The sequence below is a fragment of the Nelusetta ayraudi genome, unplaced genomic scaffold (assembly GCF_046127955.1).
Source record: "Nelusetta ayraudi isolate G7.1 ecotype Tasmania unplaced genomic scaffold, CSIRO-AGI_Nayr_v1 ptg000011l, whole genome shotgun sequence".
Lineage (NCBI taxonomy): Eukaryota > Metazoa > Chordata > Actinopteri > Tetraodontiformes > Monacanthidae > Nelusetta > Nelusetta ayraudi.
The window spans coordinates 14,073,184-14,353,190 of NW_027466061.1; the positions used below are offsets into that span (position 1 = coordinate 14,073,184).

General features: G+C 45.0%; 21 protein-coding genes and 1 long non-coding RNA gene across 49 annotated transcripts in view; 6 read left to right on the forward strand and 16 right to left on the reverse strand.

Moving 5' to 3' along the window:
• The window catches only part of ece2a (endothelin converting enzyme 2a), a 53,585-nt gene extending 47,051 nt beyond the window's left edge, over positions 1–6,534 (reverse strand). Inside the window, exons 1-2 of the mRNA XM_076021247.1 lie at positions 6,409–6,534; positions 5,403–5,566 (exon numbers count right to left, since the gene is read on the reverse strand). Coding sequence (XP_075877362.1) covers positions 5,403–5,562 — 160 coding nt within the window. The 5' untranslated portion in view covers positions 5,563–5,566; positions 6,409–6,534. The remainder of the gene's footprint in view (positions 1–5,402; positions 5,567–6,408) is intronic.
• Positions 6,535–7,768: 1,234 nt separating this feature from the next.
• On the reverse strand, positions 7,769–13,906 carry LOC142885114 (multidrug and toxin extrusion protein 1-like). The gene is made up of 14 exons (XM_076021248.1): positions 13,651–13,906; positions 12,916–13,017; positions 11,592–11,660; positions 11,354–11,502; positions 10,624–10,666; positions 10,497–10,541; positions 10,293–10,390; positions 10,064–10,161; positions 9,757–9,938; positions 9,081–9,189; positions 8,742–8,821; positions 8,497–8,562; positions 8,283–8,415; positions 7,769–8,208 (listed from the first exon to the last, which is right to left on the reverse strand). Exons 1-11 carry the CDS (start codon positions 13,897–13,899, stop codon positions 8,742–8,744), a joined length of 1,224 nt encoding a protein of 407 aa, XP_075877363.1. The 5' UTR covers positions 13,900–13,906; the 3' UTR covers positions 7,769–8,208; positions 8,283–8,415; positions 8,497–8,562.
• A 6,938-nt stretch (positions 13,907–20,844) lies between these two features.
• map6d1 (MAP6 domain containing 1) lies at positions 20,845–28,215 on the forward strand. Of its 2 annotated transcripts, none has more exons than XM_076021249.1 (3): positions 20,845–22,003; positions 22,716–23,049; positions 26,808–26,912. In XM_076021249.1, the coding sequence occupies exons 1-3, from the start codon at positions 21,477–21,479 to the stop codon at positions 26,895–26,897; spliced, it is 951 nt and encodes a 316-aa protein (XP_075877364.1). In that variant the 5' UTR covers positions 20,845–21,476; the 3' UTR covers positions 26,898–26,912. The 2 variants fall into 2 exon arrangements, with proteins under 2 accessions (XP_075877364.1, XP_075877365.1); XM_076021250.1 differs by lacking the exon at positions 26,808–26,912 and adding an exon at positions 27,565–28,215 and having other exon boundaries at positions 20,851–22,003.
• A 209-nt stretch (positions 28,216–28,424) lies between these two features.
• yeats2 (YEATS domain containing 2) lies at positions 28,425–48,235 on the reverse strand. Its single transcript, XM_076021251.1, has 30 exons — positions 48,148–48,235; positions 47,622–47,737; positions 47,371–47,468; positions 47,153–47,245; positions 46,829–47,062; positions 46,617–46,735; positions 46,227–46,388; positions 43,703–43,814; positions 43,427–43,471; positions 43,182–43,338; positions 42,746–42,988; positions 42,220–42,387; positions 40,813–40,904; positions 39,980–40,204; positions 39,645–39,873; positions 39,345–39,503; positions 38,333–38,472; positions 37,674–37,820; positions 36,788–36,979; positions 35,443–35,797; positions 35,223–35,360; positions 34,360–34,494; positions 34,023–34,173; positions 33,805–33,881; positions 33,604–33,683; positions 32,232–32,436; positions 31,515–31,750; positions 30,434–30,508; positions 30,094–30,167; positions 28,425–29,713 (listed from the first exon to the last, which is right to left on the reverse strand). Exons 2-30 carry the CDS (start codon positions 47,719–47,721, stop codon positions 29,605–29,607), a joined length of 4,350 nt encoding a protein of 1,449 aa, XP_075877366.1. The 5' UTR covers positions 47,722–47,737; positions 48,148–48,235; the 3' UTR covers positions 28,425–29,604.
• Positions 48,236–51,696: 3,461 nt separating this feature from the next.
• Positions 51,697–66,315, reverse strand: klhl24a (kelch-like family member 24a). Its single transcript, XM_076021253.1, has 8 exons — positions 66,063–66,315; positions 64,363–64,446; positions 63,417–64,261; positions 61,903–62,087; positions 58,501–58,619; positions 54,398–54,586; positions 52,864–53,052; positions 51,697–52,774 (listed from the first exon to the last, which is right to left on the reverse strand). Exons 2-8 carry the CDS (start codon positions 64,435–64,437, stop codon positions 52,574–52,576), a joined length of 1,803 nt encoding a protein of 600 aa, XP_075877368.1. The 5' UTR covers positions 64,438–64,446; positions 66,063–66,315; the 3' UTR covers positions 51,697–52,573.
• Positions 66,316–67,872: 1,557 nt separating this feature from the next.
• LOC142885122 (putative G-protein coupled receptor 148) lies at positions 67,873–68,954 on the reverse strand. Its single transcript, XM_076021256.1, has one exon. The coding sequence runs from the start codon at positions 68,952–68,954 to the stop codon at positions 68,019–68,021; it is 936 nt and encodes a 311-aa protein (XP_075877371.1). The 3' UTR covers positions 67,873–68,018.
• A 1,477-nt stretch (positions 68,955–70,431) lies between these two features.
• On the reverse strand, positions 70,432–72,716 carry mterf4 (mitochondrial transcription termination factor 4). The gene is made up of 4 exons (XM_076021255.1): positions 72,630–72,716; positions 71,948–72,365; positions 71,667–71,851; positions 70,432–70,917 (listed from the first exon to the last, which is right to left on the reverse strand). The coding sequence occupies exons 1-4, from the start codon at positions 72,654–72,656 to the stop codon at positions 70,522–70,524; spliced, it is 1,026 nt and encodes a 341-aa protein (XP_075877370.1). The 5' UTR covers positions 72,657–72,716; the 3' UTR covers positions 70,432–70,521.
• A 234-nt stretch (positions 72,717–72,950) lies between these two features.
• pask (PAS domain containing serine/threonine kinase) lies at positions 72,951–81,277 on the reverse strand. The gene is made up of 21 exons (XM_076021252.1): positions 80,944–81,277; positions 80,647–80,858; positions 79,787–80,019; positions 79,536–79,706; positions 79,261–79,395; positions 78,954–79,088; positions 78,540–78,783; positions 78,176–78,357; positions 77,967–78,096; positions 77,659–77,830; positions 76,837–77,054; positions 76,610–76,733; positions 75,947–76,518; positions 75,712–75,848; positions 75,424–75,591; positions 75,167–75,292; positions 74,952–75,086; positions 74,664–74,863; positions 74,106–74,239; positions 73,852–74,001; positions 72,951–73,630 (listed from the first exon to the last, which is right to left on the reverse strand). The coding sequence occupies exons 2-21, from the start codon at positions 80,843–80,845 to the stop codon at positions 73,464–73,466; spliced, it is 3,732 nt and encodes a 1,243-aa protein (XP_075877367.1). The 5' UTR covers positions 80,846–80,858; positions 80,944–81,277; the 3' UTR covers positions 72,951–73,463.
• Positions 81,278–81,467: 190 nt separating this feature from the next.
• On the reverse strand, positions 81,468–109,051 carry kcnab1b (potassium voltage-gated channel subfamily A regulatory beta subunit 1b). Its single transcript, XM_076021254.1, has 15 exons — positions 108,322–109,051; positions 107,152–107,655; positions 98,216–98,259; positions 95,691–95,728; positions 94,979–95,058; positions 94,444–94,488; positions 93,678–93,722; positions 90,978–91,021; positions 88,215–88,301; positions 84,380–84,465; positions 83,636–83,756; positions 83,435–83,529; positions 83,190–83,310; positions 83,001–83,089; positions 81,468–82,904 (listed from the first exon to the last, which is right to left on the reverse strand). The coding sequence occupies exons 2-15, from the start codon at positions 107,364–107,366 to the stop codon at positions 82,815–82,817; spliced, it is 1,200 nt and encodes a 399-aa protein (XP_075877369.1). The 5' UTR covers positions 107,367–107,655; positions 108,322–109,051; the 3' UTR covers positions 81,468–82,814.
• A 10,722-nt stretch (positions 109,052–119,773) lies between these two features.
• On the forward strand, positions 119,774–120,638 carry LOC142884223 (uncharacterized). The gene is made up of 3 exons (XR_012926144.1): positions 119,774–119,910; positions 119,993–120,097; positions 120,499–120,638. It is a non-coding gene; the product is annotated as an uncharacterized LOC142884223 (long non-coding RNA).
• A 4,475-nt stretch (positions 120,639–125,113) lies between these two features.
• On the reverse strand, positions 125,114–126,704 carry LOC142885130 (ras-related protein Rap-2b-like). The gene has a single exon (XM_076021282.1). It carries the CDS (start codon positions 125,691–125,693, stop codon positions 125,145–125,147), a length of 549 nt encoding a protein of 182 aa, XP_075877397.1. The 5' UTR covers positions 125,694–126,704; the 3' UTR covers positions 125,114–125,144.
• Positions 126,705–127,433: 729 nt separating this feature from the next.
• LOC142885126 (muscleblind-like protein 1) lies at positions 127,434–163,552 on the reverse strand. Of its 14 annotated transcripts, none has more exons than XM_076021263.1 (12): positions 163,329–163,552; positions 154,384–155,409; positions 139,363–139,533; positions 139,057–139,275; positions 137,239–137,478; positions 135,912–135,965; positions 134,488–134,641; positions 133,608–133,643; positions 132,836–132,927; positions 131,991–132,017; positions 131,222–131,293; positions 127,434–131,030 (listed from the first exon to the last, which is right to left on the reverse strand). In XM_076021263.1, the coding sequence occupies exons 2-11, from the start codon at positions 154,555–154,557 to the stop codon at positions 131,237–131,239; spliced, it is 1,224 nt and encodes a 407-aa protein (XP_075877378.1). In that variant the 5' UTR covers positions 154,558–155,409; positions 163,329–163,552; the 3' UTR covers positions 127,434–131,030; positions 131,222–131,236. The 14 variants fall into 14 exon arrangements, with proteins under 14 accessions (XP_075877378.1, XP_075877377.1, XP_075877382.1 ...); XM_076021262.1 differs by having other exon boundaries at positions 131,991–132,035; XM_076021267.1 differs by lacking the exon at positions 133,608–133,643.
• On the forward strand, positions 163,522–181,497 carry LOC142885128 (dehydrogenase/reductase SDR family member 12-like). Of its 5 annotated transcripts, none has more exons than XM_076021279.1 (11): positions 163,522–163,662; positions 163,703–166,320; positions 177,463–177,596; positions 177,663–177,745; positions 177,821–177,916; positions 178,050–178,131; positions 178,295–178,356; positions 178,498–178,605; positions 179,258–179,348; positions 179,515–179,652; positions 179,722–181,497. In XM_076021279.1, exons 3-11 carry the CDS (start codon positions 177,536–177,538, stop codon positions 179,889–179,891), a joined length of 891 nt encoding a protein of 296 aa, XP_075877394.1. In that variant the 5' UTR covers positions 163,522–163,662; positions 163,703–166,320; positions 177,463–177,535; the 3' UTR covers positions 179,892–181,497. The 5 variants fall into 5 exon arrangements, with proteins under 5 accessions (XP_075877394.1, XP_075877395.1, XP_075877396.1 ...); XM_076021280.1 differs by lacking the exon at positions 163,522–163,662 and having other exon boundaries at positions 163,761–165,898; positions 165,999–166,320; XM_076021281.1 differs by lacking the exons at positions 163,522–163,662; positions 163,703–166,320 and adding an exon at positions 174,979–175,208.
• LOC142885124 (cullin-3-like) lies at positions 180,321–188,281 on the reverse strand. 3 transcript variants are annotated; one of them, XM_076021260.1, is made up of 16 exons: positions 187,361–188,281; positions 185,313–185,510; positions 185,113–185,226; positions 184,639–184,799; positions 184,299–184,413; positions 183,629–183,857; positions 183,239–183,384; positions 182,988–183,164; positions 182,709–182,879; positions 182,507–182,614; positions 182,185–182,309; positions 181,927–182,026; positions 181,652–181,786; positions 181,143–181,329; positions 180,908–181,053; positions 180,321–180,776 (listed from the first exon to the last, which is right to left on the reverse strand). In XM_076021260.1, exons 2-16 carry the CDS (start codon positions 185,385–185,387, stop codon positions 180,645–180,647), a joined length of 2,121 nt encoding a protein of 706 aa, XP_075877375.1. In that variant the 5' UTR covers positions 185,388–185,510; positions 187,361–188,281; the 3' UTR covers positions 180,321–180,644. The 3 variants fall into 3 exon arrangements, with proteins under 3 accessions (XP_075877375.1, XP_075877373.1, XP_075877374.1); XM_076021258.1 differs by lacking the exon at positions 187,361–188,281 and adding an exon at positions 186,883–187,082; XM_076021259.1 differs by lacking the exon at positions 187,361–188,281 and adding an exon at positions 186,883–187,085 and having other exon boundaries at positions 180,661–180,799.
• On the forward strand, positions 187,223–195,947 carry LOC142884294 (eukaryotic translation initiation factor 4 gamma 1-like). Its single transcript, XM_076019805.1, has 24 exons — positions 187,223–187,475; positions 187,834–187,962; positions 188,360–188,453; positions 188,752–188,897; positions 189,662–189,757; positions 189,868–190,570; positions 190,684–190,772; positions 190,860–191,013; positions 191,146–191,279; positions 191,356–191,475; positions 191,602–191,988; positions 192,157–192,288; positions 192,366–192,602; positions 192,704–192,808; positions 192,983–193,243; positions 193,442–193,562; positions 193,649–193,748; positions 193,852–194,132; positions 194,238–194,356; positions 194,481–194,653; positions 194,742–194,867; positions 195,194–195,275; positions 195,421–195,519; positions 195,668–195,947. Exons 1-24 carry the CDS (start codon positions 187,449–187,451, stop codon positions 195,722–195,724), a joined length of 3,972 nt encoding a protein of 1,323 aa, XP_075875920.1. The 5' UTR covers positions 187,223–187,448; the 3' UTR covers positions 195,725–195,947.
• Positions 195,948–196,352: 405 nt separating this feature from the next.
• Positions 196,353–201,323, forward strand: ap1s3b (adaptor related protein complex 1 subunit sigma 3b). Of its 2 annotated transcripts, XM_076021283.1 has the most exons (6): positions 196,353–196,526; positions 198,104–198,282; positions 198,420–198,528; positions 198,637–198,774; positions 200,055–200,116; positions 200,295–201,323. In XM_076021283.1, exons 1-5 carry the CDS (start codon positions 196,524–196,526, stop codon positions 200,094–200,096), a joined length of 471 nt encoding a protein of 156 aa, XP_075877398.1. In that variant the 5' UTR covers positions 196,353–196,523; the 3' UTR covers positions 200,097–200,116; positions 200,295–201,323. The 2 variants fall into 2 exon arrangements, with proteins under 2 accessions (XP_075877398.1, XP_075877399.1); XM_076021284.1 differs by lacking the exon at positions 200,055–200,116 and having other exon boundaries at positions 196,359–196,526.
• A 137-nt stretch (positions 201,324–201,460) lies between these two features.
• Positions 201,461–204,824, reverse strand: scg2b (secretogranin II b). Its single transcript, XM_076021261.1, has 2 exons — positions 204,685–204,824; positions 201,461–204,151 (listed from the first exon to the last, which is right to left on the reverse strand). Exon 2 carries the CDS (start codon positions 204,132–204,134, stop codon positions 202,344–202,346), a length of 1,791 nt encoding a protein of 596 aa, XP_075877376.1. The 5' UTR covers positions 204,135–204,151; positions 204,685–204,824; the 3' UTR covers positions 201,461–202,343.
• Positions 204,825–212,637: 7,813 nt separating this feature from the next.
• LOC142885132 (fatty acid CoA ligase Acsl3-like) lies at positions 212,638–219,553 on the reverse strand. 2 transcript variants are annotated; one of them, XM_076021287.1, is made up of 15 exons: positions 219,237–219,553; positions 218,270–218,622; positions 217,514–217,691; positions 217,314–217,423; positions 217,053–217,161; positions 216,350–216,500; positions 216,112–216,235; positions 215,376–215,447; positions 215,126–215,265; positions 214,799–214,971; positions 214,620–214,694; positions 214,344–214,535; positions 214,140–214,254; positions 213,814–213,971; positions 212,638–213,633 (listed from the first exon to the last, which is right to left on the reverse strand). In XM_076021287.1, exons 2-15 carry the CDS (start codon positions 218,564–218,566, stop codon positions 213,473–213,475), a joined length of 2,055 nt encoding a protein of 684 aa, XP_075877402.1. In that variant the 5' UTR covers positions 218,567–218,622; positions 219,237–219,553; the 3' UTR covers positions 212,638–213,472. The 2 variants fall into 2 exon arrangements, with proteins under 2 accessions (XP_075877402.1, XP_075877400.1); XM_076021285.1 differs by having other exon boundaries at positions 217,053–217,191; positions 219,237–219,551.
• Positions 219,554–220,491: 938 nt separating this feature from the next.
• acsl3b (acyl-CoA synthetase long chain family member 3b) lies at positions 220,492–229,311 on the reverse strand. Of its 3 annotated transcripts, none has more exons than XM_076021289.1 (15): positions 229,092–229,311; positions 227,368–227,810; positions 226,745–226,922; positions 226,540–226,649; positions 226,289–226,427; positions 225,993–226,140; positions 225,711–225,834; positions 225,367–225,438; positions 225,107–225,246; positions 224,844–225,016; positions 224,623–224,697; positions 224,114–224,305; positions 223,539–223,653; positions 223,240–223,397; positions 220,492–223,132 (listed from the first exon to the last, which is right to left on the reverse strand). In XM_076021289.1, the coding sequence occupies exons 2-15, from the start codon at positions 227,719–227,721 to the stop codon at positions 222,975–222,977; spliced, it is 2,136 nt and encodes a 711-aa protein (XP_075877404.1). In that variant the 5' UTR covers positions 227,722–227,810; positions 229,092–229,311; the 3' UTR covers positions 220,492–222,974. The 3 variants fall into 3 exon arrangements, with proteins under 3 accessions (XP_075877404.1, XP_075877403.1, XP_075877405.1); XM_076021288.1 differs by having other exon boundaries at positions 225,993–226,143; positions 229,092–229,310; XM_076021290.1 differs by lacking the exons at positions 220,492–223,132; positions 223,240–223,397; positions 223,539–223,653 and adding an exon at positions 223,894–223,977 and having other exon boundaries at positions 225,993–226,143.
• Positions 229,312–230,600: 1,289 nt separating this feature from the next.
• LOC142884295 (RING finger protein 228-like) lies at positions 230,601–233,021 on the reverse strand. Its single transcript, XM_076019807.1, has 2 exons — positions 232,351–233,021; positions 230,601–230,700 (listed from the first exon to the last, which is right to left on the reverse strand). Exon 1 carries the CDS (start codon positions 233,019–233,021, stop codon positions 232,401–232,403), a length of 621 nt encoding a protein of 206 aa, XP_075875922.1. The 3' UTR covers positions 230,601–230,700; positions 232,351–232,400.
• Positions 233,022–238,648: 5,627 nt separating this feature from the next.
• pax3a (paired box 3a) lies at positions 238,649–256,752 on the forward strand. The gene is made up of 9 exons (XM_076021291.1): positions 238,649–238,789; positions 239,379–239,614; positions 240,060–240,189; positions 240,363–240,506; positions 250,094–250,293; positions 250,855–251,020; positions 251,107–251,330; positions 254,376–254,642; positions 255,732–256,752. The coding sequence occupies exons 1-9, from the start codon at positions 238,705–238,707 to the stop codon at positions 255,747–255,749; spliced, it is 1,470 nt and encodes a 489-aa protein (XP_075877406.1). The 5' UTR covers positions 238,649–238,704; the 3' UTR covers positions 255,750–256,752.
• Positions 256,753–265,215: 8,463 nt separating this feature from the next.
• LOC142885135 (uncharacterized) lies at positions 265,216–274,451 on the reverse strand. 4 transcript variants are annotated; one of them, XM_076021293.1, is made up of 21 exons: positions 274,215–274,451; positions 274,028–274,080; positions 273,794–273,877; positions 273,009–273,232; positions 272,822–272,903; positions 272,458–272,517; positions 272,160–272,297; positions 271,801–272,057; positions 271,586–271,670; positions 271,357–271,416; positions 271,026–271,160; positions 270,641–270,897; positions 270,443–270,527; positions 269,315–270,340; positions 268,430–269,266; positions 267,626–268,381; positions 267,280–267,488; positions 266,919–267,075; positions 266,419–266,837; positions 265,698–265,827; positions 265,216–265,606 (listed from the first exon to the last, which is right to left on the reverse strand). In XM_076021293.1, the coding sequence occupies exons 1-21, from the start codon at positions 274,277–274,279 to the stop codon at positions 265,464–265,466; spliced, it is 5,262 nt and encodes a 1,753-aa protein (XP_075877408.1). In that variant the 5' UTR covers positions 274,280–274,451; the 3' UTR covers positions 265,216–265,463. The 4 variants fall into 4 exon arrangements, with proteins under 4 accessions (XP_075877408.1, XP_075877410.1, XP_075877407.1 ...); XM_076021295.1 differs by adding an exon at positions 268,382–268,417 and having other exon boundaries at positions 267,626–267,805; positions 268,469–270,340; positions 274,215–274,450; XM_076021292.1 differs by having other exon boundaries at positions 268,430–270,340.
• Between the last annotated feature and the right edge of the window lie 5,556 nt (positions 274,452–280,007).

Here is a 280,007-nt window from a genome sequence, read left to right on the forward strand (position 1 = left end):
CGCGTCAAGCCAAAGGTTCAGGCATCCTCATTCCCAGCATCCCCTCTGATCTGCATACCAATGAGAAGGGACACACGCACACGCACACACACACACACACACACATAAATACATATAAACGTTTTCCCCCCGCCTCCATCTCCCACTAACCCCCCCACACCTCCCACCACACACACACCATGCATCCCACCGCACCCATTCAGAGTCTCTCCTGCATGCTTCCACCCTGCTATACGGCATTTCATTCAGCCCGCACCCCCTTATCTGCTCGCCTGCTCTCTCGCTTATTTTTCATTCACATCCTGCGGCGGCGAGGCTCATTCACAAACAGCACCACCCCTTACAGCGGCAAAAAAGCGGAGAGGGAGGGGCGGCTGGCGTGGCAGGGAGGGTTGCCCCTACTGACTTACTGACTGCTGCATGATGGGGGGGCTCGTTGGAAAACTGAGAGCAGCCACTGACGGGACTCGGAGGAGGGGTGGTAGGGTAGGCGGGGTGAGGAGGAGGAGGAGGAGGAGGGGTGGATGGGCCGGCGGGGTGAGAAGCATCCACCTGGAGAAAGCACTCTTCCACACCTCCCACTTTGGCCCACCTTTCTTTCATCCATTCATTCACACCGAGAGCCCATCATTAATCACCACCCACCCCCACACACACACACAGTCCTCCTTATCACCTTCTCATCCTGCTGCAGTATGGTAGCTGCTGCAGCACCCCGAGGTTAACAGAGGTGATAGAGCACTGAAACAGAATTTTGTGTGCACGGGCTGTGTGTGTGTGTGTGTGTGCGTGAGTGTGTGTGCGCGCGTGTGTGAGTGTGAGTAGGTGTGCACCTGGCCAGAGGACACTGCCAGCACAGCGGTCTTTGTTTGCTGGTATCGGTGGTGCAGTCCTTGTTTACCAGTTGAATCCAAGACTTCAGTCAGACCAGCCGCTGCAATAAGTGTGCTGCAGCACACTAATGCACTAATACTGCAGCCATTCTTGTCTAAGCTTGTGCAATGTTGAGGCAATGCAAAGACCAGGACATCAGTGAGAAGCTGGACAACTATAAAACCTGGCACCACACAGTGGCTCCTCCTGAGGCCACACAAATGTCACAAAACCGCTTCCAGTTTTTCGACGCAGCACCATCAAAAGGTTCTCTTCTTTACAATAGCTCGACTGCACGCCAGGTAGGCTAAACTATAAACATCACCAGGGAGAAATGGTGATTGTTTGAGCCACCACATTTATCAATGCCCACTCATTCACATGCTGGTGCAAGGCACACATTTCATGAATCAAACATGAACTCTGCTGTAAAAAGATTTGCAAGTCGGAATCTGTTTTCAACACTGGTTGGATAAAAAGAGTCTCTGAGTGGGAGGAAAGACGGAGGTGCTGAGAGTGCGATGGAGGCCTGGGGTTTGTTGTGATGGTCTACTTCAAAAAAAAAAAAACATGTTAAAAGTTAAAAAATATATATATATTGGGAATTTGTAATGAGGGCACTGTACATAGCCAGACAACGGTTGAGCAAAAAGTCCGCCTCACGACATTTTGCCAACCCTTTACCAAAGAACGCTGCTAGTTGAAGGAGTTCAGAGGGCAATGGACCAATGACATCAACAGCTGGGCCATGACAGGGTAGCAGCACAGGACGTTTACTCCGGTCTGGATCCAGGACACTCTAGACTGAGCTGCCAATTACTCAATGTTTAGTACATCCGAATGCTCAATCAACCGCGTGCAAATATCAAAAAGGGGCAGAGTCAGATGACTTTTTAACCAGTCAGAGGACTTTTGTCTTGTTTTCAGCCTTAGATAGCTAGAGATTGATGATACTTCTTTACTTTTTTTATGAATGTATTAATTGTGTTCTCTATATTTTGAGAACAAAAATAAATAAAAACAGGGGGGTTCTGGCTGGAGATTTGGCTCTACGCCTTGTGTTGCATCTCTCTCTGCTGGAGAGCAGAGCCATGACATCACCACAGCGCACCCTGGGGTTGCTGGCTGCAGGGGTGGCGGGGGCACTCACAGGAAGTCTGAAGAGAAGAGGCAGCAGGCAGGCAGGCACGGGACTGATGGCAGCCGCACCACGCTGACACACGTACAGGTTGTGCGTTTGACTCAATGCTGCATCACACGCCAACCGCGCCAAAAGCGCCTTCAGCTAACCAGGCAGCCAGCAAGCTCGTTAATGAGTCTGATGGTGTCATTCCGTTATGGAGTTGTATAAAACCCACACACGTGGTGAAGCTGAAGCTGTGACGTTGGCATGTTACAACAGGGCTTTCATCACATAATTAAATCACATAAATAAATGGATGCAATATTCCTGTAAATTCAGACATTTACATGCACAACATTTGTGGAGAATCAAAGAGGAAGACAGTATTCTGATTAACAATGTTTCTATAAAATAAATATTCCATAATCTTTGCTAATGTATTTGCAGCTACAATGAAAAAAAAACTTATATGGATGAACTTTCTCTTCTCTGCTAAGCTGCAAGCAAGGGGCCCAGGCTGGTTGCATTACCTGACAGCAACTATTTTCAAACTTTCACTAAACCTACAAACTAACAGTGAGCAGTGTTCTCTCACACCAAGGTCACAGGTTGGATTCCTGAATCCTACAAACCAGCAACACTTGGGAGCAGTTCCAGCCAGCATGGCCGTGACCCTGAGTTTAGGAGAGGTGGTGGTGGTGGTGGTAGGAAACAGATGGATGCTCTCCCACCCATTCTTTTTGCAGCTAGTCATGAGAGGAAGTGGGCCACCGTTAATGCCAACGCAGAAAAGAACAGACACTTTGGATGTGGGTGCGTAGCAAAGACTGGTGGGAGACAGTGGTTCTGAAATTCACTGATGCAGAATGAGGAGCAAATTTTCTAATGTCCTGCAGCTCTTTTTTCTCTTTTTTGGATTGTTATTTTGTCATTTCACGATACATCTAGCATGAGCAAGTTCTTGAATCTTGACTGTGTGCAATGCACTGTCATCACTGTCCAGAAGCCACAGTAGGTTCCAATGACCCAAAACTGAAACAAATATGTCGTGTTTAGGTACATACATGCAGTACATGTACAAACATCTAGTGCATATGTGCAGTTTTTACAAACAAATAAATCTGGCCAATATTGGGAAATCACACATGGCCAACCCAGATTAGGGAAAAAAAAAACCTACCATAATACACTGTTTATTGAACTATGTCGGATTAAAAATGGATAAAAGTGGAATGTTAATGTATGTATATATATACAATTATGCTTTGTTTGCAGTCAATCATAAACCCCGGCCTACAGTCAGTCACTGCGGTTTGCAGTGGTTGTAGGATGCACGACTCTGAATTGTTTTACCCCTTAAACAAGATCCGTTACTGAATCTACTTCTGAAAATGTGTCCAGACTTTGTCTACAAAGAAATTTAAGAAGAAGAAGAAGAAGAAGAAACTGTCAGCAATGACAAATTAGTGACATCAACTATCTAGTACCCTGTAAAACAATCACACTAAGCTTTAGTTTCTCACACAAAACAAGTATCACAAATCCCATCTGTTTTTGGAAAATGAATGAGGTCGGGGGGGGGGGGGGGGGAGACAAGAAGCAGGAAAAGAAAGAAGTGGGTTACCAGGGGCGTGCTGTGATGGGGAAGCCACTCTGTGTTTTAGGAAGAACAGACAGGCAGCAGTGCACTGGAGGGAAAAACAGCTCGAGGCTGACAGTGTTTTGTTTTGTTTTGTTTTTGTTTTTGTTTTATTAGTAATGATTAGGCAACAGACTGAAAGTAGGCACATGGCCAAACAGGTAGAGCCCACCATTAATGTGGAATCCTACAACACGTTCCAACTGCCGTCTGTAGCGTCTCGCCCTCCTTCACGGCCCTGCCGCAGAGATTTTCATGTGGAGAGGGGCGAGAGATCCCCAAACCGGATTAGTTATCTTTCCTTCCTTCCACCTCCGCTTACTTCACCCAACCATCACTCCCTCATGCAGCACAGCGGCACCCCTGGTCTCTCTCTGACGTTATCCCCTCATCATTCCACAGTTGTGCCACCCCTGATCATCTATTGTGTTGTTTTCTACAACCCAGTGCCCGCTGTTTTCACAGCCTATAGTCAGGGGATGCAAAGTGTGGCACTCATGCACTGCCTCCCAGGGTTCACACGTCCTCACTGTAAGGTTCCTCCATACAGCTCCTCATCTGTGCATGCGTGCAGCTCAAGCGGAAACCAGCACGTGCTGCTGACAGAAACGTGATTCCACGATCTGGGATGAGGGAGAGGGGGAGTGGGAGAGAGAGGGGGGGGAGTGGGAGAGAGATGCCCTCTAAGGCGAGTGCTCTCAAGCGATATAACGTCCCTCCTTTGGGTGTTAAGTCGGCGTGCACCAAGTGGTCTGCTGTGGCGTTGCCCCGCTGCAGTGCAAGCGCGGGAGAGAGGCAAGTGGAGGTACTTTATATATCAAGACACCAGGGCACGCTCACTCACGCCTCCGCTGTAGGTGTGCCGCTGACACAGAGGACGAGTGGCTGTGAGTGCCCTGCATAGTGCATATAGAAAATAACTTTTCAGCAGCAGCAGCAGCAGCAGCAACAGCAGTAGCAGCAGCAGCACCCTTGACAAGATGATTATCATTGAAATTAAAGCGAGCCCTGCAGGTATATGAAGACTGCGCCTTGGCACTACAGACTTTCATGGCTCTTTTAGTCAAGCAAAACATCTGGCAAGCACTGGCAGTATAGCCAAACCCCCCTTCACCCACAAACACACAAATGTAGAGACATACTGTGACAACTTTGATGGATTCCCCCTCCCCTCCCGAAGTCCCCAACACACACACACACACACACACACACACACACACACACACACACACACACGATGCGCGTGCACACATATTGCGGCACAGAGCGTGGTCGCCCCCTGTGTTCGTAAGGGGGTATGACAGCCTTTGACTGTCGGCTTTCAATGCATCTAGCTCAAAGTGAAAAGAAAAAGCCCCCCCAAAATGTCAAGAATATACGCTGTTGTACGTGTGAAGTAGTAATAACAACTAAAGGTGTGAGACTGTGTGTGCGTGTTCACAGTGTGGTTTGATGAAGGAATTTGATTTGTGTGCAACGAGCGAAATGTTCTGCATCAGTTGTTGACCAGCGGCTTCACAGGGTGACATGTTTTGCACACTGGACGTTTCAGTAGCCTGCTAAACTGACCCGGGGGGTAACATTTATATTTAAAAAAAAAAAAAAAAAACTGCTGGTGCAGCCAGCTGATGTATTTTTGGTGAACAGTGACATCTTGTGGACGCATTTTGGAACTAGCACTCCAACAACTACCTAATAACTACCAGCGATTTAACTCAGGTCTGTAGCAAACTTGAAAAGACACTCATGGAAGAAAACAGAACTGACCAAGCATCAGAATGGAGTCTTCTTTCTTAACGTGTTGCTCCAGAAGGTGCTGGAATTTGGGGAAGCCGCCAAGCCAGTCATAACTGTGCTCTGTCGTGTATCTCTCGTTCCAGTAGTCGACTTCTTTGTATCTTTTGTTGTCATCAGGGAGGTGGGCCATGTTTCTGAGGTTGGTTTTTTTTTTGGGGGGGGGGGGCGGCGGGGGGGTTTAAAGAGAAGAATATCACAAAGACTGTTTTCAGATTACATATATTTTGTCAGATGTATGAGTACCCTGGTTTTATGTCTTTAAAATGTCATTTTTAAAATTATAATGTAACAAAAAAATCACATTGAGTCTAATTTTGCATCAAAAATTAAGTAATGATTGAGAGGAAAGTTCATGAAATAGCTGGTAAATTCCAGGCATTACAAATAATATTGACTGCCGGCCAGTTATCTTGAGAGACCACTGAGGAATGGATGACCTGACGAATACTAATTACACTCCCTTCTTAAACACTCCAGTCTTAACCTCAAGTTTGATCATTTAACCCTACAAAACAATTAATTGCGTTATTCTTGATCAGTTTCTTCGCAACGGTTCGCGCTCCCGCAAGGAGCATGCGTGTCTCTCTCTGCGCTGGTGCACTGGTGTCATGCGTATCTCGGCATGACACCAGTGCTGCCCCCCAGCGTTACTTCGGAGGTACTGCTGTGGCTTGGTCGAAAACTCTCCCACGAGTCCCGACAGATTTTAAACAGGTGCGACGGAAGTAAATCACGAATAATGTTTCTTCAATATTGCCGGGGCACAGTCTTTTAACGGGCTGTCGATACAGGCTTGGCATTCTTTCTGTTTTACATTCTACAAATGTGTTTACACGATGCTAACCACCACGAAGCTAAAATGTGTGCATGTGAGTCGCCCTACCAAAGAAGACGTTTCATTAACGGTTGAGTAAAAAACAGCTGGTTTGCTGTGATTCAGACGAGCTACTTTCATACTACGCAATGATGTACTTACGAGGTTGTTGGTAATGCCGGTGGTTTTGTTTCTCTCACTCCTAAAAAAACAAAAAACACCGGTTTGTAAATCGAGTAAATCCACGTGGTCGTTTTCACAGCATTAAAGGTACAGTGCACCAGCAGAGGCACAACCCCTGCACAGCAGGGAACTGCTATACATTTGAAATGCTCCTAATTCTGTCTTTTACATATGAAGCCACTACTGATGATAAAACAAACAATGCAATAAATACAAATAAACCGAAATGATTTAAAAAATAATCTTATGTCCGTTTTAATTTCAGGTTGGTGGGGTAGAAATAAACATTGAAAAGAATACAAAGGCAGTGACATTACAACAAAGTGAAAATAAATACAGCAAATGAAAATCAAATGTTTTTTTTTTAAATGGCAGCCTTTAGTTAAATCAAACAAAACGTTTGTTCAGTTATTTATAAAGGTCAATGTCACCTTAAACAAATATTTTCCTTTTTAATTTAAAAAAATATATATATATAGTATATAGTATATATAGAGAGTATCATTTGAAAATGTACTTATTCAAATTCTAAATTTCAGTCTTTGTTTGTTATGTTATTAGGCATGAATACTCTCAAGACGTACACGGCATGTTTTGTCTTAATCAAACTTTGACAGTTTGCATGTATGATAATAGAACATTAACCGGAGAATCTATGGCACAATAGTAGTCGTTGTCGTAGTAGTAGTAGTATATTGTAAATAATTAAATGCTGTGACATTTTTGCACCTGATCAATTAATCTGATAGGACATAAAAATAAAATCCATAGCAAACATTTCAACATAATTCAACCCAGACTTGTTTGCTGCCAGAAACACAAACAGCCAGTAGCGCCTGAAATTTGGTTATTTGAGCAATTTAACAACAATTTTGTTAATAAGGATCCCAGCTCCAAGGATAAACACCATGACCAGTGCAGCGAGGCCACGCCGCAGCAACAGTTGTGTAACAGATAGGGGCGGTGACTCTGCAGCTTCCACCATCTCATCCTGATATCGCTCAAGGACCTCCTGGTCCGAGTTAAGCTCCTCATGGTTCATGTTGTTTGATGAAATAATATTAGCCTGTAACTCGCTACCAGCTGTAGGCAGGGAGGAAGGGAGTCACTTGTGAGTTGTGCGTAGAAATGCAGTGCAAATATTTCAACAGAAAAGGGACTGTTTTTTTTTTGTTTTGTTTTTCAATTTGTTTTTTAGCCATCTTACCAGCAGTCATAGTTTCTTTACTCTCTTTAACCTGCACTCCTGCTCTTATCTTTGCCTGTTTACAGATGCACAAAATAACAAAGCACATGCATTATCGAACACATAAAGCTCTTTGTAATTTATCACTAAAATATGCATTGTTTTTAATATTTCAAACGTGACTATGGGACAGAGAGGGTCTCAGAGTGTGCTATTAGTCTAACGAGTTGCTCTGAAGGTTTTGCCACAAACAATGTTTGCTTTATTTAAAATACAACTGTCTGGTGAAGTGCCATACTACACAAGAAGAGACATCAAATGTGTCACAGCTGTCAGCTTCATGATTATAATTAATTCAATTATATAACAGGAATAAATCTTTTTAATCCCATTTTATTTTTCGTTCTTTCCTGAAAGTGAGGCTTCCTTGTCCTGTTTAGTCATGGCTTCATTCAGGTGAAGCTTAAACTGCTGTTTCTTTCTTGCATGGAAACTTACCTCTTCGGCAGCCTTATTCCAGTTTAGTTTCCACAAGATAATATTAAAAAGTGTTGCCTGTAATAAAACACAAATTAAGAGTCCCGACCACAGACCTGTCAAGGGAGAGCAAAGGTCTCAGGATTTCTTCAAACGTGAATTGAAAGTTACAGTTTTCTGTACTCCTTACCTACAATGCCCAGTTTGGCAACAAACATCAAGGACAACGCAATGGGCAAGCCGAAGACGTAGTAACCCACCAGGTTACAGATGGCCCCGATCCTCTGTTTACCTGCTCCCCGAAAAATGCCCGATGTGACACCCTGTACCGATCAAACACAGTACACATAAGCTGTGTCTCTGTGCTGACCTTCGAGAATGGCCTCCTCCGAAAAGCTCCTTACCAACATGGCATCAGCAGGATGCAAAAATGCACATATGACGGTGGTTTCTGCAACCCGCTCAACAATCTTTCTGTAATATAAAAAAAAAGTGGAGTTACAGAATGTAATCCAACAACAAAAGCATACAATTGCAAAGGTTTTTAAATGCAGAGCTAGTGTTTAGGATGGGATGATTCACTCTTTGACAGTTAAATAAATAAATAATAAAAACATTATCATGAGAGGAAGACTCTCGAGATCTGGACCTACTTATCTGTTGTGAAGATGTAGCCAACTACATCTTTGGATGAGCCAAAAATGAGGCCCATTGTGCATGAAATTGCAACTGCAAGAAAGGAAGTACATCATATTTCACTATTTTTTTCCGCCTAGCAAAAATACAAAGGAATGTGAATGTATGGAAGCACTTTTACATTATATTAGATATGGTTTAATATTTGATAGAAAATACATTTACGCAGCTAGAATGATCCAAGAACTTAAAAACATTTTTGCTAGATCTCAATTGCCACAATACAGTACAACTTAACGCCAAAGCCCAGCCTTTTTCTTACAAAATGCACAACAAATGCATCCATTCTTACGTGTACAGATTATGGCGGCCTTATAGGAAGAAATGGCCTGTACGATATTCCCGGAACCGAGTGCATTCCCAACTCGTGCACTGGCTGCGATACCCATTCCCATTGGGAACTGTAGGATGAAGAGAATGATGCAAGATATTACTGTCATTTGGTTCTTATACACTTTTCAAATTCTTGTATGGAAAGTTCCCCATATATTCACAACTACCTGTCTCTTAATAATACATTATTATCACTGACATCAATCACTTCAACAATGAAATTATGTGATATTTACAGCAGCACCCAAGAGAAGGAACATTTCTAAAATCTATCAAATGTATTATAATGGATTCAACTTGGTCAGTGTCAAAGGAAAATAAGGCATCATGTTCTGCAGCCCCGTAAGAAAAGCAGTCACTGCCATTTTTCTTATTCCTTTCATGCTAAAATGCTATCTAGTCCTGATAAAGCTGCAGTATTACATAGCCATTATATACTTGCTTGTATAGCGATCCATTGCTTGTTGCAACTAAACCTTTCTGGTACCGCCTTTCTCCTTCTCCTCAAAGGACACCCATCAGTTACTAACCAAAATTGAAAACATTTCTGATGGGGAGCTTTTTTACTACCTACATACAGATGATCGACATTATGCAATTGTGATTATATGGATGTATGACATAACTAAATTTACCATGTACAAAATAGTGATCAGCTGATGGAGAATGGACTGGGCTCCTAACTCCATCTCACCAATGAGGCCAGCCAAGATTCCTCCAATTTCAAACATCCACCACTCCATACACACCATGATCATACTGGGAATGGCCACCCGGATGAACATGCCCCAGTCCTGCAGACAGTCCATGGACCACCCTGATGGGCAGAGTCAGGATACACAGCAGGAACAATGTCTGACATTAAAACCGCTGGGATCTCCAGTATCCAAACCGAATAATAATAACAATAATAATCATGATAATAATACTAATAAGACTCACCAGACCATGTTGGTGTATGCAGTCCTGTACAGTAGATCAAAAGGAACAAAATCACAGCCAGGAAAAACTGTGAGAAAGCGTTTGCCGCTGCAGATCCGCTGTGACAGATTGGACACATTATAAACTTTCCAACATCTGAAATCTTACCATAAATGGAGGGCTGGCGCTGTGCACATTACAACACAGACACACCACACATTAACAACTGATGGTGGTGAGTTACACTTACACAACACCTAGATCCAGCACGTAGAGGAAGATGGCATTCACAATGGCATTCAGAACATTTCCAATTGCACCAGTGATGACTTGGGGCCAGATAATCCCCTGGCAAAGCAGACGCAAACTTGCGTGACAATGTGCCGTCAATTAGATGGCACATTGTCACATGCTTAGGCATTTGCACATGCTCAGGCACTAAATGTGTACCTACCTGCATCTGTAGGTATCTTCCTTGCAGTTGGAACAAGAAAACGGCCTGCAGGTAGTGGAATGTGATTAACTTTGAAACAGCGCATTGGGAAAATACAGGAATACCATATTTGTTTAAATCAACTCACTGGCAGACACGGCAGGAAGGTGTTCACATACATTTGGGCGACACTGTGAACAACAGACACAGTGTCAAACAGAATCAAACAGTTGGTGAGATTGGAAGACGTTGCGAAAAGATTTTTTGAGATTGAAAACTTTAGTAGATTTCTCGGCTTGAGGAGACAGTTATATCCACATAACATGAATTCTGTATAGTGGGATCACCACAGGTGCTCCTCACGACTCTTGTTGGAAAAAAAATACAATTTTACTAATCCAAATTTGATCGGTAGAGGCCTGAATATGTTTCACACATGTGACACAAGCAGCGAAGAGACTTCAGCAGCTCTTCCCAACACTTTCAGGGAATCATGCTAGACAAATTATATATCTAATAGAGCTTCAGAGCATGTCCGACTATCAACCCAAGCATAACTGAATTAAATGTTGGATAATTGCTGATGAGTAAATAGGCTGGTGGAAAAGTGGTTGGCTTGATTCACAGACAGAAAAATTGGGAAATAGACAAATGGATAAATAGAGGAATGGGAGGACAAATGCATTAATATATGGACTGATAATATAGGGATGGATTTAGGAATGGTTTAATGGATGGATGAATAATGGAGTTTTTTGGGGTTCACTTATTGAAATTAATAAGACTGTCCAATGACAATCTCTTTTAGGTTATTGTGAGTTTTGCATTATCACACGTGCAACATGCATCGATACTTTCCGCAGTCCAGGGTAACTCACTGTGCAACCTTTGGACTCTGCCTGACGGTGAGCAGGATTGACTCTGTGTTCAGCAGGACGGCACAGCAGGGAAAGCAGGCGAGCAGCAGAATTAGAACACCTCTCTGCAGAATGACTCCAACACGCTTTAGGTTTCCACTCCCATAGGTCTGCCAAACAATAAATCACACAACTATATAATCATATCCAAATGCATTAGATGGAAAGGTGGTGGTGAGTTTGACGTTGTGGATGTTACCTGAGATATGAGTGTATCGCAGGCCGACGACAAACCCGTGCTGATACTCACACCCATTACGTTAATGAGCTGTATTCAAAACACAAATGTAAAGGGTTATAATTGGAGAGTCATGTAATTGATCACAATACTGTGTTAATGTTAAAAAAAAAATGAAAAGTGTTAAAAAAAGAAATGTTAGAAACGGTTAAATTGAATAAGATTTAATTCATTCATTTAGTATTTTATCTTTTATATTTTTTGTTGTTGGTGTTAAAAAGTAATGTTAACAGTGATCCGCACGGCGATCTGAATCCAGGAGTCTGTGATCGATTGTGTTTGCCTCCACGCAGTACCCCACGGGAGTCGCGATGTCTTCCTCATTGCATTAAACACTCTGACGAGGAAGCACTGTCATCACCCTGTGTGATCAATTCTCCCTGCTTTCAGGGGCGCAACACAAACACCACCACTAGCACCCTGACACATTCTCATGCAGTACTCTGAATATGGAGTGAATCACAAGCAGTTGAGCATGATCTAATGCAACCTTGAGGACTACAGTTATTGTATTATAATTATATATTTGCTCTTGGCAAACAATGACTAACGATAGCAATCAGGTTGAGGGTGGATCTTGTGGGAAAAAAAATAAAAGAAGACATCAAGCAAGACAATAAATAATATAATAAACATAAACATAAGAAACTTATTGTTTGACATATATGGAAATGAGGACATAACATACACAATGTATTGATGGTTTAATTAAACATTTAACTTTACCTAAATGTAAGTATTATAATCATATTATTTGAATTTGTGTTATTCTTGCTATTGTAGTATCTGAACTTATGTATATGAACTCATTTGGACTAAGAGTGACCCTGCTGCACTTCTTCATATAAGACATTATTGTTCCTATATGGCGCCTGCGGCAAAGTGGTCTGGTCAGTGGACTTCCTGTGCCAGCAAATCCCTGCGCAGGAGGACACTTGGTGTACGACTAAGGAATGTATACATTCTGCCCCACTCCTGGTATCTTCATCTCGGGTTACAGGGGGTATAAGAGGAGATGTGAACAAAGGATCATTGGAGTTGCTCACATCTGGCCAAGAGACATCCCCGGGCTTCCATGGTGCCTGTTTGATTTCTGACTTCTTTGCAATAAACCAGTTTTTATACAACCAAGTCGGTGTCAGCGAAGACTCCTTCAAAATCTACATCCCTCGAAGCCACCTGAAGAATTCACCACACTATCTTGTTCAAAATGAAATGAACTCAACTCAATTCAACAATGTGTAGCAGCCCATAGGAATAACTGGGAAGAAGCAGTCCAACTTACAGATATTGCCACTGCTACACCTGCAAGCTCAGTGTCTCCAAGGTGACCACAAAAGACTGTGCTGACAAAATTGATGAAAAACACCATGAGTTGTGAAATGGCCTGAAATACAAGACATGAAGAAAGACATTTTAATAATGGGCAAACAATTTGAAATCACATTTTACTTAGGTTATGCTTGTTCAAGCAACACTATTATTTTTCCATCTTGTTATATTGATTAGTTTTTATTAGGGACTTGATTTCCTTTCTGGTACATTTATTTTCATAATAGTTTGCACAAGTCGCATGATGGTTTTTACTGAAGAGTTTGAGTAGGACAAGAGACAGTAATTAAAAATGATCTATCTCTCTATCTATCTATCTATATATATGTATATATATATGTATATACATATATATATAAATATATATATATATATATATATATATACATATATATATATATATATATATATATATATATATATATATACATATATATATATATATATATATATATATATATATATATATATATTTATATATATATATATATATATACATATATATATATATATATATATATATATATATATATACATATATATCAAGTAAACAAGCACACAAAGTACATAAGTACATTTAAGAAGTTTCCATAAATATATTGTAAAATCTGAAATTTAAATATTTCAGAGGAGAAACAACATTTCTGAGCTTCCATAAACAGGGTGCAGCAATGTTTTCCAATCTTACCACTGGTCCTGCTAGCTTCAAAAGTTGAACCTCTTCATTCCAGAAATCCATAGGTAGACGGTTCTTGAGGCATCTCCACCACTGGGTCCAGCAACAACACTCACTGTCCTCCAAATCAGTGGGCACAGGCTCTGCTTCAGTACTGCTCATCTGAGGCGGACTGACACAGGCTCCTCTCAGACCTTCCATGGACACGTCCGACTGAGCGGGAGCCATCTCTTCTGTCACTGTTATGGCTCTGGACTTCATAGGTGGTTTTTGTGCGTGTTTGTCTCTAGGCTCCACCTTTACCCGCTCACCTGCTGCAACAGCCAACAAGTATAATCATTCACAATTAAGGCCTGGGGCAGAAGAAAAGCTTGGAGAGCAGCAGTCTTGGAGTGGATCAACAACAGAGAAGTAGAAGACTACAGTGTAAACCAGCAACCAAACCCCTGTGAAGGCCAAATGTATTTAATGTTTTTTGTTTTGTTTTGTATCATTACCAGATTCCACATTATTGACTCCATTCATTGTGAGTCTACCTACCTTTTGTGACCAGCTCAGGTGTGTGTGTGTGTGTGTGTGTGTGTTTTAAATACTGTTTTTGGGTCCCACTTACTGTATATGCAACAAGTGGAAGTGCAAACATGTGTCCACTTAAATGTATTTTTATTCTAGGAACTGGAAGTACCTTCAGTTATTGATATGACCTGAAGGGACAGCAAAATAATCATCAGTGAATACATAAAGACAATCAAGCCCCAAAGCGCTGAACAAATAAATTAAATATTTTAATATTTAAATAAATTACTTCTCCACTATTGAATATGTGACTCATGTGCTCTAAGTGTGAATTCCAGTAGCACAGACCTGAAGCTTACATAATATATTAATGTTAATACAAATCGTTATTGTTATTATTTATTTATTTATTTATTTATTTATTTATTTATTACATTTACAGGACCAAATTCCAACGACAGTAATGGGTTTGTTAACCAACAGATGGCAGCAACACACATCTGCTTCTCTCCAGCGTTCGTAACTGTCCGTCCTATTCCTGTCTTACTAGTTGTTTGCTGAAGGAACATGTTGTTTGCGGAAATTTGGGCGGACATAGACTCTCACCTATGGCATTTTTCAGTTAACTTTCAGGTCCTGGTGAGATAACAATGGAAGAGGGAAAGGGAAACAAAAGGGTGTGTTCTTAGATACACCCTGTAAATCCACTGCTATGTTGACTAATACTCCCAAAACGTAAATAGTTGTTAAATATATAATCATTACATGGTCTTATTTCAAGTTTGCACAAATAAATTACAGGCAAGAGAAGTCACAATGAGAATGTTTCAGAAGCCAATAACAAACACATGGAGACGTTTTTCCAAACTTGCAATATATTTTCAATATATAGATTTTATTTAAAAACAATGAACAAAAATATCATCTATTTAAAAACAATGAACAACAATATTGTAGCGATTTCACGAAGGACCACTCAAGCGCCAGGTTTACTCTTGGTGCGTCAAATCAACGTCACCTTTTATTTTGCTACTTGACTTGTTGGAACACGCCCTAAAATGGCGGCAGCCGGGGCTAACTTAAACTGAATACACTTTCACTCATGGTTCAAACCCAGGCGACAAACAAAGCATGACGTGCAACACCAAGAGAACATTATCCATGCACAAACACACTCACAAACACTCGCACACTTGCAGTTTAACCATAACCATTAAAGCAACTCCCCAACATAATTCCCCCATAATGCTTTGTGGCTTGAGGGGAGCATCCCGCTCTCCACAGCCACCACATAGCCCCACCTGAGGGGTCAGTCGTCCCCGACGGCCCCATCATCCAACACATAGTCCCCAAGGTGCCCTGGTGGCCTGCGCCGACGGGCAGGTCGACCAGGTGTTGAAGGCAGGGATTGAGGATGCCCCGAACTATCTTGAGCGACCCCGCCGCAGACTCCCTCATCAGCCACACTTGGAGCGCGAGGACGGTAGGGGGCAAGCCGGTCCTGGTGCAGCACCACCATGCGTCCCCGCCCCGGCATGCGGACTCTATAAACCACCTCAGCGAGGCGGCCCATGACTTCACCAGGTCCCTGCCAGTGGCTCTGGAGCTTAGGGGAAAGCCCCTTCTTGCGGATGGTGCTGAACACCCACTCCTTGTCCCCTGGCTTGAAGGTCTGGCCCCTGCATCGAGTGTCGTAGGCCCGCTTCTGCCGCATCCCGGTGTTGGACTGCACCTCTCGGGCATAGTCATGGACCACTTGCAGGCGATCCCTCAGCCGCCGGAAGTAGTCCAGCTCTCTGCCCCCAGCAATGTCGGGCTCGGGAGGGGCACCAAACACCAAATCTACAGGTGTCCGCAGCTCCCGGCCAAACATGAGGGCGGCAGGCGTGCACAGGCTCGATTCCTGCACAGCAGTGCGGTAGGACCACAGGACCAGGGGTAAGTGGCGATCCCAGTCCCGCTGGTGTCGGCTGGTGAGGATGGCTAGCTGGGTGGCAAGTGTACGGTTGAACCGCTCCACCAGACCGTCGCTCTGGGGGTGTAGAGGCGTTGTCCTAGTCTTGTTCACCCCCAGTCATCGACAGACCTCACCAAAGACCTGGGACTCGAAGTTCCACCCCTGGTCACTGTGGAGTTCAGCAGGGGCCCCGAAACGGGTGAACATTTCTTCCACCAGCCTTTCCGCCGTCGTGGTCGCACTTTGATCCGGCACCGCATATGCCTCGGGCCACTTTGTGAAATAATCCATGGCCACGAGGACATAGCGGTTGCCAGACTCTGTGACCGGGAACGGGCCCAGTATGTCCACCCCCACTCGCTCCATTGGGGCCCCCACCAGATACTGCTGCAACGGGGCATGGGAGCGTTGTGACGGTCCTTTCCGCGCCGTGCAGGTGTCACAGCAGTGCACGCGTAATTCCACATCTTGCCGGCAGTTGGGCCAGTAGAACCGCTGTCTGAGGCGATGCAAGGTCTTAGCATTTCCATAGTGCCCAGTCCCCACCGACCCATGGACTACTTGGAGGACCTGAGTACGGAGCGTATGCGGCACCAGCAGTTGCAGGAGGTCAGCTCCCCGACCCGGGGCCTGCCACCTCCTGTACACCACACCACCAAGGAGCTCGAAGTTGCCCCATTGAGAGTGGTAAGCCTTGACTTCAGGTCCAAGCGCGGACACCTCCTTCCACTCAGGGCGCTGGCCTGCCTCCAGCCACTGTCTCACTTGCAACAGGGTGTTGTCCGCTTCCTGCTGCTGCTTTAGTTGCTCAACTGACAGCGGAAGCCAACCCTCTGTGTTCAGGGCAAGGTGGGTGGTTGCAACCATCGGGGATGCATGGTCGCGCTCCTCTTGCCTCCTGCAGTGTCGGCACTCCTCCAGAGCACAAGGACGACGTGAGAGGGCGTCAGCATTGCCATGGTGCTTGCCTGCTCTGTGTTGGATTTCGAAGTCAAACTCCTGCAGAGCTTCCAGCCAGCGGGCAACCTGGCCCTCCGGCTGCTTGAAGTTCAGGAGCCAGGTGAGTGAAGCGTGGTTGGTGCGCAGAAGGAACCGGTTGCCATGCAGGTAGGGTCGAAAGTGACGGAGCGCCAGGACAACCGCCAACAGCTCCCACCGGGTCACACAATAGTTCCTCTCTGTCCGACTCAGGGCACGGCTGAAGTAGGCCACAGCTCTCTCGCTGCCCTCTCCTCCCTGGGAAAGCACGGCACCAACACACACCAACATTGCTGGCGGCCATATCCACAACGAAGGGTTGCTGAATGTCGGGATAGGCCAGGACTGGGGCTTGGGTGAGGGCTGACTTAAGTTGATCGAAAGCAGCGGTGCAAGTGTGGTCCCACTCAAACTGGCGGCCCTGGTCGGTCAACCGGTGGAGTGGGCTGGCAATCGTTGCAAAGCTCTTGACAAAACGGCGGTAGTATGACGCCAGGCCCAGGAAAGTGCGCAACTCGTTGACAGTGGTTGGGACTGGCCAATCTTGAACAGCCGACACCTTGGCTGGATTCGTAGAGATGCCTTGACCGCTGACGATATGGCCCAGGAACTCGGTTTCTCTTGCCAGCAGTTGGCACTTCGCAGGATTCAGACGCAGTCCAGCCTGTCTGATGTTTGCAAACACCTCTCTCAGGTTGAACAGGGCCCCGTCGAAGTTGTTTGCTTGCACCAGCAGATCATCAAGGTACACGACACAGCGGCTTTTGGGCACATCAGCCAGCACCCTCTCCATCAGCCGCTCAAATGTTGCTGGTGCATTGCAGAGGCCGAACGGCATGACACGGAACTGCCACAGTCCCTGTCCGGTAGTAAAGGCAGTCTTCGGCCTGGCCTCTGGGTCCAGTTCTACCTGCCAGTAGCCACTGCGCAGGTCTAAGGAACTGAACCAGCTGGATCCGACGAGATGGTCAAGGGCATCATCAATTCGAGGAAGCGGGTAGGAATCCTTTCGAGTGACCGCATTGAGGCGTCGATAGTCCGCACAGAACCACCACCTGCCATTCTTTCTCGTCACCAGCACCACCGGGGCCGCCCACGGGCTAGTAGAGGGCTCAATCACTCCAGCTGCTAGCATCTCCTGTACCATCTCCTCCACCACTTGTCATTTGTTGAGACTAAGGCGATGGGGGCAGAGGTGGATGGGCTGGGCAGAGCCGGTGTCGAGTGAGTGTTGGACCAAGGCAGTTCGCCCACAGTCTTCGTCTCTGGCGGCGAATAGGTCTGTGTTTTCATCGAGGAGGTCCTTAAGCCGTTGGCCTTGCTGTTGATCAAGGCCGTTGCTGCTGCGCTTCCATAGATCCAATACTGCTGTGGCCGTCTCTGCAGAGGGCTGGGCAATGGCAGGCTGGTTGGTAGCCTCTATGCTCCTCGTGGTGCTCTGTCTAAGCAGTAGCGGCTTGACGGTGCCTGGCAGCCAGGCGTTGGAACTTGCCTCCTCTACGACCGCTGCTGACAAAGACTGGGTTGCTTGCTGCCGCTTGCGTCGCTTCTTTGCTGACCGGTCAGTTTGAAGCATTATGGTCTCCGCGCCGATGGTGATGGTGGCCGATGATGATGGTGGCCGATGATGCAGGGATCATGTATATCCGCAAGCCAAAACTCATGCTCCCGTCGCTGGTCTCCAGCCGCCACCCTCAGGCACCTTTTTCCCTTCATGGCGGCCTTTTCTTCAGTCACGGTCATGAGCTGTGTATCAGTTGGAGACCACGCCGCCCTGAGAGGGCCGATGGTGTCCGGGAGGACACCAGGTCGGATCAAGGAGATTGTGGACCCGGTGTCTATCAGAGCCCGGCAGGGTTGGTTGTTGATCTGACAGTCAAGGTATAGACCTTTAGTGTGACCCAGCCGCCCCACCAGTGAACATCAACCCTGAGCGGGAGCTGGAGACTGGGGTAGCGATCCTCCTGCTGGATCGCCATTCGTCCGTCTTGGCGCTGGGGCTGGACAGTCTCGCGCAAGGTGCCCTGGCTCCTGACACCAGTGGCAGCGTTCAGATGGACGCAGCTGTCACCGCCTGGGGGAGGGAGCCCACTGTTGGGTTTGTTGGACATGGTAAGACTCCCCAGCTTCCTCCTCTTCCTCCTCGCAGGCAGCCATCCTGACATGTGGTCGAGGGGTCGGGGTTCTCAGGTGAGGGGGCCTAATCGACAACACCGCCTCCACTCGTTCCGCTTCACGAAGAGCTTCATCCAGGGATCGTGGCATGGCAAGACGGACGTGTTGGCGCAGGCCCTCTGGTCTCAAGCCTCGCAGGAAAGCGTGGAGGGCCAGTTCGTCTTGGGCAGATGCATGGAACTGTGGATAGCCACATTGGGCGTAGAGTTGCACATCCGCAGCGAAGGTGCCAAGGCGCTCTCCATCTCGGCGGTTACGGTCTACAAGCTGCTCCCTGCTCTGGTCATCAAACAGTCGCTGGCCAAACCGTCTCTGCAGTGCTGATGTCAAGGCCCCCAGGTCCCGTTGTTCAGCCAGCGATACATCGAGGAGCACCTGCAGTGCCTTGCCTTCCAGGGCAAGGGCTAGGTGGGTAGCTGCCTCTGCACTGCTCCAACCGCTGTGACTTGCCGCCAGTTGGACTTGTGACAGGTAAGGCTCCAGCGGCGTCAGTCCATCAAATTTGGGCAGCTTTGCTGCAGTTCTGGGAACTGCTGGAGTGCTCTGTTCGTTGGGGGAAGAAGCTTGAGGCAGCAGGGAAGCTCCAGCCAAAGGAGATAGCCTGGGCTGCAGAGTTGTGATGCCCGGAGAACTTGCCCTCATCGTCTCCAGAGGGCGAGGCGACCGCAACGCGCTGGCAGCCCCAGGATAGTCGTGATGGCAGGTCGGACCACTTGCCGCTAGCGGGCGGCGCGAACGCGGCGCGCTGGACCCATCTGGTCTATCGGGCTGGAGATTCGCCCGCCTGTCCGCCAGGGGGCGGTATCGTCCCGATGATCCGGTTTCTTCCGGGAGACGATGCGGCTCTTCTTCGACAGAGCAGGCGGCGAATGCGGCAGTCAACACGTTCAGATGCTGTGTGCTTTCGTAGATAACTTGCTCCAACTCTTCTACTTGATGTTCCATCGTTTCGCTTCGAGTTGTGGACGAGATCTCAATTCTGACACCAATGTAGCGATTTCACGAAGGACCACTCAAGCGCCGGTTTACTCTTGGTGCATCAAATCAACGTCACCTTTTATTTTGCTACTTGACTTGTTGGAACACGCCCCAAAATGGCGGCAGCCGGGGCCTAACTTAAACTGAATACACTTTCACTCATGGTTCAAACCCAGGCGACAAACAAAGCATGACGTGCAACACCAACAGAACATTAACCATGCACAAACACACTCACAAACACTTGCACATTTGCAGTTTAACCATAACCATTAAAGCAACTCCCCAACATAATTCCCCCATAATGCTTTGTGGCTTGAGGGGAGCATCCCGCTCTCCACAACAGATCATCATCATCATCATCATCATCATCATCATCATCATCGTAAAGATGCTGCGTCATGTTACAACTTCCTGATCTCAGTGGGAAACCGCGCTGGTTGAAGTCAGAGTAATAAGAGAAACGTAATCAGGGGAACCGAGTAATCAGTAAAATAAATAAATAAATAAATCATAATAATAATAATAATAATAATAATAATAATAATAATAATAATAATAATAATAATAATAATATTTTAATAATAATAAGGTGCCCTACCCCGTCCCAAATGTAACAGATCGCTCCCTGTCTGTCTGTCCGAGCTGTGTGTCCGGGCACCAGCAGCGTGTTTTCAACTTAGAACGCATCAGCCTCCCGCCGCAGCAGGATTATGTAACCCTCCGGCAACAGTTGGCGGAACAGTGAGGAGCGGCGAGGGAGCCGCTGGCAGCCGGGCACAGGATCACCACCCGCCTGTGGTACGCTTACTTTCCACCGCACGCAAGGCAGAGGGAGTGGGGCTGGGTACGTTTGATATTTTCTGGACGTGGCGCCAGAGATGCGGAGATCGATGTGCCACAGATTCCTCTGCATAGTGGAGCCACTAGCACAGACCACGTGAGCGGACTGTTCAATGACGGTGAACCGGCACATCGGCTCATCTCTGCTGCTGCAGCAGCTGCTGCTGCTGCTGCTGACATGAAGCCCCGGAGTCCGCGCGCTCCCAGCTCCGCGCGCCCAGGGATGTTCTGATTCGATGTAACCCTGCGATCCTTTTTTTTTTTTCTTTCTTTTAAGTTGTTCCTCCCTCTCTCCCCCCCCATTTCTTTCTTTCTTTCTTTCTTTCTTTCTTTCTTTCTTTTTTTTAATTTCCCCTCTCCGCTCCTCCTCAAGTCCAGCTGTCCGGTCGGCATGGCTTGGCCGTGCATCAGCAGGGTGTGTTGCCTCGCTCGCTTCTGGAACCAGTTTGACAAATCGGACCTCTCCGTCCCGCTCACCTTCCAGAACTACTCGGACCTCGGCGAGCAGGAGGTCCGCTCCGTCGCCAAACAGGTCGCAGCCCCAGAGCGCGCACCCGGGAACAGCTACTCAACCCCGGACCTGCGTGCCGCCGGAGCGCAGCAGGAGCCCGCGGATGGCCCCGGGCCCCGGAGATCTTTCAGGGCGCGCAGGGAGCCCAGCTACAAGCCCCGCGAGGACTACCACCCTCCCGGGGTGCCTTTCCCCAGTGTCACCCAGTACAAGCAGGACTTTAAGCCCTGGCCCATCCCCAGGAAGGAGAACTTCCCCTGGATCAGCAACAGCAAGGCGGACATCCCGGCGGACAGTCAGCAAAGCCAGGCGCAGCCCGGGGACAAGGGGCCAAGATTGGGGCAGCAGCAGCAGCAGCAGCAGCAGCAGCAGCAGGGGTCGGAGGAGAGGAGGACCAGCTCCTACAGGTGAGCTGCACTGACCTATACCCCGGAAAAGTGGAGAGGGGAGCGTTTCAGCGGTAGCTTAGCGACTATAAGCTGCAACAGAGAGCCTTCAGTGGAATGTAGGTCACCAACACAAGTTGGTTTATGAATATGTGAGTTCTCTTCGATGCATTTTTAATTTTGGATATCTGTAAGGTAGGAAATGCTGTTGCATTGTGGTAGCATTTGATTTCTGAAGTGGTCAAAAAAATACCATACATTTTATATTAAGGGTCTATTTCAGTGAAGTTAATGTGGTCTGTGTCTGGGAACAGGGTCAAACTGAGGTCGCTGATGATTTATTTTATTTTTTTTAATTATTAATGTGTTTTTCAAATGCTTCATACAAAGTGGAATTGAATATTCGAGCCCAGCCAACCCTGAGATTATCATCTTGCTTCTTGAGATGGAACCGAAAATATGTCTGTTTTGTATTAAATAAGTGACCAACTGCTGTGTTTCATTTAGTAGCAAAGCATTGTTATTGTTACAAAACATGCATCAGTAGGGTAGTTGCGTTTTGGAAAGCTCAAGCTGGGCATCAGCGAGCATTTGATTAGAGGATGGTACATCTTACACACTCGGACTTCAAAGCCCAACAAGCATCCTTGTGTCTGCTGTCCATGTTTCACCCACAAATCTCCTCAAAATGAAGAAGGTTTCACAGTGTGGGATCCTCCATGTCTTCCTCCAGGCAGGAGTACCGACCATGGACGGGGGCGAGACCAGCCAAAAGTGCGAGGAGAAACCCCCCAGCTCAGTACTCCAGCCCGGGCACTGATGCCACCCACGTCCAGCGTGAAACCAGCTACCAGGCGGCCTACAGCGGGGAGGCCCAGTCCAGGTCCACTGTCCTGCTTCAAGGGGAGGCCGTCATCATCCCGTCGGCCAGCGGCCACATTCAGCCGGCTGCTGTCCCACAGCCGCTGCCTGCAGTCCTGCAGGCTGGAGCTTCAACAAGCTCCTCAGGCCTCCAGCAGAACATCCAGAATGAAAGGGCTGAACTCTGCGGAATGATCAAAGGGGAGGTAAGAAAGCTGTGGGAGCCAATCAGACAGCAGCCGTGTGTTGACTGACCGTGGTCTGCTCCACTCCTCCTAAAAGTCTATAGTCCTCACTCATCTTGTCTGGGAAAAGCGATTCGGTATCTGGTCCCTCAGCAGCGCAAAGTGACCCGACAGTTTAAAACAGGCCGTTCTGTGTTAGATCACACTGTGCTGGTGCTGCACTCATTACTCTGCCCTGAATAGAGCTGGATGAGTACAGAAAACAAGCAGATGGATTATCTGTTCCTCCTTAAAACCCAAACTGTGGACAAACACATGGTTGTGTGTCTGAAAATAAATTCAGAGCCAAGCAGCAATGAAAAACTGCATCATTTTTCTAAACAAATCATTTTAATAGTTTTTAAGAAATATTATTATTTATATATATTATAGTATTTATGAATTTCACAGTTCCAAAATTTATGCTCTATGCTTTTCAATCTCGCATTCCAACCCAATCTCGCATTGGTCAGGGAACATAGACCAAAATCTATTACAATGAAAAAACAAATCAAAACCTTATTCTTATTCTTTTGTTTTACACTTTTGAGAGCTTCGTCCCAGATTTTGTCCACTCTCCCACTTGATAAGATGAAATAAACATGCACACCAAGGTAGCCTTGTAATCTGAGCATGGCAGAACTAACAGCGGCGGCAGCGGGAGAGACGATTTGTTTGGGAACCAGCAGAAAATGCATGAGTTCAACCTGGCTGAGCCTGTTCCCTTCCACCCTGCTGCGATGCTGTTGCGTGACAGCCAGTGAGATGGTTTTGGGGATTCTCCAGAGGTTTAGGGCCATCCCTCTGCTCCACCCACACCCTCCTGTGCCATCTGCCTCTGGTCTGTCAGTAAACGCTGTGCCCTTGTGTGACTGGAGAGGACAAAGGCCAATAAAAGTGTTTCAGACCCTGACAGACAAATATAACTGCTTTTTGTTTCCTAATGAAAATGTACATTAATCAAGGCAAAAACCAACACATTTAAATACTCATATTAACTAAATGACACTGCCTTCTCCAACTGTTATTTCTTCTCAGGAAAGACAAAGAACCATCTGGTTATCTGCATGACTTTATTTAAAAAAATAAAATAAAAAAAAAAGCAAAAACAAAACAGATGCCCTCTTAAGCCATAATTTTCCCTGCTGTGACGGTGATGGAGGTCGAAGTGAGGGATGTCACCAGCAGGACACCACTCTATTTATAACACTGGCCCACTTGGAGTGAGAGTTCACGGCACATTAAGGAAGTGATGTGCTGCTGCTGCTGCTGCTGGCACTATGTTCACTGCAGCGCTACAGTGCTCCAGTCATACCACCGCCGAGTGCACGAGCCCCGCGATGCCGCGCGCTCCTACATCGGCCACGACTGTCTGTCTGTCTGTGCGCCACAAAAACCGTCTTGGCAGCAAATCAAGTTGATCTTAGATAATCCGGCCTGATCACCAGCGGCCACTCACTGCCTACTCATCATTGACTCAGCAGCCTTCCCCCTGCAGAGGTGTCTGACCAGGCATTATACACAGCCCACTCCTGCATGCATTACACTGGGTCACCGCGAGCTGCTGCTTCTTGTCGGTCCCCTCGGTTTGAGCTAAAACAGGCCTGAATTTATTCATTCACCGAGCATCACAATAAGCCGCTAAAATCAGAAACAGCCCGCCTCCCACTCTGTGATAAAGGGGTGAAAAATTAATTAGTGCTCATATCAATCTGTCCTATTGTACGTGCCACCCTCTCCCCACTACTCTCCCCCTGCCCCCACCCTGGCCCTCGTAACGCATCAAATCCATTCTAACAGATAAGGTGCCTCTAACTGTAGGACACACAGGAGGCAGCCCACCAATTAGAGCAAAGTGGCGCTTTGCATAATGAGGGAGCAGTGCTTCGGCAAGGAGATATGAAATCAAAGCAGCTGCTTTCCTTCACACGTGTTTCATTGGCACATCCAAAATGCCCAGTGATCTTCATCACCGTGTCCCCACTTTTGGTTGACTTTTCTGCACGTGCGCAACCCCATTGTGCGGTTCGCAACCTGAATAAAGCAGGTGTTAAACCGCTTTGTGTTTCAAAGTGCCACAATGCGTCAGCGCATTGAATGCGACAGGACCAAACAACATGATGGCCCCGAAGTCAGTGTAAGATAAGATACGATATTCCTTCATGAATGGGGAAACTCACAGTGTTGGCAGCAGCGGCATACACATACTCATACATACTCATTACAATGCACATAGTGAACATAAACCTGAGTAGAAATAGTAAGCACATAAATAAAAATATAATATAATAATTATTATTATAATAATTATTGCACTTGTTGTTGTTGGTCTACCGTGAACAGACCTGATTGTTACGTTTGACAGCAGAGGGGAGGAAGAACCTGCGGTATCTCTCCTTCACACACCGCCAGTGAAGAAGCCAGTCACTGATGGGCTCTTACAGTCACTTGTAGTGGGTGGGAGACATTGGTCTGTGCAGCCAAGGTCCAGGTCCAGCAGGGTTGGGAGGGGCAAGGATGGAGATCTGGCTTGTGTGTGTGTGTGTGTGTGCGCGCACGTGTGTGTGTGTGTGGATCAGGCCCTGGTGAATGCAACAGCAAGCAGCAGATTTCAGAGGATGGGGGCCATATAATCCAGCATGCGTGGGCGTGTGTGTGTGTGTGTGTGTGTGTGTGTGTGTGTTTGGGATGAGCGAGACAAAACCCCCTGAATGTGGAAAGCGTTTCGGAATGCAGAGTGGGATCGTCAGCATGAAAAAAAAATGAGGTTGTGACAAAGTCAGCTTAGCGTCAGCCGCCCTCCTGAGATTTGGGCTCTTGAGTGCGACGCTGCATGACTCTGTCTGACTGGGTTCTGCCACGGCACTGACACAAACCAATGGGAATAATGGGAATTAAGCTCCCATTGGCTTTAAAATGCACAACACAAGGAGCAGCCGAAAGCAGGAGGGTCTCTTTGCTGTGTTTTGTCATATTTTCCTTTGTATACAAGATGGGAAAAACATTCTTTAGGAACTATAAATCCCAACTGTGATTCAAAGTACAAAAATAAATAAAAGGGATATATCTGCAACATGGCTTTGTAGGTAATTAATCAATCAAACGACGAAAGGACACAGAGTAGCTTTTGGAACTGCAGTTGTGCTTGTTTTCCTTCTTGGCATCTCATATTGTAGCTCAGTTCAGTCCTAATGTGTCCAATCGTCCGAGGTTACACACATTATTTATTGTTTTTAGATGATGATGAGCCAGAGGTGAGAGTAAAAACAGTTTTATTTTGGCCTCCTCTGTTTCCTTCAGCCATTTTCTCCCCCTCCTGCCAACTGCCTTTGAATTGAAAGGCAACCAGGCGCTCGCCCCGTTTGTGTTTCGCCTTTTCATTCACTTGGACCTCGTCCCTTTTCCCACGCTGCCCGGGACGGCAGCACAAAGGGATCCTGTGCCAAGCTGGCAGGTTAGGAGGGGAGGGTTGCATCGAGAAAGATGAGTAATAGTATATAAAAAAAAGGAGAGATGAGAGAGGGATTGGATTTTTAAAGTGGAATGGAGAATGAGGGACAAGTGTGGAGGATGGGTGAGCAGCAGTCGATGGACTGGAGCTGTTAAATCACATTGTTGCACCAGGATTTCTTCTTTGGTAGCAATCTAATTTAGAGGAGAGGCAGGGAGACCGGGGTGGGTGGGGGGGGGGGGTAAATTCACAGTGACTGAACATGTTCTGCCTTTCCTCCCACCCACAGGTCTGTGAAGCCACAAAGGTGCCATACTACAACCATTTTCAGGTTTTTCATCCCAGATTTCAGCAGAACACAAACACACATGCTTCATGAACTTGACAGTTCTCTACAGCATTTTTAAACCTTTGTCCTCGAAAATCTTTTTTTCACTTCTTTTTTAAAAATGGGACAAAAAGAATGCGACCAAGACATGTGGATGTGTTGTTATTAACCAGGGACAGGCATAAATTAGACATATGTGCCATTTGTGACATCACAGAGGGTTGTTTTCAGGACCCGCATGTTCTGAAAAACAAAAAGTGTCGCAAACAAAGTGAGTGAAGGACGGAGTTTTCTCAATGTCACAAGAGCAAGAACAAAGGGCAAAGCTAATTTTGCCCAATAGGGGGGCTTTAAAAGTGCTGCTGGGAGTTTGGACAAACACACAAACTGCACCACCTGATGTGAAGCTGCAAGTGGCCTGAAATGCCCTCGTGCGCTTCTGTTGCCGGCTGCAATAACTGAGACAAAGCGAAAAGCATCTGACTGGTTTACCCCCACACCTCAGACACAAGAGTCAGTTCTGGCCTTCGCTGCGGCCCGAGACGGACAGAGCGCCGCGGTCCAGACCCGATGCTTTCGGACAGCGTCGCTGCAACAGTCTCGTCCCATTTCACGGGCGCGGTGTGAAGCGTGGCAGCTGCCTTCTCTCGTTCCATCGAGATCGTCCGCATTAGATCCACTCATGTACCTGTCTGTCTATTTTATCATCCCGGCTTAGGAACATCTGGTGAGGACCAAGCTCCCTCCCAACCCCTCGGCCGTCTTTCAAAGCCGATCGAGGGTCTTCAACATCTGAACGCCGCTCCAGAGTGGCGGCATCCTGCTCTGACTGGAAAAGGAGTCGATTGCGGAGCGGAGTCCGTCCTGCCACACGAGAATCTATGCAAGGAAACGGCTGATTGTGGAGCCCAGTGGGAGACGCATAGAAGGAAAGGCCCCTCCCCCTTTACTACTTCCTGCCCAGGTTGCTATGGCAATGGAATATGCATGTAAGAAACCCTAGTTAAAAAAAAAAAAAAAAGATTAGTCACTGCAGTTACAGACGCACAGGAAACTGGCTGCACTGGATTTGTGAGTGTGTGAGGTTGTGTGGGTGTGTTTGTGTGTGTGTGTGTGCACCTGCTGGTTTGCCCTCTTGTTTATTTGTTGAATCTCCTCCAATAATAAATGCTGTGAGCAGAGTATAGGCTTAAAAGGAAGATGTTATCTCCCCCCTCGGTGTTGCTTGAAATCAGCTCGTTATTTATTTCCATAGTATTCAGTTAGTTTGCACTTTTGGAATAAATATTGTCAAGTCTCATTTTGTAAATATATTGTTAAAAAGACTACAACGTAAGTGATAATAAAAGAGTAATAGGTTTCTCTTAGATCTCATTTGTCTCTTTTATTGGCAGTGTTTTATATTTAAAACTACAAACAAGATTTGGGTGAGAAAACGTGTGTGCACCGCACAATGATTATTACATCACAGTATTTGCTGTCTTAACAGACTTGAGAGCCCAGTTCAACTGCAAACAAATTGTCTTGGGAAAAAAAACAAAGAGAAAACGTTGACAAGAAGCAGATTTGCAAGAAATACTCGTGTTCTCTCTTGGTTTATTACAAGAATATTTATGGTATTTTGGTTTACACAGAAACATGAAAATACAACATTTTTTTGTGTCTTCTGAGCTAATTTGGTTGAACAGGCACCTCACAAGCACTTGGGCCACACACGCGCTCGCACGCACGCACACACGCATGCGCCCATTAGTTCACAAGTTAGCATCACCCAAAGACCCACATCAGACAGAATTACCGACGCTGGAACAGCTGACAGAACACACGAGCCTCCACTTCACTTTGAGTTCATAGACTTTTTGTGACGACTACAACACGCAAACACACGCTCACGCAAACAAACAAACGCATTTGGTCATTAGGTTAAAAAAAATGCAATGTGAAAGCATCTATTTTATGCTGCTCATGCACAGTGCGTGTGCATCACATCATTAATATATTAGGGTCATTAATCCTGACACTTCAAAGCACTTTTGCCTGGTCGTCCGTGCTGACGTGGGATCGACGTTGGCGACGTCCGACGAGATGTTGAGTCACGCAGAGTCTCAGGAAACAGCGGCATCGCATCGCGTTATCACCGCTGCAGGGTTGCGCCAAAGCTCTTCAAAGACTCTGTTAATGAGCAGAGTTGTCACCAGAAGTTGCAGTAATCAGCGTGGCGGATGGAGAAGACACCGCCCAGATGCTGACGGGTGAACGTGTGGTTCCCCTCTGCTAGCGAGCTGAAGTTTACCCCCCCCCTCCTCGTTCAGGAAGAGGAGCTGCTTGATGGGGAAAGGCGGAGGACATCTGGCTGATGTTGTCATCAAAGCATCCGAGTCGCTCAGGCTTCGTTTCCCCAAAGGGCAGGTGGCTGCCTGGCTAGGAAACACTCTGTCATTAGGATGATCTACTTCTGAGGTAATCGAGGGCCCGACCACTTCTTAGAAACTAATAACGCAGCACGTCCGGTCCCCGACGCCGCTTCTATCCACACGTTAGGACTCGCAGGTTACAATACAGAGCCTTTATTGCTGCTGTTAAAAAAAAACAAAAAAAAACAACAAAAAAAAAACATAAAACCGAGCGGGGCCCTTGTGTGATCAGCCGTGCCCACTGCAGGTGGTCAGCCGTCACAGTCCGCTGGTTGGGAACTACAGTACTCCAGCAGTGCAGGCCACTCTCTCATCCGTCTGGATCTGTTACCGGTCGCTGTTGCTCAGTTGTCCTTCGCCAGCGAGCCCATGTGTGCGTTGGACAGGAAGTCGCAGGTGGGGATGCCAGTGATGGCCTGGTGGATGTTCATGGCCGTGATCTCCCTCGGAGCCCTGCACAGTCACACAGTGAGGAGCTCAGCTTGGGGACACACACCCACTATTTCATATTCATCTTATAATCATGAGGACACTCATATTAGTTGAGCGTTCGGCCGGATTATGTCACGCAAAAAAAAATAAAGCTGTTAATATTCTGCAGAAGGAGAAGAGAATGGACTGATGATTAATTAAAGCATATAATTAGAAATAAGCAGGTTTTTCTCTCTAAATCTACTGCGTTTGCTGAAAAAAAAATTTTTTGGAGGGGAAAAAGACATTGCAGACACTTCAGTGGCCGTTCCACTTCAGTTGAGACCTTGATGCGCTGAAAAGTGGAGCACAAAGCAGGTTGCATGACACAGCAGAGGGTGAATGGGGGGGCGGGGGCTGACCTGTTCTGAGGGGATTTGGCATGAGCCACAGCCAGAGCTTCTCTCACGATGTCACTGGCAAACTGTTCAGTGGCCTGCGGAGAGCGAGCACACACACACACACACACACCATCCTTAAGTACAGCACCGGATGAAAATGCAGTCAACACTCTGAACAAAAGAAAACAGTTGCTATGCTATTAGATTGACTCCATTCCTACCTGTGTGTTCATCATTGCAGTCAAAACCACACTGGGCCAAGATAACACTTCATGGCGGTGTACTTGGTATTGACAGCGTATACAGCATGTATTGTATAGTATATGGAACTATTCACTTCAACCACAGCTGAGTGACCAACCTTGAGAATCATGGCTTCCACGACTGAAGCAAACACGTTCTTCTCCACCTCCACCGGCTGGATATTGATCCCGATCTAAAGACATGCAGAACAATCATTTACTGTGAGAACCGCACTTGTATAAGGCATCAATTGGATAAAAACCCATAGAGATTGTTAGGGAAAGGAGGAGGTAGGAAGTTTGTCTGTTATATCAAAGCAGACTAATCAGATTCCTTTGAATGCACTCCAGTCAGTCAGTGAGTAAGGCGACAGAACATCGTCCGCTGAGGAAAACCCTCCAAAGGTCTTTTTATGTGAAAATAGCCACTTCCTAACCGATCAGAACAACCACTATGCTGCTTCTTCTCAGCATTTCACCTTGAGGTAGGTGCTCCTCAATATCAGAATTCCACCTCTCGGTCTTGTAGTCTTTCAAAACTCCATCTATTGGAGGTTGGCAAGATTTTTGATGGAGATTCCAGTGATAAAATCTGAGTGATTCAGCTCCTGATTCAGGCTCCTGATTCAGGCTCCTGATTCAGCTCCTGATTCAGCTCCTGATTCAGCTCCTGATTCAGGCTCCTGATTCAGCTCCTGATTCAGCTCCTGATTCAGACTCCTGATTTAGCTCCTGATTCAGCTCCTGATTCAGGCTCTTGATTCAGCTCCTGATTCAGGCTCCTGATTCAGGCTCCTGATTCAGCTCCTGATTCAGGCTCTTGATTTAGCTCCTGATTTAGCTCCTGATTCAGCTCCTGATTCAGGCTCCTGATTCAGCTCCTGATTCAGGCTCCTGATTCAGCTCCTGATTCAGCTCCTGATTCAGCTCCTGATTCAGCTCCTGATTCAGGCTCCTGATTCAGCTCCTGATTCAGCTCCTGATTCAGCTCCTGATTCAGCTCCTGATTTAGGCTCCTGATTCAGGCTCCTGATTCAGGCTCCTTGATTTAGCTCCTGATTCAGCTCCTGATTCAGCTCCTGATTTAGCTCCTGATTCAGGCTCCTGATTCAGGCTCCTGATTCAGGCTCCTTGATTTAGCTCCTGATTTAAGCTCCTGATTTAGCCTCCTGATTTAGCTCCTGATTCAGGCTCCTTTACCTGCTGAGCCGTTTCGCTGACAAACTGTGATGAGACGCAGGGGCCCAGGTAGAACTTGGGCTCCATGTCGGCCTCCTGCTCCTCCTCCTTGACTTTGAGCTTCTGGCAGGGCGGCGTCACAGCGATGATGTCGACGATCTCATCATCCGCCTCCTCCGGCTCGGTCTTCAGCAGAGCCTGCATCTGCTCCAGCCTCAGCACCAGCTCCTCGCAGCTGCTCAGAGAGGACGGGCACTCTGTGGAGGGGAGGGAGTGAGGGAGGGAGGGAGGAGTTCGTAGAGCAACAGCAGCTGCACTTGGATTTCACTCTGCGGCCTGATATGTTTTGTGTGTTTAAACGCAGATAGGAAAATGCCTGAGAGATTCTTTTTCTAAGTGATTGCAGCACTGTAGAGCCAAAAAAGAAAATGCAAATGGCAACATTATCTAATTCAGACGGAATGAGCAACTTTGTCTGTCACTAGTTGGAAACAAATATATATATATATATATATATATATATATATATATATATATATATATATATATATATATATCTCAGACACAAAAAATGAATAAAACACATCGTTCTGAAAAATCCTGCGGCTGCACACTGTCCGCCCTCGCACTCTACTGGACTCAGGAGCTGCAGCACTTCACCCACACATGGAGGGAAAATATTGATCCACTCTGGGTTGCCGAGAAACACCAGGCTGCATCTGTGAACGCAGGACTCACCAGGCTCGTTGTCGATCTGCGTCAGGATGTCCTCGATGGACTCGTCGTCGTTCTTGTGCTGCGGCTCCAGGTCCGGCGGCGTGTAGCCCCTCTGGCGGCACCACTGGACCACCTCCCTGGTCTTCGGGGGAGTGAGGGCCTGCAGGCGCGGCGAGCGGTCCAGCACGTCCTGGATGGCGCGCTTCACTGCCACCGCCCGCTGGAGCTGCAAGCACACAAAGCACAAACGGCAAACAGGTGAGGAGCTGCAGTGGACCTGGTGTGTTGGCACCTGCTGCTCCCACTTCGCTCACAGCAGGCATTGGACGAATGGGAAAAAAGAAAAACTGTTCTCATAATTTTGTTATATATATAAAAAAAATATATATATATATATATATATATTATGTGGAGGGAACAAGGCTGCGTTCACAATAAAAATGACAATGCATTTCCCATTCATTTTCACTGAGGCTCCATGTGGCTGTTGGAGCCAGCAGCCAGCAATGACTCTCTGTGAACAATGTAAAGTTCTTCAAATAGTTTCAACTTGAGCTTAGTGCACCTTATAGTGAATGAAGCTACCGCCAGATATCAACATTCATGTGTGGAACTCTGAATGTCAGAACAGAAGAGTGAAGAAGAGGCAGCTAAGATAAAGGCTTCTTTGTGGGAACTACTGATAAAATAATTAGAAGATGTGAGGTGACATCTGGGAGAGATACACATCTGAGCAGGTTGGGAGGGAGACACGAGGCGGGCCGCACGCTTGCTGCGTCAGGGTTCCGGCTCCGAGCTCCAGGACACAGACAGACAACTGAAGTGCAAAGCATGCAAACGATGAGACGGCCACAACCAGGACCACAGGTTTGAAAAAAACAAGAAGGCTCACTATGATATATTAATGAGAAGGGGAAAGGGAATTGTACTTTGTGGTGACTAAAACGTTGTCAGTGTGATACTTAATCGTGGGAATGAAAGCGAGCCCACTGTTTCTCTCTCTGACAGACACAACTGACGACGCAATTAAGGATTCTTTTAATTATGAATGACTCCGATGAATAATTCCATCTTAAAGTTGGTTAATCACACTTGGCTGCCAGACACTTTCTGTCTCTGTCTGGCATCTAGTTTGGTAATGCAGATGCCAACTTCCGCACACTCTATTATAATAAACAGTATTACATCAGCAATAGAGCGGAACATGGAACATTGTTAACCGCTGCAGCTCTCGTTTGTGTAATTAAAAAAAATACATATTTAAAAACGACCATGTTTTTTTATTTCATTCGGAACAACACCACTTGGTCTGTCTTGAATATAATTTCTACAATTTCACTCCATTGGGACTTAATACTCACACACACACGCACACGCACACACTAATAGCTACCTCTGAAGCTCGGCGCTTGCCAATAGTCCAAGAATAATACTGTTCTGTTGACGAGGCGCAGAATGGATGCGAGTCTTCAGCTGAAAAAAAACAAAGATTTATAAAGCTCGACAAAATCCAGTGCATTAGCTTTCAAACTGTTACATCACAGAGTCGGTTTAAGAAAAAGAAAGAAGAACTGCAAATGGAGGGAGGCCTTACTCTTGTGGGGCACAATAAGGGGGAACTTCTTAACCACTGCCGTGAGCAGTTGCATCATGGTCTCTATGTGTTCAGTGCTGGGGGACGAGAAAAAAAAAAAGAAATCACAGAAGGTCAGGTGTTTGTGGTGGCACCGCTGGCCTATAAACAGCATTGCTATAAAAAGAAGAGCGCAAAAGCTCATTTCAATAATGGCTGAAGGACACGCGGGTTCTCACTTGATGAGGTCGGGAGCAGGATTTTCTGCCACCGGCTCCTGCTTGACTGTGGTAGCTCCAGAGGCAACTTGGGCCGAGGCGGGGGCGGAAGCAGCCACTGGGGGTGACGGTGCAGCGGTTACAGCTGTGCCGGCACCAGGCTCCGTCTTCACTGTAGCAGCAGAACACCACAGAAGCGGCAATTTAAAAAAAAATAAAATAAATAAAATCCACATTAGTGGAAAACCTCAGTTTCAAAAAGCACTGTTTGATTTAATGTAGATGACAAAACAGAGTGAAATGGAGGCTGGAAGTGACAGAGAGATGGGCGGAGTGGGGAGGGGCGGACCCTGCTCACCTCGTGCCAGAGGCAGCGCAAGGGAGTGGGCCGCCTGGCAGGCAGGACTTTGGGAGGCTCCAGCTCCAGCTGCTCTAGAGGTGGAGGTGGAGGTGGAGGTGGAAGCAGTGCTGGAGACTGGGCCTTTACACGCTACTAAACACACACAAATACACACAAATAAAGCCAAACAAAACAGAAAGAAAACAAAACAAAAAGACACACAAACTCACAGATCACCCAAAGCACACCAGATGGATCAATGGCCCATAGGGTTGAAATGTGCAAGAGATGGATGGAAAGTGAGAGAGAGACAGAGCGTGGTCTTCTAAAGAGAACCACAAATGTTCAACAGCTCCATCACACTTATGGCCAAGTGGTGGTGATATAGAGAAACATTAATTAAGTTCTGGCACAAGGCAATCAGTGCGTGCTGCCTCTTCCACTCATGAGGAGGCTCAGGAGAGCAGATCTTTAATACTAGAAGGCAGCCGTTGTTGTTGCTTTGGCAGTGATTCAAACAGATTAGTTTCAATGGTAGCGTCCACTCAAAGATTTCACATCTGCACTCCGGTGCCACTGCAGACCAACTGCTGCAGTCAATAGTGCAGGTAGACATTAATGATGTTTCTTTCAAGCAGCTTGTATTTTTTTTAGGAGTGGTTCCAAGTCCAGTCTGGGCCTTAAGGAATGTTTTCTGATCCTATTGTGATCTTCATGTCATACAAAGCGAAAACAAGCAACTTCCTGGGACACAATCTGAGCAACTCAGGATGGCAAGCGAGACGCCCTGTTTTTGAAGTCTTCCATGTGGGGGATAAAGCCATGTAATGGATGCAGCCGACCACTATGAAGATGTGCATCAACACATGTCGAACACCAACCTTTCCCAACCGGCATCAGAACGGTCTGCAGGCCGACGGAGCCGGCGCCGACGCTGGCCAGCTGTTTGAGCTGGCTGGCCGGGATGGTGAGGAGCGCCTGCTGGGAGCTGGAGCCTCCAGAGTGGATCTTCAGCATACCTGCGGAGACAACAACACCACGCTGACTCTAAACACACTCGGACCCGACCGCTGAGTTTCCTCACAGGTGGCCGAGCTGCACCTGTCTTGCCTCCTCCTGCTCCGACTCCGCCCACCAGCGATCCGCCGCCGCTGCTTTTAGCCGCGCCGACCACGCCCCCCGCCGCCGCGCCCTTGGCCGCGCTGACGACGGGCGCGTTGCCGAGGCCTTTGGCCGCGGCTGGCGCTCCTCCTGCCGAGCCCGCCGGACCCTTGGGCACGGCAGCGGCGCCCCCGCTGCTCTTGACCAGCGTGGCCACAGCCACCTTTGACAGGCCGCCACCGCCGCCACTGGCTGCTGCAACACTGGCGCTCTTGGCGGCGCTGATGACGGCCGCCTGGTTGGCGGCCACCAGGAGCGAGTGGTGCTGAGACGCTGACTTCCCAGCGTCAGCCGCCTGCAGGGAGACACAAGGCGGACAGTCAGGAGATACACGAGACTCTCCTCGGTAAGAGTCTACACCCAGCCAGGTGGGAGTGGAAGCAACAGTCCTAGCAGGATGCTGTAAATCCAGGGCTTGCTTTCTCAAGATCCATATATATTTTATTTGTTTTGTTTGTTTGTTTGTTTTTGGACAATTAATGGTGCCATTTCTGCCTCATTGAAGCCTGAACTGAAAAAGAAAATTAAAAATATTTTATAAATACATCATTTTCCCATGACCCTGAGCTCGGGAAGAAGCGGGTGTGGAAAATGAATTAATTAATTATATATAATTTTATCTGGGTTTTTTTTTTTTCAAGCATTTGATAGTCTGATTGAACCACAATGAGAATTCGGCATAAGCAGTGACCTGATACGAGACAAAAACGTTCATTTCTTTCATGGAGGCTCTTTGCAATTCAGTGAGCTTCTCTAAAAGGGGCTTTTCCCCCTAAAGAAGTTAATCTGCGAGTTTCTTTTTTGGTCCTGGTTTGTGTTGGCATGAATATCCCCAGCACAGAGTTTTCCTCTGCTACATACAGCCCTTGCATTCTGAAGCACCAAGGAAGCTTTTTACTGACACCTTCATTTCTCAAGTTAATGAGGCCAAGCCACTGACTCTCAAGTAGTAATTATACAAACCCAGACCACTGCTAATACGCACCTTTGGGCTCTTTGCACACCATCTAAACTCTCTGCTCTGCTTAACAAACACAGCATCAGCCATGTATCACTTACAAGTCTCTCTATCTATCAGGCAGCGCTGGCTCATCTGCAACAAATATGTAAAAAATCTGGCAACTGAATAAATTGAATTGGATGAAAAAATAGCACACTAAGTAGTGTTTACTTATTATGAATAGCACAAAAACATACAAACTTTAGATTTCTGCAGCTTAGCTTAGTTAAGCCATCAGGAACACTTGAAAAGTACACAGTGTTTTTCAAGCACAATCACTGCGACACTTGCCTGCTGCTGGCTGGCTGTCGCCGACGCAGACGTGACAGAGGCGGAGGTGGGGCTCGCTGCAGTGATGACTCCGCCCGTCATCCTCAACGTGGTCGTGCCAGGTTTGGACAAGTGTCCCGCTGCCGTCACCGTCTTCACGGAGCCATCGGACAGCTTCACCTGCGCGCCGTGGGAGCCGCCCACCACCTGGAGAAAAGTGCAAAGATTAGGTAAAGATCTGAAAACACAACCATCCACTTTCCTTCGGAGCCATCAACTGCAAATGAATTAGAAATATAAGAGTATTATCGAGAGTTACTAATCCCTGAGCGGGGCTTTATGGTTTTGTTGATCCTGCTCAAGCAGTAAAGCCTCTTAACGTCACACTTGCTTTGTAGCGTTCTCCTGTGGTGGGTTCGGGATGTTCACCCCCAGCGGTTAAATAACTGCAATCTGATAATCTTTTTTTTCAATGTGCTCTGCCTATCACGCAGCCATAACCTAAATTAAAATGTTATTAGGGGGTAAAAAAAAGTAAAACTAAAAAGTAAAACAGCACTTGATAGTTCAGCCTCTCCAAAAGGAATTCAAGAGATACATCTGAGCTGAGAATAAACTGTGGTGTCAGTCAGGGAACATAATGAGGCCACATACTGTCAAAGAGAGGAGGGCCAAGAACACTGATTTTTTTTTTTCTCAAAAAATCAAAAAGGGCTAACATGAAGCTGTGAGAAAGAATGAGGTTAAGAAAAATATAAATCAATATTTTAGAGAGTAAACAGCTTCTGAGGTGTTTTCAGCAGCACAGTGCAGCTCCTCAGCGATCACCACCCAGAACAACGAGGCTGCAAGTGCAGCTGGAGCGACAGGAACACTACTGGGAATAGCGAGGCCTAGCGACCTGAGCAAGGATGGCTGCCTTCTGTCCAGCCGTCACCCGGATGGCCTGCTGGGAAACAGTGGCTGGTGATGACGATGCGTGACCAGCTGAACTGGAACTGCCCTGCTTCCCTGAGCCGTGAGCGGGCTGGCCCACCAGAAAGGTGCCCTGGGCAACACAGGATTATAAAGGTTACCGTCGACACACTGCTACATTAATGAATGAATTACACATTAAACCGAGAGCACTACAGTACACTAGCAAAGAGCACAGGATGCATGCACAATTTCAAAGCAGCGTCATTGACGGCTCGTATTTTGCGCTGCAGCACCAATTGAGTTGCAGTAGGAGACACGAACACACAAAACTGATACTGAATTCTATGGTTAGAAACTTAACGGATTTTATAGGCTCCTCTAATTTATCACGAGGTCCGACATTACACACCTATTCCATATTATTTCTTACAACAACCAAACAAAAGCAGACTTCTTCATTTATTCTTACTACTCCTGCTTTGAATATAAAGGCTGACTAACTCACATGCAGACAGCTGTTTTATTTACTGAAATTTCAAGGTGCTCAAGACAAAGACCATAGGCTGGTTTGGGGGGGTGAAAAAATAAAAAAAAAACAACAGCGAGAATATACAAGAAATTCTAGCCTGTGTTTTGGCAAACCTGTGGGGTCTGTTTGAGGATGTAGGATGTGTAGGAGAGATTTGACGGCAAACTGCTGGAGGATGATGATGAGGAGGAGGTGGTGGAGGAGGTCTGAGAGCCTCCAGCTCCTGCTGACGAGCTGCTCTGGGACTGCTGACCTAAATTACACACAGACACATATTCATCAGTCTCAGATCCAATTGAAACAATCCTATTCTACGTCTCCACATTACCTCCGCGTGTCCCCTCTCATGTGCAGATGACACAACGGTTTTATTTCAACATATGATTCTAAAACTGAGCAGAATAAAACTGCTTTTGATTTTTAATGCAACCGGAGCGGTGCTGTGTGAATGACGTAGCTTGCAGTGACATTACATTTACTGCAGAAGGACACGCATGACAGGGAGTGACTCACAGCATGGCAGCCAAAACAGTGAGATGCCTCAGAAGTGGTTTTCTGTATTTTTCACAAAACTTTATTAGAAGCCGAGGGCAACAGCAGTTCTAAAATGCCCGTCGAGAGCTAGAGGCCACACAAGAAAAATGTCACAGTGAAAAGTTATTTGGCTTGGACACTAACCCCACATAGTGAGTCACCTACAGACTCATATTTTACTTATTACAAATCCCAAACTGCTCCCAAAGGCCACAAAGTTCAAACAGATATCAAAGAAGAAAAACAACTCATAAAATATTATGTGTTGTACACAGAGAAACAAGGAACAAAACATAACGACCCAACTGAGGATATTGCGGTTTAGTGAGGAAAAGAAAAAAAATCAATATATCTCTGACGTATATTTGATCTATTCCTTGATAAATTCACAATAGTTGCTTTATTATATATTTGTGTTAAGGGACAGGGGATTGAAATAGTGCAAACACAATCACTCCAGAAGCTCAACAGCAGCGTGTCAGATAATACAACTCGGAACGCAGAGGGGAAGAACAGCGCGGCGGCTATGAATAAACAGCAGAGGGTTTTGGTGTTTAAAAAAGGAGGAAGAAAAGCTGTTGGGTGTCTCACTTGCACCGGAGGCTCGGAGGATGGCTCCCTGTGGGATGAGCAGCAGCTTGCCCTTGCCTGAGGGGTTCTTGCTGTTCGTGGTCAGGTAGAGCTTCGTGCCAGGAGGCAAGTTGGCCAGATTGGCTAAGTTGTTCGCTGGCAGCTGAAGAGTAGCCATGACTACGGGAAAAACACCGGTAGGAAAATCTGATGAGTCACGCTAGCGATAACATCCTGAGAAATAGGACTTGAGATCGGTTAGAAAACTGAAAAGTGTCGTGGTGGCAGTTCTACAACGCCTGCTGCTGAGTGAAGGCTGACCCCCGCTCTTGCCGCTCGGACCGCCCGCTGCCTTGGAGCCCGTCTGCTGTGCGGAGATGCTGCTGGCACCGCTGACGATGGCCTTGGCCACTCCTTGAGCCAGAACCTGCTTGCCGCCCATCACTTTGGAGACAGAGGGGCTTCCCTTCGCCACCAGGATCTGCCCACTGCTGATGGCCACCTGCTTCACCGCCGACTGAAGAGTGGAGCTGACGGGGATGCCCACCATCTGGAGAGGAGCGGGGCAGCAAATTACTCATGACCCTGTTGGTTAATTGTACTGACGAGCTTCGAGTTTGTTTCATTAACGTAAGCAGACAGACAGACAGACGGACCTTCCCACTCGTCGCCCCTGCGGCCCCTCCTGCCTGTTTCTGGGCTGCCACCGAGATCATGTGACCACCCTTCACTGCGACAAACTGGTGTGCTGCCGTGGCAGCAGGTTGTTGCTGGCTGGTTACTGTGGAAACCATCTGCTGCTGCTGATGCTGCTGCTGCTGCTGCTGCTGCTGCTGCTGCTGCTGTGTTGAAACTTCCCCTGGCTCCTGCTTGATAATCACCTGCACAGGGAGAGAAGAATTGTCGTGGGAAGCTTAATGCTGCCTGAAAAACACAACCGGCTGGAAAAACTGTAGCCGAACTCGTGCCTCCAAGTAATTAAGGCCACATGTTTTTTGAACAGCAACAAATTGCAGGTGACTTTAGCCTAAAACTGGTGTTTTCTTCGACAACCCGCACAATCAATTATTCATCACTGAGTCGCATTAAAGATTCAGAACCTGTTCTCATCTCCCCCAAGCGCCGAGTACTACGACAGAAACCACTGAAGAATTAGTCAATGAGCTGTGATAAAACAGAAACTATAAAAGAGAGAATTCATATTTCCGTCTTTGAGGGTATGATGTGCAACTGAGCAGAAGTGAGTGGGAGGATTTTACATCAGGGTATTGACACAGAGTGAAACAGATACCATGCAATTCTCTCTCCAAAGCCTCCTGTCTTTAGAGCGATGTCCCACTTAAACAGCTTTCCAAGGCACTCGCTGGAGATAGCAGCCCGGCCAACTAATAATACCTCCCTGTTGTTAAAGATACAGAGCGGCCAGGACTTATATTGACTTTGGTGGGAGCACGTGTGTGAGAGAGAGTTCTCGCTGACTTTAACTCACCTTAACGCCCGAGGAGAGGAAGGTGCCGCTGTGAACTTTGGGGGCGGGGGAGCGAGTACCCTGAGCGGCAGACTGTTTGGTGGAGGGGCTTCCTGTGAAAGGATTCAAAAGCACTGTTACACACCGGTAAGTCGCAGAGGCGACACGTTGCCGTCTCTCTGCAACGCAAAGCATCTCTCAGGAGGTGTAAATGCCACTGTGGAGCGAGGTGAGTGACGGACTCATGACATGGCTACACTGTTGGTTCTACAGGCCGACGTCCTCGGCTTTGTTCTCTCTGCGCACTGCTTTAACATTCTACGTCAAAACCCTGGGTTGGTGAGTCAGCCCTAACACCCACTTCTGCCTCATCCAGCGACGTGAAAGATCACTTAATAGCACAGCGGCTTTTGTGCCAGACCAGGTTGAGCCGAGCATTTGTGGAGGAAGTGCAGTGTAGCTAAGAGAGGGCGAGACGTCAAAGGAAATGTGGAGAGTCACATAAAATACAACAGCGCTGATTCATGTCAGGGTGACATACACACCAGGAGCACAAGCGGTTGTTAGGCAGAAGATGCAGACATTTCATTTCTAGAGTGTTTCAGCTTGAACCTCAGTACAAGTGTTGCTACCAATCCAATCTCTAATGTTTATCATTTCACCCATCAACTCCCCACCACGGCAGGCAGAGTGGCTCGTGTGAGAGCTGAGCGCCAACACAAAGAAGGAACACCTGACATGTCGCCATGGCTATTTACAGCCTCGTTATCGACTCCTTCCATGACAAGCAGGCGGCTTTTCAAATGGGGGCGACGCGCAAAGTCGCGGCTCACAGGATCTCAGTCGACACAAAGGCTTTTTAATCAGTTCCTTCCTGCAGACTGAACCACCGCACGACAGTCTGACCTTTTGAACGCAGCTCTGCAGTTCTGTTTGGAAACAGCTTGCGGAAAATGCGATGGAGAACGCTGAACTCTTATTCCCATTAAAACTGAAATTTCTCTCTCTGACCAGCGATTCACTGTAACTGTTCCAAAATGTTTGCACGGGGATCGACAGATGCACACACAGCAAAGCACAATTTTGTTCCGTTAATCCGGCTATGGCATCGTGCCGCTGGAAAACTGTCACCCCACTCCAGCAACCACCCTGCAGGCTCACTCAACGTCACTATTTGAGAGCAAAACAGGGACAACAGAGAGATGGAGGGAAGGAGTCCAAAGCTAAATAAAGTACAAGGGCCCCTAAAGAGGACAAAACGACCAAAATAGCGCTACAGTCTAGAGGCTCCTGTCCACGATCTCTGCTGCTGCAAAGTTAAAACCTGCCAGCCGCTTTTACACTGCGGAGGCGGTTCAGACGCCGCTTTCCCATTTCACCGCTTCCGACTGAAAGGCGGCGTGCGGACAAAGAGCGGGAGAGGAGCACCTGTGGAGGCGGCTGTCGAGGAGCCCATGCTGATGACCTGGCCCGGTTTGTCCACGATGATGTAAGGGTTGTTGAGCACGGATGAGGAGCTCTGCTTGGCGTGGACGGGGGTGGAGGCGGTGCTTGTGCGGGGCAGTGGGGAGTGGCTCGGGGTGGAGATGGGAGACCCTGAGGGACAGAGCGGCAATGAATAACTTTGGCTGAAAGCATCGCCTCAACTGATACTTGACTATGAACTTCTTATGGTCATTACAACTAGGAAGTAGTTGGGGCGTGTGCTTCTACTTTCATTTAAAGGTGAATCTGTAAAGAACGCAGCTGATATTTCAGATGAAGTAGAGCAGAAAGCTCACAGTCACAGAAAAGCAAGTATTTGCATTTCAGATGACGACAGCAGTGACGAATCAGTGTCAGTGGCAAGGAACAAACTGTACAAAACACCTGACACAAAGAAAAACAACAACAAAATATGACCAAAAAACACAAATACTTGCATGTAAACTAACAGTAATGTGTTTACGCTCACCTGAGACAATTTTACAGCTCATGGTGATTGGCTGGAAGGATTTTCCAGGAGACTCGGCAGGGCTCGGTGGCTGACCCTGTGGGACAATCTTACAGCTCGCTGTGATTGGCTGGAAAGCCGAGTTACCGTGGGAACCCAGAGTGATCCGGTCACTGCTTTTGGAGCGAGTTGGCGTGCGCTCACCAGCAGCCACACTGCTTCTGTGGCCGTCTGCAGATCTTCCCGTCTCTGATTTGATAAAACCTGGAAAAGTCGGTTTTCATTTATTGGTATTGTGTATAGACTGTGTGGGTGATGGAAAAAAAAAATCAAACTCCCATAGATGAGTCTCAACTATTTTTAGACTGTTAACAGTTCTTAACAGTCTAAAATTATCATAAAATCTCTCATGTCCCTGTCAAAAAGTAAAAATGTTGTTTTTTGTTTTCTTTTTTACCTTTGTCGGCACTGGGGTCATGACAATTGTGAGAGCGCCCATAACTCTGAGAGGCATCCAAGGTGGGGCTGGCCGATCGGTGAGTCACCTTGGAGGAGGAGATCTGAGGAATGTCGTCGTCCCCGAGAGAGTTTCTGTGAAGCTCCACGTCCACCACCTGGAGGAGGAGTTACAGCTCATCGTCACAAGAGGCGTTTGTGGTGAAGCATCGCCGACGGGAGACAGTGCGGACGTTCGTCACTTACAGTTTCTGCTCCAAGTGTCTGCAGCCCAGTGTACGTTCGGTCCAGCTATGGAGAAATAATCCAGAGGTCAAAATAAAACCATGTTTATGTTAGATTTAAAGATTCAAAGAAATGACGTAAAGGAGGAGCAAACGGCAATGTAGCCATTGTGTGGTTGCAAAATACGTAAAATGACATTCAGAAGATCAATGCTGGCTTTAGTTAAAAACCTGCTAGAAACCACCGCCTCCAAGTCTGAGGAGGAAAAGACGCAAGTTGACGGTGCAGTGTCCTGACCTTCAGCTGGTGGATGATGTCGATGCGTTTGTTGCGGGTGTCTTTGAAGTGGATCTGAATCCTCACAGGAAATTCACCCCAACCGCGGCGCGTTAAATGAAAGGGAGGCTCACTGAGGACACACACACACACACACACACACACACACACACACACACACACACACACACACAGATTTGTGTCATGTAATCAAATATAAAGAAAAAACAGCAGAGATGCTGCATGCCGATCACTTTAAAATAATAATAATAATAATAACAATCTCTCCCTCTCTGTGGGAGCTGACTGGGAAATTGAAATCTCTGGAAATCAATCCGTCAAAGTTCCCTCTTCTTTTTCTCTCTTTGAAGCCAAAGCTTTTCATCCCCACACCACACGCAGTGGCCTGATTGTCTTCAGATGCACACCAGTACGTGCATATACATCATGCATCAGTTTAAGAACACTCCATCAGGGGCGCCTAACGGCCTCTATTGATGTTCTTCCCTTGCAGTCATCTGCATTCGTGCAGTGTCAGAGTGTCAGTGGGGAGGTTTGCTGAGAAAGAAGGAATGGGCCAGTCGGGGGGGCTTACAGGCTGAGGCAGGAAGTCAGCTGAAACAGCCAGGGGGCTACAGTTCAGGATGAAAAGTGCTGAGTGATTAAAGAGATCATATATTCAAAGACCATTCGCCAAACGCAAAGCCTCTGCCACCCATGGAGGATTTAAAATAAGGCGTCTTTAACACGGAACTCCAGGCCAAACGTTCAGATTTTTTAAGAAAAAAAAAAACAAAATCAGGACACTGAAGTGCTCAGTGTCACACTCAAATATGGATGTCTGTGATGTCTGTATGTAATAATTTAGAGAAAGAATCCATCAGTCATGGCAACTTTGAGTCAAACTGAGGTACGCACTGGCATGGCAATGTTGATCCTGCCTGGGCTTCATCGTGAAGATCCACAAGGTGGGGCTGTTTTTCAAAGACTGTCCTCTTGGTTTTCACATTACAACACATTGTGTGAAATATTTTAAGGCTAACAGAATGTCTGCCGTCTGAGACAGTCCTGTAAACATTCAGGTGTCAAGAACCAGAGAGGTTTCCTTTCGCAGTTTTTGTGCACAAACATACACAGGATGTGAGATTCTAATATAAGGTTAGAATTAAAGGGGCACTTCCCCAAGCAGTCCAACAGCCAGCAGCGATTCAATAAAATAACAGCTGTAGTGCACAATGGAAGAGGTTTTTCTAATCCTTGTCTTCATAAGCTTCAGCTTCCCAACAATCTCCTCTCATGATAAAAAAAAAAAAGAATTGTGACATGAGAAACAAATGTATGCTGAATTCTGTCTTCCGCCACTACTGACAAAAAAGTGTGGACCTCGGAGTTTGTCCACAAAATCGCTCAGCCATCTCCACAACTAAGAACGCACGCCACCTACTGGAACAGTGACCAAAAATGAAATGGCGGTTGGGTTTTCGTGCTGTTTTCGCAGAGAGTCGCTCTCACCTTTCTTCAGAGAATCTGAGCCAATCAGTGCCCTGCTCGTCACTACATCACCACTAAACTCGCTTCGTCTCGCTTGGCCCCTCAACGATAGAGGTACCAAAACAGCAGCCCCTACAGCCGTGTAGCGGCCAGTGCAAACACCCTAACACCGTGGCGTGGCGTGGCGTGGCGTGGCGTGGCGTGGCGTGGCGTGGCGTGGCGAGGCGAGGCAATGAAAACACGCCCTTAGTTCACAGGAGTCTCGCTTGCCCTGGGGAGGAACAGAAGACTGCTGCAGCTGCTGGGAAACAGACCCAGCCAATCATTGAGGAAGAAGAGCACTGATGGTCTCAGTGCAGAAAGTGATCTTGTGGTAGAAACTGAAGCTGAGTCCCTGTGCTCCTTGGGGGGGAACCACTGAATCAGATCAGTAAAGGGCAGTATGATTACTGATCATATGATAAAACTGTCATATGAAAGGCATCACATGACAGTTTTGCGCCCCATACAGAGAGGGGGCTGCAGAAGAGGTTCTTCAGGATAATGACAAAGTGAACCAAACATTTTGTTTTGTGTAGATTATTGGTCATATTATGTGTATGCAAATTATGTTGGCTGTGGTTTGCTGTTCGACAAGAGTTCTCATTGTAGTCTCTGGCTAAAAAACAGTGAGTGTAGCCTTGGAAGGGCGCGACCGCAAAGCATTCTGGTAGTTGGAGGCTTTCTTCTGTTCAGGCGTAAACTACAGTTTCAGCCCAATGTCTTCTACCAGACAGTGTCTGATTCAACAAAACAACTGCACATTTTTGTGCGTTCGTGACCCAGTTTTAACACAAATTCATCTTTCTGGAGGTGAAGCTCTCTGATAAGCGTTTTGCTTGCAGACAAAAAAAACAACAACATTGTGAGCATGTTTGCCCCTGCCTTTCTCACTTAAGCTGCAGACTGTATGTGCTGTTATGACAGAGGAGCGCCAACCATGTCAAAAGACTGATGAGGCACGTTAAAAACACTCTGTCATAAAGTAAGCAAATAAAGTTGGACTAAAACAAACCTGACTTCCACGAGGTCGTTGGGTTTGTAGCTGGGGTGCAAGAAGAACCAGACTTTCTTGACAAAATGGTTGATGCTGGGCTCCTTCCTACAGCCCCGCACGTACACCATCCACTTGTGGGTCGACTGGTCGTTTTCTTCCCGCTTGTCTGGCGGAATATACCTGAGAGACAGAACCAAGGAAGAAAAAGAAAAACGCACCAGATGGAAAAAGGCAATTATTTATAAGTAACACACTTAACGCAAGCTGATCAACAACAACAGGAAGTACTTTGTTGGAAAGAAGTGCATTTCCCTTTAATATTTAATATTGAGATGAAATAGAGGTGAATATTGACGGAGTCCAGCATAAACTGTGACAGCAGAACCACTGTCCAGCTCCAACACATACTTGGAAACATTTCCGACTACGATTGTCTTCTTGGCGTAGAGTCTGGAAGCCTCACTCCCTGAGGTGTGATACGTCACCCTCTGCTCAGCTCCAACAGTCGATGGCACACCAAATGTATCCTGTGACAAATTGTGCTGTGTTTCACTTTGGATTTTTTTTTTTTTTGAAAAGCCAATAAACACACTGTCGTTACCCTCCTGGCATGAACTCACTTTGCCCGTGTTCCGTGCAGGGCGGCACTCTGGCCTGCCCCCGTCGTCCCTCCACACTCCCTCTCCGTCCCTCTCCGCCGCGTCCCCTTGCTGCGACAAGGACTCGAAATCGGAATGGACGAGGGAAGGAGTCTCGGATCCCTGGTTTAGTGGGGATGAGGATCGGGATGGCGACTCCAGGAAGCGGCGGATGGTGGGGTGGTTCAGCACAGCGGGGTCACTCTTGAACAAGTGCTGAGACACGGAGGGAATGACTGTTGTCGCTTCCGACCAACTCAAATGCTTAAAAAGAAGTGTCGCAGTCCAGGTTCTGTCGGGATTTACCTCTGTGGCCTTTGTCATTCCAGCACTGGCAAAGTAATTGGCCACTATACACGCCCGCAGTTTGTCCATCATCCGCCTGGCTTCATTGAGTCGCTGCAGAAAACAATACACAAAGTGATCCATCGGCTGAATGCAAATCATTTTAGCCCTACTGATGCAAAATCAGTAATATGCAGAAAGTCAGTGGAAAAAATGGGAGTTTGACCCGAAACAAATACCTGGCTTATGACATCTATCTCATGGTCCTTGTTCTTCATCTCCAGAGAAAACTGTTGCCTTATGATAGTGTCAATCTTCCGCACTGTTGCTTCACGCGCTGGAAATGAATTAAAGAGCAGTTTGCGCAATTAGAGTGAAAAGGGGCGGCTACACGTCGCAGAAGCGTCAAGTGTACCAAATCTAAAGAAGACGAGAGTATCAATATTAGGAAGCAGGTGTCTGTCTGCCCGTCAGTTTAAAAACTGCTCACCATTATGTTCATCCGCTTTGCTTCTCTTGTTATTTCGGGCCAGCGAAATGTCCTCATAGTCGGGATCGTTCCCCTCAATTTTCCTTTTAATTCCGGACATGGCGGCCTGCAATACACTGAAAGGATGTCCACTGTAAAGCAGCTGCAGTTTTAACCGGTTGCAATCACGCTTTCATTGTCAGTTGTGACGGCACATAGCATCCGGCTAGCTGACTCGAACAAACTGTCAGTAAACACCAGCCAATGCCCAGCTAACGACAGTTCTGCTAATGAGCCTTAGCATTGCACCTACACGTATCAGTGTTTCTTCCATTAAATAAAACAGCACTTATCCAAACAAAATCAGTCAGGGTAAGAATGTCGAACTTAAGCTAGAAGCGCCCTTCTTCGAGAACTCGGCGCCTTTAGTGAGCAGAGCTGGAGACGCTGTAAAGTTAGCAACCGTTCTTCTTGTTTGCTAACAAAGCTAACGTTAGCACATATTTATTACGCACCGCCGCTGTCTATTTTACAAAGCAAAACTTACAGGGGTGCGCTGTGCTGCGAAGAGAGGGCTGTTTGTTGAGGCGTGTGTGTCACTTCAGTCACAGCACATCCTTTTGCGTCATGGTGAATTCATTTTACACACTTGTGTCTCAGAAAGTGCTAAATCTCGAGGTTGACAAGTGAGCTAAAATGTGAATGGTACCCGTTGCACTTCCACCAAATGGCCACCAGATACCGCTACTCTACAAGATAGCTGACGCTTCTATGTGAATAATACACAAGTCGTCGATTGCAATTTCTGTGGGTGCAGTCCGCACAAACCTTTCTTACTTTAGATACGTCAGGCGCGGTTACCTTTGTATCTTCTTTGAATTCAACTCTTATTTGTTCTCTAACATGTTCAGCCATTTGAAACGTTGAATGCACTTTCCAAATTATTTTGAGGTCTACTATGTAAAAAGCGTGCCTTTGCAGTAGCACTAGACCTGGCGGAGAACGTTGGTGAAGCGATGGTTTTAACAGTTGTAGTGACAACAGCAGCATAACAGCTGACACCAATGAGATAAAATTAGTTGTGCCCACCATTTCTTAAAATGATTGTAGTCATTAGGATCTAGGACACCCGTGTTAACTAAAATAGGACAGTGGAGATTCTTGACTCACTGCATTAATTAAACTTAATTATGGCTGCACAGCTGATCACCAACCCAGGTAGCAGGAGGATGGAGGATGTTCTATCATGACTCAATTACTCATTAGTTCCTTCAGAGCAAGTCGAATCCTTGACAACAAAGCATGTGGTGTTATTCTTTTCAATAGCATCACAGCAACCGGTGTCCCGGATTGATCTGCACAACCACACACTAAGTTGTCGCGGCAAGTGCCAGTACTGTCAGGAAGCACGGCACGACCCAAAGAGTTAGTCTGCACCGCGAAAGGTTTCTAATGATCAGGAATGGAAGCAACGGCTGTTTGATAACATTCTGGCTGAGATTCATTTGTAATTGTTGTTTTGTAAATTCAAACGTGTGGTTTTGCAGAATTTAGAACAGTGACATTCTTCCAAGGATATGTAGAGCAATTTGGCAATGAGCCAAGTTTCTTAACGTTTCAACATTGTTGGTTAAATTAGTCTGGGCAGTGGGCACTGTCGTCTGCTTCTTGTGCCAAAAGGCGCATCAACCAATTATTTCTCTGACATGAGCAAACAAAGCCTACACATGGTTTTTTTTCTACTTCTTATCTTATGAGCATTATATCGAGAGCGCACCCAGTGAACTCTGCTGATCCTCATCATTGTTGACTATACATACGTATTATTGTATTGCTAATAAGAATAAATAAGAAGATTTCTGGCTTTGACAAAACCAAACCACAGTACAGACCCTGTGCACCCCCGCTCCAGGCAGTACATGCCAATGTTCAAGTGTTTCTCCCAGCATACATTGCTCAATTCTTGCTTAAAAAACACAACAAATCAAAACAACAACCATATGGGGAACTTTGCTGCGGTATGTTCATTAAAAACTGTGGGTTTTGCTTGCTGTTGATGTCAGCTTTGTGTGCACATTAAAGTACAGTCATAAATTACCATTTAGGTTTTTTATATTTGCATAAGTATAAAAAGTCTTTTTGTAGAGTCTTTTAAAGTTTTCAATGATTTAGCAAACCATAAGTGCATAAATGATGAGACAGGACACAAATGTTGAGTAGATGGAGAGTAAAACTTTATTGTTTGCTCTCATACAAAAGTCAAGCATTCTTCTTTTTTTTTTACACAGCCCACTGCAGTTACCAAAGTCCAAACATACATTTTCAAGAAAAATAAGGGCTTTTAAAGATGTCACATCATACATATTGGAAATCCACATCAACATTAGACTCAACTCCACACTCACACAATGAACACATTTGAGCCCCCACCTGGCATGCAAGCAGTTCAAACAGTCACGTCTGTGACCAAGCTGAACCTACTTGTCTTAACGTACGGCTGGATCCATATGAAGCCCCATCGATCCACTTCATAAAGCTCAGCACTCAACCACTTATGTCAACAAGGCTTTCCAATAACGTTTGAAACTCAACACGTCTCCACAACAAACTCTCCAGCAACAAGCAGAGCACACCAACAAGAAGGGAATCAACAAGTAAAAACAAATCAAAGGAAACAATGGAGAACAGCTTACAAGTAGCGCACATTAAAAATCAATAATAGCAACAATTTAGAGTAAACACTCGGTGAAATCACAGACACACTCGCAGACAACACACACACGGCACACTCTCCTCTACCTACCACATGGTTTGCTTTGTCAGACTCCTTTCCTGTCCACTGCATCCTGATCTCCTCCTCTCTCACTAAGGCACGCAACCATGCAAAATGAGTGTAAACGGCCCTGAGGATGTTGTTAAAGACCTGACAATATAGCCATCTCCCTAAAAACGCTGATTTGATTGAGTCAAAGGAGGGGTATGTTGTTTCAGCTCACCATTGACTAATGTAATCCACTCATCTCTGTGCTGGAGAAAAATGTTGAACTAAAATCCTTGAGTTGTAGCAGGTTAAGGCCAACAGGAGGAGCTGACAGGCTCAATTACTCAATTGTGCATGTCACATGAAAACAACAGATATTAACTCACAAAGTAAAAAAAAACAATAACAAAAAAGAAAATCAATACAATGTTTTTCTACATTAACAGAATTCTGTCCAAGTGCACATTTGGGGCTCTTTGGTTTTTATGTTTAGTTTTTTTTTTTTTTAGTTTTTTTAGTTTTTTTTAGTTTATTTATTTATTTATTTTTAAGTATATAAACACAATATTCAACCATGATAGAGGTCAATTTAAATACATGTTAAACAATGAAAACATATTAAAGTTCTAGTCACAGCAACACCTCTAGTCTATTAACACCTGTTGTAGTAAAAAGTCACATATTGACCGTGATGCACATGATTAAAAATTTAGATCCCTCTCCGTTTGTGAATTCTAGCACTGCTACACTCGCCTCCACCTTTAGGCAAACAATAAATGTGCGCACATACATACACAGAACTGTATACAAGCAAACAGATGGGAGGCGGCAACATCTGTGTGTAAAAGTTCTGCAATAGCTGTAGCGCAACGCTGATGCAACTAAAACTCTCTTTGGCTCCAACATGTTGATCAGACGGTCAGTAAAGTCACACACACACCAAACATGAAGGCATCATATGCAGTCACGTACAGGTTTGATCTACAAAGGCTTCTCACATCTACAAAAAACACCCACAAACCAGGAACACCAATAACTCACACTAACACAAAACACATGAAACACTCATAGAGAGCAATGTGTAATACCAAAACATTCAATCATAAAAAAGTATAACTTAGAATAAAAAATTGAAAAAATATCAGTAATGTGTGTAATAACAGTATAATAACATTATTGTGACCAAATAACAGTCAACATGAGGCCTTAATGCAGCTGGAGAGGGAATTGCACACAGGAAGTGAAACTGGGTGATGTTCAATAGTTAAGTGAGAGGAAAAGAAAGACGGGAGCAGCGCTAATGGTGGCTCTGTTCCAATGTTTATGTGCAGCCTTGGCTCTTTATCTCATATCTAGGACACTCTCTCCAGGTCAACGAAGGGCTTGTGTTTATGAGCGCTGATATGGCGGCCGAGCAGCTGACTGACTGTTTACCGCCCGGTGGCTTAACTATCCAGGGTAGGAAGGAAAGGTGAATAAAACAACAAATAAACAAACACAAAAACAGAAAAACAGAAAACAGTCCCCGTTTTATTCTTACTAAACTACTATTGACATTCATGAATGTCTCTTCCACCTCACAGAGCGCAGCAGCTGCCAGCTGTGAAATATGTCAAAACATAAACGGATTAAGCTCACAGATCGTTCTTTTGTGGGCTTCATGAAAATAAATTCTGCTTTGAGGCACTTTAGTGAGCCATGCTTACTGCATGAAAGTGGGATTGGACATGCTCGAAAGCTTAAGTAGACTCTTCAATCTTGGGTTAAAAATATGTCATCGCTGATATATGAGGATCACATTCCCAAGATCCAATTATGAAATTAAAACAGTATTTATGTTTTCCACTCAAATAATTGTTTTATCATCACCGTTTTTTCTTTAATATGCTGACAAATGATTAACAGGCAACAAACAACTTTTGTGCAGTTGTTGCAAGAGCCAAATGCCAATAGAGTGAATGTTTTGTCAGCGTGCTATGTGTGGTTATCACTTTTCTTAAAACCCGAGTACAACAGTCGGTGCTGCTACATGATGCTCTGAGGAAAAACAATAAATTATCTCAACGCAACTGTGCACTGAACAAGTCGCTGTTTCTAATAACGTGTGCACGAGGCGTGAAATTGAGGAGGTTCCGTGAGTGTGTGTGAGTGTGTGTGTGTGTGTGTGTGTTTCCCTCTGAGAGATGGACTGCGTGTGCCTGCGCGTTCACGGTCAGGCCTTGTTGTACTTGTCATTGTAGCGGTGAATGGTCACGCAGCCGTGGTAGGAGATCGGCCGCGGCATGGCGGCCACCCCAGTGATGATGCCTGTGGACGGGTCGTAGCACAGGATGGTGTCGGTGGCCTCGCCGGTCTCCCCTCTGCCGCCCAGGATGAAGATCTTGCCGTTGCATACGGACATGCCGCAGCTCTCCTGCACCCACAGACCGAGGCGGACATGAATTAGCCCAGGTTGCTGGAACCGTTTCCTCAACTGGGGCCGCCGGCATGCTCTTCACTTACCTGTTTGTTGAAGGTGTGAACCACGTGCATCCAGTAGTCTTGTATGGGGTCGTAGCAGAAGATGGACTTGGTCAGACCGCCGCACACGTAGATCAGGTTGCTGAGGGAAACGGCTGTGATGCAACGCCTGGCGATGGGGATGTTGGCCCGCAGTAACCAGGAGTCGCTCTCTGGGTCGTAGCACTGAACCTGCGTCGGGCAGTCCAAATTATAAAACAATGAAACCACGTGTGACACGAATGACATGTTGGGAAAAAAGGAGAGAAAATGAACACAAGCTGCCCATTCTTCGGCTTGGATGTTTTACTGCCATGGGATTTTTGAGCTGACCAGAGGCAGAGCCAGTCTCATTCTCATTTTATGTGGGTTGTGTGTACAATCCAAACATTCTCTCGAGCAAGCCTCTTTAAAATAGCTTCCTCCCGAGCCAAGCCGCCCGTAACTGGAAGTAAACAACACAAAATCCCACTGCAGGGAAGGAGAGCCCTTGAGATCGATGCATTCTGTGATCAGAACTGCACAAGTTGTTCATCCTAGGGATCAATTAGGCTGATCACACAACAGCAAACTTATAAAATAACAATGATAATAATAATAATAATAATAATAATAATAATAATAATAATAATAATAATAATAATAATAAACTTTATTTGTATAGCACCGCTCATACACAACATGTGCAACCCACAGTGCTTAACAAATTAAACAAAACAAAACAAAGCAAAACAAAGAATATTAATAATAAGAACAACAATCATAATAGTAACAATGAGAAGAAAAAAAAAACTCCTTGCTGCACACAATTCCCTCAAGCAACATTTCCTTACAATTAAAAGTGTCTCGACTCGAGCGAGCTATTGAACTTCCATCAAACTCCATGAAACCTGGTAAAGTTTGTGGGGATCACAGGCAATTCTATAAGATCTATAGTGTTACTGGGTAATTACTGGTGTGAGGGAGCTCTTCTGAAGTCTGGGATGAAAAATAAAGATCTGAAAATAGCTGTCATGTAGAAGCTCTAATGAGAAGGGATGCTTTTGCCCTGTAAGTTGCCTTAATAATATATCATACATAGCACAGGAGGCCACGGCAGACAACATAGCTCGTGTCAATGTGCGCCTATCCTGTCAATCTTTCGTCAGTCAGCCAAAAATACGCAATCAGGAAAACCACAAGGCTGCATGTGCTGTTGTCGCATGTCTGCTCTGTCAGCCAGGGGCCAGAAACATACTTTACATTGTTGGCACATTATACTGATTGATTGTTTCTCTGGGTGTCCTAATTTATATGTCTCTATTGTGCATCAATCCACCCAACCATCCATTCACTCCAGCAGACTGGATTGATTCCAGGGTGAAATTTAGGATTTGTTTTGACAAAAAGGGGTTCCTCCGGAAACGTCTCCTTATTTTGAACATCCTCCAAAGGTGTAATTACCGAAAACAAGTTGACTAAGACCCTCGGCTGTCATCACTTTGTGCTTTAGTGTGTGGTTTTGGCGGGTGAGGGGGGATATTTGTCTGTTTCCCACCTTGTCTGAGCAGGTGTCGTCGTCGGGGCCTCCTCCGATGACAAAGAGCTTTCCGGCGCAGGTGGCCACGGCCGGAGAGCTGACGGCCTCCTTCATGGGGGCCACCTCTGTCCACCGGTTGGAGAAGGAGTCGTAACACTCCACGCTGCTCAGCCGGCTCTGCCCGTCGTAGCCGCCAACAGCGTAGACCTGGGCAGACGAGAGCAATTCAACGATTCATCTGGAGGCAATTAGATGTAATAGGCGTTATTCCAGCTTGAGGCTGTGCACACAGCAAACACTGATATTCCACTTATTGATAACAATGGCGTGTGCGTCAGCGCCGACAGAACCAGTTTGTCAGGTGGAAGAGAAAGATGACGTCCCGCCTCACGACAAACACCGCCATCTCTGTCGTGCTTTGAGTCGTAAACACATCGACTGCGTTACTTCTGCTTGACTACTGGTAACAACACAACAACTCAAAGCCAGATTTAAAGCATGCCAAGTAAAAAAGAAAGAAAGAATGAAAACAGGAATTTATGAAGTTAAACATCCCATAAAACATCACAGACTAAATTTTATTTTTTTAATTATTAACATTTGCTTTTTGGTGATGGTTAAAAAAACTGTCCAGTGACACTGGATGAGTGGGAATTACTTCCTGTCAACAAGAGCCGATTATACAACACAAGAACCTTCAGGGTGTCATAAAAAATCTGATGTGTGAACAAGACAGACAGACAGACAGACAGACAGACAGACAGACAGACAGACAAACGGGAAAGGAGAGAACACAACACATGAAACAGACAGAATCATTGATCATTTCACCTGCACCACTCAACTGCTCGACACATGTTTTTCATAAATCTCTCAGTGGGAGTCCCAAGAGTACTTTTAATGCATTACTTCATATTTGTGTGTGGCAGTGGCCATGTTATTTGTTAAAGTAGAAACTGGACAACACAAATGTGTGAGGAAGATAGTTAATGATGATAATGTAGAGCAATACATTTGAGATCTACAATTTCGCCTTCGATTACAAAGAGATTTGCGTGGCAAAGGGAGGAAGCAGATGAAGTTCAGTGTTCAGGAATTGATTATTTTTCCGGCAGCCCAAGAAGGCAAGATTTCAAATTCATTCCAAGCAACGATTTGGTAGCATTAGCAGATTCCTGCTCCATACCGGAGAGATTATTGGGGTGGGCTGAAACATTAAAATTATTAAACAGGAAAATGTGTGGTGCGTTCTCAATGGAGGCTTACAAAGTAAGTGCTGCATGTAATTCATGGAAAAAAGTTGGTCCGATGAAAGAAATTCGAGAACAAAACAAAACTGTTTGTACATGCTGAACCCCCTGAAGCTCCGCTGACAATATCCAGGCACAGGCATGCCGAGGATGGCAGTGGGGGTTGGGAAGAGGCCGTACATCTGCTCCAGCGCTCCCTGCTCGGCGTCCCAACGCTTTTCATATGCCTTGAATATTTTTCACATTATGAGGGGAAGTGGATGCAGAGACTTTCTGCACGCGCTGCATGACGGAAGAGCACGCTGCCCTCGGACGCTAAGGCACGTTGCTGGTCTGCACGAGCACATTACAATCGTCATCTACGTCCCAAACCTGAGTGACCTGGTGCCAAGCAAAAAACCCACAAAGAAACTCCGATGAAGAGCTGTCAGGATAACAAAGAAGAGAAGCAGCGGCCGACAGAGAAGCAAAGCAAGAGAGAGTCCAATGTTATGACGGATGAGAACAGCGGTCAGCGAGCAGAGATGTTATAGTGTAGTATCATTACACTGCTGTGAAACTGGCTGATGGGTTTCGCTTATTGTAATAAACAGGTAATAAACAGGTCGTAAGGCAGCCATCGGAAAAATTCAAGAGGCTCTCTTTCTCTTCTTTTGTGAAGAATAACCGTCAAGCGGTCATGCAAATTTGTAGGTAAGGGAGGAGGAAGTGGGAAGAGCAGGTAGCCACGCTTTCTGTACAGGCTTGTTCACAGCCCTCGACAAAGGGGAAATTACAGAGTCCAAAAAGAAATGAGAGAGGAGTATTAGATGAAAAACATCTGCTTCATGATCTATTTTAAACAGATACAGAGACACAAACACACACACACACACACACATGCGCACACACGCGCGCACGAACACACACACACACACACACACACACACACACACACACACACACACACACACACACACAACAACAACAGGCATTCACTGAAATAGTTGTTCACAGCTAGTTTGTTATTAGAAAAAAAGAAAGATTGCTGTGTCTGGAACATTATTAGTTGTTAAACAGCATGACGGAAATAATAATTAAAAAACATTCATAACAGTAACGTAACTAAGAACAAAAGAATGGCAGTAAATTCACACAAAGCATCAGTTTGAGTGACAGATCAAATTGCCAAGCAGAAAAGTAGGAACCAGGAGGGGCCGGATCTGTGGCCACATGTTTTGCAGACACTGGAGGCAGCCGGAGATAAAAATCCTCAGTTGGGATTCAACGTCTATGAGGAATTCTCCGCTGAAAGGAAATGCGGATGTTTGCTCTTGCACAGGCTGCCTCTGCTTTCCATAGAATGTCTCAGAAAGCTGCTACATCAGAAGTGACAGAAGTAACCCTGTGGCCGCACTGTCGCAATTTGGTTTCAAGAGTTTTAGCCCGGTGTTCCGGCAGGCAGATGAGTCATTTTAAACTTCCCTTAACGTGCAGTAACTGCCCCGCAGGCCAAGTCAAGTGGCGCCACGCACGTCCATCTTGTTGTCTTCCCTACCTTGACACAATGACTCACTCGGCAGTTAATTACTGACTATTTACATCCAATAGAGTGTCCGCCTAGCTGTGTGTGTGTGTGTGTGTGTTGTTTAAACACATGCACATGTGTTTCGTTCTGTTTGACCATCGTTCTGCGTGTTGTTTCCGGAAGCCTTGTAAAAGTGGCGTCCCGATAAGGACGAACCTGCTGCTTCCTGAGTGACAGCAGCCTGAAGCCTGCGCGCTTCAAACGACGCCATCGGCGACTTTGCACAACGCAAATGACGGACAATTACAGCGGGGGTGGTTTTCATGAGACGCGCACAGCGAGGCCCTAAAAGTGGTAAAAGCCTTGATGGATGAAAATGATCATTTCAGCGCAAATGCAATGAGGACAGACTTGACAGTCTTGTTTAGGAATATCCTGAAAGGCAGTGCTACTTTTTACAGGTGTTGAAAAGACATGGTGATTTGCACGTAGAATGTGGCGTGTCGTACATGACAACTGTATATTTACATTGTGTTTAAATTACACAGCATGCTTACAAGCTTATTGGCACTTCAGCGGTGACACCTGAATACAACCACACAAAAAATAAAAAAAACTCTTCATACCTTCAGGACTTTTCCACTTACACTACACTGTATAGACGAGATCAGAGCTACAGTCAGAGCTCTTCTTTTTCATAGATGAAGGAGCACAAAGTTTATTTTTTAGGAACAGCAGCGAAGGGCGGCTGGATGTTTTTTTCAATGTGCACCAGACATGACATGTTTTTTTTATAAAAGTGGAGGTAATTCCTTCCCTGTTGAAACACTCCCACTCACTCACCGTCCTCAGGATGTGCGACAAGAGCTGCCGCCATTCCAAAACAAACCTTGGGGCAACAAACTGATGCGTCACACTCAAAATAAATACGATTTCTCGCAAACCTTTTAGGATTCTTTCTTTCACCGCAGAGCGACTCAGGTCTACAGGGCAAGATACTGCGGTCGAGCGTGACTAACGATACAAATCTTTATTGCTTCGAAATGACTTCTCCTGAAAATGGGTGGCGGGGCTGGCACATTGCCAGATTGTTCCACAGTTAAAGCACAAAGATGTGAGCCCACGGCACATTTTGCTCAAATAACCAACTGTTGCCAGGGAAGAAAAACAAAAAAAACAAAACTGTGTGCTCAGTGAGTAACAGCCAAGCATGTGGCCTCTGTGGTCGTCTCGCCTCTCAAAGAACGGAACCATGCAGGCAACAGCAGGTCATTAGAGGCACCGACAGGTGAATTTCAACTGTGAGTCAGCCGAGGTGCAGTAACCACGCTGGCTCACCATGCATGGGTGCACTTCCTCCTTACCTTGCCCAGCAGGACACCCATCTTGTGTCTCCAGCGGCCTTTGTTGAGAGACGCCACTCTGATCCACAGGTTGAGCTGAGAGTTGTACATCCACACGTCCCGGCTGTTAATGCGGCCGCCTAGAAGGAGCAGGAGGCAAAGTTGGATTTGTTTTTTGTTTGTTTGTTTTGGAGTTTAATTTCAATTCACTACGTGTGGCGTAAGTGGACGTAAGTGTTCATTTCAAAGTCAGATCTAAACGGCAGTCTGTGGTATCCAGGTTTGACCCGAGTCAAACACACCTTACAAATCTTTTTTCTATTCCTCTTTGCACGCCACAAAAAAGATCAAAGGATGCCTACACACGCACTCGTTTCTTTCTTTTGTCCGTGCAGGTGCCGATTAAACCAACAGCTTTTTTGACGCCATCTGTACACACACGTGCACACAGTCCACACGCAAACACCATAATCAGGTTCTTTCCGCAACCAACACGGAAACTACAAGGTGGCAGCTTGGTATGTTGACTGTGGGTAAACACGGAGAGAAGTTGTAGAGAACGATAACAGTCACCCAAAGCCGCTGCAGTGCGACCAAGACGCTCTCAACAAGCTGCAACAAGTTGCCGTTTTCAGCAGAACACACACACACAATCTTGTCAGCTAATGCCAATTCGAACACCTTCAGGATAAGACGTATAGAGTCAAGTGGATAAACATCTAGAGGTCATTAAAACTGGGTTAAAGCAGCCAGCGGCACTTCTCTGTGGGCTTCCATCCAAGAAAACGTGGAGAGGGAGGAAGAGTGAGAGCAACAACACTACGGTGCATGGAGGTAGCGATGAGATGTTGTTGTCACACTTGTTTTATTGGCCAACTGTCTAGGCATATAGTGGTAGAACATGACATAACAGTGGATTCAGTTAATTGCTGTGTTTTTACTTTCCAGTGAAATATTTCTATGGCCATAAAAAAAAAAACAGGCCTACTTGTCCTAAGGCAGCTTTTGTGCAGGTGCCCAGATCATCGATCTGCTGGTGGGACATCGGAAAACGAGCACCATCATCAGAATCTCATTTCCCGAGATGGAATTTGCCAATGGGAGAAAAATGTTTGCAAAGTCGCCTGCCAGTTGGTGCCATTCACACTATCAATCAGTGAACATTTTTGAATAATGAAGACGGTCCACGTGGATTCCATTGTGTTGTGATTGTGTCAGACAGTAGAAGATGGATGTTTCCTTAGTATAGAACACACTCGGGTGGTCGTGTGAAGCAATAGCAAAACAATATCCGACCGTGTAAACAGCTCTGCCTGGGCTGGCCTGCATTCTCGGGTGAGGAGAACAAAAAGACCCCAGACAGCAGACTGTCCAGACAGGTGGGTTTATAAGATTTATAATACCTCCTTTGCTAAATAACTTGCTGAATGTTCATCTGATCAAACAAGTCAGCAACCACACGTCTGCCCGTGGCTGCGCAACTATTTAACAACACAGTACCACAAAATACAAAGCAGACACCGGACTGAGGACAGCCTGATAATCTGCTGGATAGTCTCAGAGCCAGACTGTCTGCTGCCCCAGAAGCTTCTGTCATGAAAAGGAATTTGCATACAGGAAACTTGTCGCTATGAACTCAACATCTTTCTCCAGATTCTTTCAAAGTTACAGAGGAGGGGAAGGGAAGGCCTTCTTATGCAAAAACCCATTCACGTTCGAGTTTTTTCGTCTTAAAGGGGGGCGGCCAGTTCTGGTAATTACTGGTCTGAGGAGTCACAGCTGAAGACTATTGGATGTCACAGTTTGATTTGTGTGACGGCTCTGTGCATAGAAGACATTTTGTTGCCAATATGCAATGCTGAGTTACATGTGCCCCTTTTGGTTGTATGACGCAAGTACATGTATTACGCTTGCACTATTTACTTATTGATTGTGTGGAGGACAAGGGCAGTGACACAACCGCTTTCCAGTTGCCACATTTCACCAATTGTAATTCCTGTAAGGTCAGACACCAACAAGATTGGATGAGTGCTTATTCTGACCGTTACTACTAGATTAGATTTCACATCGCTGGGTAGAGGGCTAAAGGAGGGACTCAGTCCAACTCTGCCTTATTCGAGGCCTCAGCTAACTGCAGCTATTTGCACCCATTGCCAGAGTGAGGAGAGTGGGACAGACAGAGAGAAAGACAGAGAATGTAGGTATGTGGGGAAACGTAGCCAGATAAAGCAAAGGGGATTAAATGTGTCAAGGCATACAGAGAAACTAGGGCAACACCGTTCTGTGTCATGTTGCAAAGGAGCTACTGGTTGGTATGGATATGTGTTAGACCGAGAGGGAGGGGAGAGTGCTTGTTGACTTTACAGGCAGCGCGTGAGGTTTGACTGATAGCAAACACGTGAGGACTTGGCAGCACTCAGATCAACTTTGCTGAAGCAGAAGTTCTCTCTATATATTTCCCCCTTAATTGCCTTCTCTTCCATATACATATTTTTCAACTGCCGCTTCTAGGCAAAGGTGTATACTCACATCAAGCATGTTTGAACATGTACATTCCTGGCATGCATATTTTTACGTCTGTGCACACATGTTCCTGGAAGCAAACGGACGCAAAGGGGGAACAAGCACATGCTCATGTGCTTGGTCTCACTTGTTGACTTCGCACTGACCGCCTTCAGTTCAGATAAAGTAGCTAAAGGTGGATTTCTAACGTGTTTATTTCAAAGTCATTTTTTCTACATTGAGAGGCTTACGCCACACTTGGTTCAAGTTCCCTGAAACAGCCTTCCTAACATGCGACGAGAGCTTCAGTATCTCATAATGTGGGTCTGACTTCAGTTGGGCGGCAGTGGTGACGAAAGTTTAAACTGGGTCTCTAAAAGGAGGCCTTTGAAAGCCGCTGCATCCGATGCTGGAGGTGGTGACCCCTGCAACAGTCAGGAGGAACGGAGAAGAAGTGAGCCACCCTCTTTCACACCGAGCCTGGAGAGTGCATCCAGATGTTGCGCTCATATTTTCCTACACTTGAACAGGCGGAGGCTGTGAAAATAACACAGGGCAAAGAGCCACCGTGGCTTTTCCTGCCACACCGCTGGGGGATTGGATGACAAGGAAAACACAGAGTGCACTTGTGAACTCCTCTCGCAGATTAAACCATAAGCTTACATTCAAACAGACACACAGAACGTTTGCAAGCTGAGTCTAAAATGACAACTTGAATGAATAGTTGCATTTATAAGTATTTCACAATACACTAAAACACCGTAATATTTGCTATTTGCGAGCTTGTGTCCTGCACAGAAACTTTTGAACATTTGAAGATCACGTTGAGTCTTTGAACTCAGTGTAGGGTAGAGTTCAAAGGCTCATACTGGCACTATCCTGATACAGGGTTGCTGTTTTGGTGCCGCGGCTCAGTCCTACCTGACACAAGAATGTCGTTGCGAAGGGCACACACTGCATACTCTGACTTGGTGAACTCGGGCAGCTTGGCCAGGGACTTCCACTCTCCTGTGACGGGATCGTAGCATTCGGTGTAGGGCAGGTTAAAGCCCCCGACTCTCTCGCAACCCCCCACCACCACTATGACCTCAGTGTAGCCAGTCGACCTGTGGGAAAAAGAGACAGGGGAGATAAGACTGGGGAGGTAAAGGGGACCAAAGCAAGGACATCAAGTTTCGGCCGCAGAGACGAGATCTAGTCATAGGTCATGACAGATGGAGAAAAGAGGACAAAACACATAAAAACAAACTGATGTCAGCACAGATGATTTGCATTAATAGAGGGCATTTTCTTTTTTCTTTACAGAAAAGCCCGATATGGGCAACAAGGCATCATTCTAAGTTACATACAACAGCACTTGACAGCCTTGTTGTGCATGTCCACGAGGAAGGGACTGCTGCTGGCTCTTTGACACATTCCTCAAATATGACTGCATTTCCTGGAGGGCGCTTAATAAATTACCGCTTTTTAAAAAACAAAAAGAAAAGAAAAGAAAAGAAAAGAAAAACAAGACAAAAAGTGGCTTATCTGTGTAAAACACTCAATTGGTTTCACATAGCAAAGTCATTAAGAACAGTGCACGAAAGAGCTGAATGTGTCTCAGCACAGTACACCTGGCCTGTATTCCTCTCTGTTTATGTCGCAGAGCTTGCTTAGGTCAAACGGAAATGAGCGCTGCTCCGCAGGTTTGTATACATTCAGCAGACAGTTCAGGCTGGGAGTGGTTGCACTTTACGAGTGTGTCTGTGCCACTGATTAATAAGAATAAGAGTCCCGCTGGAGCAGCACCAGGCATCTGTTTTGAACAGAAGCCCATGTGGCCCTCGAGGGCAAATAAAGCCAACAGTGCAGGGAGTAACTGTCTGATTGGCTCGCAGATCTGCCCAGATACTGGCACAGTGCACCTGAAATGAACACCACGCAGTCCAGATAGCCGACAACTGTTCACAAGCAATTTAACCCCTACAGTGAGTCGTACACACAGGGCCAGCTGCATGTTTTGTTTGCTGTGCAGCTGGCTGCCATATGGTGTGTACTGAACCTTATTCACAACCTTTTGTCTTCAAAAATGGGGACTCTTTGAAAGAAAAAGGAAATTTGATTAATTCAAAAGATAGTGGCAAAGCAGGCAGACGTGATCACAGCTTGCACCAAAACACATCAGAAAGGTGAGTCACACAGCTGGTATGATAACAACATAACATCTCATGATTAATGAGGCTTGCGTCATTCTGCTTTTCCTCTCTCCAGCTACCACCTGCTGTGCTCGGACGAGTCCTGTTACCTCATTATCATTTCCATTACAATAGAGGTTTACGAAACAGAGCGAGTCAACTCTTACATTCAAGTGAAACCATATCATTTCCTTTGGTCTACAAATAGGTTAGCGCGCTCGTTGTGCTTCCTCACACCGAGGCAGTAAGGGTTTGAGTTACCTGCGAGGACGAGTTCTTGGTGACATCATTTCATTTCCAAGCACGTGATAGCGCCTGGCCTCGTGGAGAAGCTGGTAGCACTCGGGGGCATTCTGGATGAGCTGGTCTCCCTCCACCGTTTGGACAAAGTAGTTGGGGTGCAGAAGGGGCAGGCGCACATGGTGCAGCAGTTCCTTCAGCATGGGCTTCCTGTGCTCCACGTTGACATACACCCAGCGCATCACCGCCTCAAAAACCACCTCCTCCTTCCCGATTGTGAGCTCATCGCTGCCGATGTAGTCCTCCAGCTCTTCCCTGCGCAGGTCGAGGAACTCCTCGTGCTGAACCACCTCTGAGAAGTTGGCCAGGGCGTAGCAGCGGCAGCGGCTGGCCAGCTGCTTCAGGGAATGGGCGTCTGCGAAGCGCTGGATGCCCAGGCAGTTGCATGGGTCCAGCTGGTCCTCGAGAAACTTTGCACAAGCGTCGCGCAGGGTGCTGATCTGGAAGAGGCTGGAGGTCTCGAACAGGAACTGCACGTTCTCGGTGGTGATCTTGGCGCGGCCGGTGTAAACGTACGTGAGGAAAGAGTCCATGGCCTCCGCCATGATTCCATTGATCTCTACCAACATTTCCCGGCTCTCGCGGTGATCATTGCAGAACATGGCCCTGAAGTAGGAGGAGCAGGCCGAGAGCACGGCGCGGTGGCAGGGGAACTCGCGTCCTTGCACGCTGATCACAACATCAGTGAAGAGGCGACAGTCGCGAAACTCGTTGAAGACCTGCAGGATGCCCTCTGAGTGGGATGAACCAGAGTTGAAGTCCAGGACATCCTGGCTGCTCAGAGTTTTGGATTCAACCTCAAACACCTTTGGGGCCAAAACACATGTAAACACATTTGGAATTATTTCACTACTCAGAAAAGCAGAACAGATTAATTTTTTTTCTAAAACCGTTTGAGTGACAGCACCTTGCGTTTGACAGCTGGTGACTCTCTGATCCCCGAGTCCTCCCTGTTCATCCTCCTGCCCAGAATCAACACCATGGCTGCCACCTTCAGTGAAGAGCAGGTATTATGTTATAATATGTTAAAGTTATCATAGCTTGAAAGAAGGCCTTTTTAAGTAAATACTGAGACAATCCTAAACTGTTCAAAATATAAACATAGTTTGCATAAAGCCTCAAGGAAACACGTGACATGAGCAATTGATTTGCTGATGTCTTTAAGCAATGCTAAATGTCTTCCACCGTCAAAAAAGGAGCTCAGAGGAATGAAATCTGAGCCGCATGCAAATCCTGTTGAGCAGTACTGCTGCGCAGTTGAACCCTGCGGCACAATGGCATGCAACATGGCTGATGACAAAGAGACAGGCGGGAGGGAAGGTTGAGCAATGGTTGGAGGCCCAACGTCAGTCAAGTTTGTTTTGAAAGAAGTGAAGTGGGGGCAGGGATGCAGATCAGACAATCAATCCTTTGTCAACAGGTGCAAAGTCGCTGCTAACGATGACCTTGAATACTATTCTTTTTTTTCTGTAAAAATAATAATACTAATAAAAAAAAACCTGGCTGTTATCAGCATAAAGATAGCTCACTAAGAATAAACAAGTAAAATGGATCATGCATTGTATCTGACGCTCATGTAGAACAGCGGTAAAACAGCTTGCAGTCAAGTTCTTCTTCTTCTTCATCATCTTCTTGTTCTTCTTGTTCTTGTTGTTGTTGTTGTTGTTGTTCTTCTTCTTCTTCTTCTTCTTCTTCTTCTTCTTCTTCTTCTTCTTCTTATTATTATTATTATTATTATCATTATTATTATTATTATTATTATTATTATTATTATTATTATTATCATCATTATTATTATTATTATTATCATCATCATTATTATTATTAATATCAGTTGTAGTAGTAGGAGTAGTAGTAGTAGTCGTAGTTGTAGCAATGTTGTTGTTGTTGACACGTCTTAACCTAATCTTAATCTTATATGTTTATAATCAGGCGCCGTTTTAGGCTCCCTTGGTGTCATTTATTTTGAGTTATTTTTAAACTCTGGCTCAGACTCAGCAGTCTCACCATCTCCTGGTGCGTTATTTTTACGCAGCTGCAGCGCCGCCTTTAAGTTACAGACATCAATAGGCAGGTTTATCCAAAGGTGCATGAAGCATTAAAATACAGGACGATGATTAATATTCATTGTACCAATTGTTTTTAAAATTAGACTAATACGTGAGAAATGTCTTTTTAATTATCATTTTTCTTTTTAATACACAGGGCCGGTTTCTGTTCCGTCTATCGCCGCCGTGATTAAGGCAAAATCAAGAGCCATCAAAACAGGCTCATAACAACTAGAATACACTTTGAAAATTTCTCCGAATGTTTTGAAAAAACTTTTAAGTAATTCAATATCTAAAAACCATGCATACGTTACAAAAGACACAATTGTTGGATTGAGCATGACTGTGGTTACTGTTGTTATATATGTTGAGCGCTTCATTTGATGTCTTTGGCTGGACAAAGACTTGTCTCGTGCCGACCGTTAGCTCATAACTACAGTTGCTTCCAAGTTTACGGCTGAGCCGCTGGAGCCCTCGGCTACTCGACCACTCTCAGCACTGAATTTACACAACATTTGTTCTATTAACAATTCCCTTTGATATACCAGTAGTTGTTTACCTTGTGCAGGCTTCCCCCCCCCCAACAGATGAGGCTTCCTCCTCTGTCGTCCCTCTGCGGAGGGAAAACAAAAAGTCAAGTGGAAAAAACTGGTATCTCACTAAGTTTAACAAAAAAAGTCAGTCTGACCCTTTTGGTGTTTAAATAAAACAACTTTGGCCGTTACATCGCCGGGACATTTTGATTTCAGGGAGTGACATATACAAAGCGCTCGAACTAGTCGACAATAAACACAGAGTCTATTTATACTTGTCAAGCGGAAAAAAAATAGTCCGTCCCACTGCGCCCGCTCAGCTGATTTTTTTCAGTGCATTGTGGGTGATTGAGTTCGTCGTGAGTGCTGCTTTAAGTGGCTTGCGGGTGTAAAACGACATTCCCCATAGTCCACTGTTTCTCCACGTGGCTGCCTGTTGTTTGCAAACAAACAAGATTTCGCTGGAGAGAAAAGTTGAGATCGAATTGAGCACCGCACGCAAACACCGACAGCTAGCACATCAACAAGTTCATAATAACTTATCTTTTTTTTTTTTTTAAGAATAGGAAGAGCATGAGTGAGAGGAAATGTATATTTTATGGGAATTTAGAAATATGTTTTCCAGGTGAGGGGAGGGGAGGGGCTTCGATGGAACAAAGAGTGTCTCAACCTCCTCACTCAGTTGCAAAATATTTCTGAGAGTTCCTCATGGAGTTCCAGGAAAAGTACTTCGTACACGGTGTTTTCAAGTGGACTAGTTTGTGAGGATTTGAACGACTGAATGTCTCGTATTTACACCTTCACTGAAGTGTACGTGAACGTGTCCGCAAAGGATGTGCATTTGCGCTTTGATTCGATAATTACTGGACACATACAGTGTTTCCTTTGTCCTTTGACATGCACACAAGTGCAGATACATAGGAATTATTATTATTATTATTATTATTATTATTATTATTATTATTATTATTATTATTATTATTATCATTATTATTATTATTCATAATGATCTGTGTTCTTATTGGTTGATGTTTGTTTTTGAACATTTGATCCAGCTGTTGTTTCTGATCCCCCGTCAGAAGTGGCGTAAGGAATTCCAGGATGTGTTTTTTCTTTTTTAACTAGTCGGTTAACGTGTGTCTGACAGATGAGTGTGTCCCCCTGCTGTTCTCTTTTTGTACCAATAGGGGAACAGAGGAACAAGGAAAAACCTTCATATTTTCACTTCCAAGCTCACTTATCTGAGCCCCCCCCCCCCCCCCCCCCCCCAGCATGTAACTATACCTACAATGCTATTATGGCTCAGGTAATAAAGAGGTTAGCTAATAAGCCAAGGTGGATATAGCCACTCTAAAGCAAAACCAACACAAATACCTAATAAGTCATGGTGTCTTTTGGCTATTTGCAAGTGCACACACACCTGCTGAATTTTTTGCAGAGCAGACAGATAACAATGACAATTTTGTTTAAAAGACATTCATAGAATGCAGAAAATTACATGGTTGGTGCTCACCTAAAAAGCTTGGTTATGAACTCATTCATGCACACAAAGCTCATTAATGAGTCAAAAACATACATACACATACGGAGAAATGACTTTGGCCGTGGAACTCAAAATCATTTAAAAACTCAAAAGACGGTGTACCAACTGGGAAGCAGGGACAAACTGGGCAGTTGGGTTTTAAAACAAGCTTTTTGGAAGCTGTGCATTGACTAACAGATTACACACAGAGTCAGAGACAGAGAGTATTTAATGTTTGCCTTACACAAACACTCAGCATATTGGAGTGAAGTGAAGTCAGACAGCAAACTAAAAACCACCATTATTTGGTCAACAAATATAAAACTATGTATAATGGTGTCGGTCTTGTAAGTTGAAAAGGAAAACACAACAACATAAGCATGAGTCATTGTGTGATAGGTATATTATACTGAATGACAAACAGTTGCAATTTCCTTATTGGAAGTGTGACGTAGCTGAGTCAGCTGCGACGAGGCAGGAGCTGCATCAGTGTCTCTGAGATCTCCCTGTACCTCAGTCCGTACATGTATGGAGCAAATGCCCTGGGTAGCAACATAAAAACACATAAGTTGAGCATGTTGGTCCATACACGCACACTTTGACTAATGTCTTTTCTTTGGAACAAAGAGAGCTCCATGATGAAGATGAAGCCGGGGGCAAAGTAGAGGAGGAGCAGGAGGCCGTGAGTGAGCACTGTGACCCGAGCCCTGGAGAAGCGGCTCTGCCAGATGCCCTGGGTCCTCGTCACCATGTACAGTCGGATGTAGCAATATAAAATGAGACTGGCGCAGATGAGCGCCCCCACAAAGAAATAGATGTGAATCCCCGCCGTGTAGTTGAGCTGGAGGAATCCCAGAGAAATGAGGGCCAGACACTGGTTCACCGTTTCGGAAGAGCTGTCCGTATACTTCTGACTCATGAGCATGAGAGTTAATGGGTAAACTGCAGACAGCAACCAAACCCCGACCAGTATGCCGCGGGTGCGGGCAGGCGGCAGCATGTCGTGGTAGTGGAGAGGCCAGCGGACCGCCGCGTAGGTGTCCGCCACCATGAGGGTGACGGTGACGATGGCGCAGCAGTGGGAGGTGATGGTGACGGTAGTGAGCAGCTCGCAGAGCAGCCACGGCACCTGCGCCCTCACCACGTTGCAGATGGTGGTGGACAGGTTGAGGATGAGGAAGAGCAGGTCGGCCACCAGCGTGTTGGCCACGAGCTGGTAGCGAGTCTCCCGACGCAAGGCCCGGGACAGGACGATACACATCAGGAGGACGGGGTTGGCAACCAAGGTGGCCACGGTGAAGATCATGGAAGGGATGATGAGGTAGTCCAGGTGCAACTGCTGCAGGATCTCCACCCAGTCCTGAGTGAGATTGGCAATGAACACTGTTGGTGTCATCTTGTCTTGTGATGGATGGAAAGACAGTGGTTCGAACTACGGGGATATGGATGATATGCTGAAGAGTCCTGTAAAGAGGAATACCTCACATTCAAATAAGGGGAGAATAACCATTAAAATTCTAAAGCTGTTTTTACTTCATAAACATTTCTAACGAACACAATTTATTGTTTTAACACAATGAATAAAAGGTCAAAGTCACTTCAAATCTTGTCTAACATGTCTTGACAAGAAAGTTCTTTAAAGATAGTTTGACTGACTAAGAAACTTGTTATTCAGTAACAAGTTAAAATGCATTTATTTTAAAAAAAAAGAAAAAGAAAAAAAAGAAAAAGAAAATACACCAAATTAAACACAAACACAATAAAGGTCCTGACTGGCCTATTGAATGCTATGTTGTAAAGCATATCCTGTGATACACAAAAGTCAGAACACCTGTGTGTGTGTGTGTGTGTGTGTGTGTGTGTGTGTGTGTGTGTGTGAGTGTGTGTACGTGTGTGTACGTGTGTGTACGTGTGTGTGGGATAGGGACAGATATGTGGGAGGAAGGCGTGACTTGAAAAGTAGAAAAAGAACTCCCACGCTGTCTGCCTTACTGCTGAAAGATTTATTTACAAAGTCTGGGCCGACCAGCCTCCGCACGGTACAGAGCATGGGAGATCTTTGTCAATTTTAAAATTAAACAAATAAAAATCTAACAGGATGCTATAAACACTCAACACACTCAAGGACCAATTACAAATTTGAACCTGTTATTCCAGATTTGGAAACTCATGAAAACTTCAATTAAGCAGCAGTTTGAATTTGTCTTGTATTTTTGGTTACATGCATTCATTTCTGATGTAAAATCATTCAAGGTATATTTTCTTTTCCAATGCTAAAGGAAAATGTACGTAGCAATAACAATAACAAGAACAACAGCGTTTGAGAGATCGCTTGTCAATGTATTGAGTGACCAAAGGTTATATCGCTTACCTGGCATTCAGTATAGAAAAAGCTCTCTGCGTGGCGCATCTATGAGGCTTCACGCTTAAAAGCCAATGGAAACAACTCATTTCAGCCACCGGCCTTATCTGATGTCCTTTCTGTTGACTTGCACAGATAATACACGGATGGACACAGCCACAGCCACTTAGCTGTCGCACAGTAACGAGGTGGAGCTTTTATCTGTGCCTCATGCTGTTGTTTTATCAAGGGCTCTAAAATAAAATCAGCTAAGAGAAAAAATAAGAATCCAACATTTTTCCATTAATACAGCATAAAATGTCATCTACCTGCCACAAACCTGCACAGACATCATCAAATCTAGAGTACTGATGTGGCCATGTTCATTCATTCATAAATTAGGTTTTTATTTTTTATTTTTTTTTAAAAAAAGGGCTTAGGTGGTTATATTAATTTCAATTAATTTAATTTCAAAATCAGAGGACACAGAGAGAGTGAGAGAGAGAGAGAGAGAGAGAGAGAGAGAGAGAGCTATGTCAAGCCTGAGTTTTATTAAACAGCCAACAGGAAATCATAAAAAAGGTGAGACATCTTATTTTATCATTCAGTTTCCCCATGTAGTTTATTTCAGTGTTTTCTTTGTCTTTTTCCTGTATCCATGTCTACCTCCAGTCTCAACATCTTCTTCCTCCACCTCCTCCTCATCATCGTCAGTCTCAGCTTCAGTGCTGCCCAGCTGCCGCTCTTCCTTCCATTCTCTCGCCACAAGTCTTTTAAACACATCATACTCCTCTGCAGAAGCCTTAGCAAGTTGAGTAAGGAAGGTGTCCTCGTCGGCATTAAGGATGCTGTCCAGTTTAGGGTTGACGATGGTTGTCTGTCCGTTCTTGTCCGGGGTCTGATACAGACCTCTGCGCTCCAGAAAACAGTGCCGATGACGCACCTCCTCCAGACTGGAACGGAACAATTTCGACTTCACTATCTCTTCCTGCTTGACACCCATTCTGAAGTAGACGTACTGTGGGAGGACAAGTTCAGTAATGCCTTTAGTGATATTACTAATTATTGAGAAACAGGAAAACAACATCCAAATGTTTAATGCTAATTAAAAACAACACTAAAATAATTATTAATTATTAAAAATAAAACACGTGAACTTGTAGGATTAACATGCAATTTAAGTCTTGACATGTTTAGCATTTAACTTGCATAAAGCTGTTTATTGTATCTAACTGATAGAATGCATTTATTGAAATGCATAACTGAATGTGAAAAACTTGAGATGGTACTTTGAAAGTAATAAAAGCTTAAAAACCATAAAGTAAGAATACCTTAAATATATTTACAGCCAATGCAAAAACTTTTCTATACATTAGCGGATCACTACCAGTCGCAATGGTCTCTGACATGACTGTTTGATCAAGTTTTGAGGAAGTCAATAAATCTGAAGTCTACAATGAGAACAGCTCTTGACCGTGGAAGGGTGTTTGTTTCCAGATAGCGCATGTTAATGATGTGTACCCAACTTCCAGATTGTTTCAGAGGCCCAGCGTGTAAGATTTAAAAGGACCTGCTGGCATAAAATTAAACAGAAAATAAATGTTTATGTTTTGGTTAAATAAAGTCAGAACGTGTAAAGAATTACTAGTGTACCAATCTAAAGAGACAAACAACCGTCCACACTCACATTCACACCTACAGCCACTTGTCCTCCAAGTCCCTTCTGAGTGCATTGCTACCAACTTTCAACCACTGTCACACACTGACCTGAAACTTGTACTCCAGGTGAGCAGTGTTTTCCACCACGATGAATGGACTTTCTCTGAGGATGTCTGTGACCTGCTGAGTGGTGAACAGGCACCTCTCCCTGAGGAACAACACCGTGTTTTTAACTGTCTTTACAGGCACCGTGAGGATCTGAGGGTAAAAGGCCACCACTCTCTGAAGACTTCCTGAACACAGAATTGAATTGGGGAAAATGGATTGATGAGTCTTTCTATGGTTATTGCAAGGTACCAAGCAAGGTGCGTTAGTTTTTTTAAACTCACCTTCGACAAGGCCGAGTTTGCGCAGATTGCCAATGCGCTGCTGAAGCTGCGGTTCCTTGGCAGTGTAAAGTTCAGGACACTTCTGCAGCACTTTGAGCACACTGGAGGGATTCAGCCCCAGGACGAAGAGCACCGTGAGGGTCGACACCACCTGACCGGCAGCACTTCCGCCTCTCAGCCTGGACGCGGCGTCGTGGACGTGTTCTGCCTGGGTCTCTGTGAAGCCCATATCAAGCAAGGAGCGCAGGGACAGCTCTGCGTCAACTTTCCTAGCCGGCTGACCGACTCCACTGTTGTGCTGCGCCTGCTGCAATGTGCTGTGAGAAGTGGAGAAACACCAGAGAGGCTGTGGGCGACATCTCCAAAACCGAGTAGCAACGACCACGGAGGGGGCGTTTCTCACAGTCCAGTTATAAACCTAGGGAAAACAACAAAACATCGACACTTTGTTTAACGGGGACACAGCATAAATCCCGTTAATATGGAAACGACAAGAGAAAGATTCGGTTCGAGGTGTAGTAAGAGTCTGTGTATGGGGTTAGCTTTGGTCGACAAACATCCGAAAACGCCTTTTATGAACTGAACCCATTGCAAAAGAACGTAAACGATGTTGTTTTATAGAGATGTTGGTACATTCTAGGCACCTGAATACACGCTTAATTCGCCACATTTATATATTTACCCGGCGCACGGCGACAGAGGTCCCCATGCTTGTCCGTCATAAAAACATTTCCGTGTCACCACTATCGCATCAACAAAATGGTTCCGCTTGGCTCGTCGTATTTGACGGACCGGTGTAGGTATCTGCAGCAAATAGTTTGCAGTGATGGCTACGAGCGTCTCGAAATATGTTATAAATTTATGGCAGTCTTGGCACAAACAGAAGTGTGAAACCACTCCTATTAAAAACAAAAATCTTCACAGAATTTTAATTATTTCGAAGCGCAATTACTGAATAATTACCTTCACAGTTCAAAGGGGACTCCAGAAATATTAAGTTAGGTCACAGGAAGAATGGTCTTTATGTGTACATATAAATGTTTACATGTTCACATTGACGTGCACTGTGTTCTTACAGGATCATTGGTACAATTACATTGAACAAAGACAAATAATTATTTGACAATTACATAAGGAGCTTAAGAAAATACGACCGAGTTGCAAAAATATTTATTAATTTATAGGCATAAATAAAATGTTGTAAACATAGTTCTATCTTCTAATAAAAAAAAAAAATCAATAAAATAAGATTAACAAATGAAAAGGTGAAAAAAAAACAAACAAACTAATTCATAGCAAATCAGGATAAACCCAAGTGATCTCTGCATGGACTTTTGCTGAAAAATTGTGCATCATCAAATTCTTTGTATGTATCCTTCCAACAGACTTCATTTTAAATAGTGTTGAGTGAAGCGTTCAGTTAAGGAAAGTTGTCTATGTAGTTTTTCCCTTAATCTATACTATAACTAAACAAAACTACATTTTGGTTGTGCTGGGTTCCCAACAACCTCAGTCTTTAATCCTCAGCGAGGTACTTCTGTAGTTCCGTTTCCAGGGCCACCATCGACAGCCTGTCATCCTCATCTTCCTCCTCATCGTCAGGGAGGGTCTCCTCAGCTTGATCTGGGTACAAGTCCTGTCCTATGAACACTTTGGGGCTGTAATCTTGACACATTGGTGAGTCTGTGGGATAAGAGAAGTGTCCTGATTGCATGAAGCTAAATGTCCTGATGGTAACGTGCACTTTTTTTTTCTTTTTTTTACAATAAAAGGTCAGAACAACAAATACAATGAGGGGGCTTTTTGTTTGTGTACTTTAACAGGGTTATAAAGTTAATTGTCAGAACATTTGAAATCATTTTAAGTCATAGCCAGCCGTACTGGAGTTAATACATAACACTTACAGTACTTTTGTGTTGCAGGCACCACCTCTGACCAGCTGTATTCTGCCAGCGAAATGGGCTGACTGATCCAGGACTGCAGCAGCAGCTCATCGAGACTCATTCTCTGAGATGGATCAGGCTGCAGCAGCCCAGACAACACAACTTGTAGGTCTAAGATTTAATACAGAAAAATGTTAGCGCAAAGGAAAAACAACAGCAACAACAACATTTAAGGGAACTGAAACAATTAACAACAGCCCAGAAGAGCCATGTACCAGAGGAGAGGGGGAAGGGAAGGTTTAGCTTGGCATCCAGGATCTCCTCTACATCACAGAAAGGGTTCTCGCTGAACAGTAGTGTGTAGAGCAACACACCAAGAGACCACATCTCCAGCTCTGGACCTTCGTAGCTACAACAGATAAGCAGAGTAAAAGGAACTGATTTAAGATCATTCCTGGACACAAAGTAAAGATTTCAGCATTTTGCTGTTGCTTTGCTTAATTAAAACTGTGCAGCACACATTTGTTTTCCTTTTATGAGCCAAGTATTTTTTAAGCTGCATATTTTAATTGCACATCATAAACTAAGTTATTCAGGAAAAAAAAGTGTTGCTATGAGATTGATGATCTGGTGCGTGTGAAAAACAAATATATTTGCCATTTATCATCAATGTCAAATGCTTGATATTAAACGCTGTGTCCTGCACTCATTCTTTTTTCTTCTTTTTTATTTTTTGGTAGAAAACAGGACAGTCAGCTAATAAGCAATCAGTCTTCGGACTTATTTTGTTTGACTTTTACTGCATGACCAACTATCGTCGATTATGTACGTACGAATTTCCCTGTAGCACTTCCGGGGAGCAGTACTCCAGCGTGCCACAGAAATTGTAGAAGACCTTCCTGGGAGCCATCAGAGCCGCCGACCCGAAGTCTATCAGCCGAATGTGGAAACATTTGTCGATGATGATGTTCTCATCTTTTATGTCCCGGTGGAGAATGTTCTTCATCCTGAGATAGAAGACAGCCGCTACAAGCTGGGAAGAGAAAGTTTAACAATCAGACACCTCAATTTTATGGTAAACACTCATCACATGCATTTAACTTAGGTTCAGTTATACGCACCTGTCTGAAGACGTAGCTCGCCAGTGGCTCATCCAACCTTGGCTGCATGTCGATGAATTCAAACAGGTCGAGTCCATCTCCATGCTTCTCCATCACCAGCTGGAAGTAGCTGCCATTTTCAAACACCTCCAGCACCTGATGGAACATTGTGTTCTTTCTCATGCAACATAATGCTATGGCCACGGTGTGTCTGAAAGGCTCCAGCCCGTACTGACCTTGACGATGTTGTGGTGCTGTATTCGTGTCAGAATGGCAATCTCCTGGCTAACGCGTCCCAGCATGGGGTCCTCAACCCAGGACTCGCTCACTATCCTGGCCTTGTTGATGAACTTCACCACCACCTGCAAGTTTTAAATGTGTCAAATATTTCACAGAACTCGCTTCATAATGCCAATTAAATGATTACTTAAATCTTAACTTAATCAATTACTTAAACGATTTCTTGAATTGCTAAATAAATGTGTTTCCTCACTTCTTGTCCATCACAGCGTCTTATTGCCTTCCAGACAAAACCAAACGCTCCTTTCCCCACTCTTTCAACAGGCTGGTACTCCTCTTCAAACTGCCCATCACAGGCTCTAGACTGCTCCAGGTCAATCGTTGTGCGTAATGCCCCCACGTGACTGGCTTCACCCATTTGCTACAGGGGAGAAAAACAGCAGTAAACAAGCTGAACGGAATGTGCTTCAATGAAACATGTGCTTTTAACTATTCTGAGACATTACAACAAAGCAGAACCTAAACTCGTCCTTTTACTAACCTCTCCAAAACTGGCCTCAGATTGCTGTAAATCAGCAGTTTGCAACAGTGCCACCTTCTGGCCAAGTCTACTGATCCACGCGCAGAACATAGAGCTTCCATCAGGGAGTTCGTACTTGCGCACGTCACACTGCACATCTGATGGAAAAAGGATACAGCAAATATAGGCATGCTTTCTGGATATTCAAAAAAAAATGAGAACAGAAAACATTTTCTTTGGTTACTGTGGTACCCACCCACTCTTGTGCCATCTCTGTGGTATGCACTTCCATTGTATCTTCCTTCCAAAATCTCTTGAAAATCTGAGGGGACGGTGTTGTGTTTTTTGGGAGTAGATGTTGCAGGGATGTCTTCAACTGACTGCCTCCTTTTGTCCATTTGCATGCAGAATCCTTGGCTGTTGTCGTTATGATTCGAAGCAGCCCACTGATCCTGCTCGTCTTGGGCTTTCACACCATTTTCTCCACTTGACTGATCATTGGCCTTCGCACCGGCAGCACATGCTGCAGCAGGCTCTACTTCCTGGTCAGACTCCACCACGCAAGGGGAAGGTGTGCGCAGGAGCTCGGCCGTATCGCAAGATACGATGGAGTGTTGGTTATCATTATTGTATCCTCCAGCACTGAGAAGCTCGATGCTACTGCTCAGATCCAGGTCAGCCAGGGCCCGAGTCACAAGGTCACCATTGCTGTTGACATCAAGGTAAAAACTGGCAGAGTCCACAATGTGCTCCGAGTGGGAGTTCTCCATCTGGTCGACGTTAGAACTGCCACGGCCGGCAAAGTTTTCGCAGAAGCCAGAAGATGATCTGGGAAGTGAATTGTTAACATGCTGATGAAAAACGACAACACCCAATGACGCAAGATTCATTGTTTTTACTTTAAAGTGCAAGTTGTCACCTGCTCTCCAGAGAAATGACCTCAAAGCTGGAGTTGTGGTGATTGGAGGCACGCAAGCCGTTGTCCTTGACAGCATTCGCAGATGTTGCAACCGTCCCTTCTCCAGCATCGCCTTTACTTGGGTCTAAACAGAGTGGAAGCAATATCTCAGACTTGCCTTTCATTTATTGATGCAGGGTTACAAATGCAATATTCTCAACAAAAACTATGACTGTATTGCTAAATACCTGGGTTAACTTTGACGGCTGGCTGCTCATTATCATGAACCTCGCTGTCAAGCTGCTGCTCCGACAGAACAGTGGGAACTGTGAAGGAGGTGTTTTCTTCAGGCTTTGCCAAAGGAGACGTCTGAAGGAGAGCAGCTGTGGAATCCAGGCTGGTTAACTGGTTACTGCAGAGAGCAACCCGTGCTGCTTCCTCCATCAGTTCTGCAGTGTCATCAGGTCTAAGGACAGAACAGCTGCATCTCTTCAGTCTGAAATAAACTTAAGCACTTTGGTGCAACACTATGAATAATAGATGCATGATAAATATAAGTTGTATTTCACAGACTTAGGCCACGAATGCTATTCAAAATGATTTTTAAGGGAACACTTTTTAAACCACATATATCCTTCCTGGAAATGAGGAGACTATTCACACTGGTGTACTGCACATCGATACACTGACTTCACCAATCACACTCTAACATTACTTTTGACCAGAGTTGTAATAAATCAAAATAAAGAGGGCTTCATAGTGCAATGAATTTAGGAACAAGCTTTTAAACCTGTAAAAGATAAAAGCAGTTTGCATTAAAGTAAATTAAACAGCAGGACGCTGAGACAGGGTTTTTTTGTGTATTGTATCAGGCCACATGCAGAGAGGTCCTAAGAGGTTTGACTGCAGACTTGTTGTGCTTGCAGATTTAATGTTGCACACATTAAATATACATGCGGTGTTTTGCTTTTAAGGGCTGGCTGTTGTTACAACTGCCTTTTCTGCCAGTCATCTAAGAAAAGGCCCAAAAGGTATTGGGAGAATAATGTCAGAGTAGCCCTGCTACTTACATCACCATACGTGTTGAGGTGACAGTAGGCGGGGAAAGAGTCGACATGGCGCTGTCTGGTTTGTCCAGCCTGGCACTGGTTCCAGTGAAGATCCTGCCTCTCCCCTGTGAGGCTCTCCTGCCAACAGCATGGTGCACTGTGGACATATCACCAGCCACCAGAGAGGAGGGGTCTGGAATTGATAAGTAGATGACAGGATTAAGCGAAACACTTCATAAGCAAAAATATATATTTATGTAACAAGTCACAGCCACTGGATCAGAACGATCACATTAAGTGACTTCTAAAAAATGAAACAGAACACATACCTGATTTGTGTGACATTTTCAATGAAGCTCCACTTTTATTAGCCACAGCTTTAGAATCAGAGAAGGAAGCACCCTTTCTGGGCGAAGCACATATCCATTCATAGAAACCAGGTATCAGGAAAGCAATGCTCTGTTGGCAAAGCAGCCGTGAGGAAAGTTAGAATCACTGGCTTTAATCCTGGATAGTGTCTTGGGGCATCATGGCTAACCTTGTGCAGTAGCTCATCCTTGGTGTAGCCAAACAGAGAGAGAGCAAAGTGGTCTTGGATGCTGTAGATTGAGCCATCTGGGTGAAGCAGGAGAAGACCAGTCAGGGGAACCAATGCCCAGACGGTTCCAGAGTACTCCAGTGTGGGGCTGGGGGAGAAGACACGGCTATCCACATTGATCTCTGGAAAACATCAAACCCACCAGGAGCAACAATTAGTTAAATAAAAAAACAAAAAAAGAAGAAAATATCATTACAAATTTGGCAATTTAAATAAGTTTCACAAAAACATTTAAGAAGAGTTTAAAGCAGTTTCAACTGCAGAAATATTTAGATTCCAGAGAATGCAACAATTAAATACTCACCAAATGATGCATCGTCAAGAGGTTGCTGTGGGTTTTCAGTATTTACATTTTCTGACTCGAGGGGGCAGCATGGTTGCTGGTCGAGTGCGGGTAATCTTTTTGGACTGTCTTTTGGGGAGACATCTGCCGTCTCGCTGGTTGGTTGTTGTAGACCTCTACATACCACAGCCCCCTGAAGTTTAATGCACAACGGGACCGATGCACCACTTCTGCTTTTGCCACACAATCTCTGAAGCCGAAGCATCTTGATGAAAAAAAAGAGAGAGGAAAAGCAGTGTTGAAAAAGAGCGATCGATAGGCAAACCTGGGGGAAAATGTTTTTTTTCTTCCTGAAGTGTCTGAGGAGCAAAACTTTTTTTCAAAGTTTTTGTTCCTTTAGCTGAGTGAGAAATTTTGACCAGAACATATGCTCACCTTAGGCACTGCATTACTGTGGAGGGGGATCTGTATAGAGGGGATTAGCTCCATTATAGACATCCCTTTTAACTCACTGGGATGGTGATAACCATGGAGGTGTGCAAACGCCAAGTCACAGGTTGAGATGATGCCCTAGAAATCACAAGGTGTGACAAATAATAATTTTAACTTTAAATCAGTACATAGGAATTGTTTATTTAGCGATATTTAATTGCGCACACAGCAGCAATGCTGCTTTGAGGTGAAACGGACACAGATCTGTCTGAAATTACTGTAAAGACTTGCAGGAGAAATATTGACCTACATCTTGTGAAAAGGAGAGACAGGCTGAAACCCGCTCCACGTTTTCCATCATGACAAGCTTGGTCTTTTCATTTTGTGGCTGCCTGTGGGTGCACACTGAAACTGGAACCTCTCCAGATGTTGCCACCACATCCACCTACAGAAAAGGGAGAGAGAGGCATTAATAAAATACATACTTAACCAGAAACAGAGACAGCCATGACACAGAAGCTTAGTAAAAATGAAATGCATTTGAAAAGCATCCATTGAATGTGTAATGTAACTGCCATATTGTACCACTTTTCCAGTCACAGTTGCAATAGTTCCATCATCAAGTGGAAAATCTTGCCCAAGCGCTTCTTCCAGGACCTGGCTAGTTTTCCTCAACAGACAGGAAAGCTTTTTTCCAATTAGCTCACTAGTGGCACAATCAAAGAGTGTGCAGGCTTGATCGTTTGCTGATAATATCTGAAAAATAAACGATAAAATAATGAAACCGTGAACAACCAGCACTGCAGAAGCACGTCCATAATATGCACTGACTCTACCTCTCGGGTGTCGCGGTCAACAGTCAGGAAAACTCTGTCAAGGTTGAGAGCAGAGGGAAATATGGGCATGCCAAAATCTTCAGACATGAGCTGACTGACCAAGCTCTTTTCCAACTCTGACACAGTGGGCTGCTGTGACAGTCCAACCACAGACACCTGGGAGCGTTCATATAAACTGGATATCTGGCAGTTTCTTGCCGCAACAGAAGGACAGTCGTGGAGACACTTCATTCCTGTAAGAATAAATAGATTGCTTTACTGTCACTTTTTGAAAAACTGCTGAGGAAGTCCAGCTCTGTCCTCAGATGCCCTCTACACTGTGTGGAGGTGGTAGATGGTGGGAGAGAGGACGATGGCAGCCGTCCTGTCCCTCAAGAGGAGCAGCATCTCCCATCTCCTCCACCACACACCCACACTCTGATTCAAAATGTATGCAGGCATAAGTAGCTTTGTATATATACACTTATTGTTTCTGTTGTTGATAGTGGTTTTTAAAGTCTTATTATTTATTCTTTACATATTTATCATATCTATAATTCCTGTTGCTGTTGTACCGTGCAATTTCCCCATGCGTGAGTAATAAGGGTTAATTCTATTCTATTTTGTCTGGGGAAGCAATGTATACAGCTGTTTACATCTTTCAACGGTAATTAACTTGGCAACCATTAAAAGATGTAGAAAATCACTTTGCATTGTTATTATTATTATTATTATTATTATTATTATTATTATTATTATTATTAATAACAATAATAATAATAATGAAAAAACGCAATAAAGATTGGTATGACGATTGGAGGGGATTAACAGTGGACAGATCAATTCGGGAAAACTCAACTGTCTCCAGATCAGCCACTCACCTGTCAACAACCAGGAAAAATGCTCTAGACCCGTGCGGTTCTGCGTGTACATCAGTCTCTTCGTACATGGAAATGACCTGTTGAGGTCGAAGTCATCTTCGATAAAATCGGTGGAGAGATCAGGAAGCGCGTTCACACTTCCCCCTTTGACTCTGCCGATGTGGCCCACCTCAAACGGAGTCCTGGTCGATAGTGGCATAGCTGCCCTCCACCTGAAAACAGCAGCGAGTCACGTAAAAGTGTAAACTGACAGCCGAGCTAATCGACTGCTAAAAAAAAAAGTCTGACAAAACTTACTTTTAGCTGTGAATAGACAGCGAGCAAGGTTGCAGTTCGGCTGAGCAGTTTGTCTTGACGCCCGGCTAGTTGGCAAGGTAACGTTATCTCACCTGCGCTACGTTGCTAACTAGCGTTTAGCTAACCAAGCTGCTAACTCCAAAGACGCTTTCGTGCTGTGAGCTCCTCTAGCGCCTGTAGCGGCTTCGGTCCGGGGTGACTACAACAGCGTTTGGGCAACTTCGACACGTTTCCCACCGACTAACGTTGAAAACAGGATAATTTTAAAGTGACTGCTGCACGGTTCCCAGGAGTAGTTTTTGTAAACCGCGGTCTTTCCGCACCAACCGAATACGTTCGAGCGAATACGCTAAAGCCAATCAAATCTCACAATTCTACACACTCACAGATGATTGGATTGTTGGCCGGAAGTGCTCGCATATTCTCCATGGAAACAAAACCAAACCTATCCTGTTGTTTGAAATGTACAGATAACGACGATTAAGGTGATACACACGGAATCAAACAGAACACTAAACGACAACAGTTTATCAAGTCACGCTGGTTTATTTTGTTTTATTCTGTCTAGTCATCGAGAGGGTAAAAACGGGAAGGCTTCTTTGACATACTGAAGATCAAAGAAAAAAACTAACCATTTTAAAATATATATTTAAAACGTGTGACGTTAGAATTATATCTTTATTTGTATATACAAATTTGATGGACAACACCATGAAGCATCAATGAACAGGTAAAACATAAAAAATTACTCTATCATGATAAAATGGCATGTGCTGGGAGGAAATCAAATGGATCAGGTGCAAGCCTGCAAAGGTAAGTAGAGGTTTTATCAGATTCTTTTCAATAAATTAATTATTAGACTCTGAAATACCTACATGGCTTCTTTTCTCAAAATTTAGAGGCTCTCCGTTAGGGAGATCTCCCAAATTAAAACAGACTTGTGTTTATCCACAACACAGCATTAAATAAAACTGTAATGTAACATCGCCTTCACTGACAGAAAAGTGGCAAAACAGACTTGAAGGACTATTAGCGAGTTAAAAGATGCTCTACTTTTGCTTTTTTTTTCTTAAAATAAAAACAGCAGATTTTGAGAGTTGAAAGTTCATGTTGTCATAGTTGCTTCATAAGAAATATATAACAGTCAGTACATACATTTTAAATATGTTTCATTTTCATTTAGCTGTCTTGCTATTGGTAGCAACATTGTGATGCCCAGAAGTTTATCCAGCACTGAAATGATTCATTGCATCCACAGGTCAGCTCTTGAACGGTTGCCTGCACAATCATAACAGTTGTTATGATTGTGATTTGTTTGTTTCTTCAATATTAAATATATTTCGACACATTTCGAGAACACTGCATAGTATGATCTGATACAATGCTGTTATATTGAATGCATCGCATGACAGTAACTTGTGCACCTTATACATTATCTTTTCTGGGTATAATATCTCTTATTTTGATGATGACTCACTCACTTCACTAACGCAACCATGTTAGCATCAATGAGAGGGAGCACAATCATGATCTCCGTTTTAGTTTCATGTTTTGCGTGTAAATATAAGCATTGGCTTTATTTATGCAGATATGTTTTGCTCCAGTGATCCTCTTGCTGGAAGTGTTGCCTGGTCCGAACCCGGCTGCTATAGCTTTAGCATGCATGATTTCGGTCAAGTCGCTCACTCTACTATAATGAGTACTGGTTGATCTTCATACAGACAAGGAGCCAAGCGGAGCACTTGTATACAGTCACACAGATGGTCGCACGCACACACAAGCAAGGTTGGGCACACACTCTTGGTGCCATGGCTGTGAGAAGTGAGCTTTGAGAAGCTTGTTGAGCATAGTTCACTAAAACAGGGTCCATCCTAGTGGTGGTAGTCCTTTTTACTGTGAGGACGATTTCCAAGTATATGGTCCACCTCTGAGGCAATGCCTGCGGTCATCTTTGGAATTACCTGCAGTGTACAAAACAGCATGACAATGTTTTATGACACTAAGTACTAGAATTGTCATCCAGTGTCACCCCTTGGTGTAGAAAACATGTTATATACCTGAATGGCTCCCAGGTTTTCTGTTAGCTGGCTTGGATTGGAGGATCCCAGCAGTACTGAGCTAACGCCCTCGTTCCTCAGGCACCAGGCTAAAGGTAGTTGATGCAGTTGATAGTTACACATTTAGGTATTAAAAACAACACAAAGGACAAATCAGGATTTGTTATGTCTTTACATGTTGCCTCTCACCGATTGCCAGCTGTGGCAAAGTACATCCGAGCTTCTCCGCAATATGAGTCAGTTCCTTGAGCTTAGCCTGTTGTTTCCTCCCATCTTCACTCATTATTTTCTCCCTCAACCACTGATATGGCTGAGGCAGAAGGGAAAAGAAAGCTTAAGTATTCTGTAGGCAATTTAGAGATAGTTATAACAAGATGAACTCTATTGTTTCAGTTTCATTTGGGTGAAAAAGAGAGCAGGAGAGATATTTTTACCTTCATGGAGGCCCTGGAGGACTCTGGGACACCGTTCTCGTACTTGCCAGTAATAATTCCACATGCCAAGGGAGACCAAGATACAACACCCACACCTTGAAGATTGAAGGACAACCACTGAACAACAGGATACAAAGCCGACACTTCCATAAATCTATTTGAAAATGCCAGACTTTAGGGAAAAAACAGCAGTGGCCTCACCTATCTTGTGATAAAGCTCTGGCAGCTGACTTTCCACTTTGTCCCTCTGGAAGAAATGATACTCGGCTTGCTCACACACTGGTGGAATGAGATTGAACTGCCTGGCCACAGAGTATGCCTCCTGATTTTAATGTGGGCATGGAGGAAAAATAAATGGAAGAAATTATCATAAGGAAAAACATTTTGTAGCGCAGTTAAATGCTCCCTTTTAAATCCTTTAAAAACAAGATTGGATACATATTTGAAATGTTATTGGCCCCTTCTGCAATAGGATATGTCTTGTAAAATGGTAAATGATAAATGGACTGCACTTATATAGCGCTTTCCAGCACCTTCACGGTACCCAAACGCGCTTTACAATGTCCTCTCATTCACCCAATCACTCACACATTCACACACCAATGGGTGGCTGCTGCCATGGAAGGAGCTGCCTAGGAGCAATGCCAATGGGGCTCAAACGTTGTGTAGGTTCAAAAGCTTCAGTGCTGCATTATGACAAGACATTATAGTTTTCTGCTGCATTTTCACCTTCTCAAACATAATTCTGGTTTACAGTGTTGAGTTCAGTGGTTTGTTTTTGAGTGCAGATCAAAACTTAACTTGTTGTTTAGACCAAAGCCATGTTTGTTATTTCAAGAGCTTTGCGGCATCAAAAAAAAAACATCCTACAAGGTCACTCCAAGTGTACACAACATGTTCTGCTCTATGTGGTCTCTATCTCACATCAAGAGGCTATTTACTAACCATTATTTCCATAGCAGACCACCGGGACGTCCCCCAGTACATGGACATCCCCTGGTTGATCACATGCGTCATTGCTCTTACAATCTCTGCAAAAAAACAGAAAACAATTTAATATAATATGGATAGAAATGCCAGAAACTAAACAACAGATGGCGTCACATTTGCAAACGATGTAAATGAATTGATATAATGCAAGAGAAAAGTCAGAAACTACATAATTATTCATTTTGATCTGGAATATCTTAATTTGCTTAGAGAGAAGATGATAAAAGAGTTTACATTGTGTGATGAAGTTTCAATTGCTTCCTTTATTTTCACACCGAAAATGCATCGGTGGAAGATTTTCAACATTAGAATAATAAATAATCTCCGCAGACACAATGTCAGGAGACTTACAGTGAGGGCGAGGATATGAGACTGCAGAGCTGATGATTGGTCAATGGTGAATAAACTGAAATCTGAAATCTTAATGACGAAACTATAAGTCATATGATTGGACCACTATTTTGCTCAGTTGGAGACAGTGAGCTGAGCGTGTGCCTGTGTGGGTGAAGCAGGTGCAAGGGCAAAAGAGAAATGGTGCGCCTGCTCAAGTGGAGGGATTTGGACGGATGTGAGGACAGAAGGTAGCTGTGAACCACACAGGAACCCTGAAGCAACAACACCATTCATAAATGCTTGTGAATGTATAAATAATTCACTTGCACTCCAGAAAGTAAAATGATGACTTGATTCAGACAGACATTACAATGCACCTTTCTTTGCAAACATTCTAAGTTCTGCAATGAATAAAACTGGACCTTTATAATTACTGACAGATATTAGCAAAGCACCATCATTTTTTTTTTTTTTTTTTTTAAAGAAAAGTCTCTGCTCTGACTATCACCATTTCCCAAATCTGGTTAAAAAAAAAAAGAAAAATCACATTTTTAAACATGAAAATGACTATTTACCGTCACAAACAACTGAATTTTAGTCCCTGCACGAGTAATGACGCTTTAAGTCTGTAGTTTGTTGTCACAACAAAAATATTTTTGTTGGGGTCTATTCTCTTCATGCCCCATACATTTCCAACAAAGTCTTTAAAAATGCAGGAAATGAATGGTGAAAAAGACCAATGTCGGCCCGTCCTTGAGCAAGATGTCACGGAGTTGGGGGAAATGTCCATGACTAATGCCAGCAAGTGCCAGAGAGGCCTTCTGCACAGCATCGCAAAATCGGTCGAGCAGAAGATATTCTTCTAATATCCACATTTGTCTGAGCAGGTGCTGGGATGATGATTGCAGTCCTGACGCACTAGAAGCTTAAGTTCATCATTATTTGGGATCTGCTTTTGTGCTTTTCATGGGTCATTTATACTTCTGAGAAAGACAGATATATAGTGTCTCACTCCATGACTTGTACAGCTTTGTGTTGGGGGGATGGAAGAGGGGAGGGGGCTAAGTGTGGGAGTGATCACGCTGGAGCAGAGACTTCTGTGGGCTTTTGCACACTGGCACTGTTTTGCTTTGCAGATGACTGAATGGATTTGCATATTTGTCTTGGGTTGTTTTGTGTTCACACTGCATTATTGTTCAGCGGGTCAAAGTCTTTATTGTGCTAGATCGGCTTTTGGGGCATTTTGGGGCAGCATCATGAAACCTCTGCCGGAAACATCAGTGACTTGCTTAAACATTGACCTGACTGACATTAGAGCAGATTAACACATTCATTCAAACATAATGGTACAAAGCGTAATTATCAGTGCTGAAAAACATTTTTTGGCACCAGTTTCTCTGCAGAACAGTTGAAGGTGGCTGAGTTTACTCTGTTCTCAAGGTTAGAATGGTATTGAGTCCAGACCACCTCTTCTTGTCAGTTGTTGTGCTCACATTTATCCCAATAAACTGAGCCAGAGTGGACATGCGTCTTTATATGAGAACATCTTTAATTCAGGTATGAAAGCGTTCTTAATGAATTCCCTCCAGTGAATGTTTCTCACTTTTTGTTCAGAACCAATTTATTTGCTGTCTCCTGAAAAAAAGTCTTGGCTTGAGGGATTTCTATCATATCAGTCTATTGATGCCAGGTCTGCTCTTTTTCCTCCCCTCACTATAGTCCATGTCAGAGATATCTTTTCATTACACTTGACTGAATGGATTCAATTTGCTGTATATTGCCCTGTCAGATAAAAAAGAAAGAAGCCTGACAGACCAGTTTTTTTTTTTTTTTTTTATCTTTTTACTGTGGAGACAATATTATGCCAAATAAAAAGACAAGTTCACAACTAGAGATGCTTCTGCCTGTGCTTCCCAATGATTTTTTGTTTTACCGTTCCAATGTGAGCACTTTAGGAAATCACCTATTTGGCGACCATCACAAGGGGGGTTCAGCCAAGTTCTTTGCAGCCTCACAAATGCAGTGGAGTAGCATCAAAGAAGTTGGACCCCTGTATTGGTGATATAAGGTGTGCTTGTTGGTGCTGCTGAGCTATGGTACATAGAAGACAAAAGACAAAGCCTGTCAAGAACAAGTAGACTGGACAAGGCGACGAAGAAGAGGAAGATGAGTCAATGAGAGAAGGAGAACTGTGATGGTGACAAAGGGAGACACCGCAGCCATGAATTCACTTTTGCATCCCCCAGGGGACACGTGTTGGCTCACACACAGTCGAAAGGAGTGAGACTCACAAGAATGAAAACACATTCACAAATGCATTCAGACGGATCTGTTCACATTCTCATCTTAACAGGTTGAAACGTGTGCCGTACCAGCGCTAATACCACTAGTATCAACCTGAGTGTCAGGAAGATGTCGCCACATTGATCAAAATCTTTGTTTTGTATTTGCAACTGAAATTAAAAGGCCCAGCGTGGAAGGTTTGGTGACACCTAGTGGTAATAAAGCATACTGCACACATTGTTAAGTTAATCCCTGTTTTCTGATGTCCCACACATAATATTTTGTGGCAAAATATGGCCACCTGTGTGCAAATGTTCAAATGTCCACAGAGGTTTGGAAGCCATGCCTGAAGAGATTATGGTGCAGAAGCCAGGCTCTCACTCGAACTTGATAAAAGCAAGTGATCCTCTGCACAGTGATTTATGCGAGCGGCCTTGCTCCACTGTAATGAAGGATGAAAAAGTATGCACTATGTTTCACACAGATTGATGGCGATGACTTGAGGGCGGAGCAAAAACACACTCAGCCTATCAGTCTTTATATTTGCTGACGAAGCCCTTTATTTTGTCTCATCTCAATATGCATATTTTGTGTTTTACTACCCTGCCAGACTTTCAGCCAATCACTCTATCAATCTGATTGGACTTCACCATCCGCCGTTGTCAGCTAGTAAAGTGACATAATATGCCCAGATGTGTTAATGAAGTTGTGTTTTCAGGCCTTGAATGTCAGTCACCGGCACGGCAAGTGACAGCGATGCCCCGGGAACAATAAGTGTGACAGATTTGCCTCACACAGTCTGCTGGTTTTGCAGGGAGGCAGCTCTGTGGGGAGAAATGGAAGGTGACTAATTTAGTAGGAGTGATGGGTCTGTGTCATTCCAGCCAAATTCTACCTGGGGATGGACGCTAGAAGCTGTTCAGACACCAGCAGCTAGCAGCTCAGAGATGGAGATAGTGGCGTGTGATGAAATGGGGCAGGAGGTGAGGCCAGATGATTAAAAATGATTGTCTGAGCGTGTGTGCATATTTAAGGAGGTGACATAATCATAGGCAAAAACACACAAACACAAAAGTCCCAAATCTTGTCACCTCACCTCCTCACCTTTAGTCAACAACATGTTTTTTCTGCCTTCAGGCCTCCACAGGGGTCTGTTGAGCAGTAAATAACTCACCCTCCATGGGAGTGTTGCTGTCGGGCCGGTTTGCAAAAACCACATCAACGTATTCAAGTTGCATCCGCTGGAGGGAGCCCTTCAGACCTGAGGAGAGAGGCGCAGTGCACGTGTTGGCAGTAAGTCCAAAATGGCCCTGCTGTATTTGGGACATCCGTTTTTGTTTTTTTTAAACTACACCACACAATGTGGTGCACTGCAGCAACGTGTACATGTGTACAAGTATTCAAAGTGAATATATTCGATTTGGGATAAAAACTAAATACTTTAGCAGTTAAATGTGTCAGAAAGGTGGCTTCATCTGGCCTGCTGCTGTTTCACTGGGAGGAAAAAATAAATAAATCGCTTTCTCTGTAAAGTTACATTTCATAAAAAAAAATGAAAAAAAATGCATCCCCTGATTTGTGAGAGGGTTTCGTTATGAATGCTCCACTGGCTGTAATTATAATCGCTTGCACCGCCACGTTAATCTTCACAGTACGCAGCATGCAAAGATCTCAGCTGAAAACTCTTGCAGCACCTAATCTTTCACCCTCGCTACAACAAATGAAAGCCCGCTCGGTAGGTGAGGGCAGAATTATACAACAGCAAGCCGAGAGCAAAGGATCAGAGTGAAGGGTTGGCGCGCTAATATCCGTCTATTGTATTTAAAAAAAAAAAAAGAAAAAAGGAAAACAGTGGAGAAAGAAAGTGATGGCAACAAAGCATCGTGAGCACATCAGCCCCACTGGCAGGTAGAGCAGATAAAAGATGAGAGGCAAACAGAGGCCGTCAGAGAGGGAGACGGCGCAGTGACCGAGAGACAATGAGGAAGACGCTGTGGTGCCGTTGAGCATGTGCGAGTGTGCACTGGAGATTAGCGCCAAAGTCTTCATCACTAATCCTACTAGATGGTTCTGCCCCCCACACCCCACCATCATTCACCACTTTCCCCCTCCTCTGTCGTCTGCACTCCCAGAAAACACCCCATTACATGGCTCCTAATCTGAGGCTGCACCGTCATCGCCGCCGGTTGCACTCCGTCTCTTGGATTAGCTGGAGTTTAATGGCTGGGAGCCGAGTCTATTTTCGGAGCGGAAGTGGGAGAAACAAAAATGGTGAACAACCCAAGTTATTCCAGCGCCGTCTGCGATGAATAATGCATGTAATTATGCGTTCTAGGAAAGTCACATTGAAATGTGGAAATAATCTGGGAATTTCTTTGTGCAAAGATGTTAATGGCAAATGCGATACAGAGAGCTTGTAAAGTGACTTTAAGATTTTTGGTTTCTCTAAATGTTATCATAATCTGATATTTGTCAGAAACCAGACATTAAACGTTGTGGAGAAGTAGTAGCCCCACACTATATGCTGACATCATGGTGATTTTCCAAGAATTACGATAAAGACTTTTTTGGGTCAATCTTTAGACACAATCTTTATATCACACCTTTATACTGAACAGTGAGTGCTTAGCACCATCTTGTGCACTGAAAAGTCCAATGATTCTATTCCTCTGCTACATAAAAAGTTCATATTTCAAATGCTTGGCATCACAATTCCGTCACAATCTTCTTTACAAAGCAAGACTTTGCAGAAGCGGACACTTCTCACTGAGCAACCAAACTGTGGCCCGGTGGCCTCATGTGGCACGTTAAACTATTTAACTCGGTCTTCCGAACTTGAAGAAATTATATTAAAAGTAAGTCATAAAATTGATGTCTATCATTCATTTTTTTCAATGTGTTAAGAGTCATTTCATTAAAGAGCCAAATACCATGGGGCAAATTTTAGAACCCATTGTGGCCCACCAGTCAAAACGTTTGCCCACCCCTGGACTAGAGGCTTATGTTGTGATACTGAAAAAAACTTGCAAGCATTGTGCATTCACTTGTCTGTAAACAATGAAATAAAGCCAAACAAAATAAAGTGACATTTAAATGAATACGACGGCAGCTGCCAGATTTAGTCCTTCCATCTAAATCCTATTCCCACAATATTCATTTAGAGATGCTGGGATAAGGTGTTGGTATATGCTGGCCCTAAATCAATATTCCAGCACAAAATATGGTGATATTATGCTTTGTCAATTTTCGCCTACCCATACAACAATGTTGATGAGGAATGAGGAAAAAACAACAATGTCAGCATAAATTGGATTCAGCCAGTTAATGAGGCTCTGAAGGTGAAAATGCAGCACCAGCAGTGATGGATGCAGCCACCTTACTCTCAAAGATGCCCCCCACACTCCCTAATCTGAATTAGTGAACTTTACTTGGCTAATTGGCGGCCTCATGTCTCCAGGCTCGCTACTTTTCAACCTGTAATCCCCTCTTCCTCGTTCTGAGGATGGAAATTACAGAGGCTTCGCTGTGAATGCTAATAACGTCCGCACGTGGCAGCAGCAGACAGGGATAGCTGAGTCATGCAGGCTGCACACTGCGCCGAGGTCCAGGCAGCCAGCTGGCCAGGCATCGGGGGGGCAGTTCGGGGTAGATTTGACAAAGCGATGCTGTCATGTGTTCAGACAAGGTTCCATCAGATCCCATAAAACTGACGAGGTGCGCGAGTGCAAAAGGCAAAACATCTGCGGTGGGCAGACCTGGCTTTTTCTCGAAAGCAACTTTTGCGTTCGGCTGGGTGCACAATGGGAGAGCGGAGGTGGAGGCGAGACCAAGAGGCGGAGATAAAAGAGGGAGATTAGAGGGATGCAGCGGGAGCAGGCGCGACGAGGTGACGTGAAGGACGAGGCAACAGGAGGAGGCAGAAAAAAAAACTGTTTACCCTCGATGATGTGCTTTCTGTTCAGGCCTCGCTCTGTCTCTGCCCTGCAACAGGAGGAGAAGCAGGAAATTAAAGGGGAGTCGGCAAGCACACAACACACGCACGCACGCATGCACACACACACGCACGCACGCACGCACGCATGCACACACACACACGCACGCACGCATGCACACACACACGCACGCACGCACGCACGCACGCACGCACGCACACACGCACACACGCACACACACACACACACACACACACACACACACACACACACACACACACACACACCGTATGAACAGTATCATGGGTTAAATCTGACCATTAAACGAGTCTGCATTTGAAGCCCTCTGCAAATCACCGAAAGACAAATTCAGCCTCTCCCAGCTCTGCAGTGTGTTGGCAGCTCCAGAACAAACTGTGCAGTGTGTGTGTGAGCAGTGGGCCGACACTGGGCCCATTGTCACTGTGCATCCTCTGTGCGAGTCATCTGCCAATAGACTCGTGAGCACAGACAGACATTCTGCAGGACTAAAAAAAAATTAAAAAAACAGCGTTCAGGCAGAACGTGAACAGCCTCCCGGTCGACTCGCTGCTCGGCTGGATCCTCTCACAGCATTATTCTTTAAAATCCACAAATGTTTTGGGGAAAAGGGTTTTCCCTCATTTAACGCTCTTTACATGACATTTGAAAGAATTTCGATGCTGTCACATGGTACAAAATGTTTTGCAGTCCAAGCTGGACTCTATATCTGGTAGTTTGAGAACGCACTCCATAAAAATGCCTTTTTTGGGGGATTTACTGCATCAATAATTCAACACCCTCAAAGGAGGCATTCGATTTGTAGCTATATTTTGCTACTTGAGTGTTTGGGATTACTGTTTAATGCAAAGGCTCTTTTTGTGGCAGGCGCACATTTATTATTATGATTCAACTTGCCTTTTTCTTTTGTTTTTTAAGCCCTCAGTAGGTAGGTAAAAAAAAAAAAAAAAAAAAAAAAAAGCAGTAAACACAACATCATAATTCCCTGTTTGCCCATTACATCAGTGTATTTCTGGCCTGCTTCTGAGACTACGTCCACACTGCTGGAGTGCTCCATTCTGGTTCCTGACTTGAGCTCATTTGGCTGCTGTTCACAATTCATTTACATTACATCGTTTAAAATATGACTCAGCTGCAAACTGGCCACATGCAGGTCTGAATTCACCAGCCTGTAAGTAACACCATGGCATCACTTGCAGCTGCTAAAAAAAAGGACCTGGATGTGGAGCCAGCGACAAGAGTGGTGAGACTGTGGTGTGAACGGCTTCAGTGGATTGTATCCAAATCTTCAGGGCAATTTTCAGCCGCAATATTTGCATTTATTTCCCCTCCAAGCGCGGCCGTTACAGATGTGACGACGTGACGTCCAAGTTTCACTGAATTCCGCACTGGGGCACGTGCGTGTAGTTGCAATCTGAAAAACAGCTGATTCGTTTCAAATTTGGAGCCACATGTAATTAGTGAACCAAAGGATTTGATTAGAAAAGTCAGATTCCCACAGCATTTGTGATGTTCACACAGCTATTAAAGAATGAAAAAAAAGAAAGAAGAACAATCTGAACGAGGTCACTCCAGCAATCCTTTCACCCTTATTTTTAAGGATGCGTTTGGGAAAGGTTTGCTGTGCTTTGCCTTCTGTCTGTCTGATAAATAGCGGGATGTGAGGGTTAGCGATGCTATCCGAGGTTTTTCGGCTCGATCAGCAGCTCACAAGAAACCCCCCCCCAAAAAAATCAGGGTAACTGCGTTTTAGCTCAGAAACACATTTGTCATCCTGAGTCACGAGGGCGCAGTGCCGCCTGTAGCAGAAACACCTGCTCACTCCACTGCAGCAGCTCCTTGGTGGCCAGGCCTCACCTGTGGCAGCGCAGACACTGTCATATTGTCACCCAGCAGGGTCTCCTCCTGCTATAACTGAGCCGTTATAGTTTGCGGTACTCGTTTGCAGTCTCGATTCAATTTTGTGCCTTCTGCTTTCACGTGTGTCAGTTTTAAGATCCTGTCAAATATTGCAAACTGCTGAGCTTAAAACACTGGCGCAGACCCCCAGCGCCCCACCGTGTGCTGGAGAAGAGCCTCCGGGCGCTCTCATAACTCCCCCCGGTGGTGGTGATGGGGTCAAGTAGTTCTTATCTAAATCCTCTCCACGTAGGGAACTGATATAGTGCTTGAGCGATAGACTGAGAGGATTCAGGACCAAGTTAAATTTACACCATCAGACCGGAGCCCTACTCCACTGATCCACATCGGCTACTTAAAGCAAGCGACGGCAGAGGACTTTCTTTTTTTCATCCCAAGGAACTTCTACTTTCTCTCGGCCGCACGGAAGACGAAGCAAAGTGACTAATGCAGACTGCGAGCAGAGCACATGCAGCTCGACATAAGAGGCAGACATGACTCAGCCTGGCAAGAAGGCTGCGGGAGGGTACCAAGGGGAGCAAGAAAGTGAGAAAAGGACTGTTTTTTTTTTTTGTTGTCGTTTATTCCCCCCCGCCCCCCAAGTCTGTCCTGCATGTATGTGAGTGTGTAGCTTTGCCAAAATGTTTGATCCGGTTGCTTTGCAGCAGCTGTTTGAATGTGTAACCTTTTGTTGGAGAGCTGTGGCCTGAACATCTGAGGGGGGGGGGAAACATGCTGGACACACACACACACACACACACACTTACTTTCCACCCCAGTAGAGCTTTGTAGTGATCACCAGGCTGGATCTCCTGCGGGACAGAAACAAAAAAAAAGAAAAAGAAAAAAAGAGTGGGGGCTTTAAAGCTGTTCTCCAAAAGTTGTGTTGCGTGCCCCGGCCTGCCTGTTGACTCCATGTTTGTGTCTGTTTTTGGCAGTAAGTATGTAAGTGAACCTCTCAGCTGCAGTGCAGTAGCCGCCTTGTCCAGCACAAAGCTTTTTTTTATTTTATTTTTAGCATCAATCCTAATAAGATGGCATTTTCATTATGATTTATTTATTAACTGATAATTACTGAGATGGACATGACACACTGCTTGTTTTAAAGGTGATAATGCAAATACAATCCAGAGTTGGTGGAGAAACATGTAACTGCAGCTCACTGGATGTGTTAATAAAGCGGTGATGGTGAGAGCAGAGGTGGCATTACATATATGTAATGCCACCTCTGGCATATATATGTATATATGTAAATACATATATATATATATAAATATGTATATATATGAATATATATACATATATATACTGTATGTACATATATATGTATATATATATATATATATATATATATATATATATATACATACATATATAATTATATTTATCATATATTTATTATTAAGTATATGAACACTAAAGAGACAACAAATCATATGCACCTGTTTGCGTCACACACTGCAGGTTAAAGCATGCCACAATCTCAGACCAACTTCCCTATTCACACAAAGTTCACAATGCGCTGCGCTTTACCTCCAGCACTTCTTCTTGATGATGTTTCCCAGGATTATCTCCGCTCTGCAAAGAGAACAAAACAAACATCGATGGAGATGAGATAAGGCCTCAGGCCGCCAGCATGTGAGCATGACTATCAGCCGCCACGGTTCCCACACGCGATTAGGGAATCAAAAGGAGCTGGGAACCGAGGAAGAACGTCCCCCGGTTTTGTGTGCGTGCCTGAGTTTCACCAGCAACCTTGAAATTAACAATCAGCCCCCTGTGCAGCTGCAGCATGACCCACATTATTAATGGAGAGAATGTCTGGGCTGATAAAGTCACTGTCGTGAACATGATACGGAACCTCAAGTCATTAATAACATTATGTAAATCGCTTCGGAGACAAGGCTACCATCAATTTGGAGTTTCTCACAGGTGAGGAATTCCCGGCTCGAAGGAATAACCCTGATGACTTGTCATGTCAACACCTGACAGGATTACAAAAAAAAATCCTGGGCGGCAGAAAGAGAAGTGGACACGTCGAGGAAAACAAATGAGAGGCTTCACTCACTTCCCCCCGGAGTAGACTTCTGCTGTGTCAAACAGGTTGACCCCGCTCTCGTAGGCAATAGTCATCAGCTGCTCAGCCACCTGACACACACACACACACACACACACACACACACAAGAAGAAGAATTGTTCTCATTGACCTCCCCGTCACTCTATATAGCAGCCAAATTGGTCCTCGGAGAGGAGGAGTGGAGGAGATGTACTGGGGAGATTCCTCCCCTCCACGAGGCTTAGGAGGCGTAAATCTGTTTTCCTCTGTGATGCTCTACGCCAGGAGGAGTGTGCAGGCGGCTTGTTGACTACGCTGGTTCACTGCTCACTATGTTTCCTGCACTAGTTTGACCTACTTCCTGTGCGCGAGGCTCGTTTCCGAGCCGTACGTGGGAATGCCGCTCTCCCATCCGTCACCTCAGCTCCAGCTTTTGTTTTTGGGGGAGAATTTTGCTCGCTTCTAAGCCTGCACCCAGTCACTTCCAGCCTCATCCGACAGTGATAGCGGGAGATGAACTGTGGCGACTTCGCGCCCCACTGCAGTACTTGACAAATAAATTGGAGATTGACTCATGTGGTCGACTCTCAACGATTTGCACTCAGCCAATTACCCCCATGCGGGCTTGAAATTGGGTTGTAAAGCTGTCACGGATGCTCATGAGTGGTATTTGCCGAGTGGAGAGAGAAAAAAAAATGAAAGCCATTGGGTGGAACGACTTACCTCGTCAGAGATCTGACCTCCGAATGTTACCCACGTGCCTGCAGAGGGAACCACCAGAGATTTGGTTAAACATTCAGCACCTCTTGGAAGTTACTGTCCATTAATGTCCAGGTACTGACTATTGAAAATGACCACTGCACTGATATTTCCATATCGTACACCTTTGATATTCAAACTATTCTTAAGCATGAATTATTTGAGCAAAGAACATTTGAAAGTGTCTGTTTCTTGTCCGTAATAAGAATCAGATGTGGCTAAAAAAAAAAAAAAAAAAAAAAAAAAAAACTAGCAGAAGGAGATCATTAGACATCTTCCGACTTCTTAACACATTCTGCATCTGGAAGATCGTCGACGCTCGGCTTGGCCTTCAAACAGCATAGCATGTGCACGAGTACTGCGTTTGTTAAAATTTTTATATTCTCTTCCAAATTGTTGCACAGATCCGTCCACATGCTGCCTATTGTTATCTACAACTGCTGAGAAGTGAGGCAGAGGCTTCACACAACTGGAGCTGGAGATCAACGTAAAGGGGATAGGAAAACAAAAATTTGGAAGTGTGCCTGAAGAAAGTCACATGTAAATGAATAAATCACATTCCCATGTGCAGCATAACTTCAAATACTAATAACTGTACAGAGAAATAAAAGGAGAAATAGTGTAATAATGTTATATTAGGAGGATTTGGTTTACTTTAAAGGAGCAGGAGGCAGATTTATTTTAATGCTATTTGCATTTTATCTTTAATCCCTCATTTCCTTGAGTAGACTGTCAAAGCTCTGTAATATAAGCCTCCATTTGGGGGAGCACACACGGACTGGATTAACCTTTCTTTGCCACAATCCCCAGACTGGACTGCTGCAGATGGAGAACCTGAACATTTAATCGATCAAAGACTCAAATAAATTGATAAGAAATGCCAGCGCTGATGCTATCAGTTTAAAAAGGAAACCCATACACCAGATATCAGTTGAGTTTCAGGTCATGAACTCAGTCTGAATTTGCAACAACCACATTACCCCCTGTCCCTGCACATGTAGCGGCTTCAGTGATCTACTAAATGGTTGTACTTTAAATAGACGGAAGCAGCTGCAGCCTCTGTTCCTCACCCCAACAGCATGAGCCAAGCACAACTTTCAGATTTAATTGCCAATCTTCTGTTGCCTGAGCTGACACATGCTGCGTGTTGTCATCTCCCCGAAGGAATGGAGCGTGCTGAAGTGTGCTGTGCCTGTGTATTCATATTATTCTTTATTTTTGAACTTGTAAGTGTTCGACCCCTGAAGAATAGTAACGCTGGATTGAATTATTTTTCACCTGTCTCTTATAGTCCCTAACAATTGTTGTTACATTATTTCAATGCACACAGATAACACATAATGTAATCATTGAACATAGTAATGTGATTAGTGATGCATTTCAGTAGGAATAAACAGGGAATTGTGTTTGATAATGGACTTATTTCAACTTCATGGGCAATAGTATGTTATTAGTTTTGTTTTTTTTGCTGCATTCATAAATCTTAATGTTCAATTTCTGGTGTAGTTTTTTTTTTCGTTTTTTTTAAATAATTTGCCAGATGCTTTTGAATAACAACCTAAGAAAATTATATAAATATATTTTAAACCCGTTTTTCAAAAAAACAAAACAGCATTTTAATGTAAGTCTAAGCAGTAATTTAAATCTCTGCACAAACAACACTTACCTTGAAATGCTCCATGCTGCACACCTTTGGAGTTTAAGCCTGATGCTAGTTTCTCTTTTATCCTCTGTGCTAAACAAACTAAGCATCTTGGATTTATAACACTTTTTGAAGTTCACCCAAAGCCTTCATACTAAAACCATTATTCATTCACAGCGCATTGGGACTGGTGGTGGTCAACTACATGTGTAGCCACAGCTGGCCTGAGGCAGACTAATGAAAATGTGGCGCAATTTTCCAGATTTGGTCACCGAGTTGAGTGTTCAGAGTGTTGAAAATGCTGAAAACCACTTTCCCACCATCCATCAGTGGGCCAGAGGCCGAGCCTGCATGGCTGAGCGCCGTCGATACTGATGTGATGAACCCATTCAGAGGAAGATTTGACACCGTTACATGCGCTCCAGTGTTTACAGGGCAGCACTGCATCCTTCCTGCACTGCTGAGCACCAACTTATTGCAGCCCATTCTCATGAAGAGTGACACGGGAACTGAAGATTTGCTAAATAAATCGGCGCTTTGGCTCATTTTTGTGAGCGTGCTCACATCTTGTCTGATAATTGAGAAACATCTCTGCAGAAACCGCCACGATCGATTAAATATTAACGCGGAAGAATATTAACACTGTGCAAACAACTTTGCGCCAGCTGTCTCTCATCACTCTTCCCGCCGATGAAAGATGCATGAGCCCCTGAGCGGGAGGAACGATATAATGACACATGTTTCTGCGGTGTGTGTTTGTATGCACAATAATGAAAAGTGGGGTTTCACTTGAGTGCCTGTGAAATCATCAGACAGTTGCCTCTGACCGTAATTAAACGTAACTCACCGAGGCCCAGGCAGGAGACACGCAACCCAGATTTCCCCAGGTTCCTGCGAAAACAGAAAACAGAGCGTAATTAACAATAAAGCAGCGTGTTTTGGGATGGGGTGGGGGGTTGGGGGTGGGTTCAAGATGTCACCCACCGTGTGAGATCACAATTACTACGTTCCAATGTTTCCCTTAGGGTGCTAGAACGTTTTTTTTTGTGGGTTTTTTTGGCCTTTAACAAAGACGCAATCTGTTCTGTTTCCACAAAGTGATTTAACGGACTCGAAAAGAAATAGCACCAAATGCAGCAATGCTGTTTCCACCCCTCCCTCCCTCCTTTGTGGGTATTACAGCGTTAGACAATCCATTGTAATCGCAAGTAGGCGGGATTTGGAATTAATAGCGGCCGGGAGCATCTTTTGTTTGAGAGGAGAATCGCTGAATGTCACCTTTATCACAACCACAATCATGAATCAGAATGGGGAGATTAAGGTGGAGGCGGTGTTCTCGGATTCTCTGTGAGAAGATAAATGCCCCCTAAAGACCCGCACAAGTATTCTAGTCAGGGAACCTGGAAGATGACGCTGATTGTTTTGCGCAGCGGCTGCACAAGTTGGGGAATTTTGCCAGTTTTGCTGCAGCAGTGGGGAGAATTTCAGTCCTTTTTATTGTTGGTACCCACCGCCCTCCACCTCCAACACCACCACCACCACCAGAGAGCCGAAGCAACCAGACTTGCTCCAGAATAACAGAGGTTACATCAGCGTTTCTCGAGGTACATCTAAACATAGACTATTTTTACCCTCTGCCTCCTTAATGCACCTCTGCACCGGGCGGCACGCTGGTCCACCTGCTGACATACGACTCCTGGATAACAGTTCATTTGCGAGTGGCGTCTCCGTTGCAAAATGATACGGTGCCAGCATGTATTATTAACGCGGCGAGAGATAAACCCACGGTTCTCGACACCCGTGGCCTCCCGTCGCTCACCTCGTTTTTCCAATCTGTGCCGCATCGAGCCCAGCTGATAGTTGGGAGCTCGGGGAGCAGATTGTTCTTCCTGCCAGGCAGCCACCAGGTGTCTTACCACACTGTCATGTACGTGGACTGCAGGCAGGAAAAGAAAACCGTGGCCAGGGGACGAGCCAGGAAAGACGGCCAGGGCCATCTGATGAAGGCAGTGATCCGCAGCAAAGGCTGCGAGTGTGAGACATATCCATCAAGGCCGCAAGCACACTGAGCTGAGCTGAGCCAAGCCGTGCTCACAAGCAACACACAGAAACATGGCAAAATACCCGAACAAGGCACAAGCCGGCACAAAACGTCGTCGAGGGGATTGGACCTTCTGCTCGCTTTCTACGGCCACGTGCACACGACAACGGACGCGGTAGGGGAAGGACCAGAGAATGCCAGGAGTGATTTTCTCGTGCTTGACGACTAATGGCCTGCGGTCCCCTGCCAAGACCGCATAGGGACTAATCCGGGCCGGTGCCATCCAACTGTGCCCTCAGTCAATTCAATTAGGTGTCAGACCCGGGGAAGCAGGAGCCATCCAGACTGTCGTTTGTCTGGGCTGCCAAGACCAGAGAGGAAAAAAAACACACAAGCCGACATGAGGCCAAGCCGCTCCGTCGTCAAGGTGCAGGTTCGTGCACAAAAGGAGGATGTATATAAAAAGAAAAGTTGTACTATCACACTGTTATTTCACAGGGTTTTTGCTGCTCTTGCCGTTTCTTTCTTTGCTGTAAATGTTGTTTTGGCTGTTTGTCTCTCATGAGCATGGCCACTTTTGTCGTTTCACTGCGCTTGCGGCATTTGCTCGTGACAAATAATGTTTTTGAATCTTGAATCATGATGAGACACGCCCTCTGCAGGCAGAAGTTGTGGGACACGTCCTTGTCTCTGTTGCGGTGGAGGAGTTTGGATACCGTCTCCCCCTCCCCCCACCCCACCTCCAACCCGCCAGTGTCTCCGATGGCAGCTCTGCTGCACTGCAGGGTCAGTGTGAAAGTGACGTTGACACAGGTGTGGGCTCATGATTGCAGGAAGCCGAAACAGCTGTAAGCCGAGTCCATCAGGCCTTCGCTGCGGCGCCTCATTCTCCATGATAAACGAGATGTCTCCATCTTGAGCTTGTTGTCCTTGAAACGAACGGATCATTTTGTTTGCTCGATTTGCCGTGACAACGCTTTTAAATTGTGCCAGACTGTCTCAGTGGTGATGAGACAAAAAATAAAGTGGATGTAGAGCAGGCGAGGGGAGCAGTTTAGGCGGGATGTATTTAGGCTGTTCCTGATTATTAAGGAACAACAGACATGTCCAGGACTCTCCTGAGTTGCTACTGTGCAGACGGACGCTAATTATTAGTGTGACTAATAATAATAGAAACAACAATTGAAAAAAACAACAAAAAAAACCAAATCTCCTTATTGCCTTTGCAGTGCTTAAAACAAACAAAAAAAAAAAACGCTACTTCAATTGAAAGTTCTGTGTAAATATTAGAAAACAACATAGAAAAGGATGTGTCTTTGCAAAGTTGCACATTATTAACTTTACGAGGCAGCGAGTGTGGCTCGGCCTCTTATGCTTGAATGGTGCCCAAAAGATGCCTTGAAGTAAAATGACAAATGAGTCATTTGAAGACGCCCCCACACACAAACCTGTCACCACTTATGAACATCCTACATCCTACATGCTGCTGCCGCTGCTGCTGCCACTGTTCTATTCTTAGTGGACCCCCATTTAAAATGAAATACAACAAATGAACATCTGGCCGACGTGGTGCGCACGCTGGTTGTTGTGGGTTGCTGTTGCCGTTTTTCGGATTTTCCTCAGCTTATGTCAAGCCGCGTTGTTCACATTGACCGGCGACAGCACCAAGCACCAAGGCTGGGATAGAGTCCTGCACTCGCATGGCAGGGATTAATGCATTTTGCACACCCACACACGCTAACCTTTCAGGGGCGTCGGGATTAGATGAGACCCACCTCCTCACTTCCCATCGCTTTTCCTGATGTCAACTATAATGTCGTCATCAGAAGAATTCAGCATAGGGGAGACTGGCTGGTAATCTATCCTAAATATGTCAAAGTCGAGGCCCTGCGTTGGTGGGAAGGGAGAAGCGAAGTTAAGTCAAGTGGTCTTGGGGAGGGGAGGAGGAAGGGGGAATAAATGAAGAGCTGCAACAGCGATACTGAAAGGGTTGGGGGTTGGGGGAGTTTGGGGGGGGTGGCAGACAGCAGTAAGCCATAGCCGTAACAGCGCAGCGGGCAGGCTGGTGCAGCTGCAAGTCAAAAAGCCCAAGTCTGAGCAGATCAAACACCCTCTGCAGATAAAGCATTCTATATGGTGCAGAATGAGAAATAGGGTACGACAGCCTGCTAACCCACAGGCCGCGGCTCACACTGCCATTTTCTATAGTGTGTGTGTGTGTGTGTGTGTGTGTGGTGTGTGTGTGTGTGTGCAGCAGAGCCAGCCAGCAGGGTTTAGACATATCTCTACACTTTGTTTCCCACAGAGTCAAACCCCAACCCCAACAGATCCAACACTCCACATCACTCCTGCACTTTCACTGTGTTGTGGATGATATTCACTCTGTGCAGGGTGGACAAATCCAACCTCTAAAAAAAAACAAAAAACAAAAAACAAAGAGAGAGAGAGAGAGAGAGAGAGAGAGAGAGAGAGAGAGAGAGTTAGAAAACAAGTGGCTGGTGTGTGTGTGTGGAGGGAAAATAACTGTGTGCACTTCAGGCAAGGGCACACGATTGAAGCCAGTGGCTTGTGGGTTGATCCGGTATTGAAAATCATGTGGGCAGATCTGAAGTGGTTGATTCAAAACCATCTCAGAGAGCTTTAGCAGTGTAGGGGAGAGGGAAAAAAAAAAGAAATCTGCTCATGATAAATGGAAAAGATTCGTGTGAGTCTGCTATGGAAACCCGAAACAGCGTTTTTCAGCATCTTTTTTTTTACTTTGCTGCCTCAAGTGTCATAGGAACTGTTCTGTAGTAACACCAAAAAAAGGCATGAAAAGAAAAGCCTTTAGAAAACATAGTGAATAATGGTGGATCGATAGCAACCTACTGGGAATGTGTTATTGAATTATTGGAAAGCCGTCATCATGGCAATCTTACCTCGTCACTGTGAATGTCAGAATGGGCGTTTGTTTGTCACTTGCGAGGCAATGACTGAGTGAGCAGGCTCTCTAATTATCCATCTGGTGCCACCAATTATTGACCTTGCTAAGAAGAAAAAGGAGCATGTGCAAAATATTAATTTCACGTCAGGCTGCAACTTTGAATGCAACACACGCAGAAAGAGGGGAAGCGCATGTTTGTTTAGACTGGCCTGCAGGCTCTTATGCGTTGAACGCTCGGTACAATGGAGTGCAATAATAATTTGTTTTCAAAAGGCATTTGTTGAAAAGTAGGTCACCAGGTTTGTTATATGTGCTAAATCTTGCCAGCGATACCTTAGCGACACCTCAGGTGAATAAGGCTGCTTTCAGACTGCAGGCAAATCTGATTCAAATCAGATTCCTTCTCAAAGCCGTCCACACTGTTTTTAGCAAGTGTCCAAATGGGATCTGGCTCTGTTCAGAGTGGGCCACATTATTAACCAATCTTACAGGTTGCTGTAGCAACGACGTCGGACCGGAGGCGTCATCAAAACTGATTGGTGTTTTTGGAGCTGTTCAGACTGAGACGCATCTGTCCTAATGCGAATTGAAACTATCTCCCGAAGTTGGTCTCAATCCGTTTTGCGAAAATCAGATGTCATGTGATTTACGACTGTTCAGACTACGAAAGAGCCAGCCGGTCTCAATCTGGACGGGCTGAAAATTGGATTTTGGCTGGCAGTCTGAACTTCAAATTTCTTCTGCATAACTCCTACATGGGATGGGATGTAACGGCATTAGCAGCATAACAGCTTTTGATCCATGTTGGTTCAACAACTCAGCAGCAGCAGAGGAATTCCCTCTCCTCCTGCGAGTGATCCGGGTCAACATGAAGTCGTCAAACCCACTTTTGTTTATATTATGCTTTTTATTACACATAAGGACTCAAAGGAGAGGAAACATTTTTATGTATCTATTTTTTAATGAAAAGGATCAGCAAACTCATGTGAACGCAAGACTGACATCAGCTCAGGGGGCCGATTTGCAAAAAACAAATTACAGTTCCCTCCCAGACTGTCTTAGCCGATGTGTGTGTGTGTGTGTGTGTGTGTGTGTGTGTGTGTGTGTGTGCGTGTGTGTGTGTGTGTGAACACCTAGTACTGCTGCACACTGCACACAGGGAAACACTTATCCTGGCGACATTAAGCCTTCCTCAGAAGCAGAGAGCAGCTCCCTCTCTCTCTCTCTCTCTCTCTCCCTCTCTCTCGCTCTCTCTCTCCCTCTCTCTCGCTCTCTCCCTCTCTCTCTCTCACTCTCTCACTCTCTCACTCTCTCTCTCTCTGCTGGACCCTGATAAGCCAGAATTAGGGAGAACCAACAAAAGGTATTGAAAAATAAATGTACACCCATCCGCAGCAGAGCTCTGAAGTGACCGTGTCTACTGTAAACTTCCTGGACTGTCAGAAGGTCTTTTTGCTGCAAAGCAGGTCTCCCCTTGAAACGTATGACAACTGCATGTTGTCTCACATCGACGATTCTGGCCTCTCATGGTCCCCACATTATTTTAAAATAGTATATTCTACCTAAAGGTAACTCTTCGTAACAAACTGAAATGCTAAAGAGAATTGACTGTTTTTCAGAACACATGGTTCATTGTTGATTTTCCCCAGTCGAGAGGATTCTAATTTTGTTGCACAAAATTATTGGTTTTGTCTCCGATACTTCATATGGTGACATTAGGCAGTATAGTCAATAGCGTAAGCAAGCAACATTTAGTTTGTGTGTCTGGTGCCAGCTTCAAACAAAAGTGTTAATATCCCTGTATGTGTGTGTAATTTAGAAGCATCCCAGTCTCTAAACAGTGGTGCTCTCCTCCAGAGGCTCTGCCACTGAGTTGAGCTGGGTTGAACTACCTCAACTTGTCCAAGTTGACTCAAAGACATTCAGTTAAAGCTGAGTCAACTCAAGAGGAGTTTATTGGATCCCAACTGTCACAGCTTTGATTTCAAAATAAAAGTACAAGCATAAAAAAAAAAAAAAAAAAAAAACTCCATAAGTCAATGTGTGTATTATTTTGAAAATCTTCCTCCCACATTATATTCTTACATATCGAGTGACTGGGGTCTCCAGCTTGCAAAGCACCCTTCAAGGTCAAAGAGTCTTAAAAGGTTGCAACGATGGGACTACCAGAGTAGAATGATGCTATGTTTGGATCACCATGACAACCAAAATGCTGCAAATGGTGGTACTATTATTTTCATGCTTGCTCGCTCACAACTTCAGTCCTCATCTCGCTACGCCTTCAGATGTTCCACTGAAGCTTCGACGCCACGCACATGAAACGCACATACAGATGCGCTCGTGTGTGATGAACGGCGCCAATTCTGACGCCCACAAGCACCAACGCTTGCGTCATATCACGCCAATGCAGGTTTTGCGGAAGACTTCAGTTGAGAGAGACTCCCTGGAAAGCGCCAACCAAAGCAAAACCAGTTTGTGACAGCAGCAGTGACAGATAGAAGCAAAGAAACAAGCAAGGAGCAAAAAAAGGGAATGTGACGGATGACAATTTCTTTCCTGCCTTGTGTTTCCTCGTAAAAAAACTGAAGAAAAAGTTTGCAGTTGGGAGATCGATTTACAGTTAACATCCTCCACCTGTTTTTTCGAGGGAGCACCGGCGGCGACGAGGGGAAACACAACAAACCAACGTGTCCATGTCGTAATAAGCAATTTCTTTGCCCACTGAATCAACAGGGGGACAAAGAAAACAAACAGCTTTTCCTGTTGAACCTGACAAACTACAGGAAGTGAAAATGAAAATGTAATCTTCTGGTCAAATTCGTGAAGAAAAAAAAAACGTTCATCAAATGTTGAAGCTGGCGTCACATTGAGCGTCACTGAAGCTCGTTTGCTGTTGTGAATCGCCTGAAATTGGCCATTTCAATGTTGTTATGGAAACGAGATGCGATCGCGCGACTATCGCGTCGTATCACATCACACTTGAGATTTCCGCCAACGATCTCCTCCGGACCCGCTTTTCTTTTTTTTAACCCAACTGTTATCCTCCTTTCACTTTTCCCTCCCCAAGTTTTGGGCGACCCCCAGTGACGTCACCCTCCCTGTGAGAGGTGAACGCTGCTGCTGGCTGCTCCTGCGGTCTGGGTGAAGGGCCCACTCGCACAGATAAGAGAGCTTTGTTTACTTGGCCCGGCCGCGTTACAACTCCCACACAGACACACATGGAGAGCTCTACAACGCTCTCCGCTTGGCTTCGCTGTCACACTTTGCAGAACACGCCGCACGGCCGTGGCCGGTTGCTGCTGCTGCTGCATGCTGCTCGCTCAGTGTCTTAAAGGAACAGTTATTATTATTATTATTATTATTATTATTATTATTATTATTATTATAATAACAACAATAATAATAATAATAATAATAACTGGAGCTACAGCTATGGGATGGAATTTGAAAACTCTTTGAAAATCTTGCGATTGTGCTTGGTGATTCTGCTTGATATTAAAAAGCATCAATATCTAGATCAAGGAGGTGGGCATATTGTGCTACTATGCATCCACCTTGGACCTGAATGTTGATCCATTCCGGGCTTTGTGATTTCACCCTGAGATCAAGTTGGATATCAGAAAGCAGGGACTTTCATTGTGTGCAATAATCTTTCTGACCATTAGATGGTGCTAAATCTTACACACGGTGCCTTTAGAGATGATCAAATTCATCAGATTCGGCTTCGGTGCAGAAAGATGGAGTGCTCAGCAGCAGATGCACACAATGCATCAGGGAATTACGTCTGCCACATCGTTGGTTAAGGCTATATATAGTGATCCTCACTGAGCTTGTTGGCTGTAATTCCTCCATACTCTACTTTATGGTCGTCTGTACGCTGCACCCGTCTTTCTAACCGTGTCCTGTCATGCAAACATCTGGTACAGATGTTCAAGCTGCTGTGATTTGCTCTCAGCTCCAACTATCCACCCAACAAGCAAAATTAGAATAGGAAATTCCAGACGCCGATGAGGCTCCGTCAAACGGTACGCCCCTTTGTTATAGTTCTCATGCTCGCGTGGCAAAAGATGCCACAAACACAGATGGTTTTTTTTTGTTGTTGAAAAAATAACTTTTAGTGATGTATCACATTTGAATTACACAGAGCGAGTGCGAGTGAAAGGAAGACGGAAAAGGTCGCTGCAAGTTTAAACCCTGTCGGCATCAATGAAAACATTTTTCTGCGGCTGCCATCAAGAAAACAATGTCTGTCTCCTTGAATTCCACTATCATGAAAATAAAATTCCATTATCAGATGTGAAAGTCTGTCAGCCTGGGCAACGCTAACCTTTGTTGATGGCAGTCTGACACACACACACACACACACACACACACACACACACACACACACACACACACACACACACACACACACACACACACACACACACACACACACACACACAGAGTTATGGAAGTATCTACTTGATCTGTATCTTGGGAAACTGGCTCTAGTTTGTCTTGGCAAAAAGACACACACACCCTCCCACACATCACCTGTCACTGCTCGTACGTCTCCTTTGCCTCCTTCAGGTCTCTTTCTTTCTCTTCTCCTCCTTCATTATTGAGTTGTTTTATTGATTTATTAATTTTTCCCAGCTCCCCATCCCATTTCAGCCTGTGGCAGAATGTCAAAGAGACGAATAATTTCACTGAGCCAATCACACCTCCTCCACCTCCTTCCCCTCCTCCCCCTCCTCCCTCTCCTCCACCTCCTCCCCCTCCTCCCCCTCCTTTTCTTCTACACCAGCAGCAGCAGCAGCAGCAGCAGCGTACGTACCGGTACTTCATGCCGGTGAGCTTGGCCGTGGACTCCTTGAGGTTGTGGTGGTAGCGGTGAGTGAAGGAGCCGAGGCTGCGGGCTATCAGGGCCACGGTGCGAAAGCGGGCTCGCGCCTGGCTGGTGGTGTTGGGGCTGGTGGCGTTCTGTTTGCTGTGCTCGCCGTTCCTGGGGGCCTTCAGCCCGTGGTCGGTGCATGCGAAGGACACCTGCATGGCTGCTGGAGCTGAGACGCCGATTCACTCGTTTGTTCTCAAGGGTCTCGTTCCTGCTGGCAGAAGTCAGAGTCGTTCCCGGTTTTGCAGAGGTCCTTGACGGTTCTGCCACCGGATCTCATGTGTAATTCACTGCCGGGTGCATGCGGGCGCGTTGTCTTTAGGAGTGTCGGGCCACAGAGGAGACAAGAAGTTCAAGTTGATGACTCAAGATCGGACATAGGTGTGGAGCCGTCCTTCTGAGAGCGCGAGGAGGCGAGACAGGAATTCTGTGTTGCTCTGATTCCACCTGAAAATATATAAAAGAAGGGTGGAGAGATGGAGGAAGAAGTTAAAAGTGTTGCCAAAGGTTTAAAAGGCCAGAAAAGGCAAACAAGGTGCCTCAAGGCTTCTTGTTACTAACTCCACAGCAAACTCTGATGTGGCGCTTTGCCCTAATTTTTTTAAGCCATTCTGACTCGTGAAATCCTTCATCCTACACAGAAGAGTGTCCATGTTACACTAACTCCAATGAATTCTCTTTTTTTCACATGTATATCCTGTTGGTGCTTTTCTCTTTGCAGAGTCTGTCCCTCAAGGCGCCTCTTCAAATGCAGTTCTCTTCAGGGTGTCTGGGCTGTTTCTGTCAGCCCGCCAGGAGTCGGGGGTGTCTGGAGTCTCTCTTGCCCTCGAACTGTGGCTAAACCCTTTTAGTCACACACCTGGAGTGAGGGGAGTAGCACTGCGCCTCTGCCACTCTGCGCGCACGCATAATCTCAGACAGCCTGCAGCTGCCCGTCACACTTTCTTCAAAATAAGGTCACGCTTTCACGGAAAAGCAAATGCTTGCAAGTGCATCCCGACGAATCATCTGTGGAAAATAGCTGCATTGCCTTTTTTAAAGAAAGGAAAAAACTTAAAACGAACATGCACCCCAACACATTCCCACAAAGCTGCCACATTAGAGAGTCCTTACACACTGCGAGCGCTCCCTACGACTGTCTGGAGTGATCCAAGTCGGTCCTGCTGCAACTTTGGCAGGGATCAAGCGGTGCTCTGCAGACTTCGGCCCAAAATCCACATGCCCGCCGGAGCATCCACCGGTCGGCCGTCCTCAGACCAGCCAGGACCACTGCCTCGGGTGACTACCGTCTCCAAAGTCCTGGAGCGTGGCGACGAGGTTTCCGTGGTCGCCCGCCGGCTTCGTGGCGACGAGGCTCCGTTTGATCAAGGGACCCTGGAATGGCAGCGGACAGGCAGAGAGCGGAGGAGAAGCGCAGGGACAGAGGAAGAGGAGGAGGATGCATGATAGCTCACCTCATGGAGGAGAGGACAGATGCAGCGAGGAGGCGAGGCAAGGAGCGTGGCGCGCAGAGAGAGAGAGAGAAAGGAGAGAGAGAGAGAGAGGGAGGGAGGAGGAGACTGAACGAGGCAGAGACCGTGTGTGTGTTTGGACGGATTCTCTGAGTGTGTGGCTTCAGAGAACTGCAGTGATTTTTACTGTGGCACCACACTTAGTGAGAGAGTGAGGAGGAGAGAGAGAGAGAGAGCAAGTGAGAGAGAAAGAGAGGGAGGACGCATCCCAAATCACATTTGGTAGACTTGCATGCGGTGCACTTATTTTGTTGCCGAACTGCGCGGCCGAATCACCGCATCAGCGTTCGACTGTGCCATGACTTTTGGAGATGGTGTAATGGAGGAAGATGGGACAAAGGGATGAATGGATGAGGAATGATGGGATGAGTGGATAAAAAGGATGAGCAGAGAGAGAGCGAGAGAGAGAGAGAGAGAGAGAGACCTACAGTCGTAATGATACGGTAGCGGAGTGATTGTTCAGTGAACATTAGAGATGTTGAAATGAAGTAAATGAATTGACGGCAATGATGAGAATAATAATAACGATGAGGATAATCATGATATTGAAAATAACTCTGGGAGCAGATGCTGCTGTTCAGCGGCACAGTGAAGTAAAGCGTCGAGAGCCGGCGCTCTGACAGCTCGTCGTCTTTCTCCTTCCTCCCCCACCGAGCAGCAACGTGACAATGTAGGATTTCACGGTTCATTGAGCGTCTACAAACCTCGCGGCCCAACGCAGCTTTATTTATATCTCTGTGATTGCCTTTGACAGCGGCAGAAACTTTGAAAGATGGCATTGTCGGAGGCCTAACGCATGTGGTTCTGTAAGAGCAGCTGGACCGAGCAGGGGGAGACCAGACACTCTTTGGTTAATCAAACATTCCAATGTCAATGTATATCAAAATTAATATCTGCTGTTATATGTCGACGGGGACACGCTTTTGAAACACAATGTCAAATAATGCCATATTTTTCCATCAAACTTACATGAGTTTTTTCATTTTTGCAAATTCCAAGTTAAAAATCTGGGTGAAAAACTGCAGCAATAAGAAGTGAACTTTTGGTTTGTTTTAAAACACCAACAAACATCCAAAGCCATGTTTGTTGTTTCTCCTCGGCTGTGCTCATATGTTTCCGTTGACACTTAACACGGCAGATTGCCTTTTAGGGATTTGAAGCAGCTGAGCCCAAGCTAATGGCGCCATTAAGGCCAATTTACCCAAACTTTTAAGTGCTCCCACTTGAACCTCGGAGGATGAAACTATAGAAGAGAATTAGCAAACACTGACACAGAGAGAAAAAACAAAAAAAACAGGCCGAGGCTAGTTTTTACTCGGTGACACTCCGAACATCTTTATTACATCATCGATGCCTCCACGTGCCCCTTTCCAAAAAAAAAAAGTGTGTCAGTCAGAGGCGTCAACTAGATCGTCTCAGCCAGAATCCCCAGTCGGCAGCAGCGCCGTTACCTCCAGGCAAACAGCTCCGCTTTAATTGCTCCACTTAGAAACCTGTGACAGAGCTCTGAAAAAATGTTTTCCCTTTGCACCAACTAAATGGCATGGTGAATACCGGCACCGTGAGATGCCATCATTACCTCATGACTCTCTCAGTCTCCTGGAAAGTCTTTTCTTCAATGGTTACTGAGGCCTTTCGCACCCAGGCGCCTGCATCTGAACAACAAATGGCGACACGTGACACCTCGAGGTGAATGCACAAATCAGAGGAGAAGGAGACAAGGAGCGAAATGGGACCGGGGCTCGACTGTGAACAGCAGCACTGGAGTGGCGCATCGCACCGCTGCAGCGCGTTTGAATCGATGCAAGACGTCGACGAGGGCGAAGCAATAAAACTTCTCGGCAGGGAGCGCCGAGCGTTCGACTCTCCTAATTGCTCCTGCTGCCTAAATAAAGCGGGAGGCTGCGTTGAAATTTGCCAGTGCGTCGCACAGCCTTGTAAACAGTGGGACGTTTGTTTGATTCTTGATCCGATATTTGAAAAGTTGCGGGGAGCACAAGGGATCATGAAGAGATGGTGATAGGGCGAAACCTTCGCCAGCCGTCTGTGATGTCACTGTCGCAGTGGGGGCCAGGTCCTCCTCTTTTCTACCACACTCCCCTATTTGCTCATATTTTCTGTCCATCTGTTACCTCCTCCCTCTCTCTCCCTCTCTCTCTCTCTCTCTGTGTCTCAGCCTTCTCTCCCATCCCCTCCTCTCTTAAAAAAAAATAATCACAATTTAACACTTTGCTCTCTCTCCACATTGCTGAAGTCCACCGTCTTCCTTCGGCGCCGATCAGGAAACCGGGCCGTCATTGTGATGCATCGCACACACGAGCCCACAGAGGAACAATTGGTTGCTTAATCGGCTTTAATAGGGAGCCGCAGACTTAGCGGAGAACGCCGTGGTCACACTTATCAAACGCTACAAATTAGATTGCGCTCGCAGCTGCCGCGCAATGCAGAGGGCACGGCAAAAGAAGAAAAATGAGGGTGATTGTCGTTGTTGTTGTTGTTGTTGTTGTTATCACCACTGAGAGCATTGCAGCGTGCTCCAATATGAGCACCAAAATCTTCACATTTGTCGCCACCCCGGCGCGATCATTTCCCGCCGCGAGATTATCAACCTATCCGCACAACGTACGACGCCGCGACCTCATCTCATTTCGCTGCGTACGGTGACATTGATGAATGCAGACGTCTTCATTCTAACGGCGTCTCCACATGACTAGTGACCTTAAACGTGCGCCCAGCAGGCATATTGCCTCATTGCGGATGGGCAGGAGGTGGGGGCGGCCATTGAATGACGGGAGGCAGTGAATGCAGACCTGTTTATTTCTGACGGTGGAGTGCACCGCGGGTTCAGAATGTGGAAGGAATCTTTATGCACCTGCACACTCTCCTAAGCTCTGGATAACAAGCTGACAATAAGCAACCGGCTTAATGCATCCGGGTGATTTGTGAAGCGCATTTTCATCCCAGGTTGGCGCAGTTCGTAAGTGCATCGGGAAAATGAATCGACTTTAGTTCAAGATGAGATGCCTGGAGGCATTACAGGCAGGCGGCGTTGACATGAACGCAAGGCTACCTACAGCAAATGGGCTTCTGCGTGCTGCCACCATGAGTTTCAACACGTGAAAGTGTGATTGGACGTTGGAATGTTGTGGAAATGTGCCAGTTTGTGCAACCGCCAAGCGCTACGTTATGCTGCTGTCACTCTCCATGCTGAGGGATAAAGCTTTGGTGGACACCGAAGAGAAGCACAACATTGCAGTGAGCTGCTATCAATAACCAGGCTCTGCCCACAGGGAGAAAATCCACTCCTAAATCCAACACCACTACAGACACATTGTTGCATTGGACAAACAGAAATGTAAGAACAGCAACAAGTGCCACCTTGTTGTTCGGGAATAATAAATCAATCAACTTTTCCTAAGAGAGTTGTGAAATCACATTCCCTGTCATTTCAAAGCACTTTTCACACACAAGAGAGAAATCAACGTACAGTATTCCTACATTGGGAAGAAACCTAGTGCAGATCCAGACTCTAGAGGGTGTGCTCTGACTGGTTGGGCTGAGCAGGAAATATGACAACTAACAAAGCTCAAAGGACACCACGTTTTTTATATGACATGAACATTTGCTGGAACTCAAAAAAGCAGGAAACGTGCATCATGATGAGTACAGCGCACCTATTACAGTTGGTATCACACATGGTACCTTGGAGGCTAACGTGAGGCAGTAGGTGTGGCCAAGATCTGATACAGAGGTAGTTTGAGAAACCAAGTCCGCAAAGATTCTCTTGGCAGAAACTCAATGAAATATGTACGTGATTATTGTAAATTAATGGAAAATGATAACCGCTGGTTGTACTGAGCTAATGACCCCCAATTTCCATATAAAGCCTGGAGGGGGCGGGGCTACAAGGTTGATCTTTTCTCAGAGAGAAACCGCTGACGAGAGAGCGTGTTAAATCTACAGGTAATAATTTATTTGCAGTACACTTTCTTACCACTAGATGCTGCTAAATTGTAAACAGCAGGCATCTAAAAACACAATCCTTACTGTTAAAGCCAGCAAACAAACCAAGACAAAGCTTTTCTACTGAGGTCATACACATAAGTGTGATCTCTTGTTGAATAACAGGGTTCTATTAATACAACATGAGACCAACCTGAAGCATCTTGTGCATTCTGCCCAGAGTTTCGAATGAAGTGTTGGGGGGAAAAATTCATTTAAAACAGAAAATACATAAATCAACCACTTTAAGGTAATATTATTCCTGCAGCACAGCAGCCCTGCAGCGCAGCATTCTCTGCAGCACTGCAAATCATCATCAACAGGTGTCTGCAGGTAACAGGTGAAGTGCTCATGAGTCCAGACAGGAAGACAGTGGCAAATAAAGTCAAGGAAGAGACAGTGGTCACTCAAACAGAGGGCACTGTTCTGAGTGCTGAGTGAGGGGACTCTTCTTCCTCCTCCAACACTGCCAGGGGAGTTTCTCCTTGTCTTTTTCCTGGTGCCCTCCCCTCCTCCTCCTTCCTCATCTATCACACTGTTAAGACGTCAACTGCTTCTGTTGTCTGCATCATAAGGAGGGTCCAGAAGAAGCCAACCAGAGGGCTTAGGTCTAAACCACCACACCTCCCTGCAAAAAAATAATAGCCAATCGGACAGGAGTTTATCCCATATAAATGCCATATGAGGCCTCTAGCCAAACAACGGGGAATCCATGTACATGATTGCTCGTTTTTTCAATACTAAACCTTCTACAACTAGAACGACATCTACTTGGACAAACCAACACACCGCAGGAGTTAGAATTGAGTCCTGCATCTTTTTACACTTGACTCTCATAAGACATTATTCTTTAGTTTTTAATAGATGAACTCTTCAAAACATGTTTTCAAGAAATGTAAACAAATAATCTTCCTGACATTCAGCAAGGCAGACTACAACTATGGGTTGATGAACCCTGCCATCATTTCAAACATTAATTTTACACACCGTTACTCATTCAAGTCCCCGGTGTTCTCAGCCACTGCAGCCATGCGTCTCGCGGTGGCGGCCTCGTGAGCCTCAAACTTCAGGTCTAATTGCAGCAGGGAATTAGAGCTGGGTTCTGGCTTCGCAGAGACGGACTCGCTCTCATCAGGAGATGATGAAAGCACACTGTTTGAGAGGACAGGGACCCTGCCGAGCACAGTTAAACTTTAATCCCCACTTCTGGTGAAGTTATGAAGTCAGCGCAAATTGACAGAGCGCTGTGTGCCCTGATTAGTTAATGTCACCTGGAAGCAGAATTTTGAAGGGAGGAAAAAAAGGGAACCTGTGGAACTAGATATATACAACTAAATACATAGACACATAGAACCTGACATCCCCTAAATCATAAATCTGCTTTTTAATAATTTATGTGAGATATTGCAAGAAGAGCCTGATTTACATAATATTGTTTTGCTTAATCCACCCACAGCCTACCTGTAGACCATGCTGCTCCCTGGCTGGCCCGACGCCTGAAACGGATGGCTGTGCAGGTGAAGAACCTTCTCTAAATTCTCCTCCTGCTGCTGCTGCTGCTCTCGTGGTCTGCTGGAGTCGAAGCTCCGTGGAAGGCTAGACAGATACAGCCTGGTTCCTGCCACCGGCCTCTGCTGGATAGAACTGGGGCAGTGATCCAGCCTGGGCCCTCCTCTCTGCCTGGGCACAGCGATGTCACTGCACGCCGCCTTGAGATACATGCTTGGACCCAGCGAGCTGGTGGGACAATTTGCTTTTGCTGGCAAATCCGCTTCAATATTTTTAGTCATGGTAGGGAGGGAATCCGGGCCCCGAAAACATCTCCATGTAAGTACAGGACAATGCGGGCCATGTGGGGCCACAGGAGGGTGTCTAAGTTCTTGTCGCGTCTGGAGCCAAAACTGTGATTTAGTGTAATACCTCAGCACAGGCGGATCACGATTCACATTGGCAAAAGTCAAGAGGAAGCCGCATGCACACAGGTTGCAAATAAAATGAAGTGCTTAAACAGCGCAGGGCAACAGGGAGCCGAGCCAAACCTCTGTGGGCCAAACCTGTGATGTCAGCATTAAAATTAGATGATTGGCAGATTCAGAGACAAAGGCGGCTTTGGTTCTTGAGCCCCTGCTGACTCGGGTACGAGAAGCCCGCGAGCCTGTGAGGCCAGCTGGGGAAAAGCCAGTGGGATATTTCTGACCTGTCATAAATATCATCTGATGGGCCTGTTGGCATGTAGAGACAATTGAATGCGAGGATAATGGATACCCAAGAAACCAATGCAAACCGGGTGTGTGAGAACCATTGATAATCCTAATAAGAAGAGAAGAATTGTGAATGGCATTTGACTGCATCTCATTTCGCACCTCTTAGATCCATCCTTAATGTTCTACTAAACACAACTTCTCCATCAAACCTGGTTGGCGTCGTTGCTGTGTTCATTCCCTTGTACAAGGAAAACGTTTTTTTGTTGGTTGAGCTGAGTAGCAGTGAAATTATTATCACGATTAATAAGCATTCATCTTTTCATACCATTCGTCACACCCTAAATAGAACATTCAGTTAAATGTCACACAGTCACAGTCCTATAGTCCTTGTCCTATATGTAGCCGCTACCGGCTGATAGCTGCAATGAAGTTGTTTTCAGTTACAATGAAAACAAAAACAAACTGATAGTTACCGCAATGAATCCAAATTATACAAAAATAAAAGCTGAGCACCTTGTAAAACTGCTTGTCTCCTTCCTCTTCTGCACCAGATGCAATAATTAACTCCAACTTCAACACCTGTGGCCACCTGCTGCCTGCACCACATGATACTGCACTGACATCTGGTGGCTCGGAGGGGAAACAACCCTTAAAACAAAGTAAATAAATCTTTACTTTGCTCATTCAAAATACAGACGTCATCATTGACAAACCAAGATGACGTCTTTTCATTCAAATTTATGTTCACCAGCAGTAACAAATAGTTAGAGCGAGAACCCAGACTTGTGTTTGTATCTGTGGTGGTAACAGTTATATGACATATCTAGTTTGATTTAACACAACCATTATATGGTGGTATAGTGGTATAAGCAGGACTCAGAAACAGAGCATGTCATGAACACAAAGCTGTGTCTGGCTGCTGACTTGTCTCTCAGTTTGGTTGTACCTGTCTGCCCTCTTGTGAATAAAGAGGATACAGCACCCAGTGTGTGCGTGCGCGTGTGAGGGCGGAAAGCAAAGCATCAGTGCAACATCCCCACACTGTGCCAGGCCTGAGGACTCTCACGCCTACTGTATGATTTGCTCACCCAGAAAAGAACGGATCAAATCATGAAATAATGATTAAAACAGATGAAGCGGGAGGATCACGCGTCACCCATTCACAGGCCCCAGTGCTGGAGTGTCGGGGCTGGAAGGGAGAGTAGATGCTGGATGGGTGCGGGGGAGCCCAGAGCAGCATGCGCCCTCCTACTCGGTGCACAACATGAGAGGCAGATGCAGAGCATTTAGTCTATTTCAGTCCCTGGATATGTGAGCTTTTTTCTTCACTGTTCCCCCTACCAAGACCGTAGTGACTCATCCACGCTTGAGCACAAGACGAGGCCCGCAGGCGGCGAGGCGCCACTCTGCTCGCTGCAGAAATCAGGAGGGAGAGAGAGGGAGAGAGAGAGAGAGAGAGAGAGGGAGAGAGGGAGAGAGGGAGAGAGAGAGGGAGAGAGAGAGAGAGAGAAAGTCCGCGGTTAGTGCCGTCGTGCAAAAAAAAATAATAATCACCCTTCTCTCTGTTGATTGCACAGTTCAATCACGTGCAAAAATCCTCTTGAAAGATTTTTTTCATACTTTTTTGATATATGTATATATGTATATATCTATATGCACATATGTACATACAGCTCTCTATCTATACATGTATATATAGATAGAGAAATAGTACATAAATATATGTATTAACACACACACACACACACATACTGTATATACACCCGTGTGCAATATGCTGCTGTCATTACAGAAACTGAATGCTTTAAAATTGCTAAAAAAAAAAATATATATATATCAATGTTTCTAAAACAAAGCTTTGTATTATATTCACACTTAGTTGTGTGTGCCAAACTAAAAAACAAAAACCTGAAACAGCCTACTTTTAGTGTGTTCACAGAGAATTTTGCACACGTGAAAATCCCTTTTAATTAGACATCAGAAATGGTTTTCAACACTAAAATGCTTCCATACTTGTTCAGTGCATCTTGACTGATTTCCGTCCACTCGTAATGATGGCAGAACATTCAAGATCATTCTTTCCTAAAACTGATTATAGTGGAGTTCAATGCAGATATTAGTCAGTGACTCCAAACTTGTAGTAAATGCTACATTTTCAACAGAATGGGGAAGCCACTTTATTATCAGACCTGTTATGCAGGAAGATAATTATGATAATTAAGGCAGGAAACACCACCAGCTCCAACATGTGAGGTTGGTGAAGTGGCTTAAAAAATGCAGGTGTGCCAACCCTTCATGCCTTTTAACATATTTCGTGTGGGTGTGTTCCAGCAGTACAATAAGTTATCACACAACGCTTGAGAAATGCCAAAAGAAACTTGATCCTGTTTATGGAAAACTAAAAAAAACACAAGGAGAACTCCGTGTCGGAGTGATTTGAACCAGACAAAGCCCCAAGTTTGACTTGAACAACTCAGATGACTCTCTGCTGACCAAGTAAAGGCGCATAAAACCAAGAGCCACTGGAGAATTTGCAACTAAACAGTGTGCCTGTGTCATTCCTGCTGCCTGGTGCCTCTTCTGTGTCCCTTGCTGCCAGCCTCAAGACTCAGCACTGAGGCCTGTCAACCACCAACAATCATCTTCGCCACATTCAAAGTCACTTAAATCTAATTTCTTCCTCATTGTGGTGCTCAGTCTGGACTTCAGCAAGTCGTCCACACGCATCAAGCCAGTGGCTTGTTGTGATTGGCTGATTATCCATTTGTGTTAAGAGCCAATTTATCAGTGCACCTAATCAAGTGGCTCGTGACTTTAATTGATTGATTGAACATTTATATTATATTCACGTGTTTCAACAGCCTTTGAGGTAACCAGGCCATTATTGATTTATTGCTGCTTGCCTTTTTTTATTGCCACGAACACAGAGTTGTAATAAAGCGAGTAACACAGATACCCCACTGTCACCCATGGTGCGGTGTGTGTGTGTGTTTATATATTTATGTACAGTATACATGTGTGTGTGTTTGTAAATATGCCATTCTGGGGAATATGGAAGTAAAACATTTTTTTTTTCCAAAGAGAACGAGAACGTTTCCTGAAAGATTTTGGCCATTTTGGCTGCGCATAGGTTTTATCCGGGCAAAGATCTCAACTTTTCCTCTGAAGAGGAAAGATATGAGTTTAGACTAAGGATTAGACATATTGTAGTTCAGGCCATGGAAAAGGCTGAGCAGTACCATGAAAATGGAAATTGAACGGAGGTCAGTGTCAGACCTCACAACAACAGAAAAATATCTTTGCCTGTGTTTTCCTGCCCACTTCTTCTGCCCAATTGTTTTTCATATAGACAGACAACAAATCTATTTAATACATATTTTGAATAAACTAATCTTCATGATTCATCCCTCACATTTTTCATTTTTATGAATGTCTTTCAAAAGGTCAAAGGTCAAGACTATCCAGCTCCTCTAATTGTAATGGATTATTAAAAATTATTTTAATGGATTCCAATGGTGTCCTCCTGGCTATACGTGTGTGTGTGTGTGTGTGTGTGTGTGTGTGTGTGTGTGTGTGTGTGTGTGTGTATATGTATACATACATATATATATATATATATATATATGTATATATATATATATATATATATATATATATATATATATATATATATATATATATATACATATATATATATATATACACATACATACATATATATATATGAACTTGTCAATTGTTCTTCGTATAGACTGACAAAACTGGGCATTGCTTTGTGAATAAATCTATATCTATAGTATACAATAAAATTCAGCCAAACAAAGCAACAAAAAGTTATATGAACTTTAGACTGACTTTTTTTTAAGAAAGCTTCAAATATTTTTATTTATTTATTTATTTATTTTTACTACAATTTTTTTTTTTTTTTTTGAAATAGAATCCATGGCCAGGGGTATCTCCTCACGTGTCTTGAGGCTCAAAGGTCAATAGCGGCTACATTTTATTGTGGGTGGCAAGTAGGCCATGTTTCTGATTCCTGGATCTGGCTTCAACTCTTGTATACTACATATTCATTTATAACCCATCTTCCTGTTCGACCCATATTAGGGCTGCCAGACGTGCTAATATCAGTTGTGATGCAATAAATGCTTATGCGTATGATATTTTTATTGTTTTTATTTTATATTGATTAAATACATCTTGACAGCAACAACCTCAAAACTGCACTTAACAAAAAAACAACAACAAAAACTTGGCTTTGTACTCATGTTTAAAGATGGGTTTGTAATACAGCTGTTAAAGACCAATTCACTTGAAGTAAACGAGGACTGAGATTTGCACTAGTGGGCTCAGTGCTTGGAGCTTTTTTAACTTTGACTCCATTGTCATCTTGAAGAACATTCTGGGACACTGTGAGGTCAGTTGATGGAGGCTTGTAAATTTTCTGTCAATTTAATATCTCCCATCCCCTGACTAATTGCATAAATTATGATATTATGATTAAGGTAATAGTTTTAAACAGTTGAAATAGAACATGTCCAGATGGTGTGATGGAAGGCGGTGTTATAAAATTTGGTTGGAAAGTAAACAGAGCAGTAAAAACAATTAACGGAACCTTTGATCAGCTACTTAATTAATCAAGAGATAAGAAAGTGACTGATTTAGTGAACAGAAAATATACAGCCTCCTTCCATTTTATGATGTTTTTGTACAACTATTTCCTTAAGGTATAGATATATAAAGGAGAGGGTGAGCTGCTGACTCAGACAGAAACAGAACGATGAAGACTCTAGTGGCTGTGCTGATCATCTCTCTGCTCCACCTGCGAGCCGCCGAGCCCCAGCAGGAGACGGCATGCAGCATTCCAAAGATCTCCAAGGTGGACGTGGCTTTCTCCTGCTCTGGCGAAGCAGAGCAGTGCCTGCCCACTGTCACAGTGACGACACTGGGTGCCAAACTGGAAGACTCACGGGGAAAGATTCAAGGTGAGTGCAGCCCAAAAATGAGCTTTGCCGTTCTCGTAAGATTAAACTAAAGCGCTTCATCCTTGTCCACACCATCTCATAGATCTGCAGCAGGCATCTGAAGACGTCAGGAGTGCTGAATACGCTAACATCACACTGACCCACAGAACTGACATACAGGAGAGAGACAAACTTTACCTGACGAAAGGTAAAACTACACCGATCTCAACCAAAAGCCAAATGAAAAGACCTTTGTTCCTTATGTCAAATTTGTTGGAAAAAAATGGATGGAATATATTTAAGGTTCGAGCAAGAAGAAAATATTTGAGGGAAATGAAACAGACCTTTGACGATAAACCAATATTACAAAAACATAATGCGGAGCTCTTGGGTCAGGATTTGGCGAAGAATATTTAAATTTAAATTGATGAATGACGTGTCATTTGTCAAGTACACGGGTTGATTCTGATTTTGTTTTGGGGGACTGCGAAGTGAAAAAAGAAGTAGAAAAAGGAGAAAATTGTCGAACGTAAAATGTTGGGAATGTCTTCCTGGGTTAAAGAAAAACAACGACAGCTCTAAAAGGCAGTTCTTCTTCACCCTTCACAGGTATTTTCACAGCTGCAGCCAAAGGAGTCTATCGTTTAAGTTTTTCTGCCCAAGACGTGGGAACTGTGGCTGCCGGCGCACCAAGCGACACAGGAACCAAAGCCTTGACTCTGTCGCTGGAGGAGGGCGAGCAGGTGCACATGAGCCTCCGTTCTCAAAGAGCGGCCAGATTTCATTTGCACTTTCACATACACGTTCACATTCACATTCACATACATATTTTGAAATTATAGTGGTGAATATCTAAAAGAAAGAGTGTTACACGGTTTGTTGATGCATAACAAGTCTAAATGTACTGTACTGTGAGAGGTTCAAATGATAAATTAAAGAGGATTATTTTTTATTAGTGTTTAAGAAAAATGTATGAAAGATGCTTTACAAAGCAAGTTTGATTTGATTTAATTTGAGAAAAGTATAAATTTGATCTGCAGTTGTGTCTGGTCGAAGTGTTGGTCTGGAAAAATCCATGCAATCAATAAATGTTCTTTGTGTCTAAATGACAATTAAAGTCTTTTTGCTTGTGAATTGTTTTAAAACATGTCTTATTAAGAAAGCAGCATGTAATCGTGTGTAGCACCTCATTAAAAAAAATACACATGCATGAGGGAGAGGGAGAACACATGCATGTGAGACGTCATGCACCTCCACTGGACACTCCAATGAATCCAATGAAACGCACTGGTGCACAGCTTGCAGCCACTCTTATGCGTTGGCTCAAGACTTCTTAGCGACACATGAGGAGTTTCAGAGGGTCACTTACCAAGGTAGAATCACGTGACACAGGACTGACGTGCGGCTCCTCAGGACCAGGTGAAAACAATCAGACAATTAAAGAGTTCTGGCAAAGGAGACAAACAGGAAGTGTGAAGCAAGAGGTGACACATGGGTAGGGGAGGGGTCTGTTTCTGTTCTCATAGCAGCCTGTTTCAGTCCTAATCTGCTGAAAAATCACAAGAATGAAACAAGTTATAAAGTTCAATTAAGATTAGGTGCCTATGGTCTCCATGTTTAAATCACAACAACTTAAAAAACAAACAAGAGTGTTTTGTATTTTGCCATGTTTTACTTCCACTGCACTGGCAACGAAAGTGTATAAAAAGAATTCTAAGCCTTTTATCAGGGTTGAGCAGTTTTCTAATGCAAAATTAAACATAAAGCCATTAGAGATTTTGGCTGACTTTGTATGCACTGCACTGTATGCATACTCTGGGAAGTACAAAGGAGCTGCATGAACTCAAAAGACTCTTACAAGTTTTTTTTGCCTCTTCCTCCCCTTTTCTCTGCAACAACAGACTCGGTACAATTGCAAAACCTGCAATCACAGTGAGCACATGGCAGGAAGAACATTCTCGCTACAGTGTTTTCTTCCTGTAAGACCTCTCTCTCTCTCTTGTTCTCTGGGTGTGTGTACAAGCAGCTATTTAGAGGTTTTCAGTTCACAGAATCCAGCATATTAACACCAACAAGCACATGAAAACAATGTGGGGACAATGAAGGCACAGAAGAAGGAGATCTGGCGTTAGATTTTAGATTGACCACCTTCAGACAGAGGTGGATGTAAATTTCATTTTTTTGAGTTTGAATATTGTGTAACAACAGCTGCACAGTCGTTCTGTGGAGCTGAAACAGGGTCACCTGACAGGTGAGCGCCTGAGGCACTGCAGGTGTGTGCGCCTACAACCTACAAACCAAGCCCTCAGATACTGGATGGATTGAGAAATTGTGCAGTAGTTGAATGTTTTCTTCTGCTTCTGCTGCAAAATATAACAATGAAAAGCAGCAAGTTGACACCTGTTGACAAGTTAATAAAAAAAAAAAACGAAACAACCAAAAGTACAGCCGTATCCTTGTGTTTCAGCTCAACTCGTGATATTCTCCTGAGAATTCAGTCGAGGTTCAGCCAACGCAGGTTCCAGTCATCCGTGGAAAGATTAGGATCCCCTGGAGGCTGGTGAAAATATTACAAGTACAGTCAAGTAAGAACAGAAAGAGAAGAATGTGCTGATTGTAATGTCTGCACGTTTTGTTTGGACTCACAGGACCTCGGTTCACCTAACAGTAACAAACATCACTCGAGTTTGAACATTTGGACTTGTCACTGAGTCATTTTATTGAGCTCAACTGCTACTGCGAGCGCGTGTCTGATACTGCGGCCCTGAACCTGTGGCTGCAGGGACACTTGAGGCCTCTGGGAGGATTGCAGGTTTGCTGCAGCTTGCAGACAGAAAAGGCCTTCTGTCCTTCAGGCTGCAGCCTGGCGACACGGCGCAGGCAGAAGGGAAACAACCCTTCTCAGCAAAAACAAGGCCGAGTGGAAACCCGGCCCTCTACCCAAACAGCTGGACTCAGACATTTCTTTTATTCATCGGCCCTCACATGACTTGGCACATAATACTGAAGAGGTTTTGACCAGTTAAACATCATCTCCTGTTGCTCATTTTTGTCATAACCTTACGACAAAAAAATATTCATCCATCTTGTAAAAAATACAAATAAATGGCAAGTTATGTTTTAAAGGCCCCCATATAAAATTAGTTTTCAGATGTTGATTTTAATCCCAACAATTTGGGTTAAAAACTTTATTTAGCCCTCAGTTTCAGTCTCCTGCCACTTCACTGTTTTAACTCTGTACTGTTTTTTTTAATAACTCAAAGTTGCTACAGTGTGAACACCTGGCTGGCGGTGTTGTCACCAGCCTGGAAGAGTACCCTTTGTGACATCACTGGCTTATTTCCAGAACTGTTTTTTGCATATAATGTGACAAGCAAAAGAAAGGATGGGCTATTGCAGTTTCAATAACATGTTAACAATAACATATTATTGATAACATTGATAGGAGGAATTTGGCAGAATATTGAAGCAAATCCCAAAATAGCAAGATACTTCCCTGGGAAGGGTGTTAACATTAGTTTTTGCTCAAAAACAAACTGACGGGTGAATTAACAAGAGGGTAGGTAGTGTAGCTCATGTAGTGATCATCTCATCTTCAGTGGATGAGGAAGACTACAACCTAAAACAGTATCACTGCACCTAAGTACTTTCAGTCACGATGGTTATCTTTGTGTCATCTGTTCATTAGGTTGTGTACAAAATGTGCACACACACCAACACACATACATACAACACACCCCAATGCGTGACAACAGCATTAAAGACATGATTATATTTCCTTTCAAAAGTAGAGCAGAGAAGGCCAGAGTTCACGCTGGTGGACTGATGAACTGGAGAAACACTCACATTTGCTTGAAACTGAAAATGAGCTCTCTGATTGAGCACTTTCTACAGCAGCTAGCTGCAAAACCTGCTAATGAGACGATCAAAGTTGAAGTTGTGCGAGCGCAATTAGGCCATACGCAGAGACAGGACACGGCACACGTTGTTACGTAAAATTCCATTTGTATTACAACGTTGTTGGAACTGACAGGTCGGATGACAGACTTCTCCAGGAATAACTGTGATTATAAGTCCGAAAGAAACGTCACACTTATATTATAAAAAAGCTGGGACAGAAAAGAATAGTTAATACAGACATGGCTTGCCATTCATTTCAAACAGAGAAAAAAAAAAATCCTAGATTGGTTAAAGTAATGCTGTTGTTCTTGTCGGGAGCAGTACCTCAAGAAACCCTGAAGCAGCGGGTCTGTCACCCGCTTCCTGACAGCAAATGATCACGTTTACGCAAACCTCCTCGAAACAAAACAAACAAAAGACAGTTCTGATTGCCATTAAGACGCACTGCAGAGGGAATTCAGGGCTCATCGGTTGGCACAGTCACGGGTAGTTTTGCTCGGGAAGGCACTTTGCACGGAGCCGGAACGCTCGCCATGCACCGGCGGCAGCACGCCAAGGTCCTCGTTTGTGCTCACTTTGAGGAGGGACGCCATCGGACGTGTGCGAGCTCCACGACCAATCCACCTTTCACCAGACGGGAAAAGACGACACATAGGCGCAGCACAACTCCAACACAGCTTGAAAACACAGCATGTCTAAAAGGCCTGGCTGGGGCCTCCTAGGTTAAAACTCCATCACGCTCACTGGTGGTGGGGAAGGGGGCTTTGAATTGAGGAGATGGGACTTGTGCAAGGCTCGAGAGGTGGCGGTGGTGGATCAGTTGAAGCACTTGTCTCTTAAGAGCTATGGCCAATCTCAGAGCGGCATGGGATTTGGCTTCTTTTTTCCCCCCCCAAAGAATAAAAACAAACCCCATACAGATGGATCAAACCGAGAATATGCTTGAGAAGAGCTTAACAAGTTCAAAACCAAAGAACAAAAGCGATAGGAGCAGAAAAACGGTTGTCTCTTAGGTTTCACGATAAAAACATTCCCACTGAGGCACATTTCCAGATAAGAAAGCTATAATATTATTAATAATTATAATAATAATAATTACAAAACGAAATATCCCAAAAAACATTCAAGTACTTTGTCATGTAAACACTTTGACATACTAATATAATACAGAATTGATTGTTGTCATGGTTGATTTTTTTCTTTTCTTCTTTTCCTCTTGGTGTGCAACAATAAGACAACAGTGTGAGCAGAGAGAAGAATCTGATGGGACACCAAAATCCCAAAAATGAGCCCCGGATGCGCAGTCTCTCCCCCCCCCCATACCCCCCGCATCTTCTTGTCTGGATTCTCGTCGATTAGAGCAGGACACAGGAGCAACACTGATTCCCGCCGCTGGGGACGGTGGAGTAGTTCATCTGTCGCACTATTTCTGCAAACAGTTCGTCGACGGATCCTTTATTTTTGGCCGAAGTTTCCATGAAGGGGCAGCTCCAGTCCTGCGCCAGCGCCTTGCCCTCCCCGGAAGACACCTCCCGCTCCCCCTCCAAGTCCACCTTGTTGCCCACCAGGATCATGGGGACCCTCTCGTACCTCTTGACCCGGATGATCTGGTCGCGCATGGGCTTGATGTCCTGGAAGCTCTGTTGGTTGACCAGGCTGTAGACCAGGATGAAGCCCTGGCCGTTCTTGATGTACAGGTCCCGCATGGAGGCGAACTGCTCGGTGCCCGCCGTGTCCAGGATCTCCAGCACCGACGGCGACGAGTCCACCTCGATCTCCTTCCGGTAGAAGTCCTCGATGGTCGGGTCGTACTTCTCGATGAAGGAGCCCGTCACGAACTGGACCGTCAGCGCTGATTTGCCGACTCCGCCCGAGCCCAGAACCACCACTTTGTACTCCCTCATGGCTTCAGGAAGGTGGAGGGTGGCGGCGGCGGTGTTGCTGGTGGTGGTTCGCCCCCAAAAAAAAGAAAAAAGGGCAGACGTCTCCTTTTTCTGCCCCGGAATGAAGCTACTTTCTGTTAGACACACGCCCGCTGAGCGGCCCCGGTATTTTCAGAGCGAGCAGGCCGGGGAAGCTGCCCTCTCGCTCGGCCGCTGTGGGGGTTGGAGATCCGGCTCGGTGGGCGGCCCTCGTCGTTGGGCATCAGCGGGGTGAACCGACGCGCATTCCGATGGCGCTGCGCAGTACTGCTGCTGCTGCTGCTGCTGTTGCTGTGGCGGCGGTAGCGGTGCTGTTGATGCGACGGCGCGGCCAAGCGTGATCGTCGCTCGGCTCCTGCGCGGCGTTTCCTGCCCACATCCTCGGCGCGTCGGGCACGACGAGGCTCAGTTCCGCTTTCTTAAAGGAGCCGCAGCAGGCCCGGCGCTCGGTCACGTGGCCTGCGCAGAAAGCTCGGTGTGCGTCTGCGTGACCCCTCGCCCTCAGACGCCCAGTGTCATTGCATTGGGGTAATAATAAAAGCTAGGAGTGACCAGAGTTTGACCTCGACGCAGCGGAGTTATACTCAGTGCCATTCTGAGCATTATGGTTTTATTTCTAACACAATCATCCCTCATCAAATATCAGAGGTGGAAAATAACTTAAATACTTTGTTACTGTAATGAAGTAGATTTAGTATTTTTTTTTCTGACGACTTTTTACTCCCTTCATTTGTTCACAAATATCTGTACTTTCTACTTCTTACATTGGGAAAACAAATATGGTTGTTACTTTTGTGTTTGAAATATATGACTTCTGTTAAAAGTAATTCACTTATCATTCATGATCATTTTTGTTTCTTGAAGTGGAGTCGTGAACTATGGAGCCATGTTGTTGTGTAGTTCAATATAAAAGTGGATCATATTTTAGAGGATTATTTTAGAGTACCTTGGTCATGGGGTCACTGTTCAGTACACTTTCAGTACACAGAGAAAAATAAACATGCAGAAAATAACAATGAATATCTTTTTTGTTATCAAAAGCGTAAACAATAACAATGACAGCTTACTGGTCATAAGTATTACTGATGACACTATGGTTGCACTGCAGTTGAAAAACAAAAAAACAAAACAAAACAAACTATAGTACTGGGAGTATCAAAGCTGTTAAAAATGATCCAGTGGCTCATGGTAGACCTCTGGTCAGTTGAGTCACAACTTTTTCATTTTTGCAAAATTATCTACAAAGGTATTGTTTCAGTCATGTAATGGGAAAAAAAAACTTTTTACTAAGGTACATTTCTGAACGTGCACTTTCTTACTTTTACTTGAGGAAAGGAGTTGAATCAGTACTTTTAATTTTGACAGATTTTTATTTTTGCAGTATCCATACTTTTACTTGACTGTGAAGGTTCTCAAGTCAAGTTAGGGCAACTGGACTTGTTCTTGCTTCGCCTCTCATCAGAAAGGCTGAATATATAAATATATGATAAATATTACTTATCATTATTTATTTACTTAAGTCATAAATATTGTATTTCCATAGATGTAAATATACGTAGGCAGATAGCCATTATGATGTATATTCTTTCCAATTACACATCTACAAAACCAAAACATCACTTCCTCCATGAGGGTTCCAGCATCTTTAAAACAATAGAAGTCTCAGCATCGGCTGTAAATATCTCGAGTCGAGCACGTAGGGACGCAGTGACCACACAACTGTTGCATGAGCAAATCAAATATTGTTTTATTCAGATTTTTTTTTCATCCATACAGCAAGAGTCAATTATGGCGACGATAAAATGTGCATAAACAAATCTGAAGACAGAATAGTACATTATTGTGTGGCAACTGTTAGCAAATACGCAATAGGTGGTTGCACTTACAAGTAAATAGCAGTCGAAAGCGTACGTGTGCCCTCAGCAGGGAAGCGGAAACCTTGGTGCGAGTCCCTGAGGAGAGACTCAACGTGTGGTTTTTGGGAGAAGACGGCGCTTTGGTTGTGCAGCTACGATACAGTAGCCTTGGGTCAGTGAAGCAGGCTGACCGCTGACTTGTACATTCATTTCAATAACTAATTCACTGAAAGATGCATTTGGTTTTTGGAGCCTTCTCCCGCTGAGAGCACGGATACGGTGGCAGAAACTACATCCTGTGAGTCAGTGTCGACTGTCCAGTCATTATTATTATATGGCTATGAGAGAGTATCTGGGGTGGATGAGTGCTAATATCTCTTAAATAACAACATACTTTTGGAAAGTATTTTAACACACCAAAGTAAAAAAACAAAACAAAAAAAACCTTCTTTTTAAAGTGATATTTCTCCCCACTGATAATGTTATCTATTGGATAAGTGACTTGAAGTGAGAAAAAATAAGTGTTACTGCGCACTCAGTTGTCTGGATGTGTTACCTCTCGTTACCTAACTACATGGTTTTCTTTTCTTTACATGTTTGTACTTTTACATGCAGTCAAATCAAACTATAATAGAATGCATACTGGGAGGTCATGTCTCCAACTGTACTATGGGAGCTAAGGTACTGCGTGAGCGAGTCAAACAAAATGGTATATGGACAATACTGGATATGTCATCCTACAGGAGGAGGTGGAGTTAGCATGATGTGAGGATATTTACTCCCCTGCAACATTCTCTGGCAATACGAGCCACTGACAAAATAAGACAAAAAGCGCATAGCCTTTCTCTGAATGCGTTGGCCAAGAAACTAGTGCCCTTCTTTGCAAGCAACTTTTTTTTTTTCTTTTAGCTGGTCTTCTAATTTTAAGAATTTAAATTAATCTAGCAAAATTCCTTATAATTATAGATCTTTTTTTATTCAAAATAATATCTCAATATGATACACATTTTTTTCTCTGTTCATTTGACTATATACAGAAGTGCAAAAAGTCAACCTTCGTCCCTTAGGTTAGAACTCTACGCCTGCAGCATTTCAGACCTCTCCGCTCCAGGAAGTCTGGACTTTATTAATCGGACTCTCCGCCGCCACACATCCAAACACCCGTCGATCTCACTGCTCGTTTTGGCCTGACATTCAGGGCAAACTTAAGTCATATTTTAAAAAAGAAAACAAAAACAAAAACAAAACAAACATATCTTTCTGAAATGGATACAGTAGAAAATAATTTTTTACTCTTAGACATGGATCTATATCTCAACACAATATATTTTCACACGTGATCTTGACATGTTATACAGGTTAAATTTAAGTTGGTTTGAACATTAGGGGTTACTTTTCTCTCTACTCAGATCAGAGACGCCGCACAGGCAGCGCATCCATTCATCTCAGTACTTATCAAAACCAAAGAGTATCTCACTGAGCAAAAGTGATCTGATAACGTAACACCAACTGAAAAAAGGACATCCAGCTATATGAATAAAGTGAATATTTAAAACTGACTCAACACATTATCATTTATATGGTTTGAAAAAGTTATGAATGTCTTACTACCTCAAAAATCTACAACGGCTATATCATTGTTGTCAAGTAATATATAGTAAGGCAAAAAAAGGAAAGAAAAATCTACAACTACATACCTCAAATAGATTCAAATCCTTAAGTAGTACACAAGTTCAATGAAATTTAAGAGTAATTGTTACTTTTACATTAGCAACAAAGAACAAAAAGGATCATAAGCGACGCATGACACTACTATAAAAACGTCATTGGTGTTCTTAACCTGCTTGGTGATTGAAAGTACATTTGACTGGGCTCACACCCATGACTTAATCTAAGGCTTTGTTAGGTACATTACAATCAGTAAAGACACACGGCACACTTTTATGAGAACAGAACATGGGAGGTTACGAGATGGGCTGATAACAAACATGTGTCTTCCTTAATTCTTTGAGCGTCGGGAGAGACGAGCCTCTCGGGATGCAGATGGGAGGAAATCAAGACTGTGCTTTGGTTTCTGTTGACGAGTCTACAAATGAATGGAGGCCTTGTGGGCGCGTAACGTTTAAAAACAGGTCGACGAGACGTACAATCATTCAAGTGCACATGTGGTTTAAAATGACCTAATAGACCGGCGCACCGGTCTGTGGTTGTTGTTATCAAATTTTCCCATCAAGTCGCGGCTCTGCTTTGTGGCGACACGCTTTCAAGAGTTGCTGCTCTATGGAAGAGGCGGAACCTCGGTAACACCGTGTCGCGGCAGCCGCACCCTTCCTTTCACCAGGCTGTAGAGTACATGGACTCGCACAGATACAAATCCCGACACAACATAAAAAACACACAGAAAAACGAGGTATGACACCTTAAAAAAAACATTTTTTTTTTGATTTTAGAGGAAAAGATTAAATCACCAAAATTAACAAACTATGGCAAATCCCCCCACTTTTAAAACTAAGAATTAATCAGAGAAAGAAAAAAAGAAAACTGTTAAAAAAAAAACCCCACTCACAATGGAGATTGAATGAACACAAAACAATACAAAAAAAAAGAGCCATACAAAACTTTTACCTTCGGTAAACATATAACACTGCTGAGATAACACTCTGGTTTTAGCTGTATGGCCTTGATGTCGCACGACAAGGTGAGAAAAAGCTAGCCTGGCTGTGCTTTCAAGGTACACAGGTATGTTGGTTTACCCAGAACATTCATATGTCCAAGACCCTCATTTTGAACATCTAGTTTCACTAGACGCCGTAGAAACACAATACTGTACATGCCTAATTCATTTTTGGCAAATAAAATTCTTGTTAAAATTCTTGTGCCAGTTTTTATTTCTTCTAGATTTTGATTCAAATTCAAGGTGCATGTTTACGTTTCACTTGTAAACTATGAAATATGGCTATCGATTTAAAAAAAATAAAGAAAGAGGAAAAGAAAAATGAAATTGTATGAGTATGTGAGGTTTAAAAGAATCAGATAAGGAAGGAGGATGTTGGTCTCCTAACGTACCAGCACTGGATGTCGCTGTATGCGCTTCTAACCTCCTGCGCGTGCAGTAACGATTCAATAAGTTGAGTGCTATGAAAACACGGAGGTGTAATGCGGACGTTCCCCGACGGAGGGGACTGGGGAGACACACTGACCCCGGCACCAGGATCTTTCCTTTCCGTCTGGACTGGGCGTTAAATTTCGACAGCAATAAGTCTTGTTGATATGTGGGAAGATGGCACAGATCGTGTGTTGCACCCTCGATGTTTGACTCCGGTGATGAGACTGTCGTGATGGTGGTGGACGGGCTGAGAGATGGCACACCCTTCTTGCCCCCGTCGCTCGACATTCTGTAGGTTATGTACATAAAGGCTGAACTCTTTTGGCTCGGACGGTGCCAGAACACATTCATTTTGATCTGCAAGACACCACAGAGTTCAGTGTGACTTTCAAGAAGTTCTTTTGTTTCAAAAACAAAAGAACGCACAGGAGGAAATATTTTGTTCTGCGTGTAAACGTGGTCAGGTGAATCCAACGTCAGAACGAATCTGATTTGAAACAAAGTTAACAAACTGTGTGGTGAGGAATGCGGATTTAATAGGAACTCACTGTTCTTGAGAGGAACTACATTTGAGTCAAGTACTTGTGACTACTCAGATGATCCGCAGATATTATTGGAATCTGTGGTGGGGAAGATAAAAAATAAAAAAAAATAAAAAAAAACAGACAGAGAATAAGTGAGGCGTCACAAACCAGAAGCACGGGAAAGAGACACAGATCAACACAACGTTATTGGCTCTCACTGCAAGATGTGTTTATTGCTGGGAAAGGGATGTAGATGACGAGATAGTTGGGGGGCAATTAGGCTTCGGTTGTGGCAGGGTTTCATTCAGACAGGCCATGTCAGTAACACACACCGGACGCCTTTGGGCAAAGACAGGGATTAGAGGGGAGCAAGAGGGAAGGGGAGCTATCAGTGAGGCGGCTCCCCCATGCAAATCTAAGTCCTCCATGTTGTTGACCTGCACACATCTACCCAAGGTAAAAATAATACAAAAAAAATAAGCCTTTCACTCTGGTGAATGGAAGTGTGCGATGCATAGCTGCCAAGGGGGGGAAAAAAAGCCTTCGGCAGCAGAACTGAAATCAAACTGTTGCAAATCTTCGTGCACGCCGGCTCTGAAAATGGCCTCTCTGACACTGAGAAGATTTGCTCCGACGTGCTGAAGCGGCAGCGAAATAATAGGTTCAACCAAAAAAATAATAAAAAGGCAAAAGCACCAGAGGGCACAAATAGCAACTGTTATCGCGGCTGCAGGCTGAGCGGGCTGCTCTGTAAAATGTGTATGAAAAAAAAAAGAAACTACCTCATACATACCAATTGCATGTATTCGTTGGTAGTCAACTTTGATAAGGAAGAGTCCTCAAAGTGGGAAAGGACAAAAAAAATCCAGGTTACGGTGAGGAAAAACATGGTATGCAATACAGAGTTCCAATCAGGGCGCGTTCAAGAAAAAAATGTAACAGTTGACTACGGCGACTGCCTAAATGGAAATTCACAGTGTGTGTGCACGTGTGTTGTTTAACTTGGTTAAATGACATGTTGGACTGTAGTGAAGGCCAACAAGAAGGAGTCCCGCCTTCCAGCCCCGCCCTCCCCTTGTTAAATCAAGCATCCCAGGATCATCCAAGTGCACGTAGATAGACAGAGAGAGAGGGACAGAGAGAGAGAGACAGAGAGAGAGAGGGAGGGTGAGGGAGAGGCAGAGAGAGAGATGGAGAGAGAGAGAGGGAAAGAGAGATAGAGGCAGAGAGAGAGAGATAGAGAGAGACAGAGAGAGAGAGGGAGGGAGAGAGAGGGAGAGAGAGAGACAGAGAGAGAGAGAGAGAGACAGAGAGAGAGAGAGAGGAAGAGAGAGACACAGAGAGAGAGAGAGACAGACAAAGAGAGAGAGGGAGAGAGACAGAGAGAGAGTGAGAGAGAGAGGGAGAGAGAGAGACATAGAGAGGGAGAGAGAGAGACATAGAGAGAGAGGGAGGGAGACAGAGAGAGAGAGGGAGGGAGAGAGAGAGACAGAGAGAGAGAGAGGGAGAGAGAGGGAGAGAGAGAGAGAGAGACAGAGAGAGAGAGTGAGAGAGAGTGAGAGAGAGAGACAGTGAGAGAGAGTGAGAGAGAGACAGAGAGAGTGAGAGAGAGGAGACTGAGGCGGTGGAGGTGCAAACCTGATTGGTGGAGGCAGTTGCGAAGGGAACGCTTGTGGCAGATGTGGTGGCTGCAGACACAGTGGCTGGAGAACCACCGTGCATCATGGGAACTTTTTTGGAGGGAAAATCACGTAAGCAAAAATTACAAAGAGGAGCACTGTAGCCACATACACACCAGGCAAATGAGGCGGGGGTCAAGGGGGGGGGGGAGCGGGTGGTGGTGGTGGAGGTGGAGAGAGGGAGGAGGTGGAGTCACGGAGGCATTCCAACCCCACCCGCTTCCCTTTGTCTCACTTCAGAAATCCAAATATCAACGCTTCATTTGATGGAGGAGACAAAGGGAGTGGACGGACTTGAACCCTGCACCCCACCCCCACCCCCACCCCCCGGCCCTCGCTTTTCTTTGGATGTTTCAGTCGGGCTTGGACGGTGTCAGGTTAGAACCAGCCAGAAGCCGAGTTTCACACGAGCATGAGAATCAGAGCCATCAGGCGAAACACACAGAGGGAGTCGGCAGAGTCGTGAACAAGGTCGCTAACACACACTGATCAGCACCGGTTCGTAAAATGAACAGAATTTAAATGCTACAATTCTTCTCCCCGCCTCCTCGTATGTGGAATATTGCTACGAATGAGTCTCCTCACACACTTCTCTTTTCTTCATACTCTGCTATGCTAAAAGAAAATGCAAATGTGTGCGCCGGACGCTCTGCAGTGGCTGTAATTAGCGATGTGTGAGTCACAGACATGAGCTTTCAGACAACGGGAGGAAAAGGAAAGCTGGAACCTACCAACACTGGCTGCAGGTGTCATGCACAATATTGAGCCTGCCCATCATGCAGTGCGACAGGAAGTGGATTGGAAAGGGAGGAGAAATCAAAAACAGCCCGTCAGAAGGTTTCGTTAGAGTGGTGGTGGTTGTGGGGGAGAGATAAGGTGGAGGGAGGGGTGGGGGGTGGGGGAGGAGGGGGGGGGGGGGGAGAAAAGGTTAATATCTCTTGGACATCAGTCATCAGTGACAGAAAAAAAAAGGCGAGGAAGTGAACTACGTAGTCATCGGCAGATCTGTCACTACGATGGAAGCGTGAAGGTAAAATTTTTTTGAGAGCTCGGCTTCGGTGTTAAAGCTGTGATTGTGGTTGCTGCGAACGCTGGAGTAGACAGCAGCAGAGGAGGACAGCGATACCCGACCCATCCGGCCCGGCACGTCTCAACTCATCTCAGCCCCAAGCAAAAAGCCCACGACAGTACGCGGCTCACACTGGAGCCATCTCACCTTCACTGGGCATCAAGGCAGAAAATAAGTTTGCTTCTTCTGCTTTGATTGATTCAATGATTTTTTTTTTTTTAAAGATTATTATTCAGGCAATTAGTAAATAAGAAAACACCGCAGCCCATGCAGCGCCATACAAAGCACAGTGCGCACAGCTCTCTCTCTTTTTGCCCTATTGAATGTATTTTGAGGCTGAACCGATGCCACGGCTGCCCTTGACTGACTCACTGTTTGCTTCGCATTGTTTAAGGTTTAGTCTAAGTCTGACGCCGGAGGAGGTAAAACAGTCCACGGCCAAACCTGTCCTGCCGTCTACCACTTTGCCCAACCACAGCCAAGCAGGAAGCCGGGTTAGACCGATCCGGGCATCCTCTGGCCAGTCGCTGGCGGAGCCATACCTGATGGGAGGAAAGCAGCCTGCTGCTGAAACTGCATGCTGGCCAGGGCCTGTTGGTACTGGAGCATGCCGGTGTTAAACATGGCAGAGGCCCCATTGGCCTTCTCCAGGGCTGCCCGCTTGGGCATGGGGGCCATGACGCTGGGGGCGATGCCCTGCCCAGCCAGCCAGAGAAAAATAAAGGAAAGAGAAGAAGAGGAAGAAGAGGAGGACAGACAAAGGAAGAGAAAGACAGAGGATGTTTTGGGAAAGAGGCAAAAAAGAAAACAAAAAAAAGAAAACAAAGGTACATAGGTTAGAGAACATCATATTAATGAACAGCATCAAAACATCCTTGTGTGTAACAACATCAATCTCATCATATCATCAGTAGCAAGCAAGCAGCATTCTGACACAAGTACTACACAAGCAGGAGCATGGTGCTTACAGGAGCTAACGGCTAATAAGCATTCATACTGTACTGTTATTCTACGCTACAATGGGATTATTATCAACTGGGCAGTCTGACTGAGAGCAACAGAAGCAAGCATTAACTTTAAAAAAAAAACAACAAAAAAACAAAAAAGAAACACAAGGAAAACAAAACGAGAAGGCTGCTAACAGGAGGTGGAACAGGTAGGAAGCACAGAGAAAGGGAGGCTGCACTGCTAGCTCCATGATAAACTGTGTAAGCCATGTTTAAGAGATAGTTCACTCTCGGGCACCGAGTCAGACGTGGCCTCGGGCCAAGCGAGCGACGCGGGTCACATGAGACGGGTGCGTGTCTGCTGCTTGTCGACATGAAACGCCGTCTTTGACTTTGGCGTTGGCGCGAGGCCACGGCAGGCGGCGCGGCGGCGGAGTGAGCCATCATTTGAACAGTAATCGTCTGTTATGGTGGGATCACTCCTGTATGGTTATTAAATTAAATTGAACAAAAATAACAATAACAAAGCTCGTTCTCTTAGCCCCACCCTTATCCATCTGTCATGCGGCTGGCACACAGACATGCACACGTTTGGACTGGAGCTGCTCCACAGACACTGAACACTGACTGAAGCCGTGCCGACGTTACAGAAGCTCCTACGTCCCTGACTGTCTCTGCTGTGTTAGATCAGCTTCGGGGGGGTGAGAAGGTCGCGGCTCCCTTTGGTTCTGGGAGTGAGTCGGCGTCTGATTGCTACGTGACAGCGACTTCATGATATTTTTATTTTTCGTTTTTTCTTTCTTTTTGGGTGCGGCCGCAGGTAACGCGATCGTTTCACCCCCCCGGTCGAAAATGACAGATCAACAGGAGGAAAAGAAAGGTAAAAATAAAAACAAAAACAAGGACAGACGTTGCACTGAGACGACGACAACACAAAATAGCAAGGTATCTTCTGGTTAAAAAAACACAGCGTTACAACAAAGCCACATGCCAAGCTAAAAGGTGAAAGGTCATAGTACCAGGTCAAAGGTTGCGTCGAGGGGTCGCTTCAGTGATTTGACAGCCGACTGAGTCTTAATTAGCAGGCAGCGAGCACATGATGGCAATGGGCCAATGGGGGGTTCAAGCGCATTAACATAAACCAGCAAGCAGAGGTGCATCATGGGGGCAGCAGTGCAGTTTGGGTATAGGTGAGAAAAAACAAAAACAAATAAAAAAACAAATCATTGGAATGCAATATACAAGGGGATAACAGGACTAAGGCATGCACAGTGTGGACACTAGCGCTACTGCTGAACACGTTAAGTGATCGTCAATAGTCGATGATCAGCTACCCGTCTACATTAGTGATAGCCACACAGAGCCGTGAGGGTATTATCACTCAGTCGCTACTTTACAAAGAGAGGGGGTCTCTCTCATCGAGCAGGGCGTGGAAAGACAATTTGCGTTTGCTTTTTCGTGTGTCACTGTGCACATCATAGTCAGTGTCACATTACAATGATTCACCCCCATAGCCCACCGCTAACGTCGAGGAAGAGCAGACAGAAAGAAAATATATATATATATATATATATATATATATATACATATACATATTTGTAAAAAGACACAAAAAATATATATAAACACACCATAAAATTATTCACAGGTGCTGTTACTGGGAGACAGGACTGAGGGCACGATAAGGCACAGCGAGTCCTCTTTTTGAAATGTCAAAAAAAAAAAAAACCCCCGTCAAGTGAAGAGAGAAGTAAAAGCACAGGAAGTTATGAAACAGTGGTGTCACAATTTAAAACTGTCCCCTTTTAGATAGCGATGCACACACACCCACACCCACACACACTCACTCACACACACACACACACACCCACCCACCCACCACACACACACACACACACACACACACACACACACACACACACACACACACACACACACACACAGAGCATATGTAGGTGGGGGGGGGGCACTGACTCTGCTTGTGGTCTGGGGTGAGATTTAAAAAAAGGAACAAGACAACCATTGACTTAAAAAACAAACAAACAAAAAACCCCATCCTATTAGGAACCACGGACAAATGAAAGGTTCTGAATAATGAAGCGCTGTCTGTTCCTTCTTTACTGAGGCCACAGCAGAGCAAATGTTACCCAAACCTTTTTAAAAAGAAAAGAATTGAACCCAGCAAAAGCAGAACTGAAAACATCTGCATAAATAAAAGCAGGAGAGTGAGATTCTGAGCCACAGAACATGATGCATTTCCTACAGGTAGCTTCCTGGTATGTGTGCGTGTGTGCGTGCATGTGTGTGTGGGATGGAGCGCGAGCACGCTCTCGTCGGTCTGCTCACCATGGCCGCGGCGGCTGTGGCCTGATTCACCTGGTGCTGGGCGGCCTTGATCTTGGCCTGCAGGTGGGCCGGCGGGTGGAAGTACTTGCACTTTTCCCGGGAGCAGCGGCCCTTGATGTAGTCCATGCACACGGTGACCGTGTTGTCGTTGGAGTCGATCATGGCGCTGTCGCCGGCGTGGGCGAAGCGGCAGTCATTTTCTCCCCGGGAGCAGTTTCCCCTCTGATATTCCCGACACACCTGCAAGCAAGCAAAACCCCATCAAACATTTAGCACCGCGCCAGGAATTTGTACAGCAGTTTTGTTGTTGCGTTGTGCGGTGGCGCTTCAGATTAAGCCAGACAGTGACGTCCATTTGACTAAGAACTGATTGGACATGAGTTCAGCCAAACAATGTGCGGGAAGCCATCAGTTTTGTCTTTTAAGGCATTTTAAAGCTCCTTTTCAAGTCTTTGTTAAACACGTTGTCGTCTTTGGTTTCACAAAATACAGAATAAGTAATGCTTTTTATCTTTTGTGGCAAACTTCCTGTTTCACTGACAACTCTGAGCCATGTACTTCCTGGTTCCATTTTGAAGAAGCTACATTACACTAACTGTCAGGCCTTTCTTTTTCACCTCAGACCCCAGTGGAACAGCACTACGGGAATAAATTATCCAAAAATGAACAAACAAAAAACGAAACAACATGATCTGCTCATTCTCATATTGTAGAGCAGATTGAGCTCTTTGTCAAGAACATCGTGGAAAACTGCTCACATTTAGCTTCTTGCCAAACTGATGCTTCCAATTCTTTTAAAGGCAGCAATAAGAAAAAAAAAAAAAAGCAGACGGTAAGGCAGTCTATTACGGTGGGACAAAAACCAAACTGAGACCTTAGCATCAATATTAGTGCCTTGTGATGTCACAAAGGGCTGGCTTCCAAAACTGCATTTTTTTAATTTATTTTTTTATAGAAAAAAACCCTCTTAAAATTGGAGCAAGCAAAAGAAGTCAAAGAGGATATTTTCCCATAAAACAGAGCACGCCTACAGGCTACAGACACGTATAACGGTTAGAAAACCGGTTTTAAGACAAGGAAAGTAGAAATAAAGCCACTTCCTAGTTCAATGTTTTTAAGATCGGAAAAAAACTTGCACTAAAGCATCATTTTGCACAAGTCAATAAGAGCTGTTTCTTTTTGTCTCTATATGTGAAATGGACAACAGGGGGCAGCCTCCTCTTTCAATTGCGCCACACTTCAGGCCTGGATCTGCTTTCTTCCTTGCTTTGGACCTGAGAGGCTGTGAGCTGCTGATAAGTGTGGGCCTCGTAATAACATTAAAGCTATCAGCTGCGTCGGTTCTCTTCTTATCTTTCCTCGTGCTTCCCCAGGAAAGACTGCAGATGAAAGAAATACCCAACTGAACACTCAATGCCACGATGAACAGATTTTGCTGCTCGACGGCATTGCCACTCTTCCCTCTGCCTGCATGAATATTTAATAGATTCTGACTCATCTATAATTCTTGACCAATAAATTTTGGTGGAATCCACGGAAGAACAAAAAAGGCTGAAATCACACAGTGAATCAAAGCGCAAGTTTAAAGTGTAAACTGTTAACAGCTCTCAACGGAAACACTCGCAGATGAATATGCATGATGAGGTGAAGCAGCCACAATGTGTAAACCTTCAATGTTCTTGTGCTACTGTTAACCATCTGTTAACGACTCTTGTTTACAGGCTCATTATCGTCCCGGGGCAGCGCAGCTTCCTGCCGAGCGGGACGACGGTCAACGCGAGGTAAAGTTTACTAGAACGCAACGAGCGCCGCTGTTACCTCCAGTCTGTCTGTTCTCAGCAGCTTCTGGGCAGCAGCGGCAGCCGCGTTGGGGACTTGGCTGACAGCGGGACTGGAGGCCATGAGGACGGGCGTGCTGGGCAGGATCTCTGGCGGCATCAGGCCTGGCGACACCGGGCTCAGGTAGGGATTGAAGGCGGCGGCGGCGGCTGCAGCGCTGGCGTTGGTGGCCAGGCCTGGCCCCACCGAGAACATGTGCTGGAAGAGGAGAAGCAGCGGAATTGATGTGACTGCGTTGTGCGACGGAATGCCGGACAATTGTCATGAATGCGTGCGTGTTCTCACCATTGGCGGGAGTTGCGTGCCAGGAATCATGGCGTTGGCGAGCTGCATCTGCTGAGCCAGCATGACCATGTTCTTCTGCTGGATCAGGTTGTTCCTGCCATTGATCTCCAGCTGGGTCTTTAGGTGGGGAGGAGGGTGCAGGTACTTGCAGTTCTCTCTGGAGCAGCGGCCCTAAAAGAGGCACGAGCAAGACCCAACATCAGAACGAGAGGAAGCTCCCAGACCTTGGGTTGCCGCAGTACGTGGCAGGAACATTCATGGTGCTCAGATGCTGATTCGCTGCCTGTTGCTTCGGCTAACTTTGTGATATAAAATACGCAATTAACAATCACATGAGCCTCTAGTGAGAAACAATGCACGATCCGATTGGAGAAGCACGGAAATCAGCAAAACAAAGACACATCTACAGGTCTTCCACCCATATGGACTGGTGAAAAAAGCTGTTCTGTGGTTTGTGATGAGGCTTTGTGACTTTGTGACTAGTGATTTTGTCAACACTGAGTTAACTGAGACCAAGACACTAGCAAGACCAGGGGAATCAAGACCAAGACACTAGCAAGACCAGGGGTATCAAGACCAAGACACTAACTAGCAAGACCAGGGGTATCAAGACCAAGACACTAACTAGCAAGACCAGGGGAATCAAGACCAAGACACTAGCAAGACCAGGGGAATCAAGACCAAGACACTAACTAGCAAGACCAGGGGAATCAAGACCAAGACACTAGCAAGACCAGGGGAATCAAGACCAAGACACTAACTAGCAAGACCAGGGGAATCAAGACCAAGACACTAGCAAGACCAGGGGAATCAAGACCAAGACACTAACTAGCAAGACCAGGGGAATCAAGACCAAGACACTAGCAAGACCAGGGGAATCAAGACCAAGACACTAACTAGCAAGACCAGGGGAATCAAGACCAAGACACTAACTAGCAAGACCAGGGGAATCAAGACCAAGACACTAACTAGCAAGACCAGGGGTATCAAGACCAAGACAGACCATTTCGAGACTTCAGACACCACCACTTGTACAACATTGTAAAACAAAAATGTTTATATATGTTTATATGTGTGTGTGAGAGGTCACTGAGACAGACAGAAAAAAGTGCAGTGGGAATTTTTTTTTAATTTTTTTATTTTTTTAAATAGTTGCATCTTGCAATTGAAGAAGGACACAGAGAAACGATGCTGCACCAGGCTGCGAGGCTGCTTGGTTTTTGAAATCGGTCCTGAGTACTTCAACACCAGTATTAGCTATATTGTATTTTTTCAATCCAAGGAGACCCGTCAGTCTTATAAACCCGGCTGCACCATTTTCCACTCCCAGACACAGCAGAGGGGTTGTTGTTGACACAGCAGACAAGCTGCGCAATCGCTCGGGGACACGTCTACCGTCCACCCCGTCTACACATGCATCCAGTGGAATCAGGATTACGCTGGATGTACGTGTGTTTTTGGAAACCGTACTGGAGCAATCGGAGAACACACACACCTTCCGGCACCTCTATTCGCCGCATAGCGAACATCTCACTCCAATTATCTTGCTTTCCCGCTGGTGAGAAACCAAAAAACGTAGACTAAAGACTACGACTAAGACTAAAATAACATTGTGGGTGATAGACAACGGATGAATGGATTGATTGACCCAGCCTGTTTTAAAACACGTCTCAATGTCACTCAAGCTCACATTCACATCAGGGTTAAGGCCCAAGGCTACCGCTAATTGCTACCATCTTGCTATTCCTGTCGGTCCCAGCTGGGATACATGTCCGTGTTTGTATGTGTGCCTGCGCCCCAGGAAGTTGTGAAGTGCAGCTTAGCTTGGCTAAACAACCAGCTAATGCTATAAATACTGGTCGCTCACATAATCCACATATATTGTATCATCAATCATCCTGGGGTCCCACTTTGCGAGTCTCTGTGTCATTATCTAAGACTCCCTCTATGCTGTGGAGGAAGCCTCGCACACACCCACCCACACACACAGACACACGCGCACGCACACACACTAGGGGTCATATTCATATAACAGGTGGCAGATACGCGTCACAGACACACAGGGCCACAGTTTAGAAGAGTCGTGTATTTACTTTCAGCTCTGTTGCTCAGCTGAGCCGACCGTGGCAGCCTGCGTCTTAGCCCCGTTGACAGAGTTGCCAACCCCGCCGGGACTCGTCTTAATACCCGGTTATGACTTCACCCCCTCCTTTTCTCGTCGCCTTCCTTTCACCGACACTGGAGCACCAGACAGGTGCAAAGATGTGTCGTAAAAGAGAGGGTTCAGGGGGCGGAGGAAGAATCATATTCATCCTGGGATGTTGTTTTGCTACTTTAGGTTCCCATTATAGCCTGATTTTGTCACACGACAGAAAGTGAATTGATGTCACCGCGGGCTGGGACTGTGTTATCTCTCACAAAGGTGATAAACAAGTGCAAGGTGCGGAAATCATTGCAATAAAAATATTATGTTTTTTTTTGGAACACACATATAGGCATGACGCAAAGGAGAAATGTGCAATTCCAGCCAAAATCAATGAGGATTGAGTCATACTTTGTTTTGTCACATCTGATTGATGCTTTGCAGGCTGATATGAAGAGTTCAGGTGTGTGCATATTGTGCAAGTGTATTTGTGTACGTGTGTGTGATAAGAGAGGCTTACAGCACTCTCATAGCACTCATCCAGAGAGTGACAATGGCATGCAGTGGGCCCGGTGAGAGTGCGGACAGCGGCTGTGTGTGTGTGTGTGTGTGTGTGTGTGTGTGTGTGTGTGTGTGTGTGTGTGTGTGTGAGAGAGAGTGCAGGTGGCGATGTGTTTCATCATGTTACGTTCACCCCGAGCGACCCCGCAACTCCGCGTCTGCAGGTGGTTGTGGAGGCTGTGGCGCTAGCTTTAGCACATTTAGCCCCTTTCTGCAAAATCGTGCCAAGAGAAAGATAAAAATAAAATAAAGAGCATCAGCTGACACCAGCGGCCATTTTATACCAGAGATTTGCTCTGCGTGGGCGAAATAAAAAGCGGGGTCAGCGTGGCTCGGTGGCTGGAGCCGGGCTGCGTCAGGGAAATCTAAGAGCCTGCAGATGAAGTGATTAGTGTGGGCCATCGCATGCAGGAAGGAGGGAGGGAGGGAGGACGAGGGAGGAGGAGGAGGAGGGAGGGAAATGGAGATGCAGACATAGCGAGGAGGAAGGTGGGGGCGGGCCTCCTCCACCAGCCCTCAGTGTGACATCATCAGCCTCCAGTGGAAAGCTGGAGACACAGAGAACCAGACCGAGCTGCCATGACAAAAATGACAAAAATAGGAGGAGGGAAAAAAACAGCAGGGATTTCCTGAGATCTTCCCAGTGAGCAGAACCAGGAAATCAAGAATTACGCGTACAACAAACTGCAAAACTATTTGGACAGACAATCGGCTCACACTCGGCCTGAACGGAAAGCTCCGTCTCACAGTTGGAGACCGAGCTCCTCTTCACTGTTTCTCTTTGCTGCCGATCTACTTTTGTCTCCACTGATAGATTCTAAATGGAATTTGCCAACATCATTTAAACGGAACAATGCAAATGAAAAAAAAAACAACCCAAATGTGCTGTCAGGATCAGGAGAATGTGGTCGCTCATCGGATTGTGCTGATCATGACATCACACCAGGAGCCGAACACAGCAATCATTTCCATGATTCACAGCGGGAACGCTGAACTCCACTTGAGCTGATTATCATGTTTTGTATCAGATGAACAAGCAAGCCTGTGTGTATCTATGCAGATCACATTATTCTATTCAAGAGGCAACCCTGAAAGATTTAAAGGGCCAGCGTGTAAATTCAACAGCATCTAATGGTAAGAAAGACAACTGCAAACAATGTCTGGAGTCCCACTGGATCTCACGTTTTGCTGCCAGCTGCTTTTAGGGAAAATTCATGAAACCCTGAGCTGATCCAGTTCTGATTCCAGTGGATCTGCTCTTTGTGTAAATATAAATACCAATTAGTAGCCAATGAAAAAAACAACACCTATTCTTTTTTTAGTGATTTAATCTTATTGAAACCATTCCATTCCAAACCAGTATGTTCCTTTCAAAATATCCCACTGGGCCTGTATTAATCACTTTCAAAAGTTTAAGAGGCGATCCCCTCCTTCATAATCACATTAAACACATTCAACAGCCACTTTTGGCCCACTTACATCATATTTTAATGGTTATTCTAACTAAATATATAAAAACAGAATCCAAATTATTTGCAGTTCAGATGAATACCAGTACTTCATGCTCGCAACTTCAAAATGGTGTTGCCCACTGCACAGCTGGCAGCACAAGCTTCAGCTTCCCCTCGGCCTTCTTGGAAGAAGTTCAATCCTGACTGTGTTTTTTATTTTTGTGTGAGTTATTATTATTATTATTACCGAAGGTCTCCGCTTCTCTCCAGCGGGATCAGTTTTGCCACTTTCCACGCTAAGCGGGAACCGACAATCCCACTGGCTACCGGCAGTCTGACGGTCTGATTGATGACGGGCTGTAATAACACGTCCCACCCTGATCCCTGCGCGTCTCCCAGCCGCGGACACACACCCTGCTTTTGTGACTGTGTGGGATTTAAACAAACAATGAAGTAAAGCGCCGACAATCCTGGGTGGGGCTGCATCAACAACCATTTAAGGAGAGGAGATGAGTAAGTGCCAATGTGTGCACGTGGGTGATAGAGAGAAAAAGTGAGAGGAGAAGAACAATAAGAAGAAGAAGAAGAAGATTTTTTTATTTTTACAACCACATTTTATTTACAAAAACAAATAGCAAATTATGAAGAAGAATAAGAGAAAAAAAAAGAAGAAGAAACAAAGCGCATGGTTTCTTTGGCTGCAGATTCTGCAAGTTCGTGCAGTCCTGGTTAAGCTCCTCACAGGCAGGTAAATCTCACCACATTTCGCAACGCACTGGAAGCGGCGCGGCAGACGTTGAGGCATGCACACGACTGTGGGCCAAAGATGTGCCAGTTTGTTCAGGTCTTTTCGAGCTCGCTCTTCATTTCACGCCAAATTTCATGGCAGCTGGACTGCAATTCAGCGAGCCAGGCGAGGCGCTGATGCATAAAGTTACGCACCTGCTCAAGAACTCAGAGCAGCCCAGGAAATGTACATTGTACAGCCTGCAAACTCTTAGTTTATCGAACTTTTTTGTCAGACTGACATATCTTAAGCAATTCAGTGTGAGTGCGGATTGTCGCAAGAAATGTTTTTTTCAGAGAATGTCGACATTACACATGATATTATTATACAAAATTAAAGTGATGATTTCTGTATCACAGTTAGTGCGTGCAAGAATGGTCCATTTTATTACGTGCGGTCAAACACGACAACTATTGCAAGTTCTTTTTATAAGGCCTAGCGTGAGAGATTTAGCAGCTTTGGCAACTAACTCAAAGTTAGTTGCAACTATCACAGAGGGGATGTCTACATGCAGTGCAACCATAAAACAAGACAGTAGCATCATCTACCTCCATGGGGCCACTGCCGTAGCGGCACTCACGACGGCATCCCATATTGTTTTCCAATGCGGGAACATTGACTTTGTCATCGTCTACTGTGTGCCGCTCCGCTGACTGTTGCGCGACGCAGCCCAGCGGTGCTGCTGGACTCTGCTGCGATGTCCGCTGCTCTCTGGCCTGCGTTCCAGTGACTTCTGTCTAAACACGTTCAGAGATGAAAGGCCTTTCTTCTCGCGCACACTGTGAATGAGGCTTTGTTTGGCCGGACAGCAGCGGAGACTCAAAGGCCCGGGGCCCTGCGGTTGGTCTCTTTGTCTACTGTGGACCTAAATGCGGCTCAGAATATAACACATAACGAGTTGGCCGAGGTGTGTGTGTGTCTGCGTGTTTATGCAGAGATTAACTTTCACGACATGGAAGCAGGAATGTCCTGACTGATGTGGCTTTAAAATGTCACTAAGAGAAGGAAGGCAGAGAGGGATGAAATATTGCGAGGAAGACAGACAGAGGGCACGAACACGCCAACTCTCACTTCACAGTGCAGCAGCTCGGCGGTCAGGGAGCAGAGGGCAGATACGGCCAAGGCAGGGAGTGTTCATCTATGATAACAGTTGCGACGCTCCCTTGGCGGAGCGTCACCACCCTCAACCAACCAAACACGCACCAAGAGAATGGCAATGCTAGCAGGGGCTGGGTAATGCTATCAGTGGCGACAGTGATGGAAGGGGGAGGGCGGGTCTTGAACTTTTAAGCTGAAACATAAAGAAACCCCCCAAAAAACAGGGCTGTGCACAGTAGCACCAAGTGACGGACAAGTGCACAAACACACACATGCTCGCGCAGTAATGAGCGTTGAGAGGGCGTCAGTTCTGGGAGATGCCTCAGGTCAGATGTCACATACACAGGAGCTCTGGATCCAAACTTAGACCTCAGTGTTTTTTCACCCCTCTTGAACTCGGCCTTCCTCTCATGTGACGTTATTTACGGCCGCCCTCTTTCGCTCAAGTTTGTCTGCAACGCTGCGCTGCTTGGCCTCTCCAAACAAGGTTAACACTCTTTCCTTCTCCACGACCAGGACGACCGGTGTCAGTGCGGCACCGCCATCGATTCTGAAAAGGCTCTGGAATTGAATCATCTGTTGGGCCTCTGGGTGTGAGAGGGAGGCAAAGACGAAAGGTCTCGCGGTGCAGAAATCACAAGGTCCAGGCGGCAGAGAGGCGTGGAGAATGAACCTGTTGTGTGTGAGAGCACTGAGCTGGGCTTCTCTCTCTCTCTCTGGTGGGGAGGGGCTGGGAGGGGGGCCTGGGGGGCAATCAGCACCTAAGTATATCTCAATGAGCCGTCCCTGAATGTGGCAGCCACATCATGAGGTGCCATGCGATCTGCTTGCATTTCAGCCCGAGGACTGACATCGACAGCAGCTGCACTTTTAGGATTTCAGACGGAAAGAGGGAAAAATCATGACTGTTGCTTCTTTTTTTGTTAGGTGAGTAAGAACAATGTGCCCATCCTGCACTTCTCTGCTGATGACTGGAAGCTCAGAGAGGCCTCAGTTTAAAGCAAATTCAACCTGCACCGGCTCCCCACACACACACACACACACACACACAGACTGTGATTCAGTGACATTTCCCCAATTCTCTTCAATTAACAGCCAAGTAGCCACCACCGGACTGCAGGCTGCAAATCTGGTTTCCGACCAACAGATTAAAGTGGGGCGTGTATTGCCGCTAATCTGCTATCACAGTGTGTAATCCTATCCGCAGCCCTAATCCCACTGTCAACCGGCCTAATCCTGTTTCTGCGTGCAGTTATCTCCTTGCGATGTGGCGCAGGCTCAAGCAGGATTATTTCACCCCTTTTTCCCCTCTCTTTTATTGCAGCTGAAGGGAGGATTTCTGCCTCAAACGCATTTTCAAGACAGCTCCATCAGTGGGATGGAGGACGGCAACACGCTGTCCCTGTACAATGTGGTGATAATGTGGTAAATCAAGCAAATTTCACTACGAAGACAAATCAGTCATATTAGTGCATCACATGAATGACTCTCCATGCTTGCTTTACATATGGAATTGTAAAATTATAGAAAGTATATTGAAATCTAATTCAACTGCAAAACAAATCATCCAAAATTCCAGCTGCAAATCAATCCTTTAACTAGACATACAGCAGTTTGTGGGAAACTGGTGGCAAAGAAATATGTATAAATATGTACTGTGTACCTGCTGACAATATAAATATCAGTGAATGCAGAGAGTGCAGGGCAGGATGTGCAGCAGTGTAAACAGACTACAGCTGCTTGTGCCTGTCACACAAAATGAATCAGAGTAATTGGACCTCAGGTGGCTCAGGCGGCTGCAGCCATAGAGGAAGAAGACAGACAAGGACACGTGATGATTCTTGGACGAGGATAAACAGACGCGATGACACGCTCGCTCGTTCGCTGAAATCAGAAAACAAGTCAAAGCAGCAGAGTGACTTGGTTTCGAACGTAGGAAGGTTCTGAGGCTCAAACGATGGATGTCGTCATTGTGTTTTTCTCCCTCGTAGGCTCAGGCTCCTCGTTGGCTCGTTGGATCTCTGCGCCGGCAGAGACACTCGACTTTGCCGTGGCAATGAAGATGGTAAACACGACGAGCGAGAGGGAGGGGCGGCTCTCTGAACAGGTGTTGAGAGAGCCGAGCAGAAGTGAGCAGCTCTGCCCTGGAGCTCCTCTGACGGTCTAATAGGAGGATAATGGTTGAGTCTGCAGGCTGTCTGGAAAAGATCAACAGTGAAGGAAACTATTTCACCCTCTTCTTCCTTCTTCTTTCACCCTCCTGAAAGCCTGACTTTCACTTTTACGTTTCTTTCCTACTTTTTTGTCCTCCAGTTACAATTTCTTCATCAAGAGTTTGATTAGTTCCAACACTGAGACTGGCTTCTTTGAACTGCAATGACTGTGTTTGCTAACCTCTTAAGTATATTGCACCGTCAAACAGCTCTGTTCAAGGTCAAGGTTTATAGCCTTTGTTTTCTTTGCCAGTCTGTAAATCAAAAACCGCTTTTTCTGCCAGTAACACACTGTCATTTTTACTATACACTGATAATAAATAAAAATATCTCCAGCCAAAAACCGAGTATGATTACCAGTCAGACGTTGGTACCTTGGTGTACGTGCGCGCTCAGAAAGCTGCAGACTTTATTCATGAACATCTGGATCCAGTAAAACCGTGCGCATAAATCTACTCGTGCGAGCCACGCGGCATCGCATGTGATTTCAAAAGGCAAGAAGAAAATGTTTCTGTCTTTTGAGCATCTGCCGCTTCAGCGACCCTGCGGCTGCGCGATGTATGTCAGTGTGTTAAAGAGCGGAGGCCATGACGAGGGGAGAGAGGTCATCATTGTATCGGTGGTCTCATGAAGGGGCCTCAGTGTCGCCGAGGGACGGAGACGACTGACACTGAGAAGAAAAGCCAGGCTGTTGCCGCCGCTCCCCCGTCACATAAGACGAGGTACGGCAGCGCCGACGAGGCAGAAGATGTATTCTTCAGCGCTTGCTGCCAGGTTAGAGACGCAGATGACTGGTACAAAACGGCAGGGCGAATTCTGCCTAATGTTGGGCCTTTTAAAATGAAAGTGAGTGTAAGTGATAAAGTCCTGCATGCAGCTCATCCAGTGAATCTGCACTTCCTGTAGAGCAGCATTTCTCAACTGATTGATTGGGTTGCAGCTTCATGGGCAGTTTGCCTTTTTTTTTAATATAAGAAAAGGATTTTAAAATGTAGATATTTGTAGAGAAAATGTTGGGCATTTATTTAGCATGACACATAATTCAGTTCACTGCACTGTGGGCCACAGTGTTGTGAGAAGGGATCGTTTTCGCGATAGGCCATTGGAGCGAGTAATGTGAGGATCACATGAGTTCACAAGACTCAACCTGCATACAAAGAGGTCCAAGTGTCTGAGAAGACCGAATGCCGGTCAGATGCTTTTATTCTCTGTTTATTTGTTGCCACGCTTCAGTCTTCTCATGACAAGACTGAATCCCAAACACACACACACACACACAACACACACACACACACACACACACACACACACACACACACACACCTGAAAAACTGAAAAATCACAATCTGTTAAATTTGGGGCCCAGACATTGGCTGGATTTTTTGGTTCTAGTTCAATAAATCATGAAAAAAAAGAAACCCACACACACCGCTGACTAGCAACGCAGCTAATGTTTACCCCACATGTCTGTCTGGCCAAGTACCTTTCACTGTGTTTGTATGTGCGTGTGCATGTGTTGGTGTTTAACCTTGCCGCTCAGCTCGACCGCTGAGCACAAACACAGCGTCAAAACACGGTGGGGAAAATTAGAGGGAAGACAGACGGAGGCTGAGCGAGTGCGATAGAGCGGCGGAGATAAATAAGAGGTATTTAGCCGCCCTCTGCTCTGCAGGAATGTCATCTTGGCCCAGAACGGCGCAGCAACACAAAGAGGCCCGTTGCAACAGCAGCGTACGCGCACACATTGTACGGGCACACACTCTGGCGCGCTCGCTGGCTCTTAGTCTCTCTTCTCAGAAGTCAGACGTGATGACAGTGGGTGTGTCGGCCTGGCAGGTAGACAATGGGCGAAGTCTAGGCTAAATATGTGAGCGTATGATCTGTTCTGCACGGCAGACAACCAAGCACTCCTTTTTATACGACACGGAGGATAAACAACCACCGGCTGCCGTTCTAAGGGGTTCACAGCAGGTCACAGGCGGATGCAGGAGTGGGGGGGGGGGGAGTGGAGGGGGGTGGTTACCACGGTGAGACATTAATGGTTCTGCCCAGGAATGGACAGGCCCAGAGCGAACGCAGCAGCAGACAAGAGTAAGCAGGAAATCTAGTCGGAGTAGCTGAACAACAAAAAAAAAGGAAAAATGAGCAATGTGGACCAGAACAGAGTTTAATAAAGATAAAAGCAGGATGGCATGGCAACTAAAATAGGCTCGGCTCTGTTCAGCCGCACGCGTCTTTGCTGTGATGTTGCATAATTGTTTTCTTATATGAGCAACAGAGTTCAAAGGTCCCATTATATTCAAAACCATGACATCTCTTATCTCTAGCCTGTCAATAAACTACTATTCCAGATTGCACTCCTTCCAAGAGGTGTGTTACAACACACCGTTGTGGAAATCAGCCCCTCGTTCAGCCACCAGGTTAGTGAAAACACCCCCAGCAGACTCCTTCCTACGAGCAGGATTTCTAGCAGGAGGCTGTAAACAGAGGGCTAAATATGCTGCATTTATGGAGATCTTTCTGGAGGGTTTTGAACCATCAACCAGACAGGACAGCTGACAACCATCCATCTGAACATGAGCAGCGTGGAACCTTTGACACTGACGCTGTTTCCTTCCTGTGCACAACCCAAACCCTCCAAACTCTCCTTTGCATTCATTTCCCACGCTGCCCTGCTCCGGGGAGCACGTTTCACATGGCATGATTTTTTTCATTTTGTCCGTGTCATCGGGCCAAAGAGCGAGTCGGCCGTGCTCTGCCCCGCATGTAAAACGGTCAACTTTGGAAGTAATCGTTGAACGGCAGGGTCACGGAGCTGCCCTTTAAATCTGGGAGCTCCAGCGGTCATTATCGCTCTCCAAATATTTACTCCGCTTTGACATACTGTAGCTGAGCGGATACAGAGGCAGGGCCTTCATACACAGACACACTCTAGCTTAGTTTTACTTCAGTGTCCTACATTAAAACTTGGTTGTGATTGATTGTCTTGCCGCAGGGTTTGTCATCCACATTTGATTACTGCCATGAACGTCTCCTCATGAAAAACAGATTCATCTGCGCCGGCCATTTCTGCTGCAAATAGATTCCCTGCTCCAATTCTCCGGGCATGGACGCTGCAGCAGTGGTTCAGGGCAGGACACGCACATGCGTGCGCGTGTGTGTGTGAGGCTAACAGGGAGAGGAGGGGCGCGGGGAACCCATGCGTGTGTACGTGCATGTGTGGAAAGCATGTGGAAAAAAGGAGGGCAGTGAGTGGCGAGGCAGCGGAGGGAAAGGCCTGAGTTTGGGTGTGACCTGCTCAGCTATGCACTGCTGATCATGTGAGACCTGTTCTAATTATACACCTCCCGAAAAGAAGGCCGATCCTCCCTCGTGGGCTGAGAGTGTGTGCACATGTGTCCAGGAGTGTGTGTTTGTGTGTGTGTGTGTGTGTGTGTGTGTGGAGTCTGTGACCAGCACTGGGGAGCAAACGTGGCTTCATGATCCACAAGTAAATATAGAAGCTGTCTCTTTTTTTCTTTTCTAACTCTGGAGTCGAAGCCTGACCAGGAAGCTGCTGCTGCTGCTGCTGCTGCCGCTGCCGCTGCTGCTGCCGCTGCTTCACTTTCTGCCCCGAGATGCATTTTTCAACAGCTCCTGGGCAAAACGGAGTGCACGTTGTGAGGGATTTTCTAGGGACGTGTGTTCGCCGGATGAAAGTCAGGATATAAAATGCAATATAAGTCAAATTGTTCCTTTCTACAGGGTGCAGGAATCGAAATTGTGCCACTGCGCCTATTTCAGGTCACATCTGTCTCTGGTGAATTCATATAATTAAAAAAAAAAAGAAAAAAGAAAAAAGTGAACCAGCAGCTAGTTTCACTCCCACACCAGCTGCCTCTCCAGTTTTAGTTCCCCTTCCTAAAATAATCACTCATTTTTCGATTGCAAATTTCTGACACCTGAACTCACATACTTGGAGAGTGGAGATGTGGAGGTTTTATTTATTTTGCTTTAGCTAAATGTGTTTGCAGGACAGCCATAACTGGTATAAGCAAGTCATCTTCCACACAACAGTGTTTCAGTAGAAGTGATCGTGTTGACTACTGAGAAATAAATTTGTAATTGATTTTGCAACCGATGATTGTAATCCTAAACATTTGTTTTCACTTTTTGGCAGTTAGTGGATTTGCCTGCAGTGGCTAGCATCTTTTCTTGGCTACCTGAACACGTCAGGGAAAAACAAAAAACAAAAAAACAAAACAGTGCCTACAATGTATTCAAAGCTCAGAGGGATAGTTTACCTAAAACTGAAGCTTCTCCAATGCGTTGTTCTTTATATTACATAAAATATTCTTTATATATTGTTCTTTATATTATATAAAGAACAACGCGTTGTTGTTCTTTATATAATATAAAGAACAATATTGTCCGATCCACACAACCAAGGACTTCCACTCGGTGCCAATACAATGCAACCACAAACTGTCATTGCACAAATGACACTGGCGAGCACAACGTTGATGTCGCCATTTTAACAGCAACTGAGCTCCTCCTTCCTGAAACTAGGGTAGAAGCCACACAAGTGCTCTGGTGACGTGTTGTTTTTGTGTTTGGTTTGAAGTATGTGAGCACTTGACCACCGGAGGCTTCCAGTGCTTTGGCATTGGGTGGAATTCTGTCTTCCAGAGAACCTCAGGACGGTCGTGTGGACGAGAAAACACCACAACGGCCCAAAACAGCTCAGTGGTCGTTGGCAAGGGGCGAAATTTAAATTTTGGGCAGCTGCCCGTGTCGTATGGGAACAGGCAGCTGTATTTTAACGAGCGTCTTGATCGCTGGCAATATTTAATAAGAGCCACGACAGATTGTAAACGATCTAGGCGACACATAATGTAAATCTGGTATAAAATATCACAATGGAATATAATAATGTGGTCTGGCTGCATTGGATAAACTTGAAATTATACCCCGCTTGGGTCTCAGTGGCCCCTCCTCCTCCTTTCCATCCCATAATATGTTCTGTCTCTGCCTTTCTCTCTCCCTCCCTGCGTTTCCTCCTGTTTCCACTGTGGGCTTTTTTTTTAAGAGACCTCCTCTGTTTTTCATTTACCACTGGAAAAAATGTGGCATTTGCAAAAACTATCACCCATCTCCATTAATCCCTGCGGCTCCGTGGAAAAGTGCTCATCCGCAAACTGCCAGCGACCATGTGAAGGACCGATGACGTTTTGACCATTCAATACCGTCAGACGTCACACAAGGGAAGAAAGGAAAAATCCTGGTTGGTACGATCGGTCATGACCACCAGCAGATTATGACTCTGCAGCAATAACATTCATCTGAAAACATCAGCTGCAGTTCTCAAACAGCAGGGAGCTTTTCAATACAAAATGTCAAAGACTACCAGAGAATTTTGTGAACAACTTCTCCGCAGTGTCTTTTTCTAACCGACTTCTTTTACTTAAACTACAGGAAATTTAAGTGAAATTATTAATAATCACTGGGAACAAAGACCAGAAACTACAAAAAAATAATAAATATGGCTCAAGATCTAATAAATACCAGCGGCCTGATTAATCTTATAATTTTGACAACAGCAACACGCACACGCACACACACACACACACACACACACACACACACACACACACACACACACACACACACAGTGTGAGGAAACTTGGGAAGGGTAAAGCCAGTACTTGACAGTGGCTCTCTGCCCACATCTGGTGATAAAGGTTTTTGTGAGGCGGCACACACACACACACACACACATGCGCGCACACACACACAGACCACACTTGTCCTCATCTTAACCCCGACCTGCTCGCACTCGGCAGATGACTAAGTCACCAAACTGTGTTGGACACAAACTGAAGTAGAATGGCGCGCGCACACAAAACGCGTGTGTGTGTCAATGCCGGGAACTACGCCCATCCAGAATGATCCAGAGCTCCCACTAAAAAAAAAAGGCCGCGATTGTGAAAGAAAAAAAGAGGACGTGACAGAGGAGGAAAAAGAAAAAAAAAAAAAGAAGGTGTTTTTGCTCTGCTGTCTAAAAATGGAAAATTACTGCATGTGGTGCAGCAAATGTGGCCTCTGACTTCCCTCTAAACACACACATACACATACACATACACACACACACACACACACACACACACACACACACACACACACAGGCAGACGTCCCCCCCTCTAACTGCCCCCAGGCCTCTAGCAGGAAGTGGTTTGACTGGGTGAGATCTACACGATGACGCTATCGCCTCCTTCTATCTCCCTGCAGAAAAATGTCTCGCTCCGGGCTTTCACAGCGGTCCGGAGCAGAGCAGCTGGCGCGCCGCACTGTTCTGCCACCTCTGCACAAGCGCCGACCGACTTTGCGCTGGCAGTTAAACGGCACCTGAATCACACAGTTTCCTCAGGAATTCCACAGAAGCGCCTGACTTCTGCTTCCTGAATCTCAAAAGCTGAAACTCCGCCCCCCCAACCCTTCACTGCTTTCTCCACCTCCCTCCTCCCGGACGCTCCTCCTTCTCAAAGACCCGGATCACATGTTGCTGTCACCTGACCAGAAGTGGGTGGGGCCGTGAAGGGAGAGCACATGTCAAGGCCAGATGCATGAGGCAGACTGCAGACAGTTGCTGCTTCCTCTTTTTCAAGCCCACGTATCTCTCCAGCCTCTCATTTAGACTTTTAGACTTCCTGTCCTCCCCCCTGAACCCCTCGCCCGCCCACACACACACACACACACACACACACACACACACACCCGACCGTTCTTACCTTGAGCGAGTCGAAGCATGCAATGACACGGCCGTTGTCCACCTGGCAGCTCTTGGCTGGGTGAGCAAACTTGCACTCCTGGTCGGAGCGCGAGCACGTGCCCCTCTGGAACTCCCGGCACACCTCCAGCGTGAGCCACTTTGTGTCTCGGATCTGGGCAATGTTCAGCGCCATGGCTTGAAGCTTGTCAGAGGTATTCCTGATTGAGATGTGTTCAGGTTCAGCCCCTAATGTCTTGATCCAAGAGGGCACGGGTGGGGGGGGGGGGGGGGTAAAAAAAAATGTCCTTAAAGCAGCCTTGGATGAGTTTATGACGATCTGATGTGAAACATTCAAAGCGAAGCTCCGACTGATTGACAAGGCTCCTCTCCACTGAGCGAAATGTTGCTTCCCTGCGAGTTTGATCAGATAATAATCCCGATCAATCCACCGCCGAGACTCGGGGGAAGCGACTCCGGCTTTCAGTCGCTGCTCTTTCTACTCTCCTCGTTCCGCTGTCACTCGCTCAACGGTCTCATCAGCGACCTTCGGGGAGCCGACAGCGCTCTGGTTCAGGCGCGGAGGGGCAGGCAACGGAGGTGATCGTCTGAGTGAAGCCCACCGAGGAGGGTTTCAGGGCACTGCGGGCTCGAGCGGAGGCTTCCGAGGGTCGGAAAGGCGAAAAGTTTAAAAACAAAACAAAAAAAAAAGGCAAGGCAGGTGAGATGCTGCGTGGGCCTTGTGGCGTGTCGGCGCTGCTGCGGTGAGGCCGAAGGTCGCTGGAGGACACTCGGCTGTCGGGGGGCGGCCAGGCGGTGAGGAGCGGCGCTCAGATGGAGGCGGATGGCTGAGCGGGCCGGAGGAGCGCAGGTGGTGGGGAGGGCGTGGCTGCTGTCCTTGAACTGGAGTTACCGTGGCAGCAAGCGAGCGAGGCAGAGGAGGAGGAGGTGGAGGAGGAGGCAGCGGTGGGAGCGGGCGTGGGGGGGGCGGAGCCTCAGCTGTAGAAGCAGGTCAAAGCTGCAGCAGACATCAGGGAAGGCACTTCCTCTGTCGGGGAGAGATAGAGAGGTGGATAAGGCAGTGAGTGAGAGTGAGTGCACACGGGAAAGAGAAGACAGGCGGGTTTGGCCTCACGACTCTCACTTGCCCTCACGGTGTTTTCATTCGCTCGGCCGCCCGAGCGACAGAATATGTAAATGTGTCAGAAACGTGGGGGTGGCACTTTAAACAAACACAACTTTCAGCCGCCCTGCGCCCTCCGCGCGCACACATGGCGAGCACACGCTCATCACGCCATACGCAAACGCACAAAGGAGCCATTCATGACTCCCTCCACCTCTGCTGGTCACCGCAGGAGGAAAAACAAACAAACAAACAAATAATAATTTAAAAAAACCAACAATTTAAAATAAAATTTACCAAATCAGATCAGACGCGAGCAACTTACGGGGTGCGCAGCAGAAGCCGGCCATTACAAATGAGTTTAGAGGTGAAAGAAGGGAAGAGAGTGAAAGCGGTGGGGAAGTGGAGGCAGGGCAGCAGCAGCAGAGGGAGGGGGACGAGGAGGAGGACGAGGAGGAGGAGGAGGTGGAGAGGGAGGAGGAGGAGAGGTTAGTCATTTCCCTTCCCGCGAAGCGGTGCAAAGTGCGGGGACCAATGAGAGCGGGCGGAGTTGCAGCAACAATCTGGGCTGAGCGCCAGGTGAGAGCAGAGGGGGGCGGAGCAAAGAGGAGGTTGACCTGCCTGCTGCAAGGGGAAGGGAGAGAGAGAGAGAGAGAGCGAGAGAGAGAGAGAGAGAGAGAGAGAGAGAGAGAGAGAGCCAGACGGCGCTAATCTCACTCTCTCCCCCGACTTCCCCAGCGACTACCTGGTTTTCACACCGACCGCTGATAAATTCCCATCTGCGTAAAACCATCAACAAAATTCCAGGTAGTTTTAAATCTGAAGAGGGCCAAAGAAAAAAAAAGAAAAAAAAGAAGGGATCAGCGCGTCTCGCAGATTCTGCGACAGCATCTTGTTTACCGTTTCAATTCTAAACAAAATTCCCCCGTTATCGCCCTCAAAGGAGGTCGCGGGTTTAAGGGTGTTTTTTCCTTCCTTTTTATTTATTTATTTTTTGCTGTCAGGGCCGCTCTATTTTCGGCCATTCCGTCGAGCGCGGTTTGCACGGGGAATTTGAATGGCCGAGGTCCCTGACGGATTGTGGGAGGTGGGAGGTGGAGGGGGGGGGGGTCGTTCTGCTCTTATCGCAGAGTAAGTCACCACGCCCCTGTCTCTTCCCAGAACAGCGCGCGCTGGTCCAGCTAGCCGCAGACCCGCTTGCTAGCTTGCGCCGCTCTATCAGGGCTGCGCAGCGGTGCGGCCCAGGTCAGCGTGACGCAGCAATACGGACGAAAGCACCACGCGTCTGAGGGAAAAGGCGCCTTATTTCATTCTGATAGAATCTGCAGTTAGAAGTGACCTTTAGAGCGCACGCGTATCCATAACACAATTACCCTTCTCCCATCTACACACACAAACACACACACACACACACACACACACACACACTGACACAGTGCAGATTCACCTTCAATATCCTGTGCCTCAGCATGACCTCACTGTCGAGTATGGTTTTGAAATGCTGCTACTGTCCAGCACTAAGCGCTGGGGTTTTATTTTGCAGTTTCTACAGGGATTCACTTGCCAACAAAAAAGAAACATCTCGAGTAAATCGACCGGCCTCATGTTTTGAAAAGTAAGTGATCCCACGCAGACTGCGGGTGTTTTCTGTCCATATGACAAAGGACAGGTTCGTATTTACAGTCAAGCATTAACTCTGTGTGCAGACCCTGATGCCACGGTGCCACTGCCACAGAAAGTCAGTACTCTTGGAATTCAATGAGCTCAGATGGGTGAAAATATTTTTGAACCAGATGATCTTCTATTGCTTCTTCACACACCTGGACACAAGCTATGGAGCCATCTTTATGAAGTCTTGGGGATGTCTTCAATTATGGCTCAACTACTGCAATTTTTCACTGATCGGAAAACAAACATTCAATAAATAAACATTAAATTAATCATCACTGATTATGATTTTACGTACTCCGTACTATACTATATAGTACTACAATAGAACCTACAAAATCTCCATCTAGATGGGAACAGGGACAACTATTTTTTGGGTTAGTGGTTCTGTCCGTTACAAACCACGTTGCGTGATGTGGCACAATCATGCGTGAATTCTTAGCGGCGGCCCATCATTGGTTTTTGCGCTCCCAGCTATCCAGCTGAGCCGCACCAGCTGTGTTTCCTCGCTGCAGACATGCGGCACCATCCAGGTAACACTCCACCGCATGCTGTAACATGTAGCGCAGAAACAAAAGCACTTCAATTAGCTGTACTGGAACACAAAATCTCCCCAGACCTGATGTCCGAAAAGCAGCATGCCGGCTACATTCAGCGTGGCTGCCTTGGCTCAGTTCCCCCGCCACACCCCACCCACCACCACTTACAGTCAGATCAGCCCACTTTTGTCAGTGAGAGATGATGTGGGACAGTGTGAGACAGCGCCGGTGTAATAATGAGCTCTTGTTATGAGCCATCAAGCCTGGACACGGACGTCCGTCTCATATTGATTGCTTGATGTCTTCTTCTTCTTGCCAGAGCGCCACTCCCTGCATCTGCATCCTCTTTGGCTCCACTTTATGCAGTTCCACCTGCATTGTGCTCTAACGTCGTCCACCTCCCTGCTCTAACTGGACAGCTGAAAGGCATCAGACTGCCGCTCCTCGGCTCTTTCAGACGTCCACAGCGAGGCCAAAAAGGCCTCGCTGTGAAGTCCTCGCGGACGCTCCACTGAACTCTGAGGAGGCTCGGGAGGCTGGTGCAAGGTCAGTCACACTGGTGGGGTGGGGGAGGTGGGGTAACGCACTCTCAGCGAGGCCTCTTTCGCATCAGATGGTTGCAACAAGGAGTGGGGACACGCAGTCACGGGACAACACTTGGAAAAACAGCATCTCACGGAAATAACTCGCAGCTCCTGCGAACTTTCTCTCGGCTGTGAGTCACAGGGCTCCCGCTGAAGGCGCGCTGAAGAGCGAACCAGGCGTCAAAAGCTGCCGACGTGACGGTGACGGATGGCGTTCGGACACGTCGCGAGACACAGAGGCAGCTTTGTTGGGGGCGGGGGTGGGGTGGGGTGGGACTTGTCTCGAAGGAGTGAGAAGGGGCAGAGCGACGCGCTAGCGGCAAACCCAGGCTGGTCCCAACTTTGCCGCGGTGACTCACAGCTAGAAAAAACAACCAGAGGAGAGAAAAAAAGGGTGTGGCGTAAAGTTATGGAAGGAATTGTTGACTGATTGGCGCATGATTAAACAGGGCTGGCATACCTCGAGCCTGCAGGCCGCGACTGACTGCGGCCCCTGCGCTGCATAAACGCATAATAACCGTATCGTAAAACAATGCGCCGGCTTAAGCCTGTTGCAAATAAAGCAAGAATGAGTTTCAGAGGAACGTTACTTGTCAAACTGCAACATCCGTCGTGGGAGAAAAACCAGCAAAGCCTGAGCTTCTGCTTTCCTTTCCCTTTCTTTTGTTTTTTTTTTGTTTTAGCTTCGTCCGCTGAGAAAAGAGGTGTTCATCTCTTTCTATTTGCTGCTGCTGCTGCTGCTGCTGCTGCTGCTGCTGCTGCTGCTGCTGCTACTGCTGCTGCTGCTGCTGGGTGAAAGAGCGGCCTCAGCATATCGACAGAGTCAGGGTGACATTGTGCTGAGGCGGGTCAACACAGGGGAGGGCGCCGCGAGGAAACGCAACACCGGGGGGTGTGCGCGTGGGGATCCGGGGGGGTGCAGGGATGCAAGCGCTCACAGTATAGCATGTCGATACTGGCCTCGCTGACCTTTACGGTGCACACAAGCGTAAATATGAACATGTGAGCGTGCTCCTCTCGCCGTCTCTTCGTCGGTTTCTGTGCTGCTGCGCCGCTCGGTGGCCCCGGTGACCCTCTGTACCGAACGCGCTGCTGTGCAGACTGCGTTTCTTTGGATGATGGGGCTTTTCATGCTGCTCCACACATCTCACTCAGAAAGGTGCGCATGGAATGAAGGCTCGGAGGCCGTGGTTGTGACTGCAGTGGCGTAATAAATTGACACGAAATGATGTAGTTTGTTCTGTTTTTCAAGGTTGTTTGAGCGGAGGCGGGCACAACTCTGGAATCACTGCTCATACATCTTGCCAACCTCCTACATAAGAGTGTTTTCAATCATTTCTTTGATTGTTTCCCATGGATTCCTTAAACCAATCAGCTTCCTCGATGGGAGGAGGTACAGGAGGGGTTAGGCAGAGAGGAAAGAAGGACACGGATGTAGCTCTGAAAAACCAAAGAAGACAAAGAAGACGAAGAAGACGAAGACGAAGAAGAAGAAGAAGAAGAAGAAGAAGAAGAAGAAGAAGAAGAAGAAGAAGAAGAAGAAGTGTCCTGTAGCACAGAAGTTGCTGTGATATTTCACAATAATAGGCCAACAAAAAAATCACTGAAGCCTTTTTTTCTGTGTCACTCTTTCACTTTACTCTCAACTGACGCGTGGCAGACGTTGTCGCTCCCACCAACAGGAAGTCTTGAGCAGGCTGATCTCAAAGTCCATCCAGTCACCTCCCTTCCTAAACGGTCTTCGTGGGCTCTCTAGCTCATAGACAAGTGAGAGGGAATCAAAAAGATTTACCAATTTTCCACACTGAGGGGATTCCTGAAAGGACACCGTTTGCTGATGTCATCCTGTCCGCTCAACAATTATTTTAAGCAAAGAATTTTTGCAATCAGATTCAATAACGGCGTCCTGAAAGTGGGCCTTGTTATGCCAGGAACGCAGAACCAAACAAAACCTATTGATTCCAGAGTGAGGGAGCAAACCTCTGGAGACAATTAAACCTGTTGTGTGGCATGCATGGACTGAGACATGCACCCCCGCGCGCACACACACACATACACCGATAAGGCACACATGCAGACCTATGCAAACACACAAGCCACTCACTATGAGTCCTGGCACAGTGTGTTGTTTCTTAAGCCGTGGTGAATATCAGACTGTTTGCATCACTGCATCTGTGTTTGTGTGTGTGTGGTGAGGTCGCTGGACGGTGCGGATAATGGTCGGCCTTATGGTTTAATGAGAGGCTCATTGGCTCACATTTGGGCCGTCCGCTAGCAGAGATGGTTCTCCCGCACGGCGGCAAACACCTTCATTGTTGTCCTGGGAGTCGCTTACATCCCCATTATCAGCAGGAACATTGGGGAAATGTTCGCACAGGCGCAAACATGCAGCGGGTCGACGGAAACACACTTGTTTGAACACAAGTCCTGCTGGTTGTTTAGGAGTCAGTTAAACTGTCTATACGTTGATTTTTCCATAATCTCTCAAGATTCAAAAACTTTATTTGTCACATTCTCAAGGTGGATGTGCAGTGTGAAATGACAAAGGTGGCAATGCTTCTGAGAGGCCGTGCAAACAGCAAAAACAATATTGACAGTAAAAAAAGGAAGAGCAGCAAGAACAATCTGAAGTAACACGATAAACAACCTTTTTTTTTTGTATCCACCAAAGAAAATGCATGTCATCAGCAACAAGCACACCGTGCATACCCTTTCTGCACCACCATTTCCTGCAATTTCCAGCAGTCGTTTGTGCCATTTTCATGATTTGGCCACCGACTTTCATGGGAAGCCGGGCTCGGCTGATACCTCGTGTTTCTGAGCCTCCATTAAAGCAGCAGGCGCAGGTTAGTGGAAGGTAACGAGGCCGCCGGAGGAGAGGCGGGAGAGCAAAAACAAACGCTGCGTGTGTCATGTGAGGTCAAGAGTGCCGCGTTGTTTTGGTTTGGGAGACGGAGACGTTTGAGAAGTCAGGGCCGCCAGCAGGAGCTGATGCAACCGAGAGGGGCCGAGGGAAAACAAGAGCGACCTGGCACTCGACGCGTGTTCCTCTGGACGGAACAATAAAAGAAAATAATAACCGAACACTCGCTGCCGCGACGTGCTGCTCACCCCCGCTGGGCTGTTGTGTCTACAGTACAACAGATATTGGATCTTTGGGGACAACGTCGGGCAGAAAAAAAAACAAACGAACAAACATTTAGCACCGACTCGGCCCCCGTCTCTGCACACCTTTCCCATCGCACCACGACAGACTTCATATTTAAGTTGCCAGCTGAACAAACAAACTGACTGTTGACTGAGTGGATGCAGGAGCCACTTATCCCGTGCCCTCTGCTGACACCTCAGGCAAACTACTCTTCTACTCAGACGGAAAGAACTGGCTTGTTTTGGGACAGTTTAGGGGGTGGCGCGGGTCGAGGGTCTCTCGAACTCTTGCTCCGAGCGGCTGAAATGTGGTCAAGGCGCAGTAGGAACATGGAGGGAAGCCCTGGTGTAATGAAGGCTTAACCTGTCAGCACATAAGCAGCCACGCGTATAATCCTGTCTTCAAGGCAGATCCTCCATCACAAGGCAGAGAGAGGCACACGAAAGGCGAGAAATTTGCACCTCGGCTCACACACACACACACACACACACACTCACGAACGTGTGCACAGCGATACGCAACAATCACCCTAAGCATTACTACACACATTATCTACAACGCCGATAACACTGAAGACTTGACTGATGACAGTGAGGACCTTCTAACGGGTCTCAATAGCACAACCCTTTCTCATCCACTCATGTCTGTGAGCAGTTACAGGTAAAGACGAGAAGCCAACAGTCCAACACCCTGAATTAGTGACTTCTTCATCATGATTTCCTGCTGTCCGTATACAGCTTCTTTGGACTCTCAGGAAAGAATAGGACCTTAAAATAAAGACACACAGCGTTTAAACAGGACACATTTATCACGGCGAGAGGCAAACAGTTAGAAACTTTACCAGATGGACCTCCGCAAAAAAGAAGAGAGAACTCGGTAACGCCTATAAGAACCTCTCCAAGGTGAAGAACGTCATACTGTCGGTGCAGATAAAGATCGACTAGTTAAATATTGTCATTTATTGCTCTGGGCTATTGTGTCCTCCGCTGTCCTCCTGCTCGTCCCTCTTCCCTTTGCTCCATAACTTTCCTACTTTCTCTCAGTTACCCTCCTTTGGTCAGATGCACGAAAACACTCACTCTGTCCAATGCGCACGTACACACACACACACACACGCGCGCACATACGCAAATGCTGGCAAACGCATGCGCGCGCACACACACACACACACACACACACACACACACACACACACACACTCTTTGCTCGCGACCCGGAATGCTTGGCAAGATCCGACTGTACTGAAATACTGTGCGAGCCATATAAGGCAGCAGCAGCTTCACATGTCACACATAATTTACATGCAGCAGGGCGGGAATTTGCCACATACATGCACATGCAAAACCACGCGTGTCTGCCTTCAGGACTGACTGACTGACTGACGCAGCACGACGGGGCGACCAGCCGAGAGGGGATCAAATTTGGACTTTTTTCCCCCTCCCTGCTGGTGAAAGCGAGGCCCTTCAGGATAACTCCAAACATGTCCGGTGTTGAGTCAGACACAGGGAATGAAAGCTGAGTGGGCGAGCTATTGATCCTCTCCACTGCTTCCTGGAACAACCACGGCCCTCTAAACACACACACACACACACACGCACGAGCGCGCACGCACACACACATGCACAGACACCAGCAGAAAAATATTCTTGCTAACTAGCGCTACCCTCAGGAAGTAGCTATTGTGTTACTGTCTGCCTCGAGCCAAGTATGTGTCTTGCAGTGTGTGCGTGTGTGTGCGCCAAAGAATGTGTGCGACTGCCTCTATGCGCGCGCACACACACACATGTAAAGACAAACAATCCCTGCGCTGACTTGGGAAAGTGGAGACCGCAGCGTCCGCGGGAGGCGACATGGCAACAGAGAGCGGCCAGACGGGGAGGTGCTGCTGGGGAACGGAGCTCTTACCTCTCACATTGCTCTCCGGCTGGCGTGTGTCTGCGCGCGCACGCGTGAGTGCGTCCGCCCGTCGACCGAGCGACCGACTGACTCTTGCGTCTTGTGCGCGTGTTCAGACAGGCTGCGACAGCAGACCCCCAGGCACCGGCTGGACCATTCTCAGGCGGGCGGGCGGGCAGGCAGAGCGCGGCAAAGGCAGAGCGGAGAGACCCGGCGAGAGGAGAGGCAAGCGAGTGAGCGAGTGAATCAGCAGCGAATGAGTGGAGGAGCTGCGTGGAGCCCAGCACCAGAGAGAGAGAGAGCGAGAGGGAGAGAGAGAGGGAGAGAGAGAGAGAGAGAGTGAGTGAGAGAGAGAGAGAGAGAGAGAGAGAGAGAGAGAGGAGGGGTGTTTGTGTCAGTGTGTGTGCGCACGCTGCAGTGCTGCCTGTGTTTGTGTGCTCGTGGCTCCCCTCCCTCCCTCCCTCCGTCCCTCTCCTCACCCCTCCCTCCTGAAGTGGTTGAGCTGAGATGAGCTGAGCTGAGCTGAGCTGTGCTGTGCTGTGCTGTGCTGTGCTGTGCTGTGCTGAGACAGTCTGGGTCGCGTCTCTGCCGACTCGCCGGATCGCCTGTCGGCTGCTGGAGGGGAGAGGCGCCCCTCGCTGGGTGGCAGGAGCAACAGCTGTAGAGGAGGTGGAGGAGCAGGAGGAGGAGGAGGAGGAGGAGGAGGAGGAGGAGCGGGAGAATCGGCTGTGCCAGGCGTACAGACCCTGCAGTCCCGCTCTCTCTCTCTCTCTCTCTCTCTCTCTCTCTCCCTGCCTTGGAGGAGCTGGCCACGCCCCCACAAAAAAAAAACAACACCAGGAAGTGGTGGTTCAGTTACGGCAGCGCTGCCCTCGCCTTTCCAGTCCGGCTGAGGCAGGAAGGACGGAGGGAGGGAGGGATGGAGGAGAGAGGGGAGGAAAAATGCACAGAGGAGATGAAGGAGAAAACAGAAGTCTAATTGGTAACAGGATGAGGTCGTGCGGGGTGAAGCAGAGTGTGAGGAAGCGTGGCGCAGCGCTGGTGAGGTAGCTGGGGCTGACTGCAGGGGGAGCACTGAGGGGGTCCTGCAGCAACATTGGACGCGCTTCCAACCTCTTATGCCCCCCCCGCCCCGCCCCCGCTGCTCTGCTACGACATGCCGACCTGCACTACGCCACAACAACAACAACAACACAACAAGCCCCCAGTCAGGGGTCCCACACTGGTTAGACCTGCACAGACCTGCACCTCTGTTGGTGGGTTGGAGGTCGGCAACTGGAGACAGGAAGGGGGGGACACGCGCACGCAGTGCAACTGCCAAGCATCTGTGTGACTGTTTGTCTAAGAGACAGACAGTCTGTCTGTCTGTCTGTCTGTGTGACTGTCTGTCTGTGTGTCTTTTGACTGACTAACTGACTGACTGTCTGACTGACTGACTGTCTGTCTGACTGTCTGTCTGACTGCCACGGCCGCAGCCACAGGAAAAGCCGCAGGAGGTAGAACCGAAGCCTCCAAGGATTTGATTTAGACCTGATGCTGCAATATCCGGTAGCCATGGAGATGGCAGCGCTGGCATCTCGCAGCAATCTGAGGAGATTTTCGAGCAAGCAGCGCGCCATCGCCAAGTCTTCTGACGGCTCCCGGGCATTGTTTACAAAACGCTTCATTTTGAGTGTGACGGTAGTGGTCGCTGCTTCGTGTTTTGCACCAAAGTCACCTCGCCTGCCCCTCCCGCCTCCCCGCCCCTTCCTCCGCTCTGCTGGACCAGCTCGCCTCACACAAAGCTTGTGATAAGTCATGTCTAATTTGCACAGCGGCGGGACTAAATCCACCGTGACACTCCGTCCCAAAGTGCAAAGACTTCACCTCGCCGGCGGCCAACGGCAGACAGGTTGCGTCCCTCGGCCACGGGCGGGTGGGTGGCTGGGTGCCGCAGCGCTCGCGTTACAGGGTCGGTCCCGTTGTGACGCAAGAGGAAGTCCAGGTTTCGTTTGCGACCGGCTTGGAAAACATACAGCCGCCGTCCAATTGGCTGTTTGAGCGCTGATCGATGTGCGCAGCGGGACGCGCCAGCGTCAACAAATGGAGTTTTCCTTCCCCCGTAAAGAGCAGTGCGGTGACTGATGTTGCTCTGGCTCGATAGGAGACACATTAGCAACGCCTCTGAAGAATCTGGGCTCACTGCGAAAGTGAGACACTGACGTGGAATTTCCCCTCTTCCACCGCCGCTGAGTTGAGGCCAGAGCTTCTGCTCTGCTCTGCTCTGCTCTGCTCTGCTCTGCTCTGCCCTGTCCCCAAGTCTCTCGTCTGGCTGTCTTTCCCATCTTTCCTCGTCCCAGCACGGCTCAATGTGCTTCTTGACATCTTTTCTGACTCACAGATGCATATGACTTTGCCGGAGTTCCAAGCCAAAGCATTCTTAGTTGCTTATTCATGTTCTTAGGTTTCCCATTTATACCTTTAAGCAAGATGACGCAGCACATCCGGCAGCCGGCAGAGCGTGAGCCTCACAGGTGGAGCGAGACGATGTGGGTGACCGTTGCTCCCCGCCAGTGACGTTTTAAAACCGTCGCAGGAAGGTGAGCCAGAAGCGACAGCCTTCGACACCTTGTGGTTCAAACACACTGATGCAAAACAACCGAAAACAGGAAGAGGTCTCTGTGTGGTACTGCGAAATAGGAACAGCCCTCAAGAAGAGCAGCGAACTACTTCCTCAACTCAACAACGCAGTGAAGTAAAAGTATAAAAACGTTCAGCCATTCAAAAAAAAAAGGATACTTGCGGAATTATGTCCTGAACTAAAAAGTGCCAGACAAAGCAGGACAAGGTTTATAGTTTGGGCTTTGTTTTCAGATGGCTTTGTTTGAGTTGGACTGCAACGAGAATGAAAAGCAGCCAGCCAACAACCTCTTCAAGGCTGTTTGAAAACTATTCCGGGTGACCGAATCAGGAAGCTGACTGAGAGGACACCAGAGAGCCGAACACACATGTGAAGCACGAGGTGCGTCTGCAATTTGCACACGTCTCTCTCGTGTTCTCCAGAGCGCAGATGTTGCTCGAAGCTCGTTCACACAATTAGTGAAGATGCAGCTGAGTAGTTGTGCGCTCAAAAGGTGCAACGCGGAACGACCGACACCTCCCACCACCAACTGACGCCATATCAGTGGTGTAATGGCGTTAGCCTGCTGGCAAACTTTAGCGTCCGCTAGCTGGCAAACGCACGGCTTGAGACGACGGTGCGTTTCAGGGCGTCGTGTCCAATTGGCTCGTGAGTGATGAAAAGTGTGTGAGTGATGTCTTTTGGAATCTTTACCAATTGACCTTTTGCAATTCATGGCTTAAGAAGTAGTGGAAGGAAAATAACAAGAGGAAGAAGTTGTCGCCTCAAAAAAAGGGCTAGACTGAATTGGGAGATAACTTCTCAAGACAAGATCAGTGCATCACACTGTAGATGTACTGCACTGAAAGCCCACTAATGGGACTAATGTTACACGGCTATGTTGTGCTTTGTTTAACACGTTGAATAATTCCACATAAGTTCTTCCAAACTCTCGACATTATAAGTGTTAATCTACATTGTTATACAAATACAAAATAAAAAGAACCAATGAGAACCACCAATGAGAAGGCCCAAAGTTGTTTCAGTGGTCCCGTGTAAAAGCCCAGCTGTCAGTAATATGGCATCTACGGTAGATTGTAAAATGCAAGATGCTTGGGAGAAAAGTAAAAGCGTCTTATATTCCAGAAATGTACACACACTTTGACCTTTAGCAATGAATCCCTTTGACCTGAGGGGGCCGACACAGTCTGGCAGTAGCGACCCCGCTGCCGCTGTCGAGCCATCAAATCCTAACCCTTCACCTCCGTCCAGCCTCGCCTCGCCGCTCCTCTCCCTCCTCCCTCATGAATGCGAGTTTCCACCTCAAGCCTCCCTATCATCTCAGCGCTCTGCTATTTCCCAGCCCTCTGTAAATGACACTGGCTGGACGATGTGAACTCTCACTCGGCTGAGGAAATGTTCCGGAGCTTTGGTGTGCCAAGCCCCGACGGCTCATCTATCACCGAGGCCGCAAATACACATTACGCTGCCATTACGGGCCATCGAGGCAACAACTGCCGCGGCGCGAGGCCCCGCAGAAAGCTTCCACGCGGGTAGCCGCCCGGGCCGCTTCGCCGGCCGCTAATTTTAGAGGCCGCAGACTCGGAAAGCAAAATATTGCTCTGAGGTCATTCCTGCGCTTCAACAACATTTTGCTTACGTTAAGATTTACTCCAGGGCCCGCGGAGCGCCCCCGCCAGGACCAGGTCGCGGAGGGGACGGGGGGGGAAATGACGGAGAAGTTGTAATTGCCAGTTTGTGAACGTTTGTGCGCGCTGGCAAATATTTTCCTTCGGTGTAAATTTGAAGTCTCGTTTCCCTGCTGCACGCTCTGCGGCTTTCGCTTAAACTTTGCCGCTGTGCTTCGAGGCAGCGAGGAGGGGAAGCAGGTGCAATTCGAGCTGTCGACTTTGAAATATAGAGAGAGGAAATAGCACACTGCCTTGTCCCCGTGTGACACCATAGTGTGTGTGTGTGTGTGTGTGTGTGTTAAGGCTTATCTTGAAGATTAAAAAAAAGGAACCACCCTTTGCAGAGAGGCCTTAGCCGAGGCTTCTAATGAGCAACAGTGTCAACAGCGGATAAACCACTGAAAATATTATGGAGCCAAACTTTGGGTTAAAACTAAAAAAAAAGACATGACAGAAAGTTACAAAACTAGAATTCTATGTTTGCACGCTCAGTTTGACCACCATTCTGCTGGTAAAAACATTACGGAATCCCTTGTTCAAGAGGAAGGAGTCAACAACAATTCTGAAATCATCAAGTCTTTCTAAACAAATCAATATGAGCTGCCCGAGGAATAACAGCATAACAAATAACCCCTCCAACAAACAGCGAGCGGGCTTACCTGCTTGTCGGTCTATCGCTGACGCGCCACTGAGACCGGCAAAGTCACTTCAGCGCAGGTCTGGCTGATGTGCATTCACTGCAGTGCATTCTGGGATGGATCTCCCTCGCTCTGCCTCCCTCACTCTTAGCGTTCGCAGCCTCGTTGCGGCTGCACCTTCTACTCGGCAACAACGGCCGCCCCACCGCAAAGGCAGCAGCCAGGTTCGCAGCAAGAGCGGGAAAAAAAAGAAAGAGGAGGAAAAAACACATCATTGAACAAAATCAAGTCGCCATGACAACCACGCTTCATATCGTCTCATCTGCTCACATTATCTACTGGTGCCAAATATGGTCACCTTGTTATTTCCCCCGCTTCTCTCAGCATCTCAACCCCCCGCCGCCCCCCCTTACAAACACACACACCACCACCACCACCACCTAGTTTTACAACTTCCTCTTTCCCTTCATTTTTCACAACTGGGCACGCACTCTTTGTGTTTAATGTACACAGAATCAAATGTTTGCTTGTGGCCTGTGAGTGAAAAGAGGAAGTGACTGCGACTCTCCAACCAAACTCGGGACCCACAGAGATAAGCAGTGAAACTGCTTTTAGAACCAGGAAGTGGAGCGCTGCAGAGGCCGCCGCTCGGCCACCCCAGAGTGAAAACGCGGCACGTTCTCACAGACGTCAGGTTAACCATCGCCACTTTTCACTCGCCCCTTCCGAAATTCTCTGTCCCAGAGGTTGCGCGCGGGGCAGCCGGGCTAAGTCGCCTCTTCCATCCCACAGAGAGCCGCGTCCGTCAGAACTATTGCAGGAATGCCGGAGCAGGTCCCTGGAGCCCACACGCGCGGCAACACTCAGCAGCACTCAGCACCTGTCACACGACTGCCAGCACAGAGAAAGAGAGGCGGTCAATCACGCTGGACGGACAGCGGAGCAGCAGGGCCGAGTGGGGGGGGCCAACAAGCGTGTCATCAGCAGAACGACGGAGAGCAAGCTGCAGGTCACATGACACGCGAGGTGGAACACAAGGTATACACGGCCTCAGATCAAAGGACACAAATCAAGTAACATGAATAAAAAACAACGTGTCGAGGAATCATTTTGCTTTAAAGGCACCATATTCTATGAAATGTCATCAGTGTCTTCTAACAGCACGTAGCCTCATTCCCATTGTCTCACTTATTCCACTTTTTCCCCAGAAAAAACAGCTAAGACGTGCAGTTCTGGAAATGAGCCCATTGCTCAGAACACTGACACTCGACAGGATTGCGGTCAGATGTTGGTTGCAGTGTGTCATGGCTGCCCTGTTTTGGGTTTCCTTCCAAATATGTGGGAAATCCCACAATGCATCACTTTTAGCTGCAGGAAGCTATAAACTGAGGGCTAAATATGCTAATCTTAAAATGGGTATAATATCGACACAGTACCAGCCCTAGTTCAACGTACCAAGAAGGAAAAAATAAGGACATGGACCTGAAATGACAGTTGCTGTTTACTGCCTACTCCAGCTGAAACGATTAAGAAATTATTACACAGACTCAAAATGAATTAATAAATAAATAAATAAATAAATTAAAAAAAAAAAACAGACTTAAAGCTTTGTTTCCCTAATTTTGCTACCCCTAAAAATTGGTTTTGCAGTTGTGTTTCACATGGAAAGATTTAAAAAAATATATCTTTTCACTTTTATGTTTTTTGTAGTTGTGGTCTAAGCTGGTTCTATAATGAAGGAAAAAGAGTTCTTCTTTATAACATATTTCCTTTCACATATTTAATGAATTGTTTAATCGAATCGAACCAAAGAAAATAATCAATATAATTGATTTAAAAAAATACTGAATTCTTTTGCTTCACTCTTTGCCCTTACTGCAGAATCATCGCACAATTCTGAAGTCATCCAAAACAATAGCAACAGTAACTGGCTTTGAACTGCTATTCTGGCTGAAAAGGACATTCCAAGCTGTGGGAAACCTCATTTTAATCAATCCCTCCACCCCTTCTCAAATCAATAGTAAACCCCCAGACAAGTGTGCCATCAAGTGGGACGTCAGCAAACGGAGGTTACCATTAAAGCCACCCCTGTTTTAACCCTAACCCTGAATGCAATCTACTGATGCAAGACAAATGCTTGCGGAGCGACGCTGAAGTTATCTGGTGTCTGCAGGGCAGATCATTCAGTCTGATTGCAGTCTGGCTGCTTGAAAGCTCAGGCTAAAGTTACATCATGACCATGGCTTCACGCCTAAACATGAAAAATAAAATATGTTCTTATTTGTTAATGGCAATGCTTTCATAGCACTAGATGATACTACATCCTACACATTGGACCTTGGCATTTAAAATGTAAAATTGTCCCTCTTAAATATAAAACAAATTGATTTTTATTTTATTGTATTTTTTTGCTTAGAAGTAGTGTCCAGTCACCTTGACTGTTAATATGTTTGAAGTAGATGTAATCATTTAAAATCCCCACTGTCAAAAAGAAAAAGTGCAGTTCAGCAACATCAGCAATTCACCGGCATGTGTTGTAGCAAACAACAAGGTGCCATTTACTGCAGGTTCCCTGTGATTCTCACCTAACTGATCAAAGAACAACACGGGCCAGACTTTGATGCTAGCCATGTTTCTTTCTGTCATTGAGTCACAACACTACCAAGAGGTGGCATCTCTCATGTTCTGCCCTCTGTGTCATCTCCACATCTGACTCGTGACACAACTCACTCAGGCAGCGAGTGGAGAAGCTCTACGGAAGCGTCAGAGTCTGTGAGCCCCAGGCGACCTGGACCCTCTGCTGGGCTGCGGGGCTGCGGGGCTGCGGGGCCGCAGGGATACAGGGGAATGGAAGTCAATGAAACCAGGCCTAATTTAGCCTCCACTGCTCTGCGAGCTGCCAGGAATCGGAGTGAGACTCCTTCCCTTTTTAGGGCTCCGCAGACACTGCAATCTGCGAGAGGCACTGCTGCATTCCTAGACAGCGGAGGGAGAGAGGTGATGGATGTCGTGAGTTGCTTGGAGGTGCCATTTTAATTATTAAAGTCTTGACCAAATAGCCTTGCATGGAGAAGGCGACAACAACTTAATAACAAAGCCACTATTTATTGTTTTTCCAAACCCTGCGACTGGATCGAGTCATCGCATCTTCACAGCCGCCTCACGAGGCACAAGGGGCGGCCGGCTCGGTTCTTGCCACCACCAGCTTGCTTCATAATCAAACCAACAGGTGTGATAATATGAAAAATCAGTGGCCAGGAGATATTCTACATTTTAGGGCAAATTTCTGTCAAAACACCCTGGTGAGCCTGATGTTTAGCTGAACAAAGTACCCCCCTCCTCCCCGAAAAAACTAAACAAAACAAAACAAAAGTGAGTCGTCACTGTTTTTAACTGTTGATTAACCGTGGTATTCAAAATAAAAGGATTAGTGAGGGATTACTCATTGAGCCGCTGCTCCGTCCCTCGGCCTGTTTTCTCCCTGTGATGTGACACGTCGCGTTTTTTGCAGACGCTGATCACATCAGCCACGCTATGGACGACACAGCAGGATTTTCCGCGTGGAGGGGATGAATCCTTGCCTCCCGCCCACTGGGGGGAGCATAAAAATACACGTCTGCCTTTCTTCTTTTCACTGAGAGTGTGGAGGACAAATCCAAAGTGACATAATCCCATTAGTCTATTCAAGGTCCCTGTCTGACCACCCTGCACGATCAGGGAATTGTGGCTCCCACTGCACTGTACCCTAATTACCGTCGCAGAAGGAGAATATTCACGCCTCTGGATGCACATCACTCCAGTTTATCCGGCGCTCGCAAGTCAAACAAGACTTCAGCCGGCCGTCCGGCCGTCAGCTGCTCGGACGCTTGCCGAGAGTTGTTTATCCCGCTGCCTCCGTGACTCTTGTCTTTTCACCTCCTTATATAGAGCACTTTGCCAGAAATGTCTGCAGCCTGTTGGAGAGGCCGTCCACCGCCTGCCAACAAGCAAGGCCACTGCCATCAGCTCCCCGCCTGTAGCACAGTAAAGAACTCAAGTGGAGGCTCTCGGAGCCCCAAGAGGCATAGCAACACAAGAAACCAAAGTCTTCTTCAGACTGCATTTCATTCTCACCATGATCTGATTCAAATGCTGGCGGTCAACTAGTATGACTGCCAGTCTGTTAGTGTAAACGGAGTGTTAGAAGTGTCATGTAACACTAGATGGAGGCCCCAGTAATTTTATCCAGGGCGTCTAGCGTTTCATTTTCACTTGCATTTATATTTATTTATATGCGTGTGTATGTGTATTGTATGTATGTATGGGTGTGTGTGTCTGTGTGTGTGTATATATATATATAGATAGATAGATAGAGACTTTATTGATTCCTTTGGGATGACTCCCTCAGGGAAATTAACAAATTAACATGTTAATTATATATATATATAACATTATATATATATATATATATTTCTATTTATTTATTCATATGTATATATATATATATATATACATATATATATATATATATATATATGTATATATATATATATATATATATATATATATATATATATATATATGTGTGTGTATATATATACACACATATATATATATATATATATATATATATATATATATATATATATATATACATATATATATGTGTATATATATGCATATACATATTATATATATATATATGCATGTCTATTATTTGGTTTGAAAAAGTCTGTTTAAATTAATAACTGTTGTAATTAGAGGCATTAATAAAGACTATATATTATTACATAGAAGACAAGTGCACTTGTAGAGACATCAGAATGAATATTTTGATGTAAACAAAAAAAATAGGACTTACTATTAGATCCTTCTCACACAGCAAGCATCAGCAGAGGCTGATAGATTAACAGCAGCAGGGAGAGGCTCAAATACAGCCTCGTGTTTACATCAGTCATTATAATATTACACCGTGTTTCCCACATTTTCAACCGAGTGCTCTGACTGGGTTGAGGGGAAGTTGACTAAAAGGATCCACCCGGTAGTCAGAGATGTGCAGTGAAAAGCATGTTCTATACAGTACCCGGCCATCCACTTGGTAACATAGCAACAGGGGAACTTAGCATGGCACCTATTGTAATTCTAAAACTAGCTGAGCGAAGTGCCAGCCATAATTATATCTCTCTCTAGCCAATCACACAAGCCTGAACCATAAATAACAGACTGCCTCCCCTAAAGAGCTGCAGTCTGCAAAGAAAAGTCAACAAGCACTTTCTCTATGAGCAACTCTTTCACTGCTCACTCGCAGACTGGGTTGTTGCTCCGGGGAGGGCAAAGAGAGGAATGGAGGGGAGGGACGAAGAGTATAGATCTTTCAAAAAGACAGAGGAAGAAAGATAGAGAAGGGAGAGAGGAAAAGAAAAACACGTGTAGCCTGTGATTACTGAGTCATAATGAGGGCTGCAGGACGGGACTGCGGCTATGAGCTATGTCATTAAAGATGGTGCAGGGTGGGTGGAAAACCCACACTCCTTATTTGACATGAGAAAGGACGAGACTCTCAAGCCAGCCACTTTCAACGGGTCACTGTCAGAGTCATTAGAAGGCAAACCCTTCTGCAGCAGGGGCCGTCTTGTCACTGCACTTTCATCCCTTGTCACCCACTGCGTGTTCTCGCCAGACGCCGACCGTCTCCAGTTCATTATATTTAGATTTTACAGCTAATATGTGAGCCAATATGTTTTATTTTTTCCACTACACAGGACTGATTTAATGGTGTCACCTCAATGACCAACAAGTTCAAGTGACATCATATCACATAACAGTGAAAGGACATCGGTGTCTTTGTTCCATCCAGCTGCTGAGAGATGGGATTTAAAATGCACAGTGGACATTGCAAACAAAACAAGCTTTCAAGCACCTGCTTTGCTTTCAGGGTTCAAAAAAACTGTCGTACCAGTGGCGACACAACAGCTAACTTGGCTGAATAATTTCTTTGTTGCTCTGCCTGATACTGAGGGTTTTGCATGAAACACATTCACGTTTGAGCTATGTGATGTTATCGGCGACATACCAGGTCTGGTCCCGTGTCTCCTCAGATATGTAAACATGGCCGAGGCTGAAACGTCGCTGGCATGTCTCACATAATAAAAACAGAAGTGACCGAATTTGCCGGACATTCCTTTCCAAACATAACGAGTGATTCATAATCTCTTAACGGCTTGTGAATTCTCACATGGGTGCACATCTTATGACCTTATGATAACTGGCCAGAAATTTCACAAAGGGCAATGTGCCTCCCGGGTTAGTGGTAAGAGGGTGGACCACCCCACAGTGGCCTTGTTTTGGCGGCGCATAATTATTAATTATTAACAATTAATTTTACATTCACATATTCCTGAATCGAATGGGATGGGACACCATTCACTTCACATATATATGTATATATATATACATGTATATATATATATATATATATATATATATATATATATATATATATATATATATACATATATATATATGTATATATATATATATATATATATATATATATATATATATATATATATATAAATATATATATGTATATATATATACATGTATGTATGTATAATACCTAATGCAATCCAGCATGAAACATAAGGATTCTGAAACAAGCTGAAACAAGTTCCAGAACCTTTGAAAAGAATTATAGACCTTTAGAACCTGCTGCGACTTGCCTGTGACTTTTGAATGCCATCTGCTATGACTCAATTATACACATTATACACGTCACACTGCTTTGAATATAATAACTATTACTAATTACCGATGGTAATTAGTAAACTTTTCCTTCTTTGGAGTGAGCTGGTGCGTTCCTGCAGAGGTAAGGAGAAGACGTGGGGCTGCAGGTTTAACAGCCTGACCCTCTCTGGGCTCCCCGGATGTCCCGTCAACACCGCCCACTGGGACTCTGGTAGCCTACATTCCATGCTTCAAGGTCGGCATCAGCCGCAATTTTTAACCGCTTGTCCTGGTTTCTCACCCTTTCCGTTGTTTTTGTGAACTGGCTGATGCAGTGAGTATTTTTTGAATGCTCGACTGTCACATTCTCTTTGCAGGAGAAAACCCACACTGTCACCACAGCAAACCCGTGTAAATAAAGACTCAGATAAAGTCAGTCAGGCACTTACCTCTGGTTTAAAATCCGCCACTTTGGCACTGCCTCGCCGCAGGAGGACGTCATGTGTTTGCCCACAGCTCGAGTGCATGCACGAGGCCCACTTCAACGGAGCTCACAACGCATTGCACGCCACCTGCTGGCGGTCCTAAGAGGGCTGTAGCGAGGCAAATGCAAATGGGAACGTTTCTTGTGAGGTAAAATTGGAATTAAAATGTTCACTGTTCTCCATTAGTTAGTTCCTAAACGAGAGTGGGAATGCATTATTTTGGGTAGACTGTGAGTATCGTGGAGCATGTTGTTTCAGCACACTGACCTCTGTCTCTGTTCTGTAAAAAAAAAAAAAAAAGAAAGAAAGAAAGAAAGAAACAAAGAAACAACAACGACAACAACAACAACGCAAACCTTGTGCAGCATGACCAGATCGTGTGTCACATGTTAATCTGCATAGCTGCAAGGTAGATTCTTATCGGGCGAGCTGACAACCCTGTCGGCAGGCTCACTTGACACATTTTGTGGTCCCAGTTAAGAGTGAGCTAATTAAATTCTACTATGAAGCAGGCCAGTCCCATGCATCAGAGTTTGTGCTATTTATTAACCTTAAAACTAACTCCGCTTATTAGTCACGCACGTATGTAGTGAGGCTGTTTTGTACTTATAAATTTCATTCCTGTCAATATAAGACGCTCCATTGAAACTCAATGAACAAATTTTCCCGTCATCTGTCATCTACAGGGCAGGATTTGTTTGTTTGTTTGTTTGTTTATTTTTGGAAAAATATACGACACCCTGGCACCACCTACGATCACTGATATTTAACCCTCAAAGCGTACCGCGTTCTTAAAAATAGGCATTTTCAATGGTCCTTGAAGTCAAAGTGTACGTTGTAGACATAAAGATTGGTTTAAAACGTATGCGCTCGGAAAGAACGAGCCCTTAACCAACAGAGACCGAGGGCCAAAAGACAGATTCACTTTATTTAAAAGTGAAAAATTAAACGTGAGGTAAACCTTGCAGCATGACGTTGAGACACTAGAGGGCAGCAGAACTACACCAAGCAGATACTCATGCTGACGTCCCGTGAGGAAGCGCAGGTGTTGGTCCAGCAAAATATGTGGCAAATATATGGCAAAATATATGCGTGGTAAAACATGATAGTCAACAGTATCGTACATGTATGAGATTAAACATGCAAGCAAGCAAGTTAGCAACAGATCAATTTGTGAATTGTTTGACTTACGTCGATGTCACAAATAGTGCATAATACATATTTTATCACATTAGCTACCCATTCTCGACTAATCTCTTAAATGTACAACGTTATTCTCGTAAAATAAATGTGTTTCTTTTTTCTTTTTATATGTCGATATTTCCAACCTTTGCTCTCTCAAGGTGGCTCTCATAAATTGGCGCTAAAAAAAAAATCAACGCTTGACAAAAATGTAAAAAGAAACGATATTAGAACTTGAAGAAATCTCTTGACTCTTCAATCGTCCACGAGACACTCTAAAGTCGTAACTGCGCAGTCTCGCCTTCTTCCGGCAACGAATGACGTCACAGTGGAGCGTTTCATAGGGAGCGGCGAGCTGGTTCACTCCAGCTGTTACACTGTCAGTCTTTTGATGACATGTCTCTGTACCGAAACGCTGTCTGGTTTTTGAATGGAATCCACCACTACACAAGGTCAGTCCATCACCGAGTCCTTACTTTGATCGTGAGTTGGCGTAAATTAAAAACAAAAACAACAAAAAGAATGAATGCATTCCTTGCTGCCAGTTTTAGTGTAAACATTCTGTCAACACAGAACTCCAGCGGTTCAGCTGAACTTTTTTCTATGTATTCAAGGACAAGGGTCCGGGTACCAGATCAGTGATCCGCACACTGCTCCTCATGAAGGCTGCAGTCACAATAGTTCCATTCACTGCTGACATGCCATCTCGACGATGGCTGCATCACCTGACTCCACCAGTGCAGTGGAAAACGCTGCAAATTGTGAATCATCTGAGTTCTTTGGTCTCTCATAAAAAGAGAAGAATCAACACAGACTGTCTTTCTCCTTATTTCCTGTCCTTAGGAATGGGTATGAAGCAGCATCTAAAGGCTTTGAGCCACAGGACCTGGATGTGTCGGTCGTGGGGAGGTCCTTCATGATCACTGGTGCCAACAGTGGAATCGGCAAAGCAACTGCCATGGCTGTTGCAAAGCAAGGTAGGAGTCAAGTGCTCTCAGGTTGCAATTCAAATAAAATACTGAGTGTGTTGTGTTCATTCGCAGGTGGGACAGTCCACATGGTGTGCCGTAACAGAGAAAGAGCAGAGGAAGCCAGGGAGTGTATTGTCAATGAGTCTGGGAATACTGTGAGTGTTCCTTTTCACCGAGAAGATAATGCCACACATATGCTGATTACTGACACACATGCATGGTCCTTGCAGGAGGTCCACATCCATATTTTGGACATGGCAGAGACGTGTAAGGTCTTGGAGTTTGCAGAAAGCTTCAAGCAGCAGTACCCGTCCCTAAACGTGTTGGTTGGTATTCTTTTCTTTTGACTTGGCGTGCGATTCAGCCTGGATGACATGAAGTTGCAATTTGTGTGTGTGTGTGTGTGTGTGTGTGTGTGTGTGTGTGTGTGTGTGTGTGTGTGTGTGTGTGCGATGCAAGATAAACAATGCAGGGTGTATGGTGCACAAGAGGGAGCTAAACGCAGAGGGGTTGGAGAAGAACTTTGCCACCAACACCATGGGTGAGACCCTCGTTAAGAAGCTTAAATAACGGCAATCATAGAGAGACATGCTTGATCCACCTGCGACCGACTGTGGTAGGAGAGCAACAGTTTAGATGTTGCCTGCCTGCCGTCAAACCTCATCATAGAGGAGAAGCATGTCAGTTCTCCCCTTCTTTCTCAGGCGTGTACATCCTCACCCAGACTATGATTCCACTCCTGCAGAGGAGCCGCAACCCCAGGGTGGTATGAGCAGCGAAACGCACACCGACCCACACAAACAACAGCACTTGTCCGTGCCATGTGGACTGCATAATGCCACCTCTGTCCACAAGTGAAGTGGCCGTTGTCTGATCACACTGAGCCTCTCTTCTCCCCGACTCTTAGATCACTGTGTCCTCAGGAGGCATGCTCGTCCAGAAGCTCAGAACGGATGACCTGCAGTCGGAGAAGGGACGCTTTGACGGCCTCATGGCCTACGCTCTGAACAAGGTGGTAAGCCAATATTTGTAGTCAGTCAAGTATTTGCGTGACACTACGAATCCAAGTGAACCAACGCAGCATGACATTTCTGTGGAGGTTTAAAGAAAGCATGATACAAATGGACCTGTCCCATGGCCTGTGATATATTACACCCGGGTTCCCTGGCCCCTACATTCGTCCATTTGATATTAACATCCTCATAACGACATAGTGGATCAGAATGTTTGCGGCACTTCTCGTGTCCATATTACTCTTGTAGCCCAAAAATTGGATCTGCTCATGGTTTTGGGATTTTACTCTGGCATTACAACTGGTAGGGTAGTAGATCAAGTGGGACATCAGAAAACTGGTGATTCACAGTAATATTTTGATATTCGTTTAACCTTGCTCTATTACCACTTCATATTACAAAATCTTGCACTAATAATGGAGCATGGTAATATATGCCCTTGTTTTTAGAATTGTTTAAAATGCATAAGCAGCATAATGGCCACAGACTTGTCACTGTTTGCAAATGCAGTGATTTTAACTACTCATTGATCATACTGAGTTGTAAAAGACTGGGTTTTTTATCAGAGGAATAAAAAAAGACAATAGTTCATGTACACATTTGCAGCGCTAATGAACAGCACTGAGGTAGTAACATGCTGTTGTTTTCCTGTAGAGACAGCAGGTGGTGATGACGAAACACTGGGCAGATGCCAATCCAGCCATTCACTTCTCTGTGATGCACCCGGGTTGGGCAGACACTCCAGGTATTGTGCAGCATGACTTCACAACAACCCCACCACCACTTTATCCACAAATATGTGTGATATTAACATTCTGGGGGGGAAGAGGTACTTGTTTGTTGTCAGCAACAGATCTGCTGAACAGATCGGTCTGTGGCGGAACCCCTAACCAGTTTTGGCCATTTTTTAGCTGTTTCAACGTCGATGCCTCAGTTCCACCAGATGATGGGTGAGAGGCTGCGCACTGTTGAACAAGGAGCCGACACCGTGGTGTGGTTGGCCCTGTCCAAAGCAGCAGGCACGACTCGCAGCGGCCAGTTCTTCCAAGGTCAGCTGTGACAGTCCCCCCCCCCCTTGTCTCCTCTACAGTGAATCCCTGACAGACTTTGTATTGCAGACCGTCAGCCTGTTTCCACCCACTTGCCCTTGGCCTGGACACACAGCTCTGAAGAAGACATGGAGAGTTTCATAAATCAGCTGGATGCTCTGGCCAAAGTTATCCAGTCACATCCTGGTGCGCAACCAGAACTCAATGGACCAACAGGCCCCTCCAGGACTAACGACTGAATGAACTTTTCTCATATATTTCAGTAATTTGCTGTGTGAAGCATACTACATCCATTAATTATGCAGTTATCTTTTATTTATCGTCTCAGTTAATTAATTGGATTGGATTAAATATCTTATTAGTATGTGTTAATTTAATCTCTCCAAAGTTTAATTGTTAGATTTGATTATTATTTTTGACAGCACAAGATACTCGGGTCATTCAATTGGTACACTGAGAAGTTATTTTTTAGAAATACACCCAAAATATCCTGCTGTTGTACCTTTGGGATATAAAGTTTAGAGGTGGATGTTTGGACTTAGCATCAATGTGTAACTGTTGTGAAGCTAAAGTCACTAAGCAAAGCATTTCTATAAAAATTACTATAACTATCCAAATTTAGTTTTTGAGAATTCTATCACTTTGAACAAAATGTTCTGACAAAATACTATGTGGGGTATTCATATTTCACCCAAGTTTTTCCTTGTTAGAAGGCACCTAAAAGCCAACATAGAAACCAATACATTCAGAGCTCACAGAAATGTAGAAGACTGGGCCTTTAAAAAAAAAAAAAAAAAAGGAAAGGGGGGGGGGGGGGACATTTTTTGGTCTGTTATTTCTTGTTTTCTCCAGTGCCAAAATGCAAATCCTGGATTTAAGTGTGTCATCTGCAGTTTTGTAAATGAACTTGACTTGTGTCCCTGGAATAAACCTCCAGTCCATGTGAACAACAATAGTCCCGACAGAATGGACAGATGAGTCTCTTTCCTCAGTCATGCAATGTAGATGTACGTTTTCCGATCGGCTGGTATCCTTGCCATGTATTCCCTTTCTATCAATGTCTCTATGCGCTTTTTGATCAGCACAGGGCTGGGAAGAAAGCGTGCCTGCAGCTGCTGAGTCACCTGCAGACACAAAATATTGAAAACTAACAAAAAAGAAATGCTATTACATTATAACATAGCACGTCAGTGACAGGATCATGAAGGGGTGAGGACATCCTTCCATCAGCCTAGAAAAAAAAGTGATTCCTCACCTCCGCCAGCAGATAGCTGTGCTGCATTCTCTTCCTCGACTTCATTACCCGGACAATAGCTGCCTCAATCTCATACTTCCGGTCTTCGTCCAGTTTCTGGCGACTGTCCATCCTGTCATGGTCAAATTCTCCTTGTCTGGTCGTCACTAGACAGTCAGACATAGAGTGAAAAAAGTGCAGCAGCAGCAGAAGTGGGAGACTACCATACACTTAGTTTGTGAAAATTGTAACCCACCCGTCTGTATTTTAACTCTATGCAGTTTGGAGGTAAAAAAATCATTGACAGTGAAATGGTGGTTGCTTTCGATCTCCTTGGACTTTGGCTCCTTGTTCAGAACTCTCTGGCTCATCTTCCCACAGGCCAGAGACTGCAAGGCTCGGATCAAGTCCTTCTCGGGTATCTCCGTCTCTTCCTGGATCTCCTTCAGGAGAAAACAAAAGGTCATTTATAGTTACAGGTGGGCAGTGACATGGTATGTGCAAGCCCTGCCATAATGCAACTTTACATGCAATGTAAACAATGTAGAAAAAAGGTAAAATGTTTTCTGATTTAAAAACCATCAATACAGCATTAAAATATACTGACAATATTGCGAGACCTCCACCGCTAAGCATGCTTTTTTCATTTTCGTGATTGATAGATAAACGACTGTTAATTACTTATTATTATTGAACTTTGAACAATGTTGAATACTATCTCTGAGCTATAGACAAACTTGTGACATGTATTGTGTGCCTGCCTACCTCGAACGTGTACATTTCTCTGCTGTTAAAAAGCATGAGGATGGTCATCTGGAAGGTAGAGACCTGCAGGATGTGTTTGCGGGTGTCAAAGCCAGTCACTTGAGCGCCTCCTATACTCACGTCTGAACCTTCCTCCTGCAATTGATGAGAGGGACAATCGTACAACAAGGAACTACCTTCAACGCTGCATCGTCGTTATTTTGAAAGGAATCGGTTATTTCCACAAGAGAGAGTTCACACGAACAATGCAATATTGAGTGGAAATTTGTGCCTACCAATTTAACAACTCCATAGAAGACTGTCTTAAGATCTGCACTACCCATGTGGTGCTGCAGTGTGATCTTCCTGCCGCTGTGCTTGGTAGTGACGTAAAATCTGTGAAATATAAAGGGCAGAAAAGTGTGTCCATGGCAGCTGATGCTTCACGAAGAGGAAGAGCCATGGAGCAGATAAGAACACTCACAATGAAGAATGTACAGAATAAATATAGGAATGTTGGAAGCAGGAAAGTGCCACAGGAAGTAGATCGTTACCTTCTGAAGACTTCAAAGGCGAGACTTGGAGCAGGAGGGATGTTGCATGTAGGTGTCGGCGACTGTGTCGGCCAGCAGGCTGTGGTGAGGACTCTTACAGTGAGGTCCACCCCACAAAGTGACTCCTTCAAGAAACAGGAAACAAAAAAAGACAAATCTCCTAATGTTTGTAATGTCGTGAGCACAGACCTGCTCAAAATTAGTGTTACTCCAAGAACATTTAGATGACTACAGGTGCTTCTCTTCTCGTTTTCTGTGTTTTTGCTATAGGATTCATGAGATGTTCACGGTTATTGCGGCATTTTGTCACACATTGACTTACCACCGTAGTTTGAACGTGCTGCCTGAACTCGTCCATCGTTGTGTTGGAGATACTCATGTCCCTGAACATTCCCTCCATTTTGGAAGTGAACTGGAAGCCCATTTCTGCCTGCAGAGAAGGTGAGATCGAGAAGAGCCAATGGGAAGGGAATGCCAAGGGTATGGTGTTGCACAAATAAACCTACACATGTACGTCAACATACCTTCAGCTTCGAGATCATGTTTTTCTCCAAGTCGTCCGAGACAGTCTTGTTGCTGAGCAGCCTGCGGCCCAGGTGCTGCTTGTAGAACCTTTGAAACACGTCCTTCTCCTGCAGGAACCTGAACAACACCATGGTGCTGTCGAGAATTGACTCAACCTCTTGTTCTGTTAACTGGGCAGAGAAAACAAAGTTACGAAAGACAGACGAACAGAAATGTGTATTCCTTTTTGGAAAAGTAAGATTTTTGACAAGAGGAAGAAAAGCAAAGAAAGCACCCACCACTTTGACACCTTTCTTAAGCTTGTCATCGATGAAGAGAGACAGGTACTCCGGTGAGAAGGAATTGAGGTTCAGGAAATACTCAAAGTCTCCCGCCACAGTTTGCTTGAAGACTTTATCATTGCTGAAGGCCTCAATGACGAAATGATCAAATTGGGACTTGAGGTTGAGTAGGCCCTGCCAAGGAGCAAATGAAAAAGATTTCTGAGTGAATCTCCTCCACTGTGTGCTTGGGTGCATAAAATTCCCACCTGGACATATTCCACTGGGTTCCTGTCCTCTCCTGCTTCTGACACCAGGGCTCTGCCTTGCTCCCTCAGGTATAAACTCATACAATCGCACATTATTTGTGGGCCATTTGGAACTGGACCGAAGAGCTTGAACATGCGTGCCAAGTCTGACAGAGACACATGGTGAGAATTAATAAAACCAAGCCTTTTGGGGGAAACGGCATGGAATCCTTTATATGCAATATTTTAATAAAAATGTATTCTGCAAAACAGAACACCTACCAATAATGTGTCTGTAACCTTAACTTTACTTATTTTTCTTGCAGCATGTTTTTGGAAAACAAACGGCTCAACAAAAAAAAAAATCAGCTGTCAAGTCATAATGATCACTCCCCCCCAAAAACCTTTTACCTTCTGTGCTGTCTGTCTTGAGCATGTGAATGAGACCAGAGTTCTCGATCTCCACAATAGTCTTCATGTGTTTGGAGATGAGCTCCCTTTCCATCACCTTGATGATGGACTCCTCAGTGGATTTGTCCAGGCAGTGAAGGGCCCGCCCGATCTCTTCGTTTATTCTGGCCTCCACCTTATTGATGTAGACGCAGGCACTGTTCTCTGCCAGGAACATCTGGCTCTCAATCTGCAAAGGGCAAAGACCTTGTATTTCTTGATGCGTTAAAGGTCGAGTATTTAAAAATGTTAATGAAGCTTGGTATTTAAGGAAGCCCGCCTGTCAAATGGTTTCATATTTAGGGCACTGTCAGGCAGGTTTCCTTAAATACTGGGCGTAATGAAAAAATGGCGGCGCAAGATGGCTAACAAGCAGCATGACCCTCGATTTATTTCTATTCTTATATACAGTATATACAGGATATATACATATATATATATATACATATATATGACAACCAGTCTTGGGGGGAGGGGGTGCAAATTACTTTTATTTTCCAAATATATACTTTTATTAATGTATTTATGGGCAGCATGTTAAGCTCTTTCAATATAAAAATCTTCAATCAAGCCAAATTTTACACACTCAACCTTTAGAGAGTGTGAAACACACAATCAACCACAGTCTGACCTGAAAGAATTCTGCTGACATATCTAAGAACGGGTCTTCAAAATCTTCCTCGTAGACGGCCCGATCGTTCAGGCCAAGGATCATAAGCATCTGGCAGGCATTTCTAATGGCTGACCTAGGGACAACAGAAAAATAAAAATACCTTTTAGCCGTTATGTATGACTGGTAGTTTGGTTTTCGAGTCAACCTTGTATCATGAATCGAATCACTCTGTACATACATTGCATACATACAAACATACAATGTTTCGACAGGACTGCAGCCTGCACTGTCACAAGAGTGGGTCAATCTTCCATACAAGAAGTCATAGAAAAAGTCAAAGTATTTTATCCCTGTGTACCTTTCTATGACATCTCCTCTTCTCTCGCATGCAATCATGTCCAGCAATGTGTGTCGCAAGTGTATTTGAATGCATTCGAATCGCACCACCAGGTCCCTGAATATGATGAGGCCAAGGTTGTAAACATTTTCCAAGTTGTTTTGCTGAACATACACCCGGTCCTGGTGCACAAGAGAGAATGCTTGTCAAGGAACATGTTGTGACATTAATTTAAATATAATTTGGTTCCTGATAAAAGTAAAATGGACAGTAACATTTTGTCTTGTTCAGTGAGTTGGAAACTGCTGCTTATGAAATTCAGAAGAACAAAACTGTAGTGGCTTTAGGGGAAGTGGGGGAAATATAAAGAAACCAGGATTAGTGATTAAAAAAATTAAACTCCACACCAAACAGCAGGAGCAGTCACAATACAGCAATCCATATACAAACGCAAAAAGCTGATTTGGGCAAAGTAGATAACGTAAGAGCACCAACCATGTACATGAGGATGTCTCTGATCATGACCATGGCAGTCTGGTGGTCAATCCAGGCTAGATTCAGTGTGTGCAGGAAATTGTTATTTAAAGAGTTCATGACATCAACCCGTACCTGAAGATAACCAAACAGTACACAGATTACTTTTGCACAAAATTATGCAGATAAAGATACAAACAAAGAAGTCAATGATTCTTTACTTTGGTGATGAGGTGCTCAGTGATGATCTCCCTCAGACCCGAGTAGAGTTTCTCTCCATGTTTGCAGATCACCATGGTGTAGGCACTCCTGTAAAGCTCCTCAAAGCTCAGCAGGCTGTTGTTCTTATTCTGAATGGTCTGGAAGGCATTTTTAAGGATCTCCCAGATGCAGTCTGCATTCCTCTCATCAAGTGTAATCTGGCAAAGACAAAAATGCGCTGACTTCAGGGATGCAGTTGTGCAAGCGCTCAAGGACAATAGTCGGGCAGTTTTCCATTGCTCATTTGCTGCCGGTATCGGTACAGTATTCGATACAGATCCAATACCGATTCTTTGTGCAAATACTCCTAATGTGCATAAAATCACAAGACAAAACAAATGATGGGGCGACCCTACACTGAATTATTCATCTTATTTAGACTCAACTCTGTATCAAGACTCTCCATAGCAGTAGACATTTTTTTTTTAAATTGTTTTATAGGTATAGCAGAGGCAATGAGTGAATTAAATAAAACAATCATTGCACAGGTTTATTTTAGCAGCTAAAGCAAATTAGAATGATTGTCAGTAATATTAGATACATTTTAGATAAAATGTTGTTTTTTTAATCCATCCTATCAAATATATATTTTTCAAATTTCCCCATGGCCTCTTTTAGAAGTTGCACTACATAACTTTATGACATTTTTTCCAAGTAATCCAATCCAATTTTTGCTTATGTGAGATTTTAGTGATACACATTAGCCGAACTCATGTACTTTTACTCATGTATTTTATTAAGTATTTTATTCCGTGACTCATATTAAAAACACATTTATTCATTTGAACAACTCCAACGGCAACAGTGCTAAGCACATTTTCTCCCTCAGCACCCACGGGTGGTTCCTGCCTGCAGCATTACGCATCAGGCGGAAGAAAAAGCAGTCAACAACATATCGTTTCAACAAGATCTCAGTCGTTCAGTTACTTTTCACCGTGTTATTAACTATACTTATATTAATTATACACATTACCTAGCATGACTGAAGTATCATAAGTGTCAGTATTGTAGTATCTGAACCCGCTGCTGCCTTCCTATGCATGTGACACCATTTGATACATGGCAGGATGTGAACTCGCAGCTGCCTTCCTCCCAGAAAGGGGAATTATTGTTCATGTATGGTTTTGTTATTATCACTGTTATCAGATTAAACCAGATGGCCATTAGGGGTGTAACTATGAATGCATACATCCCTCCATATCCTGGATCTTCCTCCTCTGCTTGTTGGGAGGTATAAAAGGTGATGCGAACAAAGCATCATTGGAGTTGCTCACATCTGGCCCAGAGACATCCCCAGGCTTTCCCATGGTGCCTGTCTGACTCTTGACTTCTTTGAAATAAACCAGTTTTTATCCAACTAAGTCTGTGTCAGTGAAGACTCCTTCAACATCTACATCACCTGAATCCACCAGAAGAATTCACCACAGTATTTTGATGTGAGAATCGATTTCAGAGCATAAAGATCTGGTACTGGCGGTATTGGAATATCGATCCGCACATCGCTCGTTCAAAGGCGCACATGAGACTCACGGAAACCGGTCGCATCCTCATCCTGCTGTCCTTCTTAGCACCACCTTGGGTGCTGAACATAATAAGTTAAAGTGACGCTGTCTGTTGACTTTAGGGACATAACAGAGGGCTCAAAAAGCACAAAACATCTCACGAGAGCAATTTCTCTCCGCTGCCAGGTGCATTGTGCGGGTGCGGGGGATAGGGAAAACACCACTCTGTCTTTTAACAGTGGTCACACCAGCGACCATCTTTGGGGGCCTTTGCCTTTTTCTTAGAACCATGTCTTTGAAGTGACGAACGTTCCTTTAATCTCCCGCAAATCGAAGATCACAATCGGTCCATCTGTATAAGGTATATGCGCGTGGGATGCCGTGTCGGAATTCTGACTTTCTCTCAGAAACGTTGTCGCACTTCTGGGTTAAAGTCAGAATCCTTAGCTCCGAGTCGGGATCCTGACGAAAACGTTAGGATTCGGAAATGTGCGCTTCATTCTTACTTCAAATCCGCATCCGCCGAGGATTCCCCATCTCCTCCGCCCCCCGAGCGTAGCCCCCGATCTTTGCCTCAGCTGTTGGGAGATTCAGATGACGATGCCGTATCGTTTCTCCAAGGTAACTCCTTGTCCGTACCAGTACTGACCCCCCCCCCAAAAAAACCCACCACATCGTGGCTCGCAAACGAGCCGTTATCAAGCTTGCTTAATGATTTCAAGCCGTTAAACAAGCCCCTCATCTTAGACTTTTTGCTTTCTGTATGTGAAAAGATGAACTTACCCTGCATTTGCTGGCAAGTGTGCCAGGAAACTCTGATACAGCCCCCCCCCCCCCAAAAAAAAAAAAAAACAAAAACAAACAACAAAACAAAACAATGCTGCTGCATTAAATCAGATGGGTTAGACAATGATGACAACACTATGACAGATCACCACGTGAGTTTGCTCTTAAAGTCATCACTCTCCCTCTTGTTCAGGCGAGAGGCGGCCCTCGGCCAGTCAGACCCCCTCATTTCTATCCACCCAGGTCCCAGATGATGATGATATCCCACCAACAGCTGTCCTTTGCTGCCTCCTCACAGGGCTACTTCATCCCTGCAGGGCAGGTAATTTCACTGTGGCAATCGCCGATCTCACCTTCAAACCTCACTCACGTCTTGTGCACACACTACGACTCGGTGTACTTTCAAGCATGTGAGTCATGTTGACGGGATCGCCCATTAGAGAAAGACTTCAGTTTGCGTCAGTATCTCAGAGTTGAAGAGACTTATTCTAATTCTGCGTAAACCTACTGCCAAGAAAGCTTAGTTCTTGGGTTAAAGTCATTCTGTTGATAAAACATTTATTGTTTGTTTGTTTTTCTAAACACATGGAATCAAGCCATGGCCGACAACACTAAACTTCTCACAATCACTTATGACATGTTGTCAAAGTATGGTGTCAAAGAATTAGCTGTAGCTATAAACCATCCTGCGCTTTAATTCAGATTTCTTTTTCCCTCAGTACCGCACCGCATATATCTCTCCTAGTCAGCAGTATCCTGTAATCAGTGGGTCAGCAGGCTTCTATCCAGGAGCATCTGAATACCCTGCATATGGTAAGACGGATAAATCATTATTTTAATTAAATAAATTAATTAAATATTTTAAAGAGTTACAATCCAAGCAGACATGTTATCATTACGTTTTATACCACTTAACACCAAGTTGTAGATTAATTATTTGTTTTCTTTAACTTTATTTAAATTGCACTTACACACCTGTATTTGGAAAATACACTTTTTCCCAATGAAAAGCACAAAATTCAACCAGGAGACACCCAGGTATGAAGGAGAACCCTGTGCCTTCACAAAAACCAAATGCTATTTTAAATCTTTTGTTTTAAACCACCGGCAGGAGGATACTATCCAGGTCAGCCAGCGTACACCACATCTGTCCAGCCTGTTGTAATGAACGTCGGTCGGCATCGGCAACAAAGCCCACCTCCTCCTCAACAGCTACTGGCACATTCATACAACCCCCTAAGGGCAGAACGCAAACAGGTAGCGTCTCAAAGCAAAAAGGTTTACGACCCCACACTTTACATATTTGCCATCAACACCTTTTAAAGTTCTAGTATTTGTCAACATTGTGGTGACTGCCAGCAGTGACTGGACTGTAACTTACCGCTGGTCACATGGTCATGTGTTGTCGGAATTTAAAAGCAGTGGCTCTCAAAGTGAGTGACGGCAGGCAAAGGGTGCTGTTAAGTGATTAAATAAGCAATTGTATTTTTCCTAAGTCACTCAAATTATAATATTATCTATGTATTATTAACTGTGAAGTACAAAGTCATATTCAGACATTCGTGAACTCACCAAGGTGAATTGTCACAAGTATTCCTTTCTACAGTCTCAGAGAAAATAAATAGACCTGGTAAATGTGCATCTATACTACGATTAGTTTGATGAGTTATTTGAAGTTACATGCTGGATTTTTTTTCCCTACATCATAAGGCAGGAGCAAGCTGAGTCAAAATTAAGACTTTACTTTAGGGGTGTCAGAGATGGTAACTGGTAAATGGACTGCACTTATATAGCACTTTCCAGCACCTTCATGGTACCCCAAAGTGCTTTACAATGGCCTCTCATTCACACATTCATACACCAATGGGTGGCTGCTTCCATGTAAAAACGCTGATTTGAACTGCCAACCCTTTCATCATCAATTTGCAGATGAAAAAAAAATATATAGAAGTGCCTTGGGCCAAAAAAGTTTGAGAACCACCGACTTAGAGAACACTCACTCTGTCTCTGTCACTTGGCAGATAAGAATACGGGACCCAAATCAGGGTGGGCGTGACATCACAGATGAGATCCTGTCAGGTGTAATGTGGTCCACCACGCCTTCCACTCCGGCACAGGTGGGGATGCTTTGAAACAAACTGGTTTCTGATAAACTGTTTTTGAATGAAGGTGAAATCGTAGAACTGATCTGTCAAAGAATGGTTGTCTTCTGTTCTTATATCTACAGTCCTTCGTAGAGAGAGCATGTCCTGCACAGCCCAGTGGTAAAGTAACGCAACATGGAAATGATCAACTTCACGTCGGCAAAGACGCTGCATCACTTCCAGCCGACGCAGAAGCTGTCGGGGAAGCTGGCCAGGAACTTAGCCTAATTCTCCCGTCTGTTGCTGCTAGTGAGGTGAAGTCCCTCACTGCACAATGCGAGCAGTTCTCCCACTCTTACATTTCCCTGCCAGCTTTTGACACATCCTTACTTGACAATGAGGGTTACGCAGTTGATACTCCTGATGGCCCTCTTGCATCGCACTCACTGCACGAGGCGGTGGTCAAAACGGAGGAACGAATGGAGTTTGCTCTGGCTGCTAGGCCACCAGAAAAGCAAGACGAGAAAATAGAGGAGCGAGCAAGCACAGCAACCAAACCTTGTCAGCCTCCTCCCCCTGAACCCGAACCTGCTCAGCTAGAGACCTGGTGTGGAAATACCCTGATTTCTGAATGTGAACCTGTGGGCACGCAGGCTGAAACTGTCAAGCATCATCTCTCCAATGGCCTTCATCAGGACCTTATTGAAGAAAGGGCACCTTCATACCCTCCTTCCCTAAACATTACTGTGGAGACTACAACTTTGGTGGAAACAACTATCCCAGCCCAGGAGAGAAATAAGGAGAAAAGGGACTACTATATGTCGGAAAATGCTAATACAATACAAGGTAGGCCAAGGCTATTTCTCCTTTGCATTTATGTTTGTTACTTGGACTAAAAAAAATCATGTGGACCAGCCACATGATTTATTTATTATGCACATTTCATCCCCTCCTCCAAGCTGCCACATTTGTACAAAAGAGAAAGAGGAACATGAAGGATCTGAACAAGAGGGAAGCCATGGGAGACCTTCTGGATGCCTTCATAGAGGTGCGCATCAATCCACAGCATCTTCAGTTTCAGAAGAATCCAAAAATAAGAGTAGAAGGTAATTATCTGCACTTTGGGAATTGGCAGCAGGAGCAAGGCAGCAAGCCCCCCTCAAAGCACTGGTCCTCTCGAGGAAACCTCGTCCCTGATCCGGCGAGGGTTGCGCATGAGCCATGGGTACAGAAAGAGGACGAGCAAAATATAGAGCCTAACAGCGCCAATGTCATACCTCGCCCAAATGGTATGATTTAGAGATACCAAACAAAATCAAAATCTCCCATGAACCTTAAGACCCCCTTTCATCTGCATCCATCAATGGCACAAAGCTGTACTTGATATTGAGCTTGACTTTTTTTCTTTCACATGTCTCCAGAGCAACAGGAGCAACTGGACCCGGTGGAGAAGAAGCTATACAAGAGGGAGTTTCTTCTAAGTTTGCAGTTCATAAGCCCCAGTCTGAAAAAACCTAACGGCTTACCTCGCATCTGCGGGGTGGTCTTGGAGAAGGTTGGAGGTTTTTCACAAGCATTTCTGAACGACATGATGTTTCAATTTCACTAAAGTTTTTGACTTTTGACTCCAGGTTAATAAAACTCCCCTCCAGCATGCCGACTCAGCTCGACCAATCAGTGTTTGTCCTGACTTTACTCCCCTATATTTGGGGAACTTTGGAGGCAGATCAATGGGAGGACCACGTGGCCTGGTTAGTCATTTCTCCTTCTTTTACTTCCAGTTGCCACAAAACATAAATTACTGCTCTTATTTTAGATCATGACTCGTAGTAAGTGAAAATGGAAATCCATATCAATATGCATGGCCCTTCATTTAGCCACCCTGGCCACGCTGCACGCAGCAGGGTCAAAGTAATGAGCCCAGGAAAATCATCTGCAGCTTGTCTCTCAACGGCAACGTGCAACTCAACAAGGCCAAGAAGGCCTGGAAGCCGTCGCCAAAGAAACCCACCAGCGGTCACGGTGAAATGGAAGCCGAAGATGATCCGGAACAGGTCAAGAATCAACAGCTTTTAAAGCGTCTCCGAAGCATCCTCAACAAGCTGACCCCTGAGAAGTTCCAGGAGCTCACGAAGCAGGTCAAGGAGCTGACCATAGACACAGAGGAGAGACTGAAAGGAGTCATTGACCTGATCTTTGAGAAGGCCATATTAGAGCCCAACTTCTGCGTGGCCTATGCCAACATGTGTCGCTCTCTCAGGGGGGTAAGTTGTCCACTGGTTTTTGAACTTTGCACAAGCATTTGTCGAAGATGGCTGAGGATTTCTGCCACAGTACTGGGCCAGAAAGATTAAACATTGCATTCTCTTATATAAATGCATTTCTGTCCCACTTATCTTTTTTTTTTTTTATCTCTGTATTTCCTTCTCAAGTTGAAACTCCCAACCTCTGAGAAGTCTAATTTCGGCAAACTGTTGCTCAACCGCTGCCAGAAAGAATTTGAAAAGGTCCAAGATGATGAAATCCTCGAAAAAAAGCAAAAAGAGTTGCAGGCCATTAAAGATGTAAGAACTAGGAAGGTGCATGTTTGGATGAAATGCAGGACCTCCTGCACTAGATTCACTTGTACCTGCCATCGCAGGATGTGGAGCGTGAGCGCTTGATGGTAGAGTTGGACGAGGCCAAGGATAAGGCACGTCGCCGTTCGCTGGGGAACATCAGGTTCATTGGCGAGCTGTTCAACCTGAAGATGCTTACACTGCCTATCATGCACGACTGCGTGATGAAGCTGCTGAAGGAACGTGACGAAGAGTCGATGGAGTGTCTGTGTATGCTGCTGTCCACGAGTGGCAGGAATCTCGACTTGAAGAAGGCCAAGGTAAAATTTTTCTGTGGCTTACAAAGAAGGCAGGGCTTTGAAATATCTACTAGAAAAGTTAGAGATATGACTCCTAAAAGCCAGTCCCCGCTCTCAATCAGCCTCACGTGGATCAGTACTTCTATCAGATGGAAAAAATCATCAAAGAGGGAAAAACTTCATCTAGAATCCGTTTCATGCTGCAAGACATCATGGACCTCAGAAAGGTGACTTTTGACACTTTATGGCAAGTAGATGAATTGTTTTCATAAACTTTTCTTTTAGAACTAGTAATTTTCTCTCTGTGTAGAATATATTCCTCAAGGTTGAATGATTCATTATCTTTACATCTGTTATTTTAACCATCCAACACTGTGGTGTATTAATCTGTTGATCCGCAGAATAACTGGGTGCCTCGAAGAGGAGACCAGGGTCCCAAGACAATTGAGCAGATTCACAAGGAGGCGAAGATGGAGGAGCAGAGGGAGCAGATCATGGTCCAACAACAGCTTATGTCTAAAAAAGAAACTGTCAGCAGACTGGGAGGAGACATGTGTGGCAGAGGCCTTCGCACACTTGGAGGTAACAGGATTCCTCAGCCGCAGGATGAGGTTCCGAACACAATCACCAGAAACAGACCTGTTGACGCTGTGCGCTCAAAGGTAAACATCCTGTGTCACATTCAAGTTCACATGGCCTTGTGATGTTCTGTTTTTTAGTCGTGTGGGTTCATTCAATGCACAGATAACTGAATTTAATTTAATTCATCAAATTAGTTGACTGTGACTGTTGACTGTGACCTGGTTAAAATGCATGTCAAAATGTATTTTTTGGTAATTGTTCGTTCCGCTTCCTTTTAGACCAGTGCCCTGGAATTCAACAATGTGCTATTGGCTCCAGGGGTAAAATGCATGTGGGGTAGCTGGGGCAAAGGGGGCCTGCCAGGAGGCGGCGAAGCTAAACCAGCGACTGGAGATCAAAGTAAAACAATCTGCTAAAATCAATCTAAAAATGCTGTTCTAGGTTACACTTAATGGTTCAAGTCTCCAATTTCTTCTTTTTTGAAGATTTTGGTCATTCACCAAGCAGCTCCCTCAACCCTTTCTCAGTGCTGCAACAGTCTGGCCCATCTTTATCTTCAGCCAACTCTGATCAAGTCCCTCAAAGGTATTTAGAAGATGAGGATGACAGCGACTTGTGCCGTTTCATACTTGTGACAATACTTTGATAATAACTACTGTCACCAACCATATCGTATCTCAACATCCAGCTGTGAACACGGTGGCGACAAGGACAGGGGTGATCGGAGCAGAGACCGTATTCAACGGTTCTATCACTGCAAAGGACGGCAAGGGCGCGATGAGAGGAACAGTCACAACCAATACTCCAAAAGGAGCTTAATCAGAACTTTGCAGGAGCCTGAAGAAAGGTCCCGAGACATCCTGTACTCCATAGAACCTGCGGGATCTTCTGCCTGCATGACCAAAGACCAAGAGAGGGCAAGCAATGATATAGGAAGTGGAGACAGAGGTCCCAGGCGAGATCTCATAGGTAAGACAAGTGACGTGTGTGATTTGAGTAAGTTTCCCAACGAATGACAGAATTATACAAAAAACGATTTCACTTGTGTTCCTCTCTCTTTCTTGCTCCTAACAGCAAAACACGGGTGCTTCACTACCTCTTCCTCCTTTCCAAAACCTGCCTTGACTGAACAGGAAGTAGAGAGGAAGTCAAACGCCATCATTGGAGAATATCTTCTCATCAATGACTTAAAGGTATTAACCAGTGCACCCAGAGGATTTTCTTTTTTCCAAAGAACATTTCTTAGCAGGCTTGTCAGAATACTTTCTGAAAAGACAGCCATGTGTAATGGTATATCATCTTCCTGTGGTATTGTAGGAGGCGTTACAGTGTGTTACAGAACTCAGCAGTGCCTCATTGTTATACATATTTGTACGAAATGGCACTGAGTTGACCCTTGAACACAGCACGGTTGCTCGAGAACATGTGGGACTTTTGCTACACCATCTTGTCAAGGCAGGGACGCTGCCCACAGAGCAGTACTACAAGGGGTGAGCATGCAATGTTACACCATTGTCACCATTTTTGGTAAAAGTCTTCAGTGTCTTCTGAGGGAATTTGATAACCATGTCCTTGCAGGCTGGAAGAGATCCTGGAGGCTGCGGAGGACATGGCCATAGATATACCTCATTTTTGGCTCTACCTTGCAGAGCTCATTACGCCCATGCTTCATGAAGGTGGCATCCCCATGGGACAGCTCTTCAGGTGAGCTGCAGCAAGAAAAATCCAACACGTTTTATCTTATCACATCTTAGAGAGTTTGCTTTTAAATCATACACAATTCTGAGAGGTTCTTGTGAGTCTTAGCTGGGTCTTTGGCAATGGCCACTATTAGCAAACAAAAACACTCAAACTTATATTCCCCTGCTCCATGTGCTGGTGACATGTTTGAGAGACACTTGTGCCCCGCCTCTTTGCATCGAGAGTGGAACAGACTTGAGCCTGTCCTGAGCCCTGAGTGCAGGATCGGCTATGCCAGTAGATTGTCGGATGGAGGTTTCGAGGTTAATTGCCTGTCACTGTGCCTTCAGGGAGATCTGCAAGCCTCTTGTGCCTCAGGGTCAAGCAGGCATAATACTAGTAAAGATCCTCAAGGTGCTGTGCAAGGAAATGGTACGTCTGATGTAACATTCTAGCATCTGGTGCTAACCTATACAGCTCTTGATGTATTAGACCCATCTGAGTGTGTGTGTGTGTGTGTGTGTGTGTGTGTGTGTGTGTGTGTGTGTGTGTGTGTGTGTGTGTGTGTTCCCTACAGACCCCTAAGGAGGTGGGGTCCATGTGGACAGAGGCTGGCCTGAACTGGAGTGATTTCCTACCTGAGGATCAGGACATCAACAAGTTTGTTACTGATCAGGTGAATAAACTTCAGAACTCTCAACTGTGAGGGATCATGTAATGTAATAATCTGCATACTCCCAGTTTGTTAACTATGCTTTATTTGGAATTGACTTTCTTAACACTTGAAAACTAACAAGCTCTTAATTTTTCATTGTAATATTCAGAAAGTGGACTTCACCGTGGGAGGGGAGACAAAGCCGTCTAGCTCGCTGCATCGTTGATCACAACTCACAGACGACATTCACACAGAGACCTTGACCAGACTCTGTGGTCAGACGCACTTGCTCGGGACAATGGATGGGAGTCTCTTCATTCAAATATTAAATACATGTGAAAAATGATTACCCACAACCTTGTGTCCTGGAAGAAGCGGGTATTGAAAATGGATGGATAGATGGATGAATACTGATTACCTGAGATTAATAAAATAACACATGCAGGCTATTTCATTTAATTTTTCTACGTCACTGTGGTATTTAACATATGATCTTATTTGCAAGATAAATACCCCTCTACTGTCACATTAATGAGAGTCCTTTCCAACTCGCCCACAGTGAATTTAAAACACAGAGCACAGGGCATACTGATGAGCGAGCACACCAATTGTGACAGAGCGCGCACTCGTTGCTGCCCCCCACTGACGGTGTCAGGGAATGGCACCCCTTGACAGTCAAGTGACTCCGATTCATATTCTCTTCGGGAGGTAAAAACGGGGGGGCGGGGAATCTCGCGAGTCACGTGCTCAGCTTTCACAGGTGTTGCGGGCTGCGGGTCAGCGGAGTGCGGGTCTGTCCAACGATTGGACGGCAACCAATTCTGATGGTTCGAACGTCTGACGCGTACTAACCAAAGCCACGCCCCCAGACACCGGCAGGGGCGGGGTTAAGCAAGTTTCACTGTGACCGACTGGACGGCGCAAATGATGTGTTGCCAGCAGGAGCCGCGGACGCACGGAAAGGGTTAAGTTTCCGGTCATTTCAGCGATTTAAATGCGCCCGTAACTCTTGACGCTGGGTCAAAATGGTGAGTGTGTGTTGTTTGTTTCCGTTGTGGGGTTCCCGTTTACCTGTTCCACCTGTTGCCGCACAAATTCCACCTGCGCACCACTTCCTGTATTCGCCGAGGCCTCTATACATTCACTGTTGTTATGAAACTCATTTCAGAGCAGCTGAATATAGTTGTACTGTGTTATTAGCGTGTTTCATTGATGTTACTCTATAAAAATTAAACTGGCGGTTTACCCTTTGTCGAAGTCTCAGCAAAACAGGTTTTGCCACTTCCGTCGCATTTGGTGTTAATTTGCCTATGGCGGATATTCGAGCCTGTCACAGGGCTGGAATAACCTGAATAGAAGAACTACTTACCACCCGGTTTAGTTTTGATATAATCGTTGTTTTCCCGACGCATGTTCTATATTAAACCGGGTCCCCATTTGCTAAAACCACTCCAATCCAGCATTCGTCTCCCCTTTGTCGTAGTCAATCATTCATGAGTTTAAATGGAATTTGGCCTGCCTGCGGCTACATGTTATCGACATAGTTAAACTTTTTGCTTTTTCTTGGAATATGCAAACCTTGCATTATACTCAACTGAAGTGTCAAGATATTTGCACACATTGATCTTGATAGATGGGAAGTTGGACGTTTTATGTGTACTTTTTTACTTCTGAAGGTCTGTTGCCCTTTGCCTCATGTGGAACAAACACCCTTCCATTAATGTCTTTTCAGCGTGTTAAATGTGGACAATCTGTGTGTTTTGGCAGACAGTTGCTTAAAAAAAAGGAAAAGAAGTGGGCTTCTTATTTGTAACAGGCTAGAGAGTCCATGTTGGGTAATATTTATGTATACAAGTTGATTTTATGTGTGTTGACCTCTTTAAGCTTTAATGTTTTAATGTTGGCCAAATATGAAATACTGCTGCTGCTACTACTACTACTACTACTAATAATAATAATAATAATAATAATAATAATAATAATAATAATAATAATAATGGCTTTGATTTATAATGTGCTTTTCAAGGCACAAAACAACCAATAGATCTCCATTGGAACACTCCTTCTGAGAAGACAATTGGTTTCAGCCTATACAACAACAGCTATGAAAGACGGATAAAGACACAAAGGGTAGTGTGTCGTCAGTGTGTTTCATCATTGGGGTGGTAGTGGGAATGGAATTGTTTCACACTTTGACATGGTGCCAGGTATGTTTCTACTCTATGAGAAGACCAGTGCCTGCGCTCTCCTCAAAATTAAAATGGAAATTGCCCGGCAGCATGTAGTCGACCTCCACCTCCCTGTGGTGTTTGTTCAGTGTAGTTACTCTTTAATGAGCAGCGACACCAGCAATCTAATTCTGTGACCTGTTTTTTGTGTTTGGAGGTGGGAGGTTGAGAGGGCGGAGGACATTCAGTAACGTCATCCATTGTCACTTTGTGCTTTGTGTGTGTGTGTGTGTGTGTGTGTGTGTGTGTGTGTGTGTGTGTGTGTGTGTGTGTGTGTGTGTGTGTGTGTGTGTGTGTGTTTATGCACGCGCCTGTGTTTGTTTACTACTGCGCCTGCTTCATTAGCACGATGTCTCTGCGTTGTCCCCCACTGTCAGATGCGCTTCCTGCTGCTCTTCAGTCGCCAGGGGAAACTACGCCTGCAGAAGTGGTTCACTGCCATGCCAGAGCGTGAAAAGAAGAAGATCATCAGGGACATGACCTCCATGGTGTTATCGCGCCAGCCACGTTCCTGTAACTTCCTGCACTGGAAAGACTTGAAGATTATCTACAAGAGGTAAGCATTGCCCTTAGTGTGTTTGGTAAGACCGCGTGCTCTTGTGTTGTCGGCAACAATATCTCAAGTTTCATTTAATTTACCATATAACCTTGTTTTGCACCTCAAATAACCATTATGCCACCTTTTGTCCACAGGTACGCCAGCTTGTATTTCTGCTTGGCGGTAGAGAACCAGGAGAACGAGCTCTTAGGCTTGGAGGTTATTCATCGCTACGTGGAGCTGCTTGACAAATACTTTGGCAATGTAATTCCATCTCGGGTCACTACCTGTGCAGTCACCTATAAAGCTAAGTCTAAAGAGTGTTGTTTGCCAGTTTTCTTTGCTCTTCTAATTATGAAAACCTCCCTTCAGGTGTGTGAGCTGGACTTAATCTTTAACTTTGAGAAGGCCTATTTTATCCTGGATGAGTTTCTAATGGGAGGCGAAGTGCAGGAGACTTCGAAACAGACAGTGAATCGCTGCATCGAGGCCTCAGACATGCTGCAGGAGGTGAGGCGCGCACACGATGCACTCGTGCACGATGCAACGCAGGGCAAGGCTCGTGTTTTGCCAGCATGCAATAAATGACGCACAGATCGGCGTGATTTGAAATGGTCTTGTCTTGATTACGTTCCTGTGTCTTCTTAGTTTTGCCTGGTCAGTTAATTAGCAGGGCTCTGAAATTAGGACTGATCTCTTTATTGTGAATGTTGTGCCAAGTTCCGGATTTGGTAATTATTTAGTGTGAAACAGTCAGCCTAGTAATGACTTCACTTAATTAACAGTGGTGCTGCTGAGCCTCTGGTGTGCTTTTTTCTTTTTTTCCCCTGTAGTTGACAGTTGTGTGGACATCAGCTCTTGCTCTCTCTTTGTCTGTAGATTCTTGTTTTTTGCTTCTGTCTTTCCCCCCCTCCAGATTCTGTCCTTTTGCGCTAATGTTTTTGCAAGTGACAGTCAGATTTTCCCGGGAACGCGGTGTAGAATTAGCGTTTGGCTGGTGCTTCTCTTTCTGCTTGTATGGGCTTCTGGCTCTGCGTGGTACAGTAGTAAAATGTGTGTGTGTGTGTGTGTGTGTGTGTGTGTGTGTGTGTGTGTGTGTGTGTGTGTGTGTGTGTGTGTGTGTGTGTGTGTGTGTGTGTGTGTGTGTGTGTGTGTGTGTGTGTGTGTGCTGCATTCCTTAGAGAGCACAAAAAGATGTTGAGCAGAGAAAAAGGAGACATATAGATGATGTTGCACACAATTGTAGTGCTGTAGTCTCCTTACAAAGTCTTGCTGTGTGTGCAGGCAGGAACGGCAGCCTTTCCCTGCTTCTCTGTTAAGTTCAACAGAAAAAAAAACAGTGTTGCTATTGCCATATATCAGTGGATAGAAATAGAAACAACAGCTGAAAGGCCATTAAAGACAAATGTTACAGATATAGCTGTTTTGGGTTTCTTTTTTTTTTTTTCAATTCTATAGTATTTCATCAAAAATGGTTACCAACAAAACCTTCCACCAGCAACAACACTGTGGTGTCAACCCTAAATATTCCCAGTAGCCATTGGAAAACTCATTTCTGATCACTGATTGGCCAGGGACGCAGTTGCAACACAGGTAATAGTTGAACAGCAATGTCCCTCCTGTGCTTCGACCATCTGTTTTTCTGCACTCAACATCTCAGGAATGAGGCACAGACATAACACCAGTGGTGTGTTGATCCGTTTTGGACTGACTAACACTGTTGACCTGGAGTTGGATTGTGTGCGTGCAGTGTAGCCACCCATTCATTTTGCCACTCATTATCGCTTCAGGATGACAGCAGTGATTGGGTTGAGGTGGAGCTGTTTGGATGACCTTGAATATGGACAGAAAGGTTAGATGTTTTCGTGTTAGTTGCCTGTCTTCATGTTGGTGTGCTCGGCATTTCATTGGCAGCTGATGATGTGTGAATGTATACCTTGAGGGTGTTTGTGTGTGTGTGTTCTTTTTCGTTTCTTTTTAAAGAAATCTTGAATAAACTGTTAATTGTATGTTGTGTGTTTTTTTTTCAGACAATGGAAGAATACATGAGCAAACCTGCATTTTAAACTGTAAGGAGATTAAAAAGAACACACACTTGAAGTGACAAGGAACATGAGGAGTCAGCAAAAAAAATACTGTTTGAGTCATCTGTTTTTGCATAAGAAGAAAGTCATTCACTTTTTTGCAACTTACATTTTCATAAAATAGGCTTATTTAAAGGGCTGGTGTGTTTGTTTTAGTAGCATCTATTTGTTAAAACATTTTTATATTATGTATAGACTTCATTACACATGCTGTCACCTAAACTTTACATTACTAGCATGTCGATATTCTTGATTACTATACTACTGATATGGTCACCTGCTTACAAGTGTTTGTGATTTATAATTGCTTAATGTTAGCTATTAAAAGAGGGACCTTGTATGGAAAAAAAAACATTAACAAACGTACCTGTTTATTGTTTGTTTCGTTTCATGCCAGTTGCTACCATTAAATATTACACACTGGGCCTTTGAAGAATGCTGAAGCTTGGCTGCAATGTAATGTTTATACAAATGTAGTTTCAGAATTTATGTATGTTTGTGTGTTGTTTGATGTGTCGGTATAAAGGAAAGTTTGTTTTTTTAAGTATATAAAATGGTATTTAAGTGAAATGACATTGTTTGTGAGGTTGGGGTAATAATATAATCAAAATGATGATGAAGTGATATAGGATTTAGAAGATCTCATTTATATTTAAAGCATGTGTGGATAATTGAATTGTTGATTTTAAAAAAAAAACATAATTAAAATAATATTTTGTCACTTTGTAATTTAAGTCAAAAACTCCAAAACACATTTTATTATTGCTGTTCAGATTTTTTTTCTTTTTTGTTGAACTAAAAGGTTTTGAATGAGTTTGATAACAAATGCCTTGTGTGTTCTGAATGTTTAGCCTACTAAATGTGTGTGGGTTCTTTAAAAAGAGCACTCTCTATTGTCAGTTTGAAATTAAATGCATTTTTTTATCATGTGCAATTTATGAAGTTCGAGCTTATGATTAAAAACTATATTTTCATTATTTCCTTGGACTAGTCTTTCTCATCAAGCAGAACTTTAGTGTCTGATATGTTTGTTTCCTTGCATGGATTCATGAGACGCTTGGCATAAGATCGTGACAACTGAGACTGACCTGTAATAACACAGCACGACTCGGCAAGAGGAAAAATAATACCGCTGATGCTTTATTCGTCTATGATTCATCACACATTATTGAACATGTACAAAATGGTTTAAAAATGAGCGTACAGAGCACAACAACTGGTAGGCCAACAATACAGAGCTTTGCAGTATGAAAGGGTTGGAAGGCAGGCGGCGGTCTGGTATCTAGACTCTGAAATAGTTAGCCATTTATAACATTAAATCAACGTACCCTTAACTTGTCAAGAGTCACAGCGACACATTCTTGGCTCGCTTTGGCAAAAAAAAAAAAAAAAAAAAAATGCTCGGCGCCAGTTACACATCAGGTATATACTTGTCAAAAAACCCAGCCAGTGTTACACTTGATCATTCACAGATGCTCTCAGGTTAAACATTTTCTTATGAGACAAACAAGCATTATGTTTTTAGTCACTTTGTTCATAATTGAAAATATACTCCTGTTTTCTGCTCTATACAAAGACCATGTATGTAAACAAACCTTCAACAACATCACAATAAATATATATTTTTAAATAGATTTGGATTTCACTGTGGTCTGATAGTCAGTGTGTTTAGAGGCATTTTGAGTGACAGCGTGTTCACATCCGGTCTAGGGTGTGGTAAGGATGCTCATTAGGTCGCGTGTGCACAGAGCGTGCCTTTAAACTAAGATATTCACACCCTTTCCCAGTGTTCTTGCAGCAAATATAGGGACTTCTTTCGAAATGTATGACCTGTAAGACTTTCAAAGGCCTGGTTCGAGTAATATGAGTAATACCAGCTATAGTTCATACGATAGAAATTTTGTAAACTAGATCACGTCCACGAAACTTTTTTTTTCTTTTTTTAAAGACAGTTTAAATATATTCATAATGTCGTGCGCCGTGCAGGATGTCAGGTTACATTCCCGCCGCTTGTTTTTCACGGTGCTCCTTCTCTTCTTCCTTTACGGTCTCTGGAGCCGAGGTCTTGGCCGCCACCTCCTCCTTGCCCTGCATCTCGGTGGGCTTCACTTTCTCCTCCGTGGCCGCCTCGCCCTCCTTCTTGGCCGCAGGCTCCGCCTGTCCCAGATAGTCCTTCAGGGCGCGCTCGTACAACTCGTAGCGCAGCTGGTTCTTGAGCTGGGACTGCGTGTCCCGCTTGGTGATGGTGTTGGGGTACTCGGTGAGGATCTTTGCGGCCAGGTACGTGGTGACCTCGTCCTCCACGTCGCCATCGTCGTCTTCATCGTCGGCGCCGTCGGCCTGACGCTTGAGAGGCATCTTGTTGAGCTCGGAGAGGAACAGGTTCTCCCTGCGCCCGGAGGGAGAGGGAATCTTCACTGGAACTGGGTTTGCCGCGGGGTTTGGCCCAATTTGGATTCTGTCGGAGGACTGGGAGGTCTTCAGGGGCCTCTGCACCACTGGGTACTCGTTGCTGATCGTCTCCACGCCGATGATGTCTAAAAAGTCCTCGCGGTCCATGTCCTCAGGGGCGGGTTTGCTCTTGACAGGCAACCTGCGGCTGAAGTACCTGATCTTGGGGCTCTGGCCGGTGAAGCGACTTGAGGTCTGGGGGTCGCGATGGAGCTTCCTGAGCTCCTCTGTGAGCAGCCTGTCGATGAGGTCCTGGGGAGGGACGTGGAGCTTGAGGGAGAGCTCCAGCAGCTCCTTCACTGTGCGGGGGTCCACGATGGAGGGGCGGATCAGCCTCTTCCTCTGCTCCCCCGCCGCCTCCCTCTTCTGCGACTGGTCGCTCATCTCCAACACCTTCAGCAGGTAGTAGTCGACCAGTTTGGTGTCGTCATCGGCGCCCTCTTGGTCCTGGCTGGCGCGGCGTTGCATCTCCCTCTCGGCTTCCTCCTGCTCATCGAGCGCGCGCTCCATCTCCTCGTGGCTCCTGTTGACCATCTCCTCCGTCTCCTCCCGCTCTTCCATGGGGACCCACTCCTCCCCTCCGGCCACATCTTCGTAAGCCTGGTTTTTCAAGCCGACTCCGCCCTCCTGTTCGTCGTTATCATCGTCGCCGAACACGTTCCTCTTTTGGCCGCCCATGCCCACGGTGGGCATCCTCCCCAGCTCGTTGAAGATGGAGCGCAGGTTGGCGAGGCTCTGCGGTGTGTACTGCTCGTCCAGGTCTTCCGTGGCCCGCTTCGCAGCGTCTGCGTCCTCTTCGTCTTCGAACATGAGCGGGTATTTCTTGTGGGGCCGCGGGAAGTTGCCGTAGTCTGCAGGCGCGCTCTCCGCGGGGATTTCCGTGTCTTTGGTGCGGTGCCTGTGCGTTCGGCGCTCGTTCTTAGGCGCTGCCAGCGCAGGGCTCATCTTCTCCTGACCCTGGAGAGACCTGAGTAAGGCTTTCATCAGCTGCTCAGCGGTGATGTCCTGCCTCGGCATGCCGGGTGCGGGCTGACGCTCTCCGGGACCCTCGTCCTGCTGCGCGGCGAGCTGAAGCAGCACCTTAAACTTGTCCACCTCGTCATAATCCACCGGCTCGGCTCTTCCGCCGCTCCGCTGCTTCAGGTTCTCGATGTACTCCAGGGCTTTGATGAGGTCGGAGCCCGGTGAGTAGGCAGCCGGCTGCCCGTCACTCTCACCGCCTCGCAGCTTGTAGTGGTGGGGGATGGACGCCACCTGCACGGCGCATCCATGGAGAAGGAAGGCGAGCAGGACCACGGCTCCTCCCGAGGGCAACTTGTGGTGGAAATGCAGCATTATAGGCTATTTATTACCTGCAAATCAAGAATGCGAGACTATTAATGCAAATCAACACTAATACAAATAATGAACAGACAATTCTTTTTAGCGATGGGACATAACTTCCGCGTGTGAGATGGATTCGGTTTTGATGCAATTTGATGCAAGAATCGTATTCATCCAAGATCAACACATTGAATGATATCGCATTGTGTGCGGAGACGTCGGTGGTCCAGTCACTCCCGCGCTTTGTTGTGGGCAGCCTCAACATGATCTCCCCCCCCCCTTTCGCCAAACCAAGCCTCAATTTGACAAAACCCTCGTATTTTTCTTCCTTTACATAAAAAATGCCGTAAAAATACACGATCGTATGTCAACGGTGATCGTTGAGGACGCCGCTACGGTACGCGCCATTTTAACAGTGAATCTGGTAAAAAAAAAAAAAAAAAAAATGATAAGTAAAAGTAAAGCCACCTGAGGTACGATCAATTAATGTAAAAAAATAAATAAAATAGAAATAAAAATAAAAAAAAAATCCCCGAAAACGTTCTGAAATGACACGACTTACTTTCGGCAAGGGATCTCAGACAGCAGTGAAGGTGTTTGGCATCTCCCTCCGTGTAGCGGTGCCGTTCTCCTCTGCTTTCAGCACTTGGACAGCTCCCCCCCTATATGAAGCGACACCTGACCATCGCGTCATCGAACAAATCGCATCACACGCAGCATACGCACGCCGCTGCTGCCGCTTCTTAAAATGAATCCGTATAAATGATTCAAGTTAGTCAGATGGCATGCCTAAGGACCCTGTGCTGTTAAAAATAGTCCTGGCGGCTGCCTGTCGATGAAAAAGCAAATCTTTCACAATGTGCTGAGGCTGTTGGGGAACAAAACGTTCATCTATGCAGCTTACGGCACCGCTCACTTTGCATGCATTGGTGTTGCTGCTGTTATGAGATTTCTAATACATTTTCTGCAGCGATGTTCAAATATTTCATTTGAAATTGGAATAGACCCACTGAAAGCGACGCTGCGATAAATAACAAAGGATTGGATGGCTGGGCTCCGGGTGGGAAAACATCCTTTTATCACTGTGAAATCTGAGAATGTGGGTGTTTTCACTCTCACACCCTCTAGTTGCTGTGGTAGATAAAGAGTTAAACCCTCTAGCGATGACTCACACGCTGCTGTCGCAGTTCAGCATCTCTCACACCCTCCTCTCCTCTCCTCTCCTCTCCTCCACCCCCCCACCCCCCTCCCACATCCACCCTCCCCATCTCCTCCTCTCCCTGACTGAGAGGACGGTGATAAACACCCTGATGTCGGTTGGGGGCCAGAACCTCCGGCACTCAATACGTCAACAAGACAAAAGGAGCCCCACCACAGCAGCTGCCGGTAGAAAGTCACGGGCGTGTGGCAACGTTCACTGTGGGGTTCGCCGCCTCACAGAGGGATCCAGGTCCCCTCAGCAGGTATCACCAGGACAAAGTTGTCGCTTTCATCCACATATGGCTTTAAAAATGACACTGCACAAATGAGATCTAGCAGTCACATTTATTCCAAGATGCGTGTCATTTCTCTTGTCCAAATTGAAAATCAGAATGCATTGCTTGAAATTTCATTTTTTTTCTCTATTAGTCACTTCATGATTTCACGGAAAGAGCTTGTTTGTTTGGTTATTATTTGAAAACGTGACATAAAACGTGTCTCAACTGTCACCTTCCCTTGTTTATCAGTCCTCACACCCCTTAGCCACCAACCATTTCTACCTGACACTGCGATGAGTCATCTTCACACGCCCTGAAAGACACACTTCAGTACAAATATGAGCTCTTTCTTCCAGCCCTGCCTCTCCTGCCCACTAACCCCTGTTTAAATCTCACCTAACGACCAACAATAATGAATGTGAAAAATATTGTGATCACATGCTATTCAGTGAGCGGCAACAATATCCAAAAGGATTTTCCTGTTTTTTTTTCTTTCCTTTTTTTTCTTTCCTTTTTTTTTTGCTGTCGACTGCCTGCTACCCAGACTGAAGAACAGCAGAGAGTCTCCTGACGTTTGTGTAATGATGAAAACACACAATGAAGCAAAAAAAAAAAAATCTTCAGACCTTAACACACTGCTAATAATGTAACAGAAAAAGAGTTTAGGTTGTGTTTATTTCCAAACAACAACATGTTGTCTAATGCAACAGCGTCACTCCTCTGACATCACATCATTTTCCATTTGGAAACAGCCTCGGTCTTACAAATCAGCTCGAAAGTTCATGGCAGGTAGTGTGCTGCAGCATCAATCATTTAAAGGTTGCAAGCTTTGCCCCATTTAGAGGCGAATAAAAGATTATGCCTTACCCACCTTCAGTTTGAGATTTTAAGCGCAGCACTGCAGAGGAATGTTGTATTCAAAACATAAACTGAGTTTTGATATAATGATCAGACGACTTGTTTGAAGAAAAAAAAAACTATACGAATGTGTGTTGACGCCTTTCACTGAAGGTCTTTAATAGTGATTCTTTTGTGAACTGAAAAGTTTTCTATAATGTTGCTCATTCAGGCACACTTATGAACACAGTATGAAGTCAAATGCAGCTGTTTAGACAATACATTTTACAAATTTACCTGATCAAATTGAATAAAGGAACTCCAACTTAATAACTACTGCCGGTACTGAATTATATAATATGTTTCCTTTCATTCTCTTGTTGTAACTGCAACAATTAATGTAAATGAAGCATCATTTTGTGTGTGGGTGTGTATCTCTCTGGAGCATCAGCTAATTTGATTTCTTTCTGCTTGTCTTTATCCTTTCTTGTGTGAGAGTGATCAACCTCCTGGGCTCCATGAGGGTTCTGAGTGATTGATCAGAGCTTTTTAGATGGACCAAATCCCAAGAGGGTTATGGTGAAGTCTGTAATTTCTCACTGGGCCTTGTAATGAACAGTCTGTGCATCCTGTTACTACAGACCCTATCTATCAGTCCATTGTTTTTAGTCTTTTCAGTGTTTTGATGCATGAAATATGGTAATAATGGCATCAGTTTGTTAATGGCTGTGGGAAGATATTCAATTTTATGGCCTAGTCAGATTCTGTGCGTAAGTTGAAATTTTATTTGACTGGCCTAAAGGTGACATCTGCGCCTCTCCTGGCATTTTATGTCTTGGTGTTGTGCCTCAACTCTTCCTTTTGAATACCAGCCAGGTTCCAAATGCTGTAATCTTGCCATCTTTTTCTCCCTCTAACCAGTGCACTTATCCTTTTGGTCTCTCCATTGTGCTTGTTGATATCACAGTAGCTGCCACCCTCGGCGCCTTATCACAGCAGCTGCCACCCTCGGTGCCTGAACCCGTGGCCGTCAGCGGGGACACGGCTCCTGTTTGCCCACGTGTCAATCACTGCCGCGGGAGGAGAATGTTATCAGCCCAACAAAGCCCTCTGTGCCTCACCGCGCCGCCACCGAGGATCACGTCCAGATGTTGGTGCGTGCGCCTTGCTCGCACGCTCGATCGCTACAGCTGTACATTGTTAAATAACGCAACAGACCTGAGCTTTTTATGTTTTCATTGTGCGCTCAGACCTCTTGTCAGCTCAAGGTTGTGTGACTCACTCAGAGGCTGAGGTTGGACGGTTATGAATGCGCCATGTCGTCAAGCCTAGATTTGGATTTTCTTTTTTCTTCTCTTTTTAAAAATAAAGAGTGAAATGTACTCAGGTCACATGACACTCCTTGTTTGTTTTCACTCTGCACCTCACCCCTGTAGCCCCTACATCACCCCATCATCATGAGGCAGGGAGGAAACGTAACACCTAGTTTTCCGCCAACCACATCTCCATGGCGACGCCACCTCGCAGCCTTTTCATCTGCTTCCCACAGGTTGGTGTGCCTCTCTCCTCCCCCACCTAATGGCTTTCTTTTCCCTCCTCACCCACGATGACTGTCACCTCTCCTGGCATGCGTTACCTCCCCCTTCCTTGTCAAACCGTCCAGCTCGTCTTCCCCCCTCGCACCAATTATTGCACGAAAGGTGGTGTTCCTGTCCGGCGGAACTAGGTGGGTCCAGTCAGGGAGTGGAGACAGGAATGATTAGAGGTGCAATACACTGTGAGCCATGCGGACAGAGGAGCGGAAATGGCGAGACGAATACGCAGTCTTGATCAGCACATGGAGGAGAGAGGAAGAGCTGAGGCGGAAGATGAAATCTATACAGACAGAAGTCTTTCTGAAAAGGGCACCCGTGGAGACGGTGCAAGCAGAGGACCTATGTGGGAGCGTGCGTCATATCTCTGCATTAATGAGCTCGCCGTCTCAGCCTGTCTCTTTCGCTCATGGCCTTTTCGATTGTGTCCAAATTTGCATCGCGGGATGCGTGTTTATTCAAGGAAACTAAGAGTTCGGATGAGGGGATCGCCGGCCCCGTTGATTGCATATGCATGAAGCCAGCCAGGAACTCTCTTGCTGTAAATGCAGAGAACATTGTGTCCACTCTGTCCATGACCTACCCACACAAGGCACCAATCCAAGCTCACGAACGAGAAAGTTAAATCAGCATTTTATCTTTCCCTCACAGTTTGCTCTTGACTAAAACGATGCTGTAAAGGTGTTGGCTTGAAAAATTCTGAATCAATTTGCGTGTTGCATGAACAAAGAGAGAGAAATATATCTTTCTGCACTAAAGCTAACACGCATTTAAAAAAAAAAAAATGTTCATTCTTTCTTTCAAATATATATTTTCATACATTTTTAAGGAGATCAGAGTTTGAGGATTTCTCAGTCAGTTTCAAAAGATTCCCAATTATTCATGCTGGGGCTCTGATCCCAGTTTGAATAAAACTCAAAGTCCTGTTTTCCACTTTGTGCACTACCGGCCTCTGCATTCAAGTCAGTATCTCAGTTACTTCTTGCCTGCATGCACAATCACAAAGTCCACGGATCATATCTGCAGTCTTTGCCACTATTCTCTTCTGTTTTCAAATAAAACTGTATCTGGTCTCAGCTCTTTATTTAAAACTTTCATCATGATTTACTTAATACCTGTTCACCTGCCATACCACACCTTGTATTCTAAATCACCTTTCAACTACACACACTGTGTATGTGTATATAAGGGCACGTTTGCAGATTCAGTGTCTCTCCGGTCGCCATGGTAAGGGATGCAGTGTGACTCATGGTCTGACGTCTTCGGGCCAGGAGGCAGGGTGTTTTTTTATTACAATGAAGAAATCCTGTGAATGAAGAGAGCAGAATGGAAAACAGAACACGGCCACATGCAAGACCTCTTTTTTATATGAACATAACCGTTTACCCTTGTTATGCGAGGAAACCAGATTTCCTTTACTAACTTTTCTTTGATTGCTGTGACATTTTAGTTACCTCCCAACCCCACTCACTAATTACACCATGCCTCTTTTGCCACTCTAATTAGTCTTGCCTGTTATGTCTTTCCATGTTTCAATCACACGAGATGAGCAGTTTCTTGGCAACTGAGTTTAGGTTTTTTTTATGCTCATTAAAAGCGCCCATCTTTCCCTGCTCTCCACCCACCCCAGCAAGTCTGTGTGACTGTGTGTGACTCCATCTGGCCATTGTCTGAGTGTGAAGCTGCAGGCAGTTGTGCAGGGGGAAAAAAAGGGCGGGGAGGTGGAGTGGAGGGTTTTTTTTTCGCTAATGGACGTCACTAAATGGGTAAGGATTAGTGTTGTGCAGATTTTTTAATCATCTCCAGATGTGTTTGCTCTTCACGCATGGCTGCACATCCTGCGCACTAACAAGGGCTTGTCTCTGCAGAGCGGCCACACCCAGTCAAGACTCACTTGTGCTTTCCTAAATATGCTCTTTCTCACTGAATGGCTTCTCTATTTCCGTCGCGCCTTCTCATCTCCACCTCCAACCTGTCATCTGTCGGTTGCGCCCAGTCTCATTCACCCCCCTCCCCTTGTTTTTCCTCCACTGCGGTCTGTCTCTTCAACGCCACTCCCTGTCGACGGGCACAGTGATGTTGTCCTGGACGCCTCCCAAGCCGTTCGCCCTCCCTCCCACCGGCTCCCCTCTTCGTCACGTACCTCCCTCCCTCCTGATGCTATAAATATCCAGCGTGGGTGAGTCATCGCCGAGACGTATCGGTTGCCTCCCTCTCTGACTCTCCAGTCACTCCCCTCCCCTCAGCCTCTCTTCCTTTTTTCACTTTGTGTTGTTTCTCCTCTCTGCTTGATCCCCCACCCCCCTCCCCCTCGCCTCACACGTTTCCACTTTGGCCCTGGCATCATAGCCTAGCCTGGCACAGGCTGTGTCACGAAGCACATCCAAAGGTCAGCCTGACATAGCCAAAAACAAAATCAGCAGGACAGTGGACTTGAGTAGGGCATAACCTTCACCAACTTTCATGGCTAGATGTGGCCAGGAGTCTCTTTAAACAGCTGATAAGTAACATAAAGGTCAGCTAAACAAAACAAAAACGTCTTGATCTCCTTGAATGTTAAAGATACCTTCTGTGTCTGATTTGGGCAACACAGTGGTGCAGCGATTCACCTCACAGCAACAAGCTTGAAGGTTAAATTATGACCACAAGCATTTTTCGTTTGAGTTTGTTCTTCGTGCACCTGTTCAGGTTCTTTCCAGTACCCTGGCTTCCTCCTACAGTCCAAAGACATACAGGTTAGGTTAATTAGTGGCGCTAGATATCTATCTATCTATCTATCTATCTATCTATCTATCTATCTATCTATCTATCTATCTATCTATCCAAATACTGAGGTGCCAGCACATCCTAAATGACTTTGAGAGCACTGCAATGAGCAACTGGAGTGGAATCTTTGGAAATAAAAAAGAGCAGATCATCTTTTGCTCTGCAGCCATTAAGTAAAGAATATTATTAGCATTAAATTGAAAAAAACAAAAACAAAACTCAAATACAATGAAGGTGATCAAACATAAAGAGTATTCTTTACTCTACGCTATTTATTACAATGAGTCATTATTAGGAACAAAAGCTGGTGGCTGCTAATTGAGTCTTGGGAAGGACATTTCAGCATCACATCCCGAGTCTCGCTTCTCGCTTCCTTCAGCCTCAGATGTAATTATTCTCAGTGTTCTACTGCCACCACCCACCTCTCCAGAGTTATGAGGCAGCTTCAGTTCATCTCGGCGCAGTCTTGGGTAAACTCCAATATGGTTTATTGGCCCACACCAGAGTGCGCACATAAAGATAAGAAAAAAAAAGAGAAAAGTTTTGCGCACTTCTGAGTCATCACAAGACAGGAAGAAGGACGGGCAAGGATGAACGTCAGAAAGGAGGAGTTGGAGAGATAAAACAAGTTGGCAGATGTGATAGATGTGAAAAGCAAAGCAAGTAACCACTGTGATACAGTAGAGAAGATGTCCTTCGCTGTTTCCTGCTGCTTGCTGCAGCTGTTATCTTTGTGGCAGAGACACTGCGCGCACACGCGCGTGCATGCATGAACGTCTACGTCAGAATCAGTAAGCTAATGAAGGCAGCGTTATGCCTCTGACGCACTCTCCAGTCCCATAGGGTTGGATGGACAAACTGGGAGGAGGAGGAGGGGCTGGAGGAGGAATCACTCATCTCTCTCTGTGGTCTTGCTGCCACTGCCGCCGACAACAAGTACTCTGCCAAGACTGCTTCTGCAGAATGGGCTTAAAGTTCCAGTAAAGAGCTTTTGTGTCTTTGAGATAAGTGCTAAAAATCCCCCTGTGGAGCATCAGTTGCTGGAGAAAGATTTAGTCATAATAAATGCGTGTGCTGACCTTGTGCATTTTCATTTAAATGAAAACTGCATGACAGTGATGAATGTAGAATAGCAGGTTCAGTTAGCATTCATTAAAAATGAAACTGTTTTTTTGTTAGAATATTGATGCTTGCATATTACTTTATTCAAATCTTTGTGTTTTTTTATATTCCACAAAGTAACTCATGAGACTTCTGTTGTGTAAGTTCACATGTACTCTTCATTTGTAAATGCTTTATTATCAATCTGCCATGATTTGACATTTAAAACTTCTCACGTGTGTATTTTGTGGCACAATGAAATTCTGTAATGCTTATACTGTAAATATCTGTAAACTATTTACCGCTTCTTTTTGCCTGTCAGTGCAAACTGAGTTTGAGAGTTGATTGATGCTATTTGCATTTTAGCTGAACTGGGAATTAGTGCTACCAGATGCAGACTGTGCTAAATAACATGTTGTGTTTACTTTGCTGGTTTTTTTTAGATTTGCAAGTGGGAAACTGCAGGTGGGAGATCATCGGAATCATTTCTGATTGCACGCTCCTTCTTGCTTTGATGCCAACCTCGGTCTTTCAAAAACCTCACAGGCTCAAACACACGTACACACAAGACACACACCTTAGTTGCCATAGAAACTCTGGTTTTACATTCAAATCAAGATGGTGAAAGTATCAGACACACGTTCTGCCTCAGAGACCGCGCTCAGGTGTTTAAAACACATGCCTCCATTATAGCAAAAACACAACAATTAGACATCTTTATTACACCAGATTTGCAGACTGCATTTCAAAGCAAAAAAAAAAAAAAAGACACGCTTGAAATGGTCATTCTTTTGTTTCTTAAAGTGATCTTTTGGTCGAGTCAGTAAAGAAACACTCTAGACACGCATTTGCCATTGTACAAAAAAGGTTAAAAAGCTCATTTAATTACTGCCACTATTGATCAAAAGATTAAAAAATATTGGCACGAAAAATTCTCCTCTTAAAATACAAACAGAACAATCTCTCATGACTTTACAATGCAGCTACATAGTTTCAAATTTTGCTTTGAAAAGAAAAAAAACACAACAAAAAACAATTAAACACCTGATGAAAGAATAATATATATGCCTTTACATTATTCACCTGGAATATTTATCTGCATAGCAATCTCTTTTCAGTACCTCAAAATACTCCCAAGTATCTACGTTTCTCTCTCAGGTATCTGTACTTCCATTCCATGACCACTCTGAACTGGCAGAGGGCGCTAATGTGCAGGCAGAGTAGGAAGTTGATCCCACATTGATTTGCCTCCCCCTAGGCTGACATTTGTATTTCGTATTCCAGCCAGACGTCAATCGCCCATATTGTCCGAAAACCGAGTGGGACCATGGTGACATTCCTGGCACCATACTCGCCTAGCCTTGCCTAGTCATCTGTTAGGGGACCTTCAGTCTTTTTGTCCTGGGTTACCTTGTGCCCTTATTTAGTTTCAATTTTAGCATCCCATTTTTAGTTGACTGAGTGAGATGTTTCATGTTCAAGGGTGTGTTATATGTAGTATAACTCCTCATCGGGTAGCCCCAGTCGTGTAGTCTCCACCTTGTCTGCATGTATTGCAGCACCGACACAACAGGTGTTATTTCTTGCCCCCATACATCTTGTCTATCTCTTCCTGGTAGTGGTTTTTGAGCTCCATGCGCTTCACCTTACATGCGTCAGTGACCAGGCCTGACTGTGGCGTCCAGGCATTGGGACACAAACGGATCTTCCTTGGGATCTCAAAGCGTTCGAGTTGTGCTAGATGGGTGGGAAGAAAATCACAAGAGTGAATGGTGGATTCAAAGTGGTAGAACGACTTCACTACACTAAATCTGTGCTAATAGTGTGTGAGAAATTGAGAGTCGTCATATCTATCAGGAAAGGGCTATCCTATCCAAAGAAAATATGATTGAGGGCCAAGACACATTTTCCCCTTACCGGCAAGTCCAGCCTCTGTAATGACACGAAGGACTTCTTTCTCTATTAACAAGTTTTTGCAGACCTCCTCAAAAGTGCCTCTGACTTGCATCTGCTCCACCATTGCCAGGAGGGCATTTCGAGAAGGCACAATGAAACCAATCACATATGACTGTTCGCTGCGGGATGGTTGCAGAACAGGACACGTTTAGTTTTTCCTCACACAAATAAAGGGAATTAAATAAGTTGAAAATTTCCTCTCAGGAACAGATTCTACAATGGTAGCTCCATCTGAATTCAACATTGTGTTTTTGTCGACGTGAGTGGCAGTGTGGACAGGTGTTTACCTCTTGGCATAGATCCAGATATTGCCTACGAGAGGGCAGTTTTTTAGAACTGCCTCCACTTTTCCCAGAGAGACGTAGTCGCCTGATGGCAGCTTCACCAAGTCCTTTTTACGATCTGCACAAACAAAAAATGTGTCGCAATGCAATAAAATGCCATTCTTGACCTCTTCTAAGCACTTGCATGGGCTTGCAGTTTCTCTTTACCAATGATCCTTAGACATCCATCAGATTGGAACTCTCCAATGTCTCCTGTGCAGAACCAACGCTGACCGCTCTCGTCGACAAAATAATCCTCTTGAGTTTTGGCCTCATTTTTGTAGTAACCCATTGTGATGTTCGGTCCACCGATCAGAATTTCCCCCCTCGGGTGGGGCCTGTCTGTACCGAAGAAACAACCTAGAAGAAAGACCGTTGATGTGAGAGAGATAATAACTGTTACTTTGCCTTAGTCTGACGTTGACTTAGAGTCATTCTGCTCACCCTCACACCAGTCCCTCAGTTTGATCTCACAGCAGGCCAGTGGAGCACCAACCCGTCCTGAGCTGACGTCAAACACTGAAACAGTGAGTATTACCCGTAAGTCCTTCATCAGACTGGTTGTTACGTGCTCCTTCAGTACGCAACCTCGATCACATCTCATTTCGACGGTCTACTCTTACCGTCGGTGATTGCGCCAGCTCCAGAGGTCTCCACCAAACCATAGCCCTGGCCGACAGGACAGCACATGCAGACATTCATGAAGCGCTGTGTGGCAAGTGAGAGCGGCGCGCCGCCGCAGAGTAGAAATCGCGTTTTTCCTCCCAGGAGTGCGCGCACCCGTCTAAACAAGAGGCTGAGGGGTAGAGGAATGGACAATCATGCATATGCACTGCAGAGGGCTGTCTCCTTTCAAAAACACAACACTGAAACAAACAAGTTCTAATTTAGGATACAGTGAGCTAAGCTCAAGTAGAATGTAAAGAGAAAAATGGGAGCACATTCAGTACTTGTCACAGATTCGTGTGTTGTATCCCTTGGCCATCTTCCTTAATTTATAGTTGTAAGTCATTTGAAAAATTGTCCTCTGGACTTTGTTCATGTCTGCCAGTTTGGTCACTACATTTTTGAAGAGACGATCCAGGATCTCCTAGGAAAGAGCAACTCTTCAGTCTCTTCAGAATAGTCGTCAAAACGGGTATTTGCAGGTCTTCTTGCAGTATGAAAAATACCAGACGAACTCAGGGGTTCTTGACTTACTGGTACAACAGCCATTAAAGTGGGTCTCAGAACATTTATGTCCCCTCTAGAGCCCTTCTTGATCTTTGCTGACTGTAAATATAAAACAAAAATGGTATTTTGTTGTGTTAGTACACACTGACACAAAATTAATAAAGATGGTGCCACCCAAGTGTCTGGAAGAATATACAGTGCTGACTGTACGAAAACAACTTTCTGCACAACATTAGTTATTGTTGCAGTTGCTGCATCTTTGCACATAGACACACATGTTCCTGTTTCTTCTTGTACTTTAAGATGGTTTTGGCTATTGTGGGCATACATTCGTTAGAATTTTATCCATCTGTAAACCTTAAGATTGGTTATGTATGTTAAACAAAACTGTCTCTGGAGCCTCTAAGTGATGAGAAGGAAATGGGTGAAATTTGGGTGAACTGAACTCTCCCATTGGATATGACTGATTCTGTTACTATAGGTTGATCAGCACCCTAACAACACTTTAGTATCCAGATCTCTTGGATTGGGCCACACATTTCAAAATGTGGCCCAATCATAAACAAACATCCCCCAAACATTTGTTTTACATAAATTCTAAATGTCTTTCTGAAATTGTGAGATTGTGAGTAATATATAGAATATATAGAATATATAGATATACCGTGCATATAAGAGTTTAAGATCGGCTGAAAAGCCACATGAGGCATTTACTGTTTAGTTGCTAGTCTTAAGATCTGTATCCATGCAAGTGTGTGCTGACCTGGTCAGATAAAGTCTGAAGGGAGGAGTATCCAATGCGACAGCCATGAGCCAAGCAAGAGAGCTCAGCGCTGAACTCAAATACGTGGGCCAACGGCAGGTAGGCAATATAGGTGTCTTTTTCACTGCCAACAAAGAAACATCAGCAGATAAACTTTGAAGTGATTGAAATTATTGACATAATGAAAATTGAGAGCAGAGGTGTCAAAACAAAACAGCAGGATCTGATATTGGCCTACTTGATGTTAGGAATTCGCTCAGACATGCCACTGATTCCAGCAATGATGTTGCCATGGGAGATCATGACACCCTTGGGGATGCCGGTGGAGCCACTGGTGTACATGATGGCCGCAATGTCTGAGGGTCCAGGCTGTCTGTGGTCACATGTTACTGCGGACGGTAGAGTGATTTTGGTTGAGGAGGAAATGGATCACAAACCAATGGCAGTTCTCATCATGATTAATTATTATTGGGAAATGTCTGTTCTTCAGAGAGACAGTAACAGCAAATAGGGCCATAACATTTCCTCGGAAAAATGTTCATATTTTTCCAGGAATAGAAACTGTATTCATAAAATATGTACATGTTTAAATAAAAGTATTAAGTGCAGCCATGTTTCCTATAGAATTGTAAAAGCCATATATTTTGGCTATATTTTAATATATATATATATATATATATATATATATATGTATATATATATATATATATATATGTATGTATATATATATATATATATATATATATATATATATATATATATATATATATATATATATAACTGCATGATGCAGTTTGACCAACTGCATCATGCAGAGCACATGACTCTGGTTAGCACATTGACGCTCTGGTGTGTCGGCCTTGTGTTAATCGCCCATGAGCGTTCTTTCATTGTCAGGACAAAATGAGAAACCTTTTTAATCATGCTGCATAAACACTTACAATTTTCTGGCTTAGATCCCAGCTCCTTTACGGCGTCCATGTTGTGAATGGTTATGCCTCTGGGGATGTCTGGCCAGCTTGTGGGTTTACTGTCCAAAACGATGACGCACTGAATATTTGGCACATCACACAGTATGTGCTGAAAGGTCAAGATGGATGTAGGAGGGGAGAGTGGTGGTTGTAATTCAAACAGGGCCGAGAATATTACATCCTAGGCCAAATAAGATACACAATCTGTTATATTTGTACACGGCTATGGACCTTAAGACGGCTATGAAGCAGGTCCTTGCTGGTAATAACGTGCGTGACTTCCGTCTCGTTTAGGCCATGGGCGATGGCTGTGGGTCCCAGGGTGGCGTAGAGAGTCACAACTGTCAAATTAAAATTACATGTCACGAGTCACCAAGAGAGCTCACATTTTTGATGAGTTACTTAGAGGGTTATTTTTGTGTATCACTCACGTGGGAAATTGTACATGAAGCAGGCTTGTGCTGCCACCATCCATTCTGCCTTAGTTTCACAAAAGATGGCGATGTTGCATTGGGGCCTCTGGCCGAGAGCTGCCAGACCACTGCCAAAACACCGAGCTGCATGATAGACGTCCTTGTATGACATCCAACGGTAGATCCCCAAAACAACCTAGACACATAAACTTAAGTGATTACAGTACTCTGGATTTACTCTGGAATCCTGCCACCTATAAACATTCTAATGGACTGAGAAGTTTCACTGCAACCCATCCAAGACCATTTCAGACAATTAGAAAATGGAACATGTCAAATTCTGAATAATTTTGAAGACCTAAGATTCTTCAAATGCCAGAAAATTGAAGGAATAACAGATGAGTCTGTCTACGGGTAAGTTTTAGCTTTTTATAATGCATTCAGCTAGTGCCATCTGCAGGGCTTCTGTAACTGCAGGATTTTCACTGTGATACAAGTCTGATAACCTTGGTGTACTTTGACTGATCTTGGTTTGAGTCTTGCCACTGTTGGAGATGAGCAGATTGTGATGAAAACTGAGATCAACACAATGAGGAAGAATACTGGGTGAAATTAAAAGGGGTGCAATTTATGAGGAGCTGAAGAGATGGAAGAGAAGACTGAAGAGAGTACATAATACTTGGTAGACAAATATTGTGACTTCTATCATAGGGTGTTTGGCAAAAAAAACAAACCAAAAAATAAAACAACATAAAAAGTGTCAGTGTGTCACACCTTCTGCAAAGTTCTGCCGTTTGATTGGAATTCCTCCTCCTCACTGAGCACCTGCCTTGTGCCGAGGCAGTGCCTCAGAGAATATCTGGTGGTAACATTCTTAAACATTTTTGCCAAGGTGTCAATTCCAGAGCGCTGCACAGTCATCAGGTCATTTTCACTGCCAATGGCTCTGAAAGGCCCTGATGGGTGGCCGGTAACTGTGCGTGCCTTGAGACGATAAGCCCGCTCCATGTTCCTTGCAGCTTTGTCAGAGAGCCTGTTGACCATTGGCAGACGCTGGATGCTGATATCCATCTTTGTCTATGTGAACGATTTTTGTGCCAGAGATGAATCAAACCAGTAGAACAGAACTGCAGCACAGAGGAAACATTTTTTAAAGGTCTGACATCTGCAGAAAATACACATTCAAGGCAGTTGACAGACAGAAAAGAGTTCAAGTGTCAAATCATGTCTTCATTCTGAAAAACATGCCTTGTCTGATTGGGCCTTGAAATATTACTGGATCAATCAACATCTTGTCAGAATGAAGGGAAACACCTGCTGTGCATATATACTTTAAATAGTGCTTTTAGCAAAACAATCATCACTGGCAGCCATCTCTACAACTTGTGACCTTAAAAGCGAACAAGGTTTTAAGAGCTTTGTTCCTTTTAATTAAACCCAATATTTAGCAAATGTTTTAGTACATTCACATTTACGTTTGACATGCCCATGTCTATTGTATATGTGCTAAGGAAAATACAACAACGGTAGTGCCAAAACACTTGCACATTCCAGTGTTGTTTTACTTTGCTGTTTCCAAAGAACATAAGAATATTATTTACCCCCATGAGACACAATGCAAGAGTATTCATGCCTAATGTGAAAGTAAGAGTGAGTCCGTATGATTAAAATGTGCTGTTTACACATAGTTGTGTGAAGGTTTGTCTTTGATGTTTCCAAAGAATAGAAGAATAGTATTTACCACTGTGAGCCAATATGGAAGAATATTCATGCGTAACGTGAGAATAAGAGAGGGTGAAATATTTCTTCAAGTTGTAGTTTAGTTGCACAGGTCAATCAACGCTGCTACAAATCGCACCATTCCTTTTCGACCTGCTGGTAAGCAAAGCTTTGTGGGAAGTTTCTGAGAAAAATGTCATTATTCTTCAAGGTTTTCAATGGCTTTAAGGTCTGTCTTTACTTGAGAGAATTCAAGCCTTTATCTCAGAATTAACTCAAAGTAAATGAAAGAATTAACGATGTTAGAATTTTAGACACAAAATTCTGACCGAAGTTTGAAGACGTCGACACCTTGATCAAAAGTAGATCATCGAAGTGGCAGTTTTTGGTGTCCTTTGCATGTGGTTTTGGTGGCAACGGCTTTTGGCGCAAGGCAATGCAGAGGTAAGTACACCTACCTTACAATGAGCTTAGGCAGTATTCACAACACACCAAAGGCAAAAATCAAGCCTTTAAATCAATTTAACTTCTATAGAATTGGCTTCGACTGCTGTGCTAATGGTACGCAGTTAGCTAACTGCTTGTTAACTAAAACATTTTAAAAAGCACATTGAGGAAAATGTTTTCTTGCGTTCTGTATTTAACCCAGAAGCAGTTTTGAAGTTGTTAGTACACAACTTGTTTGCCAAACAAAAAATAAAATAATAATAATTCAATTGACCTCTTTTGCCCCAGATCAAATCAGCATAGTGGGAAGTAGAACTGAACGTTTGAACGGCATAAATGGGAAGCTTTGCATGATTAGGGGAAACAACTGTAAATCAGTGAATTATGCCGGTACATGACTTAAACGTTGCTACTGACTGATATCTCTGTAAGAACTAATTGCACACTGCAACAGTCTTCTTTCGTGTGTCGTCTTCACACTTTGTTGCTGGCCTGGGACGCAGCAGGTAGCATCAACCGCACCAGCGTTCCTCCTCCTCTCTGAAGGGTTTTGTTCTCCATTGATTTAGGCTTCAGGTAGATAGGGACACATGTCAGAAGTAGGGAGCAATAAATAAGACCAGAGTAGCTGCACTCTCATTGGATAATGTGGGTCGCATTTAAAAAAAAAAAGTCATGCACAAGTTCTTAAAGGGTGTATCTCAAATTCATAATTGTAAACACAAGCCAATGCGTGTAGTCTCCTTGTGTTACAGTAACATGTTGACAACTTGGATTTAATGCAGCAGCAAGAATAACCTCACATTATAAAATACAATAGACACAGGGAATACAACACAAGATTTTATTTCATAACATAGTCTTCAAGGCCAAAAAAACAAATAAATAAAAGGAAGGAGACACTTGCAATAGCCAGACCTGTCAGATCAATAATCACAAAAAGCAAAAAAGATCCCAAAAACTGCTCAGTAACAAAGGTTATTAAATATAGTATCAGGGGATATTACAGTTGTACAGTTTCAGTTTAAATAACCTTTGATCATCACATCCCTCCCCTGCAAACATATTTACAAGTAAAAACAAGAGGAGTGGTGAAAGTTGTCTAGTCTTGCCTTTGAATGTTCAAATGGATGTGATGGGGCACAGCATTGTGTTCGCACTAAAATGAAGGGAGCGCTTTACATTCTCAAGACCCCTGAAGACAGCTCACGTGTGTCAGAAGGCAACTAGCCACCTCTGGCCAGGCAGAGGAAAAAGCAGCAAAACAGCACAGTAAGCCATCAACTTCATACTAAGAAATTTTGGAGACATGTAATTGGAAACAAACAGGAAGAGAGAAACAAGATTCTAACCTTTCAATACGGTCAAAATTTTACATGCTTAAAAATGTTGATTAGTGAGAGGACATGATATAAAAGAGTAATGTGGGTACCTGCTCGTACCTTCCTTCACTTCTAATCCAGTCTATGCAACTGAGGGGTTTCAATTATTCCAGCTGCAGTACAATCACATGACCAGTAACCACACACTATTCCATTTTTATACAAATGCCATTCTGAGTAACACCGCTTTTCAAAATCCTATTTTAATTCATGTATGCTATGCATTTTTTACCCAATAAATGCCAGTAGATAGAATCCAACATTTGCTGGACCTCTTTTCATATACATTGCACGTACAGTGTCATACACAAAAACTAATATTTTACAGAGGTTCCTTCATGAGGTCAATTGAGCTTATGCTACAAACTCACTAATACGCAAAATGTGACAATTTCTTTAGTCATATGGCTAGAGTGCACGTTTTCTCTTTTTTTATATGTGCTCTGGTATAGGCGTTAATTTATTCATGCATTTTTTTAATACCAAAAATTTAATGACTAAATTTAATTGCTTCACACAGCAAGTTCAAATAGGCTACATTTAGACTTTGATGTCAGTGTCACTCTACCTTCCTCTTCACTGTTAATATGCAGATGACCTAAAGGTGTTCTCGTATGCATCAAAGTGAACAGTAACCAGCTTGAACCACCCTTGACAATGAGGTTTGTGCACTCCTTCTTCCTACATACCACTTTTAAGATTTGTGTATAAATATTGCACATTCATTTTAAAATGTATATTCATAGTTTTTTTGTTTAAAAAAATGAAAGTAACAGTAACTTGACCTATCAGAAGATGAAATGGAGTTGTGCTAAAAGGTAACAGGCCTATTAACTGTTTTCACACTGTCAAGTTCCCTTGGAGACATCCACATGGTGCACTGGTTATGACTGTTGAATAATGAGAAGATCTGGCTATGTCAAATATAAAGCAGACATAAACAATAACAACGATATAAAAGACACAGATTTGGAGGCATTGAGGGGCTGCGTAAATGACTCGATGAAACCAAAGTCATGTCCAATAGTAACCTTTACAAAATCCATCTTTCCATCCAACAGAGTGACCTAAAAACCTGATCACCTCTTGTGGTCAAGTAAGTAAACGCACTCCAGGTGCACATTTTGGAGTAAAGACAACTAAAGAAAGAACAATGACAAATGTGTAAACAAAGCCCAATGAAAACCGTTTCAAACAAATTGGCAAACATATAAAGGGAATAAGAATCCATAGAAAAAAATGTTCTTGAGAACAACTCACCCATAAATTAAAAACTGAACAGGCATTAAAAAAAAATAAAAATAAAAAAAACGCTCAATCTCTCATGGCTTTGCAACACGAGTCCCCAAATATTCATCATATGAATTTTTAATCGTAACAAAACCAGTCATGAATGAAACATAATTTATGGAAAAGAAACCCCATCCCTGCACTTAATCTAACTCCAATATAACGCAAAGTCCAGGAGGAATCCCTCTTTCAGTTTAAGCTACCCAAACTGCTAGCCAGGAATCTGCAGTGCCGGTCCACCATACACTCTTGGGGGGATTTGGGGAGGGCTCAATGAGAACATTCAGGGGAGGGAGAGAGCTGCGGGGGTATTGGTTGCTGGACTAGCATTAATGCTTCCATCTGGGCAATGCCTCTGCCACATAGAACTAAAAGCTACAATGCACATGTCTGTTTTTTCAATGGTTTTTGATCTAAAGAAAGGAAAGCTTTGAGCAGGTTGCTTTAGCCCCTTCCCTTTGGTCATAGCTGGTCACAAAGAAACCAAGGAGAAGGTGTCAAACAGGCAATATGTGTCTGTTAAAGTGTATGTTATGTATGGTATAACTCCTCACCAACGGGATCCAGTGGTGGCTTCTAAACTCCTTCTGCTTGTGTTCAAGTATGTACGTAAAAATGTCCCAGTCCTGATGGGATGTGTGTTATTTCCCCCCGTACATCCTCTCAATGTCGTCCTGGTAGTGTGTTTTCAGCTCCTTGCGCTTCAGTTTGAATGCGTCAGTGACCAGACCTGTCTCTGGCGTCCAGGGCTCGGCACACAGGCGGATTTTCTTGGGGATCTCAAAGCGCTCAAGTTTTGCTGATTGGGAGACAGCAGAATTAATACAATTGGTATATTTGCATTACACAAAATCTAAGCATAATCCCACACAATTCATAGCAGAGAGGCCTCTCTGTCCAGCCTACCTGCAGTTGCAGCCTCTGTTATGATGCAAAGCACTTCTTTCTCCATCTGAGCGTTGTTGCAAATCTCTTCAAAAGTGCCTCTGACCCGTTTCTGCTCTGCCACCGCCATGAGTTGCTTATGGTTAGGCACAACAAAGCTGATCACATACGACTGGTCACTGAGGGACAACAATCACAAAACAGCACATCATATTTCAGCTATTAATCATAAAACAGAACATTCATGTTAGTCCAGTCTGCAATTTGACAAGGTGACTGTAACCTTTAAACATTGGGAGGCAGTGTGTGCCGGCGTTTACCTGTTGGCATAGGCACAGATGTTATCTATGAGAGGGCAGTTCTTTAGAACCGCCTCCACTTTTCCTAGAGAGACGTACTCGCCCGCTTGCAACTTCACCAGGTCCTTCTTGCGGTCTACCAAACAGAACAGGAATAGAATGCAGTTTAATTGTTAACATTATGCATCATTGCATATTGTGCTATTACATTGCTAACATTACATTTATATGTTGGAATTATTATATTGAGTTGAATGTATAAATGTATTGAATGTTACTATATGTAGTGCCTTGGTGTATATTTGCTGATCATTACCAGTGGGGTGTTGAAAACCTGCTCAGCAAAGACTGTGTAACTCATTAAGCCTTATAAACAGTGACCCTGTTGTTCACTGATGTTCCTTCTCTGCATTTGACCCGTCCTATATTGAGGAGCAGTGGGCGGCCTCTAAGCAGAACTCTGAACGGGATCAGGGTCTTTTCTCAGTTCAGGGTACTGACAATACATTAACCTCGTACACGTTTTTCACGTCCCAGAGGTGTCAGGATCTGGTAAAAACACCATTCCAGAAGCGCACTGTGGTGATGTCACTCACCTATGATCTTAAGGCATCCGTCCGAGTGGAACTCGCCAATGTCTCCAGTACAGAACCAGCGCTGGCCATTCCCATCAACAAGAAAATCCTCTTTGTTCTTGGACTCATTCTTATAGTAGCCCATTGTTACATTGGGTCCGCCAATTACAATTTCCCCTCGTGGGTTTGGTTTGTCTGTACCAAAATAACCTCCTAGAGAAACAGATAACATATTGAGAAGGGGAAAAAATATATCTGCATACATATATTTAGAGAGAGAGAGAGAGAGAGAGAGAGGAAGAGGGGGAGAGAGAGAGAGAGAGGGGAAGAGGGAGAGAGCGAGCGAGAGAGAGAGAGAGAGAGAGAGGAAGAGGGGGAGAGAGAGAGAGAGGGAGAGAGGAAGAGGGGGAGAGAGAGAGAGAGAGAGAGAGAGAGAGAGAGAGAGAGAGAGGAAGAGGGGGGGGAGAGCGAGGGAGAGAGAGAGAGAGAGTGAGAGGAAGGGGGGGGGGAGAGAGAGAGAGAGAGCTCACCCTCTACCCAGTCTTTCAGTTTCATCTCACTGCAGACGAGCGGTGCACCAACACGTCCTGTGCTGTAGTCCCATGCTGTAACAACGAGTGCAACACACAGTTCTGCATTAGACTGGTTTACTTCTACCTCCTTCCATTTGCACATCAACCAACAGCACAGCTCCAGCAGCGCAGCTCCAGCTCCATTCCTCGGTAAACCCAGTCAGTTTCCCCCTTCTCACCCTCACTGATGGTGCCGGCTCCGCAGGTCTCCGTCAGGCCATACCCCTGGCCTACAGGGCAGCACATGCAGATGTTCATGAAGCGCTGCGTTGCTGCTGAGAGTGGGGCTCCACCAGAGAGCAGCACTCGCATGTTTCCTCCTAAGAGTGCACGCACTCGCTTGAACACCAGACTAAAAGAAAGGGGGAAACAGGCGGTGAGAAGAAGCACAGGCGTCGCTGAGTTGGCAGATGCCCCCAGAGAGCATCTGAACTGGAAATACCTGTCACAGAGAGGCGTGTTGTAGCCTTTGGTGATCTGCTCCATCTTGTAGTTATAAGCCAACACAAAGAGTGTCCGCTGGAATTTGCTCATTCCCTCGACTTTAGTCATCACGTTCTTGTAGATACGATCCATAATCTCCTGCACATCAGCAGAGGAGAATCTCAGTAACAATTGTGCCATTTTGTGAGTCTCTGTGTGTCTTCTGGGTGATCGTTAAACATCGGACTTTAGTTGACAGTTTTACTGGTAGTGACTTACTGGTACTGCCGCCATCAGAGTTGGTTTCAGAACGCTGGTGTCCCCCTTGCTGCCCTTCTTTATCTTGGTTGACTGTTGATACAAAACCAAACATCCAGTCAAACGCCACTGTCTCCGTTCCAGGGCTGCCGTCCCGAACGTAAGCAGGATGCCAGCTGTCAAAAGCTGCTACTGCATATCTATGTGGCAAGCAGACAGTCATTTTGGCACCACGGTAAAAGCACAATTTCAAAGGTCTGGTCTCCTTTGACGATCATGTCAACATTTTTTAAGCTCATAACAAAAACGGTTAGAAAGTGAACTCAACCTGAATGCACTGAATTCACATGGACTTGTATACTGACCTGGTCAGCTAAAGTCTGAGGGGAGGAGTATCCAATGCGGCAGCCATGCGAGATGCACACCAGTTCGGCACTGAGCTCTAAGACGTGGGCCAACGGCAGGTAGCCAATGTAGGTGTCTGTTTCACTGCCGGCACAAAAATAATAGCAGACGAGCCTTTACAACAGAACTAGACTGAGGTGGGACATAGAAATAGAGCAAATAGAGCAAATTGATGCTATTTGGTGAGTTGAGAAGAGACGTGTCGGATAAACAACAACAGTGAGAATCCATTCTTGGCCTACTTGAGGTTAGGAATTCGCTCGGCCATGCCAGTGATTCCTGCCATGATGTTGCCATGGGAGATCATGACACCCTTGGGGATTCCTGTGGAGCCACTGGTGTACATGATGACGGCGATGTCTGCGGGCTCAGGCTGTTTTCTGTCTACTGCTACTGTGGGGGAACATGAGTTGTGAGGAAAGGTTTTCTTAAATGACTCCGTCATACCCAGTTCATCACTGCACAGTATCAGTTAGTTTTAGAGGCACCTTTGTGTTCAGCAAACATTTACTTGCAAGACAAAATTTGAAACACTTACAATTTTCTGGCTTAGATCCCAGCTCTTTCACACCATCTATGTTGTAAATTGTGATGCCTCTGGGGATGTCTGGCCAGCTTGTGGGTTTACTGTCCACTACGATGACGTATTGCAGCCTTGGCACGTCACACAATATGGGCTGAGAGGTCACGATAGGATTTTGGTGAGAATTTGAATAGAGTTGAAATCGTTAGTACATCATAATGGTGCTCGTGATACACAATCTGTGACGTGGTGAAGTTCCTGATTACTTTAAGACGGTTATGCAGCAGGTCTTTGCTCGTGATGATGTGCGTGACTTCAGTTTCATTGAGGCCGTGGGCGATGGCAGAGGGTCCCAGGGTGGCGTACAGCGTCACAACTGTCAGAGTCAGGCAATGTTGTTAGTTTGAGAAGGTCCTTTGTTCTTTACCCACAACTTGTCTCAGTAAATGCATATATGTAAGTGTTGCTTACGTGGGAAATTGTACATGAAGCAGGCTTGTGCTGCCACAATCCATTCTGCTCTGGTCTCGCAGAAAATGGCGATGTTGCACTGTGGCCGCTGACCGAGAGCCGACAGGCCACTGCCAAAACACTTGGCTGCGTGATGCGCTTCCTTGTATGACAGCCAGTTGTAATTCCCTAAAATGACCTAGGTATGAAGGGAAGTAAATGAGGTTAACTGAGAACTTGCACTGCAATAACTACACTTTCAACGTTGAACCAAAGTGAATATGGACCTGTTTAATGTTAGGAGGTAAGGAAACATGGCTATAATTGTTAAGTTTCCAGTTGGTGCCATCTGCTGGATTTATGCAGACACTCGTGAGGAGGCTCTCAATCTGGGATCAAGTCCCAATAATATAACTCAAAGCAACACATGAACAGTGAGAATGTTTGGAATGTTTTAGAAGGACTCCAGTTAAAATGAATTTGCCATTCCATTGAAAAATCCTACAATCTACATTTATATTCATATAAAACATCACAAGTCTTTTTGAAGTAACAATGAAGCAGGAAAAAACACATTTCAGCTTAAATATATAAATCATGCATGTATAACAGGTACTGTTAGTGGTCAAGTCAGCTTTCCTCACCTTCTTAAAGACTTTGCCATTAGGCTGCAGTTCATCCTCCTCACTGAGCACCTCTCTGGTGCCCAGGCAGTCTCGTTGAGAAAATCTGGCTGCAGCAAATTCAAACATCTTGTCCAGAGTGTCCACCCCATGGTGCAGCATCAACACCAGCTTGCCTTCACTGTTGATGGCCCGGTACGGCCCGGACGGGTGTCCGCTTACTGAGCGTGCCTTAATGCGACGAGCTCGCTCCAAGTTGCTGCCAGCCGCGGAGAAGAAGTACGAAGGTATGTAAGTGATGACAGTGTAGACCCAGACAACAGACCGGACCACCTGCAACAGCAGCGGGTTTATATCCTCCTTCAACTTCATCATGGAAGATGAGGTCAGTGCTGGAGATGAACTGGATTCACTGACGCACTGGAGTCAACAGTGCTGAAGGATTGTTTTGATCTCGAAAAGATCTGCAAGGGAGAAGGAAAAACAACAAAGTTTGAGCTTTTAGTCTGGTCGAACAGCAGAGTCAGCACAGCCATACATGCACTGAAAGGTGAGGAGCCTGTGGACATCCTCTTTAATGCTAGCGCCACATGTAAACCTGGCTGCTAAGACCTGGCAGGAGTGACTTCAAATGTAGTTTAGAAGAATTCCAGGGGCAGATTTACTTTACAGCATGTTTTCATTCAATAGCCGTTCATAGTTATACAGGAACCTGCAGGTTTTATGATTTATGGTGTACTCTGCACTAATGTGCTGCATTTTTCATGATCGATGAGTACAGAGATGTGCACCCATGGTCAAAGAAGCCATCTACTAAACAAGTCAAAATAAAACAAAAATCCTTCGTCATTTCATCCCGTATGTATTCGCAACCACTCTGGTCTATTATACCATGTTGTAAAAGCAAAATTATGAATGTGATTTTGCAGAAATTTGAGCAGAAAACGTTTTTTTTTTTTTTTTTTTTATCTAATTTGCTACTGTCCTTGCTGCTGTGTAAGTGAAGTCCAGTGTAGCGAGATGAAGCCACTGTAACCACAACGCAGGAATCAGTTTACACCAGATTTGATTGTGTCAACATTTCCACCCAATTGTATGTTTTCAATTGCTTTATTTAAAAAAATAATAATATTAAAAAAAAAAAAAAAAAAACACGTTATAGGTAGTCCCATCAGATAACTGCTAAACGACCGTCTGATGTGTTATCATGCGAGCCTATCAGTATTTTTTTCTTTGTGTCCTTGTTGCACGCAACCGCTACCGTAGCTGGATAAGCACAACGCCACAGTTGAGATAACGCGCACTATATTATTGGGTGTCGTTTACAAACATATCACAGTCCGAATACCATGTGGTGTTCCTCGAAATTATTTATTTTGAAAGCCCTTTTCTCAAATGAGGGGCTCGTGTACTTAAGTTATAACAGGCTAACAACGGCGAACGAGCTACTATTAGCCGCCGTTAGCGGGCAGTCTGTGACACGCTAGCACTGCGATAAAACAATACTAGCATCACTAGCACACGCTCTCCCGACCGACCCACTGCAACGGCTGCCTGTCGAGCCCTCTGCCATTCATCGGTGTAATCGTCGAAACGCAGCGATGAGTACACGGGCGGGCTGCGTTACAAATCGTACAAAGACGCGTGGGCAATAAAGGCGCGCGGGCATGCAGCCTTTGAGAGCGGCGTGCCTTTGGCCAACATCTGCAGGATGTTTCACATAGCGCTAACAGATAAACCCTCACCTCTTTTCAACAGATACGCCTGGCAAGCTGCGGAATCGGATCGAGCGGATTTATCCCTCCAGCCAAACCTCTGGCGTCATGCCGGTTGCCGTTCACTCACTCGCAGTAGTTGGTTATGGGTTACGACCACAAACCTGGCCCCAAAAAAGATTCGCAAAAGGCAAAATAAAAAAGTAAATCTTAAGAAATGCCGGGACGGTTCTGTCGGCCCGGAAGCTATCGGATGACGTCGTGTGATTCCCCGGCCATTGATTGGAGCGCTAGAGGTGGCGCGTGCTTGGGGGACTGGGGACGTCAGTGGGGTTACTAGCGGTCATCTGGCGCCACTCTTTTAACGGGTTGTCATAATTTAATCGGGTGCCGCGTTCGATCGTAAATATAGGTCAGCATGATGATCTCAGTTGAACTCGTGACTTTTGAATATCTTTCAAGTTTACAAAAAAGGATATAATGTGTTCGGACGTGAAATCGACATTTTGCTATATTGAGCTGAAAGTACTGAATGTTAAGCAATAAATTACAAAAATCGGTTATTTGCGGGTTTTTTTTTTTTATTTTTTTAAAGTTTTTTTCATACCTTAAGGTCGTAAATGATCAATTTTGCTGTTTTGCTCTGTATTAAAAACTCCCATATCATTAGATGTCTTACAACAGTATTTCCGCAAATGTTAAATACTTTAAAAATGTGCTGTCACCTTAGTACTCAACTTGTAGGAGAGAACAAGTAACAATCAGCACAGACTGGATAAAAACATGGCTCATTTACTGACATCAATTCACTGCTACGTTTGAAAACAGATATAGCCAGAGTTCATAACTGACTGATTTGTGAAAGTAGTACACAGGACATAACAGACCAGTGACTAAATGGTTTGCATTACACCTTTCATACACCAGGGGGAGGCAGTGAACAATTCTTCCTTGAAGAGGGCTTTATTGCTGAACTTGCTCATAAATGCCACTTGTCCTAACTTGAGAGAGAAGATTGAGAACTGTGTGTGTGTGTGTGTGTGTGTGTGTGTGTGTGTGTGTGTGTGTGTGTGTGTGTGTGTGTGTGTGTGTGTGTGTGTATGGTCAGACAAAGGAGAATCTTCTTCATCTGAAAAGTGACATGATGAAAGTGAACCGGCCTAGTAAGCTGTGTTTGACATTTTGACCCTTGACACTAATCTGTCCTGGAGGATCTTTGGGGTGTTTGCATGCCTGTTAAGCCATATGTCTGTACAGACGTCTTCTGGCAGATTCATGCGCGCAAACACTCACACACACAAATCTTTGCTGTGCCCTTCTCATGAAACACAAAGTCGGGGCCACACCCACAAAAGCATGAGATCACATGATGGGCCAGAGTGTGTACAGAATGGTGATAATCGCTCTCCTCGGGCCATGACTCTGAGGTCATCTTGACAAGACACAAGGAGGCAGATGTCACGAGCCAAAGGAACACTTTCATCTCCTGTGTGAAATACGTGTGTCCAATGTGATAATGACACAAGAGCACAGTTTGTACACACTCAAGGAGAGGAAATGGGTCCTGGAGTTGTCTGCTTGCGGGTGACCCCGTCTGTCTTAGCAGTCTGTCCTGTGGTTGATGCTCTTCCCAGGCGACCTGCCGAGGACAAACACCAGAGTCACGTGTCTTGCATAAAATACATTTCTTAAGTGGAGCAACATAAACATAAACATTAAAAAAACAGAAACTTAAATTTAGCTGCCAGCACCTTTTTTTTTTAAAGGATATGTCACAGCAAGCCACCGATGTCAAATTCCAATCTTTCTCAGTAAAACAAGCAAACTAATAACTTCTGAGCCTCTGGCTCATTATAAAGCTCATTGATGTCTAGTTGGTCTTATAGGGACTACAGGGGGAAGGGGTTGTGTGGGGATTAGGGAACAAAAGGATCCTTCTCTGTCATCAAAGAGAATCTACTCCTAACTCATCCCCTGTTCTATGGCGACAGCTTTTTACTATTTTGGGCTGAGAGCGACGGCTGCAGGGAGGAGGGAGGCTGAGCTGTAAGAAGGAGAGTTTGATGGTAGGGGACGCAGATTTCAAAGGAATCTTTAACTTTAAGCCCCACAGTCCCCGTGAGATGGAGCTCTCTGCCTCAGACACAGTGTTGAGAATGGCACAGAGTGAAAAGCCTGGTGCTCCTCCATGTCCCTTTGGCTTTTGTCACGGTGGTATTTCAGTGGCATTACTCAATAATGACCAAAAGAAGGAGGCCTTTTGAATGAGTTGTAGGGAAGTGTATTCAGTCAAGGGAGTTAAGTATAAAACAGTTACATAAAAAATAATTTTTGCACTCGGTTCAATGTAAAATAAGTCAGTTATTCTTTTTCAAATCACATTTTTCTGAATTGAACGTATGAAGCAACATTTTTTAAAGGTAGGACAAATGCAACTGAATAACGCTGTGGTGAACAAAACATTAAACTGAATGCTTGATTGCCAACAAATAATAAGCATACATGTTTTGCTAAGGAGGTAAACATGGTCAACTAAACATGTATACAGTGTTAATGATGAGGATTGCACCTGATCAGCATAAATCACTTGCATGGTCAAACCGTTGAAGTACCTTTGAATTTGCCTCATTGTTTGGTAGCCTTGACCTGCCAATTAAAATGTCTTCATACAGTTTGATCAATCATGTGACAGTTCCTGTGGCTTATTGTTTATTCTACATAGGATTCAAGCAAGCACAAGTTGACAAGTCACTTGACTTTACTGTGTTTAGGTTGTGTGCCTGCTTTAACAGGCTAAAAGAAGGCATAAAAGTTTCAGCAAATTGCGACCCTTGCATTTTCACCGAGAGACATGAGTGATATTTGTATTTACAGTGGGCCACATGTAGCAACAGTAAACCTGCAAAACTGTAATTCCAGCTGCCTAATGTATTTAATACGTCTCAACACAGTTCACTCTTGACTGTACATAAACTTTATATGTAAGTTTTACTTACATTCTTGATCAAAATCTTAAGACCAGTTAAGAAATTGCAAGAATTTGCATGTTGCCCTGCTGGATCTAAAGAAGGTTCTAAGTAGAACTTCAAAATGCAAAAAGAAGAAATTGAATTTTGAGCAGGCAATTTATTGAAAACATCAATTTAACTGAAATAGTCTGTTAATAGGCTGGCTGTGTGTGTGTGCGTGTGTGCGTGTGTGTGTGTGTGTGTGTGTGTGTGTGTGTGTGTGTGTGTGCGCGCGCGCGCCCACTTTTCTTTTACGTGTAACTTGATGTCCATTTACTGACCAGGCGCTGTGTCTTACAGTGAGTCAATTCCATCGCTGGGGGGGGGGAGTCTAAGCAGTTTCGTGCCGGTATTGCAACACGCACATCAACCAGGTGAGAATGAGCGTCAGCAGGGCGAGGGCGCTGGCGGCAAACAGACAGTGAGGGCCGACTGGCGAGCTGCTGAAGTTATGGACGAAGACCAGGCCCACGAAGAGGAGCGCCACCATTGACAGGAAGGAGAAGACGGCGCACACGCAGCCTGTCGCAAATGCAAACTGATGGCAAGCGCTACTGCTGCTGTCGCCACCGCCGCCTGCCGCCGCGGATTCGGCTGGAGAGGTCCGAGTGGGCGTGTCCGGCGTATGCGGGCTTTGTTGCGTTTTGAGCGTCGCAGTTGCGGCCACTGCGGCGTTGTCAGGGAGGTTCTGCACCAGGTGTTCCGGTACCGGAGTGCGATGCCGACACACGGGACAGCTGAGCCTCCATCCACCGCCCTCTCGGGAGTACACCGCGTCGAGACACTCCTGGCAGAATGTGTGTGAGCAGCCCAGCAGCTTGGGCACACGTCGGTCCAGGTCGAAGTGGTTGTAGCATATCTTGCACTCACATTCCTCCCCAGGGAACGAGTCGGTCGCGCCAATAGCAGCCGACGAGCAGTCCGTCTGTTCCGTTTCGGTCGCTTCCGCCATGTTGCTTCCTACAGGACTGTAATTTGACATTTTCACTTCATAAAATCTCTGTTAATGATTCTTGCCTTGGTTTCATCTCGTTGTTGTGTAACAAATCGCAGGTTGTGGTGTCACGAGTCAGGGCCACAACTCGTGACACCGCAGACTTTATTATCCACAAGTGAAGTACATTTCTTTAAAATGCAATAGGTGGATTTAAAAGTCCAAATTGGCTCTTATCAATTTGAACTTGACATGCATTGATCTCGACCCGCTCGCCTGCGTCATCTGTGGCGGCTGTGTGTCGTGACTAAGAAGCTCGCTCTTTGCGCCTATGTAAGCGTATAATTAGAATTTAGCGCCTGCAGAGACAGCAAGGTACCCAGCTTCTTTAAAAATAAATAAAATAAATGTGACCGCCGGCTTTTCAGCACTAAGAGCAGTGGACAGCGCCCTAGAGGTGACGCCTCTCGCTGGAGCAGAGCACCGCCCCGAGAATATCAGCTGATCATCATTTAGCGCTGATTAGGAGCGCTGTGTTCGATTTAACCTCCATGATCTGCCTCTGACAGTCGCAGCGAGGCTCCCCACGACTAAAATCTGCGTCTAGGCTGCAGGTGACGTAATCACAGAGGATTCGTGAACGTACCGTGCAACGATATCGTTCAAAGAAGCATCGCTACTTTACGCAGTACGAAAGACATGACGTAAAATTGTATGCGGATAGTGTCTGTCTCTGCTTGACGTCACTGTAAACGCAATCGTAGGTTAAAATTACTGGCCGGAATGTGTGAAGTAGGCGAACGTGTTCCCTCTTGTGGCTAAGTGTGTGAATGCAGGTTTGTTCATTTTGAGTTGTGCTATGTGATGTCCTAAATGTCCATTTTAATATTATTATATATTAACGAATAGAATGCGGGGCTACAGTTAATAGGAATATAATAATAATAATAATAATAATAATAATAATAATAATAATAATAATAATATAAGTGGGTGATGGCACTTAGACAGAGACAACAAGTGTCTGTAGGTGACATAAATGTAAGTGTTTCAAGATAATTATTCCAAGCTGTATGTGTCTGCCCAACTGCCACGTGATATGATTGTTTGGTGAACACAGAAAAGTAAATCGAATCATGTTAAATATATGTCCGATAGTGAAATTGTATCTATATGTTAAAACATGTCATAGTATGGTTTATACAATAAAACAAGCAACAAAACAAAATATAATGTCTCATTTATTGAAAATCACATTAGCACCGGTAATGAGAGTGTTGTGTGTATGTAGTGATTTCAGACATCTAAACATGCAACATGCAATGCATTAAGTCATTTATTTTCATCACAGAGAGAACTTCATATGGATGCAACTTTTGCAGTTACATAGTGGCCAGTACACATTGTAAATACTGTATTTTATACTATATGATATACTGGTTAAGTTAGTATGAAATGTTTATGCATTTAATTAAACACATTTAGTCAGAACACACACACACACACACGTTTTTGATGCTTATTTGACACACACACACACACACACACACACACACACACACACACACACACACACACACACAAGGTACAAAGTAACCTGCATGCTTCAATTCAATGCTGTGTGTTTAACAAATGCCCTCTTGTCTTTTTGTTTTCTCCCCCCGACCTTGGGTTCACCTGAGGGACCCTTGTCATGATAAACACACTCAGTGTGGGCCCTCATTAAGGTGTAGCGGGCCACATGTATTTGATAAGATCAAACACATGAGGAAAACAGCAGCAGCCCATTGGAGGCTCCTTGTTGCAGTCATATCCCAGGGGCATTAATCACAGAGAGGATTTCCTTATACTTAAGATGCAACATTGCTAAGATGCTTATCTAAAGATGGGCTGGATCATTCAAAAATGCTATTCTTGTTTCCTTTTTATGTGTTTTGTTATTGGCAGGTAAATGCTAATGTCTTACAAATTGACGAAGACTTTAAACATAACTTACCAAAAAACAATAACAACCAATAAGTAGCAAAAAACAAAAACAAAACAAAAAAAACGGAAGGCATTAAAACACTTGTAAGTGTTCCTGAGACACTTCTGGGGAAAAACAAAAAAACAAAAACAAAAGCCAAACCAAAATAGGTAGAAACAACTATTTTTTTGACATTTGCATGAGAATGACTTGTTTAACTGGATACCAGAGCCATATCTGGCTTCAATTATATTTTTAGTAAAGGAAATAAGCAGATTATGAGGCTTCTCTACATGCTGAGGGTCAGTACAGAAACTGATCAGGTGCTCATAGAAGTGGCTTGATTTGTTAAAATAAAAACCCAACAAAGGCTAAGCACATGCTGTTTTACAACTGCTGTTATTTTAGCAAACTTAAATCACAATGTAAAGTTAATGAATAATGGTAATTAAAGGGTTGTCAAGCTGGCATATCCATCACACTTGTCGAAATTAGTCACACAGTGTTTCTGCTGCAGTTTTACAGTAAGGAATGCATAACTGGCTATTTCTGTGTTGGCAGCCTACACCCTATGGGCATAAGGTCGGAAAATCACTGTGATGGTGTGATCGCGTACATGTGTTTGCCTGTGTTTGATGTTATGGTGTAGAGTTAATCGTGAACGCAGCAGCGTGTTGATCTGGAAAGAATGAGATTTTTTCCAGCTCTCTGTACCGGCCTTTAGTCCAACACTGGCCTGGATCTTATCGCAATAAAGCCTTGAGCAAGACCTCCTGTTTTGGTATCAGTCTTTAGTGGACGCTGAGCGAAAACTTAGTATTGTAATTTTGTTGCTCGTTTTAGACACACAGGGCCAGAAACAGTTCATACCTTTAATGAGCAACACATCTTGTGTTTGGGACCATTTTTGTTCCTAATTTTGGATGTTTTTTTGCCCACAACCACCAGCACCACCACCACACACTGCAAGTCTGACTCAACTTACCCCACTAATTGATTTGACATGGTAGATCCAATATCCTTTTCATGATAGTCAAACTTTAGCATGATAAACCCCTTACCCAACCCCCATTCCATCTTTTATGGACGTATAATGTTTCCACATGTTCTGTTTCTGCTGCGGCCTCCTTACCACTGCATGACATGTAAAACTGCATTTGGACAATGCACTTAAATGGGGCTACGAAAAATAACAATTTCACTAAAATTATAGTAAGTAAAGTACGAATTGTATCGTATTTTAAAATGTCTTAGCTCATGTAGCTGTAAGTTGTGTTTTCTTGCTAAGCTTTTAGAATTTCTAAAGTCAGAGTAGAGCAGTAATACCACCTTCTTTATCAGAAAAACTTTTTTAAATTCACTTTTAAATTCACACTGTGTGTGTGTGTGTGTGTGTGTGTGTGTGTGTGAACAAGCATCAAAAACGTGAAAGCTTATTAATCACCGACCAGAACCTCACCTCTGCAGATAGCGGGTCCTAAAGAGGTCAGGCCAAAAAGTGAATAATGGGTGCAGGCAGGAAAAAGGTCTTCACACACACAATCACGCTCTTCTTCCTGAATGGGTAAGGAATCAAAATGTGCCGGTCTATTAAACACGCCTAATTATCATCATTATCACAACTCTGCAAGTTTCAGAAAAGTCAAATGATCCCTCATGTGCTCCTATGTGTCCATAATCGACCATTTTGCACGGATATGTTACACTGCCTTGTGGCTCCCATCACGGGTCCGCGCCGCAGCCATTGTTCGATTCGTGCAGCTATGACGGCTTTTTTTTGTTTTTTTTTTTTTTTTAGCGTGAGGTGCGGTGGAACGCTCCTCCTCTCGCTCACAATGGACGTGTGTTCCTGATGGATCGAGAATCATCCTCGAACTCTGTTTCCTTTTTTTACATTAACCAATCATGGTCATTTCACCTGACCCTTCAAAATACATATGGTTTTTTCTTTCTTTTTAAATCAACTTTAAGCAGAGTGAGAGATGTTGAGGTAATTTTTGGAGCATTTATTAACGTGGTTTTGACAGATCTATCCTCGTGGATGCAGCGTAACAATTTCATTGATAAATGTTTTAGATTATAATAATTTATGACTTCTTCTAGAGTCACTAACCAAAGTCGCAGCCTTAATATGTTGACTTAATTTGTTGAGGAATATTGCTTTTGACAGTCCAGTGCGTGTATTCGGTGCAGGTATTCAAATTGTTACTTGCACATTATTATTATGATTATTGTTTGCAATGTTGATAATCGCTAAATTACATATTTGGATAAACTTAGGTTTTTATTTATTTATTTATTTACACATTGTTGCTGATAGAAGAAGTTCATAGATATTGCATTTCAAAGGTCAAATTGACACACTCGAATTCCAATGCAAGTAATACTTGCTGCAACCACTTGTCAATTCTGGTTCAATCCATGTTGCGAGAAATTTAAAAAAAAAAAAAAGAAAAAAAATTCAAGTAACATTATAAAGTCGCTCTCGCATATTGTGCCACATGCAGCTGCGGCAGTCAGCACACGCAGCAATAACTTTTCTGCAGCGCTTCTCCACGCAGCTTTCTGCTCATCAATCATCTTTGTTCCTCCATCATCAACCGCATATTTCAACCAAATTATATCCGTGTTTTTTTAGTCGCTCAAAAGTTGCCAGCATGTCAAACACATTGATTAAAAGAAAGCACAACGCCCCACTTCTCTACTGTTTAGAATTAAAATGTTCCAAATAGTTTACTGGCAGTGGCGTGTTGGCGAGTGTTTGTATAAAAGATTTGGTTTTCCGTTTACACACGGTTGTGAAAGATTTTGTACAGTGAAGAACGACAGTTTAACAAGCCGTGTAGCCGTGAAGAATCCGCAATACCTGCACGAGAGACAAAAGTGGACAATATTTGCTGTCCCTATTAGACTTAGAATAAGTTATATCCCCCTTATTTATTATAAATCAACTACTTTCACAGAACTCCCTTGATGTTTCCTTAAATTGCTTTATATATTATGCTATTTATAATCGCCATAAAAAATATTCTGCCGTTATTTTAAATGTTTGTTCTTTTTTGGGGGGCTTTTCCCCCTCCCGACTTTTCCACTTGAACAAACTTTCCTCTCTCAGATTCATCAGACGCACTCGGATGTGTGAAATGTCTCCGATCTCAGCATCTGCTCGCTTATGTTATTGCTACTAATAAAAGAAAAGTTGCACTTGGCGAACATCTTCCACGCGCAATTCATGCGAGCTTGTGACACGACGGACTGACCTCGTGAGGTCAGTGCAGACAGAGGGGAGCTGCCGCCGGCCAATCACCGAGCTCCCCCGGCCCCCAAACGTCCGGGCGTCTGACCAATCAGGGGCGCCAACGCGGAGTCAGAGGGGACAGCGAAGCTCAGATAAAATGTTTGACTTCCATCCATCCTTCCAAACCGTCACCCTCGATCCGCGAGCAGGGCCGTCACCCACCCGCCACCTGCCACCACTTCAACCCCTCACCTCGGCCGCGCGCTGTGCTGCGACGTAAAGAGGGATTTCTCAGGACGAGGCAACCTGTTACTCCCGAGAAGTGGAGAGGCTGCGGTTTGAGAGAGGGCGAAGTACCGCTGACAGTATATATACATAGATATATATATATTGTGTGTGCGTGCGTGCGGGATCATTATTGTTATTATTATTATTATTATTATTATCAACCACACAACAAGAGCAAGGACGTTCGCCTGCAGTGAAGCTCGGGGACCATGACAGCGCTGGCAGGGGGTTTGCCGAGGATGATGAGACCCTCTCCTCACCAGAACTACCCGCGGGGCGGATACTCTCTGGAAGGTAGGAGCAACAGTTGGTGCCTACGGAGAACAGGTTGGAGTCGTAAAGAAGTTATAAAAGTACAAGATTGAAGTTAAAAATAAGAAAAAATATAAATAGAGAAAATATTTTTGCTCGAAAAATATTATTGGTTAATGGCTTAATTTAAGACAGAATTATATGAATCAACAACCAACAACAATTTAATAATAATTATAACAATGATAAGGATTATTTTGATATAATCATAATAACAATTATTAAGTGTTTTAAAACTAATAAAAATAAATGCAATAATTACCATGGCAATAAGAATACCAATATTAAGATTATTTTGTCATTATATTAGCGTCATATAAGTTTCCAGTTCCCCCCCCCCCCCACATCGGTAATCTTTATTTTACGTTTTCAGCAAGTAAAATAAACAAGTAATTTAAACATCACTTTAAATAAATTATGTTTATTTGGAGAACTCTGTGCTGCATTTCACTCAATTCAGACGGAGTAGCTACAGTTACGTGGAGCCATGGGTGATTTCTGGACCAAAAAAAAAAAGGTTTCTCTTTCATTAGTAATGTGTGAACTTCCTTCTCCCTCCCGTGCTCTGCAGTCTCCACTCCGCTGGGACAGGGTCGGGTGAACCAGCTTGGTGGCGTCTTCATAAACGGGAGACCTCTCCCCAACCACATCCGCCACAAAATCGTGGAAATGGCCCATCACGGTGTCCGTCCGTGCGTCATCTCCCGCCAGCTGCGGGTCTCCCACGGCTGCGTGTCCAAAATTCTGTGCCGGTACCAGGAGACCGGATCCATCAGGCCCGGAGCCATCGGAGGCAGCAAGCCCAAGGTGAGGCACACACACACACACACACACACACACACACACACACACACACACACACACACACACACTGTGCAAAGTGTAAAATCACATATTATTATTGGGGTTATTATAACCCCAATAATATATATATATGTATATATATGTATATGTATATATATATATATATATATATATATATATATATATATATATATATATATATATATATATATATATATATATATATATATATGTATATATATATATAAATCGTTTTAGCAACAAAACAAAATGCAACAAAAATGTCACTCGACATTTTTTCTTTTTTCGTCTGTGGGAAAAATTGTAATTTTTTAAAATTATTATTATTATTATTATTATTGTTATTATTTTAGTTTTCTGAACCGTTCCGTGCGCAGATGTTTTGAGATATCAAGTGACAACTTTTTCTTCTTCCTTCCAATCGAAGCAAACCGCCTCTCCGGAGTTGGACAAGAAAATCGAGGAATATAAAAGAGAAAACCCGGGAATGTTCAGCTGGGAAATCCGAGACAAGTTACTGAAAGATGGCATCTGTGACAGGAACAACGTTCCCTCAGGTCAGAGACTTTCTCTTGTGTGCGTGAAAACACCGCGGATGTTGAAAAAAATACTTGATATCCCAACGGGGGAGAACATTTTACTCCAAATTCTTTTGTAGAATTTACAATTGTGCTTGCAGACACATCTCGACCTATTCTAAATATCTTTATTTCCCCTTTTCTATTCTAAGTGAGCGCAATCAGTCGCATCCTGCGATCAAAGTTCGGCGGAGTTGGTGATGATGAAGAGTATGACGATGAGGTGGTGAAGAGGGAAATGGACGAGAACGACTCACGGACTAAACACACCATCGATGGCATCCTGGGCGACAGATGTGAGTGCACTTTTATGGTTTTACGCCCACTGCGCATTATAAACAAAGCAGGACACTGGCAATGATAATAAAAATGATAGCAACATTTTTATTTGGTTTACTCTCTAAATAGATTCTAGAAAAATAATTGCATATGATTTTAACTCTCCCGGCCACCCTGTCATCCAAATTGCCGCGCTTCCATTTAAAAAAAGTAATAACGTATTAGCAGTTTTTTCTTCCTAAAAGACGGTAAACAAATATTGATCCAACTTGAGTCCTGAGAGTTTTTCACGCACAATCGGACACTTGAGGATGAACTTCAGGCAGCGCGCACAAAGCAGAGAGAGTCCATTGACGCTCACACCTCTGCTTGGCAGGCACAAAAGCCAAAGTGCAGTGAGCGGCTCAGTGGTGTACACAAAGACGGCAGGGCCTTTCAAAAAGTGCAAAGAAAGGAAGGGGAGAGGGAAGAAAGTGCGCTGACAAAAGACTCGGAGAAGACATTATGAACTGGCAATGAGCGATGAATTATTCAGGGACACCAATAGGCCCGCAGCGACCTGGTTTATAGACTGCTCCAAAAAAAGTGCCAATTCTCTCTCTCTCTCTCTCTCTCTCTCTCTCTCTCTCTCTCTCTCTCTCTCTCTCTCTCTCTTAAAACACTGTCTACTGTTTGTCACCCAGAAATAACACAAAAAACAAACAAAAAAACAAACACTCTGGTCAGGCTTCGGGCAGACACCTGTTGATTTACGACCTGTTGGGCTCCGAGGGGTGCTGTCGCGAGAGAAAAGGTTGCTGTTGGAGACATAAACGAGGTTCAGGTTAATTATTAAACGACTCGACTTCCAACTTCCAGAAGCTCTTGAGATGAGCTTTTACGCATGAAACTGGTTTGATTTGAAAAGTTTTACAAGATGAAATGTGAAAAAAATGAAATGTGGTGAAAATCAAGCATCTCTCTCCCTCTTTCTCTATATGTATATATATGTATATATATATATATATATATATATATATATATATATATATATATATATATATATATATATATATACATATATATATATATATGTGAAAATCAAGCATCTCTCTCCCTCTTTCTCTATATGTATATATGTATATATATATATATATATATATATATATATATATATATATGCGCGTATATGCGCGCACGTACAATTTTTTATTTATTAATGTTAATCAATTCGGCAGCAGGCTGACGATGTTTGTTGTCTTTTGCGGCGCCGTCACTTTTACGCACGGCGCTTTTGTCCACAGCGGCCTTTGCGCGCCGAGCGTGACGCCTCGGGCCTGTGGACGCAGTGAAACCTCTTCCCTTCTCCTCTCCGCTCCCCACTAGATTAAATCCAAACCTTTTATTTCCTCCCCACTTTCATCTCTGACTGAGTCCGCCCCTTTCCTTTCCGCCCCGGGCGCACACATTCATGCAATTTCTGCGGGCGCTCCCCCAAAACCCCCACCGCCCCCTCCCCCCTTTGGTTTTCCTGAACCTTGTTTCTGCAAACATTGCACAAACACTATTTGAACACAGGAAAGTCAGTCAAATTTACTGTATAATTTACATTTCTGATTTGCTTAAAGATGTCGAAGTTTTTTATTTTTTATTTTTTTTAATTATGATTATTTTCCACACAATTTCCACACATTATTTTTATTAAGTCTGAATATCAGGTCAGTCTTAAAAAAATCTTTTTGCTATTTTACATGAAATTAGTGACATCCTACATGCAAATCTGCTCCAATGAACTCCCCCCTGCCCATTGATATACACAGTGCCACTATTTTACTCTTGTGTCTCTTTGTGGAAGTGGTTGTTGTTTTTCCTCTTTTATGGCTTCTTCATTAGAATGTGAAAAGGGCTGTTTTTTGTTGACTGGGAGAGTGTCTTCTGGCCAAATATTGATTAAGTAGGTGTTTGCAGAGGCCATTGTTGTGGCAGAGAGAGGCCTGTTGCTCTCTGCCCCTTTTCTCCTCCACCACTATTGTTGCCTTTCCTTAAGTGCGAAGATCAAAGCTGACTCATTTAGATTTATTTGTCTGGGAAAAGGCACTGCTGAAGTTTGTGGGATAAAGTATACAGGGCCGCCGCAGGTCTGCGTGGCATAAGTGAGTGGCTCGCTGTCATGAGAGAAATGTGGGAATTGTTTTATCTCATCCTTTAACTGTAATATCTGGATGGATGTGAAACTTTTCGACATAAACTTGCAGCATCAACGCTTCTTTGCTTTTATTCTGTTACGGCTAAATCATAAAACTCCCGCAAAGCTACTTCTTGCCCTCTCGGAACCTGAATTATTTGATATCGTCCTTCTCGGTGCCGATTGCTGATATCACTTTGGCCCCACTTAACTAATTAAAGCACCCAAGATGGCGAAAATTGAAGTTGCCACTCTTGCAGGATCCCTTTATGGCGAAGAATAAAAGAAGAGGAGGAGGGGGTGCTGGGGAGGAAAGCTCAGAAATACAAACAGTCAAAGGGATAACTTCTCTTTAAAAGGAGTCCCGCGGTGCCCACTTGAATGAGGCCAGTTCTTTCAAATGTGCCATGGTGAACGCAGTCAACATGTAATAATTGGTTTCATTGAGGTGCATTCCAACAATCTGCTGCCATTCTCCGGCCCCTATTGTCAGCGGGCAGGCAAATAGCCAGAGGGACAGGAGGAATCAAGTGCTGACAAAACATGAAAGATTTAGCTGCTTTTGTCCGCAGCGCTGAGCTGGACTTTGTTTGTGTAAATAAACCGGGTTACTGGCTCCCCGCGTCTCAGCCGGCGAATCGGATTTGCGGGGAAATTATCGGGGGCTACGCGAGCAGAAAGATCATATTTGCGTTTGCGAGAGTTTGGATATGTTTGCAAGAAGTGAAAGGGTGCGTGAAATACACCTTCGGCCGGCCTGCAGCGCCAAGTGGGAGTGAGCTTTTGACGTCCGGCATCCTCACTCAAGTCGTCTAATCCAATTTTCAGAGTTCAGAACCTTGTACTCACATGAGACGTGGAGAAACATAAACAGATAGGTTTCCACCACCACTACCACCACCACCACCATCCCTCCTGAGGGAAACCGAGCGTCGTGTCAGTGACCTGCAACTGTAAACAACGTGATGGATGTCTGAAGCTCACGTGCTTGTCAGGGGTTGCTTGCGTTTCCCTCCTCCCCCTGAATGAAGTGTAAGGCTGGAGGTTTTCCTTTTTTTTTTAGAGGAGGGGAGTTCTTTCACCCTCTCCCTCTCCCTCTCGCAGTCACAGGAGACGGAAGGCCTAGGCGCAACCAGAGGAATGTCTGCTTCTGCTGCATTTCCATTTTTTGCTCCCAGTGCCGGATAATGAACGCATGCACATGTGGGCCTCACTCTGCATTTGCCGCTAAATAACAGTGCGGCCACGTTTGGGAGAGGAAGAAGGGCAAGATTAGAAGAAATTATTTACAGATAGATAGATAGATAGATAGATAGATAGATGGATAGATAGATAGAAAGATGGATAGATAGATACCCCCTCTCTGTCCCCTGTCTGTTGGCATGATTCTTCAGAACTGCTCTCCTCAAGAAAAGAAAGAAAAAATCCACACCGGCTGATCTGCAACTGAATACAGGCTCTATGCTTCATTAAAGCCTCTTTCTCTGTTGGCACCCACATTGTGGTCCCCCAATATTAATTCAAAGGACAATTAATGAATGCAGACCAACTTTGAAGTAATGGGCCGGGGTCCTGCCCCAAGCCGGCCCCTTGGCGCTGATGTACTCCCTGGCATTCTCACCGCTAACCCCAGAGACACCGTGAAGTGACTGGGACAGAGGCAGCGAGCAATGGAAGGTCAAGGAGAGGAGCCCCGGCAGAAAAAGGGACTCTCTTATTTCCTTGGAAGTATTAGGCGAGCAAAACTCTGTGATGGGAGGGATAAAGGAGGCCGAGGAGAAAAGGGTCGGGGGGCTGAGGGGGACTTTGCCGGGAGGAGCACAATGGGATAGTTAATTGAGTAAAGCCAGACAGCGTTGTCAATCACTTAACTTTGTTTAGCCCCAGTTTTTGTGGGCCTGTTTTATCCAGCACACTGCACATTATGGACACGCCAGTACAACTCTGCTGCTGCTTTGATTAATCACTTCTCCCCTGTCTACTTAAAAGAAGCATCCCGCCTCAAAAAAAGAAAAAAAAAAATCAACTTTAGGATGAGAAAATGCTCTTTTATGCTCTCACAAACAGCCACAGATTGTGAAAGTCTCCACCTTAAATCTGCACATTGTGAAAGTCTCCATCTTAAATCTGTAGCTCAAGAAAAGAAGAGAGGAGAGGAATGTGAAGTGGTCTTCGCCCTCTTTCTGCCGGCTGGAGTTTCACTGCAGGGTCAGTGACGAGGCCGTCCTCACTTGCAGTGCTGTGCAGTAGCTGTGAAAAGGTCAGGGGCTAAGTCCGGGTCACTTGACTGTTAAAACTATCAGCCTCCAGGAAAAGAAGGTCACAATAATGTTTAGAGTGAGGTGGCAACAGACTGAGCCCAGCGGTGAATCAGTAAATCAGTGCTAACAGAAGCAGGTGTGTCCCAAACAGTTGGAAATGTCTCATATTTTGGGTGCAAGGTGGGGCCTCACTGTGCAGCGTGCCAGGTGCCGTATTCTACCAAGTGTGGGGCAATACACACTTCACACCGTCATTGAAGGCAATTTTAGTAACGTAGCAAAAGCTAGCTTGCTGCGGTGCTCATAGCTGTGGTGCCTCATTTTAATTGGGTATCAACATTACAGTACTTGTTGGAATGGTGTTGTCTATGCTTACCTCATCCTCTGCATTCAAATTACTGTTCAAAAAGTAGCACTACAAGATTAAAAAAAGTTGTGCTAAACAAACTGTATCGTCATCTATGCTAACCATGTCAACAGTGCAACAACGCAAGCGCAGTAGTTGTCCGTGCTTGTATTTTGGTCTCAGTCCGAGGTAAGCCACTCGGAGTGCGGCTAATGCTACACACAAGGGTGTGAAGCTTGTTAGCCTGAATGAGCGCCTGCTCTCGCTTGTCTGTCCGAGGTGGAACGGTGCCGGTTTATTCGCTGCTTGACTGGAACGTGTAAGCAGACTGGCCTGTTGCTTTGTGCCGGTGTGGGTGCTGCGCCGTGGCTTTGTCCCTGCCCCCAGGGGTTGGAAATGCCACCGTGAAAACTGTCACCTAACAGCACCGCGGTGGAAACAAATAATAACTGCCGCACACAGGGCACCCATAATAGGCCATTTGTGCAATTTTTTTTTATTTATTTTTTGGTCACTCCACCAGTATTAGACAGAGATACATTTCTCTGAGTCATAACGCTGGCCGCCTCTTTGTGCCGGCCTGCTCCATTTCTACACTCTGTCCACCACTTCATCATCTCACCCCCGCCCCAAGGCCCCCCGCCTCCACCCTTTTCCCAGGCAGCTGTGGGTTCTTGTGGGGTGGGGTGGGTGGGGGGGTGGGAGGGAGGGCAGGTTCTCTTTAGCAAGTCAAGTGAGCAGCCCACTCGCTCCCACTTCTTTCCCTCCCCTCACTGTTAACCCCAGCTGAGCCCGTGAGCTGTCAGTTAACCATTCTTCCCCGTCCCGTGCATCTGCTCCACTTGCAGGCCGCGGCACTATGGGGTGCGCTGCTTTTTTTTTTTTATTCAGTGGCCTGCTCACACGATGCCCTGTGTGCCTGAAAGAGCCAGATCTACTTCCCTGGGCAAATAGCTAGTTCATTTGTCTCTTCTGCCCTTTGTTTTGGGCTGCAAACACATGTCACCAGCTCAATTACCTTCTCTATTAACAGCCCCTGGAGGAAGGGCCAGCCAGCCCCTACCATGGGACTATAAACTGCCCCATATGCCTGCTTTCTCTTTCTTTCTGTTACATTCTACTAAGCCCCCCTCGACCGATTGTCAATCTCTCCTCCCCGCTCCTCGGTTCGACACATGTGTGTGTTTGTTTGTATGTATATAATACATAACCCTAACGGAGGTGCACAGCCGTGCGTGTCTCATCGTATTAATGTCTCTCGCAGCTTTGGGGGGGTAGCGGGAGGGATGTTTGGTGAGGCCAATACCGCTGGCTGATTTGGTCTACGCGGTAAACAAGACCAGTCGTTCCTCCTGCGGTCTGATTCTCTGCCTGGACTCTTTGGCTCCTGCGCAGGAGAAACTGTGGCCGCAGATGAAGCTAATGGGACCAGACGTTCCCTCAAATTCACATCTGCGACCTTCTGGAGTTTATCCTCCGTGCCTGTCAGTCTCCACTCAGGATCGATAGATGGTTCCGGTGGAACGCAACCGGTCAGTGTGTGTGTGTGCGTGTGTGTGTGTATGTGGATTTGTGTGTGTCTTTTTTGTGTTGTGCAATGTAAATACAAAGAGGCTCTCAGCAGTTAAAGGAACCTGTTGAATTCACCTGCTGAATATAAACACCCCTGCACAATATTACTGTGAAAACTACGTTATACATATCCCAGCATCCACGCCCCTGTTTAAATTGCTTTTGAAAATTGTTCTTTTTCTTTTCCGAGGCACTTATTTTATGGTTGATTCTTCAACAGCCACAATTTCCGCTTCAGGGATCATAATTTATCTTCTCTGCTAAGACACTTGTCGTGGCCACAGCCAAACTGTGAGCAGCTATGGAACATTTGCAGCTCCCCGGTGCTTTAGCTGCAGCGTAAAATTTGATTTGGGTGTTTAAGTGAGGAGGTCGAGTCCTCCCTTTTGTGTGACCGGTATCCTCTTCGGGCCGTTTGTTTCTGGGAGGAATGTGTGGGAAATGCAGCCTTGTCTGAGGCGGGCTTCAGCATTGGCATGGCGGAGGTGGCGGTGATGGTAGCGGTGGTGGCAGTGGTGGGGCCACTGGGTCTTGTTTGCAAGCGTCAAAGATACGCACGGTGCAACGGCTGGGAAGAGAGATGAGCATGAATGAGGTTGAAGGGACAGGTTCAATGACCAGCATTCTCTTTGCCCTGTCCCCCGTGTCTTCAGGTGCCTCCCATCTCCCCTCTCCATGTCAGCTCTCTTCCACTCCCCCATCCCCCCAGGCCAAGGAGGGGATAAATGGGTGCTCCCCTACTGTGCCCCTCCGCAGCCCCCAGTGGCCCTTCTCTGGACCCTTTTGTGCCCCTCCCCCCGCTCCCTCCCACCCCTCCTTCCCCCACTGGCCCTGCAGCCCCATCTCACCCTGCAGCACCCCTCCACTCCCCTGCTGGGCAGGTGACAGGCCCCTGAATGCCGGCCCGGGCGTCCCTGATGGCTCCTACAGATGGAGCGTGGTAATCGGCCCAATAGAGCCCTGCCACAGGCTTTTCCCCACCACCATACAAAGGCTTGGCCACATCACTTCCAAATAAAAAGAGGAGGAGAAGGAGAAGAAGAAGAAGCGAGAGGGCGAGGGAGGAAGAGCGAAAAAGAATGAGTGCGAGCCAGAGGATGACAAAAGCAACACTGTCATGTGACATTAAGGGAGCATCTGTGACAGAGTGTTTTCTCTCCAGTTGCTAATAATAAAAACAGGGAGGGGGGTGAGAGAAAGAGCGAAGAAAAAACAGGGGCAAAGGAGGAGAGATCAGTCTCCTCCCACCCTGCAGTTAACATGAGTTACAGTGCCGATGGGGAACTTTCTCCCCTCTGTTAGTTTTATGAGCTCTCCTTCCCTCCCTCAGAATCCTTTCATTTCTTTTACGCCGTCATTGGTTTCGCTTCAAGTTTGTCTCTTGCTGATGTGCACCAAAATAGTAATGACAGTCTGTGCTGCTCAGCTTGCTGTGTCTTGTGGTCTCCTCCACCTTTCAGGTATTCTATGAGCTCATTACTATCCTTATGTTTATACTTTGAGATCATTTTCTCCGACGCATGGCAGGCAGCATCCCTACCTAAACAGCCACAACAGCCAAAGCTCATAGTGCAAAGTCCCAGGAGTGTTTAAACATCCGAGCCAATCCGTTGTAAAGTCTCCTCGGTTCACATGTAATGAAGATCTTCTCTCGGCATTAGAATCTGGTTTCCTGGCGGTCTGGAGCACAGCACAGCAGCATTCCCAGGGAGCAAATCCGTCTGTAATGCCTGGTCAGATGCACACTGGCAACCACTGCAAAACATTTCCTGCTTGGCTCCAGAGGCTCCAGACGCAAGGGGAGATCCCCCAAAACTACCCCCCACCAAGTCTAAGTTGGCACTTTTTAATTGAAAACTCTAAATCTGGAGGTCTGGATGAGGCAGACAAACTCCAGTCGTTGGTTAAAGCCTTTTGTGGCTGCTACACCTGTCCCTCTGCTTTTCATTTTCTCCGTCTTGAGTTTTACGTTTTTGCTGCATGTCTGAGCGTTTGGGTTGGGGGAGGCAAAAAAAAAAAAAAGGTGCAGTGAACCTTCCTGACGAGGTTTAAGGGGGTCCCTCTGGGGGTGGATTTGGGGGAGTTGATTCCAACTCTCTGCCCCGAGTCCATCTGTGTTTGACGCATTGTCATGGTCTCCACTCATTGAGTGGAAGCGACCGTGGCTGAGACGCAGCAGATGCATGTTTGTGTCGCCATGACTGAGAAAGAGATGGGGGGATTGCAGACGTGTAATGGCGGACAAAGGCAGGCTGTCACGCTAGTTTGCGGGGGCTAATCATTATTTAATAGATGGGCAATCTCTTCTCTCTCTCCACCAACCCCCCCCCCTCCACTGTGAACCTTGAAATGCAGCAGCGGTCCTCTGCCTCTGCTCTCAGGCCTTCATTGATTCTGGCTGAATTGGATCCCAATAGTTGCTTGGACACAAACTGAGATGCCTTTCAACTCCTCTCATCTAAACAAACAGATTAAAAGCACCTGCAAAAGGCTGCCTACAAGTCACTATAGGACCCTATCAGCATCATGCACAGCATGGCTAAGACTCGGAGAGACACAGTGTCCCAGGCAATAGCTGCCCCGGAGGGATCTATTCCTCTTTAATCCGTGTTCAAGCAGCTTCTGGCTTTTGATCCCCTCAGGAACCACTGAGGAGTTTAAGGGAACAGGAGGACTCAGTCTAAAGTTGCACTGTACCATGTGTTGTATTCAGCATTATCCATTGTCTCCATTCTTATTGAGCCCCGGCTTAGCATTTACCTTTAAAGTTCCACAAAGATACCACCGGTGGTCAAAGGAGCTGTTGTGTGTTATTCAGCTTGTTAGATTTTGGGAGAAAATATTTTTGCTGGGTGCAGAGCGAGTACATGGCAACCTACATTCAGAATGCCTTAAGTGTGTATCACCCCTCTTTGGCTCCCTGTTGTCTTGCCCTATCTGCCTTGAGAACCATTTATCCTCTCTGTTCAAAAGAAACAACAAATTTGCCAAATGAGTCAAAATTGGAAACCACAAAAACAAAACAAAACTGAAGAAACACCAGGAATGAAATCCACATTGTCATTGCCCACAAATAGGTATTGCATAATTTCTGTTATATCCTGGTTTGCTCACTGAAGCTTCAGTTCTTGCAGCACTTGAGACTGTTTAAAATCTGCAGGGAGCTGCTTTGAACTTTGTGCAAGACTACGACGTTGAGCATTGAATTGACTCGGTGTGTTTAACGTAAGTTTTCTTGTTTGTTTTTTTTTCCATTTCTAGCCAGTCACTCGGACGAGGCTTCCGACGTGGACTCGGAGCCGGGCCTACCGCTCAAGAGGAAGCAGCGTCGCAGTCGCACCACCTTCACGGCCGAGCAGCTGGAGGAGCTGGAACGGGCCTTCGAACGCACGCACTACCCTGACATCTACACGCGGGAGGAGCTGGCTCAGCGGGCCAAGTTGACAGAGGCTCGAGTTCAGGTTAGATACTCTGCTGTGAACACGCCGCACAACCTCATGGTGCTGCTAAAACGATCTTGACAGCAGAGCAATGTGTTGCCCTGTCATGGCCAAATGTTGTTGGGGCATTAAATTGCCCTGGGTTATTGCCACGGATTCCTCACGGCCATTAGACATATGCCCCTGACGTCTGACCCCGACATTCCCCCCACCCCACCCCTTCCACTTAGGCACAGACACACTACCCTCACTGTGTGCGAGGATCCTTTTTTTGGGTTGAACTCACTGCAAAAAAAGAGCAAAGATCCATAAATAGATGGCCGATTTAGATAGGGTGCTAATATAGCATAGGCTTTAACAGCTGTAACGGCCCTCTGGCTTCTGCCTCTGAACCCGGTGACATGCGGCAGCACACAAAGATGTCTATGACTTCACTCCCAGATGTTGAGATCTATATCGGTTCAGCTTGCTGTTATGGGTCAGAAAGGCCTCTCAATCACACATACATACACAAAAAGACAAGGGGAGAGGGAGGTTTCGCAAATGATTAAACACGGCCTCTTGTCTTGGTTCTTCTCTAAGGTTTGGTTTAGCAACAGAAGAGCCCGCTGGAGGAAACAAGCAGGAGCCAGTCAACTGATGGCCTTCAACCACCTCATTCCCGGCGGTTTCCCCTCTCCAGCCATGTCAGGCCTGCAGCCCTATCAGCTGTCTGAGAGCCCCTACACTCCAACGTCAATAGCCCAAGGTGAGGGTCTGGACAGACACATCAAAACAGCAATCATGTCCCAGGGTGCTGGCAAATTTCATGACCTACTGTCCAATCCCAATCAGCGTCGGAGCAACCCAGCACGGTCCACCGACCGCAGCCTCTCCCGCCCACATCGGTGCACCAGAGCGGGCTGGGCTCCTCGGCGGGCTCCCAAGATGGAAGCTCCGCGTACTGCCTGGCGTCTGGACGTCACAGCTTCTCGGGTTACTCGGATGGGCCCTTCGTGGCGCCCAGCGGACACAGCAACGGCGTCAACCCCGCCATCGGCAACGGCCTCTCGCCACAGGTGCGTCGTTTGTGCACGCTCCTCTGAAACACTACGCAGGGACACCCCGGGGGGCTTCTTGCAAACTTTCAGCGTACATGCGTTGTGTTTTCTCCCTGCGCATACCTCCAAGCCCGCGTTGTCGAGCTGAGAAACTGAACACCGGGTGCCTGCAGACGCCTCAGACGTTGGCATTAGAGAGACACCTGATACGGCCGGACGCACCGCTGCGGGAGTGTAACCTAGGAAGTGTCATTGGCGCGACATTGATGAAAACCTCGTGCAGCTAAGCAAATAGCTCCTCGTGTTTGTTTATGCCGCCGGGCTGTTTGATGACTTTCAAGTGCGGCAAACGTCAATCTTTGCGGCGGGCGACACGAGGAGCGACGTATGGAAGAGCAATGATGACACAAATCAAAACTGAAAAGACAATTATGGTCGATTACACAGTCATCAGTGTCCCATCAGCGGCTCCCTACCAGCCCAGAAGATGGGCTAACAGGCGGAAAACAAGCTTTTAACCGCCACAAAGGGTGGCCAGCCCACATGCAATGCATGCTGGGTACTAATTCTCATGAGAGAGAATCTCTGGCTCCTGTCAGACACAGATTAAAAAAAAAAAAAAATGCCTCCAGCAGCTTCATAACTGCGCCCACGCCCCAGGACGTGTAAATATGGAGGAAAGTGAGATGTTTGTTGTGCCTGCCAAGGTTTCCAGGAGGTGGTCGGTCAGTCTCTCTGGCGGCTGAAGGTATAATTAGCTGCTTTGACTGGCAAGCTCGGGTTATGGTTTTGTTGTTGTTGAATTCGTTGTGTTTTTTTTTTTCCACTGGACGTGTACAGAGTTACACACGTGAAATAATCTGCACGTTTCTTGTCGTTTGCGTAAACCTTGACAAGTTTGCCACTTCGACAAACTGTATGGCTCCTATATAATGGAGTGCATAGCAATGGTGCGAATTCAAACACCCAGAGGGCAGCCCGCTGACTTTACCTCCAATAAAGAGGCCAAAGGTGCTGCGGCCTCGCGGATGGTTTCAGCATTAACCTCAGCGGGCGGCTCCGCACAGGGCGGACAGCTCATCTCCTTCCTGGAATCTGTCCCCCGTCTGGAATGGCAATCACAAAGCGTTCCAGGGTCTTAATTGATTGAAATGAAATATTCTATCTGCCTCGTAACAAAGTGTGTAATTTATGCAAATGACTCACTTTGTTGGCTAATTTGCTTTAATTCGTGTACCTCATGCAGCTGTTTGATTGGGATACTAGCTTAGTTATTTTTTCCTCCAATTTCATATGAGGATGGAAATGATTTCCCCCTCGCTCCCTCCCCGACTTTACCCTAATAAGGGTGAGGACATGAGATTTAATTAAAATCTGCGACACAGACAGTTAATACACCTTTTCAACGCATGGAAAACTTTACAGCCTCACTTTTCTAGGACAGCGCATGCAGCTTGTCCAGTTGGCGTAAAAATCCGACCTGGAATTATCTGGTTATCTGAACTCAAAATCTGTCCATAAAAGCTTGTGCGGCTACTTTATCTACGATTCTGTATCCACCAGGAGATCCAGGGGTTCAGTCAGCACCAGATATGGTCACATTAGAGTGCAGAGGAGTTTTGATATGGATAAGGTTCGCTTTAGATAGGTGATATTCACGTCTGAGCAGTTAGCTTTGTGACGGGGTCCTCCGGTCGGCCGGGTGGTTTCCCTGTGGTGCTGGATCTCTGGCGTCTCACTGTTGATCTGGTGCATACCAAAGGAAACCCTTTCTCACCGTGGGGGCGAGCGGCCGGGATTTGCACCCCCCTGAGACCTAATCCCCGGAACAACCTCAAAACAGACGGCATTGAGAACTGCCGCACGAACGCACGAGCACATAAATGCAGACGCCATCGAAGGCTGGCAAACACACACCACACCTACAGTGTTATTTTGTGGAAAGAAAACATTTGCGAAACAATGCCTTGTACACAGTGCAAAGGCTGTCATTTTTCATTTTTTAAATAAACCCCGCTGATGTGTTTGTCAGATGTGTGAGGTCACATGGTTCTGACGGGCCAAGTGGAAATAGCCCAAAATCACCCAAGGTAGCCCGTCGTTCCAGGTAATTTTTAGCGGCTTTTTAAACGCGTTGTTCCGCTTGGCCTCAGTCTCTCCTACACGGGCCGTAACTCTTTGCGCTGTCTGTCTTTGACTTCATTTTTCAAGACATCTTCACGACTTTGCTTCGCACGCAAACGTGTGTGCAGCTGTTCGTGATGTATCACCGATATACCCCAGCAGCTCTGACACTGCACCAAAGAATACTTGCGTTACACACACTGGACATACACACACACACACACACACACACACACACACACACACACACACACACACACTCTCTCTCTCTCTCTCTCTTTTAACTATACAATTCCACTAAGAGAGCTAGGTAGTGCTCACACACATGCAAAAACCCAGCCTGCCTAACCCTGGTTCCCACGTAGCCTTTGGCCTCTTCACCCCGGCCTCACAGGGACACGGTGCATTTAGGGCATCAGAGGGAAAGCGTTGGGGAGGGGAGAGGGCAGGCGGGTATGGGGGCGCAGATACAATCTGTTCGATCTCTACTTTAAACACATCGTCGTTGTTTGTAAATTCTACCATGCCAGTGTTTTTAGGCACAGCAGACATCACACTTTTTCCACCTCCTCTGGGTGCGATCCGACACCCTGAAGACTGTGATAAGTGGGGAAAAAATGAATTTGAAAAAACATCCTTTACATCTCGTAAACTTGACAGGATAACAGAAAACAGAAAACCTTTTAGCCACCGTGAGCTCGTCAATCAGTGCAGCGAGGTTAAAAGGGAACCATATGTGTGAAGGGAGCTGGTAATATTGTTCTGTTTTTTTTTCCTGTCAGGGCACAAAAAGCCAACTCTAGTCGGAAGGTGGAATGTCAATTGTCAATGAAGAAAACAAAACAAAAAATAATGATTTTTATTTTGGGGGATATTTTGTGTTTATGTATTCCGTATTCCAGTTCCGCTCACCCGATATCTCCCTCCACCTTTTCTCAGGTAATGGGCCTGTTGAACCCAGCTGGAGTGGCCCATCAGTCCCAGAGTGACTTTGCCCTGTCCCCGCTGACCGGAGGCCTGGAGGCCAGCAGTGGCATGGCTCCCAGCTGTCACGGCTCCCAGCGCCTGGAGCCTCTGCCGGGTCTGACCAGCATGCCCACGTTGGCCAACACTCAGTCTTACTGCCCGCCTTCCTACACCTCCCCAGCAGCCTACGCCATGGAACACCACCCGTCCTACCAGTACGGCCAGTACAGTCAGAGCAAGGTAACCACTGGCTTCTTCTACACTGAATTACCGCTATTTTACTGATTACAGATCAGGCCGTCCCACTCGGATTTAGATTACGTGGCTGTGTTTATATTTCCAAACCCACATTAATTTGGGAGACCCCCGCTACCGCCGCCGACCGCGTGTCTCAAATCACCCTGTTCTGAAATTACCCCGAGGGTTGGGAGAGTCGCTGGCTCACTTCGCTTTACATTAAAATCACGGCGGAATATCCACGTGGGCTGACGGCGAACCCAACCCAGCGCTGACTGTCCCTTCATGACCCCGCTTGATGAGCTCGCCCATCAAACCACCTAGCCATGTAATGACCTCCAACCCCCCGCCTCCTGGTTCCCCATCCAACCCCGCCCTGACCCGACCCTCTCCCACCACCACCAGTGCGTGTAACGAAGACCGCTTGCCCAATGAAAAGAGCCACTTCCTCAAAGCATGTTTGACAGGAGGGCGGCGTGTGTCGTCGGGGCTGATCCGAGCTGCGCACTGCATGTTGACTGGCCCATCAGTGGCAACATCTTGATGCCATTAATCTAGCCCAGGGAGAGACCCACGTGTAGCTTTTTGAGATGGTGGTGGTGGTGGAGGGGGCTTGATGATATGCGTGCATGTCCATGTGTGTATGTGAGCACAGTCTTGTGTGTGTGTGTGTGTGTGTGTGTGTACAATTGTGTACAAGAGTTGGCTCTTTAACAGAGGGCGATTATGGCCCTTGGCAGGCCAGGATTAGAACCATGTGTCCCGCTTGAGGTCAGATTTGGAGTTGTTATTGATCAGCAGAGCGGAGACGCACACATACAGGCTGAGGCTCAGTGTCGGGTTAGATTTACTGCCCACTGTGGGCTCATAGAATGTTCCAAGAGATTCCCAGAGCTCTTCACCTGTTTCTTCACTTTTTTTTTTAAAATCATTTGACCCCAGACCCAAGGTTCCACTCTCACCCCATCTACTCCGCTGCTTCCCTGTTTTAAAGTCATTACCCCTCTCTTGCTCTTCACACCTGTTGCAGCATGTCATGTTGGAAGGCTCAGATTCATCTCAAAATTTCTGTTTTGCCCACTTTCCCCTCAGGTGCCTTTTATTATATGAAGCCCCCAACGTGGCCAGAACAGGAGGCTTCGTGGCTCCTCTGACTTTCATCGCCAAAGATCAACCTCCAGCCCTGAGGACAGCCGAAGGAGAAGTTCGGGTGGTTGAATGGGTTGGGTTTTTTTTTTTCTTCTGCAACAAAAACCAGTAGGGGTGGACCGTGTCGCCGTGGCGATGGAAGAGAGTCCATTGGAAAAATCAAAGGACCAAAAGGTGCAGCCTCTCCTGTTACATGGCATTTGCTCTGCTTGTATGCTATGCCACCCTCTACGACCCAGGCACTGCAGGGAAGAGACAGAGTTTAAAAGCTGATCCGGACTCCAGCAGCACCCCCTGATTTATTATTTATCACAGTGTCTTAGGAAAAAAGAGAAAATACATTTTTGCTGTGCGTCGAACCAGCTGCCGTTCAAGTCATGGAGGGGGAACTGTGACTGCACAGCAGGAAGCAGCGGATCACGGACAGAGTGGAGTCGTTGTGCAGCCACCGCAACCCAAAGAAAGTGCAATATGGTCATACCTCACGTGGTGTAAATTAACATAGATCAAATGTTTCTGTTTGGACACTATTTTTTTGTTCCTCCTTTCTCTTGACATTGGTTTTGCGAAGCCGGGGACATTCTTAAGTGGTGATAAATAGCAAATGTAGTCCTGCATTTATAAAGAAAAAAAAAGGAAAGAAAAAAAAGTCTGGCAGAAATTACATAATTCAGTTTCACAGCTGTGTGTCTTTTTTATTTGCATGTGTTTAATTAGTTTTCGTCTGGAACTTCAAGCAATTAGTTCCTTTTGTTATTTATTTAGTCTTTTTTATTTTGGTTCGTCTCATATTAAGCTCACCTCGGTGCTAAAGCAAGTCTTACACTACGATTATTATACATGTTGTTTTTTTCCTTTGTAATTTTTAATTGTTATTGCTGTGAATTGTTCTTGTTGTCAAAGGAGGTTGTGTACAATACAGCACTATTTACTATTTATAATAAACTGTAAGAAAATCTGATAAGCCTTGCCTTCATGTGCCGCTCATTCATGAGAAACCAGAGCTGTGGAGTCTGCTGGGAAGAGGTTGACTCCTTATGTTTAATTTCATAATTTATTTATTTGTTGTTTTACAACTTTTCTGATTTGGAATATTTAAACCAACATATGGATTTTTGAAAAAAAAAAAATTGTCACAAAAAAACAAACAACAGAATATCTTTCAAGCAATTTTGAAACAAAACATTCTCCCCCTTGGAATAGGGATGGTGTTTTTATCATGACAATGGTCAAATTCAACAAGTGATTCTAATTCATCTCGAGACGTGAAGGATGCCTCGTACTTCCTTCGCTCCTTCCTTTTTTTCTATATTTCTATATGTCCACCTCCGACAGCTGTTTCCCTCCTCGATCTAAGTCTACTGACGACACCTTCTCTTGTACACAAGCCTGGGGGCACTGAATCATAAATATATCCCTTTTCATAAACACTCCTTTTGGACAAATTCCTGCTCCCTCGGGTCTCCTTCACACCCTTAATGACTAAAGCAGAGCCGCTGTAAATTAGCGAAGCCCAGTGGCCTCCAGTCGCACCGGGACATCAGTCACTGATGTGACTGCGGGGTTCAGACGGCTTTTTGTCTCCCACTGCCAAACAGAAAGGAGAGCACTGTTCACCCAGTTGGCAGGCTGTTCCTTTATAATGTTACGCATATTCCCAGACACATTTAACCACTCCTTATTTTTTAGGTTTCAAGGATCAGGTATGCAGCTGCCTGTGTCATTCAAAGCGTGTCCATAAAGTTTAAGTGTTTTTTTTTTTTCTCTCTCTGTGAATAAGATAAATGGAACTTATTTCAGTGTTTTCTCTACTCTTAACAAACTTTTTGTGTTTCATTTTCTTTTACAAGCTCCAAACCTGTAAGAAACAATGAGTGAAAACGCAAAAAAGGATTGGGGGTTGTCGCTTTGGAACGCGGTGTCACTCAAACAGCAACACGCTGGAGACAACTTAACCTCTGACCCTGCCGCTCTTTGAAATGGCTCGACTACTTGACCGGAGCTGACAACAGTTCCGAGCGTCACGGCAGCCTCACAGACCCCGAAGTGAAAGTGAAGGAGGCGGCACAAAGGGAAAGACGGGCCGGGAGAAAAAGAAAAGTCTCAGATGAGGGAGTTAGGATGGGTGCTTGAAGGACGAGTGTGTTCTGAGGGGATTTTATCTTTTCTTGGCAAACCCCGCTCGGGTTTATTCATGTAGCTTTGATCATATTTTGGCAGCATCCAATCGCGCCAAACAGAGCGGCCTTTATCTCTGAATTGCCACCTTATCGCCACCGCAGAGGAGGAGTGGGCGACTGACTGGCGTGCCTTTCCTAAAGTGGTGAGCGCCTGGCTCAGGCACTTTCCATCAGCGGGGGAGCTCGTTCGTCGCTGATCTTCGGCTTCGCTTGAGCTTCCCTGCTCTCTGCTCCTCCAGCGCCCTCATTTTCTGGCATGGGACAGATGAACAGGACCCTACTGCCCACTCTCCTCTCCCAGTGCAGGCAGGTCCTGGACGACTATGGGGACGAAGACTTCAACCACACTCTCCCCGGCAGCACAGCCGTCCCTATGTCGGGCACGGGCTCCGAGGCCGCCGTCTCCACTTCCCGGGAGACCTACGACAACGCGTACTGCTACATCCTGTTTGTCATGGTCTTCTACTCCTTCATTGCCTTGACGCTTTTCAAGTGCATGGGCGGCGAGGAGGAGTATGCGGACCCCAACGAGGAGTTCATAAACTCCGGGAAGCCGTCGGCAAAGGGCCACATGGCGGAGAAGTTTTACTTTGAAGAGGAGGGCCGCCTTTGAGCCGCAGGCATTGTGAGGAGAAGAAGGGAGCGAATGAATGCAAGCACGGACGGGGGAGGCTGACTGTCAACCAAACCGGGAGGACGTCACAGCGGAGCAGTTTGGCAAGACCTGCTTGTGATTATGCAAAACCTGTTGCAAAACTCCCCACCACCACCACCACCACCACCACCACTTTTCATCAGACAATCAGAGATCTCACGCGAGCAGGCAGGAGGAAACACTGCCCTGGATGATCTGGGAGAAGAGTGGAAACGTGGAGAAGTGCGGGTCACCGGCAGGCCGGAATCTCCTCCTGTGAGGCCCAATCAGGATTAATAACACCAGGGCCTCGGACATGCACACACACTACAGGGAGCCAGAGACAGGCTGATGGGGTGGACAGAATGTGTGTTAGATGTGTGTGTGTGTGTGTGTGTGTGTGTGTGTGTGTGCGTGCGCGCACTCGTGAGTACGTGCATGTGTTTGTGTGTGTGTGTGTGTGTGTGTGTGTAGTGTCCTGCTATTGAATTGTCCATTTTCTGAATAAAGAAATATTCTTATTTAATTTTAGATTTGAAGGCTTGAAAGATTGTTACTTCTACTGAATCTTGCACAGATATTAAAAATGTGTTGATGGTAATTCTTCACTTAATCTCACATATTTCTTTTACCAGTGGCAATACCTGGGTGAAATCCTACAACTGCACTATATGGCTGCCTGTTGACGTAAAAGAAAAATGTGTATTATTATTATTATTATTATTATTATTATTATTATTATTATTATTATTATTATTATTATTATTATTAAAAAAAAGAAAATAGTAAGGTTTTGTGTTCCATTTAGTGCCAATGAATTTGAAATGAAAATGAAACACACCGGGCCTTTAAATTAAATTCATGTGAATCTTACGTGTATTTTTTGTGTTTTATTGTAACATTTCAGACATGTTTTGTTCAGATTTGCATTACTAAAATGCAAACTGATGTTTTTATGTTTCCAAATATTTTTTTTTTTGACAAAAAAAGACACCACTTTTTGAAATGTTTTCTAATTGGGACCTAAAGCTCCATGCAACAGTGGGGACATTCCTCAGCCATTACATTGTAACTGATCTGTGGTGGGGACTGGACGTGCAGCCCGGGCTGCTCCAAAACCCCCCGGTGACCCTGTGTGATCTCAGTTTACAGGGCTGAGTCACCCCCCTCAAAAACACGATTGTTGGACCTTTGCACACATACTTGAGAGGAACACACGCTTTCAATTTGCTCCACACCTTGACCACGTTCACCTTGGTGCAACAAGGGAGGACATCGCGGATTAACAGGTCCAGCTCACACCAGGAGAGACGCATCCAAAGAGGGAGGAAAAAAATGCTTTACTTTTTTTTTCCTTCCTAAAATTCTTCCAACCAGTTAAATGGCCGGGGTCAGAGGTGGCTCTGGTCTGACAGTGCTGCACTAATTTGAACTATCCGCTTCCAGGTTGCGCCGGCCCCCCAGGCCATGTGGCCCTGTTTCCTCTGCTCCTCACATAATTAAATCTTCTCTCATCCTGCACATTCAAGGCGCTGAGGTCGCCACATGTGTGTCTTACCTTGCCAAAAATCACGTTAGACAGCACTGACTGACCAAAGATGAGGAGTTCGGTCATTTTGGTTACTCTGGTAACGTCATCAAAGCAACATGTGGACGCTTTTTTAGAGAAAAGGTGAATGAATGAATGAATTTTGTTCATGATAATTCATCGCTAAAGACTTTCTGTTTGCCGCATGCATATTTTATATTTTAAAAGTGCAGAAAAGTAAGACAATTAAAAAGAGCACGCCGATTGGATACACATGTCAAGCTTATAATAGCAATACATATTAGTAAAAGTGAACATGAAAAAAACAAACGAAACTGCAAAACCGTGAAAACTGCAACTGTCTCGTTCCGTGAGGCGGACACAGGCCGGAATCTGTGGATGTGCTGCCATCTGTTGGTGGGGCTGTGGCATGACCGATGTCTGCCTGCCAGCCGTGTGTCTAAAATACTGCCGAGCTGTCACGGAACAAGAGGAGGGGTCGTCAAAGCAGCATCGACTGCAGAATCATAAAGCCCGCATGTCCCTGCGTGGTTGGCCAGCGGCGTTTTCATTGTGCTCAGAGAGTAAACATCAGAAAATGAAGTTAAGGTCCGCATTTGCTGCCACCAATCGATGAAGTGATGGTGCTGATTTGCTTGCATTACACGGTCACTTGGCCCCATACAGTGAACAGTATTTTTCGAGTGCACTTATTTTGTATGTGTGCCAGTGCAGTGCAGTTTGTTATGCATTAGCAGTTGGCATGGCAGTGCTGTACAGGTTTGAAATTAAAAGCACTTGACAACTCAATGCGTCTTACCTTCGTAACATGACATGGTGTTAGAGTTGAGCACTCATTGCCGACAGTGACAGAAGGTGGCTGAGTTTGCAGCCCTGGAGCCTTGCTGGTGGAGTGGCCGATATGGAAGGAGATGTTTTCCTGCTTTTGCGTAGCGTTGAAACCGTACGGAAGAGGAACAAGAAGAGGCCACAATAAGAGAAAAAATATATTACAGGAAGGAGATTTTTTTTTTTTTTTTTCAGTTTTCATTTATAGTTTTAAGTTGAAATTTCCTGAATTAAGTCACAATTCCGTGAAAAAGGTCAATGTAAATAAAGTTTGAATAAAATTTTGTGAAAAAAGTGGATGGTGGATTAACCCAGTTACCCACAGTTAAAAGTAAAATGCCGAAAACAGGTGTATCCCCCAAGGTTCACCCACAGTAATCTGGAAACGGAAGTACTCAACTCTAGGGCCATTCGACTTTATTTTATTTACGTTTTGACTTTCTTCACGTTGATTAATTGCAAAATTTCGATTTTATTTACGAAATTTCATTTTTTTTTTACAACCTCAACTTTGTTTTCAAAATTCCGACTTTCATCTCATGAATCTCATTTCAATTTTATTCTTGAATTGGAAATTTTTTTTTATAAAAAAAAAATGTCTATATGGATTTTTTCCCCCTCCTCTTGTGGAAGATTCTGATTCACTGTTTCACTGTTTTGTCTTCAGGAAAAGGTAAACACAAATATATAATCCTTAACTCATGGTTAAGACAGCATTCATTAACTCAGCATGGTTAAATTTAATTCCAAACAATATAAATGTGACAAATTAACCAGAATGCCACAGCATTAACATAAACAAATGCATGAAGCAAGAACTCACACATAACACAGTGCCAAACAGCGCTGGTTTGGTGGACGGCTGCAGGTGTAGTGAGAGGAAGAGATACCTGCAGCCACTCATATTTATGCCTTCCAGCAGAAGGGAAGCATCTCTTCCTCCTCCACTTCCTGTCCTTCCTTCTCCTCTTCCTCCTCTTCCCTTGACTCTTCACTACACTGGATGATATCACACCTTAACTGGCTGGAGCCAAGGTTTTCTCAAAACCTTGGACGCCTTGACCGGATTCTGGCGGATTCCATTGGACCCCAGCAGCCAGAAATTCACCACATTAATCACTCCCATGGGCAGTTTCTGTTTTAAACGCCTGCCGTTCGGGATCACTTCAGCGCCTGAGATTTTTCAGTGGCTGATGAGCACCCTGCTTCAGGGCCTTGAGAGGACAGTTGTAGTGATGGACAACATTCTCATCTTTGGGTCCAACAAAGAGGAGCACGACTACCGCCTGGATGCAGTGCTGCGAACAATCAAAGCGTCCAGCCTTAAACTCAACAGAGCCACTTCAGAAAAACAGAACTGCAGTTCTTCAGGCACATCATCAGCACGGATGGCATTAAACCAGAAACAAAGTGGAAAGCATCGGCAAAATGCCAAGCACCACAAATGTGGAGGAACTTTGCCAGGTGCGCGGTCTGATAAAGTATGTGGGCAAATTCCTCAACAGGGAGCTGCAGCCTGTGACCGCTTTGCCCAATACATCCAAAGGATGGGCTTTGTCCCTCGTCAAACAGACCATAAGCCTTTAGTGTGATTAATCAACATATACAAAGCAATCTCTAAGGTGTCTGAGGTGTGTCAGAGATTGCATATGCGCCTCTTTGACATTCAACATCACTGCTGAGCATGTTCCGGGCAAGCAGCTAGTTGTGGCTGACGCACTCTCAAGACACCCCTTGGATGGGGACGGCAAGTCTGACAAGGATGGTATGTGAGCACAATTGTGGCTAGCATCAAATCACCTACCAACCACCAACCTTCACCAGAAAAAGGTGGCCTCAGAGAATGCCAGAATTTTCACCTATGCAAGCATTTCATCTTTTTAAAACAGATGGCCTAGTGCTGTCCCAAGAGCTCATTGTCATCCCTGGCAGGGATTAACAAGTGTCACCAGCGAGCAAGCTCAACGGTCTGGTGGCCCAACATAGGGGCCCAACTCACCAAGAAAGTGAAGCTGTGTGACTTCTGTGCAGTGCATAAACCAACACAGAAGTTTGAGCCACTGCTCTCGACTCCCCTTCCCTGTGGCCCCTGGCAAAGGATTGCAGCTGACCACAAAGAGTTACCTTATTATGGCGGAATATTTTTCAAGAGACATTGTAATCGCTCTCCTCACCTGTACCACGAACAGAAACATCATTGGCAAGCTGAAAAACATGTTCGTGAGATGGGGGATTTCACTAGAACTGGTCAGCGACAATGTGACAGTTTTCTTCAGTGGAGTTCCAGGACTTCAAACAGAGGTATGGTTTCCTACACATTGCCTAGTCCTCACTACCCTCAGGCAAGTGGGGCCGCTGAGAGAGCAGTTCAAAAAGCCAAACACATCCTTTAACAGCCCGACCCCTGCTTAGCCTTGATGAGTTATCGGTCATCACCGATTGCAGCAACTGGTGCAAGCGCGGCCCAGTTGATGACGGCACGACAAATCCATACCACTGTCCAAGTGCTTGAAAAGACATTGCAGGTGCCTCCAGTCAGCCACGACTTTGTGAGCCAGAGGGACGCCGCGGCAAAGGAAACCTTCAGAAACCGATATTCGCAGACATTCAGTCCAGCCGCCTCCTGATCTGCACCCGGGTCAAGATGTTAGGGTGAAGCTCGATGAGGATAAGGGCTGGAAAACACCTGCTAGGGTCATAAGTAAAACAAAAGAGCCGAGATCCTATTTGGTGGAAATGGACAATGGTACAGTGACTCGGTGCAACCGATGGCACCTTCAGGCTGTTCCTGAAACAATCGAGCAACAGCAGCATGCCGATCCCGACCCACCACAGCAGGACTGCAACACACCAACTGTAGGGATGTCGCATGTCCCCAAGTCCATCATCTGCAGTCCCCCCTCTGGGATCTCCTCCCCAGTCTTCAGCTCCTCAGAAAGTGACTTCAAAGGGCCAGGAAGTTAAACTGACACTCAGGTTTAGATACTGATCCCAGTTCAATATGTAACTCGGTCCTTTAAAATCTGTGTGTTTGTTCTTTCTTCAAAACCAAGGACTAAAAGAAAGCAAGTGGAGTTCTGTAACTTTTGCATTCACACACATCATGTTTATTGTTGAGTTTTCCTTACTACTGTACCAGTCATATATCGTGCTTGTTGAAGAGAAAATAATAATATTTGCAATAATAATAAGTGATGGAGAAATTTCACAATGTTTTTTAAAATTTGCAGTGTTTTCTTGTCATGGCAATTGTTTATTTTAAAGTTAGTACTGGGCAATAATTACACTGATGTTGGTATGTGCAAGATCAGTTTGCATGCATGCAAAATACAAGTTAAGCAACAAACTTATGAGCTAAGTAACAATTGAAAGGATGGGTTTATGTTTGATACGTGTCCATGTGTTAGATGCAGCCCCTGAAATCACACCAGTTTCTACCCAAACCCGCTAAAAAAAAAAGAAGAAAAAAAAAGTGTTTGAATATTTTGTATAACTTAAGTTTGACAAAGGGCGACACGGTGACACAGTGGTTAGCGCTGCCGCCTCACAGATTCCGGGCCTGGGGCCTTTCTGTATGGAGTTTGCATGTTCTTCCTGTGTCTGCGTGGGTTCTCTCCGGGTTCTCCGGCTTCCTCCCACACTCCAAAAACATGCATGTGAGGTCAATTGAACACTCTAAATTGTCCATAGGTGTGCATGTGAGTGTGAATGGTTGTTTGCCTATATGTGGCCCTGCGACGAACTGGCAACTTGTCCAGGGTGTCACCCTGCCTTCACCCTATGACAGCTGGGATAGGCCCCAGCAGACCCCCGTGACCCTGAGCTCAGGAATAAGTGGGGACAGAAAATGAATGAGTGAAAGTTTGACAAAGTTCTGCATTCACACCTGTAACATTTACAGGCAAATGTGAATAACCAAACTGTTGCCAGAAGAGACGATTGGTATAACTTTACTAGTACAGCCATCTGCTGGTAAATAAGTGTCACTGCTACTCACTCCTGAGAGCAAATATTGCCGCCAGTTAAACAATCAATGATGATTCATTCATTGACACTGGCTGACAGCAAAGTCCAGAGGAAATGAAAATCCAAGAGAAATCATCCGTGGCTGCCTGTGCTTTAGGAGTGTCGTAAGTAACATCTTGTCTTCTGGGAAATAAATCAAGTGTCCTCAGCCTGACAGGATGACGAGAAGTTTTAACTCAGGAGACTGAAGTGACAGGACAAAGACACAAATTCAACCACTCTGCATATTTATTTGAAAAGTGCAGCAGCTTTAAGCCATGTTTTGGGTAACTCTTAATTGCACATTTAATGTATCAAGCCACGTTAAAAAAATATACAAGACAAACAGACATCAGTCCGTCAAAACGTTAAAATGGTGTAGTTGTGTGGTTGAAAATCCTAAATCTGCTTCCCATACAGAAGCAACAAATTATCATTTGACATTCATAATAATTGTCTTCCTCACTCTTAAGTGAAGTTTACACTTTCCAGCTCTCCACAAACTCCTCCACGCTCCAGGCTGTGCTACCATCTGGCTTTATCCAGTCATTTCGACTTTGTCCATCATAGTTACCACACAGGCCCCCAGTTTTTCTTCTGTATAAACGTGGTAGAGTGATCTCTGCCGGAATGAAATCAAACCATAAAAATTATTAATACTTAATGCACTGTGTACCCCCCTCATTAACTCCCATATGTAAACATCAAGTTACCTGCTTCATCGTCTCCATCAAACTTCACAGAGAGGCCAAAGTCGGTCTTCAGGTAGATACGATGGTGACGCTCGTAGATTTTTACACCAGGACTTGGTGAGACAGGGGTGTGACTTGTTTTTCCATCCACCTGACGAAGGATGGACAATGATATTTATTAATGCAGTCTATTAAGTCCAAAAAAAAGACCATAGTGATTTTCAGATGTTGCATTCAATCTCATAATTGCTGCCTTTTTCCATAGCCATTTCATTATAATTTCAGTTTATGAGTAGGATCTTATATAATGTGTAACTGTTGTTTTGAAAACTGCAATATTCACTGAAAATAAAATGCAATCGAATGTGTTTTTTTTTTTTTTTTAATAAAAAGCTTAGGCTACTCTGAAAAAGTTATTTGCGTTGCCGTGTGTCTCTTCTTGTTTCTTTTTCTCCTTGTTTTGTCTGTCTCTGTCAAAATGTGTCAAGTGCCAGAAGGGAAATAAGATATGACAGAACACAGCAGCACATAACACATAATCTGCTTCCGTGCTGTTGTTACATCTAACAAAAATAAAGAAACATGTGAAAGTGAGCCATTAATTTCCCTCAGTGCCTTCGCAAATGTTTGGGGGTGGTCAAAAAATGATATTATCTCATAAACACGATATTGAGTTTACCAGAAAGGTGCCAAAGGAAAATGAGATAGTATGTTCTAAAAAAAAAAAAACCCTTATACTCACGACCAGCCTTCGTCTATTCTTGAACTCCACAGTGTGATTGTACACTCTGATTTTGAGCTCCTGCGCTCTGTGATTATGTGACCCGTGTTTTTTATGGCTGTGGTCACTGCTGTCCTTGTCGTCGTCGTCGTCGTCGTCGTCGTCGTCATCGTCGTCGTCGTCATCATCCTCTTCATAGCTGACCCTGTGGCTGTGGTCTTCTTCGCTGCTGCTGTCCTCGTGGTGATCGCTGTCACTGTCATCATGTCCGCTGCGGCCATTGTTGCACTCGATGTAGACTTCTTGGAGGTTATTTGGCAGATTCCTGGTCTGAACAAGCACGTATGAGTGCTCTCCTTCATAGTCGTACCTCAATCTGTCAAAGGTTCTATAATCAGTTTCTCTGTGTCTGTCTCTCTCTATTTCACACTCATCGAAGCCTGTGGGGGAAGCAGAGAGAACCAGAAATTACTTTCATTGCAAAGATATGAAATAGTTTTAAATACCGACATTTACTGCACCTGTCGACTGGCAATAGTAGTTGCCTTTGGCATTTGGAAGGCAGACGGCGTTGTCACTGCATTCTTCCTTGTCTTTGCATTCAATCACTCCAGAGTTTTGTTTTCTTTTGCACTCACATTTCTCACTGCAGTGACTTGTGTACCACCCTTCATTGAACTGGCAAGAAACAAATGTAGTTGCAGCTTGGACTTTGAAGTACACACACACACACACACACACACACACACACACACACACACACACACACACACACACACACACATGCACCTTTTGACAATCGTGCTCTGACTTTGAAGATAGTAGAGAAACATATTTGAAGATTCACATTGTGTGCAAATTTCTTTGTAAACACTCACACACCTGATATTTTTTGCCATTACTGTCAACACATCCACATTGCTGAATTGGAACACAAATCCTCCCTCTCTGCACAAACCCTTCATCACATGCACATCCTTGTGTGCAAGGCTGGTTGTCATTGCAGCCTTGTGGGCCATTCAGGTATTCACAGGTAGGACTACAGGCCAGAAGGCAAGTTGTGTAGTGACTGTTTGGAGGACATGATGGTGCTAGGAACCAAGAAAGAATGGTAATAGTTGTAGTATGTAGTATGACTGCATGTGTAAATTTTGACATAATATTGGCCAAAAAATACAAAATTGACACAGTTGACATTACAATAGAAAAACAGTAACTTTGGACTCACTCGGCAAAAGGGTAGTTGCTGGATTTGTGCTAGATGTTGTTGTTAACTGAGATGTAGTCGTAGGCTGAGGTTCAGCTGTCATTGTGGGTTTTGGTCTCACTGTTGTTGTGGAATGAGGTACATTTGTTGTTGACTGAGTATTAATTGTTGGTGAAGTCAATGGTCCACTTGTTGTTGAAGGTTTTGGTCTAAATGTAGTTGAAGCCAGTGGTCTACTCGTTGTTGAAGGTTTTGGTCTGAAAGTAGTTGAAGGCAGTGGTCCACTCGTTGTTGAAGGTTTCGGTCTAGATGTAGTTGAAGGTAGTGGTGCATGTGTTGTTGAAGGTTTTGGTCTAGATGTAGTTGAAGGTAGTGGTGCATGTGTTGTTGAAGGTTTTGGTCTAGATGTAGTTGAAGGTAGTGGTGCATGTGTTGTTGAAGGTTTCGGTCTAGATGTAGTTGAAGGTAGTGGTGCATGTGTTGTTGAAGGTTTCGGTCTAGATGTAGTTGAAGGTAGTGGTGCATGTGTTGTTGAAGGATTTGGTCTAAATGTAGTTGGAGGTAGTGGTCCATTCGTTGTTGAAGGTTTTGGTCTAAATGTAGTTGGAGATAGTGGTCCATGTGTTGTTGAAGGTTTTGGTCTAAATGTAGTTGGAGATAGTGGTCCATGTGTTGTTGAAGGTTTTGGTCTAAATGTAGTTGGAGATAGTGGTCCACTCGTTGTTGAAGGACTTGGTCTAAATGTAGTTGAAGGCAGTGGTCCATTCGTTGTTGAAGGTTTTGGCATTTCTGTAGATGAAGGCAGTGGTCCACTTGTTGTTGAAGGTTTTGGTCTAAATGTAGTTGGAGGTAGTGGTCCATGTGTTGTTGAAGGTTTTGGTCTAAATGTAGTTGGAGATAGTGGTCCACTCGTTGTTGAAGGACTTGGTCTAAATGTAGTTGAAGGCAGTGGTCCATTCGTTGTTGAAGGTTTTGGCATTTCTGTAGATGAAGGCAGTGGTCCACTTGTTGTTGAAGGTTTTGGTCTAAATGTAGTTGGAGATAGTGGTCCATGTGTTGTTGAAGGTTTTGGTCTAAATGTAGTTGGAGATAGTGGTCCACTCGTTGTTGAAGGACTTGGTCTAAATGTAACTGAAGGCAGTGGTCTACTCGTTGTTGAAGGTTTTGGTCTAAATGTAGTTGAAGCCAGTGGTCCACTCGTTGTTGAAGGATTTGGTCTGAAAGTAGTTGAAGCCAGTGGTCCACTCGTTGAAGGTTTCGGTCTAGATGTAGTTGAAGGTAGTGGTGCATGTGTTGTTGAAGGATTTGGTCTAAATGTAGTTGGAGGTAGTGGTCCATTCGTTGTTGAAGGTTTCGGTCTAGATGTAGTTGAAGGTAGTGGTGCATGTGTTGTTGAAGGACTTGGTCTAAATGTAGTTGAAGCCAGTGGTCCACTCGTTGTTGAAGGTTTCGGTCTAGATGTAGTTGAAGGTAGTGGTGCATGTGTTGTTGAAGGATTTGGTCTAAATGTAGTTGGAGGTAGTGGTCCATTCGTTGTTGAAGGTTTCGGTCTAGATGTAGTTGGAGGTAGTGGTGCATGTGTTGTTGAAGGTTTCGGTCTAGATGTAGTTGGAGGTAGTGGTGCATGTGTTGTTGAAGGTTTCGGTCTAAATGTAGTTGAAGGTAGTGGTGCATGTGTTGTTGAAGGTTTTGGTCTAAATGTAGTTGGAGGTAGTGGTCCACTCGTTGTTGAAGGTTTTGGTCTAAATGTAGTTGGAGGTAGTGGTCCACTCGTTGTTGAAGGTTTTGGTCTAAATGTAGTTGGAGGTAGTGGTCCATTCGTTGTTGAAGGTTTCGGTCTAGATGTAGTTGAAGGTAGTGGTGCATGTGTTGTTGAAGGTTTTGGTCTAAATGTAGTTGGAGGTAGTGGTCCACTCGTTGTTGAAGGTTTTGGTCTAAATGTAGTTGAAGGTAGTGGTGCATGTGTTGTTGAAGGTTTTGGTCTAAATGTAGTTGGAGATAGTGGTTCATGTGTTGTTGAAGGTTTCGGTTTAGATGTAGTTGAAGGTAGTGGTCCACTCGTTGTTGAAGGTTTTGGTCTAAATGTAGTTGAAGGTAGTGGTTCATGTGTTGTTGAAGGTTTTGGTCTAAATGTAGTTGGAGATAGTGGTTCATGTGTTGTTGAAGGTTTCGGTTTAGATGTAGTTGAAGGTAGTGGTCCATTCGTTGTTGAAGGTTTCGGTCTAGATGTAGTTGAAGGTAGTGGTTCATGTGTTGTTGAAGGATTTGGTCTAAATGTAGTTGGAGGTAGTGGTTCATGTGTTGTTGGACGCTCTGGAACACTTGTTGAAGGCAGGGATGTCGTTTTAGTTGTAGAGTGAATTATGTCTGTAGGTGGATGTGCTGAAGGCGCAGTTGATGGTTGTGATATTAAAGTGGTGGTTGATGGTTTTGGATTAAGTGTAGTCTGTGATGTCAGCTGTGGATCAGCTGTAGTTTTGGTTCCGGTTGTTACTGGTAGTTTTGATGTTGTCGATATCTGGGCTTCTGTTGTTGGGACATCAGTGTTGGAAGTGTGTGGGGTTACAACTACTGTTGTATTAAAGCCTGTGTTTGCTGTTGTTGCTGTGGCAGTTGTTGTGAAAGTTGATGGTGTTTCAGGTCTTGATGAGGTTGTTGAATGTGGTTCTGGAACAGTTGAGCCATTTGTTCCAGAACCTTCTGTTGTAGCTGGACTGATAGTTGTAGAAGAAGCATCTGTCGGTTTAACCAGGTCTGTAACATCATAAAACATTCTTGTTAGTGGCACAGGGTTTTAATCATGGGCTAAATTGAACGTCAGCAAGAGAAGACAGTTACCTGCGCATTGTCCATTATGGAGTGCTACATCATCAATGGCCACATCAGACTGATCATTGGATCCTCTCCGTCCCTCAAATATTACCTAACATTACACACAAAATATGTTTGATGGTGATGTTTATTCCATACACTTGACCATCTACCTGATTGCCACACTGATTAATACCATAGATCCTAGAAACCTATCCATCTCACCTGGAAAGCTCCACTCGTTGTTACATCTACTTGAGCAAGGTGCCAAACATTTCCTTGATTGTTCCTTTTCGACCAAACAGCTTTTGTGCTTCTGTCCTGGAGCAGGTAGACATTGAGGCCCATGGTGTCCGCAGAACCGTACATATGGTACCAGAACTGCAGACACTTTGGACCGGAATCTGAACACTCCGAGCTGATGAGTCGGGCTGTGTCTCCATGTGTTGCCCTGCTGGCCTCAATGTAAAGATAGCGACCACCTGGAAATATTATTATTATTTTTTAAACATGCATGCATCCTTTTTGATGATGATAGCAGTTGTCGTTTTGTTGAGCATTATCTTCCACCTCTTGGAATATTAAATAGAGTTTATTTATTTATTTTTACCTCCTGTGTGGTCAGCAGAGGGTCCAGTCATTAACGTTGGGGTGGAACCACTGGTCCATGTCCAGTCAAAAGCATCAGTCATCATCTGAATCCAGCTGCAAAGATTGCTGTCGAAGCTGCACTCATAACTGCACACTAAGGGAAACATTGACAAAAAATTAACAGATTTAGGCTTATGTGCAATATCCTGAGAATTTAGCCAAATTGTAACTTCAGTGACCACAGTCAAAGTCATATGTATTGTTGCAGAGCAAAGTTCATTTTAGCCATGCATGTGCTCTCTTATAAAAGAATGAAGTGACTCAAAACATATGGTTCCCTATATGCATACCTGGGGAAACGTCAGCCGTGGTTGGAGGCAGAGTTCCGCTGCCAGGTCCAGGAAGGCTACCTAAAGATCGCGATCAGTACACTTTTAAATTAGTTACAATAAATTGGTATGGCTACAACAACAGCTTTGGATTTTCTGCAGCTGCAAAAATACAACAATTGTTAGTATGATGCTATGAGAGTCAGTTGTGAAATTCTTTTCACTCCTTTTCCACAGAGTTTAACATCACCTGAGCATGTGCCAAATTGGATGGAAATATCATCAATGGCCACATCTGATAAAGCTGCAGATCCTCGAATTCCCTCCAGTACAATCTGAAATGAGGTACGAGGCAATGTAATGCTTGAAATGTTGCAATTAAATCATTTGCCCCTTCAGCGAACTGGTACCATCTTTTAGTACTAACGTTTCACATGTTAAATCAGTGTTTTGTGTCAAACATACTTGAAATGGACCTGATTCTTTTAAGTCCACAAGTGCTTCTTGCCATTCTGGTCCATGGTTGTTTTTAATGGCCTTTAGCTTTGTAGCTCTATTGTCTTGGAGCAGGTAGATATTCAACGCCATTGCAGAAGCTGATCCATATATATGATACCAAAGATGCAGGCAGAGTGGGCCATCATAATGGCATTCTGAACTGAGAAGGCGAGCAGAATCTCCATAGGTTGCACTGTTTCCCTCGATATACATGTAGGATCCAGCTACAAAACCAAAAATAGCAGATTTAAAAAAAAAAAATCAAAAACTAACATTTATATATGTACAGTAATAATGGCTGAACAGGAGATGAGTGGTATCGTCACCTCCTGTGGTATGGTCTTGGTTCGGGCCCGTTAGATCTGATGGGGTGGGACCTGAATTCCTTGTCCAATCAAAACTGTCCTGAACGAGCTGTTGCCATCCGCATAGGTTACTTTCAAAGTCACAGTTCATTGGGCACACTGTTTAAAAATAAATAAATAATTGAAGCGATAAACAACATTAAAGAGTATTTTTTAATATAAATTAAACTGACAATGACTTTGGATTCATAATTTGTAAATCTGCCACCTTTTCCACAAGTAAGACCACAGGAAACCTAATAAAGGTGAAAGCTCTTACAAGTCTGGTCTGGTGTCGAAGAGGCGAGACTCGAGGTGATTAAGAGTGGAGTTGCGTCGGCTGGAAAGAAAAAAGACGAGGTAAGGAGCAACTTATGTTTGTATGTATGCTGATGCAGTAAGATGAGCTCTATTTAAATATCTAATATGTAAAGAATATGCTTTAAGTATTTATGTACTGTATGTAAAAGCCTGCCAAACAGTACATTTGTGCACATGGTCGACAATATTTACTTACTAGAGGATGAAATAAATAAGAAAATCATATGTGTTCAGTGAGTGAATAATCAGTGGACTGTTATTGAAAAAACTGAAGACACACACACACACACACACACACACACACAAATCATCACAGCAATTACCGCATAGTCCTGTCCTCACGCCTATGTAGTTTAACATGATTTTTCCATCTGTTGATACTGGTGAAACTGCCTCCAGCACAACCTGATATGAAATAACATTATGTTAAAGTACTGTCATTTAAACGTGAAAAAAAAAAACATCTCCTGTGCAATTTAGTCACAAATATGCCACTACTTTTCACTCAACCTTAGTCCCTGGTTCAGTGACGATCAGCTGGACGAACACTTGTCTCCAAGAATCTGAAGGGACCTCTGGGGACGTCCATATTTCCTTCAGACCAGTGCTGCTGTTGGAGAGGGCGCGGAGTTGGGAGACCTCCTCTGGGACTGGGGAGAGGTACCGGAACTCTAGACAGGCCTCACCCTCCAGGCCAAGGGCAGCACTCTCCAATAGATTTACCACGGCATCACCTGTAAGTGGAAAGAGCAGCAGAGAGAACTCAACACAACAGTAAGATCTCTTAATAATCAAATCTGAAAACCTTGACAACAAGTTCTTTATTTAAAAATCCAAGAATATAAATTGTTTTAACCAGATGAGTCACGAGTCGCCCCCCACACTTCATCAAAATTGCATCAGAAAAATAATATTTTTTCTATTAAGGTGGAAATGAAAAGCACATCTGCTGCAGCACTATTACTGTTATACTGTTAATAACTATTTTGAGGGCTTTGTGCTGGATGTGAGTCTAAAGTGGTGCTGCTTTGCTTTGATTGCCCCAGGGAGAACACAACGCTGTTAAAAATTATTAGCTTGCCGCACATCAATTAGTGATATGCAAAGAGTCGCACACGACCCGTAGATTAGCGCTGGGCCTGTGGACCGATGTTCCAGATCAGCCTAAAAAAAAAAAGGGCATGGCCCACTGAAAGGTTACCTCAGTTCAAGATCCCTGATCAGTGAGCTAAACTCAAACCCGACTTGAACATTCCTTAACTGTGCTACTGTGCTTGCAGTGCTTCTGTCTTTACCTGTTGGAGAAGGAGCTAGTTGGCTTCTAGTCCAGTCACAAACTAGATCCGTGTTTCCGTCATAGAAGCACTTTGTAACATATTCTAGAAAAACAGAAAAAAAGGTGGGTGATGGCGGGAACAGGGACAGTAAGGTGTGTAATCGTCCGTGAAAAATGTCTCTATAATAAAATACGTCCTGCTGCGGCAGTTCTTAATATCACTCTTTTCAGTCAGGTTTGCAAATCTTAGTACCTGAGTTTGGCCTCCAGTCTGGTAACGTAACAAAAGAAAAATCAGCAGCAGCCCTGAAAGATACACAGCGATTACAAACTCTTCAATTCCTAAAATACTCCCCTTTGCCTTTTATTATGAACAAAAAAAAAAAGACTCAGACAAGTGTAGCATTCATTTTAATAACTTGAAAGTTGAATGAACTCACCTGCACTGACTTAGACAGAGTAGAGTCACTGTGAACAACACATCTGTGCTGGTCCTTCCGAGCATGACTGATCCTCCTCCTCAGCCGCTCTGCTGTTGCTAATACTCTGGCTTCTCCTGATGAGTCCAACAGTGAATGATGAACGGTGGGCTGACTTTCTGTGGTTTATTTTTTTTTAATTGTTGTTTTTAAAGTAACAAAACACACTTGAGGTCTCAGCCCCTCTTGTGTCACCGTGAGCAGGAAGAGCCTCTGTTTTATAGGTAGACCAGGCTGGGTGACCGGACAGGAGGTGGTGAGAGGGGGCGACAGGGAGCAAAGAGGGTTGGATGTGAATGAATGTTCCACCAGTGACGACAGCAGCGAACACGGTTACAGTCATAAAGTGATTCGAGGGTTTGCGTGGAGGTTTCAAGGTTCAGAGGGAAAAGTGGGAACACAGTGAATAAATAGGTGTTGTGGCACATGGCAGCCACCTTTTTACGCAACAACCATGTTTTCTTTGAATATTTTTTATGATGCGGGGGTGGAAGTGCAATAGAACATGTTTTGATTAAAACGCTTATTTTATGGCCCTTTTATTTAAAAAAAAGAAAAAGAAAAAAAAAGTATATATATATATATATATATATATATATATATACATATATATATATATATATATATATATATATATATATACATATATATATATATATGTATATATATATATATATATATATATATATGTATATATATATATATATATATATATATATTTTTTTTTTTTTTTTTGTGACAACACTGTCACAGAGACCACAGCTTCTTAAGTTATTCATGATCAAGTTATTATGATTTTTTTTGTAGATTTCATTCCTCCAAGACCCACTCTTTATTTTCCCATGAAAACATATTTTCACTCTGAACTATTTGCATTTTTTAAATCTTTTAAAGAAAGAAACGTAACAATGACCCTTGAAAAAGTTACAAATTTTGGCTCCAGGAGTTAAACAGCATCCATCCTACTGTCATGTGAAATCAAGCTATTAAACATTGGAAAAAAGGAATTATTTTATATAGCATAATTATAGTATACAGTAATTATATAAAAGGCTTTATAGTTGTACAAAGTCAACAAACACCTGTTTGAATCTATTGGGTTTCCACTTGACTCACATTTGAACACAGCCCCAGTATTTTCTTGTTTGCTTATGCAATCCATAGTCTCCAGATAAGACAGGAATGCTGTGAGCAGTTCTAGTAACGGTCTTTAGGAAAAGTTCACCGACGCCTCTTTAGTGTGTGTCAGCCCGATAGCAACGCATACCTGATAAACAGGTGCATATGGGGCGATAAGAAAGAGGCTCTGTCTCATCCGCCCATTGTGGCAAAGCTCTTACTGGTGCGTGTCAATAAAGAGGTTGGCCCAGTCAATATTAGGATTTCTCATACCTGTTCCTGCTGAATGCGCTTCTTGGTTAGGCAACATGCTTTAAAAGCTGCAAGAGCTTCCGGTAGAACTGTCCATACTGCAGATATATGATCTTTAGTTGTCCTAAAAATGATTTTTATCTTGTTTTGTTTTTCATCTGGATACTCCAGTGGATTAGTTACTCATAATCCAAGCACCATACGTTTGTTCAAGCACATTTTAAGGGGGTTTCACATTCAATTCAACTTGTCCTCACCAAAACCTTTGCTATTGGCTTTGTGAGGCAGCAACACACTCGGCTTTTAACCGTATGGGTTTGTCTTCATTCATATTAAACTATTCACAGAGAGTTAAAGATATTCGGCACGCACACTTGACATGCCATGATCAGCATCTGTGGCCTGGCTCTCAGTATGTTCGTAATAGACAGAGACCAACGGTGAGGTTGTGAGAAAGGTTGAAGCAGAGAAAGTAAAGAGAGGGTGGTTGTTTAGAGCAGTGTGAGGATGCAAGGCATGCAAACAAAGCTATACAGTCCCGTGGCAGGCCAGCCTGGGAGGCTTTGTCACCAGATACATTGCAAATCTCCAATATACAGGTCAGGAAATTGTGGAAATAATTTGAAAGCCGTAATTTTAGGGTATATAATATGTAGTGCTGCTTTAAGTATCATCAATACCTTTGAAGGTTATCTGTTGTTTGTAGTAACCGTCACGCTAATTCCGGGGGAGGTGATAAGTTCTGTCCTCAGGTCAAGTGCTATCAATGCCGCTTTATCTGGATATACTGTACACTTGGCTGTTGCATTTATGTAAACCATCAGGTCACCTGGTTTGTTGCCACAACTGTCCTGGATCCCTCACTTTGGACTAGTTTGTTAGAGAGTGATGCTTAATTGAAATGTTTGACAAAAATCCAGAGAACCGTTCATGTATCCCCTCAGGCCTCCTACGCCCAACTCTAGCCATCCTTTAAATTTTCCATTAATAATCAACTGTGCACAGGAAGTTGGCGGGGCCAAGCAGGGGGCTAGCATAGAGTTAATAACCAGTTTTGTCATGGATCACTGTTGGCTCCTCAGACTTTGAACCATGACTAACTTATGCTTATCTTTGCATTTTCTTTCTTTCTTTCTTTCTTTCTTTCTTTCTTTCTTTCTTTCTTTCCCCCCTGAACCTCGAGTTTGCTTGGTTGTGCTCTGCTCTCGGAAAACCTCACTGAGCACTGGAATGCAATTCAGTGTACTGAGAGAAATTCTAAAGGATCCGCTTTTCCAATCAGCTGTTAACGGAAGCATGCTGGTTGCCATTAATAAACCTCAGTTGATTGATTGTAATATTCTAGGTGCTGCTAAAAAGGAGGACTTTTGAAGCCCACTCACTCTTTTAGTCTCTCTTCATTTCCCCCTCAAACTATACTTATGTTTTTCCTGAAACACCCAACACAATGATAAAGAGCAAATCTAAATCTAAAATAGTTATGATTTGCCTTGAGTAAACAGTCAAGTAAAAGGAAAACAGCTGGGTCAATGACACACTGTGTCAACGCAATTGTGTTGACATCTGCTATCGTTGCATTATTCAAAATTAGTCTTTGACTTTGAACTTGAATACAGTCACCACCAATAGCTCCAGTACAGTAGCTCCTTAAAAGTTTCAAATAAATCCGTGTGTCTCATTATCACGCCACTCTGATACAGTATCATCGGCAGTGAACATTTTTTTCTTTTTTTTTCACCCCTGCACCGCAGACGGTTGTTTATGGATGTCTTCCTGCACCTTTTGCTCAAAGGTCCTGTTGTCCATCTTTATCGCAGTTGCCTTTTAAGCTGCCCTTCCGGTCTGACCACTGGGGTTAGCCATCAACACCTGCATTCTGACATGGCTAGTGTACATGTATGTGACACGGTCAGTGAAGCGGACCAAAGCAAGGCTATTTTTGTCGTTTCCTTGCCGCGTGTTTGCTGTCCTTGGGCCACATTCCCCAGATTAACCAGCTCCTCTCAGAGTTTAGTGTAGAGTACTGCCCGTTCTCGACAGCACTCTGGGTCATTTATTGATAGGTCAGTCGGCGCCATACCAACAGCCCAACCTGCCCCCCGCCCCTCCACCCCCTCTTTCTTTAACTGTGTGATCCCTGGAGATGTTCTCAGCTGTATCAGCAGGTCAGGGTCACGGTTGATTGATAACTCTGGGCACGACAGGGCAGATTCTGAGCGCTCCCTCATGTCATAACGTTAGCACTCATACTTCTATTGATTCCCCTTTTATATACTCACGCCCTTCCTTCAGACGTGGACATGGGATCACGCAGCTTGTGAAATATGGGGTGGGGGGAGGCACAGAGGGAGACAAAGCGGACGGCTGGACCATAGGCTCAGCTTTTAATCAGCACGCTGAGGATTCTGTTATTGATATCTGCTGTGTGCTTTGTTTTCTCACTGCTTAATATTTCTGTTTGGAAGGGACTGTGCACATAAAACAATGTCTCATAATGGGAATGCAAACACACCAGAACAGAGCCGAAAGCAATTTTCCATCTGCTGTCTCAAAATGTATTAGTATATATGTTGGATGGCTGGTATTCAAATTTAATTTGTCAAAAAAAAAAAATGCTTTTCACCAGGGTAGCTATCATGGCACTAGCCAGCTGTGGGGCTGTTTCTTCTCCCTTCTGCGACCAACTTCATTGATTCTAAGCAAGGCTGTAGCTAATGGGTAGTCTTTAAAATGTAAAAAATTCTTATTTGATGTTAAATGTCTGCTTATAATGACAAAACGATTCTTGTACGTGCTACAGTTTTTATTAATAATGCCAAATTTCCAGGTAATTCCCACATATATCCATATGTTCTCGCTAATTCCTATGGAGAGTTTCCGACTTTATCGATATTTCTGAATTTCCCCAGTTAAACTTCTAGTTTCTCCTCGTACCTGAGCAGGCCTTGTATAGGTTCAGTGATAAGACATTAATGCAATACTTTGGAGGCACTGCACTTGTTTCACAAATTGTGCCAAAAGGCTGTAAGAACCCAGCGGAACGCACTTCAGCAAAGTGTTATCTTGGTTTTAAAGTGGGAACAGTGCAATCTCTGAAATCTGACAAAACAAATCAGAACTGGGGTTGCAGCACTTGTTTCATTTTCATTGGATTTATTTGACTTGCCAAAGCATTTACTCATTTCCCATTGACAAGACAAACTTGTTGTCATTATTTTGTCCCTTTAACCTTTGAACAAGTAGTAGCAAGCACTAATGTTCATATGGCCAAACAGCCATGTTGATTCCGGTAGCTTGTTGTCGTAGTTGCGGCTTCACTCTGTTCCCTCTTTTCCGCTGAGACAAGGTCACAAGGCTTCCTCTCCGTCCTCCTGTCACGCTTCATTGAGAAGTTTCCGTGCGAGTCTTGCACTGTTCTGTTGCCTGTGGCACTTAACAAACACAGCCTGATTTCTTCTTCGTCTTCTTTTTTCCTCCTCCGCCGCCGGGTTGCTTAAGAGGTTGTTTAATGAGTACATGTGCTGGGTTCTGCTCTGTCTATCAGGAGGACATGATCAATACTGGAGGCTGCAAGCTGCGTTCAGTTCAGTCGAACAAAACCTTTAAGGCTCCACAACTTCCAAAACTTCCAAAACAAAGACCAGAAAGGAATTCCGTTATTTACTGTATGCTGAGAGGTGGTTGTTTGAGCCAGCTGCCGGTGAGGCATGAAATTTAAAATTAGTGTTATGAGTGGTCAATCTATATTTTTATAAAACAGCTTTAAGAGGATGAGAATGAAAAAGAATAAAAGTTCATACTCATTTTTTTTTTTTTTTTTTTTTTTTTTTAATTAGAGGCACGGTGGGGTGTTAAAAGCTGCCTGTTTCCTTGAAACCTTCAGCACTTAAAAATATTTTTGGAACGTCCCTACGTTGTTATTTATTTATTCATTATGCTGTCAATTGCTGCAGTTACAGACTTGACCACAGGGTGGCACTCTGTTTCCTCCTGAAAACTGACCGGAGAACCGCGTGTGAGGTTTTTCGCTGGGCCCTTGTTCCGCCATTATGATGAATACGTTCTTTTTCTTTCGCCTGGAATGAAGAATGGTGAACTAATGCTGTTATGTAGTTTTACAAGGCACAAATGATAAAATAACGTCAGCGTTCTTTAATGAAAGCTGGGGCCTGAATGAAGCTCTATAGCTCCGACCCAGGAACTGAAGAATCAGAATTCAATTCCAGCAACAACTCGTCTCAACAGCCACTGTACTAAAGCAAGATAATTCCTATTTGTGGAGGTCTGATCGAAATTATTTTTCTCTCTGGGTCCAGTGATTTGCTCATTGATGAACCCTGTGCCCGGCTACAATGATGCGCCAGACAGTGGCCTAGTGTCCTA

Excerpts from the sequence above, each read along its gene's own strand:
- LOC142885132 (XM_076021285.1), bottom strand. The coding sequence starts at position 218,566 with ATGGATATCAGCATCCAGCGTCTGCCAATGGTCAACAGGCTCTCTGAC. Across the intron at positions 215,448-216,111 it reads TTCAGACTTTATCTGACCAG|TCAGCAAAGATCAAGAAGGG; the intron begins GTCAGCACACAC and ends TTATATTTACAG. Across the intron at positions 214,255-214,343 it reads TGGATGTCTAAGGATCATTG|ATCGTAAAAAGGACTTGGTG; the intron begins GTAAAGAGAAAC and ends TTGTTTGTGCAG.
- LOC142885124 (XM_076021258.1), bottom strand. The coding sequence starts at position 186,942 with ATGTTCAGCACCCAAGGTGGTGCTAAGAAGGACAGCAGGATGAGGATG. Across the intron at positions 184,800-185,112 it reads GAGACATCCTCATGTACATG|GACCGGGTGTATGTTCAGCA; the intron begins GTTGGTGCTCTT and ends CTTGTGCACCAG. Across the intron at positions 183,165-183,238 it reads ACCCAGTGGAATATGTCCAG|GGCCTACTCAACCTCAAGTC; the intron begins GTGGGAATTTTA and ends GCTCCTTGGCAG.
- yeats2 (XM_076021251.1), bottom strand. The coding sequence starts at position 47,721 with ATGTCCGGAATTAAAAGGAAAATTGAGGGGAACGATCCCGACTATGAG. Across the intron at positions 39,504-39,644 it reads TCCGAGCGGCAAGAGCGGGG|TCATGGCTACTCTTCAGCTG; the intron begins GTCAGCCTTCAC and ends TTTTTCCCGTAG. Across the intron at positions 35,798-36,787 it reads CCAGCCAGCAGCAGGCAAGT|GCGGCTGACGCTGGGAAGTC; the intron begins GTCGCAGTGATT and ends GTCTCCCTGCAG.
- LOC142885135 (XM_076021292.1), bottom strand. The coding sequence starts at position 274,279 with ATGCTCGGAAGGACCAGCACAGATGTGTTGTTCACAGTGACTCTACTC. Across the intron at positions 270,528-270,640 it reads CAACGAGTGGAGCTTTCCAG|GTAATATTTGAGGGACGGAG; the intron begins GTGAGATGGATA and ends GTGTAATGTTAG. Across the intron at positions 265,828-266,418 it reads AGAATAGACGAAGGCTGGTC|GTGGATGGAAAAACAAGTCA; the intron begins GTGAGTATAAGG and ends ATCCTTCGTCAG.
- klhl24a (XM_076021253.1), bottom strand. The coding sequence starts at position 64,437 with ATGGTGTTGATTCTGGGCAGGAGGATGAACAGGGAGGACTCGGGGATC. Across the intron at positions 53,053-54,397 it reads ACGACACCTGCTCAGACAAG|GTTCAGTGCTACGACCCAGA; the intron begins GTGGGAAACAGA and ends TGCCCGACGCAG. Across the intron at positions 52,775-52,863 it reads TTCACACCTTCAACAAACAG|GAGAGCTGCGGCATGTCCGT; the intron begins GTAAGTGAAGAG and ends CTGTGGGTGCAG.
- acsl3b (XM_076021288.1), bottom strand. The coding sequence starts at position 227,721 with ATGATGAAGTTGAAGGAGGATATAAACCCGCTGCTGTTGCAGGTGGTC. Across the intron at positions 225,835-225,992 it reads GAGCGAATTCCTAACCTCAA|TGAAACAGACACCTACATTG; the intron begins GTAGGCCAAGAA and ends TTGTGCCGGCAG. Across the intron at positions 223,654-224,113 it reads CGGATGCCTTAAGATCATAG|ACCGCAAGAAGGACCTGGTG; the intron begins GTGAGTGACATC and ends TCTGTTTGGTAG.
- LOC142885114 (XM_076021248.1), bottom strand. The coding sequence starts at position 13,899 with ATGAAGTCCAGAGCCATAACAGTGACAGAAGAGATGGCTCCCGCTCAG. Across the intron at positions 10,667-11,353 it reads CAGAGTCCAAAGGTTGCACA|TGTCGCCCAAATGTATGTGA; the intron begins GTGAGTTACCCT and ends TGTTGTTCACAG. Across the intron at positions 10,391-10,496 it reads GAAGATACCTACAGATGCAG|GGGATTATCTGGCCCCAAGT; the intron begins GTAGGTACACAT and ends CTGCTTTGCCAG.
- LOC142885122 (XM_076021256.1), bottom strand. The coding sequence starts at position 68,954 with ATGACACCAACAGTGTTCATTGCCAATCTCACTCAGGACTGGGTGGAG.
- mterf4 (XM_076021255.1), bottom strand. The coding sequence starts at position 72,656 with ATGGGGACCTCTGTCGCCGTGCGCCGG. Across the intron at positions 72,366-72,629 it reads CCTCTGTCGCCGTGCGCCGG|GTTTATAACTGGACTGTGAG; the intron begins GTAAATATATAA and ends TGTTTTCCCTAG. Across the intron at positions 71,852-71,947 it reads CAAACTCGGCCTTGTCGAAG|GAAGTCTTCAGAGAGTGGTG; the intron begins GTGAGTTTAAAA and ends TTCTGTGTTCAG.
- LOC142885130 (XM_076021282.1), bottom strand. The coding sequence starts at position 125,693 with ATGAGGGAGTACAAAGTGGTGGTTCTGGGCTCGGGCGGAGTCGGCAAA.
- ap1s3b (XM_076021283.1), top strand. Across the intron at positions 198,529-198,636 it reads TTGACAAATACTTTGGCAAT|GTGTGTGAGCTGGACTTAAT; the intron begins GTAATTCCATCT and ends ACCTCCCTTCAG. Across the intron at positions 198,775-200,054 it reads CCTCAGACATGCTGCAGGAG|GATGACAGCAGTGATTGGGT; the intron begins GTGAGGCGCGCA and ends TTATCGCTTCAG.
- LOC142885128 (XM_076021277.1), top strand. The coding sequence starts at position 177,016 with ATGTCTCTGTACCGAAACGCTGTCTGGTTTTTGAATGGAATCCACCAC. Across the intron at positions 177,917-178,049 it reads ACCCGTCCCTAAACGTGTTG|ATAAACAATGCAGGGTGTAT; the intron begins GTTGGTATTCTT and ends GTGCGATGCAAG. Across the intron at positions 178,357-178,497 it reads GGAGCCGCAACCCCAGGGTG|ATCACTGTGTCCTCAGGAGG; the intron begins GTATGAGCAGCG and ends CCCGACTCTTAG.
- map6d1 (XM_076021249.1), top strand. The coding sequence starts at position 21,477 with ATGGCTTGGCCGTGCATCAGCAGGGTGTGTTGCCTCGCTCGCTTCTGG. Across the intron at positions 22,004-22,715 it reads AGGAGGACCAGCTCCTACAG|GCAGGAGTACCGACCATGGA; the intron begins GTGAGCTGCACT and ends GTCTTCCTCCAG. Across the intron at positions 23,050-26,807 it reads GCGGAATGATCAAAGGGGAG|GTCTGTGAAGCCACAAAGGT; the intron begins GTAAGAAAGCTG and ends TCCCACCCACAG.
- LOC142884294 (XM_076019805.1), top strand. The coding sequence starts at position 187,449 with ATGACGATGCCGTATCGTTTCTCCAAG. Across the intron at positions 191,280-191,355 it reads GCGGGGTGGTCTTGGAGAAG|GTTAATAAAACTCCCCTCCA; the intron begins GTTGGAGGTTTT and ends TTTTGACTCCAG. Across the intron at positions 195,276-195,420 it reads AGGTGCTGTGCAAGGAAATG|ACCCCTAAGGAGGTGGGGTC; the intron begins GTACGTCTGATG and ends TGTTCCCTACAG.
- kcnab1b (XM_076021254.1), bottom strand. The coding sequence starts at position 107,366 with ATGCAGGTGTCCTTCGCATGCACCGACCACGGGCTGAAGGCCCCCAGG. Across the intron at positions 83,530-83,635 it reads AGAGCTTTATCACAAGATAG|GTGTGGGTGTTGTATCTTGG; the intron begins GTGAGGCCACTG and ends TCAATCTTCAAG. Across the intron at positions 82,905-83,000 it reads AAAACCTGGGAGCCATTCAG|GTAATTCCAAAGATGACCGC; the intron begins GTATATAACATG and ends TGTACACTGCAG.
- pax3a (XM_076021291.1), top strand. The coding sequence starts at position 238,705 with ATGACAGCGCTGGCAGGGGGTTTGCCGAGGATGATGAGACCCTCTCCT. Across the intron at positions 240,190-240,362 it reads CAGGAACAACGTTCCCTCAG|TGAGCGCAATCAGTCGCATC; the intron begins GTCAGAGACTTT and ends TTCTATTCTAAG. Across the intron at positions 240,507-250,093 it reads TGGCATCCTGGGCGACAGAT|CCAGTCACTCGGACGAGGCT; the intron begins GTGAGTGCACTT and ends TTCCATTTCTAG.
- LOC142884295 (XM_076019807.1), bottom strand. The coding sequence starts at position 233,021 with ATGGCGGAAGCGACCGAAACGGAACAGACGGACTGCTCGTCGGCTGCT.
- LOC142885126 (XM_076021262.1), bottom strand. The coding sequence starts at position 154,557 with ATGGCGCTGAACATTGCCCAGATCCGAGACACAAAGTGGCTCACGCTG. Across the intron at positions 139,534-154,383 it reads CATGCTTCGACTCGCTCAAG|GGCCGCTGCTCCAGAGAGAA; the intron begins GTAAGAACGGTC and ends TGCCTCTTTTAG. Across the intron at positions 131,294-131,990 it reads CCAACGAATACATGCAATTG|ATTCCAATAATATCTGCGGA; the intron begins GTATGTATGAGG and ends TCCCCACCACAG.
- scg2b (XM_076021261.1), bottom strand. The coding sequence starts at position 204,134 with ATGCTGCATTTCCACCACAAGTTGCCCTCGGGAGGAGCCGTGGTCCTG.
- pask (XM_076021252.1), bottom strand. The coding sequence starts at position 80,845 with ATGCCACTATCGACCAGGACTCCGTTTGAGGTGGGCCACATCGGCAGA. Across the intron at positions 75,849-75,946 it reads CAGAGATGGCACAAGAGTGG|ATGTGCAGTGTGACGTGCGC; the intron begins GTGGGTACCACA and ends TTTTTCCATCAG. Across the intron at positions 74,002-74,105 it reads TCCCTTCCCCCTCTCCTCTG|ACCTACAAGTTGTGTTGTCT; the intron begins GTACATGGCTCT and ends ATTAAATCTTAG.